This window comes from Panthera tigris, chromosome D1 (genome assembly GCF_018350195.1).
Source record: "Panthera tigris isolate Pti1 chromosome D1, P.tigris_Pti1_mat1.1, whole genome shotgun sequence".
Classification (NCBI taxonomy): domain Eukaryota; kingdom Metazoa; phylum Chordata; class Mammalia; order Carnivora; family Felidae; genus Panthera; species Panthera tigris.
This window is the reverse complement of record NC_056669.1, coordinates 54147766-54391558: the sequence shown is the minus strand read 5'-3', so window position 1 is coordinate 54391558 and position 243793 is coordinate 54147766. Positions and strand designations below refer to the sequence as shown.

Genomic DNA, 243793 nt, shown 5'->3' with positions numbered 1-243793 from the left:
GCTGGCCAGGGGTCCTATCATAGTGGGAGGACCAAAACCACAAAGATAGCAGGAGGTAGCAAACATCCCCAACACCCAGTGCAAGCATTTCCATTTGCAGAGAGCTTGGCCATGCATTGTAAAAACAGGGTCCCTTCACAGCCGGCAGAGTATCTTATCAGGTTGCCAAATCCATCCAAAACTAACATGTAGTTTCACATTTCGAGGTCCTTCCCTCTGACCCAAAGATTCAGGCCATCAGAAGATCTAAGTTAATCTTTCAGCTCCTTATTCCAGATGGAAAAAGAAGCTGAGTTCTCAAAACAACACATAGGTACAGCGGGACAGGTGCTGATACCTGACTTTGTTCTAAAAGCAGCTACATTTTTTCCCCTGACTTCTCACACTGTTCTCACCCAGCATGTGCCTTGGGAAACCTCTCAATGTTCTAAACAAGGACAGAATTGGGGCAGCAGCCTAGGGGATGTAGGGAATCAAAAGCTGCTACATAGCCAAGACCATTTCACAAGAAATAGCACGGGGAACACTACTGGGTGAAGATCCTCCCAAATAGCTGCTAGAAGCATACACAAAAAGAAAACATGGTAGCTCTCTCTCCCATATCAGGATCAGCTGCGCCAAAGCCATGGTCCAGGAAGATGAGCCATTTCACATCCCTGGCAGATTATCAACCCTCATGGCATTCCTCCAGCACTTCCAATTTTCAAGTACAATAGGTGTTTGGGCAGTTCAGTCAAAGAAAAGCAAGCACTAAAGAAGTCTCAACTGATTACAAATTGATAATGTTACAAAGCCAAAAATTATAGAGTCAAGAACTGACTGGCAGGTGAGAGATGGAGGGGATGGGAAAAGGAGTCCACGGGTTTATTCAAAGAAGCCCTTGATGGTAAACCACCCTCACATCCATGAATTGGGAGGAAATTCCTTACTTAGAAATGGACATCATCTCATTAGTCAGTTGCGGTTCTCTTCAATGCTGGACACATAGTTCTCAAGGATCAAAGACATGAGAGCGCTAGACCAGGAAATGGGAGGAGCAAGGCAAGGAAGAGAGGGCATCGGGGGCTTGAATTTCTAAAATGAGCATTTATTTCACAGAAGTCTTGGCACAATGAGGCTGGGGCAAGCGTGGTTTTAGTGATTGTTCTTGGTTGCCTCCTTTGCTGCAGCAATCAGTGGAGTGAGGCTGGAAAGGGGCTTGGCAATCTTCAGGAACTGATGCTAGAAAGGAAAAAAAGAGCAAAAGACACATGACTATTTACCATTCTTCCTCAGTAACCATTATAAGATGTTAATAAGGCTATCCATGTTTGCACAAGGCTCTGTCTGGAAAGCTTCAGATCATCCCCAAGTTGAAGAACATCTTTAAAAGGTAACAAACCATTTTGGAAAACTGACAGTATCTATCTACCACTCAAACACACATCTCTGCTATATCCCAGCATTTCTACTCACAGGTGTATTTCCAACAGAAAAGAGTTTGTGTATCCACCAAAAGACACACACAAGAATGTTCATAGTCACTTTACTTACAATAGTCATAACTGGCCATTTGCAACAATGTGGATGGAACTAGAGTATATTGTAGCAAAATAAGTCAGAAAAGACAAATATCATATGATTTCACTCATATGTGGAATTTAGTAAACAAAACAGATGAACAGAGAGGAAGAGAAGCAAAAATAAGATAAAAACAGAACGGGTACAACCATAAGAGACTCTTAAATACAGAGAACAAACTGAGGGTGGCTGGTGGAGTGTTGGGTGTGGAGATGGGCTAAATGGGTGATGGACATTAAGAAGGGCACTTGTTGGGAGGAGCAGTGGGTATTATATATAAGTGATGAATCACTAAATTCTATTCCTGAACTCATTATTACACTACATGTTAACTAATTTGAATTTAAATAAAATATATACATATATATAATATATATTTTTTAAAAAGAGTATTTTAAATATTTAAAAAATAGTCATAACTAAAAAGAACCCAAATGTCCAAGAGAATGAAAGAATGAATGTGATATTTATATAATACTATACAGAAAATTACACAGCAATTCAAAAGAATGAATAATTGGGGTACCTGGGTGGCTCAGTCCGTTGAGCGACTGACTTCAGCTCAGGTCATGATCTCACGGTTTGTGAGTTCAAGCCCCGTGTCCAGCTCTGTGCTGACAGCTCAGAGCCTGGAGCCTGCTTCAGATTCTGCATCTCTCTCTCTCTCTCTGCCCCTCCCCCACTCATGCTATGTCTCTCTCTGTCTCAGAAATAAACATTAAAAATATAATAAAATAAATAAAGAAAAGAATGAATAATTGATATGCTGACAACAGGATGAATCCCATAGACACTATGATGAGTGAAAGAAGCCAGGCACAAGTTTTCATATTGTATGATTCCATTTTATATTAGGTAAGACTCAACTATGGTGATAATACAGGCAAAATTCAACAGGAGCTCAGTAAGCAGATTTTTAAGCTAAGCCTATGTGTAGTTTTAACAGACTGAGGAACAGCCTCAGGGAATAGCTTGAGCAAAGGCCCAGGGATGAAAGAGGTTAGGGAAGTAGGAATAGAAGTTGAGTGGAGGTAAGTTGTAGGAGAGAGGCCTAGTAGTGCCTCACGTGCAAAAATGAAGCAAAAAAGACTTGGTTTAGTGATCCCTTGAATTTGGAGCTTCTCTGCTTAGGGACAGTTACCTGCAGCAGCTCTTTAGCTGAACCTCTCTTCTCCACATCCATCTCAAGACAGCGGTTCAGAAAGTCCCGGAAAAAAGCTGATAGCTTCTCTGGGTTCTGAAGCTCCGGGGTCCCATTGGTGGCAATGAGGTACAAGGCCTGGCAATACAAATGAAGAATCACCGTAGGCTCCAGCTGGGGTTCTCTCCTAGTCCCCACACTTGCCCTCTAGAAATATGGTCGGCTGCTTTATGCCTCTAGGACACAAAGAGACTGGAAAGAATATGACCTAAGGATCTTATTTAACATTTAAAGGCCATGTGATCATGTGCAAGTCAGTGAGTTTCCAAATTCCTCATCTGTAAAAACAGGGATGATAATAGTGCCTATCTATATCTATATCACATGTTTGTAAATATAAAACAAGATAGTATATTGGAAAGCACTTTATAAACTTATGAAGTGTGTTCCGGACCCATGGCTTTATTATTATTCTTGATTATAGAACTAAGGGGCTTATTATTCATTTAGCCTGAAGAATTAAACACCTGCCCATTTGCTGGAGGAAATTATTCCTGATGCCTTGGCACCTGAGTCATCTAAGAACTGATTTCTTCTAACAGAGAGGAATATAAAAAGGAAATGCCTGTAAAGCAGCAATCTGTTTCCCTGTTGCCTCCCAGTTCCCCTAACATGGAGCATCTTATGGGATAAGTTAAAAAAACAAAACAAAACAAAACAAAACCAGTCCTTTTCAAGCACTGAGCACTTTAATTCACAAAGTATTTACACAAACACTACCTCATTTAATGCCCACAATAATAAGTCTGGATAATGGGCTAGGCAAGAATCATCCCCATTTCACAAATAAGGTCCAGAAACATAAAGGGATATGCCAAGTATCAACTTAATCATATGAGCTTCTGTTCTCTGATTCTAATCCCAGTCTTATTTCCATCACACCCTACTAGTCATCATTTTCAAGGCTACTGGAAGATGGGGGAAGATGAGTAGTATGTGGATTCAGAGACCAAAGCTGGGACCTTCAGGCTTTTTCAGTTTGGTACACTGAAGCACTTTCCAATAATCAGAGCTACCCAAGAGGTATCCAGTTAAGATTGGATGACCACCTACCAAAAATGCACAGAGAATTCCTGCACTGGAGGGGAGGTTGGGAAAAATAAGAAAATAGAAGCAATCAGAATAATTCTCCTATTTGCCCATGACCCAAATTACCAACATACATCTGTATTCATATACTCTGCCTTCCCTCTCTTATTGCAATGGATAAATTGTCCATACTCTAATCTAATACTCTTTACTTCAATACTTGATCCAACCCCTCTCATCAACTTAAGGACATCACTCCTACAGATGTCACTTCTCTCTTGGACATGACCACTTTCCTCCTTTGCACTAGATTATTGCTATCCCCACACAAACATGATGTAATAATATCTTAAAAAAAAAAAAACACACACAACTAAACTAAACCCTCCCTCAGCTCTACTTCTAGTTCCTGCTCCATTTCTCTTTTCTCTTAAGAGCAAAACTCCTTAAACAACAACAATTGCTTTCACATGCCATCTCAACTTCTCCCATTCTGGTGGATTTACTCTAATTAGGCTATCATTTCATTACCATCACTCCACTGACTGTCAAGCTCATCACTAACCTCCACATTGGCAAATACAATGTGTATTTCTCAACTTTATCTCATACAATCAGTGACATTTGACACAGCCAATGTCCTTCTCCAAAGAACACAGTTCTTCTCCAAACACTTTGTTCTCTTGGCCTCCAGAACACACTTCTCTCAGTTCTAGAAAGGCCATTCCTTGGTCTACTTTGCTAGTTCCTCCAAACTGTAAACATGAGAGTACCCCAGGGCTCAGTACTCAAACCTTACTCCCTAGGTGAGTGATCGCATCAATCATCTCGTTCCAATGCTTAAGTAAACCAACTATATACTACTTCCTGATAAATTTGTATTTATAGCTCTGACCTCTCACCATTAAACTCCAGACTCCTAAGCCCAACTCTGTGCGACATCTCTACTTGGATGTCTAATAAACATTTCAAATTAACACATTAAAAACAAACTCTATTATCCAATTTTACTTGCTCTTCGACCTTCCCAGTAAATGGCAACGGAACTTTTTCAGCAATTAAGGCCCAAAATCTCATAGGCATTATTGATTCCTCTTTCTCTGATATCTAATTCACCTTGTCAGCTGTATGTTCAAGGTATTTCCTGAGTCTAACCACTCTTCATGCCACCAACATAGTCCAAGCTACCACTCTTACCTGAATGATTATAACAGTATTTCAGAGTCTGCTTTCCATGAAAGCAGCCAAAATGGTTAATTCATAACATAAATTACATCATACTACTCCTCACCTCAAAATCCTTCAATGGCTTCCAATCTCTTACAGAATAAAAGCCAAGTTCTCAAGATGGTCACAAGGTCTGATTTGGTCCCCTCCTAGTTCTCTGACCTTGTCTACTATTCTCCTCCCCACTCACTCACTTAGGAACACTGCCCTCTTTGGTTTTTTCCTGGATACAAGTGTGTTCTCAAATCAAGTCGTTTATATACTTGATACCTGGGAAACTCTTGCATCAGATTAATTGCATGGCTTGCTCCTTTCTTCAGGTTTCTGCTCAAATAACTTATAAGGGAGGACTTCCTTCTCTACTCTAAATAAAATAGTACATTTCTCCCTCTTTCCCCATCACTCTCATAAGCCCTTTACTCAGCTTTATTTCACAGCACTTACCCTCTGTTACTATTTATTAATTTCTTCATTGCCATTAGAACAGTTTCTTTTACATGGCAGGAACTCAAATAATTGTTGAATAAATGAGTGACTGTGAATATCTCTTTTCTTTAAATCCAATAGTGCCTAGTTTTATCTAGAAAAGACAGATCCAGGTTGAAAACTGTAGGGAATAGCCTGAGTCTCATTTCCCGGGACTAAAGACAATAGCCCAAACATCTTGAAATGGGACTAGTAACACTCACTCTGAGAGGATTTTCATTGAGGTATGGGGGCTCCCCTTCAATCATTTCAATGGCCATGATGCCCAGGGACCAGATGTCAACCTTGGGCCCATAGGCTTTCCGTGTCACAACCTCTGGTGCCATCCAGTATGGGGTTCCCACCATGGTGCTCCGTTTGCTCTGCTCTGGGGTGATCTGGGCACAGAATCCAAAGTCAGCTAGAAAAAGAAAAGAAAGAATGGACATATATTTAGGGTACACCTTCCATAAGTATTGACTATGTGCCTATCCCTAGCTGTCAAGCTCTGCCTAGCTCCCAGCCATGGCAATCCCTTCTCTCTCCAGACCTGGAATCACATGACTGCCACCTTCACATCCAGCTCTTAGCCTGTCCTCTGTCCGACATTGAAAAGAAACAAGACGAACAAAAGAGACATCATCTCTGGCCTCTTACCCCTCCTCAAACTAGAAGAACTAGGCATTAGAGCCAAAGGTGCCCGTTTTGGCCTTGATTACTTGCCCCAATTCTGCTTTCTTCTTGAAATCCACACCCATGTCCCAGAATCTGGCAGTCTAGGTCCTTGTTTTATTTTCTGGGAATGAGTCCCAGACTTAAGCCCTAATCACCTACAAGTAGGAATGGCCCTGCTTTTATTAATTTCTCACCCTGTGCCCCTGGACAAAGACTGCTAACAATCTTCCCATAAGTTGCCCATCTGTAACACAGCTGTCTGTCTGGGATACTGATCCTCACACTTTCGAACAAAATGTTCTGCTTATAGTTCATTCTTATTGTATTGCAATTATATGTTTATTTAAATTGAGGCCTTTGATAGAAAAGGCTATGTCTTCCCACTCATTTTTTTATTCCCAGAGGGCCTAGGTATAATAGATATTTGATAAAAGTGTGCTGAATGAATGAATCAAAGAAACTACACTAATTTCTCCACTACTAGACTGAGAGCTACTTGAAGACAAGCAAAAGTATCCTTGGTGCCATCACTGGACATAGCACACAGTTGGCATTCAGTAAATTTCTTTTAGCTAAACATATAAATGGACGGGGAAAAAAGAAATGACATCCTGCATAGTGCTGAGTACTATAAAGAGCTTGCATATCCCAGGAAACACAGACATACCTCATTTTATTGCACTTCACTTTATTGCACATCACAGATTTTTACAAATTGAAGGTTTGTAGCAATTCTGTGATGAGCATTTACTCACTTCATGTCTCTGTGTTATATTTTGGTAATTCTCATTTCTAACTTTTTCATTATAATTACATCTGTTATGGTGGTCTATGACCAGTGATCTTTGATGTTACCACTGTAATTGTGTTGGGGCAACACGAACTGCACCCATATAAGATGGTGAACTTATTTAAATCGATAAATGTCTATGTTCTGACTGCAGATGTGGTAGAAATAGCAAGAGAACTAGAATTACAAGTACAGCCTGAAGATGTGACTGAATTAGTGCAATCTCATGATAAAACCTGAACAGGTGAGGAATGGCTTCTCACTGATGGGCAAAGAAAGTATTTCTTGAGATGGAATCTACTCCTGGTGAAGATGCCATGAAGATCGTTGAAATGACACAAAGGATTTAAAATATTACATAAATTTAGTTGATAAGGCAGTAGCAGGGTTTGAGAGGACTGACTCCCATTATGAAAGCTGATCTACTGTGGGTAAAATGCTATCAAACAGCATTGCATGCTACAGAGAAGTTGTTCATGAAGTGGAAGAGAATCAGCCAACGCAGCAAACTTCATTATTGTCTTATTTTAAGAAACTGCCACAGCCACCCCAGCCTTCACCAACCACCACCCTGATCAGTGCACAGCCATCAACATCGAAGCAAGACTCTTCACAAAAACAAAGATTACAACTCACTGAAAGTTCAGATAATGGTTAGCAATTTTTAGCAAGAAAGTATTTTTTAATTAAGATATGTACATCGTTTTTTTGGACATAATGCTATTACACACTTAATCAACTTCAGTGTAGTGTAAACATAACTTTTATATGCACTGGGAAACCAAAAAATTCATTTGACTTGCTTTACTGAAATATTCGTTTTACTGCAATGGTCTGGAACTGACCCTCAATATCTCCAACATGTGCCTGTAAGTGAAGACCCCTTGCTCAGTCTTGTAGCTACTATTATATGATTACCCTCCCCCAGGAGACAGGGTCCCATCAGGAAGAGAAGTATCTTCATTCCTACTCACTTAGCTTGACAGAACCATCCATTCCCAACAGGATATTGTCACTCTTGATGTCTCTGTGAATGACCTGGTTCGAATGCAGAAACTCCAAAGCCTGCAGGCACTATTGAAGTCGATGAGCAGAGGGAGAAAAAAAGGACTTATAATATGAAAACTTATAGAAAGTCAACTAATCCAACCTCCTCATTTTATGACCAAGAAAGTGGGGGCCCAGTGAGTAAACATAACTTGCTCCCAATCTGTGGTGGAGGCAGGTCTACAGCCTAATCTCCTGTCTCCTGGCTAAGCACTCTTCTAATTTGGTCCTGCTTTATGCCTTTCTTATAATATGCCTTACCATATCTTATTGTAATTATAGTACACCTTACAATAGTTTCCTTTTTTTAATGTTTATTTATTTTGAGAGAGAGAGAAAGAGAGAACACATACGTGTGAGTGGGGGAGGGGCAGAGAGAGAGGGAGAGACATGGGATCCGAAGTGGGCTCAGCAGAGAGCCTGACCCAGGGCTCAAACCCATGAACCATGAGATTATGACCTGAGCTGAAGTCAGGCACTCAACTGACAGAGCCACCCAGGCGCCCCAATAGTTTTTAGGTACAAAAGTTCCTCCAATCCATTTTGGAGTTTTTTTGTTTTTTGTTTTTTTATCAAACATTAGATCCTTAACAAAGAAGCTGAGGCCCAAGAAAAACTACTGAGGAAGAATGGAAATGATTTTATAACGAAGAAACCGGAGGAAAGTGACAAAGAGAGTCATATCTGAGACATATGAAAGTGATATTAGAAACAGTGAAGTTAGGGGGTGCCTGAGTGGCTCAGTTGGTTAAATGTCCAACTCTTGATTTCAGCTCAGGTCACGATCTTATGTTTCATGGGATCCAGCCCCGTGCCGGCTCTGTGCTAAAGCACAGAGCCTGCTTGGGATAGTCTCTCCCCCCCTCTCTCTTCCCCTCCCTTGTTCACATTCTCTCTCTTTCTCAAAATAAATAAATAAACATTAAAAAAAAAAAGAAACTTATTTTAAAGAACAAGCAACAGTTAAGTCAGAAAACTCTTATTGGCGAGGAGATAATCTGTACTGTTTTGGGTATGTTAAATTTAATATACGGATAAGCATTTGCAGACAAATATTCAGTAGACAACTGAACATATGAGTCTTAAGTTCTATACAGAGATATGGACTTGAGATAAATATTTGAGTCATTTGTGACCAGGTGATTTTTTTTAAGTTATAGTTATGGCTGCAACTGGCAAATGTTATAGAAGACAAAAGCAAGAAAAGAATCTTGGAAAACATCTATAATTAGCAGGCAGAGTGAATAACACAGAGGCTAATGGAACAATGAAAATGCCTGGTGCTGCCACTTCCTGACTAATGATACTAACATTCTAAACAAATCACTTACTCTCTCCAGGCTACTGTTTTCCCATCTGTAAAATGTGGGGATAAGAAAAAATAACCTCAGGTTTGCTACTAAATCTACTAGTTTAAGTCCATAACAAAAAGCTAACATTTTAGAAGCTTCTACCAACTGAAAAATACTAAAGATGCAAACCAATTGGAAAATACTACTTCAATGTTTTCAAATTAATACTTCACTTTCTAAGAACGTAGCAATGGCTAAATTAAGAACAAACAAATATTCAGAAGCAGCTTTTGCCTAAAAAAGTAAGAGTTGCTTTCCTTAGGAGGCTGGAGACCCTGATTTCTGGATGTCAAAAATTATGATAAAAAAATAACTTTGAGAAATTAGAACCCTCATACATTGTTTGTAGGAATATCAAAAAATACAGCCACTTTGGAAAACAGTTTGGCCATTTCTTAAGCAAGTACACCGAGTTGCTATATGACCAGAAGTTCCACTCCTAGGCTTATACCCAAGAGAAATGAAAACAGATATCCAACCAAAAATTTGTACAAGTACATATGTTATTATTCATAATAGCCAAAAAGTGGAAATGACCCAAATGTCCATTGATTGATGAATGATAAATAAATGGGATCTTATTTGTTAATAAAAAGAATGAAGGACTAATGTACATTATAACATGGATGAACTTTCAAAATATTATACTAGGGAAAAGAAGCCGTTTCCATTTATATTAAATGTCCAGAACAAGTAAATCTATAGAGACAGAAAATAGATTAGTGGTTGCATAGCGTTGGGAGGAGGGGTCAAGAAATGGGGTGGGTGGGGCAGTGCCTACTAATGAATGGGTAAGGAGTTTTATTGGGGGGGAGGCGTGATGAAAATATTTTAAAATTGATTATGGTGATGGTTGTGTAACTCAATATGCTAAATACCATTAAATTATATACTTTTTAATGGATGAATTATATGGTATGTGAATTATATCTCAATAAAACTATTTTTTAAAAGAGGGATGATCTCTTAGAACTTAAAGATAATAGTAATGTCACCTATTTGTGCAACATTAAAAAAAATTTTTAGGTGCTTTTTGATCCATATGGCGCCCCTAACATATATACAGGGTGAATTCCCATTTTAAAGATATATAAATTGAAGCAAATTGATTTCCCTAAGCATACATATGCATGTATCCTCAATCAGTGCAAGTTAGCTCCTGGGGTGAGTGAAAAATATTTTAGATATTACAGTGGTTTGTGGCTTCCCAAAGGGCCACAATACATAAACAGATATGCAGTATATCTATGGTATTAATATTTCATGGGGGGGAGTGGGATTAGGAAAAAATGTCTTAAAAGGCTCCCTCAGGGAGAGATAATAATAATTTTAAAAAGTTGAGAAACACTGTATTAACAGTGGAGCAAAGAAAAGAAGCCATAGCTCCTAAGAATCCCAGGTCTATGTTAATTCCATTAACCTACATGTGTGTGTTCCAGATCCCAGGATGCAGGGTGATCATATTTTCTAGGATGAAATTGATTTCACGTGACTTCACTTTTCCTAATATTGATTAAATATACAACTACATTTTTCCATCTGAATGCCTCCAGATCTTACATCATCAAACCCCAATCATAATATTGAACTTAATCCCATAATACTCTGAATCTCATCTTCTAATCACCTAATCTACTTTTCCCTAATTCTGAAACTTTTCTATTATTGGGCTACTGTAAAGTTCCAGTCTCTTATCAGCAAAACATCCAATATCCTCAACTTCTCTGAATATTTCCTTCATCTTCTTCCTCTAATAAAAATATGGCTATCCACAAGAGTCAGACGATAAAAAGAAATTAAGGGCATCCAAATTGGCAAGGAAGAAGTCAAATGTTTACTCTTTGCAGATGACATGCTACTCTATATAGAAAACACTAAACCCCCCCACCCCACCAAAATTGCTAGAACTGATATACAAATTCAATAGTCACAGGATACAAAATCAACATCCAGAAAACTGTTGCATTTCTATATACAAATAATGAAGAAACAAAAAGAGAAATCAAGGAATCAATCCCATTTACAACTGTACCAAAACCAATAAGATACCAAGGAATAAACCTAACCAAAGAAGTGAAAGACCTGTACTCTGAAAACTCTAAAACACTGATGAAAGAAATTCAAGATGAAGCAAAGAAATGGAAAGACATTCCATGCTCATGAACTGGAATCACAAATATTGTTGAAATGTCTATACTACCCAAAGCAATCTACACATTTAATGCAATCTGTATCAAAATACCAAAAACATTTTTCGCAGAGCTATAACAAAAAATCTGAAAATTTGCATGGAACCACAAAAGACCCCAAATAACCAAAGCAATCTTAAAAAAGAAAACAAAGCTGGAGGCATCACAATTCCAGACTTCAAGTTATATTACAAACCTGTAGTAATCAAAACAGGATGGTACTGGCACAAAAACAGACACATAGGTCATGGAACAGAATAGAAAATCTAGAAATGAACCCAAAACTATATAGTCAATTAATGTTCAACAAAACTGAAAGTATATCCAACAGGAAAAAGATAAGTCTCTTCAAAAAATGGTGTTGAGAAAACTGGACAGAAACATCCAAAAGAATTAAACTGGACCACTTTCTTATACCACAGATAAAAATAAAATCAAAATTGATTAAAGACCTAAATGTGAGACATGAAACCATAAAAATCCTAGAGGAGAACACAGGTAGTAACCTCTTTGACAACTGGCCATTGCAACTTCTTTTTAGATATGTCTCCTGAGGCAAGGGAAACAAAAGCAAAAATAAACTATTGGGACTTCATCAAGATAAAAACTTCTGCACAGCAAAGGAAACAATCAACAAAACTAAAAGGCAACCTATGGAATTGGAGAAGATATTTGCAAATGACATATCTAATAAAGGGGTAATATCCAAAATATATAAAAGACTTGTAAAACTCAACATCCAAAAAACAAATAATCCAATTAAAACAAAGGCAAAAGACATGAATAGATATTTTTCCAAAGAAGACATACAGATGGCTGATAGACACATGAAAAGATGTTCAATATCACTTATCATCAGGGAAATACAAGTCAAAACAATGAGATATCATTTCACACCTATCTGCAGAATGGCTAAAATCAGCAACACAAGAAACAACAGGTGTTGGTGAGGATGTGGAGAAAGGGGAACCCTCTTGCACAGTTGGAGGGAATGTAAACTGGTGCAGCGACTCTGGAAAACAGTATGGAGGTTCCTCAAAAAGTTAAAAATAGAACTACCCTGCGATCTAGCAATTGTACTACTAGGTATTTACCCCCCAAAAATATAAAAATACTAATTCAGAAGGATACACACACCCTGATGTTTATAGCAGCATTATCTACAATAGCCAAATTATGGAAACAGTCCAAGTATTCATCAACTGATGAATGTAAAGAGAAGTTGTGGTGTATATATATGTGTGTGTGTGTATATATATATATATATATATATATATATATATATATATAATGGAATATTACTTAGACATAAAAAAGAATGAAATCTTGCCATGTGCAATGATATGGATTGAGCTAGATAGTATTATGCTAAGTGAAATAAGTCAGAGAAAGACAAATACCATGTGATTTCACTCATATGTGGAATTTAAGAAACAAAACAAACCAGGAAAGGGAAAAAAAGAGAGAGAGAGAGAGAGAGAGAGAGAGAGAGGCAAACCAAGAAAAAGACCCTTAACTATAGAGAACAAACTGATGGTTACCACAGGGGAGGTGGGGAGGAGGGGTGGGTTAAAGAGGGGATGGGGATTAAGGACTGCACTTGTGATGAGCAATGGGTAATATATGGAAGTGCTGAATCACTATATTGTACACCTGAAGCTAATATTACATTGTATGTTAACTGACTGGAATTTAAACTTAATTTTTTTAATGTCTTATTTATTCTTAAGAGAGACAGAGAGAGAGAGACAGACAGAGCAGGAGCAGGTGAACAGCAGAGTGAGAGAGGGACACAGAATCTGAAGCAGACTCCAGGCTCTGGGCTGTCAGCACAGAGCCCGATGTGGGGCTTGAACTCATAGACTGCGAGATCATGACCTGAGCCAAAGTCAGACACTCAACTGACTGAGCTTAAATAAAAGCTTTAAAAACATGGGGCTCTCCCTGAGGATATTACTTCTCACAGAAACTTTGTGAATTTTTTTTTTCTCCTCTTACACCAGCATATTACAGACCTTTGACATTTAATAGCAATGAGGAGAAAAGAGAATACCTATTTAAGTTTCATTTTCCATTTCTTTTGCCTGGAAGTATTTTACCCCAGATTTTTGTGTGGCTTGCTTTTTCGTATATTCAGATCTTTATTCAAATCTATGGCAAAACCATCCCTGACTACTCTGTCTAAAATAGTACCTCCTCTGTCACTACCTTCTTAATCTGTTTTATTTCCTTCGCAGCACACGAAGAGAACAGGAAAGTAGAATAAAAATATGATTAAAATATATATCCATGTAAAAGAGAAAAATACTACAAAGTATTTATAGCAGTCACCTTTAAGGTTGAAATTGAGTGACTTTACATATATATATGTAATTTCTAATTTTTATACAATGGGTATATACTTTTGTAATCAGAATAAAGTTATCTTTAAATAATAGATCATAGTGATAGAAAATTCAAAACAGCTAAACAAAAGAATAATGGGAGAGTCCAGCAAATTTCTTCCACCTTCAGTGCCCAGGCAGAAATCCCATCAAGTAAAAAACTCTGATAGACACTGATATGAAGACCACTTCCTGCTCGAGGCTGGTTGGCCATTGGCCTTACCTCACGGCAGACAGCTGCGATCTGGCCTTCATCCATGCAAGTTTCTGTTACCACATCTGTCAAAGAGCCTCCAGCCAAGTATTCCATGACAACCCACAGCTCATCTCCCACGAGGTAACTGTAGGAGTATAGAAAAGGGGTAAGAAGGAACAGAGCACACTGAGCCATAGCAATGGGTTTCAAAGGCTCAGCATATACACAGAGTGAACCTGTATCTCCATCAGCTCTGGAAAAGTCTAGGGTTCTTTTTTCCGGGGAAAAGCAAAATCTGGGGGATAGAAACACTAACTTGATATCCCTTGTGGATTCTCCTGGAGGAAACAAAGCAGATTATTCTGTGAAGCCCAAAAGAGTAGAACTAAGATTATTAGGTTGAAGATATAATAAAATTACATTTCATCACAATACAAAGCAACGCTTCTCAAAATTAGGCATCATTTCCACGCATCTAGAAGCATCAAGGCAGAGAGCAACCAAACATTTGACAAAGATGGGATTTGGAATCCATGTCACCAGCATTAGAGCAAGTCACAAAACCTCCTTGAGAGTTCTAAATCTGAGATCCATGAGACCAAGTACTGGGTCTTGTTCAAGACTCTATCCCCAGAGTCTAACACAGTAGATGCCAATGTTTCCTGAATAAATCAATGAGCAAAATAAAAGATAATTGATTGTAAATATTAAATGAAATAATGGCTATAAAAGCCATTTAAAAGCTATAAAGTATCATACACATATTATGTTGGCAATGATCTCCACTTTACATGATTCTAAAAATGAAATGAATTCAACAAAGCCTGAAGAGCCAAAGCCTCTTCTGGTAAGCCAAGGGCTGCCATTTAGTGCTATATCCCTACAGAGATTATTGAGACATGAGTTACGACCAATACTATCACTCAGGGATTGGATCATTCAGTCCTATTATGTGCTAAATAAAAAGATCACTTAGCCTGTCTGGTCAGTCTTTTTAGCTGCAGAATGAAACAAATAAAAAGACTAGCCTAGAGCCCTACAGACTTTTCTGCTAGCTTTAGACAAAGAAGTTATATTGGACTGAGTTGAGCTGTGTGGTATGTCATCTTATTGTCACCCTGATATTGGGACTACTTCTGGGCAGACAGAGACTGTTAAAAAAAAAAAAAGCCTTCAGCAAAGGGTAGGATTTGAATCCTATTCTCTTGATTCTGAATCTAGTACTCTCTACATAGCTTCTATATTCTTTGTAACTCAAAGTCTTGTAGTTTTTTGTTTTGTTTTTTTTTTAGTTTCCAGGAAGAATATATGTGACAGATTAAGATGTTCTTCAACTTGAATCTCTTTTGAGAGAGAAGATGATGGGGACTTGGACTAAAAGATAATTTAGGACTGGGTAAAAAACTCTCCACTGGCATGAGCCTATTTCTTCCTTGACAAAGAATGCACATTATGCCCTCTCATCCAGCACATCAAGGAGACATCTGCCAGCTTGGACTGATTGGGAGGAAGAAATATGAGGGTTCAAGAGACTATCTCTGGACACTTGGAAAAGAGAGCCTCTTTACCTGGGCCTGACATGACATACCTCGGCTTTGCTGTGCAAAGCTAAGACAATGCACAAACAGATACAGGTTGTCCCAAAAACTCTGTGGCTACACTGTATGCCAAGGTACCATCAAAAATCACATCTCCAAGGTAAAGCCTCAGAGCATCACACATTTGGAGAAGAACAAATCGGATGGAGCTCTCCCCTGGGACAACTCACAAGAATCAGACGCTCAACTGCAATACCTTCACTTACTGCTCAGGGTAAGGGCACCTTCCTCTGTGCTCCCACAGGAGCTCCTGGGTATTTTTTTATTTGAAGGCAGGGATTGAACCTTACTTACTTCTGGTTTCACAGCACAAGCCTCTGGAAACACCAGCAAAGGCACAATTGATAAACAAATTTATAAATTTTCTTATTCCCAGGACACAAATTCCTTCAATAACATGGTCATGCATTTTATCGTTTAGATACCTCCAGTGATAAGACACTCACTTTTTAATGAGATAGGACATACTTTTATTGGGAAGCTTTCATTTTTCCTCATCCTAAGCCAAAATCTGGTACCCTTATAGCCTTCAGGAGTTTGTCCAAGCTATACTCTCTATATAATAAGTTCTTCAAAGAGATGGGAAGGTGAATAATAACTTTCAGAGGATTTTTCAAAGCCAGTCATGATCCGCATCATGGAAAGACAATCATTCCTCAAAAAGGAAGAAGGCTTTATTTGCTATAGTTGTCAACATTATGCATTGGAAAGGTCAAAGTCCAACTCTTTTCTTCTTTAAAGAAACCGAAGCCTACCAATGTTTTAGATGCAAAAGAAGAAATCTGGCAGAATCTGGCAGAAATGAAATATAGCTGACAATGCAACATAAATATTAAAAAAAGTTAGAGTCCAAGACTTAGTCCAATAGCACCTCGACCTGTGATGTCTCTAAAACCCAGGCAAGAAGCTCACTTTCTTTTTTCACATATAGGAGAAAAGAACATGATATGATGGAAAGGGTATGGATGTTGGTGCTAGGAATATTCAAATCCAAAACCCTCATTTGCTACTTACTGTCTTACTGGTCTTGGACAAGTTATTAACTTCTATGAACCTCAGTTTCTTCTCAGTAAAATACAGGTAGTAAACCCTATTTCACAATTAGATATGTTCATGAAAGTACTTGGTGCAAAGTAAAGCATAACACAAATGTTAGCTATAACCACTATTATTATGTTTAAGAACAGAATTCTGATGAGCTGGAATAATGGGCTGACATAATCAAAATGGGATTTAATGAAGGTTCCTAAAAAGTTCTACATTACCAGTTTAAGGCAAGCTCCCATTAAAAAAAAAAAAAAAAAAGGGATCAGAGATTTAAATTGACTACAGACTAACTAGAGGTCAACAATGAAACAGGCTTCCTAAAAATAAAACAGTGGATGAAATCATGTTGAATTTAGAACAAGAGAAGTCTTATTCTTTCCATATTGGTCAATCTCAAATGAAACTACAGACTGTCAAATTTTGAGAGAATGAGAAAGATAAACTAGAACTTATTCAGGAGGGTGAGTAGGATAAGGAAAGATCTGGAATGTGAAATGATTTAAAGACTTACATGGCTGATTCTGGCAGATGGGCTGAAGGGCCTCTGTGAGGCAGAACAAACGGTTCTGGGACCAGGTGTCAGAAGCTACAGGGTGGTAGGGTTCATCTAACCCAGAAAGACTGTGCAGCAATCAGAGGTGTCCAGCAGTATACAGGGTCAGAGGCAGACAGCCAAGCATCACAGAAGATTCTTAAATGAAGGCAGTTTAGAGTGCTGGTGATGCCTTCTCCACTAATAATTCCACCACCCATCAGTCCCAGGCTGATCTCTCTGACAAGACCTATTACTTCATACCTGTCCAAGTAGTTGACAATATTTGGGTTCTTGTTTTCCCTCATGACCAGGATCTCATTAATAATCAGCTCTTTCTTCGGCTGCTGCTGAAGGTTCATCTGCTTAATGGCCACCTGAAACAGAGTACATTCAATGAGCAACCAGTCACTCAACATTTACTGAGTGACTACTTAGTACCAGAATTTAAACACTAAGGAGACAGAGACGAATCAGTCTTAGCCCTTGCAGAATTCACATAAACCCGTGTATTCAATGTGAGGTTCCCGGACCAGCAGCATCAACATCATTTGGCAACTTGTTAGAAATTAAAATTTTTATTTTTTTAATGGCTATTTATTTATTTTGAGAGAGAGAGAGAGAGAGAGAGAACACACGCAAGTGGGGGAGGAGCAGAGAGAGAGGAAGAACAAGAATCCCAAGCAGGCTCCATGCTGCCAGCATACAGCCCAACACGGGACTCGACCTCATGAACTGTGAGATCATGATCTGAAGCTGAAATCAAGAGTCTAACGCTTAGCTGATTGAGCCATCCAGGTGCCCAAGAAATTGAAATTTTTTAGGTCCCACCCAGACAGAATCAGGAATTCTGTTTTAATAAATGCTCCAGCTGATTCTGATGTGCACCAAAGTTTGAGAATCAAACCTTCTATTAATAAAATATTCATAAGAGAAAAATATTTTTTTTAATCACAATATAAAAGAGGTATGCCATAACAAAAGTCCATACGAAGTGTTACAGAAACACAAAATAGAGCAAGACCTCCTTCAATATGGCAATGTTGAGACGCTTCATAAAGGGGGGGATGACTTTTTGAACTTGGTGTGGAAAGATAAATCAGAGTTGATCACATTAAGAGAGAAGAGAAAAAGGGGATGAGATCCTTAATATTTATGTATCAAAAAGAATTTAATAGGTTTTTTTGTCTGTGGAAATGAATTTCCACATAACACAAATATAAGGTATAAGTTAGTTTCCAAGACACTTTTGTGTCCATTTCTTCTATGTATCAAGTATTAGGTAAGGTATTCTCAGGTTTATTTCATTTAACCCTCGGAGACACACTATGAGTTAAGCATTAATATTGATTCCTTTTGACAGATATGGAAATCATGATTCAGAGAGGATATGTTATTTGTATACAAGTGATTCAGTAGCAAAGTTAGGATTAGAACCCTCAAAAGTGATGCCAATTTACCCTGCACACAAGGCCAAATTAATCTTCCCCATAGTGCACATTTGATAACACCCTGCTCTGCTCAAATACATAAATGGTTTCTGTTTGCCTAGATGCTCCTCAGCCCAACATTCAAAGTTCTCATGATCTGACCCCTATCTTACTTCCCACTGTATTCCTTCACATACTCTGTGATCTGATCTTCTCTCCATTTGGAGTACCTTGCATCCTTTCCACATGTTCAAAAGCTATTTATACTTTGTGTCAGGCCAAAAGAAACCTCATTCTCCAAACCAGATAGGCTTTTTTCTCTTCTTTAAAGCCTCATAAGATCATATTTATAGCTCTCTTAGGGAACTTACCACATAGTGCCTTTATGATGATTAGTTAGGGTGTGTATCTCTAGAAGCTTGAGAGCTCATTTGAAAACTCAGAATCCCTGGTGCCAAGCACAGGACCTGACACACAGTGGTTGCTCAACAAATGTTTGTGGAAATGAAGAGAGAAAGAGAGAATTCAGTGGGTTGATAAGAACTTTGTTTTTAGACTATAAATAGCATCAGCAATAGACTATTCCACAGAGCTTAAATTATTTGCTAAATGTTTACTCCCTAGAGATATTTTCTTTTCCTGCTTAACAGACAAGAACAGGGACAACCTAACAGAACAACTAAATGAGTCTTTCCAGAAGCAGCAAGAGCTGTAAAAAATGAATAATCCACATTTTTATGGGAAAAAAAAACATAACTCATATTTCTTTAAGTAAAGTATAGGCAATCTTCTGCAGAGATTCAGTTCATCAATAAGAACAGAAATGATTCTTTTAAACACTTGACTACTTCCATTCCTCACCGCAAGCAAGAAAAATTTGCTTCGGAGTGGGGTCTCCTATGAGGTTAGGCTTCTGGTCTGGCTGTAGCTTTCCATAATGTTTGATTATTAGCTTTTTCTAATATCTGAAGAGCAACATATTGATCTAAAGATGTATTAAGTATAGTGACCTTTATAATATATATTAAAATCTGGGGCCAAAGGAATACCTTTGGAGTTCCTCTGGCCATCCTAAAGAATGGGACGGTGCTTACAAACCTCAAAGAGGTGGCTGCTGGAAGCAGCAAGGGAGATGACTGGCAAGTAGAGAATAACACAGAGGCAGTAGCAGGATACCAGGAATCCTTTTCAAAAGCTACTAAATATGTGCTAGGCTAAATGCCCTTCACACAATCCGTCCCTCTTAGGACAGCACATAGCATTTCTATAAAAGAAAAAGAATTGGGCTTGTGCTCTGAGAACCTGAGCTCTGGGGACCTAAGCTCTGAGGCTGTCATTTACTGACCTTGACCAATCACAAGTTTTCTGTGCCTTGGTCTCTCCATCAGTACATTGAGGATAATAATCCCACCCTTGGTTCCCTTTTTTGCAGGATTGTTTTGAGGACTAAATACGAGATGGTGGCCAATGCATTACTCAAATACAAGTAAAAATTTTTAATAATAAAGGAAGAGAACAATAAAAACCATGAATTGTAGTAATGACTGTATTTGAGGAATATCTAACCCAGAGCAGCAAGAATGACCACATCAACAGGAACGACAGCAAAAACCAACCAACGACAACACTGTTTATTCAGTGCTTACTGCGTGCCAGGTGCTAGGTTAGGTGCTCTAGTTACATTTTCTCAGTAAAAAGTAACAACAACCCTCCAAGTAAAAATCATTATCTGTATTTTCAAGTAAAGAAATTGAGACTAAGACTTTTAAGAAATTGACCAAGGTCATAATCAATGCCCTCAGGTCCATATGACTCCAAAGTCTCTTCCAATCTATTCCTTCTATAAAACACATTCCCTCGGGGCGCCTGGGTGGCGCAGTCGGTTAAGCGTCCGACTTCAGCCAGGTCACGATCTCGTGGTCCGTGAGTTCGAGCCCCGCGTCAGGCTCTGGGCTGATGGCTCGGAGCCTGGAGCCTGTTTCCGATTCTGTGTCTCCCTCTCTCTCTGCCCCTCCCCCGTTCATGCTCTGTTTCTCTCTGTCCCAAAAAGAAATAAAAAACGTTGAAAAAAAATTAAAAAAAAATAAATAAATAAAACACATTCCCTCTAAAAATGGGTTTGAAAAATAATTGTTGGATCTGTAACTGGGAGACTTCCTGGCACTAACATGCTAATCTTCCTATATGTGACACACAACAGTTCTGTTCTTCCCAGGTGGATAACCCCCAATAAGCACTCACTCACAAAGACTGAGAGCATCTTGCCAGCTCCACTAACGATTTATGCTCCCTGGGGCAGGAAATGAGGCCTTCCTGACCACACTACATTAGCCACCCTAATGGACTTGCTTCCATTCATAGTTTTGTAACCACAAGGCAGGCATACAGTGAAGTCAAGTTTCTATTTCCTGTGGCCAGCTTCTCACACATGCAGGTTCCAGGCCTTTCCAGGAAATGCCAATCACTAGCCTGTCTCCCATCAAGGGCTGTAGGGCCCCAGAGCCCAGAAACAGGACAAGGAGCCCTAGTACCTAACCTTAGCTCTGTTGTGGCCTTGCAGCTTGGAGAACACAGGTCTAGGTTTTAGAATCAAGATTCTAACCCAGTCCTTGCTAACTGCTGGCAGCACAAACTTGCAAAAGTTAGCTAAACTCTCTGAGCCTCAAAATCTTAATCAGTAAAAGGAAATAATATTACCTACCTCACAGGGTTCTTTTTAGGATTGGTATAATCACCTCTTTTCTGCCTCTGCCTCTAATTCACCATGTTTAAAACTGGCACAGTAATACCTTCCTTAATCACCATTACTTTAACGCAGGTTCCTGTCCTCTGATCTATTCTCCACACTACAAGACTTTTATATGTGCCCAATGGCAAGTGTGGTCTCTAACACTTATATATGATTTTAATGTCTGCGTGCCTGCACAGGATTCAATATTTCACACAGTTCTTAGCACAAAGTGTGGCATAAGGCAAATCTTCAACAATTGCTTTGTGGAACAAATAAAAAATAATAAATATGGAATTTTTTACTGAATGTAATAAATATATAACTTTAATTCTTCAAGTTTATGATGCATTTTCACGTACATTGCTTTACTGAATTCTTCCAACACTTTTGGTAGGTATGTATACGTTATCATGTACATTTCATAAATAAAACTCAGATTCAGAGAAGTCACATGACTTGCCTAAAATCATTTAAGTGCTAACAACAGTAAGCATCTGGGTTATTGAATTCATCTCAAAGAACAATGACTAAATCCTTAAATAATTATTTTGTTTTTTAAGTTGACCTACCGTCAACGGAGCCTCAATATTTGGTTTTGATGCTTGTAAAAGACTCACAAGAGCAAGGTGAAATATGTGCTATTCCTATTGACCATGACTGCTCCAGTATACCAGGGGTTTCAACCACCAAACATCCACAAGCAGGTCTTAGTAGCTTCCCTCCCAGGAGCCGTACTCTATCACGGGAACAAGAGGTCTCTCTCACAACCTCTGAGTCCCAGGACTCTGCAACCTAAGTACTTCCACGAGCAGCTCCCATCCCCAGCCCGCCTGCCAACATTCCTGCTCTACAATCAAAGAACAGAATGCAAGGAAAACTCAAGTACTCTATATTCCCTTCACGGCTTCCTTCTGCTGAAGATGTAGGGTCAGCAGGCCCTAGCAATAAAGTCAGAGTTCTGCCAGCTTAATGAAATGAGAAAGACAAAGAGGTGCCTCCAAATGAGGACCTCAATGTCTGCTGGAATTCTGGGCGCAGACTAACGAAAGGATCACTACATCAGGAGTCAAGAGATGTGTGTTTAAATCTCTTCTACATCAGATTTCTCTACCAAACACCAAACTTGTATAAACAATCATCCACCACTAGGCAGTGCCACAAGAAGATCTCTCAGACAATATCCAACTTCTTCAAACCTATACCTCCACCTTTTTACTTTCTACTTAACTAGGATCGCTCACTTGTGAGTCATCCTCACATTCATCAATCCCCAGATTCTGGCAAATCTACCTGAGTACCCCTCAAATCCAGTCACTTCCTCCCATTCATACTATGCTATTGCCTCAGTCCAAACCATCACCTCTCACCTAAAATTATGTAATAACCACCTGACTCACCTGCTCCAGGCTTAACTCCTCCAATCTGTTCTCCATGCTGTAGCCACAGAGACTTTTTCCAAAATCTGTAAGTCTCATTATGTTACTCCTCTGTTTAGTTCTAGTCTCCTATAGTGAGAAACTAGAAGTGTCCCTATTGAGCTAAGAAGAACTAAAAATTAACCAAACATAAAAAGAAACAGTAGAACTGAAGGAGCAAGAGTCAGTGGTTAATACTCACCTCCTGTCCTGTGGCCACATCCATTGCAGTGTACACAGTGCCTGAAGCACTACGTGACAGGTGAGAGAGAGAGAGAGAAAAACAACACAGGTTTTAAATGAAGTGACATTTGTCAAATGTAGATCTACACACGACCTGGCAATGCAAGTGTTAATAATAATAGCAGCAAAAATAACCCTCCCCAATCCCCCCTCCCCCTACTCTATTCTCATATGTACATGGCAGTACATGGCAGAAAGAGAACACAGGCTCCAGGGCCAAAAGACTTAGGTTCCAAAATGAAATGTCTACCTAGTATCTACAAGCTATATGATCTTGAACAAGTGATTTAATTTCCCTGAGCTTCACTTTCCTCGTTGGCAAAGTAAAGATAAGAGGTAAGAGACTATAAGAGAATTTAAATCAATTAGTTCATAAAGCACTTAGCCAAGTGCCTAGAATATAACAGGTCTTGATTATATACTAGTTTTCTGTTCTTGCTCTTCCTCCTCTCTTCTCCATCACCCTTGGCAGGTTCCTTTAACCCCTTGCAGCCTCAAACTCTTCATTTGTAAACCTTAGTAAGGTCAGATCTATGGTTTTCAACCAGGGGTGAGTGAGGGGAAAGGGGTCCAAGGGAAATGTTCAGAATGAGGTGGAGGGAGGCGGCGGAGAGGGTTGACCTGCTTATATTTTTAGCAAAAGAAATACGGACTTCTGGGGTAATAGTAATGTTCTATTTCTTAATGTAGGTACTGGTTACATGGGTGTGTTCATTTTATAAAATTCATTGAGTTGTACACGTATCTGTGTTATATTCAATTATAATTTACATTAAAAAACTGTAAGTACTAAAAAATAGAAAATTAATCTCATGGTGCTTTAATCTTATGAACCTTTAGAACAGTGATTTTTTAATCATTTATCCTATCAAGAGGATATGTGAATTTTATTTTGCAGTTTATATTGTAAAATAGGTTTTTATTTTTCATTTTTTCAAACATAAAATATTAAATATGGTTTTTCAAACACATATGTTGCCTGAAAATCCGATATAATTCTTACCCCATCCCCAAGGTAAAAATAACCTCATATACACACATATATACATGTATAATACACAAACATATACACACACACACACACACACACACACACACACTCACACATACAAACAGAGACAGAGAGTGGGAAGAAGAAAGGCAGAGACAAACTATGAATAATGCTAGGAAAGGAATCATGTCCGTTCTAAATAACTAAAAACTTAATTTTATGCCTATAACCATGAACCCTGTATATCTGTAGGTGAGTAATATGCAACAACATTTATAACTGTACATGCTGTATGTCAGATACATATGTGCAATTTGAAGAAATCTTAAAGTCTATGTATTACCAAATGCATTCCAGGCAAGCCCTGAGATTATGCTACCCAGGGAAATCAGGTCCGTTTAGGGAGAAAAGTCACTTGCAGGCCTTGCAGCTCAAAATTATGGTCACCAGCTTCCACACCACCACTCTTTAGTTAGAAGTATACTTATATGCCAGGAAATTGCGATCATAAGATACGGGCTATAAGAAGTGGATTATTTGTATTGGCAGTTACCTTCCCATTGCCTGATCATTCTATCTCTAGTCATTTTCTGTCATTAAGCCGGTGTCTATTTTCCTATACTCATCTTCTTCCATCCTACCATAAGCATCATTCTTAAAGGGCAAATATGCCCAGGCCCCAAGGGACTGGACATTTTGGGACTATGTCTCCATGATTACAGAGATTTAGATGTCAGGCCCACTAGTTAATACTTGATTATTTGTACCTTAAAAAAAGACATATGAATTCCAGGTCAAAAAAAATTCTTCAGGTCTTAAGGGATAAAAAGCAAACAAAAATTGTAACTATCAATTCATCATATTTATGTAGCATTTATTTTTTACTATTTTTTTTTAAGTAGGCTCCATGCCCAACATGGGGCTTGAACTCACGACCCTCAGATCAAGAGTTGCATGTTCTACCAACTGAGCCAGCCAGGTGCCCTGTGGCATTTTAAAATCATGGAATGTGTAGGAGCTTAATACATTTTTCATTCCTCCCTTAGCACACTAACAGACCTGTCAAAAAAGCAAGGAAAAAACATTTTTCAGATGTTGCCTATTTATGCCTATATATGTTACATTTCTGATGTTCATTTCTGAATTAAAAAAAAAAAGTCAGAGGGGCACCTGGGTGGCTCAGTCGTTTAAGTATCAACTTCGACTCAAGTCATGATCTCGCAGTTTGTGAATTCGAGCCCCATGTTGGTCTCTGTGCTGATAGCTCAGAGTCTGGAGCTTGCTTCAGCATCTGTGTCTCCCTCTCTCCCTGCCCCTCCCCTGCTTGCACTCTGACTCTCTATCTCTCTCAAAAATAAACAAACGTTTAAAAAAATTAAAAAAAAAAAAAAAAAGAAAGAAAAGTCAGAAGTTCTGGAAGTGAAAGGCTCTGAGTCCACAAGCCCTCTCTTAAATTTACAGATGAAGAAATTGAAGTCCAGAGATGCAACCTGACTTGCCCACACTTGTCCATGCACCTTTCTTCTACATTCTTAATATTGTAATGTAGTTAGGTAAAGGAAATGCCATCCCAGGTTATTTTGAGACAAGCAATATGATTTCTCTTCAAGGTGTTAACTACCTTATATCAGTTCAGACTCGCAAAAGCATGTCTGGTAGGAAAAGCACTGGACCAGGAAAAAAATAAAATCCACTCATGTCCAGGGTTATTTTGAGGATTAAATTAAACAACAGATGCAAATAACAGATGTAAGCTGTAGAATGATGTACAAACACATCATTATATAATGCAATACTTTATTTTCAGAAGTTCTTGGATTCATAAGAAAGAAAACTAAAACAGAAAACTTCAAAGACTTCATTAGCAACAATGCTTTCATTCAATTAACTGAGAGTTTTCTGTAAGTCAGGTGCTTTTTTTTTCCAGTTTCTCTTTAATTTTAGCTATTTGGGTAGGTCTATAGAAATCTCATTATTTTGCTTTTTTATACAGAGATATGACTTGACTAAAGTAAACTGCACAAATTTTCAGTGTGCAACTTGATGATTTTTCAATATGTACACACCCATGTGTTCACCATTAAGATCACTCCAAAGGTTCCTTATGCCCCTTCCCAATTCACATGCCCTTCCCAGACACAACCATTTTTCTGACTTCTATTAGCATAAATAGAAGTCTTCTTTTGAACTTCTCTTGAACTTCACATAAACACACATCATATAGTGTCTGCTCTTTTATATCTGGCTTTTTTTGCTCAAAATAATGGCCAAACACTTTTAAGACTTATCATAAACATGAGGTCTTTGAAGACAGAGTTTGTATCAGATTCATAGCTGTATTCATAGTGCCTAGCACATAAACAGGAACTCAGTTAAGAGTTGCTGACTTCAGTACACTGAGGGCAGCATGCAAGATTCACAGAAGAAATCAGAGAGCAGGAGACATGAATCCTGGCATCCACCTAGAAAAGCAGGTCCCATTACACTAGCAGAAGGGTCTGTAGTTCAGAGTCTTCCATTTCACATTAGTGCTGGTAGGTCTCAGCGCCAGGTCAACAGGGTTAATCTGAAAAAGCAGAGCTATAATTTGGGAAGCAGGTTTTGTGCTAAGAAAATAAATGGCTTTTGCACTCTCACTGAAGGGTTATTTTTAGCAACATGGTCAGCTAAATGGCACATCTCTCATACTAAGCATAATTCTGCCAAACCTGAAGTCAGCCTAACATAACACTTCCAGATGGGTGAGGGATGAGGTAGAGAAAGAACAAGGTTTATGAGAGGCAAAACAAAAGCAAAATCATATACACCAGCATACACAATTTTTAAGTCATTTCTCTAGGGAAAGAAAATGCCCCTACTAACCCTTGTCCAATCTTCTCAAACCGTGTATATTTCTTCTTAGGATCGCCCACACTCACTATGCTCCCTTTGAAAGAAACAGAGACCATGAATCATTTTTTCCCAGATCAAGATACAAAGCAGGGCCCATGTTCCCCCAAACCCTGGAGCTGGCAAGGATTAAAAAACTATCTCAAACACCCAAAACCATACTCAGTACATCCTTAGCTCTTGCCCGTAAGTTCCAACCAAAAATTTCATCTCCTTACGGCTTTTATTCATCGTATTCTATTCCATTTCTAAACTCCTAAAGGCCACCATTCATTTTTAAATTCATTCATTCAATAAACATTTACTCATTTAATATGCTCACTTACTATGTACCAAGCCCTATGTTGAATACTAGGAATAAAGGGATAGATGAGACATAGTTAAAACAGTCCCTGCTCTCAAGAAGTTCAGTCTCATGGAAGAAATAGAAAAGTTAGCATAAAGTTCCATGAAAATCCAATTGTTGTAATACAGAAAGAGGCATAAAATACAGACTGGAAAGTCTTCAGAAAGGAAGTGATATCTGATTTTTACAGGGTAAGTAGGAGTTAGCCAGGGAGAGGAAAGTCAAGAAGGGGTTACAGAAGGAAGTATATCAAGTGCAAAGACACAAAGGTATGAGAGAGGTTGGGTTTCACCATCTAGATGGTGAAACCAAGGCCCACAGAAGGGAAGATACTTCTTCCCAATGTCACACAGCAAATTGGTGGTCAGAACTAAGATTTGGAGTTTGGTTTTTGGTCTCCCAGTCCAGTGTGCTCTCCCCAACACCAATTACTAATATTTGATAATTTTCACATATATTATCTCATTTGATTTACAAATAAGACAGTTATTAACATCCTAATCTAAAAGATGAGAAAAGGGAAGCCTAGAGAACAATAGGAAATTGCCCAAGACCCCAAGTCAGTGGCAAGGCTGGGGCTTCAACCCAAGTGCCTTTAACTCCCAGGCTAGTCTGCTGTTCCTAATTCTATGTTCTAAGTATTAGTGCTTTAAAACAAATCTGGTTCAGAGAAAAACACTACATATAGGAGTAAACAGATGGCTAGATAAGTGGCTTTTCCTACTTCATTTCATAAGGGCTCTGGGCAAGGGCAACTATTAAAAGAGTGACATTTTTTAAAAAGTCAAATAAGAATTATCAGGAAGCAATTGAAAGTGGCTAAGCTAAAGAACCAGAAACCTAGGCTTTAAAAAGCCATGCTAGTTTGCAGATTTGCCCAAATAAGTCACATCAAATCTCCTTTAGAAGTAAATAGGTACAGGGGTGCCAGGGTGGCTCAGTCAGTTAGGTGTCTGATCTCAGCTCAGGTCATGATCTCATGGCTCATGGGTTCAAGCCATACATCGGGCTCTGTGCTGACAGCTCAGAGCCTGGAGCCTGCTTCACATTCTGTGTCTCCCTCTCTCTCTGCCCCTCCCCTGCTCTCACTCTGTCTCTCTCTCTCTCTCAAAACTAAATAAACATTAAAAAAATTTTTTTAGTAAAAAAGAAATAGGTACAAAGAATAAATTGAAGTCCTCATCAAATGATTTTTCCAAGCCCAAACACTAACCTAGTCCTTCCTTCAGGCAGAAATTCTCTTACAGTTTACTGAAACACAGCAACAAGCTATTCTAACACACCCTCATTTCTTGCCACTAAAGAAAGTGAAACAGAAGTTACCACCTGAGACCAAGAGGCAGCATGCTTTCATTACAGACGCACAAGGGCTCTAACCTCAGCCCAGTTACTTTCTGGCTGTGTGATCTTTGGGCAGGGTATTTAGCATAACCAGAGCCTCAAATACCTTAACTCCAAAAAATGAAGATTATAATGTCTATCTTCATAAGGAATAAATTAACAACAACAAAAATCAAGGAAATACCTTGCTTGTCATTTGGTACATAGCACAGGCTCACAAAATGTTAGTTTCCCTTCACTCTTTTCCTACAACCAAGATGGCAGATCCGTCTTCTCCTTGGTCAATGGCAAGCATCAATAATCACGGGAATCTTTCTGACCAGGTATGAATAAGGCCTCGGTCTTTCTCAACACAACATCCCAGACTAATCACTAGATAAAAGCTATTTTTCATCTCCATAACCCATGCCTAAGGTTGAGAGATACCTAGCCCTTGAAGTGAGCAATCCACATTCTCATCACATTCCCATTCTAACGTGATATCCTATCAGGGCTGCTGAGACAGAGGAGGTGGCTGCAGGGGCAAGGTGAGAAGCAAACCTTACATGGCTAAGATATCAAGCATAGCCAGCCAGCCACATAGACCAAGCCTAGGACCAGGATCCTTTTAGCAATGGTTTTCCATCTTTGTGCTCATCCAGTCACATACAAAAGGCAAGTCGAGAAGGTTACAAAGTGCTTACGTAATTTCTCCAAGATCTCCTCATCAGACATTTTAGGCTTCTTCTTCTGCTTCTCAGTATTCCGGGTCAGAGCATCTGGTGGAATGGTATTATTCTCAGTAGGTGAAATGGGAGATGTAGCCACATCCCGAGTTGGAGTAACAGGAAGAGGTTCAATCACAGACCGTGTGTATACCTGCATTGTTGGTGCAAGAATTTGGCAAGGCCAGTCTTTGTTAGCACAGGTGATGCTCAGGAGCCTCTTACACATGTGTGTTAGAACATCCACAGAAGAACAAATCCCAATAAACTCAACCCTTCTCCTAGGTCAAAATCTATGCTCCTCTTCTTCTGTGCCCCAGGCCCATCCTCTGTGGGTGGAATGGCCTTCCTTGTTCTCACATACACAACATAAATTAGGAATTAACAGTGTCCTTTTAGAAAGGAATACTATGAATTGGGGTGCCTGGGTGGCTCAGTCGGTTAAGCAACCAGCTTCAGCTCGGGTCATGATATCACAGTTCATGAGTCGAGCCCCGCATCAGGCTCTGTGCTGATAGCTTGGAGCCTGAAGCCTGCTTCAGAAGATTCTTTGTCTCCCTCTTTCTCTGCCCCTCCCCCGTTTACACTGTCTGTCTCTGTCTGTCTCTCATAAAATGAATATTTAAAAAAATTAAAAAAAAAAAGGAATGCTATGAAGATCAAATTTACCAATTCATTTGTTCATTAGATATTTACTTCCTTTCTGTTATCTGCCAAGAACTATGTTAAGCACTATTCATACATATATATTTCCTCTGTTTTTGAGAAGTTCTTGGTTTAGTGGGAAAATTTTTTTTAAATAAACATGCTTGCAAACTGAAAAAAGGCCGTATCAAGGTGAGCTATCTTGACAACTCTCCAATTGTGAAGCTCATTGTGACCTACAGAAAGGGTGATTCCACAGATTCTGTTTAAAAGTTCTCATCCTAAAAGTTCATCTAAACCCCTTAAATTTCCGTCACGCATCTCCTACAGTCAGTCAATCAACTTATGGTTGAACAGCTCCCTGAATCCTCTACTCAAAAGGCAGCCTTTTTTTTTTTGCATTAGCACAGAGTGTAAGCCCTAGATCATTCTTTCATTGTAAAGCTCTTGTCATATTAAAATTCCAAACAAAGAATCATCTAATACAGTATCATCTGATGATAGGTTAGTGTGCACTGATGCTAAATCAAGTAAAAGGCATGGGGACCAGATTGTGCAAAGTGAGGGCAGAGGGACTGTGGCTATTTTGAAATGCAAGAACCTCAAAGGAAGTTAAATAAAAATCACTGCCAATATCCAGCATCAAAATGCACTCCTGATGTCCAGCATATTAATAGCACTAACATATTTATAAATTCCTTTGGGCCTTTCAGTATCATCAATGATGTTCTAGGAGGTAGAATGCACACATTTAACAGAGAAGAAAAGATCTGCAGCAGGCTGCTTTGTTGCTTCCCAGGAGACTAGAATAATTTATGTAAGTCCTGCACTAAGTAACATTAATTCTATATATCTTCCTGTCTGTGAGGAACAGCCTAAGCAAACTAGAGTTAGGTTGGTATAAACACCAATTATCTAGGATACTTCAGGACTATCTGCAAACCAGTGATAAATAAAGACACTATCTCATATCTTTAATCATACAAAAAGTACTTTTCAGTCAAGGTGGTTCTGTGATTTCACCAGCTGCAAAAATCCAAGGACCCTTACCACAGCATTAAACCTCTAGGCCTCTAGGCCTTATAACTCCCCCTGTAAGCTCTGTTAAATCCCAAAGCTGTCCACATCTCCAAAGACTCACAGATTTTGTGTGCTCTGGGCGTGGAGCAATCACTGGAGGAGGGGTAGCATCATCATCATCATCTTCATCTTCTGAAACTGGTGGCACTGCAGGAGTCTCAGACACCGTCTTCACATTCTATACAGCAGAGAAAAGCCGGTTTCATCAGGTCCAGCTGACATGAGACTTAAGCTACCAGAATTGCCAAACCCCAGGAGTAATCTCATTCAGACACCCCTTCTCACACCCGAATCAGACTCCAAACTCTCCACCTTTGTGTAGCCAGTCCCAGGAACTCAGTCAGCTTCTCCCTTTTCTTTTAGCTACTACTACCCACTAGTCCCTTGGGGGTTTCCTTCTCCCACCCAAAGCCTACTTGTGGATTAGGAAGCCAGCTTACAGATTCTCTACTTGCCTTGCCTAGTCCAAACTCTGAACACAAGCTCATAGTTCCTTCCCTTATTCTATGAATTTGACTCTCTTCACTGAACAGGTAACAAAGTACAAAATGTGGGAAAGGGATCAAAAGTTTGAAACTTCACAAAGTTTATCATTATAATTCCTTACTCCTTTCTGTATCTGATATGGGGGACAGAGAGAGGGTGAACTCCCCTCCTGCCTGCCATTTGGGGCTTCTGGAGAGAGGAAAGTCAGGAGTCAGAATGACAGGAGCTAAGTGAAGGAACTTACCTAGTGGAATACTAGGCAAGAACTACTGTGTGGGAGACTGATCTTTATCACATTGGACATACTAAGGGAGGAAAACTGGCAATCTCATAGATTTGAACAGGACTGCTGGTGCAGGGCATAACTTTTAATTAAAAATTGGCAGTCCTGGGTATATGTAAGCAAGTAGCTTTGGTGCCAACAGGTGATGAATTGATCCTCTTGGTCTCAAGATTCATCGTTTGAAGCATGTGGAGGAAGAGGAGGGGTATAATTGGAGGGGTAACCTTAAATTACTTCCCGTTCTGAAATCCAACAGAGGTCTTTCCCTGTCAAATCACATATTTTGATATCTTTCTGCTCTCTACTATTTCTTTCCTCTCCACTATTCCACTGGACAAAAATGTAACTAGAAACCCAAAATGGGAACAAAGTTACTCAGCAATCTCTTCATCATGATGTGGCCCTGGGGCTCCCGATATATACTGTAAACACAATTTAACATGTTTATTTGCTTCCTTTAACTCTGTAGAAAAGGGCATTTCATCATCTTTCTTAGCAACACATTCTGTTTTCCACAGGTAATGGCTTTGGGTGGTAATATTAACAACCACCAGTCCAGGGCACCTGGGTGGCTCAGTCAGCTGGCTCTTGATTTCGTCTCAGGTCATAGTCTCACAATTTTGTGAGTTTGAGCCCCGCGTCAGGCTCTGCACTGACAATGCAGGAGCCTACTTGGGATTCTCCCTCTCTCCCTTTCCTTGCCCCTCCCCTGCTGGTGGTTGAACCCAATAGTGTGCTCTCTCTCTCTCTCAAAATAAATAAACATAAAAGAAAAAAATACCACTATCAAGAGATATAGGTTTTTAACCCAAATTTTTACTTTTTATCCCCGTGTCCTTAGGCAGAGCTGTCCCGCCCTGAGCCACAAGTTTCTTGTCTATAAAATGGGGATAATGATAGCAGCTCTCTGCCTGAGGGCCAAAGGAGGATGAAATGAAGTGATGTGGGCATAAAAACACTTTGTAAATAAATGCTAAGGAGCTAGAAGGATGTGAGGAATCAACTAAATTGTTATTATGTCTAATAACCACAAACCTCTATTTTAACAAAAGCAGTGACTTCAACTCATGTATTCATTCACTGTGTACCTGGCTCTATTTTAGGCTCTGAGGCTATATTAAAGAACAAAACAAATATAGACCCTGGTCCTATGCTTGCATTTTAGAAGAGAATACAGTCAAAATTAATTACCAAAGTTCCAGGTAGTAATAAGGTACATGTATGAGAGCAGTAATTGGTTAGGAATGGGGAATGTTAATTTAGATAGAGTAGTCATGGAAAGGGCTCTCTAATGAGAAATTATATAAGCAGAGGCCTGAATGAACTGAGACAGCAAGCCATGGGACTCTTTGGGAAAAGAATATTCACGGCAGGTAGAAGAAGTACAAAGATCCTGAGATGGAAACATGCTTGGTGTGTTCCAATACTTCTAGGAGGTCTACATATATTGCTGAGAAATGCTTGTGACATAAAACCTGCTGAACTTTGGGTAAAAGCAGTAGGAACCTCCGATGCTCTGGCCCAGGGCTGCTTCCATCCATCCCGCCTGCCCCAGCCCCATCAGAGTGGGGGCTCTTCCAGGGCAAGGCAGGTTATAAACTGCATCATCTAAGAGGGGTCACCTTCATTTGGAGCAGTGGACAATTCCCAGGCCCCGTGGTGCTGTCAGCGGAGGTAACCTCCCAGAGCTGGTAGCAAAAGAGGCCACAACTCAGATCTACTAGCCTGAGACTGCAGTCCTGGATAGGCAAACAAATTCTGGCTGGGACTGCTCACAGTCACAGCAGTCATGAGAGAGGCCCCTCACTAGTCTCACATGCCTAGCTGTGTGCATATACATAAAAGAATCAAAACAGCCAAGCAGAAAGCAAAAGCTGTAACAGACCTCAAGGAGACGTCAATAATTAACAGAACTAGGATAAAAATTAGCAAGGACATAGAAAATTTGAACAATACCACCAATCAATTCAACCTAACTGACATATATAGGACATTCTACCCAAGATCTGCAGAATACACATTCTTTTTAACCACATATAGATCATTCTTCAGAATAAGCCATATGCTAGGCCACAAGACACATCATAATGAATTTTAAAGGATTAAAAACACATAAAATGTATTATTTGACACCTTGGAATTAAATTAGGAATCAACAACAGGAAAGACATTTCTCCAAAGAGATAACCAAATGGCAAAAAAAAAAAATACATGAAAAGATGCTCAACATCACTACCCATTGAGAAATGCAAATCAAATCAACAATGAGATACCATTTCACACCCACTAAAATGGCTACAATCAAAAGATAGAGAATAACAAAGGTGAAGGAAGATATAGAGGAATTTGAACCCTCATAATTGCTGGTAGGAGTATAATATGGAACAGCCACTGGGAAATATAGTCTGGCAGTTCCTTAAAATGTTAAACATAGAGGGCACCTGGATGGCTCAGTCAGTTAAGCATCCAACCCTTGATTTTGGCTCAGGTCATGATCTCACAGTTCATGAGTTCAAGCCTCACACTGGGCTCTGCACTAACAGTGCAAGGCCTGCTTGGGCCTTCTCTCCCTCCCTCTCTCTCTCTGCCCCTCCCCTGCACTGTGTGTGTGTGTGTCTCTCTCTCAAAATAAATAAACTTAAAAAAAAAAATAAGTAAGGGTGCCTGGCTGGCTCGGTCAGTTAAACATCTGACTCCTGATTTCAGCTTAGTTCACAATCTCATGGCTTGTGAGTTCAAGCCCCACGTTGAGCTCTATACTGACAGTGTGGAGCCTGCTTGGGATACTCTCTCCCTCTCCGTCTACCCCTCCCTCACTCACATGCTCTGTCTCACTCTTTATCTCTCTCAAAGTAAATAAATTTTTTAAAATAATAAGTAAAAAAATAAATAAATAAAATGTTAAACATTGAGTTACCATATGACCTAGCAATTCCACTCCTAGGTATATATCCAAGAGAAATGAAAATATACATCCACATACAATTTATACATGAATGAGCATTATTAATAGCCAAAAAGTAGAAACAACCCAAATGCCCATCAACTGGTGAGCAGATTAAACATGTAGTATATCAATACAATGGAATATTATTGAGACCTAAAAAGAAATGAAATACTGATGCAAGATTCAACAGGGATTAATTTTGCAAACTTTATGCCAAGAATCTAGACACAAGACTATATGCTATGCGCACATTTCAATAAAATGTCTAGAAGGGCAAATTTATACAGACAGAAAGAAGATCAGTGGTTTTCCAGGGCTGGGCATGGGAGTTTGAATGAACTGTAAAAGTTAACAAGGGAACTTTTCAAGGTGATGGGAATGTTCTAAAAAGTAGAGTGTGGTGATGGCTACACAAGTATAAACATTAAAAAAAACCCACTGCATTGTACAATTAGGGTGGGTGAATTTCATGGTATATAAACACTGCCTCAATAAACCTGCTTTTTTAAAAGTAAAAATTTTAAATTATATCTAAAGCCAGTAGATTCTCATTATATATTTTAAATAATCTAGAAATGTAAGGAATTAAAAGTGAACAGTCCTCAGGAATGCCTGGTAAAGATGGTAAGTTGAACGTGGGAATCTACATCTTGAAATCTCACTAGAACTATAATAAAGAAATAGTCTTTTAAAGGCATTAAACCCAGAAGAATGAGGAGAGCAAGAGAGAAGGTAAGAGCAGCAAAAAAAAAAAAAAAAGGGAGGCAATGACTAATGGATGAGCAGTAACTGACTCAAGGAGGCTGAATTCAAAGCTGAAAACCAATCTATTTATCTATGAAGCAGAATCCTCAAAGGCACAGGAACTGGTAACACTGTATACTTCTGAATTTGAAGATGAAGTAGAGGGGAAGGGGAGAGTACTAAAGGCAGATTCAATGAAAGTTATTTAAGATGTAGTTAGATCCCTAAATCTCTTCACCTACTCTACACCACTATGTGGTTGCCCTTCCCACCCCTAGCAGAAAACTGGAGGTCTAGTCTCTGGAAGGGAAAACAGAGAATTTCTGGATTAGGGATGTCAGGCACAGTCAAATGTTAAGACTATCAAATCAAAAACAGGGTAATTAAGAGAATATACTGAATGCTGAGACCCCTACCCCGCTTCCCTTTCTAGGCTCCTAGAACTCTAGGAGTCTAACTTTTATTCTCAAAGCAGGAGATTAGAAGATCCTTCTCGGTTTCTTACCAGCCTCAGTTCTAAGATAAAATACAGGAGGTTTCAGCAAATGGTCCAGCTGGATTACTCTATAGTGATACAAACAAAAAAACTAGATAGCAATGACTGCATAACTCTAAAAATTTATTAAATTACTTAAAAATTTTTAATTTTTAGACAGAAAAGAGTACACATGCAAGTAGAGAAGAAGCAGAGAGAGGGAGAGAGAGAATCCCAAGCAGGCTCCACTCTGTCAGCGCAGAGCTTGACACGGGGCTTGATCTCATGAACCATGAGATCATGACCTGAGCCAAAATCAAGAGTAGGATGCTTAATAAACTGAGCCACCTAGGCACCCCAAATTACTTTTAAAGGTATACATTTTACAATTATATACTTACAATTCAATGACACAAACAATGAGCTTAAAATTCTATTAAAGTCTTTAGTACCACAATTATAAATATGGGCATATATCCCCAAGGATTACCAAATATCCACAGGGTACTTCTAACTTAAGAGGAAGAAACCAAAATGAATGGGGAAAAAAAGGACACTTGGAATAAACAGACTAGACAGGGAGAAAAATATATTAAAAAAAAAAAAGCCTAGGGGTGCCTGGGTGACTCAGTTGATTAAGCATCCGACTTCAGCTCTGGTCATGATCTCACAGTTCATGATTTTGAGCCCTGTGTCAGTCTCTGTGCTGATAGCTCAGAGCCTAGAGCCTACTTGGGATTCTGCGTCTCCCTCTGTTTCTGTCCCTCCCCCGTTTATGCTCTGTCTGTCTCTCTCCCTCTAAAAAATAAATAAACTTAAAAAAACTTAAAAACTTAAAAAAATTATTTAAAAAGCCTATCATTCATCTCAGGGATAAGCAAAGATACCGATTCTGGAAACAGAACGGGATACTTTAATTAAAAATAAATAAATAAATAAATAAGCAAGCTCTTCACAATTAAACATGAAAACAGAAATTAAAAATTCAATAGACAGACTGAAAGATGAAGTTGGGGAAGTCTCCAAAAATAAGAATAAAAAATCAAGGCAAGGGAAATAGAGAAAATATAAGAAAAATAGAGAATCAGTCCAGGAGGTCCAAAATCTAAATAACAGGAGTTCCAGAAAGAAGAAACAAAGAAAACAGAAGAGATCACCAATGAAATAAGCCAAGCAAATTTCCTAGAACTGAAGGCTTGAATTTCCAAGGTTGAAAGAGTCCACAAAGCCACTTGCAAAATAAGTAGATGAATATAGGGATATAAATGTGAAATTTGAAAGCAATGGTGATAAAGAAAATGCCACAAACTTTTCAAGTGAAAAAAAAAAAAGGCCAGATACAAAAAAGCAGGAATAAAACAGCTTCAGACTTCAATAGCCAATGATGAAAGCTAGATGACAAAAGTACAATGTTTTTCAAATACTGATGGAAAATTATTTCCATTCTAGAACTCTAGACTCAGCCAAAGTATCAATCAAATCTGAGGGTAGAATAGAGATGCTCCATTTTGAGAGTTGGAAACATTAAATATTTACTTCCCATTTACTTTCTCAAAGCTACTGGAAGATGAGCTCCACCAAACTGCAAAAGTAAACCAAAAATAAGGAAGACACAGCATAAAGAAAATAGCAACACCAACACAGAAATACAAAGGGACTGTCAAGACAATGGTGAAGAGAGATCCCAGAACAACTGTAAATTACAAGAATTTTAGTCCTATTTGACTTTTTAATCTAATACTTGGGTAAAAATTATTTTTAAGTGAATATTCTTAATCACCATCAACTCTGAAGGTAATTACTGTTACTATTCAGTGTTTAGCCTTGCAGAGATTATCTGTGGGTAGTAATTACATCTGTATCTGTGTAGATCTTTATTTTGACCTCATGCATTCTTGAGTGCTAGTTTGATTAGGCACAGAATTCTTGGGTCTAATAACTTTTCCTCATACCTCTAAAGATACTGCTCCTTGGCCCACTATTGCTAATGAGGAACATTAGGTGTATATTCTCTTTGAAAGATTTGAAGATCTTTCTCTTCATCTTTGGGGTCTCTGCAGTTATCTGACTTGATAACTGGTACACCCTTTCATCTGAAGAGTCATGCTTTTTTTAGCTGAGGGATTTTTCTTCTATTATGCCTTTGGTTATTTTTTCTACTTTAGTGCCCCAATTCTATAATTCTTCTTGAATCTCCTTAAGTAACCCCCTTTTGTCCCTTATTCCCCTATTTTCCCAGTGTCTTTATATTTTGTATCACTAATTCACTTTTATATGTATTTTTTAATCCTCTGGATTTCTTTAATCATAGTCTTAATTTCTAAGAAATCTTTTTCATCCTCTAATCTAATAGCACTGTTTTTGTGGATGCAACATCTATAAAATCTCTGTGAATATACCACATATTTTTTTGGAAATTCTTTTAATTATCTATTTCCTCTGGGGCCAGTTTTACTTTCTGTTTCTGATCCTTCCCTTTAATGCTTTGTTCCCCTTAAGTATCTAGAGATCCTGGGCTTTCTATTCACACTTATAAGTGAAAAACTAGATTGAACAGTGTACATGAGTAGCATGAGTTTCCTCTGCAGTTGTGAGTCTGTTTTTCCACTGTCCTCTCCTCTGATTGGAAAGTCTGATACAGTCTCTACATGAGTTATGGCGTCTGTACTTGGTTACTGGCAAGCATCACTTTAGGGTATGTTGACATGGAAGAGCACATAAGACTGAGACTCCTCTTCTCCCAATTATGAAAAGTATCTCCACCTTGGGATGGAAGAATTTAATGCATTTGCTTCCACTGCAGAGCTACTTTTCATTTCCTCCTTCTTCATACTGCTGTAGAGATCTGTAGTTAACTCAGGTTCTGCTCTGCTTCTGTCTTAGGCCCCTATACTACAGCAGGAGTTCTCTTCAAGTAGGTGTTTACTTTCTGGACAAAATTATCTGGCTTAAGCTTAGGATCAAAATTCTGCTACCTTTTGCTCACTGTACGATGAAGACTGTCCTTTCTGTTTCAAATGCAGAATTTTCATTAATTTTTAATTTACCCTTTAAGATGATCCAGGACTCCTTCCTGCTTCTTATATGTATTCTCTCAACTACTCTTATCTTTCTAGGAGTTTTCTTTTCCACATATTTTAAGCTGTGGTTTTTTTCTGGTGTCATCAATCTGATCTTTGCTTTCTATCTTCCATGACAATGGTTTATTTATGTCCCGTTTTTGTTTTGGAGCACTGTTTTGTATTCATTTTTTAAATATATCTTTTTTGAAATTAAGAAATTTGGGGTAAGGGCACCTGAGTGGCTCAGTCAGTTAAGCATCTGACTTTGGCTTAGGCCATAATCTCACAGTCATGGGTTCGAGCCCCATGTCGGGCTCTGTGCTGACAGCTCGAAGCCTGGAGCCTGCTTCGGATTCTGTCTCTCTGTCTCTCTCTCTCTGCCCCTCCTCCACTCACGCTATGTCTCTATCTCTCAAAAATAAACAAACATTAAAAAAATTATTAAAAAAAGAAATCTGTGATAGCAAGACAGATAGATACATGAATTCATTCTAGTACTCTGATCCAATTTCCAGAGGAATCTTTCAAGGATGTTAGTTTAGACTAAAATGCACATCCAGCTGTATCAATCTCCTATATAAAGCTCCAACACACAGTTCAAGGTTTTTGGCTTGACACGATGGATCCTTTACTTTTGTTCATGCTACCTCAGACAAAAAAGCATTTCCCTTTTTCCTGCCTGGTATCATTCATTACCTGTGTTTACCTGACAAGATATTATAAATCCCTGTTTACATGTTCTGATTCCTCACTAAATTGTGAATTTTTTTTTTTTACTGAGTTGTGAAATTAAGAGCAAAGACCTTACCAGTCCTTGATGCCCCAACACCTAAAGAGCCTATCACATAATAGCTGTTCATTTTATAAATGAGAATTCATGTGCTAACATGCTAGAGAATCTGAAAGCCAGACCTCAAACCATTAAGCCACAAGTAACAAAATTTCAGTGCCAGAAGGAACCTTAAAGATTTTTTTTTTAATGAATAAATCATTAGGGACCGACAACTCTCTACAAACTTCCCTCCACTACCAGGCAGAATAAATCACTCTATCAAATATGACCCCCCCTCATACATTATTCATACCTCTCTTGCAGCCCTCATCCCTCTAGTCTGCTGTTAATTTTATTCTTCAAGGACTAAGATAGTGCATATTCATTTTTGTATCACCAGCACCTGGGCACAAAGAAGGTGCTAAGTAAATATTTATAGTATGAATGAATAAATGCATGCTCAAGACAATGGGATTTTGTACTGGTTTCTACTACTACTTTATTCAAGGGTTGGGAGAAAGTCACTTAAACTCCAAGTCTCAACTTCTTAACCTGTGTTATGAGAATAACAATCCTATCCAATTATTTCACACATCAAGTGGGATGATATGGGAAACCATGTTGGAAAATAATGACATGCTACCACAAAACAAACCATAATCTCCCATGTAAAACTAGTAAAGAAATACAGAATACTGAATCACAGGGAAAAATGTTATGAATTGGGGGGGGAAATGTCCTTGATAGACTGAGTAGTTTTAATTTTAGATAGTAAACTAGCACAGGTGTTTACCAAGCAGGTGTTATGCCCTCTGACATATGGCATGAGCCCCAGGGCTCCTGCTCTTCATGTACGAATAACATAGCTATGGCTTTACTGTAGTCTCCTTTATAAGACCTCTCTGACATCATCTTTCTCAGTTCCCTGCCACAGTGAAAAGAATCCTGGACTGGGACTCAGAAGACCCTAGTTCTAATCTGGTTCTGCCACCATCACTAATTATGAGTCTTCAGGAAAGTCTGTTTTTCTACCTGTGAAATGGGGATGGATAATGCTTTCTTCACAAGGTAACTGGGAGGGCTAATCACACTAACCATACATAGTTATTAGGATAGTGCCTGGCACACATTAGCCAGGCCGTGATAGTGACAGCCATCACTCCTATAAAAGCATAACCACATTTGAGCCACAAAGCACAGCTCATCTTTGTTTAGGCCTCTTCTTCAATAATTTGCTGCTCTGTAATGGGGAGAAACTCCCGAAGATCTTAACATTTACAAATTCTTCCCCCTCCTTTAATTACATCCATCTGACAAAAGAAAGATTATTCCATTGCTTTCAGGGGAAAGCAATGCAGACTGGGAATCAGATACCTACTGTCATTAACCCTTTCTCTATTTCAGTTTTATCATCTATGAAACAATGATATAACCCATCTCATTAAACTCCTGTGAGGATTAAAAGAAGTAGTGACTACAAAAGGACACAGTATGCTACAAAGGCAATGGACATGTGAACATTTTTCTATGATTGATAGGAATGTAAATGACTCAAGTGAATCAATGTCTACTGCTGGAAGCACAGATTAAAGTATTTTAATGGTGACTCAGTATTGTGTGAGAATTTACTGTTCCCCTGCTTAAAATTCTTTAATAGCTTCTCATTACTCTTAAGATAAAGATAAAACTTCTACATGATCTGACCTGCCACCATTCCTCCTCATCACCTACCTCTAGTCCATTCACACTTCACATTCCAATCATAACAAACTACTTGCAGTTCCCAATTAAAGCATACCTTGTGAACCTCCTTGTCTTTGCATGAGGTATTTATTTTCTCTTTGTCTGGAATATCCTCATCTCTCCTTAATTCTTGCCCTACATAACAAAGTCCTTAAGCTCAGACTCTACAATCAAGAAATTTTCTCTTAAACATCCAATCTTTCATTCAGTAAATGGTTACTTGCCAGATGCCATGGATACGGCAATTAACAAGTCAGACATAACCCTTGGCCCCATGAAGTTTTAGCACACTGTACTGTATGTAACTGTTTTTGCCTTCATAAGCCTGGGACACTCTTAGGAGTTGGGACAATGACTGATTTATTTCCTATATTGTCACTTCTCCACACAGGACCTGGCACAGAGTGGGGATTTTGTAAATATTTAGTAAATCAATATGACAAAACCACCTCTGTATAAGAGAAAACATCAGGTGTAAAGAATAGCAGTATACTTATACATATCATAGGCGTACTATTTGTAAGACTCTTTCAAACATCAGCATCTCATTTTATCTGCTCTGAAAAATGGAATTTGTAAGTTGAGAGAGGCAGAGAGACCTTTAATTAAGGTCATCTAGCTTTTTTTTTTTTTTTTTTTTGGTTTTTTTAAATTTTAACTCCAGTATAGTTGACATACAGTATGCAATAGTTTTCAACAATTCTATACGTTATTCAGGGCTCACCATGATAAGTGTACTCTTAGTCCCTATCACTTATTTTACCCACCCACCCCCACCTGCCCTGTGATAACCATCAATTTGCTCTCTTATAGAGTCCATTTCTTGGCTTTTCTCTCTCTCATTTTTTCTTTGTTCATTTGTTTTTTAAATTCCACATATGAGTGAAATCATAGAATTTGTCTTTTTCTGCCTTATTCCTTTTAGCATAATACTCTAGCTCCAACAATGTTGCTGCAAATGGCAAACTTCATTCTTTTTTAATGCCTGAGTAATATTACACACACACACACACACACACACACACACACACACACACACACATGTATATACACCACATCTTCTTTATCCATTCATCTATCAATGGATGGTTAGGTTGCTTCCATAATTTGGCTATTGTAAATAATGTTACAATAAACAGCATAATTTGTGTTTTTAAGAGCACCTACGTGGCTCAGTGGGTTGAGCATCTGACTTCAGCTCAGGTCATGATCTCACAGTTCATGGATTTGAGCCCCACATCAGGCTCTGTGCTGACAGCTCAGAGCCTGGAACCTGCTTTGGATTCTGTGCCTCCCTCTCTCTCTCTCTGTCCCTCCCCTGCTCATACTCTGTCTCTCTCTCTCTCTCTCTCTCTCCCTCAAAAATAAATAAACATTTAAAAAATTTTTGAATTTGTCTTTTTATATTCTTTGGGTAAATATCCAGTAGTGGAATTACTGGATTGTAAGGCAGTTCTATTTTTAAATTTTTGAGAATGAGATCATCTAGCTTTATTTTCCAGCCAATTCATCAGTGTAATATCCCTTCAAGTGACAGGCAGTCACTACAATGTCAGAGGACAGAATGAATGACTTTAAATGAACAGAATCTGCTCCCTTCAACAATTAGTCCTAATCCCGGTTTTGTAGACCATACCAACAAAAAAGAGGGAATTCTCTTCTAAATTCAGGTGTTTGAAGACACGTCTAGTTAAGGCAAAGTGTATCATTCTCATTTTATTGATGAAAAAACTGAAACTCAGAAAGGCAACTTGTCTCTCCAAGGTTCAAAGCTACAAATGAAAAACTGAGTCTAACCAGTTGTGCTTCCAAGGTTAGGATTTCTGGAACACTAAAAAATTAAATCTGGAAGGGATACTTAACAGTTTATTAAGTCCAGTTCCTTTACTGTATAGGTAAAAACTATGAGGCCTGGTGGGGTGAGGGGCAGTAGCCAAGATGAGTTTTTTTCCAGCCCAGGCTCTGCACCTACCACACAGTCTGGATCACTAACCACCAAGTCTGCCCATATCAGAATAAAGAAAATTAAGACTTACCAAAGTGTTAGAAGAATTATAATCTTCAGCTGATTTATCTGCAAAGGGAAAAAGACAAGGGACTCAGTCAGTAAACAACTAAAATTAATCCATTCTTGAGGGCTAAGGAAGCCTATCCAGTCAAGCACTTGCCAGGCTGAGAGAATAATGGTATTACTAGTACTATGGGCCCAACACCAGGCTAAAGCACATTAGATACATTACCTCCTTTAATCCTCACTACAGTTCTGAGTACTATTATTATGTCTACTTTTATAGATTTTGAAACTGAGGTTCAGAGAAGTTAAGTAATTTGCCCAGGGTATACACAGGTTAAACGGGAGTCAAGATTTGAATCCTGGTCTAATTCTAAATACTATGTCAGAACTGTGTCCACATCATCAACTATATCATCATCAGGTCTCAATGGTCAAGGAAATTTCCTGCAATCTAAGAAAATGGAAAAGAATTCATGTCCTGAGCTATCCATGATAAATCATGACCAGTTTGTGGCTTCAACTTTTAGAAAAGATCCTTCTGCATGCATGTCTATTCCCTATAGGGAAAAACTGAGAAAAACTAAAGTTTAAGAAAAGAAAAGCATTAATCATGTCAAGTCTAATTTAAGGCAGGGTCTTATTTCTAAGAACAAATTCAAGTTTCCTCAATGAGGCAATTACCAGAGTTCATTGATTCCAAAATGTAAATTTTTTACATTAATATCTATGAAATAGAGATGTGTCCTATAATCAAAGGCATTTCATGGTTTAATTGGCAACTTTTTTCTCTTTAGTGGTATATAAAATAATGATGCAGGTTTAGAATTAATGATATCTTAGATTTAATGAAATATGAAACATAGACTCAATGGAGATCTTAGCAAGAAAATAAGTTTAAAAGCCAAATATTATGTTTGGTTTTATTCTTTAATTCCTACAGGCCTTAGAAAAAACTGACTTGGCCAGTTCAACATCAATGGAATTAAGGAGAAATATTCTACCAAACCCAACATATTCCTCACCAAAAACCAAGTCCAGAGAATGTCCAAGATCCCAATTCCATCATATAAGAAAGTGTCAGGTACAGCTTCTTTGGTCCTACGACAAACCATGAACCTATAAGCTATGACAATATATTCTTAAACCCTGAACAGCCAGCTATACCCAGGAGAAATCAATTCAGGATATACTCTAAACATAATTCCATCACATAGTACTTGATTCACCCTGAGTAAATCACTCAGTTTTTCTGAGGCTAATTAATTTCTCTGAGTCTGTGAACTGGGGATAATAGTCCTTGTCATACCAAGCCCCTAAGACCATCATGAGAATCAGTGAGATAATTCATGTGCAAGCATATACAAGTTAAAGTAGTACTCTCAGAATCAATAGTATGAGAAGAAGGGAAACAGGTAAAAGAGAGAGATGACATTAAACAAAAACTGTGCTAAGGGCACCTGGGTGGCTCAGTTGGTTGAGCGGCCGACTTTGGCTCAGGCCATGCTCTCACCATTCGTGAGTTTGAGCCCGGCATAGGGCTCTGTGCTGACAGCTCAGAGCCTGGAGCCTGCTTCAGATTCTGTGTCTCCTGTGCTCTCTGCCCCTCCCCCACTCATACTCTGTCTCTCAATACTGAATAAAAGTTAAAAAAAAAAAAAAAAAAAACAACTGTGCCAAATATACAATATTGCCTAGAAATGGCCCTGGTCTTCAACTTCTAAAAAACTAAAAATTCTGCACTTGCATGTGCACGCACACACACACACATTTACATATACACGTGTGTGTAAATTTATACACACAGAAGAAGTATGAACACATATCTAAACATTATATATATATATATATATATATATACTGTTATTCATATATGCACACAAAGGTGAACATATACACAATTACCTGAATGTGTGTATCTATATACATATTAATTCATGAATACCTAAGTGGTCTTTAATTCTAAACATATGCAAACCCACAGAGGTATGCTTCCATATACATATCTGGTACTTGTACATGTCTACACACACCTACACATAAACACAGAGATTCTTCCAAAGACTCTGCTGCTAAGACTTTCAAAGCCAGCTTTTCTAATCTGAGGTTCGTGACAAACACCTTAAAACATAAACTCTAATCTTCTGACTAGAAAACTCTCCCACCCAGCACCCCTCAACCCTAATTCCTCCTTGGAATGACCCAGTCCCTCAATGAGAGAAGTGAGACAGAGCCAACAGAGCCAGACGTGAGGAAGGAAGTACTGCTGGGAACACGCATGACCCTCTCCTGGGTACCACCATGGCAGCATGGGCAAAGCTGCAGTTTGTCATCCTCACCATCTGTGCCCTTTGATACAAGCCAGACACTTGCTGGGGAAAGCATCCTTCAAAATCGGCTAGTTCATCCTGGTTCTCACCTTCCCCAACAATACTGCTCTTTCAAAGAGACAGCATGAACACTGGAAAGAGTACCAGACTTGGAGTTAAGAGACCAGTTCTGCCATTAATTTAGCCATATTAGAAAGGTCTTTCTTGGCTTTAGTGTCTGCAAAACAAGGAGGACCTGGAAGTAGTATATATGGACGATACATCTTGCTCTAACATTCTAAGATGCTACTATAAAAGGCAAGTTTCTGGAAATGTAGGCCTTCTAATAACATATCCAGGAAAAGGAAAATTTCCCTGCTATGGGAGGAGGTGCTCCAGATAGAGTTCCTAGAAGCAGATAGTAAACTCCAAAGGTGCTAGTCTAGGAATTGGGAGGTCTGGATTCAAATCCCAATTCTGCCATTAGAAACACTGAAAGACACAGTCTGTTACGGAGAGGTACATCTAAAGAACATATATTATTACTGGCCTATTTTACATCTGAGTGATAAAAATTAATTCCTTGAGGAAGAAATTGGGCTTGCCTACTTAAAAGATACACATGAAATGTGTTATTAAATAACAATGATATTAAAATTAATAATGATAATGATAGCTACATTTCCATGGTGCTGTTTACAACTTATAAATAACTTTCATACCAGTGAGCTCATTTATTCCTCATTACACTCTCTGGAGACAAATTATTATTCCCATTTTGAGGCTCAATATATACATATACCATGCTACTTATAAAGAAGGTGCAGTTTCAAAATACTCAGGTTTGATGCAAAAACTCATCATTTTGGCTCTCAAATTCCAAAAGTCCATCTTAGTTAAAGTATTGTCTCCACTCTTTCCAATACTTTCTCCCCTTACCCCATACCAATAGGCATGTGGAGCTTTTCCATCCAGGTGAAAACATTTTTTTTTCCCTAGACTATTCTGGATTCAATCCCCATACCTGTAAAGCTCATGTACTTCTGGCTGTTGGAGGTCTTCTTTGAGTTATAAAATTCCAATACATCCAGAACAGCTTGTGGGTTTTTCTTCTGCTCTGACTTAGTGATATTTGATGTTTGAAGCAAGCGAGCCCACTGTTCTGGCATTCCCTATAAGAGAGACATACAACGTTGTCAGGAAGGCATAGTTAGAGGGGATCCTGAAGGAAAATCAAAGCTAACTCTAATACCTGCTGGCAGTTAAAGACGGGTTTAGTTATTTCTTTCTCTCTATACCCTCAGAGCTCTATATAAGCCTTTTTTATAATACCTATCTCATTGGATTAGTCATTTCTTGAGATGTTTGCCCTTTCACTAGGCTATTCCTTCTTCAGAACAGGAACCATGTATGATTTGTCTTTATATCATAGTGCCAAGGAGCCACTTAACTAAGGTCTACTTAAGAAATGGTGATTCAAAGCGTTTTCTGATAAAACTTTAGAGATGAGGAAAATGTCCCTCTCATGAATATAAGAAGATAGTAATGAGGATCTCAGGCAAAGACAGAGGCATCAGGAATACTAGGGTAAAAAATGAATCTAACAGTACATAGTCAGAACTCTCAAAGATCAAAGGCCTTTCTGTGACCCAGGACTTACTGTAAACTCCCCTGTGACAGCATCAAAACCAACGTGAATTGTGTGCTCAAAATCTGAAGGAAGAGAAATCTCTGGCCGTTCCTTCTCCTTCTTTTTATTTGCTGCAAGAGAAACAGAGAAAAGGAAATAAAAAACAAGGACATTATTACTTTTTTTTTTTGCTTATTTAACTGTTTTTTGAGCTGTAGGCTCCTTTAAAGGCTAAGGACCGTCTACTTCACATATGTATTGACAAGCCAAATGCTACATTTAGATTGGAGAAGGTGCTCAAAACATGATTAAAGACTTATTTTTTTGTTGAACTAAAGTAAGAAAGGGATAGAAAGAATTTTCTTCAAATGTTCTTCAGATCTAATGAGCCATTTGATCTAGGGTGAGTAACTTTCTTTTTCTGAACACTGGTTTTTCCATCTCCAAAGAGAAAGCTAAGGCAGATGGTATCTAAAGATCCTTCCAGCCCTGACATCCTACATTCTATGAGCTTCTATGACCTACATCCCACTGGTTTGGTATTTGATTATGGACTGCTTTAAGGTTCCCTAAATTACAGGATTTTAGGTCTGGGTGGTATTTTAATAATATAAATTGCTAATATTTTATCAGGTGCTTACGAGGCAACAGTTTTAGTTCTTTACATGTATGAATTCACTTTAGCTTCATGGCAACCCTAGAAGTTAGGTACTATCCTTATTTTGCAGATAAAGAAACTGAAGCACAGAGACCAAGTTACTTGCTCAAGATCACATGGTTAGTAGTTGGCAGCATCCAGGCACAAACCCAGGCAGTCTGGCCCAGAGCCTGAGCTCAAAACCACTATGCTGTGCTGCATCCCTAGGCTAGGACCTTAACGGATCATTAAAAGAAAAAGATGTAGTCATCTTTCTCCCATCAAACGTCTTGCATAAAGTAGATGTTCACAGAGGTCCTGCTGACCTGGCAGAAAAAGCTTCAATAGTTAAGGAATTGTATTGCTAAAGCAAAGTAACCTTGTCAGGGGTTGAATTATGTACCCCTAAATTCATATGTCCCAATTCCAGGTACCTCAGAATGTGACCTTATTTAGAAATAGGGTCATTGCAGATATAATTAGTTTAAGTTACAATAGGTCATACCGGAGTAGGGGGGACCCCTAAGCCAATAAGACTGGTATCCTTACAAAAATAAGAAATGTGGAGACAGATGCACACAAGGAGAATACCATATGAAGATGAACAGAGAAGTCAGAGTGATGCTGTTTCAAGCCAAGAAACACCAAAGATTGCCAGCAAGCCACCAGAAGCTAAGGGAGAGGCATGAAACAGATTTTTCTTCACAGCCTTCAAAAGGAACCAACCCTGCATACAACTTGATCTCGGAATTCTTGTTTCCAGAACTGAAACAATCCATTTCTGTGGTCTAAGCTGCTTAGTTTGTGGTACCTAGTTACAGAAGCTCTAGTAAATCTAACCCTCTTCCAACTAAAAGGAGTTTCAAGGTCTTGGTATCAGGCTAGACTTCAGCAGCCATCTGCAAATGTAATCCCACTGAAACAGGCTTAAACAACTTCCAAGGCTCAGCCAGATAATCTTTCTTCCTAGATGGGGACCTACAGAGCCCAGATTTTAAAGAGCTGTAGAAACCCTCCTTATCCCTTCAACGAAGGCTCCTCCTCCTTCAACGTTCTAAGGAGAAGACAAAGGAGAAGGCCATCTGGTCTAAACTTCCAGGGAACTCCGTACACATACCTGGGAGAACTGGGTTCAGAAGCTAACTGCAAAAGCTACTATTAATTGAGCTCTTACCATGTGCCAAGCATGTGCTAAGAATTTTATATGCATCATATGTCACCAAATACTCCATACAACCCTACAAAACAGATGTTAACATCTTCATTTTATAGGTAAGGAAACATAAGTACTTATTTTTAATAATTTGCTTTATCATTCCTGAGTTTCAGTGACAAGTCTATCCTAAAAGCATTATAAATTGGCCATGCAGGCTCATAGGCCTGTGAGGCAAGACTAGAATATCCTCTCTTTAAGGCAAATCAGCAAAGAAAGCCCAGGAACCCTAAGTCTCCAGTCTTCCCCACTATCAATCTCTCAATGAAATCACCAGAGTTTTCTCCTTGTAGACATTATGTTACATACAGTCACAGTTAAGGCCCAAAGTCCCTGGCTCCATGACAAGACATTTTCCCTCCTAGAAATGCCCAGGATTACACGACAGCAAAGCTAAAACAAACAAACAAACAACAACAAAAAACAAAAACAAAACAGAACAAAAAAAACAAAAAAACAGAAACAAACAAACAAAAACATTGTAAGCCCAAAATTCACCTCTAAAAAAATTCACTGAGCAGTACTGAAGAACTTGGCTAGGGTCAGACAAAGGCTGAATGCCAGGCTTGTCTGAGCCTATCCTTGGAGATCAGATTAAAAGTATAGGCTGAATTATAGCAATCAAAACAGTATGGTGCTGGCACAAAAACAGACACATAGATCAATGGAACAGAACAGAGAGCCCAGAAATAAACCCATGCTTAAATAGTCAATTAATCTATGACAAAGGAGACAAGAATTTGGATGGGGAAAAGACAGTTTGTTCAATAAATGGTGCTAGGAAAACTGGACAGCTACATGTAAAAGAACGAAAGTGGACCACTTTCTAACACCAAACACAAAAATAGTTTCAAAATGGATTAGACCTAAATGTAAGAGATGAAACTATAAAAATCAAAAAAAAAAAAAACAAAAAAAAACAAAAAAACAAACCTATAAACTGGACAGCTACATATAAAAGAATGAAACTGGACCACTTTCTAACACCAAACACAAAAAGAATTTCATAATGGATTAGACCTAAATGTAAGAGATGAAACTATAAAAATCCTAGAAGAGAGCACAGGCAATAATTTCTCCAACGTTGACCATAGCAACATTTTTCTAACACTTCCCCTTGTCTCCAAAGGCAAGGAAAACAAAAGCAAAAATAAACTATTGGGACTATATCAAAATAAAAGCTTTTGTGCAGCAAAGAAAACCATTAACAAAAAAGGCAACCTACTGAATAGGAGAAGGTACTTGCAAATGATATATCCAATAAGGGGTTAATATCCAAAACATGCAAAGAAGTGAGGGGCACCTGGGTGGCCCAGTCAGTTAAGTGCTCAACTCTGGATTTCAGCTCAGGTCATGATCTCATAGATCATGATGAGATAGGGCTCCACGTCAGGGTCTGTGCTAACAGTGCATAGTCTGCTTGGGATTCTCTCTCTCTTTCTCTCTCTCTCTCTCCCTCCCTGTGCCCCTCCCCCACTTGCACACAAGCAGGTGCACACATGCACTCTCTCTTAAAATATATAAACTTTAAAAAAAGTACTTATATAACTACACACACACACACACACACACACACACACACACACCAATCTGATTTAAAAATGGGCAGAGGACACAAATAGTCCTTTTTCCAAAGAAGATACAGATGGCCAAGAAACATGAAAAGATGCTCAACATCACTCATCATCAGGGAAATGCAAATCAAAACCACAATGAGATATCATGTGACACCTGACAGAGTGGCTAAAATCAAAAAGACAAGAAATAACAAGTATTGGTGGGGATGTAGAGGGAAAGGAAACCTTGTGCACTGTTGGTGGGAATGTAAATTGGTACAGCAATGTGGAAAACAGTATGGGGTTCCTCAAAAAGTTAAAAATAGAACTACCATATGATCTAGTAATTGAACTACTGGGCATTTACTCAAAGAAAACAGAAACACTAATTTGAATAGATACACGCACCCCTATATGTACATGTATCTAAGCAACCTAAGTGTCCATTGATAGATAAATGGATAAAGAAGCTGTGGGTGTGTGTGTTTATATACGCACACACACACAGGAATATTATGCAGCTATAAAAAAGGGATGATAGTGCCACTTGCAACAACATGGATGGAACAGAAGATATTATGCTAAGTGAAATAAGCAGACTGAGAAAGACAAATATCATATGATTTTCACTCATATGTGGAATCTTTAAAAAAAAATGAATCAACAAACAAAAAGCAGAATTAGAGCTATAAATACAGAGAACAAACTGATAGTTGCCAGAGGGGAGGGGGGTCGGGGATGGGCAACATGAGTGTGGGGGAGTAGGAGATAAGGCTTCCAGCTATGGAACGAATAAGTCACGGGAATAAAAGGCACTGCATAAGGAATATAATCAATGGTACTATAATAGCACCATATGGTGACAGATCGTACCTACACTTGTGAACGTAGCATAATGTGTAAACTTGAATCACTATGTTGTACACCTGAAACTAATGTAATGTGTGTCAACTACACTACAATACAAATAATTTTTTCAAGTATAGGCTGTGGATGAAAACAGGTGGCCAAATCCACAGTTAAGGCCCCAATGCTCAAGAGAGCTGCATGCATATATATGATCCACTTGTTCTATTACCTTTCCAGGTTGACTTGTCTGAACCTCACTACCAGACTGAACATTCCTGGGCAAAGAAAGTACCAGTATACCTTATAGCACTTTATAACAGATTTACATTTCATAATAATTACAATAATCACCTCCATTTGTATCATGCTCTAGTGCTCACGTATATTATTTCACCAGAGCCTCAAAACAACTGTGTGATGAGCAGGGCAGTGGTTAAGGTGCCTATTGAGAGAAGAAGAAACAGAGTTTCCAAGAGGTTAAATAACCTGCACAAGGTCACAAGTTAGAAGCAGACCTGCACCCAGAACTGGGGTCTTCAGACTCCCAGCCACAAGGCCCTCCTATTCTGTCACTCTGCCTCTTATAGACTACCGCTGCTCATGATTATGTGATCTCTCCTCTTTCTCCCCATCTCTCTTACATTCAGTCCCCAGGTTACTAATGATTTCCTCTGCTATACAGAAATCAAATTTATCCACTCTCCTCCATTTTCATTGTTACCACCCTCTTTCAGGCATTGTTATCTATGGCCTGGATCATTCTAAAAGTCACCTGTCACCTGCATTCTGGTCCCCTCCAATGCAGACAGCAGCCAAGGTGATCTATAGCCTTGATATTCTAAGCAGCATCAGCACAACTTGGGAGACTACTGGGAATGTAGGATCTCAAGCTCCAACCCAGACCTACTGAATCAGAATCTGAATTTTAATGAGATCAGAAATGATTCATGTGCATATAAAAGTTTGAGAATCAAGAGAATGAGAAGACAAGCCACAGATAAAAGAAAATATTTGTAAAAGACTTATCTGACAAAGGATTGTTATCCAAAATATATGAAGAACTCTTAAAACTCAACAATAAGACAAACAACCTGATTAATAAAATGGGCAAAAGACCTGAACAAGTAACTACCAAAAAAGATATACAGGTGGGAAAGATGTGCAACATCATGTGTCATTAGGGAATTGCAAATTAAAATGACAATGAAATACCACTACACACCTTGAAAATATCAAATGCCAACAAGGCTATGAAACAACAAGAATGTTTATTCCTTGGGGAATCTGGGTGGCTCAGTCAGTTAAGCGTCCAACTTCAGCTCAGGTCATGACCTCACGGTTCATGTTTGAGCCCCATGTCAGGCTCTGTGCTGACAGCTTGGAGCCTGGAGCTTTCTTTACATTCTGTGTCTCCCTCTCTCTCCACCCTTTCCCTGCTTACACTCTGTCTCTCTCTCTCTCTCTCTCTCTCTCTCTCTCTCTCAAAAATAAATAAACATTAAACAATTTTTTTTAAAAGAGTGTTTATTCCTTGCTGGCAGGAATGCAAAATGGTAAGTCACTTTGTAAGACAGGTTGGCAGTTTCTTACAAAATTAAACACACTCTTACCATACAATCCAGCAATTGCACTCCTTGCTATTCACCCAAATGAGCTGAAAACTTATGTTCACATAAAAACTTGCACATGGATATTTATAGCAGCTTTATTCATAACTGCCAAAACTTAGAAGCAACCACGATATCTTTCAGTAGGTGAGTGGATAAATAAACTGTGGTTCCTCCAGGAAATGGAATATTATTTAGCACTAAAAAGAAATGAGCTATTAAGCCATGAAAAGACAATGAGGAACCTTAAATACATATTACTAGGAAAACAAATCAACCTGAAAAGACTATGAACTGTATTATTCCAATTATATGACATTCTAGAAAAGGCAAAACTATGGAAACAGCATAAGAATCAGTGGTTGCCAGGGGTTAGGAGGGAAGAAGCGATAAATTAGTAGAGCACAGAGGAATTTTAGGGCCGTGAAACTACTCTGTACAATACTATCATGGTGGATATATGTCATTATTCATTTGTCCAAACCCATTGAGTGTACAACACCAAGAATGAACCCTAACATAAAATACAGACCTAAGGTGAACATGATATGTTGATGTCAGTGCATCAATTGAAACAAATGCACCACCCTGGTACAAGATGCTAATTGTGGGAAAGGTTGTACATATGTGAGAACAGGAGGTATACAGTAAATCTGGATACCTTCCACTCAATTTTTCTGTGAACTTAAAACTATGCTATTAAAAAAAAAGTTTCAGAAGCTCCACTCTATAAACTTGTACCCTCCTCTTTTAACCTCCTGCTACTTATGTTTCACACACTCTACACCAACTACACTGAATCAGTTACATCACCAAACATAATGGGTTCTTTTACACCTCTTCACATTTTCTCAAGCTACTCCCTTTGCCTTTCCTTTTCCCTTCCCTTGCTACCTCAGCCTTTTATTTATCCTTTTCAGGTCTCAACTTAAAGGTCATCTTTTCTCTGAAGTCCTCCCTGATCTCTAGGTTGGGCAGTCCTTCACCCTTTGCTCTGTTCCCACAGCACCATTATAGTAATTGCCTATTTTAAGGGTTTCTCTTGGGAAAAACCACACTGAGTCCCAAGTGCAGGGGCCATGTCCAATTCATTATGGATCCTCAATGGCTAGCACACGCCTGGCACAAAACAGGTGTACAGACAGCGAGTGAAGAAAGTAACAAATAACCACATACCTAACTCAACTTGGCAAGGAGTCTAAGGAAATCTGCCTAAAACAGGCAAATTCTTTCCAGAACAGGAATAAATGTTTCGTTTTTACAAGATCTGACCTGACTTTCACAATCCTTGTTACCCAGCCATCATCAGTCCTGTTTGAAAACCCTGCTCTGTGGGACCTCAGTACACTGGCCCAAAGAAATTCTGAAGTCCTAATGTCTCCACAGACCCAGGATAACTGGGTAACCCAGATGAAATGAAAATCCTGATGAAAAATGTGGTGGGAGGAACAAGAAGGTTCTAGAGTTCAGGCCAGTTTTGCCTCTATACACCATACAGTCCAGATTCTCAGCTTTCCCATATGAACAATGGAGAGAATGGATGAGATGATTGTTAAGGACCCTTCTAGCACCTACATTCCATGAGTCTATGAAAACAGAGGGATGAATACTCTCAAGACTCTGTAGCTGGATTCCTCTTGACATGGCATCCTACAGTTTTTAATAGGTACTCCATTCACATCATCTCATATAATTACCACAATCCTGAGAGGCAATTAATTTTACTTATAGATTAAGTAACTGAAGCACAGACTTGCCTACAGTTATTGAAGTGACTGCAATTCAAAAGGTGTGGCTTCAAAGCCAAGGCCCTTTACATTCTATTATTTCACCTTCCCTAAAGAATTTCAAGTTGAGTCAAGAAAATATACTTTGGTATAAAAGGAAAAGAAATAATATTAAATAAGAACTTACCACGTGTAAGATATCATAACTTAACACATTCTTTTCCTGAATTCTTATAATCCTATGAGATAGATTATTATGACTGTCATTTTACAGATGAAGAAACAAAAAACAAAAAACAAACAAACAAAAAAAACCATTAAATAATTTGCTCAAGCTCACACAGTTAGTAAGAGCTGGGATTTGAACCCAAGTCTGATTCCAAAGTTCCTTTCCTCAGTGTCTTAATAAGAACTATTTGCCTACATGCCAATTGCTAGAGTTTAAGCAATTCAGCACTTGGCAATTTCCCTTCAAGAAGCAGCTGTTTTTAGAAAGGAAAGGCCAAGGGTTTAGCAGGGCCCAAATAAAGCAGTCATTTATGACATAAGTCCATCTGTCTTACTCATAGCTAGAATGCATGGGACATGTTGCAGGGCTTTGGAACTGCTTATTGTTCCTAAATTTCCCCTGATCTAGTCATTTAAAAGATGGTAGGGAAAAACAACTTTTATGTTTTTGTTTTTTTTTAATGTTTATTTTTGAGAGAGACAGAGACAGAATGCAAGTGGGTTAGGGGCAGAGAGAGAGGTAGACACAGAATCCAAAGCAGGCTCCAGGCTCTGAGCTGTCAGCACAGAGCCTGATGAGGGGCTCGAACTTACGAGCTGTGAGATCATGACCTGAGCCAAAGTCGGACGCTTAACAGAGTGAGCCACCCAGGCGCCCCTTTTATGTTTTATTTGGATTTGTATTTTATACTTCTATACCTTATATTTTTACATATTATTTCTAATTTATGTTATTAATATACTATATAACATGCCACTATAGGCATAGAATGTCAAATACAAAAGAAACTCCAGTAATGGAGACACAAAAAAGAGAGGGGCTTAGAGGATGAGTAATCTATAGAAAAGAGCCCCAAGGAAATGAAATCATTTAACACATGAACATACAGGGTAATGCTGAAGTTGGCTTCCACTGGTCACTTTTTGTCCCATAACCTTTGCATATACCTCCCATATTCCCACCTCCAAGTTTTTGCTCTTTTTCTTCTCCTTACTTTGGAATGCTCTTCCTCCCAATCTCCCTGTCAAATTCTCAGTCATCTTTTAAAGACTGGTCCAAGTCCCACTTACTTCTTCCTGACTTTTCCTCCCTCTGTGAATTCCCAAGACACTGAGTCTGCCACACCACCATGCATTTAGTCATTTCCTGTCTTGTATGATTCCTTGCTATTTTAAAGACTTACCCCTTTACTTAAAATGTAAGCTTCCTGAGGACCATAATCATGGCTTCTAATTATGATCGTTATACTTCCAAATCTTCCATTGAGGACCCAACACAGAATAGGTTAATTCAAGAACACCCCCAAAACATTAAGAAGTAACCTTAGAGTCTGTTATTCTACTTCCTGAAGTAAGAGGCCCTAAGAAGTAAACTGACTCACTGTATCACAGAGCATATGGTGGTAAGATTCAGTTCACCCGATCAAGTCTTTTACCCTTTGTGATAGCCTCTGATCCTTACTGACTGATTTGACTGGAAGCAACTACTTACTGAAATAGCAGTTTAACACAGACCAGAACAAGTATAAGAAAAGAAGGGCTTGGCTGAAGTGGGAGAGGAGGGAAGTGCAGGGGGGAAAAGAACCCTAATGGGCAGAATTTATCCTGCGTGCCATGCTATTTAGGCTGAGTAGTCACTGGCTGGAGAGCATCAGCAGGAAACAGGACACCTGAGGCAGGAAAGCAGGACAGAACTGGAGAAGCCACCTAGTCACAGAGCTACCTGGCACTCACTGAATGCCTTACTGGAAGTAACAATCACACTCACATGTGTATAGCCCTTCACAAAGCCTTTTCACAGTCACTGCCTCACTGGCTCCTTACAACAACTCCAAGAACCAGACAGCATAGATTATCCCCATCTCAGAGCTGAGAACACTGAGGTCAGGAAGTTAAAAGAAATCTGTCCTGGACTAGGAGTCAGTGGAGGATGGATCCAGTATTATCTTTGCCATTAATTCACTTTATGACCCTAGAAAAGTCACTTTCTTCTTCTTAGATCAAGTCTTCAATCTGCAAAATAGGTCAATGATCCATGTTCAGGTATAGATAAAGGTAGGTAAAAATCACCTTTCTGGAGAAGATAATACCTGAAAGAAATCATGAAGAATAACAGGAGTTGGTCAGGCAGAAATGGAAAAGGGCATTCCAGAAGGAAACAGAATAAACAAAGGGCCAGAAAACAGTGAACTTTGCCCCAGCTTTCTATCTGCCCAGCAAGTCAACCAAATTTAATAAGCTCTTATTAGAGATGTACTCCAAGCATGGGACTGAGGGATGATACAATGGAGGAAATAAAGCAAACTCAGGATACTGGTAGTCCCAGATCCCAAGGCCACAAACGTCAGGCTGCCTGGGACAACTGCTGCTGCTGCTGCTAGCACATTTTTCTATGATGACTAGTAAGTATGAGTCTAGAGGAATCTGATGAAAACCTTTATCTGCACAACGACTTGTAAGTGAATGTTCATAGCAACATTATTTAAAATAATCAAAACATAGAAACCAAAATGTCCCTCAACTGATAAACAGATAAATGGTATATCCATACAACAAAATATTATTAAGCTGTAAAAAGAAATGAAGTCCTGACCCATGCTACAACATGGATGAACCTAAAAACATCGTGCCAAGTGAAAGAAGCAAGTCACAAATGGCTACATATTGTATGATTCTATTTATATAAAATGTCCAGAGAAGTCAAATCCATAGACAGAAAGTAGATTAGCGGTTCCCAAGGGGAAGGAGGAAATATGGCGAAGTACAGGGTTTCTTTTTAGGGTGGTGGAAAATGTACTGGAATTAGAGCATTGTGATGTTGCACAATCTTGTGACTATACTAAAAACCACTGAACCGTATGGTATATGAATTATATCTCAGTATTTTAAAAAAAGTAAATGCAATATACCATAATAACAAAATAAAGGAGAAAATGTATTTGCTAAAATTTTATATCCAATTGTGATTAAACATTCATAGCAAACTAGGATTATAAGGGATCCATTTAATCTAATAAAAGCTAATTACCAAAAACACTAGCACCAACATCAAACTTAATGGTAAAATGTTGACAGTTTTCCTCTGAGATTACAAATAAGATTAAGGGTGTCACTGCTATTTATCACAATACTGAAGGTATTAGTCAGTGCAACTAGGAAAGAAAAGAAGAAGGATTAAAAAGGAAGAAACAAAATTATCACAATTCACAGATAATAGGATTGTGTATATGAACATAGAAAAAATTCAAATAGAAAAATCTTCATAACTTATAGTAGGTAAAGATTCCAAAAACAGAACAGAAAACAAAAAGGAAATAATACATTTAGCTATATTTAATTCTATCAAAGACACCATGTCATATATATATCAAAGATACCATTAAATGCATAAATGAAGATATTTGCTATATATTCAACTGGCAAAAGGCTTATATCTAGGTAAGAACTCCTGAAAATCAATAAAAATTTTTTTTTCTTAAATGGGCAAAACACTTGAATAAGCACTTCACAAAAAAGAATATCCAAATGGCCAATTAACATGAAAAGCTGCTCAACCTCATTAAAGACTGACAAAACTAAGTGGTGACAAAAAAGTGAAGTGCAACTCTTATGCATGACTGGTGGGAATATAAACTGAACAGCCATGTGTTTGAACTTTGAATTTTTTAATTATCAACCAAAGTTTAGCATAAGTATCTGCATGATCCAGCATTTTCACTATGTATATGTGCCCAACAAAAAAGTGTGAATACATCTATAAAAATATGCACAAGTGTGATCAGAAAACATTACCCATAAGAGTCTACCACTGACACCAACCTGATGTTCATCGATAGTACAATGGAAAATAATCCTATAAGAGAATATTATATAGCAATGGAAATGAGCTAAACTGTATGTAAAATTGCAGATAAATCTCATAAACAGCGTTAATCAAATGAAGACAAAGAAAAGAATATACATTGTATGATTCTATGTATAGCAACTCATTAATGGGTTTACCTTTGGGAAAGAGAGAGATGTTAGTGCCTGCAAGAGAAAACGAACGGAGCTTCAAGGGGGCTGGTTATATCCTTTTTTGTTGGACAGGTTAGTGGCCACATAGATGTGGTCAATGCAACACTAAACTGTACACTTCTGAAACGTGCATTTTACAAATAAAGGTGAAAGTGCAATGAGGGGACCTATAAGAAACCATGGTTCATGAGCCACATACGAACTTACAGAGCATTTAGTCCAATTTTTTTCATTTTATTTATTTTTTTAAAGTTTATTTATTTATTTTTGATGGAGGGGAAGGGCAGAGAGGGAGAGAGAGAATTCCAAGCAGGCCCCACGCTGTCAGTACAGAGCCCGACACAGGGTGTAATCTCATAAACCATGAGATCATGACCTGAGCCAAAATCAAGAGTCAGATGCTAACCGACTGAGCCACCCAGGCACCTCCAACTTTTTCATTTTAAAGACAGGAAAGCCTAGAGAAGTTCAGGAAGTTGTCCAAGGCCATACAACAAGTAAGTGAGAACACTGCAGGAGGAACCAAACCCCAAACAGAATACTTTATACTATTAATTCCTTAGAAAATCTTGAACATATAACTGGTTGCCAAGCTAAACTCCTAGTATCATATGTACATCAGTGCTTCCAACCCTGTGGACAAAAACTATGTAAGTGAATCAGAGAACACAGAGGAAGAAGGGAAGAAAGGGAAAAAAAGGGAAAAGAGAGAGAATTAGAATAAGAAAGAAATGAAGAGTATCTAAGATTTGTAGTTTTAAGAGGCTTACCTTTTTGGCCTCAGTTTCAAATATATTATTTGTTCCAGAGATCCAAGCCCATATCCAGAGCTTAGACTCCTGCTTCTGACAGATATTACAGAGAACTCTTGAGAACTTCTTGGGAAACCTGTTCTTGGGTCTGCTTAGTCTCAATGCCCAAAATAGCTTAATCTGGCCTTCCCATTAGCCCTATCTCAACCAACAGGAAATACAGGCCTATATGTGGACAGAGAGAGGTAGCTTACCCCAAAACCATTTTTTAATTCTACCTTAGAGGAACCCTGTCAAGAGCTGCTATTTTGTAAATATCGTAACAACTCTGAAGTGTTAATCACAGATTCCAAAAGAAAACTATGACTGCAAGCAATAATAGCCACCAAAATTTTACCAAGTCTTAACAAGGCTTACTTTGCATAACATTTTTCACATCTTTAGTCTCATAATCCTTACAACAATTCTATGAGATAAATATTATTGTGTACCAATACTATAGGTAAAACAACTGAGGCTAAGAAAGGTAAAGCAAGTTACCAAAAGTCTCAAAGTCAGGGATGGGCAATGGCGACAACTTCAAGTGCTTAAACTCCAACATGGTTTCTTTTGTATGCACTGTGCCTTCCCCATATTGCAGACTAAATGAATATGCCAGTAAGTGATAGAATGAATGTCATTCAATGCAAAGTTGTTTTAAAGCAAAAGAAACAACCAAATCAGTTCTACTAAAGGCGCTTGTATGAATATCTCTAGGATGGGAGCCCTCAAACACTATATGGTGTCCAAAGACTTAGAAGAATGAAAGGGTATGGTCCAGAAGTCAAGAGACAATGATTCAAATTCAGACTCCATGCACTACAACTATGCAGCATGTGCCCCTGGGCAAGTTGTTGACCTGCTAAGCATAAGAGTATCAGTGCTTTACAGTGGAATCAGCTTCAATCCCAACTCAGCCACCCCCTAACTAGATCACCTTGGGAAAGTTACTTAATCACTGTGAACCTGAGTTTACGGACTACAAAATGGAAATATTTATCTACCTAAAAGGGCTGGTATATTTTACAAACATCAAAGCTCCTAAAATACTGTATGGAAATTAATAGGCATTCAATAGATAGTAGCTGGGTTATTGTTGTTACCATTTTATGGTTATTACTATTGTGTTATTACTATTTGTTATTACTACTACTATTTTATTATTATTATTATTATTATTATTATTATTAATTTCAGGATCAACTAAGGTAAAGAAAATGTATATGCTTTATAAGCTAAAGAGCTTTACAAACATGAGTTATCATCAATGTGAGAGAGTTGCAGAGTAAGAGTTCCCAACCTACTCATTAAGACAGACAAACTGTGGCTGAGAAGAAAAAAGAAAGAATCATCCTGATGTCATGTAACTAGAGATGACCAGCTTGAAGAAACAAAGTAGAAAAAGAAACTTGCAACCTCACCCATCCTGATTTAACCCTATCTGTAGTCCATTTGGTTTTCAAATAGCATGGGAAATGAGGCTGACACTGCCAAATCCTATGGTACGGTATAGCCATCCGGGTTTCAGCACAAATTACTGGCCTTATTTATTTTTTAAAAAGATTTATTTTTAAGAAGTACCTCTCATTGGTTCAGCGGAGTTTATCTGAGCTCAAGGCAGTAAAACACTCCAAACTTGGGAGAGATAAACACTGACGTAGTCCAGTTTTAAAATTAACTTTGCTCAACTCTTCCCAAGCCTGGAGAATTCCACTTTGGTTGTGAAAATTCAGCCAGAAAAAGATTCCAAACTAAATGCTGCGGGACTTCTTAGAATAAGCCAAAGGCTCCAGACCCCAACCACAGGTACCAGGCTTTCCCACATAGAATTCTGCAACCCAGCGCCACCTATTACAGGCCTTCAATTACAGCTTCTTCCAATTATTTATGCATTTCCCCAGGCACACACTGAAGCCGTGCTGGAGGTCAGCATTAGGTAATGCCCACAAGCATTCTAACCATTGCCAGCTCAAATCTCAACCACTACTGCAGGCCACAAAGACTCTTCTTTCTCGTTTCCCAAATCTCTTTAGAGACCTAAAACTACCACTCTGGTAATTTTGGCTCCAAAAGTCCGGGTAGGACCTAGACACCTATTATTTTTTAAAAGCACCATGGGTGAGTCAGATGAGTAATCTGGGTTGAGAACAACTAACAGAGAGAGTAGGTTATGCTGTAACAGATACTTTAGGAAGATTTAGTTCCACACTCATCTCGACCACTTTCCAGTTGTGAGATCTTGAGCAATTTAATTTTCTCTAAACCTCAGCCTCCTCAACTGAAAATGACTTGTGGGCATCAGATTAAAACAAGAAATGAGTTTCCCATTAAGACAAACAAACAAAACCCCTCATATTTGTAATGTTTTACAGTTTAGAAAATGTCTACTACTTTATGTCTACTATGTCAAATGACAAAAGCCTATTCATGATAGGGAATTATGATTATTCCCACTTTACAGATGAGGATACTGAGATTAAAATCAACTGGTAAAAGGAAAAGAAATCACAGAATAAATGTCAGAGATAGGACTCAATCTGGGTTCTCTAAGTCCAGTTCTAGACCATTTCTAGACCAAATACTTTAGTAAGGTCATACCACTTCAAAGACTGCCAACACTGGTTTGTATCCTGCCAGGACTAAATGAGGCACAGGGCAAAGGGCAAAAATGCTTGTTGTTTGAAAGATAATATCAACAAGCACAGAATTAAACTGAACAAAGGATCCAAACAAAAGGGGAAAGAAGCACTTATTTCATTTTGATGTATGCATTAATTATAGCCATCTAGGTAGGTGTTCTTTAAAGGGGTGAAATCTCTGGGCTCAGGGCATGCATAGAAAATCTGTAACTAGGGGATGAAAGAGAGGTTACTAGATTATTTCACAAGAGCTACTTATAACTCTATGCTTTCTACATCTATGCTTTGAATTTATAAAGATACAGCTTTGATCTTGAGCTATGAGATTTATTTTCGGACAGATTTGACCAAGGATCACTCAGCAAGAGTATCCAAGCAAAACCTCTGGGTCTACAGCTTTATCGTTAATTAAAGTACTTTACAATGGCCTACTTTCTTTCCACCTACATATACAGCCCAATCCAATTTCATCTTTATAATCTTATTTATAGAATTACAGGATTTCAAAACTGTAAGAGACTTTATATGTCTACTGGTTTGACTCTAGTTTTTTAGATAAAGGCACTGAAGTCTACAGAGAAATAACTGACCCAAAAAAAGACAGCCAATTTATAACAGAACTAAGACCACAACCCAGATATTCAGAACCCCATCTCCCCATTCAGTACATAAGATCATCCCTTTCGTTCTCAATGATGTCTGAGGGTTATACTTGTACCTGCTGTTTTAGGCAAGAATCTTCTTTAAAAAAAAAAAGGTTTTAAAACCATACAATTCATCCATATAGTGTAAAATTCAGTGGCTTTTTGTATATTAACGGAGCTAGGGAACCATCCTCACAATCAATTTTAGAACATTTTCATCACCCCAAAAAGAAACTCCATACCTCTTAGCCATCACCCTCTGATCCCATCCGCCTCCTCCCACAGCGCCAGGCAACCATTCATCTGTTTTTTGCCTATGGACTTGCCTGGACATTTCATATAAATGGAATCATGTAATATATGGTCCTTTGTGACTGGCTTCTTTCACTAGCATAATGTTTTCAAAGTTCCCCCATGTTGTAGCATGGATCAGAACTCCATTTCTTTTTATTACCAAGTAATATTTCTTTGTTAGGATATGCCACATTTTATTTATCCATTCATCAGTTGATGGATATTTGGGTTGTTTCTACTTCTTAGCTATTATGCATAATGCTGCTATAAACATTCATATGTAAGTATTGTGTGAACATGTTTCCATTTCTAGGTCATATGGTAATTCTATGATTAATCTTTTGAGAAACTGCCAGACTGTTCTAAGTGGCTGTACCATTTTACACTCCCACCAGCAGTGTATGAGGGTTCCAATTTCTCCACATCCTTGTCAGCACTTGTTATTCTATAGTCATCCTAGTGGGTGTGAAATGACATCTCATTGTGGTTTTGATTTGCATTTCCCTGATGACTAATGATTTTGAGCATCTTTTCATGTGCTTATTGGCCATTTGTATATCTTCTTGGGAGAAATGTCTATTTGGATCCTTTACCCATTTTTTAATTGAGTTGTCTTTTTATTGTTAAGTTGTAATAGCTCTCCATATATGTATGATACAAGTCCCTCATCAGAAATATGATTTAAGAAAATTTTCTACCATTCTGTGAGTTATCTTTTAACTTTCCTGATGGTGTCCTTTGAAACACAAAAAATTTTAATTTTGATGGTATCTATGAGGCAGGAATCTTAGTTAGTCAGCAAGAACAATTCCAACTTTAATTTTAAAAGTCCTTTCTACTATATGTAGAAACTTGGGCCAAAGACCTACTTATTTATAGAGTTCAAGAATTATTGTTGAACCCAAAAGACAAATAAGCCAGTTAAGAAATGGGCAGAAGACATGATTAGACACTTTTCCAAAGAAGACATCCAGACGGGTAACAGACACATGAAAAGATGCTCAATATCACTCATCATCAGGCAAATACAAATCAAAACCACAATGAGATACCACCTCACACCTGTCAGAATGGCTAAAATTAATGACACAGGAAACAACAGGTGTTGGTGAGGATGTGGAGAAAAGGGAACCCTCCTGGACTGTTGGTGGGAATGCAAACTGATGCAGCCACTCTGGAGAATAGTATGGAGGTTCCTCAAAAAATTAAAAATAGAACTACCCCATGAGCCAGCAATTCCACTCTTAGATACTTACCCAAAGGATACAAAGATTCCAAGGGATACATGCACCCTGATGTTTACAGCAGCATTATCAACAATAGCCAAACTATGGAGAGAGTTCAAATGTCCACTGACTGATGAATTGATAAAGAAGATGTGGTATATATACATTGTGGAATATTACTTGGCCATCAAAAAGAATGAAATCTTGCCATTTGCAATGACGTGGGTGGAGCCAGAATATATTATGCTAAGCAAAATAAGTCAATCAAAGAAAGACAAATACCATATGATTTCATTCATATGTGGAATTTAAGAAACAAAACAGATGAGAATATGAGAAGACAGGGCAGGGAGAGAAGAAAGGGAAACAAACCACAAGAAACTCTTAATGACAGAGAACAAACTGAGGGTTGATGGAGAGAGGTGGGGAGGTGGGCTAGATGGGTGGTGGATACTAAGGAGGTTGCTAGTTGTGAAGAGCAGTGGGTACTGTATGTAAATGATAAATCACTGAATTCTACTCCTGAACTCAATATTGCACTGTATGTTAACTAAAATTTAAATAAAAAAATAAAGTTTTCAGCCACTGGAAAAAAAAAAGAACTATGGTTGTTAAAGCACAATGTTAAAAATAAGCATCCACCTAAATTGAGGGATACAAAGTGACTATATATGTGGGAGAAGATTCTAGGGCAGGGTAATACCACCTAGATCATAGGCCCTGTATCCTAGGAAGTTAACCACTACTACATAAATAAATTAGCCAGAAAATGAAAGCTAGGCAACTTACCCCTATCTCTTCTATCTAGGCCCCCAAAGGGCTCACAATGAAGGTGGAATAGAGGAAAGGGTAAACACACACAAAGACACAAGCCCCAAATACTCAATAATAATCCTCAATAGTTCTCATTTCAGTTATTCAAGAATCATTTCCTATACGTAATATCACTGCCTATTAGACATCTCTATGTCAAGACATCTCAGATGCAAAGTGCCTAAAATTATCTTTTCACCTCAAATGCGATGTGTTTAAAGTCATCATCTTTCCTGCTCTCCAACTACAAACCTCCTGACTTGTTCCTCTTCCCGTGTTCCCTATTTGGTTAATAATACTATCATCTACCATCTTATACTGATCTATAGTTATGCAGTTATATTTTTCTGCAACGTAAGATATTTTCTGCAATTCACATTGTGCTTGTTATATTTGGCCTACTGCTTCAGAATCCCAATTCTGATTTTATCATATAGTCTAATGCCTCCCAGCTTCAATAAAGGAGTAAAGAGAAAGGGTACTAATTTTTGAGTACCTTCTGTGTGGAAGGTACTTAATTAGGAAATTTGCTGTAATCTTCACACAACAACTCTGTGAAATATTATCCCAATTTTAGAGATATGAAAATCCCAATGTTTCCTGCAGATAGGAAACTAAAAGTCAAAGGAGGTGACTCACATACCTAAGGTCAGAGAGCTGGTAAGTGATGAATACAGGATTTGAACCAGGTCCATCTAAATCAGAAGCTATGATAACTATTTATAAACAGAAAGCCAATTTTGTCAACACCCCACAAGAAAAGGACTTGCAAGCATGACTGAGAATTTTACCTCATATTAATAGCCATACCCAAACCTCTATTTCATGATCTTGTCCCTAGGATCTCAGTGACTTTATGAGATACACTATTAAAATCCTGATTATTCTTCTAGAAGTTTTATCAGTAAAAAGAAAATGAGCCCACCTAGTATGACTTATCCTTAGCAAACTCATGCTGGGTCCTGCTTCCTTTTCTCAGCTATTACCTACCCTTCTTAACGATATTTAATCTCCAAATCTATGTGAGATGGGGGCATACGAATAAATAAGAGGCAATCAAGAATCAGAAAGACATTCCAAATGAAACTAGCTTGAGAAAAAAACATTTCTTGGAGCACCTGGTTGGCTCAGTCAGTTAAGCTTCCTACTTTGGCTCAGGTCATGGTTCACAGTTGGTGAGTTTGAGCCTTGTGTTAGGCTCTGGCACAGAGCCTGCTTCTGATCCTCTGTCTCCCTCTCTCTGTCCCTCCCCTACTCATGTTTTCTCTCTCTCTCAACATAAATAAATATTTACAAAAAAAATTTACAAATGAAGACATTCCAGTATTTCTTATATTTTGTGAGTTCATAAAAGTTTAATCACTTACTTAAAAAATAAGTAAATATTTGGTGTTAGATTGTCCAAACTCTGGTAACAGAATAATTATTTTCTTAGAATTCTGTTCAGATATAGTTAATAAAATATAAAAATAAGTCTATTTTCTATTTGACTTCAGCCACGTTAGGAAAGAAAGACAAAGGAAGTATTTAAGGGGAGAAAAGGCATTAAAGGAAAATTAAGTCAAGGAAAGGAGAGATCTTTTATCTAGGTTACAAAAAAAATTGTTTTAAGTATACAAATTGGAGGGTATTATGCTAAGTGAAATAAGTCAGGCAGAGAAAGACACATACCATATGTTTTCACTCATAGGTGGATCCTGAGAAACTTAATAGACGACCAAGGGGGAGGGGAAAGGGAAAAAAAAAAGTTACAGAGAGGGAAGGAGGCAAACCATAAGAGACTCTTAAATACTGAGAACAAACTGAGGGTTGAATGGCGGGAGGGGGAGGGGAAAGTGAGTGATGGGCATTGAGGAGGGCACCTGTTGGGATGAGCACTGGGTGTTGTATGGAAACCAATTTGACAATAAATTATATTTAATAAAATAAATAAATAAACAAAAAAAGCAAAAGAAAAATAAACAGAGTACACAAATGATGAGAAAAATGAAATACTGTACTTTTATCTCCAGGTAAGATGGATCGGTAAAATCGGTCCTTCTTTTTCTTCTCCTCTGGGTTTGGAGGCAGAGGTTTGGAACCGTGGTTTAGGGTTCCAGCATCTTTGCTGCCAGCTCCAATCATAGTGCTGGTGTTTCTCATCGGAGGGGCTGGAGGTTTGTCTTGAATGTCTAGGCCGTTATTTGACATCGTCACCACCACCAGCAGCTACTGGAATCAGAGAGAACAAAATAACTCTTTTATCATTTTCGTGCTAAAGGAAATATATATTAAAAAATTTTTTAAGTCCAAACTATACAACCCATCCTCCAGGGCCCAGCTCAAATCATTCCACTGCACACCATAACTACTGCTGTCTGATTCAGTCAACAATACTCAAAGATGTAATACCTACTCTGTGCCAAGCACTGCTGAAAATTCACAAGGTTCTTGTTTTTCTCTAAGGCACTGGAGAGCACAGAGAACCACCATGATGTCATTTAAAAGGCAGAAATTTGGCCCAGCTAAAATATGAATCCCAAACTAAGTGTGAATCCCAGTGCCACTTACTAGCTTTAGAAGAATTTCTTAACCACTTGGGTTCCGTTTATTCATTCATTAAATAAAACTGCTAACAGCATTCTACATAGTAAGTCTTTGCCAACCTTTAATCCTGTAGCTTTAGGAAATCATGTTCCCTCTCTAGAATGGACTGTATCACTACATCAAAAGTCAGTAAAGCTGCCAATTTTGTTAATAGTCTTATTGGAACACAGTCATTCATTTACATATTGTCTATGGCATCTTTCACATTCCAATGAGTTGAGTAGTTGCAATAGAAACTATATGCTCACAAACCTAAAATATTTATCCAGTCCTTTTCAGGAAAACTTTGTTGAAGGGGGAGTTCTAGCCCCCTTGGCCTAGATCATCTCTCCAGTAAATTTGACCTGGTTCTAAACACATGATGGCCAATGCAGTAACCATCCTGTCATATACGGTGTTGAATTCACTGGTAATCTCCAATGCTTCTGGTAAAGGGAAGGAATAAAATCTTTAAAGGGGAATTCCTATCATGGTACCAATAGTTTTAATGAAGATAGGTGTTTTTACCTTAAATAAGTAAGTGTCCTTGACAATGGACAGGCATGAATGTGTCCACAATTAATAAAGTCTCTCATTATTCTTCTAGGTTACGGTAGAAATTGTATCTCTAACCATGACTACTTAGAATATACATTCTGAAGGGCGCCTGGGTGGCTCAGTCAGTTGAGCGTCCAACTTTGGCTCAGGATATGATCTCACAGCTCGTGAGTTGGAGCCCCACGTCGGGCTCTGTGCTGACAGCTCAGAGGCTGGAGCCTGCTTCTGCTTCTGTGTCTCCCTCTCTCTCTGCCCCTAACCCCTTCGCATTCTGTCTCTGTCTCTCTCAAAAATAAATAAACATTAAGAATATAAGTTCCGTGGAGTAAAATACAACAATGTTTTAGAGACGAACGTTTCTAATTAAAAAACAAACAAACAAACAAACAAACATAAACCAACATAATAATCATCACAAGCTTTTTAGGAATACAGATGCCCTGTTTTGACCCCCACAAATTGTGATTTAGTATGACTGGGTTATGGTCCAAATTCTGTAATTTTAAGACTTAGTGATCCCAATGCCAGCCAGATTTGAATACCACGGCTGTAGATGCCAATTACATAAATACTATGAACAAAATTGAATCTTTTTTACATTTTCTAATAAATGCAGAACTAAATGATCACCTGCATCCATTTTGTCTTTTAATTATTTCTCCACATGCCATCAGTGATCTAAAATACAGCACTCCTCTACTTTAAAATCCATCACAAAAGCTAAAGTTCCTTACAAACTAAGCCATCACACCCGGACACAGCCCACATTCAAACTGTACCTTAGAAACCTCTATTCTCCTGATTTGCCAAGTAGTTTCTTACCCTCCTGCCAATGCTTCTTGTCAATGATTTCTCCCTCCTCTGACTGATAAAAATCTTACTCATCTTTCAGGGCCAAATTCAAGCTTTACCTCTTTGTGTAATTCATCCTCACCTACCTCTGGCAAACCAACTGCTCCTTACTTCTCTTTTTGAACAAAAGAAATCAAATAAGCAAGGACAATCTTATTAATCTATACTAACTCTCTGGGTAGTGTGCTTTTTATCCATTTGTTCCAGCTTCACTTTGCAGATTTGCCTTTGCTTTCCCTTCCAGCCCCAACTCAAGTTCCTCAGCTCCCCCAAAGAGAATTTCCACAGGCTCAGTTCTCAAGTGTACTTTCCTACTCTGGACTGCCAGTTCCAAAATTACACTCCCCACAGCTACCTGATAGCCTAAGCAGGCCCTTCCTGCCTTTCTGGTCCTTCAGCCAACAGTTTCATTGAATGTAACTCCCTTTGAGGGCTATAGCCCAAGATTATGCCAAGAAAGGCTTCATCACCCTTTTTGATACAGGGTTTTCTTCATTTCTCAGTTCTTCCACCATACTTGGAGAATTCTCAGGGGCAGCCCTCCATTTTCAAAATGATTCCAAATTATTAAAACCTAAAATCTGTTGTTGGAATACAATGCTTGAATCCTCTGTACCACATTCCAGCCTAGGTCACCCAGCCTATGCTTGAAAACTTCCAATTTTAGGAAATCTACAGTCTCAAAAGACAGCCTATTCTATCTTTGGTCACTTCATTTAGAGTTCTTACTTATATTAAGTTCTATCTATTTCACACTGCATTGCAATTATCTGTTTAGACATTTCCTCCCCATACACTCCCTCCTCTGCCAGACTTAGACTATGAACTCCTCAAGAACAAAGTTCAAGGATGCTTGGATGCTATGAACAAAAACTGTTCTGTCAGTTAAGCCTTGGACTCTTGGGACTCTTGATTTCAGCTGAGATGGAGCCCTGTGTCAGCCTCTACACTGACAGTGCAGAGCCTGCTTGGGATTCTCTCTTTCTGTCTCTCTTCACTCTTCCTTGCTTATGGGTGCACACACGCTCTCTCTCAAAATAAGTTAGTAAACGTTAAAAAAAAAAGAAGAAAGTTCAGTCATATTTATTTCTCAATCCTCAACACCAGGTCTGGAACAGAATATTCAAAAAGAATGAAATCTTGCCATATGTAACAACATGGATGGAACTAGAGTGTATTATGCTAAGCGAAGTAAGTCAGTCAGATAAAGACAAATATCATATGATTTCACTCATATGTGGAATTTAATAAACAAGACAGATGAACATAGGGGTAGGGAAGGAAAAATAGGATAAAAACAGAGAGGGAGGCAAACCATAAGAGACTGTTAAATACAGAACAACCTAAAAGTTGCTAGAGGGGAGATGGGCAGGGGATGGGCTAGATGGGGGATGGGTTTTAAGGAGGGCACTTGTGATGGGCACTGGGTGTTACACATAAGTGATGAATCACTGAGTTCTACTCCTGAAACCAATACTACACAGTATGTTAACTAACTTGAATTTAAATAAATTAATTAAAAAAAAAGAAAACTCAATAGGGGCACCTGGGTGGCTCAGTCGGTTGAGCGTCCGACTTCAGCTCAGGTCATGATCTCACAGTCCGTGAGTTCGAGCTCTGCATCAGGCTCTGTGCTGACAGCTCAGAGCCTGGAACCTGCTTCAGATTCTGTGTCTCCCTCTCTCTCTGCCCCTCCCCTACTCATGCTCTGTCTCTCTCTGTCTCAAAAATAAATTAAAAAAAAAAAACATTAAAAACATTTTTTTAAATAAGAAGAATACTCAATAAAGATTTGTTGAACAAATGAACAAAGAGCAAGTAAACAAATAAATGAATAAATAAAAACTACTTCTATTTGTTAGTCCTAAATCTTACCTCACAGCTATTCCAAAAAGTCTATTGCTTCTTCCCCAGACTGAACTTTAGATACTTGAAAACATCTTTCAAAACCCCCCAAATCTATTTTCTCAATGCTAAACACTGTCAGTACCTTCAACTACACTCACAGAACACAATTTTATATCTTCCTGATCCTTCCCTCTGAACTTACTTGGACTTAATGTTTCTATACTACTTTCCAGTTTCCCTGCAGCCCTCCAAGCAGTCTTTTCCTATGGTTCCTCCACCAGTCTTTACTCTCTTTACACTTCATAGATCCCCTCACTGGTCATTTTGTCCATCTACATTCAGGACAATAACTGGCACATGTTTAAAACTATGCCATTTTAAACTTTTTTTTTTTTTTTTTTACAGGAAAACAAGTCCAAAACATCAATCCTGAGGGGAGAAAGGAAAAGCATACTCAACTCTTAAATAAGGAGACCAAACACATCTTAAATCTTCTAACAGTCTGTGCAGGCCAAAGATCTGGGAGGATAACAAGCCCATGCCTTCTGACATGCTGCAGGATAAAGCTAGGTTCAAGGCCAACATTTAGAATGATCATTCAGATGGCACCCTTCTACCCATCCTAGAGAACAAACTGGTAATACAGAGAGGGGGAAAGATAGACTGACCACATTTTACCAATACCCCAGAGGCTTAGGGAGCCTAATAATTTATGAGAAACTAATTATACTGAAGTATTATGAATCAACTGAATGGCTCTATAATACATGCAGGATCACTGTGAGGTTTCAAAAAGGCCATTGGTAGGACAATATAATAAAAAGATGACTGGAGGCTAAAATCAAGAGACCTGGATTTAAGTCCTAGCTCTGCTATTTACTAGCTACAATTCTAATAAAAGTCCCTTCACCTGTGAGGGGCAATCTGTTGTTTCCCACTATGTAGTCACTAGACAGATACTGGTCAAGAAGGCAACCAAGGAAGGGAAGTGATTTGATGTCTCCTTTGCCATAAAAAGCATAAAGACATCGTGCTTGGGCAGAAAGAAGGGGAAGAAAACACTTTTCAAGTAGCCACTATGTGTAAGGTACTTTACATACTAGATGAAACTGGACAGGGACTGAGGGAAGAAGTGTGCACACCAACCGCTACTTCCTTCCACTTTATCACATCTGGATGCCACAGCCACAGTACAAAGAGCCAAGATACACATAACACCAAAGCCAGAAGCAACCTTAGAAGCCACCTAATCTGACCCTCTCATATAACAGATAGGAACACTGAGGTCCAAAACACAGAATGAAATTGCTTAAGATCGCACAGCAATTTAAAGGTGGGGGTTCCAATGTTTTCAGACTCTGCCAAACAATTTTCCAAATATACCTGACATAACTGTAGCGCCTTTGTAACTTTTCTTTTTTTTAATGTTTGTTTGGTTGGTTTGAGAGAGAGAGAAAGAGACAGACAGCACACAAGCAGAAGAGGGAGAGAGTGAGAATCCCAAGCAGACTCCAAACTCACAGGCTCCACACTCAACAGACTGAGCCACCCAGGCACCCTGCCCCTTCGTACCTTTTCTGACCTGAATTCTGCTACTCTTGATTTAGGTAAGTCAAATCTAGCCAATGGCAAATATACAACAATATAAACATGTTTGGGCTGGATGTGATTGATATTTACTAATGTCTTCCATGAGGCTAAGCATGTGAAAGTTATGGACACCTTTTGCTATCACTGCAGATTCTTCATTTAAGTACAATTCAAATCAATAAATTTTTACTGAGTACTTACATATAAGCTGCCATGTTGGAAACCAGGGACACAGAGATAAATAAAGGAATATGATCTAACTCTAGAGGTTCTCACAGTCTAGTAAGCAAGATAGACAGGATCTAGAAAAGCACAATGCCAGGCCACTTGTGAATAGTGCTGTAAGAGCAGGATAAGCAGTAAAATGTCAGAAGACACAAAAAGGAAAGACTATATTGAATTTAGGTGATCAGCAAGGCTTCATAGAAGAGGTGATGTTAAAAGGAGGGGCTTAAAGAATAAACAGGTCAGGCTGGTGGTCTTTGACTCTGGATTATTAGAACCCCCTATAAGCTTTTTAAAGCACCAGCCAAAGTACTTAGGGGGAAGTACACTAATATTTGCAATTTACTTTGAAATGCATTTAAAAAAATAAGATGGATTAATGAATGAACACAGGGATGTGATATACTTGTCCATATATAACTTATAATGAATGTGATAAAGCAAATACTTGAAAATGTTAATGGCAGAAGAATCTAGGTGGTGGGTATACATGTATTCACTGTAAAATTCTTCCAACTTTGCTGTACTTTTGGAATTTCTCCTAATAAAAAGTTGGGAGGATGGATACCAATGCTGAGCTCTGATTTAACTGGTGTAAAATAGGCCCAGGCATTGGTATAGTACCTGAACCAAACAAAACAGTCAATAAATAAATGGATGATTTTGACAGAGAATGATAAAGGCAAGTGCATCCCAGACCACAGGAATAGCAACCGTGAGAGTACACTGTGGTAGAACACAACATGAAAATGAAAAAGTAGGACACAGTGATCACAGAGAGCCTTTTATGTTCTGTAACACATACAGCACTGGTCAGAAAAATGGTCCCTTCTAAGCAGTTCTAGATCCATGCAATGAATGTCCCGTGTTAAAAATAAAAGATGACACTTGATTTAAAAAGGCTGTGGAGAGATGACAATGAAAAAAGAGGTGTTGCCTGGAGGAGGGGACCAGCTGCCATCTGTCTGCACAGAGGACTCTGCGCTGACTTGAGCTCACACAATGGGACTTGGAGTTTAGAAGAGTCCTCTGAACTGCCTAACAGGGTTGCTAAAATTCTAAAAACCAGTGTCCCTGCAAAACCTCTTGAACTAACTATCTTTGCAAATAGGATTTCAGCCATCATTTGACACTGACAGTTTAATAACCAGTAACATTCTAAAACACTTTGGAGTTTACAGAAAACATGGAAATCTATTTGGTTGGTATCATTTTTCTCATTCATTCATGCAAATATTTATTCATCACCTACTCTTTGCCAGGCTGTGCTAGGTGCTGGGGATAAAACAGTGAACAAGTCAAAAGAAGCAAAATGTCAGAGATGGTGCCAGTCACCCAGAGCCAACAGAGGCGGGGATCTGAAATGTAGTCTGTGTGACCAGAGGACCACCTCTTTTTCAACTACACCACATGTCACTGTTCACTCTAAAAGCAAAGGAATGGGCTAGATAACCTCTAATAATCCCTCAGGCCATTATTTAAAATGAAAGAGACAAAGGAAGAAGAGAAAATAAAACCTATTCCATATATTAACCACATCTGTCAGTCAACAACTCAAAGCAGCTGAGACTGGCATGACCAACACTCCACCCAGAACTGGGGAGTACTGCATGCCCTTGACACCTGGTTATGAGAATCTGATCTTTAATTAAATTGTGCCAGGAGGCTTTCTTTGGCAGGAGCCTGGAATGCTGCAGTCTTGAATTTGCTGAGGGATGTCCTTCTGACACGTCAAAGGCACTCCCGCTATGCAGCCTCCAGCCACTTGTTCTGGTTTAGCAACAAGAAAGCAACTGCTGAAGTAGCAGAGAGGAAAACTGTGGAGGCTGTTTCTGGGCTGTTAGGAAAGCTACTTTAATTTCTGACCCTCAGTTTCCTCTCATGTAAAATACACATAAGACTATGTACTTTATACAGGTATGAGAACTTAAAAAGCATATATAGAGAGAAGCACCTAGCATGCTACCTGGCACAAAATAGATAAATATCCATTCTTATCCCCCATTCATCTTTCTAGTTTCATCTCTATTATTCCCTAAACTTGTTCATTCCAACTCGATATTCTTTCATGCCCCTGCCTTTGCCCACACTGTTCTCTCTGCCTAAATGTCCCAACTTGTCTGCCAAGCAAACTCCTACTCATTCTTCAATACCCAGCTTGATTCACTTTCTCTATGAAACCTTCATAGAAACCCCCCTACTTCTATCCTTTCCCCAAAATTTAATAGCATTTTATACATACTTCTATGCAGCAGTTTCCATATAATCATAATCACCTCACCAGACTATGAACAAGCCAAAGGACAAAACTGAGTCTGATTAATCTCTATTCTCCAAGTCCCACCCAGCACAAACCTGGCACACATGAGGTAACTAGCAAAGGTTCACAGACTAAGCCTGCCTTGTTTACAAGAAAAAAACATAGGCGCTAGAAGGATCATGAAAAATCAGCCAGTTCCAAACCTTTATTTTATAGCTGGGAACCTGAAACCCATAGGGGTATGAAATTTCCCTAAGATCACTCAATGAAATAATGAGGACATGATGAGCCTCTGATTATTCTGATTCTCTTAAAAACACTCTCTTTCTACACTAATTATAGTTTGAGACAAAATGAACAAAGGACTATACCTGGAATCAGAGAGGTATGAGATGCAGCAAAATGAAATGGAAAAGGCAGAGAGATTTGGAGTCACAGACTTAAGGCAGCCATGCACCTTCACCCTTCCCTCCTCTCACCAATCAGATCTACATATCTTCCTCACTTCTACCACCTGTGCAGATAGCCACTAGAGTTACCTGCAGAAACTAGTAGCAAGTCTGATACCTCTCCCTACCATCTTGGGAAATTCCTGACCTGCAGTTCCAGTTAAGCTATTCTCAACAGTTAAGGATAAGCTTCAAACCATCAGACTTCACAATGGATGCCCTGAACTAAGAAAATCATCACTGAAACCTGAGGCCCATACAATCTGAGAGCTGAAAGGAACCTATATGGCCATCTGGTTCAACCACCCAAGGAACAATGAAATCTACTCAGCTGCCTCTTACATGGATGACCTTCTAGTCAATCTCTGCCTAAACATATCCTGTGATTTCCCACACTGCCACATGCTGCCTCAAAGGAACATTTTCTCTTGGAAGTGTTAAGAACCACAGCTTAAAAGTGGACTGCCCTCTCTCCTCTAAAAGATAATCAGGACTAAGTCAATCAAGCTTCCAGTGTCCATTTACTTCAGTCATCCTCAATCACCCAAAATCTTGTCCCCTACCTTTTCTGTATGCCCTCTAATCTCATCAAATTCCTCACCCCCTCCTAATTCTGGATCCCTTTCACTATTTCCTCTGTATCTTCCCATTTGTCATGGGCTAACTCCCCTTGCCTCCTTTTCTTAAAAGAAACCTGGCTATCACCTAAAAAAGAGACTTCAGCAGCCCTCTCAACTGGAAGCTATTTTCTCTCTCATACCCAACGTATCAGTGTTGTCCTTAACTTTTCAGAGCTATTTCCAAACAATTCCTTTCTCCTTGTAAAAACCTCTTTCCTTTGAGCAGCCTCCACTGGTTGCTATCACACTTCCGTCCTGCCTAATACTCACTTCCCGGTCACCTCACTCAAAGGCTTTATAGTTCCTTGATCAGTCTTCTTCTGTACCCCTCTAGTTATCATTCTAGGTGACTTTTACAGCCACAATGATAACCATTCCAACACTCTGGCCATTTCAATTGCAGACCTCCAGTCCAAGCTGGCCAATACTCCCATGATCACACCCTAGACCTTATCACCAAAATGTGCATCAACTCCAATATCTGGAATGAATCATATATACTCTAACACAATCTCCAAGCCATGCAGCTCACTTGCTCAAGAAGTTCTACTACAATTCCTAGACTTTCTATTGAGCTCTAATCCACTATCCATTAGTACCTCCAGCCTTCACTTCTCTTTTTCCTTAATTACAGTCCATAAAAATCACTCAAACATCAAAACCCATCAGTCCTCTAAAACTCAACAACAAAAATCCTAACAACTCAATTCAAAAGTGGGCAAAGGATCTGAATAGACATTTTTCAAACAAAAGGTATGTGAATGGCCAATAAGCACATGAAAAAATGTTCAACATCACTAATCATCAGGAAAATGCAAGTCAAAACTACAATGAGATAATACCTTGCATCATTAGGATGGCTACTATCAAAAAAAGAGAAACCAACAAGTATTGGTGAGGATGTAGAGAAATTAGAACCCTTGCTCACTGCTGGTGGGAATGTAAGATGGTACAGCCACTATGGAAAATAGTGTAGTGGTTCCTCAAAAAATTAAAAATAGAATTACCATATGATCCAGCAATTCCACTTCTGGGTATACAGACACACACACAAATGGGGTCTCAAAGAGACATTTGCACACCTGTGTCCATAACAGTATTATTCACAATAGCTAAAATGTAGAAGCAATACAAGGATCCATTGGCAGATGAACAGATAAGCAAAATGTAGTATACACATACACTCAAATATTATTCAGGGAAGGACAGAAATTCTGTAACATGCTACAATATGGATGAACCTTGAGAACACTATGCTAAGTTAAATAAGTCAATCACAAAAAGACAAATACTATATGATTCCAATAATATGAGATCTTTAGAGTAGTCAAAATCATAAAGATAAAAAGTATGATGGTGGCTGCCAGAAGCTGGTGGGAGGCGAAATGGAGAGTTACTGTTTAACAGGCCGAGTTTCAGTTTTGTAAAATAAAAAGAGTTCTAGGATGAATGCTGGTGATGGTTGCATAATAATGTGAATGTATTTAATGCCACTGACCTGTACACTTAAAAATAGTTAGTATGGTAAGTTTTATGTTATATACATTTTACCACAATAAAAAAAAAGGAAAAAGTAAGGGGAATTAGAATTTACTAAATACGCTACAATGTGCTCAAAGTTCACAATGGTATCACAGTCATATTACCATAGGAGCCTGTTAACACTGGGGTAGAGGCCAATGAACTGAGACTTAAGATATTAATTACAGGGGGCGCCTGGGTGGCTCAGTCAGTTGAGCATCCAACTCTTGATTTCAGCTCAGGTCACGATCTCATGGTGAGACATGAGATCAAACCCTGCCTCGGGCTCTGTGCTGGCTGAGGAGCCTGCTTAATTAAGATTCTGTCTCCCCCATTTGTGCACGCATGTTTTCTCTCTCTCAAAAAAAGATATTAATTACAGGCAAATGATGACTGGTTCTCAGTAAAATCTGTAGGACAATAAGACAGCTTATAACAGGCTTTCACTGTACATATATACTTTAAATAAATCTGATCAATCTAAACAAATCTGATTAAAACACACACTTGACACACAGAAAACAAAACAATCAATCCCTTTGCCTCCTCTCCCTTTCCAAAATTCAACTGGAAAAATCTCAGCTTTGGCATACCTGAACTCCCTCACAAATGTCTCTATACTGAAGCAGTTGAATGTCCTAGAGAACATTGCCTGATTGACTGCTTTCACTTGAAAATTATGAATACCTCCCTACATATGATTACCTTGCCTCAAATGAGCACTCAGTTGGGCTTCCCACTCACCCTTTCCCCTTTGCTGATGAACTCACCTTCTGTGAGAAAATAGAAATCTTTGCAGGAGAATTCCATCTTCCCACTCCCAAATCTATGTGCCTGTCTGCACCTGCATCACCCAGTTACAATGAAGGAAGTGTTCCTACTCCCATCAAAAGCCATTCTCTCTTTTCCCTCTACTCTTTTACTTGCACTCCCTCTCACCTGGAATGATCTCTTTCAGCTACATTAATCAACCAATCAATTAATCAGTCTCTCTCCCCCACTCCCTCTCTTTTTTAGATATATTCAGTCATTCAACAAATATTTATCAAGCATCTACATTATCCCAGTACTACTCTAGCTGAATAAGACAAAGTCCCCGTGTTTGTGAATTCTATGAACTAGTAAAAGAAGCAGACAAAGAAATAAGCAAATAAATATGCAATGTCAAATCCATAATGGAAATTAAAGAGTAATACATGTGAATATGGAGAGGAACAGGGATGGGTGGTATGTAAGACGAGATGATCAGGAGAGGCTTCTCTGAGGAAGAGACACTTAAGACCTGAATAAATGAGACAACTAATCTTAGTAATACCTGGAAGCATTTTAAGCAGAGGGAGCAGTAAGTACAAATGTCCTAGATGAGACTATTTGGGGGCATGTAGGGCAGCAAAAAGGACAGCAAGACAAAAGTTTACTGAACCAGGAAAAGCATGGCAGAAAACTAAGATTAGAGATATAGCCAGGGGTCAGATTATGTAGGACTTTACAGTCCCACAAACAGTAAGTTTGAATTCTGTGTCAAGCATGAGAAGATACTAACGAGTTTTGAGTAGTGTTCTGATTTATGTTTAAACCACTCTGGTTGCAGAGAACAGACTGCAGGGGAGCAAAGGAAAAGTAAAGAGACCATTAAGAAATTATTATAATAGTCCAGGTAGAAACTGATGATGCCTTAATGGATTGCAGTCAGTATACAGCAGTATAAGCAAAGATAGATATTTTGAAGGTGGAGCCAAATGGTTTATTTAGAGATTGGATGTGAGAAAAAAGGAAAAATCAAGATGATCTCTAAATTTTTGGCCTGTTCTGAGAATACTGAGTGAATATAAACATGTTATAGTGTCTCCCATTCAAAGACACCAACATCTTCCTCAAAACATCACACATTTCTTGTTGCCCTTCATAGCACAGCTTCTCAAAAGAATTGTCTATTTATACTATCTCCACTTCCTCCTCTTCTATTTGCCAAGTAATATTCTACTATTGCACCAAAAGTAGTCAAGATTACCAATCATCTCCATGTTGCCAAATCAAATGGTTACTATTCTGTCTTCACCTTACTCAATCTCTCTGCAGCATTCACCTGCTTCTCCTTCTTTTTGTGTACTCCTATCTCCTTTGCAGACCCTTCCTAGCTATCCTCAACATGTCCAAGGTTAGAAACCTCCTTTCTTCATATGTTACATTCTCATCTAGATGATCTCATCCATTCCCATGGCTTTACATATTACCTATATGTTGATGTTATCCAAGTTTCTATCTTTAGCCCAAAAGCTCTCTTTCAGATTAGTAACATCTGTTAGACAATTCCACCTGTATTTCTTATAAGTACCTAAACCTAACATGAATAAATGAAACTCTTGGTATTCACAGCATCTATGATAAATTTTAATTGTATTTGCTTATTTATTATACATCTCCATCAATAAACAGAAAGCTGCACAAAGGAGCAACTAAGCCTTGTGTTTACTAATATATACTTAGCAACTAAATAGGGCTCAGCAAAAGTAGACACCAAGATTTACTAGACCCTGTCTCTACCCTCCAAATAGTCACATACTAATAGGATAGGCAGATACATAAACCGCAATGACAGTATGACATGACATGGTAAGTGCCACTGTCAGTGGTGAGAGGAAGAACGTGAGTGCTTCATGAATCCCAAAGAAGGGCCCTTAATAGCCCTGGAGTCAAGGAAGGCTTTTTTTTTTAATATGAAATTTATTGTCAAATTGGTTTCCATACAACACCCAGTGCTCATCCCAACAGGTGCCCAAGGAAGGCTTTCTTAAGAAGACAACTTAAGAGTTTATTTTTGCAAGCATAGTTATTCAGTGCCTACTATACACTTTTTTCTTTTTTATATAATTATGTTCAAGCTTTACAGTAACTCTTCAAGGTAGGTATATATATATTCAATTTTATATATGAAGCTTAGAGAGATTAAAAACCAAGTAGTTAGTAGGTAGTGGAACCAAAATTTGAACTGAGGTCAGTCTGCTTTTCAATCCCTCCACCTTCCTTTCTTTCTTTTCTTTACTCTTCTTTTTTTTTTTCCTGTATCACAAGGCATCACCAAAAATAATATCTTTTATACTTGCCACCTACTATTTGTTTGACCTAAAAGAAATCACTATACCTCTTGACTTCAGTTTTTAGCATGGGGTTCAATTACCAGTCAGTCTCTAAATCCTCCTCATTCTAACTCCCTCATTTTCCTTTGTTATTAAAGATTGAGACTCATGGCACCTGGGTAGCTCAGTAGGTTACCGTTACTTGTCAGACTCTTGATTTCGGCTCAGATCACAATCTCACAATTCGTGTGAGATTGAGCCCCGCATCAGGCTCTGTGCAGACAGCCTGGGATTCTCTCCCTCTCTCTCTGCTGTTCCCCTACTTGTGCCAGCTCTCTCTCTCTCTCTCTCAAAATAAATAAATAATCTTTAAAAAAAAGATTGAGGGGTGCCTGGGTGGCTCAGTCGGTTAAGCACCCGACTTTGGCTCAGGTCATGATCTTGCGGTTCACGAATTCAAGCCCTGTGCCCATCTCTGTGCTGACAACTCAGAGCTTGGAGCCTGCTTCCTGTGTCTCCCTCTCTCTCTGCCCATCCCCTGCTCATCCTCTCTCATTCATTCTCTCTCATTCTTTCTCTCTCTCTCTCTCTCCCTCCCTCCCTCTCAAAAATAAATAAAACATTTAAAAAAAAAAAAAGATTGAGGCTCAGTTTTAAAACAGTCAGTGAGCAACCCTAGGCATTTCTTTCATGCTATAGCATCTAAGCATTTTTCATGGTGAAAATACATTCACAAATAACCACAGTAACATCTGTAGATCAGTTCACAGTTTACAAATTAGTTTCACACATTCATTATTTCATTTGATCTTCACCAACCCCGTGAGGTGTTAAATCCCTATTTTACAGAGGCCAATGGAAGTGAAATGCCTAGCCTAGCTCTATCAGGTCTCTGGCCTCTAAAGCCCACCAGAAATTGAATTTAAGAAAATAGAGGGGTGTGGAAGGGGATGAAGACAGCAAATGACTCATAGAGGAAGCTCACCCAAGTGGCCTAGAGCCAGAAGAAATTAACAGGGACCAAGTCAGTTTCCCTTCCAAGGTAATGAGCGTTTAGCCATGGCACAGTGACCTACCACGTGGAACTGCTCTGTTTTCATTTCAGTAGTACCTTGAGTCCAGCACCAGAAAAGAAAATGTAAGAACACTCTTTGTACACTGCATACACAGGGTCTGAAGACAACATGGCATAAAAGAACAGATACCACCTTTAGAGAAGACTTGAATTTAGGTCCAATCTCTGCCACTGACTTGCTGAATAAAAAGTTCCCTCCCTCTGTGTTATCATAGCCCCTTGTGCTTCTGCCACATATACTTATCACATGAGGTTATAGATACCCATACTCCTTGACCTGCAATGGAAGGTAGCAACTTAGTCCAATTTCCATCTTTGTATCCCCAGCACCTGGCACCACAACTAACACTGAACAGATGATCCAGAGAATGTGTGATGATAGATGTCGTATTCAAAGCTTTTTGTATACATATGCATTCCACATTATAGTCTACCCAGGGAGTGCCAGGAAAATAGCAACCTTGTCTTCTTATCTCTGCTTCCTCTCTCACTTCTCCTACTTTGAGGACACTGCTCAAGAAGAGTTTGTTGAGGAGAAACAAAACAGTCCAAAAAGCTGGCCTTCGGAGGGAAAGAAATTAACCTATATGGTCCTCTTTCCCAGACTATAGTCTTTCCCACCATACCTACCTCAACCTCCAAACAACCCCTAACTTTCCCAGTCCACCTTCTTCTTCAAAAGACCATTGTTCTTCTCTCCAGTATCCCACCCTCCTCCCTCTACCCCATCCCTGCTATCCACTCTTCTTCCCTTGGCTCACAAGTCCACCTCTTTTCCTCCAGGTCAACAATGAAAGCTGCCACAGAGCCTTTCTTCCTCTCCCAGTCACTTGTCTCACAAAAGAGAGTCTGGGCCCAGCCCTACTGGACACCTTGTTCTACTCCCACTCTAGTCTTCAAGCTGTCCATTTTCCATCTTGCTTACTCCCTATGCTGTCCCCTCCCCTCTGGGAAGGAGGTAGGGGTCAAATCCTGGAAGAAAGATTGCTTATTGGCAGGCCCAAAGCAAGGCACAGATGAAGTAAGGAGACAGACTGGCACAGAATTTGTAGATGAAAGCTCAAAGTAAGGGAAATAGGTAGGAAACGGAGAGCGTTTGGACCTCAAACACCACAAAAAGGTCCATACAAACAAGTAGGTTTATTAATAATGAGAAAGTTTAACCAACGGTTCTAAAAGGAAAAGAGAAGAAAGCCTAACCAAGAAGAGAAAGACCCAAGAGAAGGAAGGAAAAACTAGCTATGGAGGGTAAAGGATAAGAAAGGGAAGTATGAGGAGAGCAAGAAGAAGAAAGAAAATGGAGGGCAGGAGAAAAAACAGGGGAAGGAAAAATGAACAGGAGTAGGAAATAGAAAAATGGGGCAAGGAAGACAAGGAGGCAGAGTCACAGAAAAACTGGGGGGAGGTAGGGGATCAAAATCATCCAGGTAAGTTAGTATCAGGCCTAGTGTTTCTTGGTCCCAGATGATTAAGAAGGAAAGAATTATATAGAGTAAGACATTGCACAGCCCCCAAGGTCTGTCATTAACTAGGCTGAGTAAGGAGGGGGCTCCAGAAAAGATAGCCTAGTTTATTTTTTTTTTAACATTTTATTTTATTTTTTTAGAGGGAACGAGAGAGAGCATGCAAGCAACCTGGGAAGAGGGATAGAGGGAGAGAGAGAATCTCAAGCAGGCTCCAGGCTCAGCACTGAGCCCCATGCGGAGCTCGATTCCATGACCCTGGGATCACAACCTGAGCTGAAATCAAGAGTCACACACTCCACTGACTGAGCCACCTAGGCACCCCAAAGATAGCCTACTTTAAAGCAGCTTTACACTCAAGTATCAAATCACTGGCCAGTTCACAGAAAAACCATTAACATGCCTTGACCTGTTTCTTTCCAACCCCACCTCCCTACATCCAACATACCTACACTCAACACTAAAATAATCAGCCTCTGCCTTGCCCATGAAGTCTCTGGGTCCTCAGCAGACCAGCAAGATGTCATCCAAAAGGCTGGCTGGAGGACAGGATACAAAGGCCTGCTCTCAAGTTCCCCTGTCTTCTACAGGATTGAAGGGGACATCTCTGCAGCCCATTCTAGGGTTTAACCAGCTTACTTTTCCAAAAGGCAGTTACAGTCTAGGGAAGCCAGAGTTACAAAAAGAACATCAAGCTCTTCACTGCGTAGATAAGGAAACTGAGGCCCACAGAGGCTACCGGAACAGGACCAGCCTGGGTCTCCTATCTCCCGGTTTACTCCACCTCTTAACAGGTTATTTATAATATAATGGCCCTCCCCAGCACCCAAGAGAAAACCCCCAGGGTCCCAGCAGGCCAGCACCTAAGCCAAGGTAGAAGAAAGCATCACCCAAACCACCAAAGAGAGGGTGTTAGCAAAGGAGAACGGCTCCTGAGGCACAGCAGTTCCCCCAAACCAGCTTCCCCTTCCCAACCTTTCCTAGCCAGAGCTGATTCCAGGTGCTGGCCTAGCCCTAGGCCGGCTCTATCTGAGGGTTCCGCCCTCAGCCCTTTCACTTAGAGTCTCTTTCCTTCAGAGACCCTAAACCCACCGGTCTGTGCGGCACCACTCCCCGGAAGCCAATGGAGACCCCTCCCCCTCCCAGCAGTGCCCAGCTGGGCGTGCCCCAGGGTGGGCCAGCATTACCTGGTGGGGGGAGCTGGCCCCGGCATCTCTGGCTACTGTTTTCGTCGCAGAGCCGCACCTCTCCCGCCCAGCTAGCGGCACAACGCCCTGGCTCCACCCGCGCCGCTCTACTCAGCTGGGGCCGAGCTCCCAGCAGCTCAGCCGCCCCAGCTCCCGCTCTCGGTTGCAGCACGCTCCCGCCCTCGCAAGGCTCAGCGAAGGCGCAGCTTCGGGGTTGGTGAAGCAGAAGGGGCGGGGGAAGAAGGGAGGGAAGGAGGCGGGAGTAAACGGCGCTTCTCCCTCCCTCTCCCCCGAAGAAGCTCTGAGGGCGGGGAGACTGCTACCTTCCCACCCTCTCAGCTATTCTCCCCCACCTAGTCCCGCTACCTAGCAGGAGGTAATTTCTCGCTGGGGCTAGGCTTTCCAGGGCCTGTCAGAGTCCTGGGTGAGCCCCAGAGTCAAGGAAGAGAACCAGACCCGCTCTGTACCTTAGTTTCTGCATCTGTACAAGGACTCAAGGGCACTTCAGGTCAAACCAGGTATTTTATCAGATCAGCCTTCAGGGAAAGAGATGCACCCACGCCTCTATACCACCAAGGTGTCAGGTTCTAATTCTAATGCCCGAGGGGAAACTCTAGGTGGGCACTTACAGCTGCTTCTAAGCAAAGAAAGCTCAGCAGCAGCTACCATTTATTAAGTGCTATTGTGTACCAGACGCTTTACAAAACGTTTTGTGTAGGGGCACGTGGGTGGCTCAGTCGGTTAAGCGTTGTACTTTGACTCAGGTCATGATCCAGTAGTCTGTGAGTTCAAGCCCCTCAACTGGCTCTGTGCTGACAGCTGGGATCTTGGAGCCTGCCTCAGATTCTGTGTGTGTGTGTCCCTCCCCCACTCACTCTCTGTCTCAAAAAATAAACATTAAAATGAATTTTTTAAAAAAACAAAATGTTTTGTCTGTCTCACCACAACCCGATGAAGTAGGCACTCTACCAAATCACATGTCAAAACTGAGGTCCAGGAAGAACGTGGTTTCATACAATAGGTATTTCTTAAGCACATATTGTGAATCAGGCATTGTAATGAGCCCTAAGCTGAGCAACACATTACAGGACATTCATTAACCCTGGCCCAGACCCCCTAAACCCCACCAGTGCCCCCACAATCATTTAACATTAAACAAAAAAGCCTTCATACATTTCCAAATGCTCCCTAAGAGGTAATATTATGCCACTAACTATCCCCCTCTACACCCTGCTCTTGAGATATATGGCAGGAGTCAGATTATGCAAGGTCTCTTCCAGGTCAGAACTAGGAGTTCGTGTTTTGTTCCGTTTTAACAATCAGAAGACTTTGGGTGATTTTAAGCAGAATAATGAGATCTAATTTACATCTTTAACAGATCACTGATTGCTGAATGGAGAATAAAGGGGAGGATGATAGAAACAAGAAAACAAGTTAGGTTCTTTCAGAACTCCAGGCAAGAGAAGATAATAATGATTTTGACTAATATATTGGAAGACGAGCTGAAACAAAACAAGCATATTCTAAGGATACGGCTTGAAGAAGCTGCAGCAGAACTTAGTGAAAGATAGAATGTGATGGATGAGAGAGGAGAGTGACTTCCCCAAGACCACACAGCCAGAAAACGGCTGAGTTGTCCCAACTCTGGCCTGACTCCTAAGCCTATGCTTTACTTCTCTCTGCCATGTTAGTCATCTTTAGATCAACTGCCATAACCCCTATCCCTACTGCCTAGCAAAGAGCAGATAACCAGCATTATGCCTGATCAATAATTTAAGGATGCTGGACAGAAATTTTATGGTATTTATCCATTTTCCTTGTCAGATGTCTACACCTCCATTCAATGTGGCCAAATTATTTAACTGCAGAAGGATGGAAGGGAAGAATTCCATGAGGACAGAAAGAGCTCTTATGTTAAGTATCTTCCATCTTTCCCAGACCCTGAGCACCCATACTAGTCCACTTACCAGAAGTCCCAAATTTGATGGAGGAGATAGGGAATTTCTTGAAGACACCCACATTATAGAGAATTGGTCAGTAACACCGGCTGGGGGACCTACGACACTATGAGAACTCAGCTTCAAAGTCGTTTTAGGATGTTCCTTTAACCCCATACCCTTGTATCAACGTATACAGAGTTGATGAAAGTCAGGAACAGTCTTCTGCTTTGGACATAGTTTTTCAAAGTAATGATCAATAATCATAACATCTGATCTTACCCAACTTTCCACCCCATGTAGCATCCCCCCTCTTACAGATGGTTTTCTAGGTTCTGCTGAAATACATGTAGGTACAGACAGCTTCCTTGAAAACAGCACTATTAGACAATGCTTCCTAACATTCAGCCAGGTGCCTCTCTGTAAACTTCCAATTCTGCCTCCTGGAAAACATCCTTCAGAGCAAATATTAAAGGCTTTCAGATATATGTTATGGTAATCTATGGTAATCTATGAAGTCCCCGCACTTCTCTTCTCCAGGATAAATACTCCCATGTTCTATTCATCACCTGTTCATTCAATAACTACTTAAGATCTTGTATAAGCCACCAGGGATAGAAACATCAGTAAACAGGACCAACCTTTATGGTTTACGGTTTTAATATGATGGTTTTCAACTCTCCCTTTGCATCAAAATTACCTGGGAAACTTTAAAAATATACACTGAAGGGCGCCTGGATGGCTCAGTCATTAAGCATCTGACTTTGGCTCAGGTCATGATCTCACAGTTGGTGAGTTCGAGTCCCACATCAGGTGAGCACGAGCCCCACTTTGGGTGAGCTCGAGCCCTGCTTGGCTCCAGCCCTGCTTCGGGTAAAAACGTGAGTCCCAGGTGAGCACCACTTCTCTCTCTCTCTCTCTTTTCCTCCCTCTGTCTCTCTGCCCATACTGGGATATTCTATCTCTCTGCCCCTCATTCACTTGTACCCTCTCTCTCTCTCTCTAATAAATAAAAATAAAAAGAGTTTGGTTATGACTTTTCAGATACAACAGCAAAATCACGATCCATAAAATAAAAAGTTGGTAAATTGGACTTTATTAAAATGTACAACTTCTGCAAAAGATACCCATTAAGAAAATGGAAAGACAAGTCATAGACTGAAAAAATATTGGCAAAACACATATCTGATAAAGAACTTGTATCCAAAAATGTACAAAGAACTCTTAAAACTCAACAGCAAGAAAACAACCCAATCAAAAAAAATGGATAAAATAATCTGGACACCCCAACAAATATAGAGAATATGAAGAGACAATCAGCATCATATGTCATTAGGGACAATAATGAGGTGCAACTACATACCTATTGGAATGGCTAAAACCCAAAACACTGATAACACCAAATGTGGGTGAGTATATAGCAACAAGGATTCTCATTCACTGCTGATGGGAATGCAAAATGGAACAGCCACTTTGGGAGACAGTTTGGCAGTTTCTTATAAAGCTAAATACAGTATAGGCTTACCATACAATTGGCAATTGCACTCCTAGGAATTTATCCAAGTGTGTTGAAAGTTTATGTCCACACAAAACCTTGTCCACAAATATTTATTACAGCCATATTCTTAATTGTCAAAGTTTCGAAGCAACTAAGATACCCTTCAATAGATCAATGGGTAAACAAACATCCATACAACAGTTTATTATTCAACAATAAAAAGAAATGAACTTTCAAACCTCAAAAAGACACAGAAAAACCTGAAGTGAAAGAGTGTCAAGTATAAAGCTAGGCTGAAAAGCATGATATTCTTGGAAAATGCAAAACTATAAAAGCAGCAAAAATATCCGTGGCTGCCAGGGGTTTAGAAGGGGGTTGGGGAAGGATTAGCAGGTGGAACACTGGGCACTTTTAACACAGTGAAACTATTCTATATGATATTGCAATGGTGGATAGGATACATGACATTATGCACTTGTCAAAACCCACAAAACTGTACAGCACAAAGAATGTACCCTAATATAAACTATGGACTTTAGTTAGTAATAATGTGTCAATATTGGTTCATCAATTGTACCTAATTCACACCACTGCAAGATGTTGACCACTGACAAAGTGTAAGGGAGAGTGGTAGAAAGAGAGTACATAGGAGCTCTTTGTACTTTCTGATCAATTTTTCTGTAAGCCTTAAACTGATCTAAAAATAAAATGTATTAAAATAAAATAAAAAGTAAAAGTTTCAAGCAATATAAAGGACATACAAGACAAAGCTCATTTTCTTTTTTAGTAGATTCATTAAACATAAAATTACTCTGTCAAGTGGCTATAAAAATTTCTAAACACTCTCAATTTTTATGCTTATCTCATTGTAGACTGAGAACAGGTCAGACTCTACTTTGAGTAGTGGTGATCTAGGACATCTTCCACTATGCATAAACATGATACTCTAAGTGCAGTCTGTCCCCTTCAGAACATTGTTGGACTATCACCTCCTTTAACTCTACTTACCTCCAATAATTTAGTCTGAAGCTGCATTAGTTTTTAGCCACTGCAATGTCTTTGCTGACATTGAGCTCAGGCAACCAAAACCACCATTTCTATAAGAATAGCATCATGCTAGGTCTTCTCCAGCCTGCCCATATGTTGCTATTTCTTTGAGACTTAAAATGTAGAACTTCTCTGTCATCCTCCTTAAATTCCATCTTGTTGGCTTCAACCCATCTTTGCAAGCTCACTTGCTCACTTGCACTCTCTCTCTCTCTCTCTCTCTCTCTCTCTCTGCCATCTAGAATAGTTTTCCCTTCCAGTCTTTATCACCTGTAAATCTAATAAGTATTCTATCTCTTCAAAAATTTATCAAACATCTACCATGTGTCCTTGCCTATACTAGGCTTCAGGGATTAAAGACAACTTAGAAATGGCCTATGTCTCCACTAATCACCACTAATAGTGGAGGCAAGCATATATAAAATGAAAAGTCCCACACTAGAAAACTGAATAAACAAAATAAACTGGATAAGGTAGAAGAAACAACAAAACATTATCATATAATATAAAGCAGGCCCACTAACATTTTCAGCAGGAAAGATCAAATTTAGGCATTTTCTATTGTAGATTTCAGTTCTCAAAAACCAGGTGCTGATTCAGTTATAGAAGGCTGGCTAGCTGGCTCACTCCTAGCCAGCCAGCCAGCTAGGTGATTCTTTCAATGGTGGTGCTACTATAGGAAGCTTGGCTAAACTTGGCTCCCTCTGATAAAACATAAGACTCATGAAAATGAGGCATACTGGTAAGAAGCCAGAATTCTATTTATTACTGAGGGCTAATAATGAAGGAAGCTTTATTACTGAGGGCTAATAACCAATCAAACTTACGATTAAGGAAGAAACTATAAGCTAAAGAAATAAAAAAGCAGACTCAAATGAGGTAGAAGGGACTTTAAAGCCAAAACTGTACATTCAAAGAGAGAAATTAAATCTTAGAGATAAAAAATAATTTGCGCAAGTTTACACAAGTTGGCAGTTAACTTGTTTTAGGTGCAATTACTCCTTGCATTTATATAGTCCTTTGGTTCACAAAGTAAATAATTCATAAGTTATTCTTCTGAGTCATGGACCCTGACCAGTAATGTTTTATCCATGTAATCACCTTAGTCCTGACCAGGCCCTTTTAGGTCACTTACCTGGCTTGTATACACATATGAGTTTATGACCCTCGGTAACACTATATAAAGGCTAATGATTGGTAATAATTAGCAAATTTTCTTTAGACACTACAGGTTTCAACCTAACTAATGGCTTATGTATAGTAATTATACAGCCCATAGGAAAAAGAAAGATTGTTTTTATTTGATTATTTTGCAACCACAAATAATTTTAAGAACAACGCATTTACTGATTGAAAATTACAATTTTCCCATATCACCAGTTAAATGTAGGAGGAAGTCAGGCAATAATGATGACTTTGCTTAGAAAGTAGTCATCGAACATACTATTCTTTCTTGTAATTAGATGGCAAGGCCAGTTGCCTATTAAGTACCATGAAATGAGGTACAGTATAAAATAAATAGAGATGCCTGGGTGACTCAATCGGCTAAGTGTAGACTCTTGATTTTGGCTCAAGCCATGATCTCATGGTTGGTAAGTTTGAGCCCCGTATTGGGTTCAGCACCGTGTCACCATGGAGCCTACTTGGAATTCTCTCTCCTTCTCTCTGCCCCTACCCCACTCATGTGCTCTCTCTCCCTCTCTCTCTCAAAATAAATAAATAAACTTAAAAAATTAAAAATAAAAATAACAGCTTACAAAAATACTGCAAAAAAAAAGAAAGAAGCAATGGAGGAGATAGCATTTGGGCTGGATATTGAAGAAGCAGAATTTTTATAGATAGAGGTATTGAGATTGGGGATAATGGTAGAGAATTCCCTTGAGGGAACCACAAAAGCAAAGACTCAAAGGAGGAAAAAGCATTCACTCTGTTTAGACAATAGTAAATAGTCTGATAATTCAAGAAAAGAGCAAATAATCTCATCATTCATTCACTACTTACTGAATATGTTCTACATGCCAGACACAGTGCTAGTCATAAGGGATGCAAACATTAGGAGACCTACATCTTAGAAGCAAAGCATTTTTAAATATAAGAGAAGACAAAGCTGTGTCACTGACAGTGGGACTTAACAGATCCAAAATCTGTTCCTGCTTCAGTCGTCCCCCTCTCAGTAAATAGCAACTCAACTCTTTCAGTTAGTTAGCCAAAATTTAGATTCAGCCTTGACTTCACTTTTTCTATTGCCTCTACATCAAATCCAACACAAAGCCCAAAGCCACACTGACAACCCGGTCAGTAGAAATGACTACCATTACTTCTGATCATCAGATGCTAGAATGGGTAGCTCTGCCACTTCTGGCAGTGTGAGAATTCAACCTCAGTTGAAGAGCCACCAGCATCAATGCCACTTCAATGCCAGGGACTCAAACTTGCAGGCCGATGCTACTGCTTCTGCCACCAAAGACAGAAAGTTATTTCCCCATTACTTTTTCTCTCATGTCATTAAATCCTAAATCCAAGTGCAGTTTTGGTGAAAGCTAGGTCACTGCTCTAGAAGCGGAGCAATTTGAAAAGCAACTATCTAAGATAAGATACATTTTTAGCACTTTTAGGGGATAGCATCTTTGCTCCCAAGAAGACTCATAAGTTGGGGAACACCAAATGCTATGCAGTAAAAACAAATGATACCTATTCACTTCAGTTATCTGTTCCTTGTACTTTTTCTTCCCATATGTAAATTGTTTTTTAAAAATACAGCCTATCATCCCTAATTGTGAGGGAAATGCAAATCAAAATCACAGTGAGATATCACCTCACACCTGTTAGAATGGCTGTTACCAGAAAGATAAAATATAACAAGCGTTGCTGGGATGTGGAGAAAAGGGAGCCCTTGTCCATTGCTGGTGGGCATGTAAATTGATACAGCCACTATGGAAAACATAGTGAATAAATATTCTTCAAAAAACTGAAAATAGGGGAGCCTGGGTGGCTCAGTCGGTTAAGTGTCCAACTTTGGCTCAGGTCACGATCTCGCAGTTTGGGGGTTCAAACCCTGTGACGTGCTCTGTGCTGACAGCTCGGAGCCTGGAGTCTGCTTCGGATTCTGTGTCTCCCTCTCTCTCTGCCTCTTCCCTGCTTATGCTCTGTCTCTCTCTCTCAAAGATAAATAAAACATTTTTTAAAAAATTATTTTATATTTATTTATAATCCAAAGCCGGTTCCAGGCTCCAAGCTATCAGCACAGAGCCGGACACAGGGCTCAAACCCACGGACCACGAGGTCATGACCTGAGCCGAAGTCGGAGGCTTAACCAACTGAGCCACCCAGGTGCCCCTGTAAATAAAATATTTTTTTAAAGTTAAAAAAAAACAAAACAAAAAACAAAATAGAACTACTATATGGTCTAGAAATTCCACTTCTGGTATTTATCCAAAGAAACATGAATTTAAAAAGATATATGCATGATGAAGCACTATTTACAATAGCCAAGATATGGAAACAATCTAAGTATCAATTGATGGATGAATGGTTAAAGAAAATGTGATCTATACATACAACAGAATACTGTTCAACCATAAAAAAGATGAAATCTTAGCATCTGCAACAACATGGATAGACCTCAACATTATGCTAAGTGAAACGTCAGAGAAAAACAAATATGTATGATCTCACTTATATGTGGAATCTAAAAAAAAAAAAAAAATCTCATAGATAAACACATAGAACAGATTGGTGGTTGCCAGGTGGGCAGGGGAAAGGGTTGGTGAAACAGGTGAGGGGAGTCAAAAGGCACAAACTTCCAGCTATAAAATAAGTAAGTCTTGGGAATGTAATGTACAACATTACATGGTGATTTTACCATGGTGATTATGGTAAAATATACGGTATTACATATTTGAAAGTTGCTAAGAGAGTGAATATTAAAAGTCCTCATCACAAGAAAAAGGAAAGAAAAATATTGTAACTATGGTGACAGATGTTAACAATGTGGTGAACATTTCACAACGTATACAAATACTGAATCATTATGTTGTACACCTGAAACTAATATAATGTTCTACATCCATCATACACCAATTTTGTAAAAGTGGTAGAGCAAAAATACAAATTAAAAAAAGTACTCCATCTTACACATTGTCACTAACCCTAACAAACTAAAAATACTCTTACCATCTCCCCCAAAAAAGGACAAAACAAAGTCTTATCAATTCCAATATCCCAGCATTGAATTCTAAGGAATTTATCTCTTATTTATTGAGTGCTTTAAGTAGCAGGTACTACTCTAAGCCTCCATGCCTTTGTTCATGCTGTTATCTCTAATTGGAACAGCCTTATCTCTCATTATCTCCCTTTGTTTCCTGGCAAACTTTTAACCTTCAGGTGTTAACCTCTCCAAACTTGCCATCTCTGCTGTGGTCCTGCCCAAGGCTTGAGTAGGTCTTCATCCTTTAGGATCTTAGAGTGCCTCATGAAAATTTACCACAGATGTCTTCTATCTCCAGCCAGACTAGTAGAAGTCCCTTTGGTTAGAGAATGTTTCATTCATTTGTTTCCTCAGGACCCAATCAAAGCCTCATACGTACAAAGTTCTTAACAATTATATCTACTGAATCAAAACAAATCTAAAAAATAAAAGTATCACATATCTTTTGGCCCAGCCACACAATTGCTCTCTGTCTTAATCTGCTCCCATTTAGACCCCAGGATACATGCTTGTTAAATATAGCTCTTAAATATTTAAAACTGCAGCAACACAAGTAGCTTTTTTAAAAAGATTAAAGATTATTAAGATTAAGATTATTAAGATTATTAAACAAATTCTTTACAAACCCAAAAGCAGTTTGAAGGTCCATTGTGTCATCAAAGCAAAAGACATTTTAATAGGCATATCCCCATTTTAAGAAATCATAGACTCAAAACACTTTAGATACAGATTTAAAAAAAAATTTTTTTAATGTATATTTATTTTTGAGAGAGAGAGACAGACAGAGCATAAGCAAGGGAAGGGCAGAGCAAAAGAGGAACACAGAATCTGAAGCAGGCTCCAGGCTCTGAGCTGTCAGCACAGAGCCAGATGCAGGCCTAAACCCACAAGCCGTGAGATCATGACCCGAGCCAAAGTCAGACACTTAACCAACTGAGCCACCCAGGTGCCCCCAGATTTTTTTTTTTAAATGAGCTTCCAATCTTTGTTGCCACTAAAATCTTTCTTCTCACATTAACTAAGCTTTGACTCCTGTTGTGGTGTTCCACTAGGTTAGTAAGGTATTAGAAAAGAAGTACTTCCTATAAGATATGACAGTCTCTAACATTTATGCAGTTCATTACAATAAACAAAGCTCAGTCATACTCATTATCCAATTTAATTCTTACATAAAATCCTGTGAGATTTCTCCTCACAAGCAAAGCCCAGTCCCAAAGCCATCTCTCCCGGACCACTGGCACTACCAATGCCGGTCCCACCCCCCCACCACACACACACATTTGCTATAGCTCTTCTCACTGATACAGATTATCTGTTCTCCACGGTGAAGTGTGAGCAGCTTGAGGGAAGGGCAGGCCTACCACAATGTACAGCACAGTAAAGGCTTGGTAATTGCCGAATGAACAAGCCAACACGAGTTAGGCAGAAGAGTTAGCATATTTGCTTTAAAATAGAAACTGAGATGATATTCCCAAATTCTCCTAGCAAAGACATTAATCAGGGTGTTCTTGACTTTCAGTTCAGGACAATCTTTACCACAATGCTCTCTCCTAGAACTGGTCAGTGTACAAAGGTAGTCCTAAACTAAGACTCTTAAGTCCTGGTCCTTGGACAGGCCACTTCTCTGAGCATCAGTTTCCCCATTTTTCAAGTGAGAACAATCACACTATCTTTCCCTTCCTGAACATACTGTGAAGATTACATAAGATGATGGGAAAGTGGCTTGAGATGCGTGAAATGATACACTATGCCAGAGACAATACTTAGGGTGATGACTCCCATTGTTAGTGACAAAGTCAAAATCAGAGTCTGGCCTAGAAGAACCACATTTATCCTTACAGCTCCTAAAAACTGGCTTTATTATCCTCATTTTACAGACAAGAAAAATAAGGCACAGAGAACTTACACTTGCCAAAGACTGCAAACCTAGTAGATACTAAAGCTGGAATTAGAAATCAGGTCTATCACATCCTAAAGAGCTTCTCATGCTGCTTCCCCAACAGTAGAGAAACTAAAGCCTTCTTCTTCTTTAATTTCAATTACCACTAGGCAGATGGAACATTGTCTCTCAGACAAAATCAAACTAAAAGTTAGCCTTTTAGGTAAGTACAAGTACCTTGTAGGTAAGCTTGACTGCAATCCCTGTGGTGCCCTGCCTCCGTAAGAGCTAAAAACTAAATACGTATGTTAGAAAATGTTTTGACCTCAATTTAAAAAAAATTTTTTTAATGTTTGTTTTTGAGAGACAGAGAGAGAGAGAGAGAGAGAGAGAGAGAAAGTCAGGAGGAGCAGAGAGAGAAGGAGACAAAGAATCTGAAGCAAGCTCTAGGCTCTGAGGTGTCAGCACAGAGGCTGATGCCAGCCTTGAACCCATGAACCACAAGATCATGACCTGAGCCAAAGTCGGACACTCAACTGACTGAGCCACCCAGGTTCCCCTTGACCTCAATTTTGAAATTATTTTAACTAGACTAAAAATCTGACAGGAAAGGTCAAAGTAAACAATTTTTTTTTTTTGCCATTCATTGTCATGATTATAAAGCATGGAAAAAGCCTAGTCTTTGAAATCAGTTCAAACTTAGAAAAGAGAAGCCTGGGGGCACCTGAGTGGCTCAGTTGGTTCAGTGTCTGACTCTTCTTTTGGCTCAGGTCATGATCCCAGGGTCGTGGGATTAAGCCCTCCATTTGGGCTCCATGCTGAGGGTAGAGCCTGCTTAAGATTCTCTCTCCCTCTGCTGCTCTCCCCTGCTTGCTCTCATATCTCTCTCTCTCTCTGTCTCTCTCTCTCCCTCTCTCTCTCTCTCATTTAATTAATTAATTAATTAAGAAAAAGGAAAAAAGAAAGCCTGGACAAAGGCCCAGAGGAGGGTATAAGTAGAACAAGAGAAGACAGTGACGACAACTAGAGTAAGTGGGGTTGGCAGTGAGACCTATGAAAATATAATCCCCTATCGTTTTCTTCCTCCCTAGACACCCACATATTCTGCAAGGAACCTAACCAGTGACACTTCTTTTCTCCCTTCCTGCACCCGAACAATACAGATTAGTAAGTCATTGAGAAAGTTTAACCTTCCTTTGCTGACACTTCAGCCTAAATGCCTCTCCAAAAACAGACTAAATGATAGACAGGCTGTTAAAAGACACATGTTGTCATTACACTGTCCTTCATACAGTTTGGGGAAGGCTTTTTTGGTACAGTTGTGTAGCTGCCATTATTTGCAGCCATAGATACCCATATACATGTAGCCAGAAAGTCTTTTATTTGGGATGAGAGTGTAGAGAATTTTTTTTTAAGGATATATTTGGAATGCACAAAAAAGAAGAGCAGTGTGAATATTTAATTTTCTCAGAATGAGCTCTGACACAGGGAGGCATCTGACCCAGCAGTACCACAACCCAAACGCTTGCGTGCAGTTGAGCCTCTTGGACCTCAGCAGGACCTGTAAAAAGACTTCAGATGAAAAACAACAGACTCACAACTCAGAAGTCATCAACAAGTTCTACCGACTTTCCCTAAGAGTCTAGTAGATACATGCCATGTGCTAGGTGAATTCAAAGAGCAGCCAATGAATCAGGAGCAACAGATAAAAGTCAATCATGAAAACAGGAAGAATGAAGTAAGTATTTCATCAGAAGTGGGGGGGGGGGGAAGGGATTGATTTTGACTATGGATGGAGGTCAGAGAGGCTTCACCAGGCAACCTCTTCCCTTTATAGATGCCCTCTTGACTATACTGTACTCAGGCTGTGATAGTCCACACCAGAAACCTGAACAAGCATCCAAAGGGATTTTGTCATATACCAAAGAAAAGAGTTAGCTAAGCCAAGGAGAGGAGAAGACAAAGGCAAAAACTTAGAAGAGTACATGCATAGGTACATAAGGAATGGCCAATGACCATGGCTGGAGTGCAGGGTGCACAGAGGAGTTAATAAGAAACAAGGCAGGAGGGGCACCTGTGTGACTCAGTTGATTAAGTGTCTGACTTCAGCTCAGGTCATGATCTCACGGTTCATGGGTTCGAGTCCTGCATCAGGCTCTGTGCTGACAGCTCAAGAGCCTGGAGCCTGCTTCAGATTCTGTGTCTCCCTCTCTCTCTGCCCCACCCCTGCTTGCTTGCTCTCTCTCTCTCTCTCTCTCTCTCTCTCCCTCAAATAAACATTAAAAAAAATAGGGGGAAAAAAAGAAAGAAAAGAGGCAGGAAAGGCACATTTGGGTCAGATTCTGGAGAGCCCTGCATGCCAGTCTAAGGAACTTGGAATTCACTCTACAGGCAAGGGGAACTATTATAAATTTTTAAAACAGAACAGTGCCATGATTTGACTTCTATTTTAGAAAGATCACTCTAGCAGAACTGTGAAAGATACGGGAAGATTAAAAGCAGTAAGACTGTTAGGAAGCTACTGTGTTATAATAGCCCAGTTAAAAAATGATGACGGCAGCCAACATCGTGATCAGAGCCTAAACAGGGTGAGGAGAATCTGCACTGGGGAGGGGGGTGGAGGAGAAGCAGGCTGATAAGGAGAACCGAAGCCCAAACAAAGTGAAAAGGGCATCCATGCACAGAGCAGATAGATGGACTGGTGTGGGATATAAGAATCTAAGTATAGTGAGGAGGGCATCCATATGAGGGTGAAGGTACCTGGTACGCATTTCAGAACCCAAGCTGAAAAAAAAAGAAGAAATCTCCATGACAGAGCAGCCTGGTCTAGGGTATTGAAGCCCACACAGGATAAGGAAAGCATCCATACAGTGGAGAGAGCCTGTAATGGGGAGTTAGAACCTCAATTCCTCACTATGTCTATTGTGAGGGCCTGGGAGCAGCATAAGCCCAACAGAAACAAGCATACCTAGCAGCCAGATCTTGGGTTCTAAATACCACTTACCACTAAAAGAAATGAAAGGCTCCTTGGTGAAATGGTTTATTCCAGGGCTAGGGCTGAGAATGCACAAGATGAGCCTAGAATATTTTCTTGGGCCAGAAAGCAAGGGAGTGGTCAAAGAATGGCAGGGACATGTGAAAAGTAGACAGAAGCCAACTTGAATGGGGCTCCTACTGGCCAAATCAGGGAGAATTTGAGCATCAAAATAAATAATAATAGCAATAGCTTACTACCTACCGAATAAAACAGGAAGCCATTGAGTCCATATGGATACAAATAAATATATAGACAGCTTGGCACAGAAAAGGATATTTACATAGTTTCATAGTACCTCCCTACAAAATACTTATTTAATTATGAAGGAGAAAAGAGTACCTTCTCAGTAGAGAAGCCTAGAAAACACCATCTTGAGCAAGTTACCAAACTGAACATCAAAGCAATGAGACAACCGCAGCAACATATAATAGAATGTGGACTCTGGAATTAGATCCAGTTTTGATTCCTGACTCTGCCACCTTGACCTGATTATTTAACCCTTTTGAACTGGAATTTCCTCACCTATCAAATGGCGATAATGTTTTTATTTTAAAGTGCTGGAGGGGCGCCTGGGTGGCTCAGTCGGTTAAGCGGCCGACTTCGGCTCAGGTCATGATCTCGCGGTCTGGGAGTTCGAGCCCCGCGTCGGGCTCTGTGCTGACAGCTCAGAGCCTGGAGCCTGTTTCAGATTCTGTGTCTCCCTCTCTCTGACCCTCCCCTGTTCATGCTCTGTCTCTCCCTGTCTCAAAAATAAATAAAACGTTAAAAAAAAAAAAATTTTAAAGTGCTGGAGAAATAATGTTTAAAGTACCTACCAAAAGTGTCATGAACAGTAGGGGTTTAAAACATACCTATCGTTTAGCTACATTTTGCTATATTATTTGTAACTTTTTGCTATTATTTGTATTATTATTTACAACAATAATATTAATATTTACATTGGTTTAATATTAACCATTAATATTTACACTGGTTTTTATTTACATTATTTTTGCTATATTATTTGCAACTCCACCTTTTGCAAATAACTAATGTGTACACACAGTTTTAAATGCATCTAGGCTATCATTTACACTTCATAACTACCCTGAAAGGTTATGTAATAATAGTGGTACGCTTTTTTCAATTTGACAGATGAGCAATGGAAACAAGAATAGAATGAATTGATGTGCCAAATTTTAACAGTTAGTTAAATGTACAGGTGAGCCTGAAACACACTCCCAACCCCCTCTCCAGAAGCCTTTGCCCCTCACAGAGCTTGTGTTGCTAAAGGAAATGGCCCTTCTCAAGGGCTATCTCCTTTCACCAGAATGTGGAATAATATGAAAAGAAATAATCTCTCTGAGATGGGAGTGTGATTAAGGACAACTAAAACGGAGCAAAGCATCTTTGCTCGACTCAGAATCAGAATAAGAAGGGGCACCTAACTACCCAGCCACTTAGAATTTATCAAAACAGCAAACTTTTCAGAAGGACCTAAGTAAAGGAAGCCCCACAGAAGGCAAGTAATTTCACAACATGCTATTTAACTAAAGGGAATCTTACATACCACTAAGTCCAACTTTCCCATGTACAGACAGTGAATCTAAGACCTGGAGAAGGGAAAGGACGTATCTGAGGACAAAAGAGTTTCACTATGCCAACCCTACTGTCACTGAATGGCCTGAAAATAAGGTCACTGTAGAGTTCATCTGGTAACTGTCCATCACATATCAACACAAGATGCTGTCTTTATCGTATTCCTGTGTTTTCAACTTTAAACCTACGTGTTTTTCTGTCTCCAAAACTATAGTGAATGGCCCCAAAACATCTTAGTCATGTGTGTACTTCCACAGGCTTGGTAACCAGTTAGTACCCCAAAAATACTTCTCATAAAACACAGTGTGATCCAGGGTGCATAAGGTTGGTTTAACGTACAAAAAAGATCAGTCAATACACCATATTAACAGAGTAAAGAACAGAAAGTGTAAGATCATCTCTACTGACATATAAAAAGCATTTGACAAAATCTAACAGCTTTTCATGATAAAACATTCAAGAAACCAATAATAGAAGGAAACTTCCTTAATGTGATAAAGGGCATCCACAACAAAACCCACACCTAGTATCATACTTAAATTGGTAAATAATTGAATGCTTTCTCCCCAAAATCAGGACAAGAAAAGAATATCTGCTTTTGCCACCTTTATTTAACATTATATTAGAGGTTCTAGCCAGACCAATTAGACAAAATAAATAAATAAGTAAATAAATAAATAAATAAATGCAACCAGATTAGACAGGAAGAAGTACAATGATTTCTATTTGAGGTCACATGATCTTATATATAGAAAATCCTGAGGAGTCCACACATACACACACACATGCACACATAACTATTAGAATTAATAAACGAGTGCAACCAGGTTGCAGGATACAAGACTAATACAAAAGATATAAGATCAATACAAAAATCAACTATATCTCCATACATGAGCAATGAACAATCCAAAAGCTGAAAAAATTTTTTTTCATTACATTTACAATAGCATCAAAAAGAATAAAAGAAGTGTAAGACTTGTACAACCTTGAAAAAGAAGAACAGAGCTGGAAGATTCAAACTTCCCAATTTCAAAACTTACTACAAAGTAGTTGTAATGAACACAGTGTGATTCTGGCATAGAGACAGAGAGGTAGATCAATGAAACAGAATTGGGAGTCCAGGAATTAACTCTTATATCTATGGTCAAATGATTCTGACAAAGTGCCAAGATAATTTAATGAGAAAATAACAGTCTTTTCAACAAGCGGTGCTGGGACAACTGATTATCCACCTGAAAAAGTATGAAGCTGGACTACTACCTCATATCATATGCAAAAAGTAATTCATAGCTCTAAATGTAAGAGCTAAAACTATAAAACACTTAGAAGAAAACCTAAGTATAGATATTCATGACCTGGGACTAGGCAATTATTTTTCATATATGGCACCAAAAGCCCAAACAACAAAAGAAAAACTAAATAAATTGGACAACAGCAAAATTACAACCTTTTGTACTGCAAGTGAAAGCAAGAAAGCAAAGAGAAAATCCACAGGAGAAAATATTTGTAGATCATATACCTGATAAGGGACCGTAAGACTACATAAAGAACTCTTACAATACAAGCATACCTCATTTTATTGTACCTCATACACCCTGTGAGGACAATTTTTACAAATTGAAGATCTGTGGCAATGCGGTGCCAAGCAAGTTTATTGGTGCCATGTTTCCAACAGCATTTGCTTGCTTTGTGTCTCTGTGCCACATTTTGGTAGTTCTCACAAAATTCCAAACTTTTTCATTATTATTATATTTATTCTGATGATCTGTGACCAGTGATCTTTCATGTTACTATTGTCATTGCTGTGAGGTACAACAAACCATACCCATATAAGATGCAGAACTTAATCGATAAATGTTCCATGTGTTCTTACCACTCCACCAACCAAATGTTCTCCCATCTCTCTCCCTCTCTTTGGGCCTCCCAGTATTAAAATTAGGTCAACTAATAAGCCTACAATGGCCTCTAAGTATTCAAGTGAAAGAGAAAGTTGCATGTCTGTCAATCTAAATCAAAAGCTAGAAATGACTAAGCTTAGTAAGGAAGGCATGTTGAAGGCTGAGGTAGGCTAAAAGCTAAGCCTCTTGTGCCAAACAGTTAGCAAAGGTGTGAATGCAAAAGAAAAGTCCTTGAAAGAAATTAAAGGTGCTACTCCAGTGAACATGCAAATGATAAGAAAGTGAAACAGCCTTATTGCTGATATGGAGAAAGTCTGACTGGTCTGGACAGAAGATTGAATCAGCCACAACTATGCCTTAAGCAAAATCTTAACCCAGACAAAAGCCCTAACTCTCTTCAATTCTATGAAGACTAAGAGGGGTGAGGAAGCTGCAGAATAAAGTTTGAAGCTAGCAGAGATTGGTTGATGAGATTTAAGGAGAATAGCTATCTCCATAATATAAAAGTGTTAGGTGAAGCATGAAGTGCTGGTGTGGAAGTTACAGTAACTTACCCAGAAGATGTAGCTAAGATAATTCATGAAGGTGGCTACACTCAACAACAGATTTTCAATATAGACAACACAGCCTTCTTTAGAGGAAGATGCCATCTAGGATTTCCATAGCTAGAGAGGAGAAGTCAATGCTTGGTTTCAAAACTTCGAAGGACAGGCTGACTCTCTTGCTAGGGGCTAATGTAGCTGGTGACTTTAAGTTGAAGCCTGTGCTCACTTACCATTCTGAAAATCCTAGGGCTTTGAAGAATCATGCTAACTCAATTCTGCCTGTGCTCCATGAACGGAACAAAAGCTGGATGAGACCACATCTGTTTACAACATGGTTTACTGAGGATTTTAAGCCCACTATTGAGACCAACTGTTCAGAAAAAAAGGATTGCTTTCAAAATATGACTGCTCATTGACAGCGCACCTGGTCACTCAAGAGTTCTGATGAAGACATACAATGAAATGAATGTTTTCATGCCCACTAATACAATACCCATTCTGTAGTACATATATCGAGGAGTCATTTCGACTTTCAATTCTTATTATTTAAGATATACATTTTGTAAGGCTACTATAGATACTGATTCTTGTGATAAATCTGGGCAAAGAAACCCTGAAAACCACTAGAAAGGATTCACCATTCTAGTGAATCAGATCTTAAGGCTCCACCTGTAACTCTAGTTCTCTTGCTCTTTCCACATCTGTACTTATTGCTACAATCTCATGATAAAACTTGAACAAACGAGGAGTGGCTTCTTACGGATGAGCAAAGGAAGTATTTCTTGAGATGGCATCTACTCCTGGTGAAGATGCTGTGAAGACTCTTGAAATGACAGAAAGGATTTAGAATATTATATAAACTAAATGGATTAAGCAGCAGCAGGGTTTTGGAGGATGGACTCCAATTTTGAAAGAAATTCTACCAATGGTAAAATGCTAGCAAACAGCATCTCATCCCACAGAAAAATCGTTCATGAAAGAAGGGTCAATCAACACAGCAAACTTTATCATTGTCTTATGTTAAGAAATTGCCACAGCCACCCTAACCTTCAGCAACCATCACCCTGATCAGTCAGCAGCCATCAACAGGGAGGCAAGACCCTCCACCAGCACAAAGATTACAACTCACTAAAAGCTCAAATGATGGTACACATTTTTAGTAATAAAGTATTTTTTTTCTTTTAAATAGGCTCCACACCCAGCATGGAGCCCAACATGGAACCCAACGTGGGGCTTGAACTCACACCCCTGACATCAAGACCTGGGTGAGATCAAGAGTTGGATGCTTAACCAAATGAGCCATTCAGGTGCCCCAGTAATAAAGTATTTTTTAATTAAGGTACATACATTGCTTTTTTAGACATAATGCTATTGCACACTTAATAGACTACAGTATAATGTAAACATATTTTTTTATTTTTTTAAAATCTTTATTTATTTTTGAGAGAGAGAGAGAGAGCACGAGCAATGGAGGAACAAAGAGAGAGGGAGACACAGAATCTGAAGCAGGTTCCAGGCTCTGAGCTGTCACCGCAGCACCCGATGCAGGTCTTGAACTCAAGAACTACAAGCTCATGACCTAAGCTGAAGTCGGATGCTAAACCGACTGAGCCACCCAAGTGCCCCATAAACATAACTTTTATATGCACTGTGAAATAAAGAGATTCATTTGGCTCACTTTATTGTAACGTTCATGTTATTGCAGTGGTCTGGGACCGAACCCACAGTATTTCCAAGGTATGCCTACAATAGCATTGGTGGTATCATGGTGAGCATAGCTGCCTTCCAAGGTAAGTCTATAATAGTAAAAAGACACCCCAATTTGAAAATGGACAAAGGAAAGGCGTCTGGGTGGCTCAGTCGGTTAAGCGTCCGACTTCGGCTCAGGTCACAATCTCGCGGTCCGTGAGTTCGAGCCCCGCGTCGGGCTCTGGGCTGATGGCTCAGAGCCTGGAGCCTGCTTCCGATTCTGTGTCTCCCTCTCTCTTTGCCCCTCCCCCGTTCATGCTCTGTCTCTCTCTGTCTCAAAAATAATAAAATAAACATTAAAAAAATTTTTTTAAAAAATGGACAAAGGATCTGAATAAAAATTTGTCCAAAAATATACAAATGGCCAATAAGCACATGAAAAGTTGCTCAACATCATTAGTCATTAGGGAAATTCAAATCAAAATCATAATTAGATTTCACACCCGCTAGGATGACTATAATAAAAAAGATAGACGGGGTGCCTAGGTGGCTCAGCCAGTTGAGTGACTTTATTGATTTCAGCTCAGGTCATGATCTCAGAGTTGTGAGATTGAGCCCTGAGTTGAACTCTGTGCTAACAGTACAGAGGCTGCTTGGAATTCTCTCCCTCCCTCTCTCTCTCTCTGCCCGTCCCCTGCTCACTCGCTCTCTCTCTATCTCTCTCTCAAAATAAATAAACATTAAAAAAAAGATAATAACAAGTGTTGGTGCGGATGTGGAGAAATAAAAGCCATCATATAATGCTGTGGGGAATGTAAAATGGTGCAGTTCTTTTGCAAAAAGTCTATAAGTTCCTCAAAAGGATAAAAACAGTTACCATATGATCAAGCAATTCCACTCCTAAATATATACTTAAAATAAATGAAAACACGGCACAAAAACAGACACTCAGATCAATGGAATGGAATAGAGAACCCAGAAATGGACCCACAAATGTATGGCCAACCAATCTTTGACAAAGCAGGAAAGAATATCCAATGGAATAAAGACAGTCTCTTCAGCAAGTGGTGCTAGGAAAACTGGACAGTGACATGCAGAAGAATGAACCTGGACCACTTTCTTACACCATTCACAAAAATAAACTCAAAATGGATTAAAGACTTAAATGTAAGGCAGGAAGCCATCAAAATCCTTGAGGAGAAAGCAGGCAAAAACTTCTTTGACCTGGGCCGCAGCAACTTCTTACTCAACACATCTCCAGAGGCAAGGGAAACAAAAGAAAAATGAAATATTGGGACCTCATCAAAATTAAAAGCTTCTGCACTGCAAAGGAAACAATCAGCAAAACTAAAAGGCAACCGACAGAATGGGAAAAGATATTTGCAAACGACATATCAGATAAAGGGTTAGTATCCAAAATCTATAAAGAACTTATCAAACTCAACCCCCAAAATACAAAGAATCCAGTGAAGAAATGGGCAAAAGACATGCATAGACACTTCTCCAAAGAAGACATCCAGATGGCCACCCGACACATGAAAAGATGCTCAACATCACTCCACATCAGGGAAATACAAATCAAAACCACGATAAGATACCACCTCACACCTGTCAGAATGGCTAACATTAACAACTCAGGCAACAACAGATGTTGGCAAGGATGCAGAGAAAGAGGATCTCTTTTGCACTGCTGGTGGGAATGCAAACTGGTGCAGCCACTCTGGAAAAGGGTATGGAGGTTCCTCAAAAAATTAAAAATAGAACTACCTTACAACCCAGCAATTGCACTACTAGGTATTTATCTAAAGGATATAAGTGTGCTGGTTTGAAGGGGCACATGCACCCCAATGTTTATAGCAGCGCTATCAACAATGGGCAAAGTATGGAAAGAGCCCAAATGTCCATCGACAGATGAATGGATAAAGAAGATGTGGTATATATATACAATGGGGTAATACTCGGCAATCAAGAAGAATGAAATCTTGCCATTTAAAACTACGTGGATGGAACTGGAGAGTATTATGCTAAGTGAAATTAGAGAAAGACAAATATATGACTTCACTCATACGAGGACTTTAAGATGCAAAACAGATGAACATAAGGGAAGGGAAGCAAAAATAATATAAAAACAGGGAGGGGGACAAAAACATAAGAGACTCTTAAATGTGAAGAACAAACAGAGGGTTGCTGCAGGAGTTGTGGGAGCGGGGATGGGCTAAATGGGTAAGGGGCATTAAGAAATCTACTCCTGAAATCATTGTCGCTCTATATGCTAACTAACTTGGATGTAAATTGAAAAATGAATAAATTATTTTTAAAAATAAATGAAAATACACATCCACGCAGATATTGTACATAAATGCTCATAGTAGCACTATATATAACAACAACAAATTAGAAACAACCCAAATGTCCATCAAATGATGAATGAATAAATAAAATGCGGTATATCCAACCATGGAATATTATTTGGCCAAAAAATCACCAAATATCATTCAGCAATAACAAGAAATGATACGTGTTACAACACAGATGAACCTCGGGGCACGTGAGTGGCTCCGTCAGTTAAGCATCCAACTTTGGATCAGGTTGTTACTTCACGGCTTGTGAGTTTAAGCCCCACATCAGGCTCCTCACTGACAGTGTGGAGCCTCCTTGGGATTCTCTCTCCCCCTCTCCCTCTCTCTCTGCCCCTCCCCCACTCATGCTCATGCGCTCTGAAAATAAATAAAACTTAAGAAAAAAAGCAACATAGATGAAACTTAAAACCACGAATGAAAGAAACAAGACACAAAACACTACATATTGAATGATTCCATTTATATGAAATGTCCAAAATAGGCAAATCAAGTCTATAGAGACAAAAAATAGATTAGTAGTTGCCTAGGGCGAGGATGATGAGGATAGAGAAGAATGGTTAAGAGTCTGCTAATGGATACAGGGTTTCTTTTAGGAGGATAAAATGTTCTACAACTAGATTGTGGTGATGATGATACAAGTCTGTGAATATACTGAAAAAACAGTGAATTGTACACGTGAAGTAGGTGAATTTTTCGGCATGTTAATTATATCTCAATAAAGCTGTTAAACACACACACGCACATACATACACAGTATGGTAAAATGGCAAGAGCACCCACTGGTCTTAAGAGTCAGACCGAAGTTCAAACCCTGGTTCCACTACTCACTACCTGCATGAACCTGACTTTTCACTGAATCTATTTTCTTTATTGGTAAGATTAGGATAATAATAACAATTACTACCTTTACAAAATGGCTGGGAAATGAGGTAAGAAAACAGACATGAAAGCGCTTTGCATACAGCTGATCTCCTAAGATACTTATTTTCTCTTCATAAATATTTCTTGTCACTAGACCAAAATAATCTTACTGACCAAAATGAATGCAACAAGGAGAGAAGGACATTTTTCTCATCTAAGTTAAGTAACTCTGTGGCATTTTCCCATAAGCTAAAAGGAAAATGAACAGACCCCCAAATCTGAGTTTAAAAGCAGGCACTCAGCATGCAGTCCTGAATAAAAAAGGGGGTATAAGTAGATACTCTAATTGCCTTCTTCCTCTGCATTCAAAACCTACTTTCTGTTTTAATCAGTATACCCTTACCACATCACCACTGAAATAGGAAGTAGTTGTTCAAGAGAGATAATATGATTCAGAAGTTCTGGGTTGGCAAGGAGAATGAGGCTTCCCTGGTTTTTTCTAGATACTTATCCTGTGATTGGAGGCCACACCAGGACATCACTAGTGGAAACCAAGATTGAAATTGAGAAAAGAATAGTTGTTTAATAGTTTTGTTTATAGAAGGGAGAACTGAGGGATTTGACTACAGCCACACAGCAAGACCATACAGTCCCAATCATATGATAGGTATATAGAAAGAAACACGATGTCTTACAAAGAATTCTAGGCCTGAGGATAGGAAAAATCAAACCTAGTCCCAAAATTGCTACCAAATTGCTGTCTAATCTTGAATAAATCAATTTGATTCTCAGTTCCCTTCCTATATGCCTATTGATTCAGAAATTTCACAAATAAAAGTAATTACTGCATGCAAGGCACTGTGCTGAGATATTGTGGTGAACAAAACAGTCTGTTTACACATAAGTCTACACTTATGGAGCTTACAGAATAGAACACTGCAGAAGACAGTAAAAATATAAACAAGCCAATTATTTCATAATTACAACTTGTGACATACAGCCAATGTCAATCAGGAAGTAAGAAGTGGGTTAGGAGAGCACATGTGCAAAAGAAAACCTCAAATCAGAAGGAGCTCCTCTCAACTCTTTCCATTACAAACAGGGGCTCAGGATTCTCTGCACATGTCACCTGACTGCCTGCTGCTTTGTGTGGCTGGAAGCATCATGGTCAACCACAAAAAACATAAAACATACATATAACAAATGCCAGGCAGCTCCACCAGTTTCTCCCCCTTTCTGTCCCTTAGTCTCAGTTTCTTCAGCTACGAAATGGAGGTAATACTATCTACTTCACAGTATTGTTTTGGGAGATAAAATAGGAAAAAGTACTCTAGAAACTAATCTCCAGCATACCCCCAGGGCCTCGTACAGAGTTAAGCACACTATAGCTTCCCATCTGTAAAGTTATGGTAGCCCTACATCCACCTCACAGGTGGGTTAAATGAGGTCGTGAGGATTAAATGAGATAACATATATGTAAGGTACTTAGCAGAGTCCTTGACACATAACAACTGATAAAAACATCAGCTGCCATTAATTCACTTAACCTCTTCCCCTCAGTTTCCTCATTTGTGAAACACGAACAATAATAGTACCTAATTCTTAGGTTTACTATGGAAATTAAATGAGCTAATATATTTGAAGGCTTATAACAGTACTATACAAGGATAAAATTATATTATTACTATTATTATTAATAACTTTATCTTTGAGCTTTCTCTACAGTTTGCATGTATATAGACCACTGGTTCTCAATCAGGGTTGATTTTGTACCCCCAGAGGACATTGGCAATGCCTAGAGACATTTTTTGTTTGTCACAACTGGAGGGAAGAGTAAATGCTACTGGCATCCAGTGGGTAAAGAACAAGGACGCTGCTAAATACCTTAGAGGGCACAGAACAATCCCCCAGCCCAAACACAGACTTATATGATCCAAAATATCAAGTCTCAAGGTGGAAAAACTTCAATATAGCTAAAGAAATCAAACAGTTCTCTCTTCCTCCTCCTCTGAAATGCTATTTTATTTGGATCTGTCTTTTTTTTTAAGTTTTTTTTTTAATGTTTTATTTATTTTTGAGAGACAGACAGAGTGCCAGCGGGAGAGGGGCAGAGAGAGAGAGGGAGACCCAGAATCCAAAGCAGGTTCCAGGCTCTGAAGTACCAGCACAGAGCATGATGATGCAGGGCTCAAACTCATGAACTGTGAGATCATGACCCGAGCCGAAGTTGGTCGCTTAACCGAGCCACCCAGGAGCCCCTTGCATCTCTCTTCTAGGTTTTATTAAACAGGTACAAAAGTTTCAGACAGAAACAGGTTTTAGAGAGGCCCTTTCTTTACCAAGGCTAAAATGGGCAAGTATTTTACAAAAGAACTGAGATTCAGGATGAAAGCCTGAACCGGAATGCAGGTCTCCTAACTCCCAGACTAGCTATCCTTCCATGGAGCTAACTCAGATAACTCTGCAAGCACTTTCTTTCCCTTCCCTACTCCTTCTACCCTTCTCCCTCTTCCTCTCCCTATCCCCCCTTCCCAGATTTGGATCTATTTCTTTTCTAGTATCATCAGAAGTCAGAGAGAGGGGTGACCTTTCTCCCCACCCTCCCACTTGCCTACCTTTAGAAGGACCTGCCCTCTGGAGCTCCAGTCTGGGCTTTGGACCAGAGGCCAAGAACCCTTCCTATTTACCTTTTTTCACAGGGGTCAAGCTCAGCTGCTTTGGCCACCACTCTCTACTCTCTCCCGAGGTTATGCAGGCATTCTTCCCGAAAGTATAACTTGAGTCAGACAACCTGGAGTATTTCCTTTTCTCTGTCTATGGGAATGAACTAGCCTTAGGGAGGGGCCACAGGCAAGTTGTAACAGCTGACATTGGACTTTCTTCCCAGGAAGTGGTTTTGAAGAGAAAAAAAAGACTATGAGTACCTTGGTGAGAAAAAAACATGGAAAAAGAGTATGTAAGAGAAAAAGACTACGGATGGCTTTCACAGGGTACTCAGCCACATACAGGACATCTCAAACATTTCTCATGTCTAATTCACACCAGTACTTAGAGGACAAATGCCTCCTCCTCAAGAAAGCCTCCCACGGCTACTTCAGCCCATGAAAATATTAAGCAAGTGCTCATAATGTGCCGGCCACTCTAGTAACTTTATCTCATTTAATCTTCACAACCTGACATAATTATTTTCCCCATTTCAGAGGTGAAGAAAATGATGAGAGGTTAAGTAACTTGCCTTATTGCTTAGCCAATAAGTAGCAGAGCTGCAACTTTTCCCCAGATCTTTCAGACATCAGAAAACTAAGCTCTCAACTAAGTTACTAAAAATGATTCTCAAGACAATTTCCCCTTTCTCTGAACCTATATTGCATTTACTATCTATATCACATATTAAGCAATTAATTTCAGGCATCAGATTTGTTCCGGACACTGTGCCAGCTCCGGTGAATAAAAGATATAAATAGCAGGCAGTCTCTTCTCTAAAGCAGGGTTTCTCAAACTGTTTTGACTACAACCTACAGTAAGAATGCAATTTATATGGAGACACAGTACACACACACACACAATCTATAACTATAAAACTGAAATACAAGTTTCACAAAACAGACTTTGCTCTTTCTATATACCGTGTGTTCTGATTTGTTTTCTGGCCTATTCTATTTGGCTTTTTAAAAATGTGGTCCAATGTGTACTACATTAAATCTACAATCCATGAGTTATGACTTACATGGTTTGAAAAAACACACTGCCCTTGAGAGCTCCCAGGTTAAAGGGGGAGATAAGATATGAGTAATAGTAAAATTACAATAACAGTAGTTAACATTTCAGGAACTCTTATTGTGTGTCCAGCACTCTGATAAGCACTTTACATGAATTATTTGAATCCAAAATCCAACCCAGCCTGCCTGTTTGAATCCAATGTCCATATTCTTTTCACCATACCACACTGCTTGTACAGCATGAGAACCATAATGAGAAACATTTCCATGAGGAAATGGGGATGGGGGGAGGGAATACTCAGAAAACTTCACAAAAGTGAAGATTTCTGAGTTGTGTCTTGAAGTATAAATTTTCAAGAATTTGGCACATGAACTCCTGTAGGTTTGTGGATAGAACCCTTAACCTTCTCTTGTGATACTGAAAAATAGCATGTTATTTTTACATGGAAATCTATGAAATTTTTAACTGATGCTCTCTCTCCTAATAGAAATCTCAAGGAACACCTGCCACATGGCACTTGAAAAAAAAAGTTCTGGAGTTTGATAACAGTTTTTCTAGAAGAGCTGTCTATAAAATGACATCCATCACTTGCTACCAGGAGACCAGAATCCTAATCTCAGGATTTATGTGTGTCTTTGGGCAGATAACTTTACCTCTCTGGGACTCAGTTACTAATCTGTAAAATGATAAAAACAGGCCATATGATCAGCAAGTTTCTTTCTAGTACTAATAAATTCTAATAATAAATTCTAGTGACTCTAGTACTAATAAATTTAGCAAGTCCATGAAAAAGATTAAATAATTATAATAAAGTCCATTTGCTCACAAAGACGTCAGGATGAATTTGAGGCTCTGGAACTAAGCTCCTAGGCTCTGTCTTGCCTAATCCTCTTAGCTGGATGTGGAATTGACAATGTACACCCACAGATCTGACATCACCATTTCATCCACCAGAGACTAAATTTCTTGTGAGAGGCCAGTGATTAGAAGCCACACAGGAGTAGATTTTAGTTTTAAGAGCCAAAATGTCAAACCACGAAAATGACGGTCTCTATCAATACAGAGCGCTCCATCATGGAAATATGCAAACAGATATTGGCAAAATACTTGGTAGGACTTTGCAGAAGAAATTCAAACATGAGGTAAAAGCTGTATTAGACGTCCTTACAAGGAAATTTCAGTCCTAAAATTCTACAATTTTCTCTTCACAAAGAAACAGAAGGAATAGCCCTTAGCACACTTTGAAGGGGAAAAAATACTCAAAAAGTTTTCTGAACTTTTCCAGCCTCCTTCCCTCCTTCTTTCCATATTACAGTTCCAGCACACTGGGTCATTCACAGCCAGAGACATCATGGCTACACTTGTCTACTCTTTTCAGGATTTGTTTTTATTTTATGAAGAGGGAAGGACAGGTTTAGTTGCCAAGGAAAGAACCATGAAGTACCTTTTCAAGGGCCCAGGTCCACACCAGGGAATACCTCTCAGGAGAATGGAAAGTTAAGAGATTGGCTCTACCCAGCAGTATCCAACTCAAGGTGGCCTCTGGTTTCTCAGGACACATAGATTAATGGCCCTCAAAGCATAAAGTTAGGAACCTATACGGATGTCTACCCCAGCCCCAGCTGCCCAGACTAGTCTAAGACACTCCTGTAATTGGAGAATGATGTACTGTAAACTGAGTCCCTGCTGCCTCTATTGGTGATCTGGGGCCATTCACTGCTTGACTTGGAGCCTGAATAATTCCAATTATAAAATGCACCAGTTGTAAAATGAATATAGAAGATGAATTGTAAGACTTTTTCCAGTACTGACATTGTTACTCTAATATAAAATAGTAATCTTATAATTAGCATCTATCCTAAATTCTCAAAAACGTAAATATAAAAATAATTGTAAATACTTATCACCTAGTGAGCACATATTATGGGCAGATGCAGTACCTTACTACTTACTTCCTTTAATCTTCACAGCAATCCTATTTTACATATGAGGAAACAAACTGAGAAAGATTAAGAAACTTGCCCAAGGTCACACAGGTAAGTGGGAGAGCCAGAGCTTTGTCCAGACCTACTGATTCTAAATCCAATCCTCCTTCCACTAACCTATTCATTTCCAGGCTTCTATCCCAAAAAAAGAATACTACCTGGAAAATAAAAGAACAGAGAGTACGGAAAAAATGGCTAAAGACTAACTTCAATCTGCTAGTAAAGATCTGCTTTCTAGAGCCAACAATGAAATAATAAAAACTATTGGACCCACCAAAAGACAAGGGCCCTCCCAAGCTGCTGTAAGCAAGATTCATCTGAAATTCCTCCCACCTCTATCTTCTCTATTAGTCTCCAAAAGGTAGATGGGCTTGGGGACCAACAATAGGCTAGAGAAAGCATTTTTACATCTATATAATCCTAAAGAGGCAGAAGCCAACTTTTAAGACCAGTTCTTCTCACCTGCTGCTGATTCACCCAGCCCCCTCTTTTCCCAGGAAGCCTGTTCAGTGACTTCTGCCTCTCCAAGAAAGGCCTTCATTCATTCCTCCAGATCTGGATCCTAATTCCAGAAGAAGCTATGCCACATTAAAAATGAAGAACTAGCCATCCCCTCTCCCACCACTGGCTTAAAGAAAACTGCCCACCTCTCCCACTACTGGCTTAAAGGAAAAAAATCTAAGGGGGAAAGGGCGACAGAAACATCTAGATTTCTTAGAAGACATCTAGGTCCACTGCTCTGCTGTTCTATCTATAGAGATGTAGAAAGGATAGTAGGCCAGGACCCCCAGGCTACTGCTTGCCCAATGGCATCAGAAAAACCAACTCCGTCTTTACCCGGAGAAGGCTTCTGCAATCATTCAATCCAATGGTTTCCAAGTTTTTTTTTTAAAGCCTCTCAAACTCTTTTTTCCAGTCAAATCTTACAGAAACAACAATATGTAAACAGGTAAATGCATAGCTGCTCTGGCTGAAAAGGAGGTGGGGAAGTTCCCCTTCCTCAGCGTCTTCCCACTTCCCAGTCTCACCACAATAGCCTGTGAAGTTGCACTTCCAAACCCTGAGACTCTAGTTTACACCTCCTTGTGTTACTTAAGGAAACTGGGGTCAAGGGGGAGAACGTGACTTTGTCAAAATCACAGTTAGTGCCTAAGCTGGAACTCAAATTCAGATGTACTGACTTAAATGGCAGTCAATTTCCCATGTCATCACACTATTCCTTGTAGATGATCACATGAAAAGTGAATGTGAAAGGGGTTTTTAAAGCACTAAGTGCTGGAGGCTTGTAAAGTTCCCTCAGCTAATTTTCTCAATAGGTAAAGATTTCCAAGGTTAATTTCACCAGGTAGCACTCAATGGCAAAGAAACCCTCTCAGGCTCCCAACCGCTCAATAAAGTGTCTATTTATAAAAACAGGCATGATTATGTTACCAACTTAGAAAGAGCAATAGTAAATACATGAGACTCAAGAGGCTTCTGCAGGATTCCCTGTTCCCTGTGTCCTAAGAAACTATCCCTTAAAGACATGGGAATTTTCCTGATATCCACCATACCTGGAACATGGAGTAGAATCTAAACTTGCATATTAAAGTTAACTCCTTAACTATGTATTATACAGCCTGGGCCTCAGTTTCTCTACAACTATGGTAGCCAGCCTCCAAGACAGTACCCAATGATCCCTGCCTCCTGGTATTCACACCTTTGTGTATCCTTTCCCACCTAGTAGAAGGGTTGGTCTGTGTGATCAAAAGAATACAGTTGAAGTGATGATATATCATTTCTGAAATTAGATTACAAAAGGCACTGCAGCTTCTGTTTTGGTTGCTCTTTTCTCTCTCAGATCATTCATTGTGGGGAAGCTAGCTGCCATGTTGTGAGCAAGGAACTGATGCTACCAGCCTGTCAACAGCCAGCTAAAAACTGAAGCTAGCCAATAACCAGATGAGTGAGTGTGGAAGGGAATCCACCAGGCCCAGGTGAACCTCTAGAAAACTGCAGCTCTGGGCAACAGCTTGACTGTAATCTCAGTTGAGACATAACAGCCAGAACCACCCAGCTTGGCCACTCTAAAATTCCTCACCCTCAGAAACTGTAAGATGATGTTTATTTTTTTCTTAAGCTGATAAATTTTACAGGCAATTTATTGAAGCAACAGTACATAACTAATACAACCACAAAACTAAGGCTTCTGGGTTTACATCCGAAAGCCCATTATGAAACCAAAAGTCCATCTGAAACAAAACCCAAGGCATCTAGGGTTGGAATTTCCCCTTAAACAATAATTGTCTCTATTGCTTACTCATAAGGTGACCGGTTGAAAGTCACTTCATCTCTCTTAGTTGTGGTTTCCTCGTTAAATATACTGGGATATTTTCTTTGCACATGATGGTGAGGATTAAATGAGAATAGCTTGTAAAATTATCTTTAAAATAGTATAAAACTATACAGATTAAAATTGTTATAATAAAGACTTTGGAAGGTATCCCACCAAGCCCACTCCCAAAAGCCACCAAAAGGAGATGACCCTGTTCAGTGAAGTCAAATGCAACAGCTTCTTTTTTACCATTTATTCAACTGTATTAAAAGTATTACCCTCAGGGCACCTGAATAGCTCAGTCGGTTAAGCATCCGACTCTTGATGTCAACTCAGATCCTGATCTCATGGTCTTGAGATTGAGCCCCCTCGTCAGGCTCCACGCTGGGCATGGAGCCTCTTAAGACTCTCTCCCTTTCCCCCAGGGGTGTGCATGTGTGCTTTCTCATAAATAAATGAATGAATGAATGAATGAATGAATGAATTCTCTGCTATCACTACTTCTCATAATAACAAAAGCAACAATTATCAGTGTTTGGTATTATATACCAAGCACAGTGCTAAGTGCTTTCACATTATTTTCTCACTTAATACTCCGTTTAACATACAAAGAAACTGAAACTTAGAGAGGTTAAAGTGATTTGGTTAGTAATGGAGTCAGAATTGAACTTCACATCCATGCAACTCCAAAGACCATGTCCTTTCCACTAAACCAACATGCTGCTTACCATACCTGGTAGCCTGAAAGTATCTAATACAGAAGGCATTCAGATACAACCTAAAAGAACTGAAAACATGAAAGAGAAAGGAAGAAAAATCACCTTTCAAATTAATGGGGAAATAAAAAGATTCAGGAGATGTAGATTTTGGTCTTGTCTAGGGCACCAAGCAGTTATAACATCTTGGGCAAGTTATCTACCAGTGAAAAAAATTTTAAACTCTCATATTACATAGTACTTTTAATCTACAAAGCATTCTGAAGTATCTGCAAATATTTGATTGTCATAGCAAACCTCAAAGGTAGTTTTAACTGTCTCCATTCTACAAATGAGAAAACTGAGATCCAAAAAGAATTCCAGTAACTTGCCCGTAGTTATTAAACAGCTGGTACATGTCAGAGATAATATACCTAGATTTATTCTCAGAGGTACCTAAGATTCAATAGCTTTAGGGAATGTTCAAAGGTCACAGCAAGGACAAGAATCTGGTTTCTTTCTTACTCCCCTAAGCCAGTGCTACAACCAAGTATACAAACCAGGACAGCTTTTTTAAAACACTGATGCCTGGGCCCCATACCTACCTTTACCGCCCCACCCGCCACTCCAAATTTAATTTATTTGGTCCTCAGTGGGATCTAAGTGTCAATACATTTTTAAGCTTTCTTGGAGTGGCCAAACTTGAGAACTACTATCCTAACCCCAGGAGTCACAGATTAAGAAATGTCATGATCCACTCTCATTTTCTAATGTCAAATTCCTTGAATGAAGTCATCCATTTTTTGTATAAATTCATCACATTTACAAAGAAAATGTCTTCTGTTACTAAAAATGACTATGTAAGTTAAATAATTTAATTTTTGTCACCTAAGAATAAATTTTTATTCAACATGCAATCAATATCTTAATGGTCAAGATTGGATATGTGGCATGAGCAATAAAAGTGCTTATAGAAAAAGAAAGAGGTTGCCCACAAAAGTACACTATGAACAAAAACAACTAAGAAGAAAATTGAAGTAATCTTTTTTTCTCTAAATATCCCTGTTTGGGGATCTCAGAACTCCTTGGTTCTACCAAGATGAATTTACCTGGAGTGTCCTCTTATGAGGATTTAGATACTGTACAGACTTGTCTCACAGTATCTCCACTTCTCTCTGCTAATTCCACTCCTAGCTGACTGAGTTCTTTCCCCTAATCCTCAAGCCTATGGTTATGGGTTTGAACTGTGTCTCCCAAAATAAGGTATGTCAAAGTCCTAAGCCCTAGTACCTCAGAATGTGATTTTATTTTAGAATAGAGTCTTTACAGAGGTAATCAAGTTAAAATGAGGTTATTAAGGGGGGCCCTAATGCAATATGACTTGAGTCCTTACAAGGAGAAATTTGGACACAAATTTCCAAATTCCAGCTAGGCTATTTTGGTCTATGCTTACTAAGAAGTTCACACACACATACACAAGGAGAGAGAGAGTCTATGAAAAGACAGGGAGATGTCCATCTACAAGCCAAGGAACACCTGAGGCTACCAGAAGCTAGGAGAAGGGCCTGGAACAGATCCTTCCTTCACCTTCAAAGGCAGTATGGCCCTGGCTGACACCTTGATTTTGGACTTGTGGCCTCCAGAACTGTGTGACTATAATTTTCTTTTGTTCTAAGCCAACCAGTTTGTGGTATTTTGTTACAGGAGGTCAAGGAAACTAATGATTCACCTTTCTCTAAACACTTCAAGTTTGTACCCAGCTTATTTGGTGGAACTGTTTAATTTTTTAGCATAGAAATCCTACAGTCCTAATAAAATCAAAGCCTCTCAAGGGCAGAAACACCATTTTATACATTTTTTTTTATCTACAACTCTTAAGGAGAGACTGGTCTCAGAAAAAGTATTGAGGAAACATTTGCTCACTTGATCACTTTCTGGAAAATGTTCTGCAGCCACTACTATTGTTTTAGAATTGAACAACCAGCTTCCTTACACCCTCACAAAATTTACCCAACCAAAGCCCCAAATCCTATAACAGGTCCTTTCTCGACCTTCTTACAGAGATACCCCATGGTTCACCATAGGATGTGATCCCCCTTACCACAAGGAGTGATTAATTTGTTCAACTACAAGTGTGTTTCTCATGATATTTGGCTTAATTGTGCTAAGTGAAAGTGGCAACTTTTAGGGTATTGTGGCGAAGAGAAAACAGTCATGGTCATCAAATAACTAAGTAATGCTTGTTTTCTTATTTCAAATTCTCTTGTGTCTAAAATCAAACAAAAGTACACATGTACCCACCTTCTTTAACATTTAATCCTAGAGGAAAACAACAGAAATTAATATGAATTTGCCATCATTATGAGAAAAAACACATTGAGTCATAATGAAAGGAAACCTCTGTGTGTGTGCATGTGTATGTAAATAAAAACCCTTTAAATTTGAAAAGTAAAAAAAAAAAAAAAAAAAAAAAAAATTGAACAACCAAAAAATCACTTTTCCTACTTCCATAATTCTGTTACACTGGAATTAGCTATTTTTATTTTATTTTATTTTATTTTATTTTATTTTATTCTGCTAATTAACATTTTTAGTTGCATTTATTAACATTTTTTAATATAATTTATTGTCAAGTTGGCTAACATACAGTATATACAGTGTGCTCTTGGTTTTGGGGGTAGATTCCCATGACTCATTGCTTACATACAATACCCAGTGCTCACCCCAACAAGTATCCTCCTCGATTCCCATCACCCATTTTCCCTTTCCCCAGCCTCCCCCACCCAACCATCGGTTTGTTCTCTGTATTTAAGAGTCTTTTATGGTTTGCCTCCCTCCCTCGCTGTTTGTAATTATTTTTCTCCTCTTCCCTTCCCCCATGGTCTTCTGTCAAGTTTCTCAAGTTCCACATGTGAGTGAAAACATGATATCTGCCTTTCTCTGACTTATTTCACTTAGCATAATACCTTCCAGTTCCATCCATGTTGTTGCAAATGACAGGATTTCACTCTTTCTGACTGCCAAGTAATATTCCATTGTATATATATGCCACATCTTCTTTATCCATTCATCAGCTGATGGACATTTAGGCTCTTTCCATAATTTGGCTATTATTGAAAGTGCTGCTATAAACATTGGGGTACATGTGCCCCTATGAATCAGCACTCCTGTATCCTTTGGATAAATTCCTAGTAATGCTATTGCTGCGTCACAGGGTAGTTCTATTTTTAATTTTTTGAGGAACCTCTACACTGTTTTCCAGAGTGGCTGCACCAGTTTGCATTCCCACCAGCAGTGCAAGAGGGTTCCCATTTCTCCACATTCTCACCAGCATCTGTTGTTTCATGAGTTGTTAATTTTAGCCACTCTGACTGATGTGAGGTGGTATCTCAGTGTGGTTTTGATTCGTATTTCCCTGATGATGAGTGATGTTGAGCATTTTCTTCATGTGTCTGTTGGCCATCTGGATGTCTTCTTTGGAAAAGTGTCTATTCATGTCTTCTCCAACACTCTTCTTCATGAGTTTTTTGTATATAAAATACCACTTACTCTCTGATACCCATAAGTGAAAAATTCACAAAATCATAGAATCTTATATTGTTTGAGACTCAGAGAGGGCTAACAGACCATCTAGTGCAACTCTAAAGTGATACCTTCCTTAGGGCACACAATACCATTTCTCTCTTTTATTTAAAAAAAATTTTTTTTAAGATTTTATTTTTAAGTAACCTCTCCACCCAACATGGGGCTAGAACCCACAACCCCAAGATCAAGAGGTGCATGCTCCACTGACTGAGCTAGCCACATACCCCTCTCTCTTTTATGATAAATGCCACTAATTGGATTAGTTACTAGCTTACAGGGCTCCTTCTCACCTTACCACCTCCCACTAGGCTATAAGCACATCAAGGGTTGAGATTTTCTCATTCATCCCCAGTGCTTATCATGATTAATGGTACATGGTCAACCAACAATTCCTAAAGTATTGTTTTCTCTTTCTTTGCCACAAGTCTATGAGCTTCTCCAAGAGAGGAACTAGATCTTACTCACTTTTATATACCTAGGGTCTAGCACAGCAAGTAGCATAAAATAAATACAATAATATTTGTTGTTCATGTAATAAAAATGTTTTACTCACTATTTCTGTGTTAGACTATTCTAGCCTATGAACTTACTAAGAAGTTTAGATACCCAATAACCAAAAAACAAAAAGTAGCAAGTCAAAATAGAGCCAACTTCTACTCCAAAAGGAAAAATATATTGCTGAGATATTAAAGAGAATTAAATGTTTAGGTATCTTAAATAGGTTAGGTCCTAAAGACCCCACAGCTGCCTGGGATGACACAAAGTAGAGATTCCAAACAATTATCTCGAAAAATTCACTCGGGCAGCTCTCGAAAGGGAAGACATAATTTTCTGCTTACCTAACATACATCCATTAACAGTACCTGAATCTTAGGGTGCCTGGGTGGCCCAGTTGGTTGAGCTCCTGAGCTCTTGATTTTGGCTCAGGTCATGATCCCCGGGCCCTGGGATTGAGTCCCGTGTGGGACTCCATGCTGAGCGTGAAGCCTTCTTAAGATTCTCTCTCTCTCCCTCTGCCCCTCTCCCCTGCTCGCTTGCTCTCTCTCTCTCTCTAAAAAATAAGTAAGTTAATTAATTAATTTTTTAAAAACACAACAACAACAGTACCTAAACCTCAACCAGACTAAGAACAACAGCCTGGCCAAGTGTCTTGTTCCAGATCTCCACTGGTATAAAGAGAAGTCCAAGCCAGCATCAGAAAAACACTAAATCAGACTTCGAAAGAACTTCTCAGTTCCTAATAGGCTCCAACGACTTCCCAAAGAAGGAGTCCTCTAGGTTCTGCTGAAGCCCAGAGAAATGGTAGACCTCAACACATTTTCAAACTGGTAAAGCTCAGTGGAAGCTCAATGGAAGCTCATTCTTCCACACATAAATGTCACCTCCTTTCTGGAGTCTTCAGTGCCTCTTCTCCTCCCTTTCCACTCCTTGCTTGGATAATACTTTGTACATCCCTCTATTATACATTCATCATTGAATGTTATAATAATTTTAGTGTCTTTCTCTCCTGCTAGAGCAGACACACAATAATCACAACTACAAAAAAACAAAATTGCTGCTCCTTTCCATGCTAAGACCTCAGGTACCCTGGCTTGTCTTAATTCCGGGAGAAAAAGCAAAAAAAGGTGAAATGTTTTAAAATACCTGCCTGTTTACCATGTATTGCCTAAGAGCCATGGGTTTGTATACTGCAATTCCTCTTTTTTTTTAATATTTTAAATTTTTTAAATATTTATTTTTGAGAGAGAGAGAGCGTGTGAGCATGAGTAGGGGAGGGGCAGAGAGAGCGGGAGACACAGAATCTAAAGCAGGCTCCAGGTTCTGAGCTGTCAGGAACCCCTTTAAATATTTTAAATATCAGCATTTATTCATCACCTTATATATTCTGGATATCGTGCTAGATACATCAATATGAATTAGCACAATACTCCTAATAACACAGTGCATTAGACAGACACTCCCAAAGTGGTTCCCAAAGGATTTTCATAGATATCTTGCATCTCCACCACATACACACACACCAAATTAATTAGTTTTCAAACAAATTTAATGAAATACTAAACTAAAAAGCCAAAGGGGTTTTTTATACTGCAGATGTTCTTGTGATCTTTAACACTATAGGGTAGAAATTCTAAGATGGAGAACATTTCATTGTCATTGCTACTATGTTGGGTTTTTCTCCTTTTTGTTTATTTTATACACACACACACACACACACACACACACACACATATATTTACACACATTTAATTTAAATCCAAGTTAGTGAACATACAGTGTAATAATGATTTCAGGAACAGAATTTAGTGATTCATCACTTACATATAACACCTAGTGCTCATCCCAACAGGTGCCCTCCTTAATGCCCAATACCCATTTAGCCTATCCTCCACCCCAACACCCCTCCAGTGACCCTCAGTTTGTATTTAAGAGTCTCTTACGGTTTGTCTCCCTCTCTGTTTTTATCTTACTTTTGCTTCCTTTCCTTTCTTTTAATTTATTTTTGAGAGAGTGTGAGTGGGGGAGGGCAGAGAGAGAGCAACAGAGGATCTGAGGCAGGCTCTGCACTGACAGCTGCAAGCCCCGTGTGGGGCTTGAACCCACAAACCACGAGATCATGACCCGAGCCAAAGTCAGACACTCAGGCGATCCACCCAGGTGCCCCACTTCCTTTCCGTTTTTAAAGTATTGTGCTCTAGTCAGAATGGTAGGCAGATACACACACAGAGACTTCAGAGCACTCAATTCTATTTATCTAAATCCTAGGCCTTCATCATCCTGAACAAGGGGCTAGATATTAGCATTAAAGGGTCAGTGCTCTTCAGGAATCAGGAAAATCTCAGACTCCTTAGAATAGTAAGGAACTTAGAGGTCATCAAGGAAAACTTCCTAATTTATAGAGGGAAACTGAGGCCCAAAAAGGAGAAAGGATTTGGTCAAGATTCCATAGTTTGCTAAAAGCAAACTCATGTTTTGATGATTATTTCAGTGCAATTTCTGATGTATTTTTTCTCTTTTAAAAAAAAAAATCCAATCTCAAAAGTGAGGATTAGCGGGGGCACCTGGGTGGCTTAGTGAGTTAAGTATCCAACTCTTGACTTCAGCTCAGGTCATGATCTCATGGTTCATGAGACTGAGCCCTGCGTCAGGCTCTGCCCTGACAATGTGGAGCCTGCTTGGGATTCTCTCTCTCTCTGCCCCATCCCTGCTGGAGCTTTCTATCTCTCTCTGAAAATAAATAAACTTTTTAAAAAACGAGGATTAGGGAGGTAATTTGTCCAAAGTCATATACCTAGTACATGATCAAGTCAAAATCTAAACCTAGGACATCTCCTAGGAAGGTCTAGCCTCTAACTCTCACTTACTTTCATGTCGAAGTTTTGTGACTCCAGATATAAATGCAACTTCATTTTCTTGACCTTTAAATTCTTTGAAGTTTGCTTGTAGTCCAATTTGGCAGAATAAAAACACATTTACCTATGTTCCTACCCAAAATCACACTAAAATAATATAAAGATATTTTAAAAGGTATAAACAAACCTCAACAAGGAAGAGAATGGGTAAGAGACATCAGAAGATGTCAGATTTCAACAAATTTTTAGACTATACAGAGTGAATGGAGGATTTGTGACCTTTTTTTAAAAAGAAAGGTAAAAGAAGCTACAGTGTAGCATGGTCCCTGGGCAACAGAGGTGTGTGGTCCTTAGACAGAAGGATCACATCCCCTGGAAAAACCACTAAACACCTAAAAGAATAGGCTTAGGAAGTATTAATCATTTGACTCAAATCACATAAGGCTACCAAAAGCTTGAACGCTCGTCTTATTTTTGTTACCTTTCTGTAACACATTTGCTATTAATCAACTTAAGAAAATATAGAATGACTCAATAGCCCACACCACAAAACAAGGAGACAGGAGTGTTTCCCAAGGTCTACAATTTGGCCTTCTTTACTAACTCCATAAAAGTCCTTCGTGTTTAGGTTCTCCCTGGTAAGAGCTTAAGCTATTCAAACATTTGGAGTAAGAACCCCATATTCCAATTCATATTTCAATTGTCTGATTCTACAACTCTGAAAAAGTAGGTTATCAGCACCTGACAAAATTATGACAAAGCTTGGAAGTGAAAGATTTCAGAAGCACTACCACTGTTTCAGGTCAAAGCTGAGCTCATCCACATTACCCACGATTGTGACAGAGAAGAAGCTTTTCATTCCTTTTTAGAACAGAACATGCCCTAAGGTAGGTGTTGTTACATCTGCTAACCAGCTAAAACAGATTCATTTGTAAGTGCCAAATTTTAGGACTGCCTACAGTACCGATTAAAGCATTAACAACTCCAGGATCATTTCTTAATACACAGCAATTATGTGAGTGCTACCGCTGTTTGCACCCTACTCCCATTTGAACTCTTATCTATCACCGCATTAAGCACATCTACTTACTCAATTTGTGTTTTTCTAATGTACACAGAAAGAATACTGAATTAGAAGTCAGAAGAATAGTTCTAAATACAGCTCAAGCTTTGAAGTCAGCAAGCAGGTTTGAATCCCAGTCTTCTGTGAGATAATAAATAAATCACTCATCTCTGGGTCTCAATTACTTCATCTGTACAGTGGGTATAATACCTACATGAGAGACCCATTGTAAGGATTAACTGACAGTATATGGCAACTTGCACAGCAGTAAGGCACTCAGTAATGTTAGTTGCTTCTTTTGTTGACCACCTGGCATATGGCAGGTACTTCCAACACTGGAATAACTGAGGAAGTGTTTAGGGAGAGGGCAGATACATGAACAAGTATAATTACAATACAATAAAGTACAATACAATAAATGCTGTCATAGCTATTGGAAGAAAGTATCACATAAACACTGAAAAAAAAGATATTCTGTCTGGAACAGGAGGACAGTGTCAGAGAAGGTATCAGAGACAGAGATATTTTAACTGGGCTTTGAAGGTTGTTGAGCAGAAGTACAACAAAGCAATGAAAAACAGGTTACACAAAAGAAACTATGAGAAACAAGCTAGGGAGACATGAAAGAGGTATATATGGCTTATTTAAGCAACAGCGAGAGAAAACCTGAGAGAAGTGAATGAGTTACACAAGACCAGAAAATTAGCATAAAGAGCCTACCCATACGAATTTTTTGTGGAGAGGAAACTGATATGAGAGAGAAGGAGAAGTATCATGTGAGAAACTCATGAAGAAAATATTTAGTAGAAAAGAAAAGAAATAAAATCACCACTGTGATTATAAAGGACTGTGATATGGAGAAGAGCTTGAATTTACTTTGTATGACCCAAGGGTCAGACTTAGGAAGGTAGAGGGAAATGAAGAGTGACATAAAAATTGTCCAGCAATGGGGTGCCTGGCTGGCTCAGTCAAAGGAGAATGCAACTCTCGATCTCGGAGTCATGAGTTTGAGCCCCACATTGGGTGTAGAGATTACTTAAATAAATCATTTTTTTAACGACCCAGGGATATTAATCACATACAGAGTGGGGTATTTGGAATTTAAAAGGAAATGTCCCTTCTTTAAGTGGTGAAATTAGCCCAGAGAGCTCAAGGAAGAAACTCTTTATCTACTGGCTAAGGAGCCCAGGCTTTCTCTTCCTCTTTAGGGACAGGACTTGACTTGATGGGCTTTTGACGGAACCACGTTTGAGGAAGGTGCTTCTGCCACTTCCTGAGATACTTACACAATTCAATCCAACCTCCAAAGGGAACATTAGCCCACACAAAAACAGCCTAAAAAAGAAAACTAAACTAAAGAAGGCAACTGACTTTAGAGGAAACTAGGCTTAAAGACAGAAGGGCTATAGGGCTGCAGAACATCACAGACATCAAGTATGTGCTACTCTGTAATGGAGGAAGTAAGCAACAGAACAACTGCAATACCCTTACCTAAATGTCGGAGTTGTCAGGAGCCACAGGGGCATCCAGGCCAACACACTGTACAGAGAAACTGTACAGTTTCTGTACCAGAGAAGGTACAGAAGAAGCCCAGAGAAGGGAAAGAAGGAAGAGCCAGGCCTAAAAACAACTTACACACTTTACACTGCAGGTAGGCTCGTTTACTGGTATTATCTCAATTTTCCTCAAGTAGGAGGAAGTAAGTATTATTCTCCCAATAAGACTCTAAGTTCTTTAAAGCATTCTAATGTTTGTGTTAGTTATGCTTGTGGATTTCTGGAGTAAATGATACTTTCTTTCCTTTTTGACCCCATGGGTTATTAAAAAAATTCACTTTGAGGACTGAGGTTCCCCCACACAAATAACATAGACTACAAAAACAGTTTCTCAACACCTCACCCCAATTGCCCTACTCTCTAAGTCTAGATCTTCCAATGTATCCTATGTTCAATAAAAATTAGTCTATGTCAAGAATTACACATGGCCAACAGACACAAGAAAAGATGCTCAACGTCACTCATTATCAGGGAAACGCAAATCAAAACTACAGTGAGGTATCACCTCATACCTGTCAGAATGGCTAAAATCAACAACACAAGAAACAACAGGTATTGGCAAGGATGCAGAGAAAAGGGAACTCTCTTGCACCATTGGTGGGAATGTAAACTGGTGTAGCCACTCTGGAAAACAGTATGGAGGCTGCTCAAAAATTTAAAAATAGAGGCTCCTAGGTGGCTTAGTCGGTTAAGTGTCCAACTTCAGCTCAGATCATGATCTCACTCGTAAGTTCGAGCCCCACATCAGGCTCTGTGCTGACAGCTCAGAGTCTGGAGCCTGCATCAGATTCTGTGTCTCCCTCTCTGCCCCTCCCCCACTCACACACTGTGTGTCTCTCTCTCCCTTTCAAATATAAACATTAAAAAAAGTTTTTTTTTTAAGTTAAAAATAGAATTATCCTACAATCTAGCAATTGCACTACTGGTATTCACTCAAAGAATCCAAAATACTAATTCAAAGGGACAGATGCACCCCAATGTTTATAGCAGCATTATCTACAATAGCCCAACTATGGAAACAGCCCAAGTATCCATCGATTGATGAATGGATAAAGAAGTTGTAAGATACATACACACACACACACACACACACACACACACACACACACACACAGTGGATATTACTCAGCCATCAAAAAGAATGAAATCTTGTCATTTGCAATGACATGGATGGAGCTAGAGAATATTCTGCTAAGCAAAATAATTCACTCAGAGAAAGACAAATACCATATGATTTCACTCATATCTGGAATTCAAGAAACAAATAAGCAAAGGGGGAAAAAATAGTGAGAGGCAAACCAAGAAACAGACTCTTAACTAAGGAGAACAAACTGATGGTTACCGGGGGGGTGGGGGGGGTGGGCTAAATAAGCGATAGGGTTTAAGGAGTATACTTGTGATGAACACTAGGTGATGTATGGAAGTGTTGAATCACTATATTGTACACCTGTTACTAATATTACACTGTATGTTGGGCTGCCTGGGTGGCTCAGTCAGTTAAGCATCCAACTTCGTATCAGGTCATGATCTCATGGTTTGGTTTCTGAGTTCGAGCCCCACATTGGGCTCTCTGCTGTCGGCACAAAGCCTGCTTCAGATCCTCTGTCTCCCTTTCTCTCTGCCTCTCTGTGGCTTCCACACTCTCTCTCTTAAAAATAAATAAATATTTTTTTAAAACTTTTTAAATATTACACTGGATGTTAACTAACTGGACTTTATTAATTTTTTTAATCTTTATTTATTTTTGGGAGAATGAGAGAGAGACAGAGTGAAGGCAGGGGATGAACAGAGAGAGAGGGAGACACAGAATCCAAGGCAGACTCCAGGCTCTGAGCTGTCAGCACAGAGCCCGACGCAGGGCTCGAACCCACGAACTGTGGGATCATGACCTGAGCCAAAGTCGGACACTTAACTGAATGAGGCACCCAGGCGCCCCAACTAACTGGACTTTAAATAGAAAATTCAAAAAATGTAAAAAAAAAAAAAAAAAGGTTCTATTTCGGTTCTTGTGCTGATAGGGAATACAGATTTGAATCAGACAAGACCTCTACCTTCAAGGAGTTTCCATTCCAGTAAGGTAAACGGACATGGCAATCAGTGATGATTTTTGAGTCATAAAGACGTGGGTTCAAATCCTGGGTCTACCCTTTACTAGCTAAGGCAAGTCATTTCTTTTATCTAAACTCTATATTCCTTATCTGTGAATTGAGGGCAATATCATCAGCCTAACTCAAAGGGTCACTAAGTATTTGGTGAGATAATATATTCAAAGTACCCAGACTAATATCTAATCTATAGTATACATGGTCAGTATATATTTATTGAATTAATAGCTTATATGAGAGTATCCTATTTGGGGGGAAAGAAGGAGAGAACCTATCAGCATTATGCTTTCCCATAATCTTGGAACTTCTAAGGAAATGCTGTTTGCTTGATCATGCAAATCTCATGTTCTCCAGCTCATGTGCCTTAGACCAACCAACTCCATCCCAGAATTAAAAACCAGAAAGAGGAACCTGGCAGGTGCCACACAATGACTAGGAATGAAGGAAATAGTTGTCTGGCCTGAACCAAGGTGATAAAGGGAAGTTGGCAGTAGAGCAAAGCTTAAAAAAACCAAGACATGAAATCCCACAAATCCATCAGGCTAAAGACTATAAAAGCCTATTTAAATACAAATATCTCAGCAAAGTGGAGCTTGGATGAGAAATTAGGAGCCAAAGGGGTTCATGGATCCCTATGGGCCACAGTACTTCTCCACTTCAAGTAGTCATTCTTCCAATAAAAATATACTACATATTGGGGCACCTGGGTGACTCAGTCAGTTAAGCATCTAGCTCTTGATTTCAGCTCAGGTCATGATCTCATGGTTTATGAGATGGAGCCCAGCATCAGGGTGGGATTCTCTCTTTCCCTCTCTCTCTCTCTCTCAAAATAAATAAATAAATGTTTAAATAAATACATATACAAATATATGCATACATATGAGTGTATATATATATATATACACACATATCTACTGTAGGTCAGATATTTGGGGCAACAGAGGACTTAGACATGGTCCCAACACTTTGAGACATTTATATTGTCAGAGACTGAGATCACAATGAGAAAAGGTTTCACCACAAAGGTTCTCACATACTGATACTCAGTGGCCTGTAGACAGTGGTGATGAAAAGTAGCACTACTTTTCCCATTTCCATTCTCCCTTCCAAGTTTCCCAGCCACCAAATTTCCTCTACCTCTTCTTCAATCAATTCACCATATGCAATGCCTGCCATTTCTACAGGCCCTTCCCTGGACAGAAGAAAGACAGAAGAAAGAGCCTGACTACGGGCCACTACAGTTTAAAGCAGAAACCTAACCACAAAGCCCATACCTTACCTTGCCTATAGCCTCTGAATCAAACTTTTCAAAATAGTTTTAAAGCTACAGAAGAATGAGTTCTGCTATATCTATTTTAAGTCTTAAAGGAACAGTTCTGAGAAGACAGAATTAAGTCTTCTGAGATCTCACTTACTGAACAGCTATTATGCAACAGGCACCAAATTAAATGCTTTACATACACTAATGTTCTCCACACAGCTATGTAAGAGAGTTACTATTGTCCCAATTTTACAAAGGAAAAAAAAAAAAAAAAACCTGTGTTCACAGAAACTAAATGACTTGCCCAAAAATCACACAGTTAATAGGTGATGGGGCCAAAATCCATAGGCAAATTAGCCATGTCCACTTTCATCTGCCTTTTTTTCCACTGCATCTCACATTTTTATCCTAATAATAACCCCATGAGGCAGGTAAAAGAGGTATCAGCATTATCCCATCTTACAAATGAGGAAACTCATACTTGAGGAAGTGATATTACTTTCTCACGAACAAGTCAGTAAATGGCAGAGCCATGGTTTGTACCCAGATCTTCTGCCCTCAGATCTATGCTCTTTCCACTACCTGACCTTTCCTCTTACATTTGCCCTGCAGAGGGGTGTAGTGAAATGCACTTAACAGGGAATCAGAAGTGCTGAGATATAGTCCTGACTCTGTAACTAACTTACTGTGTAATACTGAGTTGTTTTTTTCCTTTCCAGTTCTGGCCCCATACACAGCAGCAGCTGAGAAGTTGATGCCCAAGAAGAGCCATCTACGAACTCCTTTTCAAGGAGGGAAAGTGGTGGCCAAGAAGGACGTCCACATGCCTAAACACCCTGAGCTGGCAGACAAGAATGTGCCCAATCATAACATTATCAAGGCTATGCAGTCTCTCAAATCATAAGGCTACATAAAGGAATTGTTTGCCTGGAGACATTTCTACAAGTACCTTATCAACAAGGTTATCCAGTATCTCTGTGAATACCCCCATCTGCCCCCTGAGGTTGTGCCTGCCATTCTGCACCACATCCATCCTGAAACTGTCAGGCCATGGCCCAAAGGTGTGGGGGGAGAGCAACCTGTAAGACTCACATGAGGGGAAGCTGACAGAGACACCTACAGACAAAGCACTGTGCCCCCTGGTGCCAACAAGAAAGGTGAAGTTGGGGCTGGGTCAGCAAGTGAATTCCAGTTTACAGGTGGATTTAGTCATGGATGTGGTCAGCCAGAGATTGTTTTGTGTTGAATAAATCTGTAGCCAGAAAAAAATTGTTTTAAATACTGAGTGAGTTATTTTTTCTTCTCTTGGTCTCAGTTTTCTCATTCATAAAATAAAGGTGTTGAATTGGAAAACTTTTAGGTTGCCCTCCAGCTGGCAATCTGGGTTTTAATTAGTACCAACAAGTCTATGAGAAGAAGGGTCTCTGGTTTCCTTGCCACCCAACAGTAGCTTTCTAACGCAAACAAACAAATATTAATTGCTATTTATAGTATAAAGTTAGAAGTGCTCAGCACCAGAGTAAAAATTGTTCATTCGATTTTATTCCTTCCTTCCTCAAACACCCTAGATGTAAACACAGAAAAGACCACTAATAATCCAATGTTGGCACACCCAATAACTAGCACATCTAATAACATGCCAAGTATGCCTAGGAGTGAAGAGTATGTCCACGGTGGGCCCTTCTTTCCACTGCTGGATCCACAACACTTCTACTCACTAGGTAATCTTATTTCCTAGGTTGGGACATCAGCTCTGCTTCATTTTCAGCAGACCTGCTAATGACTTTAATTAAATCCCATTAGATATAAACAAGTTAAGATAGACTTTCAACTAATAGGGGAAAAATGAAATTTAACCCCAGATATAAATTCTTCCATGGCAGGAGATAGGAAGAGGGCAAGAAGTAGAATACAAGACTAGACAAATTACTTCCCTTAATTTCTTATATAAAGTAAAGGAGAGTGGGGCACCTGGGTGGCTCAGTCAGTTAAGTGTCCGACTTTGGCTCAGGTCATGATCTCAGGGTTTGAGTTCAAGCCCCACATCAGGCTCTGTGCTGACAGCTCAGAGCCTGGAGCCTGCTTTAAATTCTGTGTCTCCCTCTATCTCTCTGTCCCTCCCCCGTTCATACTCTGTCTCTCTCTCTCTCTCTCTCAAAATTAATACACAGAAAAAAAAAAAACTAAAGGAAAGAGTCCAAGCCAATCCTGAACACCTTTCCCACTGTAACATAATAGAATTTTATAAATATTCTATATTTAGAAAACATGAAATGTGTAAAAAACAAAAAGTAGGACGGAGAGGGCAAAGTGCTACAAATTAAAATGATCTCACAGAAGAAAATAAAAAGGAATCAGTTATTCTGCCAAGGAAAACATAAAATATGTATGGTCACATCACCATTAATACATATTAGTTATAAGAGTGAAAAGAAATCCCTGTATCCCTGTGACAGCCAGAGTAAATAATTCACATAATGCCCCAAGAAAAGACTGCAGAGGCAGAAACCATTGCTCATGAAATTAAATCAGAGCTAATCTAAATATGGTCAAGAATCTGAGACCTGAAACAATTACTGAGAACGAGGTAATTGTCTTAGGAGGAAAGACAGTCCTAAGGGAGTACACTTTCCCTTGTCCTCAGAATAAAGTTCAAAGGACTTTGGCCAAGTATTTTTGGTAAATATTTACTAATATTTATTTATTTTACTAATATTTATTTATTTCATTAATATTGCTAAATAATTACCTAAGCCCTTCACATACATTCATTCATTTAATTCTTCCAACACTCTAGTAGTTATATTCCTTATTTTACAGAAGAGGAGTTTGAAGCTCAAAGAAGGGACCAAGATGAGAACCCAATCTCTGACTCCAAGTTCAATGTACTTTCTTTCTGAATGTTTGTTTTTTGTTTTTCTGAGAAAGAGAGAGAACGTGTGTGTGGGCACAGGGGAGGGGCAGAGAGAGAGAGGGACGGAGGATCTCAAGCAGGCTCTGCGCTGACAGCTGACAGCAGCAAGCCCCATCCAGGGCTCAAATTCAGACTAGAGATTCTGATCTCAACCGACTCAGCCACCTAGGCATCCCCAATGTACTTTCTATCTCATCCCATTAGAATCTACCTCCTTCACTGCACAGGTCCTTCACACATACGTTATCTAGTTTTATGTTTCACAACAACCTTGTGTGGTAGAAATTCAAGATTCCTCATTAACTGACCCCCTACTCACCTCTACAGTTTTGAAACGGATGCTGTTGTCAGCCTATCCAGCATTCATTCTCTACTTTCTCCTTCCTAATAGAGCCCTGATTTTTATCCAGTATTCATCCCTCAGCAGCGTGTGTTACTAAGGCATTTCTCAAATTTTAGTCTGTTGTCAGCATCATAATCACCTGGAGGACTTGTACAAAAAACAGATTCCTGGGCCCCACACCCAGAGTTTTTGATTCACTGAATCTGGTACATGCCCTGAGTATCTGCATTTTTAACAAGTTCCCAAGTGACCACACTTTGAAAACCACTGTCCTCAAGTAATGCTGACCCCTAGCTCCAGGGAGAGGTCTTGATTCTACATTCAAACCGTAGTATTTAAACCATTCTTGACAGCCATTAGTTCAAGAACTCAGCCTTAACCAATTAGCTTCTGGTATGCCTCTGGAAACTCTTGTGGGTCCAGGATGGGCAAGTAGCCTAAGTTGATCCAGTTGGACTAAAGAATTTTTTTTCCCATTTTGGGAGATTAAGTCAGTGTCTCTTTCTCTGCCTCTCTCCCTATCTCTCTCCCTCCCTCCCTTCCCCTTCCTCTCTATGTATCTCTCTCACCCATTGGTTAACAAAAAAACTTATCTCCTTAACTATTCCTATCAGCCAATTTATCACCATGATGAAAGCAGCTTGGGGAATACACACACACACACACACACACACGCGCGTGCGCGTGTGCGCGCGCGCGCGCGCGCGCATTTCCCAGACTCCTTTCTAGGGGTGATTTAAGTTTTGCTAATCAGATGCTCCACACTAGATACTGATTTGGAATGAAATTAGATGGGTGGAGAGACTAGACACAGGACATCCCTCTTATTGGAGCAAACTGCGCAGAGGCAGCAGAGTTCTAGATCTAGCAGTTGTAGCAACAGCTTCCTGATTTTGCAGCTTCTAGATTATGGCAAAGACTGTGGCATCCTTAACAGCTCAGTTCTTCAGTGTGGTTTAAGGAATTTGTTCTTGGAAGTCCAGCCTAGGTCCATTTCTTACTCTCACAAAGGCTCTTTAATCTCTCTAGCACCCTTTAGTAAATCATTTTTCCTTGAACTTGCTAGAGTGGATTCTGTTACTTGCCCCTATTAATAAGAAACCTGACCACTAAACTGCCTTACACTAAAGATAACTTATATTATTTAAAATCATGTTCTCATAACAGCTAACCCTTTCCTTCCTTGTCTTTGCAGCAACTCTTTCCTCAGTCTGGAACGTCCTCTCCCTCAAAATTGTCTCATTTGCAAAAGCTATCTACTTCTTCCATGAAGAGGTTTACATAAAAAGGAGTTAATCACAGAGGAAAGGAAGTAAACAGACTTGACAGAGGAGACTGAGCCCTAAAGAACAGCAATATGACATCTGGCAGAGAAGGGGCAAGGAGGAAGGAGAGGGGTATTTCATATGTAAAGAACAACATTCACAAAAGCATTAAAGTGCCTCTTGCCACCAAGGACTGACCCCATGAACTCACAACTTCTTAGAGTTGGGATTGATGCCGCAGCATGTACTGGTGTTTGCTCAATAAATTAGTATTGAATACAAGTGACTTTTAGAGTCAGTTGTCAGTAATTACTAAGTCTTAATAACTGTGTATTTTTTTTAAAAAAATGCTATACTAGGAGCCACAAGGAAATTCCCATAGTGAGATCACAGTTTCCTACCCATGAAGATTTACAATGTAGAGGGAAACAAAGATATCTGAAAAGATCAAGGACATAATATAAATACTATAAAGACAAGTGCAAATTCATATAAACAGGTGTAAAGAAAAAAGATTCAAGTCATTGGAGTATCTAAAAGTAGGTGTTTTTCAGAAAGGATATTCCCCAAGAGAATTCATTAATTTACTAAATATTTATCAAGCATCTACTATGTGCTAAAAATTACTCTAGACACTGAAGATACATACAGGGAAGCAAGTAGACAAAAATCCTTGCTTTCACTAGGCTCGGATTCTAACTGAAGAAGAATTAGCAACAAAGGTTTCAAAGACAGAATTGGAAATTAAAGCACTGGTCATTAGACTCATTTTAGCTTCCTTATGCTGTAATCATAATGATAGACAACACTTACTGATCACTTGTTATGTGCCAGAATCTGCTAAGTGCTTTACAATTATTGCCTCATGTAATCTTAGTAACAAACCTATGAAGCAGGTACTATTATTAGTACCATTTTAAGGATAAGGATACTAAAACTACACAGGTTACTTAACTCTCCCCAGATCACATAAGGAAGTGGCAGGGCCACAAGATTCAAAGTTAGGTCAGTGGCAGAGGTTTTAAATGCTGCATAATAGAGAGGACAAAATTATATTTACATCAGATAGATTTTTGTTAAAATGGGAGGCAAGGAATTATTAATTTGGCATGAGCTTTATCATCTCTGAGGGTTTTTTTTTCCTTATCCCATAAAATGAGGAATTAGATTCCCTAAACTATGTTCACTTCCAGCTTGTTTCCATGGTTTCAAAAACAATGTGAAAAGGTATTCAGGTATCTTGACCAATTGTTAGTGAAAAGGTACTCTGAAGGTCGATCCTATACAGTTCTTATCTACCAGCTGGGACCATGTGCTTCCATGCTTTCATTAAGGAGCACATTAGCATTATATTAATTGGCATAAACAGCTGTAGCACCTCCAGCAGATAGGAGACTGGAAGCACAGAGAACAAAGGGAGAGGCAGGAAAGCAATGATTGGCTGACCTGGATCCGTCTAGGTCAGGTTTGGCATTTGGCCCCTCTGCATTTCTAAGTTCTCATGAATGTGGATGCCCAGGCAGCAGCCCAAAGCCTTCCTCATTTCCATCTCAATCTCCAGGAAGAATTACAATGAGAACAAGAGCTATTGAGGCAGAGAACGGACTCTGAATATTTAAGCACACACTAGGCTGGAACCAGCAAAAGAAAGAGTGAGAGATTTTCCTTCTGGACCTAACAAAGTGTAACAGTCAAACCCTACTCACCTGACATACAAGCTCTGTCCCAAATAGTACCTTTTCAAGGAGCCCTTCCAAACCCTACAATTATTTACTTCTTTCTGTCCCTATGCATTTATTAGGTGCCTCCGAAGTACCAGACTCTGAGCTAGGCACCACAGGAATATAATGAATAAAGCATAACCCCCAACATCAGGGAACTGAAGCTAATAGAGAAACAAGTACATACAGCGGGATTCTTACTATCTTGAGTATCACTAATATCAAAAACTGCCATTTAAGTTAACTGATGAGGTACCAAAATTGCCTAGTAAAATTTTTTTAAATGATTGGGACTTCAATTTATCAAACATAAAACAAATTTTTCTAATTCTTAATATTTAACAAAACTTTGTTATAATTGCCTATAAGGTAATACTTATACCAAAGAACATCTGCCACTTCACATTTGGCTTTTAAAACACGTTAAGAGGATCAATTTTGTAAAAATATTCAAGAGCTTCACCAATCTTTCCCAAGGGTCTCTCTTAATCCTTTGTTACTCAAATCATTGTCCTCTGAATCTCCTATTATGTCATTACTCATGTTAATTTTCCCTTCAATTTTAAACTGGTCTAACTCTACCTAATCCTCATGTGTCAAGGATTTTTTTGTGTGTATGATTCAAACCATTCTCCAATATTGCCTTATTTCAAATTCGTAAAAGTCTTAATGTTTTGCAGAAATGCCAGTTTTCATTTTAGAATCTATTTGCATCGTATTGTCAGATGTGAATTACCCACCATTAGAAAGGCACTTACTGAGAAAGGGTAAAGAGGACAGAGCCCAACGGTGAGCAGGGAGGGATGCTTGAGTGGGGATTAATTTTACAAGTGATCAGCTCCAATGGATAACAAATGAACTCCTAATTATAGTGCAAAGGAAAGACAGAGTGCTATGGACATTCAACATGTTTAATAAATATTTGTTAAGTGAGCAGATAAGTAAATTATTTTACTCAATCATTCAACAACTATTTATTGACAGTCTACTACATGCCACACACTGTTCGAGATTCTAAGTATACAGTAAGGAATGAAAAAAAAGTACTACACTGCCTTAGTCCATTTAGGCTGCTGTAACAGAATACCATAGGCTGGGTGGCTTCCAAAGAACAGAAATTTGTTTCTTACAGTTCTAGAGGCAAGATCAAAGCACCAAAAGATTCAATGTCTGGTGAGAATTCTCTTCCTGGTTCATAGATGCCCTCTTCTCACTATGTCCTTGCATAGCATTAGGGGCAAGGGAGCTATCTGGGGTCTCCTTTATAAGAACACTAATCCCATTCATGAGGATTCCATCCTCATGACCTAATCACCTCCTAGAAGTGTCACCTCCCCAATCATCACATTGGGTATTAAGATTTAACATATAAATTTGAGAGAAACATAAACATCCAGTGTATAGCACACCCTCAGGAATTTATAATCATGAGTGGTTGGATGAGGACTCGAAGACTACATGGAAGACATGGCATCCAAGCTGGATCTTGAAGAAGAGAGTTTTAATAGCAGAGAGAGAAAAGGAATTCTCGGCTGAGGAAACAGGGTCATATGACATTTCAAAGTGAATGAAACACAGTCTTTTTAGAAAGATGAAATAGGGTCAAGAGAAATGACGCTGAAGAAGTAGGTGGGGTCAAATTATAAAGTTCCCTGAAAAACAACTTAGTTTACATATTATCTTACAGGCAATGCAGGCAATGGGGACACAGTGATTGCTTTTGGGCAGAACAGTAAGAGGATCAGAAACATTACTCCAGGCAGAATGATGAATGAATGAAAGAGAAAGACTGGTGGCCAAGACACTAGTTATGAGGTAATTAAAAGCCTAGAGAAAAGAAGATTAAGGTGTAAACCAAGCAGAGGAGATAGAAAAATAAAAACAAATTTGAAAAAACTTCTGAAATAAAGCTGCCAAGGCTTAGTAATCCTTGATAATGTGAGCTCACTCATTCAACAAAGATTTACGACACTTATGTTCCACACACTGTATTAGGTGATGAGGTATAATGGTGGATAAAAAAGATATGATCTTTGATTCCATGGAGCTGGAAGTCTAGCCAATAACAAAGAGTCAGATAAGTATAGAATTACAGATCATTACCAATGCCATTACAGAAAATAACGAAGTACTGTCAAAGGATAATGGCGGGGCGGGATCTTCTTTAGACAGGTTCTGGCTCACAACAGCTACTTAATATTTGTTTTCTAAAAGAAGATACAGGGGGGAGAGAGAAACCAGACTTGTGAAGAAGGCAGAATTGGGGAAGAACACACCAGGGGAGAACAGGTATGAAGACCCTGAGGCAGGAAAGACTTTCTCAGGCGGGCTCAGGTGGTTAAGCATCCGACTCTTGGTTTTGGTTCATCATGAGATGATCTCACGGTTCATGAGATCAAGCCCCACATGGGGGTCAGTGCTGATAGAGCAGAGCCTGCTTGGGACCATCCCTTCCCCTCTCTATCCCTCTCCTGCATGCTCACGTGCACACATGCACACACTCTCTCTCTCTCTCAAAATAAATAAATAAACTTAAAACAAAAAGACTTTCTCAAATTTTGCAGAACGGGGGAAAAGTGCCAATCACTCTAAAGCACAGTCAGTGCAGTGGACAGTGGCACAAGATAAAGTTAGAAAAACAAAAACAAAGGTCAGGTCTCTTGGAACATTATAAATCATGTTTAAGATTTTATATTTTCTCCCAAATAAAACAAAAAGCTTTTACAGGCTTTAAGCAAAGAGCTCAGTTAAAAGACTACTATAATAGTCTAGGGTAGAGATGGTCGTGGCTTGGATTAGAGAGGTGACAACAGACATGGGGAGAGGTAGATGGACTCAAGAAATACACAGGAAGTAAAATTGACAAGATTGGGGGTGGAGTACATATAAAGGATAGGAAAGAAGGAAGTATCAGGGGTAAATCTTAAATTTGTGGTTTGAGTAACTAGGTAAACAAAGATGCCACTAAAACAGGGATAACTTAGGGAGTACCAAATTTGTGGGAAAAGATCAAGAATGCAGACTTAGGGGCACCTGAGAGGCTCAGTTGGTTAAGCTTTGACTCTTGATCTCGGCTCGGGTCATGATCTCACAGTTTGTGACACTGAGTCCTGCATCAGTCTCTGCTCAGTGAGAAGTCTGCTTGGGATTCTTTCTCTCTCTCAATCTCTCTCACCCCCTCTCTCTCTGCCCCTCGTCCCCACACATGCACACACACTTTCTCTCTCTCTCTCTCTCTCTCTCTCTCTCTCTCAAAATAAATAAACTTAAAAAAAAAAAGAATGCATTTTTTGAGCATATTAAGTATAAAATGTTGTAAGATCTCAAAGTGGAAATATCCAGTGGATAAGAGGATATACGGGTCTAGAGTTAAGGACAGAGGTTAGGCTAGAGCTATCTGGGAAAATATGGGAGTTATCAGCATATATACAGTATTCAAAGACAGGACAATGAATGAGATCAAGCAGAAAGTATGATGTAAGAGGAGGAGAGAATCTTACCCTTGAGGAATTTCAACATTTAAAATCAAGATAGGGGCACCTGAGTGGCTCAGTCAGTCAAGCATCAGACTCCTGATTTTGACTCAGGTCATGATCTCACAGTTGGTGAGATCGACCTCCGCAGAGGGCTCTAGCTGACAACAAGGAGCCTCCTTGGGATTCTCTCTCTCCCTCCCTCTCTTTGCACCTCCCCAACTCATGCATGTGCACATGTGCATGCACATGCTTTCTCTGAAAATAAACTTTAAAATCAAAATAGAAAAAAGGCAACAAATAAACTAAGGAATGATCAGAGGTAGGAGGCAAAGAAAGTTATATCACAGAAGGCAAAAGAATATCTTTTTAAAGGCTTTTATAAGTTTATGTATTTTGAGTGAGACAAAATACATGTATTATGTATTTTGAGTGAGAGACAGAGAGAGACCACATGTGTGTGCATGCTTATACACACACACACACACACACACACGAGTGGGGGAGGGGCAGAGAGGAAGAGAGAAAATCCCAAACAGGCTCCCATGCTCAGCTCAGTGTGGAGCCTGATGCGGGGCTCCATCCCACAACTGTGAGATCATGACCTGAGCCGAAATCAAGAGTCAGTTGCTTAAATGAATGAGCCACCCAGGTGCCCTGGCAAAGGAATATTTTAAAGAGAGAGTGATCAAAAAGGCAAATATACAGAGAGGTTCAGAAGTTGACAATGAAAAGGAAATTCCATGGCTGTTAATATCACAAAAACAAAGACAACCAGGCATTAAGATCCCCTTGTTGAAAGCACACACTGATACCTATAAAGTGATCATGCAAAACAAACAAACAAAGATAAACCTGAATCTGAATTACCCTCCAAATACTAAATTACACATAATATTATAGAGGACCAAGGAGCTTGTTAAAGCATAACAGGGAAATGCAAAATCCAGACAGTAGGAAACTCTACAGAACAATGTGGTTTCTTCAACAAATAAGCTGAAAGGGGTTAAAAAAGAGATTGAGAGGGACCTTAGAGAGTAAAAGAAGACAGAAAAGACCTATCAACAAATCTCTCAAAGTAGCCCTCATTTGGATTCTGCTTCCAACTGTTAAAGAAGAAAAAAAGTATGACATTTGAATCACAACTGAGTATTTTTATGATAGTAAGGGATTACTGGGTATTTGTATGCCACTATGGTTTTTGGTTTTTGTTTTTTTTTTTTTTAAGTAGATTTGGCACAATAGGGGTTATTATGGGTCTTAGTAAGTGTGGTTGTGATGCGGTGGTGAGGGTAGAAGTAGACTGGAGTAAGCTTTCAAGTAAATAGGAGGTAAGGCACTGGAAACAGAAGCTGTAAACAGCTATTTAAAGAAAACTGGCTTTGAAGGAGAACAAAGACAGGGTTTAGCTGAAGGCTGACATGAGATTTCAGGAGCGCTTTTATTTGGTAGGGAAGGGGGAAATTGTTTTCATTTAAATAGAACATCTTGAATGCAGCTTATAACTCAGCAGAAAGCAAAATGTAAAGATTCAGTGAAGTGAGGTTTCTAAGAGAGGACCATAGGAAGGAATCTAAAAGTATGTGAAGGAGAATCACTTCCTTCATTGTAAAGGAAGGCGCAAAGGCAAAAATGGGTGCAAATCCAAGTAGATCCTTAGATTCAGTAGTAGGAATATGAAATTTCTATTTTATGTGTGATACAGGAAGCAAAGTGAGGTAGGAGGATGGGGGTGGGCGGGGAGGAGAAACCCAGGGGAAAACATGGCAGGTGGAGAGTGAAGGGAGAACTGAAGATAACCCTGAAGAAAAGCAGCTATTTTCAGAGCTAAAAAACAGGGGTAAAAAAACAAAAAACAAAAAACAGGTTTTTGGAAATGGGAATGAGTGCACTGAATAGACCAACTCCTGAAGAAATCATTAAAAGAAAGACTGTGGTGGTATTTTCAGCTTGCAAATATTAAGTCCTGTCAAGAGCACATTAGGTCTTTATATCCCTTTACCCAGTAATCCTATGGGAATTTATTCCAAAAAAAAAAAAATATTTTATTTTTTTTTAATGTTTATTTATTTGTTTGAGACAGAGAGAGACAGAGCATGAATGGGGGAGGGGCAGAGAGAGAGGGAGACACAGAATCAGAAGCAGGCTCCAGGCTCTGAACCATCAGCCCAGAGCCTGACACGGGGCTCGAGCTCACCAACCGTGAGATCGTGACCTGAGCTGAAGTCGGACGCTCAACCGACTGAGCCACCCAGGCACCCCCCAAAAAAAAATATTTTAAAGGAGAAAGCTATATGTAGTGTTACAGATAAAATTACAGTGTGATTTACAACATGAAAAGAAAACCTAAGTGATTATGAGTTTTATGTGTCAATTTGGCTACACTATAGTACCCAGTTACTTGATTAAATCTAACTACTAATCTAGGTATTGCTGTGAAGGTATTCTGTAGATGTATTAAACATCTACAGTCAGTTGACATTAAATAAAGGAGATCGTTCTTCCTAATCTAAGGGTAGGCTTCATCCAATCAGTTGAAAGGCCTCAAGAGCAAAACTGCGGTTTCCTGGAGAAAAAAGAATTCTACTGGTTCTATTTCTCTGGTAGAACACTGACGGACACAATGATTTTAGGCAAATCATGGAATATCAGGTAATAATTTTATAGTGAGCACTAAGAAATTACATGGGGAAATGTTTATAGATCAAGGAAAAAGGGGGGCACCTGGCTGGCTCAGTTGGTAGAGCATCGGACTGTTGATCCCAGGGTCATGTAGTCTACTTAAAAAACAACAACAACAACAAAAACCCATAAACAACAAACTGAAGTCTACATTGTGATTACAACTATGTAAATGTGTATGTTTACATGTAAGAAAAAAGGAAACAAAAGTGGTTATTCATTAGAATGAAATCCTGGCTAAATTTTAAACATATGAATAGTGTTACAAAATAGTTTGTGAAATAGAGCTCTGTTATTTTTTAAAAACTTTCTAAGTTTTTTAAAATGTTTATTTTTGAAAGAGAGAGAGTACACATGCTGTGAGCGGTGGCAGGCGAACAGAGAAAGAGGGAAACAGAGGATCCGAAGCAGGCTCTGTGCTGTCAGTGCGCGGGTCTGGCACTCACAAACCATGAGATCATGATCTGAGCCGAAGTCGGACGCTTAACCGAGCCGACTGAGTCCGACTGAGCCACCCAGGTGCCCTTGTTATTTTTAATGGAAGAAAGTTAGTAACGTTATTGTTAAGCCTTATTAAAACTACATAACACTTTAAAGAAACTCCTGATAATCTAAAAGGAAACTGCCAATTTTGGAATGTCGCCTTGGATGGTACTAAAAAGAATGGACCCTCTAGAAGGCAAATATACTTACAAAGGCCTCAATCCAATGCCATTTTTCAGTAACATAGAATTCTTCAACTCAAATGAAGTGAAGTCCCAGAATGGCAAAGTAGGCAGTGATCAGTTTGATCAGCTTAAGAATTTCCCACATCCTTAACCAGCTAGCATCAGGGCATGCATTCAACTTTGACTCAGATCAGAGATGTTTGTACTGAGCAGCTAAATATTTAGCACTCCAGGGTTCTTCTTCCCTCTCCAACACCAGGCACTGAAAGGATTCTTGTATGCTTGTTGAACTTGAGAAACAAACAAATGCTCTAAGTAAAGAAGTCATGACTTGGTTTGATGTTGGCTCCACGTTCATTCTTTTAATCAAAAAATATTCATTAAGTGGCTACTATATGCTAGGAACTGTGACTACAATGGTGAGCAAGAAAAGATAATTTTTATTTTAAAGAAAAGGGCGCCATTTTAAAACTTATTCTCTTTAGGGTGCCATGCCTTAAAAAGAAATAATTCTCTGGAGCTTAAGGTCTAGTAGGACAGATAGATATTAATCAAATAATGCCACCGTGTAGTGGGTAAAAGTGTAGTTCTATGTAAACAAATAATGATACAAATGCTAAAATGTTTAAGGATGAAGTGCACTGGCATCTGAAACTTATTTGGAATTGCTTCAAAATAAGATGGATTGATGAATGGATTAAGGGATGGATAGATAATCAAATACAGCAAAACATTACAGAATCTAAATGAGTATATGGGTGCTCACTGCACATACTTAATTTTTTATTCTTAATAATTTATAAGAATAATATAATAATATTATATTATATTATATATTATATTATTATAATATAATAATATATAATAATATATATTATTATAATAATATATATAATATAATATATTAATAATATATTATTAATATATTATATATTATTATAATATAAGAATAAATTATAAGAATAATTTATATTCTTAATATTTTATTATAATTTTTAAACATACAAAAAAGTTGAAAGAAGTATACCATCAAATAGTTTCAAGAGTAAGCCTACAGGAAGGAATTTTTTTTTTTTTAATGAAAATTTCAATCTTTGACCAAGAGTTCTACTTAGATATTATAGATACCAAGAGGCAGTCTAAAAACCACTTACATTAATCAATTTATCCATCAGTACTTATTTGCTTGTTTGTTTTAGCGGACAGCGATAGAGAACACTCTAAACTCAAAATACTATGCCAAAAGTGCTGGCACTATACAGGTGGAGAGTGGCCCTCAGGCAATAATTGTCTCTGTCTATAAAATCAGATTTAATAATCCCTTCTCAGTCTCTCGGGATTAAACAGGATATCGCATAGGGTAGCAATTTGAAAGGTCTCTTCCTATCACCCCAACTCTATCAAGTACCATTCACTCTTGTTCCATGTGCACCAGTCATAATGGCTTTTTTTTTTAGTTCCTATGGTTGAGCTTAAACCAGTGCTAATAGAAATATAATACAAGCCATTAACGTGAGCCACATATGTAATCTTAATTTTTCTTGTAGCTATGTTTTTAAAAGCTAACAAAACAGGTGAAATTAATTTGAAAATCTATTTTAACCCAATTAATCTAAAATACTAACATTTTATTATATAATAAATAGTGAGTTGTATTCAATTCTTTTTTCAGTACTAAATCTTCAAAATCTGGTATGTATTTCATACCTACAGCACATCTGTATTTGAACCAGCCACATTTCAAGTGTTCAGTAGCCATACTCTCTAGTAGTTAACATCTTGAGCATCATAGCTCTAAACTTTTACCTACTTTCAGGGTCTTTGTGCATTTAAAATGTTCCCTCTGCCTGATATGCTCTACATAGGGTTCTCCGAATGGCTAATAACTACTTATCTTGTATATCTCAGTTTAAAAGCATCATCTCCTCATTGAAGCCTTCCCCTTCATCACTCCAAAATTCTCTACGTTAGTCCTTTATCTCTTTTGTAGGACTTACCAAAACCTGCAACTATTTATTTGTATGTTTAATGCTTTTCTCTGTATTCCCCTCTGGAATGTAAGCTTTATAAGAGTAATGAGAAGGATCATTTCTATATTATTTATGATTGTACCCCAAGTATTAATCACAAGGCTTGGCACATAGGAAGCAACCAATAAATATTTGTAGACCAATGTAGGAATTGATAAATAGATACACTGTAGAGACATACTGAGTTTTTATGCACGTGAAAGTGTGTGTGTTTTGCCCCTACTCTACAAGCCCACAAATAAGAATACGTTCAGCAGCAATTCCCAACTAGCCTGGGACAGAATTGTCAAGACAATTCTCTGACAAGAGTTAGTGGGTAGAAACATGATTTTGGGAAAGAGAACAAGCTGTAAATAGCTTTACCATTCTCTAAGGAACTAGGAATTTTTTAGAAATCAAGAGAAAATGAAGGAAGTGCCACTGCAAGCAACACCCAAATGATCAAGAGCCAACACTAGATTTGGAGATTGCAAATTTCCAAATTCATGGCCATGTTATCATAGATAAGCCGTTACCTTCTTTCCACCTGTAAAAATAAGATGCCTTAAAGATAGAATGAAATGAGATTGTATATGAAAGTGTTTTGAAAACAGTAATATCTAAATACATATAAATTGTCTCTAGGCTGCTCAGAAAATTTGGAGTTTCAAAGGTCTATCATTATGAATTTTTCTCCTTTGCTTATCTGGTTTCTTGTTTTAAGTTACTTTGCAGATTTGGGGCACCTGGGTGGCTCAGTCGGTTAAGCGTCCAACTTCGGCTCAGGTCATGATCTCGTGGTCTGTGAGTTCGAGCCCCGCATCGGGCTCTGTTGCTGACAGCTCAGAGCCTGGAGCCTGTTTCAGATTCTGTGACTCCCTCTCTCTCTGACCCTCCCCCGTTCATGCTCTGTCTCTCTCTGTCTCAAAAATAAACGTTAAAAAAAATTTTTTAAGTTACTTTGCAAATTATATATAACTTTTTTTTTAATGTTCATTTATTTTGAGAGAGAGAGAAAGGGAGGGACAGAGAGGGAGAGAGAGAATCCCAAGCAGAGCCAGATGCAGAGCTCGATCCCACAAACTATGAGATCATGACCTGAGCCAAAATCAAGAGTCAGACATTTAACTGACTGAGCCACCCAGGCACACCAATAATTTCTTAAACTAATCAAGCAAAATCTATCCTGATACCAAATAAAAATCTGACTCAGGACTGATCAGATGACTCCAAATGGGAAAATAATCTTAAATGGAAGAAAATGTTATAAAATAGTAATTCTCCAACAGGTGTTGGGGAGGGGGGTGGTGGCTAAAAGTCCTTCCACTATATGAGGTCCTTCTGCAGCCATTCCCCACCATTGAGAATTGTTTCCATACTAAAACACTGTCACTGATGGATTATGTCTTAGAGTATTACAGAAGAAAGAGGAGAAACAGTAAAGGTAAAAAAAATCACTGTCATACAATATTTGAGCTGGGGAAGTTAGCCTAAGATTTAATGCATCTATAAAACAGCTCAGGAAAACTGAGGCTCTGTGTGGTTAAGTGACTTGCCATACTCATAGAGTAATATTCATAAAAATGTCTCCAAATCCCAGTTTGATCTATCTGCTCCTAAATTTTCTCATCTGTAAAATGAGTATAAAACAGCATTTCTCTTATAGGATTATTTTGAAGAGTAAAGTAAAAATAAAATGTAAAGTGTTTGGTACCTTGAAAGTCCTTGGTAAGAGGTCAGTTGTAATGAGGCTGTTGATGTTCATACGTTCCTGATCTCATTTATCCCCAGTGAACAATGAGGCTGGGGGAAGCAGGTGGCTGGGAAGCAGGGAGATCACCAACCCAAACTCATATTTTAAGAAGGTTAAAAGAAAATAAATGATATTACTGGTTACATTTCCACAATAAAACTGATAGGTTTGTTGGTTTGGGTTTTTTTGGTTTTTTTGGTTTTCTGGGTTTTTTTCATTTATTCTTCTGTATTCTGGAGTCAAAAGGACCTGGATTCAAGTCATAGCTGTGATGCTGTACAGTCCAGGCAATTCAGTTAACCTCTGTTTCCTATTCTATAAAATGGAGATAAAACAATTACAGTCCTAGCTAGCTAATCCACATACTTGTTGAAAGAATAAAGTGAGATAATACTAGTGACAATACTTTATACACTGTACAAGAGGCCCTTCATCATCTAGGCCTTGTCTTTCTCTCTGCTTTTATGGCTCCCTACCTTGCACCCCATCCTGTAAATGTACTAAAATATTTAGGGATACCCAAACATACTCTCAAGACTTCTAACACTCACACTGCTCTCTTTCAAGAAGGTCGTTCCTCTCTCCTCTCTTCCTACTCCTCCCCAACTGTGCTTGGTTAACTCCTGTTCATCTCTCAGAACACAACTTAGCTGTCACTTCCGTTAAGAAGCTTGCCAGGCATGGGGCACCTGGGTGGCTCAGTCAGTTAAGATTCTGACTTCTGATTTCGGCTGGGTCACGATCTCATGGCTCATGAGTTCAAGCCCCACGTCAAGCTCTACGCTGACAGAATTGAATCTGCTTAAGATTCTGTGTCTCTCTCTCTGCCCCTCCCCTGCTCACACCTCTACTCCCTCTCTCTCTCAAAAATAAACATTAAAAAAAAGAAGAAGCCTTGCCAGGCCACCCCCATTTCAGGTAGAGAAGATGCCTTTCCTCTGTTTTCACATAGCATATGTCTCCACATGTCATTTTTGTCTCAATATAATTATCTATGGACATGTCTGTTTCTCAACTATAAACTTAAGGGTAGGGACCAGGTATTATTCATCTACTCCTTCAGAGCCCCTGACAATGCCTTGATGCTCAATATGTGTCTAGCAAATGAACCTTAAATAACAATTAAAACATTAATTTTCATATAGGAGTTACCAAAGACTTTATACAAAATATTACAATATAAAGCAATACTTCTCAACCTTGGCTGCATATCAGAATCGCCTTAAACCTTCAAAAATAGAAATTCCAAGAGATTTTAATTAAGCAGACTTTAGAGCCCAGGCAACTGTTTTTGTTTGTTTGTTTGTTTTTTTTACATCTTCACAAGTATTTCAAATGAATAACCAAAATTAAAAACCACTGCTATAAATAATTGAGGTCATTAAGTTACAACAATTCTACCTAACACCCTACAATTCATTTTTACATACATTTTTTTAACCCAGTATACCTAAGTTACAGTGTTATATTAGTTTCAGGTGTACAACATTCATTTTCACATGTATTATTAACTGAGTTTTCACAACTCTGTGAGTTAGGTATTATTTCTATTTTCCAAACTAAGAAACATATTTAAATAAATGTCCAAATAGGTCTTTGCCTAACTTCAAATTTAGTGCTCTCCCTCCTACATCTATCTCCTTCCCTAGAAAGTGATAATATTGCAGCCACATACAAAGTACATGGAGACAAGGGTTCAAATGAAAAATACATTAATCCCAGCTTTGAGGGAATCAGGGAGAGAATAAGGAAAACTGGGCCTTGAAGATACAGGCAGGGAGATGAAGGTGGAAGTCATATATATTGTGTCACTGTCATTTGTCACCTCAAAAGATTCAAACAGCAGATTCTGTAAAGGAGAAAAATGTTCTTGCCAGCCTCACTTGGTGCTTACACAGTCTGAAAGGGACATGAGAGAGGGCTGAAAGTAGAAAATGGAATAAGAAAGTCCCATAAACAAGAATGAACTTCCCAATGCTGCATGCAGATTACCTCACCCTGACTCCATGAATAAGGGCCAAGATATAAGGGGCTTGTTATAACTAAAACTTAAATCAATTTTAGGGAATTAATACCAAACAAAATCGTATTAATGAGGGATCAATGAACTTCTGGTTCTTTCTAGACTTATCACACTATTGTTAGAGAGGGGATAATCTGGAGGATCCTAGCATGTAGATCATTTCCCCCATCTCAAAGACTGGGAGGATAGAGTGGTGAAAGAAGTTACCTGTGAAAGATAAAGCTTAATGCAGGAGCAGAAAAATGTACGACATTATGTTAATAAACTTATGATAGCAAAGGGAAATGAATATTCAGACACAGGTGACACAGAATGCTGGATAAAGTCCTAATTTCTCAGCTTCAGTAGGGAAGTGTTATCTTATAAGTCTGCAATATCATGAATATCTGACAGTTTTACCAGCAATTTTTTTTTTTTTTGTGTGTGTGTGTGTGTGTGTGTGTGTGGTTCATACCGTGGACTTCAGTCAGGATTTTCTTAGAAGGAAAAGGCTAAAGAGAGTAAGAAGCAATCTACAAGGATATTTCTAGTGCTCCAAAGTTTAGTTTGACAGAATTTAAAAGGCAATATGATACAGTGGCAAAAGTGAAGTATTGCATTGAGATTCAAAAAATGTAGTTTTAAATCAGTATTTAGTCATTTGCTAATGATGTGCCTTTGAGCAAATCAAGACTTCTATAATCCAGTCTCCTAACTCATAAAATGGAAATACCTATCTCACAGGGCTGTTGTGAAGACTAAACAAAAACACCAAGCAAAAATGTTCTTTTTTTCTCTGTATGAATGATAAATGTAAATGCATGTAAATCTGTCTTCGCCAATCTTTCTATGCACAAAAAAAGAGAGCAGGCTAAATGAAGAAAAAATTTATTTTAACTCTCACAGCAATATACTTGCAAAATGTTCCTATATCCTCTATACAGAAAAATTAAAGCAGCCTGGGTAATGAACATAACACATAATTGCTGGCATTAGGTGAATATGAACTGGAACAGAGGTCTACCACTTACTTTCAGCAAAACCTTGAACAAATTCCCTTTGCCAGTTTGAGCTTCAACCTCTTTATCCATTAAACAGAGATACTAGCAATCATCGTATATTATTACATTATTTTGAAGATTGCAGAAAACAACTCACATAATGTCTGGTACATAACAGGTATTCAATAAGGTTTATCACCACCTAATAACTGCTAACAAACTATACTTTCCAAAGGTTCCTTTATAATCAATATTGCATTTAGTTGCTTCGTACCCTTGTAAGCTAGCCATAGCAACTGTTACCATCCCCATTTTACAGCTGGACAAAAGGTACAGAAATAAAACTACTTCCATAAGGTCATGCAGTAATAAGACACTAAGGTCGCCTGACCATTCCTCCCACTCCAAATTACAACATTAATCCTTAGGAATTAAAATGATACCTATGAAATAGAACATGCTTTCGAAAACCTTCAACTTCTCTCTTTACAAAAAAAAAAAAAAAGGTTTTTCCCCTACTTTCTGGTTATGGTTTAGAAAGATAAAAAAGGGGGCAAGGGGCACCTGGGTGGCTCAATCGGTTAAGTGTCCGACTCCTGATTTCAGCTCAGGTCATGATCTCACAGTTCATGTGAGACTGAGCCCTGCACTGGGCTCTGTGCTAAGATGCTGACATTGCACGGCCTGCTTGGGATTCTCTCTCTCCCTTTCTCTGACTCCTCCTCTGCTCTCTCTCTCTCTCAATATAAATAAACTTTCAAAAAGGGAGGGAGGGGAGAAAAATTCATTATAACCAGCAACAACACAATTAAGAATTGTCTCAATTAGCAACTACTGATTCCACCTTAATTTTTGTTTTTGTTTTCCCCAACAAAGCCATCGATCTCTTAATCAAGATATTTTTAAAAGTCTGCTTATCAAAATGACACTTGTTTGATAAACTATTCCTAAACTGATAAAAAAAAATTAGAAAGACAGCTTTCTCCCATCTTCCAAAGTACACATCACTTTTTTACTCCTCTACTTTATCCCTTCATTTCAGCTCTTATCATACCATGTTGCAGTATCTTTAACACCTTGAGGACTTGAACCGCATCCTATGTGTACCTGAACATCCTGTCCCACCAAGGGGCCTTGCACATGGTAGAGAAAGTCTCAATAATTGTTTATAAATAAACAGATGAGCAAATGAAGCCAATCTCTCAGAGGTAAGTTAGGAAAGGAGAAAACTGGATATGGTATCTTAGGGCTAATAGGAAAGTGAAAGAAACAAAATATTTTAAGAGCTTCATAAGGAAGAGAAACCTTTGTGTGGAGTCAAACAGGCCCTTGTATGGCTTTAAGTATCTCTAGAAAAAGACAAAAACCACAGAAGATCCGGAAGAGACAGTTTGAAATCCAAAAACTCAAAAGTTAGGGTGCTTATTTAGATTTGCAAAACCAAGTTGAAAATTCCCAAGAAATAATCCTAGCCTAAGATATTTTGACAGCAGTTTTCAGGTCTTGGCTAAAAGAACGATAGCTGAAAAAACTGCAGGCTTTGGTGGAGAAAGACAGATGTAAAAGGGAAGGGAAGATAAGCTCAGTCTAAAATAAATCCCCAAAAATGCTAGAATCCACTTGGATTTGCATATTAGCTTATGGTTCCTCTTCATTCTGAGAACTATTCTTTAATAAAACCCCAATGTCACAGCTGGCGATATATAGGAGTAAATCATCTTATGATTCTCATTTAACAAAAACTGAAAGCCTGCTATATGCAGCCACTACTCTAGGCAATGGGAATAAAGTAGCAGGAAAAAAAAAAAAACAGACAAAACACTCTCAGGAAGCTTTCCATCTAGTGGCAAAAGATACAAGACAAACTGGGATGGGATGGGATGGGATGGGATGGGATAGGACAGGATAGGATGGGTTGGGATGGAATGTCAGGCAGTAAGTGCTAAGGAAGAAAAAAGAAGGGAGTGAGGGAAGAGAGAACGGAAGAGTGTGAGGGAGCTGGCAAGGAGACGTATTATCAAAAGCAGATCTTTTAACTCAGTAGTTTTCAAACTTTATCAAGTGTCAGAATTGCCCAGGGGACTTGTTAAAGCGGGGGGGGGGGGGGGGGGGGGGTGCGCAACTCCACAGTTTTTCATTTGTAGATCCTGGGATGGGAAAAGTAATTTGCCATTCTATCAAATTCCCAGATTATGTTGATGTTATTCATGTTAAGGACCACACTTGGAGCTAATTGCTGTAACCCAGAAGATTAAGAAGCCTCTATCCCATTGGTCTTGATTTGCTTCTTCATACATCCATTCATTTCAAAAACATATTCAGAGCCAGGAACTTTGCTAGGCACTAAAATTAAACAGATCCTACCCTCAAGAAATTCACAGAGGGGGCTGGGGGGGTATAAACTCAAATAATTGCAATAGAGTACTATAGAGAGCTATAAGGGTGGTATGTACATGAGCCAGAGATTGGAAGAGCAACCAATTCCATGGAAGTAATAGGAGGAATGACTAATGGACTGCTTCCCAGAGGTCCAACAAGCACTTCTCCACAGGCAGGTAGTGGGTGGGAGGCCAGCATTTCCATTGGAAAGAATAGCACCAGGGAAAAGCAGAAATGAGAAAGAGTATGGCAGGGAAGCTATAGAAAGTGAATCTGCAGAGGTAAGCAGTAATCTGATCTTTGAGAGTTTCTTATTCATGTTAAAGAGTTTGTCTTTAGACAATGACCAGTCGGGAGGGAGGGAGACATGATGTGATCTGGTTTAATTTTACAAAGGTCTCTCCGGATACAGAGTGCCCTTCTTTCACAAGGCACTGCCTTCTCCAAGCCTAGCACACGGCCCCTAACAGGAGCTTAGTAAATGTATATTTAACTGAACTGAACAAGCTTTCTGTCAAGTGGTGTCTTATGAATGAGAGGCAGGTCACCACCTTCCCCACAAGACTCACTTTGGCCTGGACAAGACTTGTAAAACAGGTCCTGCAGCCTCAATTATTGCACACTACTTCTTGTACAACTGGAGCCCCCCAGAGATTACTAGGGCTGGCCTTCCTTGTTTACATGTCTTACCTCACCCGCTAGACTTTGAGCTCTTTGAAATCAGGGAATGTCTTACTAGAATCTGAATCCCCATAGTCCTAGCAGAAGACCCAAAACATAGGAGCTCTCCAGACTCCAGTAATGTTGGGTAAACGAATGCCTGAGTAAGCAAATTTACCAGATAAACCCATGAGCTCATACCGGTAAGGATATGGATAAGCTTCAGGGAATGTTTCAGGGTCCATGTTCCCAAAACCCTTTTTGACAAATAGAGTTTCCAGCCGAGTGAGGTGTACCCGATATAGGATTTCCCAAATAGGAACAAAAAAATTGTTACAAGTGCCATAAAAATCCTGCTGGGCCTCTGGGGATCCCAAAGAGAAGTCAATTTTGCCTGAGAGGAGTTTGAGGATGGAGGCTAGCAAAGACCTGGGGGAGGAGGCATGTGGCGGGATTATTCAGTAGACTCTTCAAAGCTGAGTAGGTGCTTGATACCTGCCGATTTCTAGAGCATAAAAGCAAAGTCCTGGAATTTTCAGGCTGGAAGTGACCTGCTCAAGGTCACTAAGGTGAAGTCACAAGGTAAGGCCAATGAGGCATCTGTATATTGTTGATTCCTGTTTTCTTCCAACAAAGGCACAGCAAGGCAAAACTACAGCTTTTTCTCAGAAACAAGTTTTAAAACATGGGCTACACTAATGAATTTGAATTTTTACTGGTAACCACAGTACCAACCCTTCCCTTCACCTTTCAGTACTGGGAAAAAAGCAGAAGACAGTTATCAAAGAGGTTTAACAAACAACAAGCACTTTGCTCCCGACACCCACAAATACCCAAAACTTCTTAAGTATTTTTCCAAAATACTCGCAGCAATATTTGCTGCTTAAACATTCAAGACAGTAAAAGCCAAAATAATCCTGTCTTTCGAAATGGAATATTAAGCGTAAAATAACCGTAGGTCTCCTTTCCTTGTTTGTTTTTAACTCCACAAGTTGAGTATTCCCGGGGTGGGGGAGGGGCTGCCCAAGTCAAGCTCCATCCAGCCGTATTTTTCAAGGAGGTGAACCCTAGAGGTGATTGCCCCGGCCTGGACAGGAGGGAGTTTTTTCCGTGCAGAATGAATCGGACGCCGCTCGGCTAGGCTTCCCGGTGGCCCGCCAGGGTTAGCGCCGAAGGACCGCAAAGTTCGCAAGGGAGGCGGCTCCGAGCCCCGGACCTGTCGGGTCTCCGGGCCCCTCCCCCGCCCCGGACCTCCGCCGGGTCCCCAGCGTCTGAGAGCGGCAGCCTCGCCGGGGAGTGCACGGGGGGCCTTTGTTGGTACGCCGAGGGCCGCCGGCCACGCCGGGCGGCGCCCCGCCCCACCTTACCTGGCGCCCCCGCCCGCACGCCCGGCCCGGCCGCGGGGAATGAATGGGCCCCGGCCCTGACCCCGCGCCGCCCCCACCCTCGCGCCCCAGCCCGGCAGCCTGCGACGCCAGCGGGGCCGCGCGCGAGGCCGGCTCTCACCTTCCGCGCTCGCTCGGCTCGACTCCGCTCCTCCTCCTCCTCCACCCTGGTGGCGGCGGCCGAGCCGGGGAGTGAGCGCGCGAGTGTGCGCGAGGGGCCGCTTCACTTTCTCCCTCCCGCCGCCGCCGCCGCGCGCTCGGCGCCTCCCCCACCCTGCTCGAGCCGGGGAGTCCCCTCAGGACGGGGGCGGGGGTCAGCGACCGTGAGAGGGCTGGAGGCAGGCGACGCGGGAGTAGGGGGTGCTGTGAGGGGCGGGAGTGTGAGGGGACTCGGGCGGCCTCTGGGGAATGAGGTGCGGAGTTGTTTGCGGGGATCTTGAGAGCACGGGGCTCCGTGAAAGAGGGGGTTAAGACTCTGAGGGGAAAGCGTCTGTGAAGTAGGACGGCAGAGCCGGTGAGGGCGACAGCGGGGAGGCGCGCGGGACGAACGTAGTGGAGGGGATGTGGGGAGAAAGCCGGGAGGGGGCGTCTACAGTGCCGCCGGTACCTAGGGCTCCAGCTGCAGCCACAGCCCGGCCGCCTCCCCCGCCCGCAGCCGCGCTATTGTACGCCGCCCGGCCAGGCCCGACCGCCTCTCCCACCGGCCCCCGCCCCCTCCCCCGCGAGGCAGCGGCGCCGGCCGAGCCAGGCCCGCCCCGCCTCCCGCAGGTGGGAGGGGGCGGGGAGGACAGGCGCGACCCACGTGAACGAGGCCGACCCGGGCTGGGGGGGGGGGGGGGGGGGGGGAGGGGCGAGCGCCTGGGATGACGTCATCGGCGCATGACGCCAGAGGCTGGGGAATCACCCGGCTGTTGCGTGATGTCATTGCGCCCGCATCTCTCCTCTCCCCTTTGACCCTCTTGCGGCTGCAGACTCTGCGCTGCCTTTCTCCAGGAAGGTTTTGTGATGATTTCTGGGGGCATTAATGGTGTAGTAGTCTAGGGTCGAAAAAGACAACTGACCCCCTGATCTTGTGGTCCTCCTCTCTCTTCAAGTTAAAAAGCACCGCTGCATCTGCTAGCTCATTGCCAAGAACTGAATTTGAAAACGATCCCATCTCCTGTTACCTCAAAGCCATTTTATTATACTGTTTGTTTTCTTTGTGGGGAGAGGCGCGGGGCGGGGAGACCCCGAAATGATAATGGAGGTTTGAACTATTGTGAACTGAAAGAGAGAATGGGTTTCCTTTCCCATTTTTCTTCTACGGCAGAGGCTACGTTCAACCGGAACCTTTCTCCTGAGCTCAGATTTTATACTTCCAAATACCTCCTGGATAGCATCACTTGCATACCCTACTGTACGTCAAATTCTGTATGCCAGAACTGAAACAACGTTGGCGACTAAGGGTCTGGAATCAGAGTGCCTTGTTTCAATTCCCAGCTGTACTGTTAGCTATAGGACCTTAACATTTCTAAGCCACAGATTTCTCCGTAATAAATAGTGCTTGTGTATCCTTAACTCCATCTCTCTATGCCTGTTTTACCATAATAATAGTAACTACAACTTAGCTTATATTAAGCCCTTTGGACTATTGGCCATTCCTATTACAACTTTTCCCCAAACTTACTACTCAGGTTACTTCCTGGTCTTAACATCACCCAGGACATAGCCCCCATTTTTATCCCCTCAACACTCTTACCAAGCTGGTCGCCAACTTTAGGAGACTGTTTGGAGTCTCCTACATATTTCTCAAGTCCTTGCCCTTCTATTCACTACCATCACCTGGACAACTGGAGCAGTTTCAGTCCCTCCAAATCCAGTCATTCTTGCTGGTGATCAGAGAAGCCTTTTAAAACCACAAACCTGATGATGCCTTACCCTGTTTAAACACTCTGAACGGCTTTCGTTGCTTTCAGGATGAAATCCAAACCCATTAACTTGGCACTGTGCAACCTAGGTGCCTATAGCAGCCTTTCTAGCTTCATCTCACATGGAATATCTTTTGTTGCAGCCACACTGAAATGGTGCTTAACGTTCTTTGAATACACATTTTTTCATGTCTCGGAGCCCTTCAATCTTTATCTCACTGGCCAACGGCTATCCATTCTACAAAGCCCAGCTCAAATATCATGTTCATTTGTTCATTCAACTAATATTTCTTCAGTTTCCCTGAGCCTTCACGATGCTGTAATCTTACATTACTTTCATGCCTCTTGTGGCATGTACCACAGTCTAGTAACTGTATTTGTGTACCTAACTTCCTGAGCTCCTTGAAAGCAAGTCCTACTCCTATCTATACTATCCTTATTCCCAGTATCTAGAACAGTGCCTGACACACAGTCAGAATAAATATGTTATAAAAATGTATTTAACAAATGCTCACACAGTGCTTCACTGTGTGCCACTGTTCTAAGCACTCCTTTAAACCTCCAATAACCCTTTGAGACAGACTACTGTCATCCCCCCATTTTGTTGATGAGAAAACTGAGGTGTAGAAGAGTTACTCTAAGCCAAGATCATAATCTAGCAAATTAATTTTAATCTAAACTATTTTTGCTTGGTCTCTGTGGTGGGCAGAATAATGGCTTACATTCTAATGTTCACATTCTAATCCCGAGAACCTATAAATATATTACCCCCCATGACAAAAGGGACTTTGCAGATGTGGTTAAGTTAAGGATCTTGAGATGAGGAGGTTATTCTGGATTATCCAGGCAGATTCAGTGTAATGACAAGGATCCTTGAAAATGGAAAGTGGGGGATGGGGCACCTGGGTGGCTCAGTCAGTTAAGCGTCCGACTTCGGTTCAGGTCATGATCTCACAGTTTGTGAGTTCAAGCCCCGCATCAGGCTCTGTGCTGATAGCTCAGAGCCTGGAGCCTGCTTTGGATTGTGTGTCTCCCTCTCTCTCTTCTCCTCCCCCACTCACATTCTGTCTCTCTCTCTCTCTCTCTCTCTCTCAAAAATAAATAAACATTTTTAAAAATTTTTAAAAAGGGGGGGAGTGGAAAAGAGGTAGATTCAACTACAGAAGAGGCCAGATGTGAGATGTGATTCAATGTGCAAAACACTCTACCCACCCTTTGAATACAGAAAAGAGCTACCAACTAAAAAATAAAAACTCCAAAAGCTGGAAAAGGGAAGAAAAAAGATCCTTCCTTCCAGAAAGGAACAGAGCCCTGCTGACACCTTGATTTTAGTCCAGTGATACCCATTTCAGACTTCTGAACCACAGAACTGTGAAATAATGAATGTGTGTTGTTTTAAACCACTACATTTGTGATAGCTTGTTACAGCAGCACTAAGAAACTAATGCAATGTCAAATCAAGGGTGACTGCTCTCTGCTAACAATTGGAAGGGGCTACTTGCTAGAGGTACAAAATTCTTAGTTGCATCCACACAAATGCCTCCATCCCAGGCTTCATGGTCCCACTCCCTACCTATAGGACCCCTGACTTCAGCATAAGAGAACATTCGAGGGATCGCTGCCACCCTAACTGTTTTATTGTGAGGCTCATTTTCAGCATAGTCTGCTCTCCAGTTGCAGGAGAGGAGGGTTCTTTAAAAATCTTCCGTGGAGATCTTTTAGAGTTCATACCATGTCCTGAATTGATAGGTGGATGACCTGACCCTGATATTCCCTTTCTTCAAGGCTTTTATTTTAATAAAAATTTTTTTGAGTAAACTCTGTGCCCAATGTGGGGCTTGAACTCACAACCCCAAGATCAAGAGCCACAGGCTCTACCAACTGTGCCAGCCAGGTGCCCCTTTCTTTTTCTTCTTTTTTTAATTTTCATTTTTTTTAAGTTATGTATTTATTTTGAGAGAGAGTGTGAGTACATAAGCAGAGGAGGGACAGAGAGAGAGGGAGAGAGAGAATCCCAAGCAGGCTCCACACTGACAGATGTGGGGCTTGAACTCACGAACCAAACTGTGAGACCTTGACCTGAGCTGAAATCTAGAGTCAGACACTTAACCAACTGAGCTGAGCCACCCAGGCACCCCCAGGTGCCCCTTTCTTAAAGGCTTTTAAGATCGTAAAATCCAGGCAACTCCTTGAAATTAGAATTAGCATTACCCCATACCATTCAAGCACTAGAGCATGCATTCTCAATCAGGGGCAATATTTCCCCCAAAGAAATGAAAATTTGTTCTTCTTTTTTAAGTTTTTATTTAAATTCCAGTTAGTTAACATACAGTGTAATATTAGTTTCAGGTGTACAATTCAGCAATTCAATGTGAAAATTTGTTTTTAGGTGGGAAAAAAGCATCTTAGTATAACAATGGTTTGTAGCCTCCAAAGATCAACCCTATTTGACAAAATCTTATTCCTTAGTATTTAATTTCTCTGGCTAGGGATACTTTATTTTTATTGAGATGTAATTGACATATAAGATTGTTTTAGGTGTACAACATAATGATCTGATACATACATATATTATGAAGAATTACCACCATATAGTTAACATCCATTACCACATATAGTTACAAATTTTTTTCTTGTGATAAGAACTTTTAAAATCTACTTTCTTAACAACTTTCAAATATGCAAAACAGTATTGTCAACGATATTCACCATGCTGTACATTACATCCCCAAGACTTTGTCTTGTAACAAGAAGTTTGTACCTTTTAACTGTTTTTATCCCTTTTGCACACCCCCTACCCAGGATGCTTTTAATTTTTCTCCTTAGGAGGGCAATTTCTTTCTTTGAGGTTGAGAATCCCTATACTGGAAGTACTGCATGATCTAATGTACTTCTTCCATTTGTACTTCCAGTCTACCACAGGTGAAGGACTCGGTCGTGAAAGCGTAGCATATCAGGGGTTATCACCAACAACTGAGTCCTTGTTGCCATCTGATCAATGAGTAATTCAGTTTCATCATTCCATCCTGTGGGTGTTCACTTTGGGGTCAGTCTTGGTCCCAACTACCTAAGTTTCAGTTTCCAAAAAAACAGAGCGTGAAATAAATACTTGGGTGCAGGTAGTTTACTTGGGAGGTGACCCTAGGAAACAGGAATGAGATTAGGAAAAGGGAAAGCCAATGTAGAGTGTGTCCGTAAGGGTCTCATTTCTGCCTGAACCTCAGAGAAGCATACAGAATGCCTCCCAGAATAAACCACCTGAAAGACAAGAACTTTTTGTCCTACTGACTTCCATGTCTCATTGGGTGAGGGTTGTCCCCAGGGCTGTTGACTCCCCTGGGTTCTGTGGCTTTGCTTGGAGGTCCAGCAAGCAACTACAGATATTGGAGAAGGTCCTGAGGCAGAATACGGAACACTTGAGGCGAGAAGCTGGCAGCAGGAGGAAAGTTGGAATTGTCTACCACAATTGTGGCTGAAATCAGAGGGAGGCTAAGGAAATGTGACAACAAGCACCAGAGATGTCTGCTGACAAATTAAGCAGGTTTTATTTATAGGTTTGCATTATCAAACCCACTGTAGTAGATAATGCCAAACCTATTTTCCAAAATAATTCAACCAATGTACACTTTCACCAGCAGTGTATGAGTGTTCCAATTAGCCCACATCCCCACCAATACCCGATGTTATCAATCTTTATTATTTTAACCATTCAAGTAGGTATGTAGTGATATTGCATTATTATTTTAATTTGCATTCCTTTGATTACTAATGAGGGTAAAAACATGTTCATGAGTTTGTTGGTCATTTGGATATCCTCTTTTGTGAGGTACCAGTTCAGATCTTTTGCTCAATTTTCATATTTTTTTTAAAGTTTACTTGTTTTTTTTAGTAATCTCTACACCCACCATGGGGCTTGAACTCACAATCCCAAGATCAAGAGTCGCACACTTTCCGTTCACCTCTTCACAGACATTTCAAGTTTGGGGCTATCATGAACAAAGCTACCAGGATCATTCATGTACAAATCTTTGTGTGGATATAGGTTTTCCTTTCTCTCGGGTGTGAAATGGATGAGTTGCAGGGTAAACTTATGTTTAACTCTATAAGAATTGCTAAACTGTTTTCTAAAGTAGTTGTGTCATTCAGTGTCCTTTTGACATGCCCCCATCATTCTCTGAGCACTTCCCTGCTTTTTGGCTCAAGATGTTCTAGACTTTTCTTATACTTTCTTTGACCCAACCCTCAAATCATAGGGTTTCCCGAAGAGTTCTGGTTCCTTTCACTGAAAACTTGTATGTAGAAGGCAAGATCTTAGTACTAGATGAGCTCATTACTATGGAGTATCACTGTTCCTTGGTGCCCTCAGGGTATATAAGGTTCCAAGCAGACTCATTCTCTCTCTCCTTCTGGTCTGTAAAAAGCATATCACCATAAGTCCTACAGCTACAAGGAAATGAATTCTGCCAACAACTGAGAGAGCTCAGAAGCCTCTGATAATAAGGGAACCCACCAGCACAGTGATTGTAGACTTGGGAGATGCTGGGTAAAGGATCTAAGTCATTCCCAGACTCCTAGCCCACCGAACCTGAGATAATAAATACGTATTTTTTTAAGCAACTAACTTTGTGGTAATTTGTGACTGAGCAATAGAAAACAAATAGAGGTCGGGTGGGAGAGAAGGCTCCATGAGTTAGAGGCACTAGTGACAGTTTGGAAAGGCAGAAGTGAGACAGAGACCATCTTCCTGTTGCTTTGACTGTTGCTGCTGGGAACAACAGTTATAGAGACTGGGTTTTTCTGTAGCCATACCTCAGCGGCCAGCCACTAACATTGTGGGAGTCTAGAGGTAGTTGTCATGACAGCAGCAGCAGCATCCTGATCCCTCAGTTGCAACTGTGTTGCGTATTCTTGAACATCAATAGCTCCTTTGGTGGGTTTCTGATCCCCCACCTCCCTAATTGTGCCAGAGCTGGTAGCTCCACTGGCAAGTCAGTTTGGCAGGGTTATTCGGGTCGTTATTCCAACCTACAACTCCATTCTCCTATATTTGCAACAACCTTGTGAGTACCTCATGTCTCTTTAAATCTTTTTGTACTTAAGAGCATCTAGAGTTAATTTCTGTTTCCTTCACCTAAAGCTTAACAGACATACCCGCCTTTGCTTGAGCTAGTTTAAAAGGCTTCCTCTTTCTTGTGGCCAAGTGATCCTAGTCTAAGATAACAATGGGGACCTTAAGACTTGACTGTTACAACAAGGGGTGGGAACTGAGAAGTTCAATAAGGCAGAATTAGGGCTAATTCATTCAACCAACATATTTCACTCATCCTTTGCTCTGTGTCAGGCCCTAGAAATAGAGATGGATCGTGAACACCCCTGCCCTCAAAGAGTTCAAAAGCTAGTTGGGAAGACAAATACATCTTTAAGGAAATCACAGCACAACATTTTATGACCTATAAAAGGAATTAATTAAATGTAGTGGGAACCCAGAGAAGACGGCCTTCCAGGGGTGAGACTGCCGAGACTGCCTGGGATTCTCTCTCTCCCTTTCTCTCTGCCTCACCCCTTCTCTCTCTCTCTCTCTCAAAATAAATAAATTTTAAAAAAGGAGATGACATTGTAGCTAGATATTACAGGGTTATTGAGCTTAAAAAGAAGGAAGAGAAAAAGGACCCACTTCCCACAAGCCTTGTTGGACCCAGAATGAGTCAGTCACTTTGAACACATCATTCCATTTAACCTTCACAACATCCCCATAGATAGGTATTATTATCTCCTTTTTACAAATAAGGAAGCTGGGCCTCAGTGAGGTTAATACTTTGACAATGTCAAACAATTGGATATAATAGGAAACAAGCTCATAGAATCCACTCTAGACAGTGTAAGCATAAAAACATACATTTGAGGGTATAAATTGCTTGAGAAATCATCGGGAGTGCTGAAAGTAAAGACTCCGGACTGGGTTTTCAGAAGTGATTCCCCAAGGCCTATCGGTGGGAACACCAGGGGAGCGGTGCCCTTACCACAATAGGAAAGCCTCTCTTAAGGCTGCTGGCTCCTGCCATCTGCACCACAGTTCATACCAGCATAGACGGTCACCTTGTGCCCTGCCCCTCTCCCCACTTAACTCAGTTTCAAACTCAGGTCCTGCAAGGGTACATCTAGTTTGTGGACACTGCCTGGAAACAAGTCTGGAAAAAGTGATTTATGTTTCCACCTTCTTGTACAGGAAGACATACCAGAAGGCAGTTGGACTGGATGTTGAGTGAGCCAATTCATCATTTCTGCCACATTCAGTTTGATGGGCTTAGGAATATTCACTCAACAAACACTAAAATGATTGATAATGCCTACCATGTGTAGAAGTGGACACTCTATACACTGTTGATATAAGGTACTTTGGCAGCATCTAATAATACTAAAAGCATGTATTCACTATCACCCACTTTTAGGAATCTATCCTACCAAGAAAAAAAAAAATAGACAAATACATGAAGTTCAAGTTTGTGTATTGCAGCATTATAGCTACATAAAACTGGAAACAACTAAATATCCATCAATATTTGACTAACTAAATGAGTAAATGATACATTTACACAGCAGAATACTATGCAGGCATTAAAGGGAATTAAATGGATCTCTATGCATTGGCCTGAAAAAGATGTTCTTTCTATGTTGCTGAGTGCAAAGCAGATGAACAAAAACAGAAACAGCAGCAAAAAAAAAAAAAAGTCCAAAAAAACCTGAGGTGTAACCACTATAGTTTGTATATGTTTTTTAAAGTGGAGGTAAAAATATATCAATGTAAGTATAGGAAAAGTTGTTAATAGTGTTTACTCTCAGGGATTGGAAGGGTAAAGGTAAAGGTTTTTTGGTAAAGGTAAAAAGGTAAACTTTTTATGGTTTAATTCATATATATTTTTTTTAGTGTTTATTTTTGAGAGAGAGACAGAGACAAAGTGCGAGCGGGAGAGGGGGACACAGAATCTGAAGCAGGCTCCAGGCTCTCAGCTGTCAGCACAGAGCCTGACATAGGGCTCGAACCCATGAACTGTGAGATCATGACCTCAGCCAAAGTTGGACGCTTAACCAACTGAGCCACCCAGGTGCCCCTATTTTATATAATTTTTTAAAGCCAGGTGTTATGGTAAGATTTGCTTTTCTTGGTTGTAATTTTCAGTATTTTCAGTATATATAATGCATATGTGTGTGTCTTAAACTATTTTAAAGGATAACTATATAGTGTGTCTTTTAAGCTATTTTAAAGGATAACCTGATGTTTATTTTTAAACCAGAAATAAAGACAAAAACTGAACTGGGTGGTTTGAACCCAGAACTAGCTTGAACCCAGAACTAGAACTTGCTCCAGTGAGCAAGGTGGAGGGTTCATGCTTAGATCCAACTGCTGGGTGGAAGAGAAAACCATGGGGTGGGACACCTTTGGGAACTGTGTGAACATCTGCAAGTCCAGGGAGGGGAAGGTGTGCCTAGGCTCTTATCTCTACGTATAGATGAGTCTGCCAAGCGGGCCTCCTGTGGGCCAGGCATGGTGATAGGCACCAGAATTATGAAGGTAAATAATATAATCATTGTTCTCAAAATGTTTACTGTCCAAAGAACAATAATATCAATGAGGATTCATATCTGAAATCATCACTTTTCTATAGATCTGTATAGCCCTTAACAATTTTCAAAACACTTCTCTTCTTCCTATTTGGTCTCTCAACGGCTCTATGAGGGAGCCAGGGCAAAAGTCATGTCCTTATTTTATAGATGAGGAAACTGAGGTCCAGAGGGAAAGAGACTCACTCAAGGTGCGTATACCAACTGCATTTTACCAGCTGTTTTCACAATCATTAATTCATTCATGAGGGGCACAGCTGGGCCTAGGAGAGGAGACTGAGGGGAGTAGTGCTGGCTCAGGTCCTGTGTGTGGTGCATTCTATCCTATGATGCATTCCATTCAGCTGCTTGATCCAAGAATTCCATCCAACTCAGCGACGTGTAGGGGCCAGTTCTGTTCTATTCCAAAGGGCAAGGCTGTTCAGTACATCAGTATGAGGAGAACAAAAGGATCTCTACCTTGCTGTGTCTTCTGACTCTTAGACCTACTGTCTTGTGTTATTTTGCATTTCTGGATTCTGTACTAGTGTTCACATTGTTGTATGCGAATGTTTTGTTTTGTTTTTCACTAGAATATTAATCTCCATAATGGCAAGAATGCATAAATCTTAGGTGCCTTCTAAGAGTGTATCTCTCTTGGTTTTTTTAACTGCTACCTTCAATAAGAAATACAACTTACATACTAATAGAAACCAGTTTCATGCAACAATACATATCCTTAGCCTGTGAAACGTACCCTGATATTTTCCATTATATTCTATATAACTTCACTTTTTACTAGTTTTCTAAATGCAGTGTGTATCCTGGATTGGATCCTGGAGCAGAAAAAGCACATAAGTGGAAAAACAGGTGAAATCTAAATAAAATCTATAGTTTAGTTAATAATATTGTACCGATGTTAATGTCTTAGTTTTGACTCATGTATAATGGCTATGTAAGATGTTAACATTAGGGGAAGCTTGAATGAAGAATATGCAGGAACTTTCTGAAGTATCTTTGCAACTTATCTATAAATCTGAAGTTATTCAACATAAAAACTTTATCAAAAACAAACAAACAAGCAAACAAACAAACAAACAAACCGGGGTGCCTGGGTGGCTCAGTTGGTTAAGCCTCCAACTTCAGCTCAGGTCATAATCTCATGGTCGAGCTCTGTGCTGACAGCTCAGAGCCTGGAGCCTGCTTCAGATTCTGTGTCTCTCTCTCTCTCTCTGCTTCTCTCCAGCTTGCGTTCTCTCACTCTCTCTCAAAAATAAATAAACATGGGGAAAAAATTTTAATAAAATAAAATAAAAAATAAAACAAACCAAATGCAGGGGGAAGGGTGTGGCAAAGTGGATGAAGGGGTCAAAAGACAGAAACTTCTAGTTACAATAAGTCGGGGGGGTGTAATGTGCAGCGTAAGGAATATATAGTTAATAAATACTATATTGAATATTTGAAAGTTGTTAAGAGAGTAAATCTTAAAAGTCCTCGTCCCATGAAAAAAGAAATTTTTGTAACTATGTATGGGATGGGTGTTAACTAGACTTATTATGGTGACCATTGTACAATATATACAAACATTGAATCATTATGTTGCACACCTGAAACTAATAATGTTATAGGTCAATTATACCTCGATAAAAAAATAAAAAAATAAACCTACATAAACATGGAGAAAAAAGGCCCCAAATTTTCTAGCCTTAACCACTTAAACTGATTTCAAGGGGCGCCTGGGTGGCTCAGTCAGTTGAGCGTCTGACTCTTGATTTTGGCTCAGGTCATGATCCCAGGGTCATGGGATTGAGCCCCATAACTGGCTCCATACTGAGTAAGGAGACTGCTTGGGATTCTCTCTCCCTCTTCCTTTGCCCCTCTGCCTTACTTTCTCTCTATCTCTAAAATAAAATAAAAATAAAATAAAATAAGGGCGCCTGGGTGGCTCAGTCGGTTAAGCGTCCAACTTCAGCTCAGGTCACGATCTCGCGGTCTGTGAGTTTGAGCCCCACTTCGGGCTCTGGGCTGATGGCTCAGAACCTGGAGCCTGCTTCCGATTCTGTCTCCCTCTCTCTCTGCCCCTCCCCTGTTCATGCTCTGTCTCTTTCTGTCTCAAAAATAAATAAAACGTTAAAAAAAATTAAAAAATAAAATAAAACTGATTTCATGACCTGCTAATGGTTTGCAATTTATACTTTGAGTGTTGTAGTTGTTCACTGTCTTTTGGACTAATGCTGGTAAGAATAGTGGGGCGGGGAGGGCGCCTGGGTGGTTCAGTAGGTTAAATGTCCTAATCTTGATTTTGGCTCAGGTCATGACCTCCCAATTCATGAGATTGAGCCCCACATTGGACTTTGCGCTATGCGGATCCTGATTGAGATTTTCTCTCTCTGTCTCTCTCTGTCCCTCCCCACCCCACGTACATACCCCGTCCCTCTCTCTCTCTCTCAAAATGACTAAACATTAAAAAAAAAAAAGTGGTAGGGATCCATGAAAGCCCATTATCACTCCCTCTCTGACTCCTATCTCTCCCACAGGGCCACAGCTGACCTCTCTTCCTGCCTTGGCCTTCTCTGCCTTGTCTTACTCTCATTTTTATCTGTATGGCCTATCTTTGAAGGGATCTCCTTGCCTGAATCATCTGTGGACCTTCAAAGAGACGCATGATACATATTTGGTAAATAAATGTCTGAAGGAATAGCTGTGTTTTAACACCCTTGCTTCTGAATTTTTGTGCCTCTTTAAATTGTAGGAAATATGTGTTTATATATAGAAATCTAATATAAAGTCTTTTCTGAAAACCTATGTGAAATAAAGTTTCCCAAACCTGGCAGAAAGTCTTTCTTGATAAAAACCTTCATTACCATCTTGGGGACTTTCAGTCACAAAGGAAGAACAGCTTCTATGAAAAGGGTTTAAAATTTTTATAATTTTTATTATTTTATTTCCTGAGTGACACCCATTCATTACTTTAAAAAAAAACATAGTAAAAATGGAGGAAAATAAAAAATGACATTCTAAAGGTCACCTATAATCCCACCATAGGTAACTATTGTTAACGTTGTAACATCTAACCTCTTTTATATCTATACACATGTAAATAAACACAAATGCTTTTTAAATAAATGGTCATATCATTCATAGAATTTTAGTGGTGTCTTCCCTCAGGCTGTTCCCTCATCCTGGTACGCATTTCCTCCTTATTGTTCTTCATTTCAATATTTCCTGCTCAACTGTTTAGATCCAGCACAGGATCCCACCTCTTGGAAACCTTTTCTGCCCTCGTGGCCTTAGTCCACCCTAGATGGATAAGACACCACCTTTTAGTTTTTCCAATGAAACTTTGGCTATCTCTTTATTACACTTTGTATCTTAATTGGCTTTTTACATGTCTGCCTGTCCCAATCATCAGGGATCTCCTTGATGGCAGGGATCATGCCCAGAGCAAGTTTTGTTGAACATTTGCAAGAATGGATGGAGGAATGGACAGCCGAATGAATGATGCAGGGAAAGAGATAGAATCTCATGACTTTACATCTGCTGTGGACAGCATCCTTCGCCTTTTGGCCTTGCAGCCTCAGCCTCAACTAGGTTGCCATGGAAGAGTCACTGGTCGAGGGCATATGGATGATGCCATTCGCCCATGGCACAACAACTCAAATGTCTGTCACCTCCACAAGGAAATTCCCCAAATCCCATGGATGTTTGTGCATAGTCCAGGAGGAGCAGACCTGCTCAGCCATTCTGAAAACCCAGATTTCAAACTCAGTTCTGTGACAAACTTACTAAGCATAGCCTTGGATAACCTACTTTCCTACTGCAGGTCTCAGTTTTCTCATTGTACAAGAGGATTCCATAGGCAATTTCTAATTCTCCTTTCAGCACTCACCTTTGATGGCCTCATGATTTACTCACTATTCATCTCACTCAAAGAAGTGGCAAGACAATGGCAGTGAACAGTGCCCACAATTCCTAAACTGTTCTCATGGCCACTAACTCATTGAGTGCCCTTAGTCAAATCTCTTTACTTCCCAGGACCTCAGTGTTCTCATCGGAGTGTGAAAATTGGGCCAGCTCTTCCACACTATGAATTTATGCCCACAGGGCACCCTTCAGAAACTGCCTAATCCAAAGAGAGTATTCCATTTAAAGATGAGCAGTTAGAGCCTCTGAGAATATAATAAGATTGCATTAGCTGATGTTCCCTGTGTTCTCAGAGCCCACCATCTTACACTGAAATAAATGTTTTAGCTTCTACCAAAATCACTCTGATTTGGGACACAGCAGTTCCCAAATCACTGGAAAGGTTACTGTCACATCACACTGATTTGCAGAGCTGCCGAAAAATGAGGAAAGAGCAAACATCAACACTGCAACTACTGCTAAATTCTCAGATGCTTGAGAACTTTTCACCTTTATTCATAAAACAACATAATTTAGAGCTCTCTGAAGGCTGTAACTCACTGTCAATATTACTATAAAATCAAGCTTGAGGTTACTTTTCCATTAGAAAAACACCACAGTTATTACACTGATTATAAGGGATATTATTGGCTACCAATATGAAATTTCAGTAATGAGCAAGAATTTGGGAAAGCATTTTTTTCATACAGCAAAGGATGGATATATACATATAAAGAACAGGAAAAAGTCAAGAAGGAAAGACATTAAAATATTCACAGTGCATGAAAATATGTTGAATGTCATTGGCCATTATAGAAAAGCAAATTAAAGCCATGATGGAATACCATTATATACTTTTTAGAATGTAAAATACTAAAAACACTGGCCAAACCAAGTGTTGACAAGAGTTTCAAAGAAAGACAGTGGCACAAAACAGACACTCAGATCAATGGAACAGAATAGAGAACCCAGAAATGGACCCACAAACATATGGCCAACTAATCTTTGACACAGCAGGAAAAAATATCCAATGGAATAAAGACAGTCTCTTCACCAAGTGGTGCTGGGAAAACTGGACAGCAACATGCAGAAAAATGAAACTGGACCACTTTCTTATACCATACACAAAAATAAACTCAAAACGGATGAAAGACCTAAGTGTAAGATAGGAAGCCATCAAAATCCTTGAGGAGAAAGCAGGCAAAAACCTTTTTTGACCTCGGCTGCAGCAACTTCTTACTCAACACGTCTCTGGAGGCAAGGGAAATAAAAGCAAAAATGAACTATTGGGACCTCATCAAAATAAAAAGCTTCTGCACTGCAAAGGAAACAATCAGCAAAACTAAAGGCAACCAACAGAATGGGAGAAGGTATTTGCAAATGACATATCAGATAAAGGGTTAGTGTCCAAAATCTACAAAGAACTTATCAAACTCAACACCCAAAAAACAAAGAATCCAGTGAAGAAATGGGCAAATGACATTAATAGACACTTCTCCAAAGAAAATATCCAGATGGCCAACATGAAAAGATGCTCCACATCACTCATCATCAGGGAAATACAAATCAAAACCACAATGAGATACCACCCCACACCTGTTAGAATGGCTGACATTAACAACTCAGGCAACAACAGATGTTGGCAAGGATGCGGAGAAAGACGATCTCTTTTGCACTGCTGGTGGGAATGCAAACTGGTGTAGCCACTCTGGAAAACAATATGGAGGTTCCCAAAAAAACTAAAAATAGAACTACCCTAAGACCCAGCAATTGCACTACTAGGTATTTATCCAAGGGATACAGGTATGCTGTTTCAAAAGGGCACTTGCACCCCAATGTTTATAGCAGCACTATCAACAATGGCCAAAGTATGGAAAGAGCCCAAATGTCCATCGATGGATGAATGGATAAAGAAGATGTGATATATATATGTATATATACATGTATATGTGTTATATACACATATATACACATATATATGTGTTATATACACATATATATGTGTATATATGTGTATATAATATACATATATATGTGTATATATGTGTGTATATAACACATATACATATACACACACACACACACACACACACACACACACACACATATATATACACACACACACACAATGGAGTATTACTCGGCTATCAAAAAGAATGAAATCTTCCTGTTTGCAACTACATGGATCGAACTAGAGGGTATTATGCTAAGCGAAATTAGTCAGGGAAAGACAAATATCATATGACTTCACTTCTATGAGGACTTTAAGACACAGAATAGATGAACACAAGGGAAAGGAAGCAAAAATAATATAAAAAGTGGGAGGGGGCAAAACATAAGAGACTCTTAAATATGGAGAACAAACAGAGGGTTACTAGAAGGGTTGTGGGAGGGGGTATGAGCTAAATGGTAAGGGGCATTAAGGAATCTACTCCTGAAATCATTGTTGTACTATATGCTAACTTGGATGTAAATTTAAAAAATAAAATAAAATAAAATAAATGAAAAATAAATAAATTAAAATTGTTTAATGTATTCAAACAACTGTATTTTAAGCAGACTGTAAGTGCTATAAAAGATATAAATATGAATGAAATAGTTTAAAAAATGAATAAACATTAAAAAGTTTTTAAATTTTTAAATTAAAAAAAGTTTCTAAGAAATAGAACTCTCAAACACTAACACATGGTAATGTAAAATGTACACTAGATTGGAAAACAGTTTTTTAAAAAATAGTTTGTAGGTGTCTTTAAAAGTTAAGTATATACTTGTCATATGAGCTAATCATTCCAACCTTAGAATAGTTACTGGGGAGAAAGCATATGAAAGCATATACGCATAGCAAGTCTTGTGCATAAATATTCATAGCAGCTTTACTTGAAATAGCCAAACACTGGAGGTAAATTTTGGTGGTGAAGGGTATCTTGGTTGGGGCAATGACTCCACAGGTGTGGATGTATGTCAAAATTTATCAAATTGCACAGATATTCATCAATAAGTGAATGGATGGACAAATTGAGGTGTATCCAATCAATGGAATACTACCCAGCAATAAAAATGAATGAACAATTGATGAGTGTCAGCATAATTATGCTGAGTGAAAGAAGTCAGGTAAAAAAGAATATATAGTATATGATCCCATTAATAGAAAATTCTAGAAAATGAGAACTAATCTACAGTGACAGAAAGGTGGTTGCCTGAGATAGGAGAAAGAGTGGGAGGGGGCAATTACAAAGGGCATGGAAAACTGGGGTGATGGATATATTTATGATCCTGATTGTTATAATGGCTTCACAGATATGTATAGATAGATAGATAGATAGATAGATAGACATATACATATAGATATATAGATATATAGATATGCCAATACTTACCAAACTGTACATTTTAAATAAGTTTATTTCAAATAATGAACTACTAATAAAATTATAAACTAGTTAATACAATGATTAATATAATATAAACATACATTATATTCATTATATGTTTATATTGCAGAAATATCAATAATAAAGGGGTCTATCCAACAGGAAGACCTTACAACTGTAAACATTTATGCTCCCAACATGGAGCACCCAAATATATAAAACAATTAATAACAAACATAAAGGAACTCACTGATAAAAATACAATAATATTAGGGGACTTTAACACCCCACATATATCAAGAAACAAATCATCTAAGCAGAAAATCAATAAGGAAACAAGGGCTTTGAATGACACACTGACACAGATGAACTTAACAGACATATTCAGAACATTTCATCCTAAAGCAGCAGAATACACATTCTTCTCCTGTGCATATGGGACATTCTTCAGAATAGATCACATACTGGGTCACAAATCAGCCCTCAATAAGTATAAAAAGACTGAGATCATACCATGTGTATTTTCTTTTTTCTTTTTTTTTTTTAGTTTCTTTTTTTTTTTTAATATATGAAATTTATTGTCAAATTGGTTTCCATACAACACCCAGTGCTCATCCCAAAAGGTGCCCTCCTCAATACCCATCACCCACCCTCCCCTCCCTCCCACCCCCACCATGTGTATTTTCTGATCACAACACTATGAAACTTGAAGTCAACCACAAGAAAAAATTTAAAAAGGCTACAAATACGTGGAGGTTAAACAACATGCTTAAGGGGTCAACGAGAAAAGCAAAGCAGAAATTTAAAAATACACAGAAACAAATGAAAACGAAAACACAGTGGTCCAAACCTTTGGGATGCAGCAAAAGCTGTCATAAGAGGGAAGTATATAGCAATACAGGTCTACCTCTAGAAACAAGAAACATCTCAAATAAATAACCTAACTTTATACCTATAAGTGCTAGAACAAGAGCAACAAAAAAAAGCATCAAGCCAGCAGAAGAAGGGAAATAATAAAGTTTAGAGCAGAAATAAATGATATAGGGACCAAAAAAAAATTGAACAGATCAACGAATCTAGGAGCTGGTTCTTTGAAAAAATTAAAATTGATAACCCCCCTAGCCAGACTTACCAAAAAGAAAAGAGAAATGACTGAAATGAACAAAATCATAAATGAGAGAGGAGAAATAACAACCAACATCACAGAAATACAAATAATTACAAAAGAATATTATGAAAAATTATATGCCACTAAATTGGGCAACCTGGAAGAAATGGAATAATTCCTAGAAACATATAAACTACCAAAGCTGAAACAGAAAAAAATAGAAAAGTTGAACAGACTGGTAACCAGAAAAGATATTAAATCAGTAATCAAAAATCTCCCAACAACTGAAAGTCCAGGGCCAGATGGCTTCACAGGAGAATTCTACCAAACATTTAAAAAAGAGTTAATATCCATTCCTCTCAAAATATTTCAAAAAACAGAAATGGAAGGAAAACTTCCAAATTCATTCTATAAGGCCAGCATTAACCTGATACCGAAACCAAAGACTCTACAAAAAAAGAGAACTACAAGCTATTATCCCTGATGAACATGGACACAAAAATTCTCAATAAAATACTAGCAAATTGAATCCAATAGTACATTAAAAGAATTACCACAGTCAATTGGAGTTTATTTGGGGGCTGTAAGTGTGGTTCAATATTCACAAATCAATCAGTGTGATATACCACATTAATAAAAGAAAAAATAAGAACCATATTTTTTAAAAAATGTTTTAAAAATGTTTTTAAAAAACTTTTTAAAAAATGTTTATTTATTTACTTTGAGAGAGAGAGAGTGAACAAGCAGGGGAGATGAAGAGAGGAGAAAGAAAGAATCCCAAAAAGTCTCCAATCTGTCAGTGCAGAGCCTGATGTGGCATTTGAACCCACAAACCATGAGATCATGACCTGAACCAAAATCAAGAGTCGGATGCTTAACCAGCTGAGCCACCCAGGTACCCCCTATATGATCTTTTCAATAGACACAGAAAAAGCATTTGACAAAGTACAACATCCATTCATGATAAAAACCCTCAACAAAGTAGGTTTAGATGGAACATACCTCAACATAATAAAGGCCATATATGAAAAAACACACAGCTAACATCATCCTCAATGGGGAAAAACTAAGAGCTTTTCCTCCATGGTCAGGAAAAAGACAGGGATGTCCAGTTTCATCGCTGTTATTCAACATGGTACTGGAAGTCCTAGCCTCAGCAATCAGACAACAAAAAGAAACAAAAGGCATCCAAATCAGCAAGGAAGAAGTCAAACTTTCACTATTTGCAGATGACCAAAAAAACTGCTAGAACTGATGCACGAATTCAGTAAAGTAGCAGGATACAAAATCAACGTACAGAAATCTGTTCATTTCTATACATCAGTAATGAAGAAGCAGAAAGAGAGATCAAGGAATCAATCCTATTTACAATCGTGCCAAAAACCATAAGATATCTAGAAATAAACCAAAGAAGTTAAAGACCTGTATTCTGAAAACTATAAAACACTGATAAAAGAAATTAAAGACAACACAAAGAGATGGAAAAACATGCCATGCTCATGGATTGGAATCACAAATATTGTTAAAATGTCTATATTACCCAAAGCAATCTACACATTTAACACAATCCCTATCAAAATACCAACAGCATTTCTCACAGAGCTAGAACAAACAATCTTAAAATTTTTATGGAGCAGCTACAAAAGACCCCAAAGAGCCAAGGCAATCTTTTTTTTTTTTTTTTTTTACTTATTTAAATTCAAGTTAGTTAAAAAGGAAACCAAAGCTGGAGGCATCAGAGTTCCAGACTTTAAGTTATATTACAAAGCTGCAGTGATCAAGACAGTATGGTACTGGCACAAAAACAGACACATAGATCAATGGAATAATATAGAAAACTCAGAAATGAACCTACAACTATATGGGCAACTAATCTTTGACAAAGCAGGAAAGAATATTCAATGGAAAAAAAAACCAGTCTCTTCAACAAATGATGCTGGCAAAAGTGGACAGCAACATGCAAAAGAATGAATCTGGACCACTTTTTTACACCAAACACAAAAATAAATTCAAAATGGATGAAAGATCTAAATGTGAGACAGGAAACCATCAAAATCCTGGAGAAGAACACAGGCAGCAAACTTTTTGACATCAGCCATAGAAACTTCTTACTAAGGCTCCTGAGGCAAGGGAAACAAAAGCAAAAATAAACTATTGGGACTTCATCAAAATAAAAAGCCTCTGCACAGCGAAGGAAATAATCAACAAAGCTAAAAGGCAACTTATGGAATGGGAGAAGATATTTGCAAATGATCTATCTGATAAAGGGTTAGTATCTAAAATATATAAAGAACTTATAAAACTCAACACCCAAAAATGCAATAATCCAATTAAAATGGGCAGAAGGCATGAATAGACATTTCTCCAAAGAAGACATACAGATGGATAACAGATACATGAAAAGATGTTCAAATCACTCATCATCAGGGAAATACAAATCAAAACTACAATGAGATATTACCTCACACCTGTCAGAAGAGCTAAAATGAACAACACAGGTAATGAGAGATATGGGTGAGGATGCAGAGAAAGGGGAACCCTCTTATACTGTTGGTGAGAATGCAAACTGGTGCAGCCACTCTGGAAAACTGTGGAGGCTCCTCAAAAAGTTAAAAATAGAACTACCTTATGACCCAGAAATTGTACTACTAGGTATTTACCCAAAGGAAACAAAAATACTGATTTGAAGGGGTATATACACTCCAATGTTTATAACAGCATTATCAACAATAGCCAAACTATGGAGAGAGCCCAAATGTCCATTGACTAATGAATGGATAAAGAAGATGTGATATATATGTATGTATATGTATAATGTACATATGTATATGTATAATGGAATATTGCTCAGCCATCAAAAAGAGTGAAATCTGGAGCACCTGGGTGGCTCAGCAGGTTAAGCGTCTGGCTCTTGGTTTTGGCTCAGGTCATGATCTCACAGTTGGAGGCCCACCTCAGGGTCAGCACTGCCAGTGCAGAACCTGCTTGGAATTCTCTCTCTCTTCCTCTCTCCCTGCCCCTCACCTGTGCTCTCTCTCAAAATAAGTAAATTAATTTAAAAGAAAGTTTCTAAAAAAAAAAAAAAAAAGAATGAAATCTTGCCATTTGCAATGACATGGATGGAGCTAGAGAGTATTATACTAAGCGAAATAAGTCAGAGAAAGACAAATATCATAATGATTTCACTCATATGTGGGATTTAAGAAACAAAACAAATGAACATAGGGGTAAAAAAGAGGCAAACCAAGAAACAGATTCTTAACTATAGAGAACAAACTGATGATTACCAGAGGGGAGGTTGGCAGGGCATGGGGATTAAGGAGGGCATTTGTGATGAGCACCAGGTGTTGTATGTAAGTGATGAGTCACTGAATTCTACACCTGAAAGTAATTTTGCACTGTATGTTAACTAGCTGTAATTTAAATAAAAGCTTGGGGAAAAATAAATAAATAAATTTATTTCAAATAATAAACTATTAATAAAATTATAAACTGTTAAATATAATAATACAACATATATAACTATATTAATTATTGTATATTCATTTGTGGAAATATCCATGTCAATAACTATATAAATAACATATAATGATAAATGTAATAAAATATTAACTAAGTTTATTTTATTATTAACCCTGATTTAAAAGCAAAAAAGACAAAGGAAATAACTCAACAATTTTCATTGCTAATTAGTGGGGAAAACACAATAGTGTGCCTTATATATTTTTGTGGAGGGGCCACTCTATAGGGCAACTGGTCCTGGGTCCATACGGCTTCCTAAAACACTGAGTCGACGTGTGCCACCAACACGCACACACTCACACACACACACACACACACACACACAGCACTGGACTTCCTGGCATTTTTGGCTTCTACAGAAAGAATAGACACAGCCTAGTAAATCTTGCCCCCCTTGACTTTCTCTTGCACTCACCTGGCAAACCCACCATTCTGCATCAGCCGACACATCCATCCTCTACTTCAACACCTGGCTCTGGGAGTGACTGGAAGGACTTTGAACACCTATGTGTAAGATAGCAAGCTCTTCCACGAGTGAGTGAAAGAAGTTTGCTCACCTGGAAAACCTGGTTGTAATCAGTTCATAAAGGTGAAAACCTTTGAACACAGGTTACTATAATAAAAGTGAACATATGTAATTCACATTCAGCTGGGGACCCTCCTCCTCTGAAGGACTGAGATAAAATTGGCTTGGACTCCTCTTGTCTCCAATTCCGTATCCTGTGGAAATCTGAAGCCATCCTCAAGATTTCAGTTCTTTTCCAGAGATGTTCTGTTACCATAGCCACCTGGCCTCTGGGATACTGACTCCACATCTCTTCCTATGTTCTATGGTGTATGGATTTGACTCAAACCTATTCTGTTTCAGTCCCAACTGTTCTAACATCATGTGGTACACTGCAACTCGATTCAAACACTAAGCGCCCAGACTCATTGGCGGATCCCACAGGTTTAAGAACACCATCCCCACCAAGACTGCCCCCATTTCAGACCCCTATAGCAAATGTGGTCCCAGGCCACCTATACTTCTGACCAACTGGCTACAAATCCAGAGAGTTCTCACAAAGCCCCTCAGGCTCTATAATTCACTATAATGACTCACAGAACTGAGGATAGCACTATACTTGCATTTATAGTTTTATTATAAGAGATACAAATCAGATGAGCCAAATAAAGAGACACACAGGGTGAGGTCTAGGAGGGTCCTGAACACACAGCTTCTGCATCCTCTCCCCATGGAATGAGAGCACCTCATACTCCCAACAATGTGTTCACCAACCAGGAACCTCTGCTGAGCTTTTTTGTGTCTAGAGTTTTATTGGAATTTCACTGTTTAGGCATGATTGATTAAATCAGGGCCATGGGGTTGAACTCAGTCTTCAACCCCTCTCCCCTCCCTGGAGGCTGGGCTGGCTAAAGTCCCAGTCCTCTAATTAGAGGTTGGTCTTTCTGGTGACCAGTCTCCATCCTGAAGTTATCTAGGGTCCCCCCATGAATGTCTTCAGTAGCATAAACTCAGGAGTGATCTAAGGGACTCATGAGTAATAAAGACACTTTTATCACTCAGGAAATTCCAAAAGTTTTAGAAGCTTCATGCCAGGAACCTGGAAATTACTTTTCAGAACTTCCAAACGACTTGTGCAGGGAGGACCCCACCCTATTCCAGTGATTCAAACAAGTGGCCAAGCCCAAATAATCGGTACATTCCATCTCCCTGGCCAGACTGCTATTCAGGGACAGGCTTATGGGAATTCTTGGTTAGTGAAAGACTCTTGCCTCTCAGGATCACTGAACTGGTAGAAATAAAGGTCAGCCTAGCAATGCTAGTGCCCATCTTTGCCACCATATGTGAAGAGCCCCCTTGAGAATGAATCCCAACGAAAGAAAAGAAAATCAAGAGATGGAGAAAGAACTCACATATAAATGATAAAATTTGAGTCCCTGAATCCAACCATCTGTAATTAGATACCTGGGTTTTTTCCCTCATGCTAGATAGAGTTAAGTTTCTGTCATTTGCAATTGCAAGAGTGCTTGTTTCTTCCTCCTTCTTTTTACAAAGAATAAACCAGATTCCTCTCTTTGCTTCATGAAAAGCAGCTTCCCCTCTCTGAGGTGGGCATCTGCTAACATCTGTGCCTGCTGGGCATTTCAGAATGTTTCCACAAAGACAGTTTCCTCCATATGAGACATATTGGTGCCATTAAGATAAACTTTTTTTCACTTTGTCACAAAAATATTATGTAATCAAGACTGTATGTATATACAGTTTCTTATTTACCTTTTAGAAATTTTCATCAACAGATATTTATTTAAAAACTGTACTCAGGGGCGCCTGGCTGGCTCAGTCAGTTAAGCGTCCGACTGGCTCAAGTCATGATCTCACGGTTTGTGGGTTCAAGCGCTGCATTGGGATCTATGCTGACAGCTCAGAGCCTGGAGCCTGCTTCGGATTCTGTGTCTCCCTCTCTCTCTGCCCTCACACTCTGTCTCTCTCTCAAAAATAAATAAGCATTAAAAAATAAATTTTAAAATAAATATTAAAAAAGGACTTGATATTTTAAGCAGTTTTAGTTTCACAGCAAGAATGAGGAAAAGATACAGAGATTTCCCATACACGTGGATTTAAAATTAAACCCTGCCCCCTTACACATAGATTTAAAATTAAACCTCTATTGTAGAACATTTAGCTTGTCTCCAAATTTTATGAATAATGACAGAACATAATGCCATCTAAATCTCTCATCATTTCCTTAGGATAGATTCTCAGAAGTAGAATTTCCGGAAGAACTTCATATTTTACCCCAAAAAAATGCAGAAAAGAATTTACCAGTCGCTGCTGTCGTAGCTCCCTTCCAACCCCACATAGCCTGAAGAGATCTGGCCTAAAGTGCCTTCAGACTGCAGAAGAATCACACTCCTGGGGAGCTTCCTGTTCCCTCTGAGTGCCTTGCCTCAGCTGTCCTCAGGGGCTGCTGACTGACCAACAGCTGCCCCCTTCACCATGCGGCAGGCAGCCTGTCAACCCGAGAGACCTCTGGAGACCTAGTGCACATATCTGTTTGCAGGGAATGTTTGAAAAGAATGGCATTCAAGGCAAGCCTGAAAGAGAAATGCCAACACAGGAAAGTCAGGGCTGTGACCCAATTTTCATTTCATTTTTCATTTCTTCAGAAGTATGTGCGATTTATAACCAACAAAAATTGTAATATATTGGGAAAAACAACAAAAAGAGTTTCTCAAATTTGGTGTGGGGCTGGAGATAATCTTCTGGTTCCTGGAAAAGCAGCTGTAGCTATCTGGTTTGGCAATGCTTCCCACAAATCACTGGCTGACTCAGAAAAATACACACGCACATTAGTCATCCAAAGAACAGGCTGATTCCTTCAGGGGCCACCACAAAGGGCAGCTTATGACTGTCTTCAGACCTGGAAGAAGGTTCTATACTGTGATGTGTGTAACTAAGGGGTGGGTCTAAAACCAGTGAATGTGAGCCTCCAAAACACAGATTCTTGACTCCTTGCCAGAGCTCTCTAGCTGTCAGAGTCGTTCAAAGATAAAACCAGCCACCCAGGCGGTGGTGACCTCTCCATCCCATGGAGTGTTCAAGCACACGCTACAAACCAGCTGTCCTGGGTGGGGTGGCAGGGATCCAAGTGCAAAGCAGGACAGTGGTTCTCAAACTTTTTGGTCCTTTATACTCTTAAAAATAACTGATCCCAAAGAACATTGTTTATATGGGTTCTGTCTACCAATATGTACTATACTAGAAGTTAAAACTGAGGAATTTTAAAATACTTATGAGTTTATTTCAAAATAATGTTTGTTCATTATCCTAAAGAGCATATTTTTATAAAAAATAACCATATTTCCTCAAACAAAAACATTTAGTGAAAAGAAGAGCATTGCTTATGTTTTTATTATCTCTTTACTATCTGGAGTAATGGAACACAAATGCATAACAGCTTCTACATTTAATCTGTTGCAATATGTTCTTTGGGCTGAAGAATAATGAAGAAAATCCATCCATCCATATGTAGTTGAGAAAGAGAGGAATATTTTAATTGCTTTTTTCAGGTAAGTGCATATTTTTCTTTGCTACTACACCAAAACTTGACTAGTGGGAGGTTTTTTTTGTAAGTCTATTTATTTTGAGAGAGTGTGCAGGAGGGTCAGAGAGGTGGGGGAGAGAGAGAGAATCCCAAGCAGGCTCCATGCTGTCAGCACAGAGCCTGATGTGGGGCTCGGTCTCACGAACCATGAGATCACAACCTGAGCTAAAATCAAGAGGCAGACACTTAACCGACTGAGCCACCCAGGCGCCCCAACTAGAGGGAGTTTCTTAAAGACTGGTTGCAGTGTGGAATCTGAAGCCACATCAATGAAATTTTCCTACTCCCTGCACTCCTGTGAAGACCAGAATAGAGGCAAGTAGCACCTTGATGCTATTTTTATGGAACTAGTCTTGACCTCACAGACATATCCGCCATGGGCTCCCAGACCACACTTGAGAATTGCTGGAGTAGGGGCTTGAAGTAGGAGACTGTGAGCCGTTCATTCATTTCACATACATGCACCGAGCACCTACCGTGTTGAGCACCTGGGGTATAACCGTGATGGAGACACAGACCCTACGCCCAAAGAGGTCACCATTTAATAATAAGAGAAAACACTTACTGAGTACTTACCATTATCCAGGTTCTGCATCAAGTATTCTACATGCAACTTAGTGAAGGGAAATTACCTATTTCTACAGATGTAGAAACTGAAGCTTAGAGAAGTTACATACCTTACACCGGGTCACAGAGCCTGGTGAAGCCAGGATTTCGAGCCAAGATTAGAACAGGTAGGCTAAATTGTTTCTTTGCACATTACAAAAAAAAAATGTTTTTATCATAAAAGATACGCAACACAGAATTTACCATTTTAACCATTTCTAATTGTACAATTCAGTGGTAGTAAGTATATTCATGATATTGTGCAAACATCACTGCTCTCCACCTCCAGAACCTTTTCATCATCCCAAACAGAAACTCTGTACCCATTCTCCCTGTTCCTCCGCTCCTGCAACCTGTGTTCTACTTTGTGTCAGTATGAATTTGTCTATTCTAGGTACTTCATAGAAGTGGAATCACAATATTTGTCCTTTTGTGTCTGACTTATTTTACTTAGCATAATGTTTTCAAGGTTCATCTGTGATTTAGCATATATCTGTCCTTCCTTTTAAAGGCTGGATAATATTCCATTGTGTGCATAGACCACATTTTGCTTATCCATTCATCTGTTGATGGATGCTTCTCAGTACATTTTAAATAAACAATTATAGGGGAGCCTGGGTGGCTCAGTCAGTTAAGCGTCTAACTTCGGCTCAGGTCATGATCTCATAGTTCATGGGTTTGAGCCCCGCATTGGGCTCTGTGCTGAAAGTTCAGAGCCTGGAGCCTGCTTCAGATTCTGTGTCTCCCTCTCTCTGCATCTCCCTGGCTTGAGCTCTGTCTCTCTCAAAAATAAATAAACATTTTAAAAATTAAATAAACAATTACAATGTGCTGTGATAGAAGTGCACACAGGTTCTAAGAGGGAAACACAGAGGAGGAGGAACCAATCTAACTGAGGGTGGGGCAGCCAGGGACTGGTATCTGCACAAAGCCATGAAGGATTGGTGGGAGATGGACAGGAAAAGAGATAGGAAGGGAAGAACTCCTATACCAAGTCCTGGAGGTGTGGGAGAGATATAACCCACAGGACTGAGGCAGGTTTGTGTGAAGAGGGGAAAGGGGTGAGGCTAGAGATATAACAGCAATGACATTACAAGGCATTTAAGACACATGGGTGCTGCTCTCAACAATAGCCAAATTATGGAAAGAGCCTAAATGTCCATCAACTGATGAATGGATAAAGAAATTGTGGTTTATATACACAATGGAGTACTACGTGGCAATGAGAAAGAATGAAATACGGCCCTTTGTAGCAACGTGGACGGAACTGGAGAGTGTTATGCTAAGTGAAATAAGCCATACAGAGAAAGACAGATACCATACGGTTTCACTCTTATGTGGATCCTGAGAAACTTAACAGAAACCCATGGAGGAGGGGAAGGAAAAAAAAAAAAAGAGGTTAGAGTGGGAGAGAGCCAAAACATAAGAGACTCTTAAAAACTGAGAACAAACTGAGGGTTGATGGGGGGTGGGAGGGAGGGGAGGGTGGGGGATGGGTATGGAGGAGGGCACCTTTTGGGATGAGCACTGGGTGTTGTATGGAAACCATTTGACAATAAATTTCATATATTGATAAAAAAAAAAAAATAAAATATTTTCCAAAATAAGAAAATGAAAAAAAAAAAAGACACATGGGTGCTGTGCAGAGCCTCTTAGCTGTTTTAACTTATTTAAACATTACAGCGACGCTGTTAGAAAATGAGCACTTCTTAAATCTATACTGAGGGTCAGGCACTATTCTTACTGCTTTGTGTGTAATAACCAATTTAATCCCCACAGCAACTGTGAGATTGGTACTATCGTCTTTCCCATTTTAAAGATGGGAAGTAAGGCATGGAGAAGCTAAAAAATTTTGCCTAATGTCATGCTAGTAAGCTGGAATTTCGACTCAGGGTTTAGCAGCTATGCCCATCACCTGACATCACCTGACAGCTGAGGACATGAGGACATGGTAAGGAATTTAGACTTTCACCTGTCAGGGCCACCAGGCAGGTTTAGGCAGAAAGCAACTGGGTTCTGATTTGCATTTTATAATCATTCTAGCTGCTGTCTGAAAAATAAGCAGGAAAAAGACTGGAGACAGAGAGACCTGTAGGAAGTCAGACAAGAAAGGATGAGAATAGGGCAGGACAGTCAAATTACAGACAAGTGGGAGGTTTTGAGAGACATTCGGGACACAGTATAGTCAGCCAAGGGTGATTTATGAGAGAGGGGTCAGGGATTTCCTGCCAGGTTCCTGAGAAGTTGACAGTGCAATCACGGAGGTGGGGGATACATGACAGTCTCAGGTACATCCAGGGAGAGATATCTAGGGCATGTAAGCTCCATGAAGGCAAAGGTCTTTGTCTATTTCATTCACTGATGTGGCCCTGTGCCAAGAACAGTACCTGGCTTGGGTGGCTCAGTCGGTTAAGCAGCCGACTTCGGCTCAGGTCATGATCTCTCGGTCAGTGAGTTGGAGCCCCGCGTCGGGCTCTGTGCTGACAGCTCAGAGCCTGGAGCCTGTTTCAGATTCTGTGTCTCCCTCTCTCTGACCCTCCCCTGTTCATGCTCTGTCTCTCCCTGTCTCAAAAATAAATAAAACGTTAAAAAAAATTTTTTTTAAAAAGAACGGTACCTGGCGTAAAACACCAGTATATAGTTGTGGAGTAAAGAGGTGTGGGTCCAGGGGAGAAGAGAGCTGTGGCCTGGAGGTCAGGAAATCATGATGGGAGCAGGAGCTACAGAGATAGTCAAGGAAACTTTGCTGCTCTGTGTTCCTCAAGCTTGATGTGTAATGAGAGCAACCAACATTTGAAAGGTGCTTTCCAGTTTATAAAATATACTTTCTCAAATTCTTCTTTTCCTTTTTAATCTCATTTTTAAATGTTTATTTATTTATTTTGAGAGAGAAAGAGCAGGGAGGGGCAGAGAGAGGAACACAGAGAATTCCAAGCAGGCTCCACATTGTCAGCCCAGAGCCCGACACAGGGCTTGATCCCACAAACCCTGATATCATGATCTGAGCCACCGCTTAACTGACTGAGTCACCCAGGCACTCTCCCTTTTAATTTCAATCCAATTTACCTTTTACTAAATTTTTGTTGATGTGAGAAGTCCTTTATTATAAGGTGTGATCATCATAAGTGTATTTCCCGACGAATTGTTGCATCGGTATGCATTTGTGTATCCCCCACCTGGATCACGAGAGAGAAACACTCCACCACTCCAACATGTCCTTCACTTGCCTTCTCACCACTCCCCTCCCCACCAGAGACAAGCATTCTGGTTTCTATGACCTTCCATCAGTGCACGCACTTGTATCAGTTCATATATTTCATATAAATGGAATAATACAGTCTGTATTATTTTGTGTCTGGCTTCTTTCACTCAATGTAATATCTGTGAGATTCATCCATGATGTTTTGAATTTCAGTGTTCTACATGTTTCCAAAAACATAATTATCCTGGAGGATAATAATTTCTATCTCTAAAGGCCGCTATGGAAATTAAACATGATTGTGCCTGATGGCCACCCTACAAAATGAATGTTTATTGATTACCTGGCTCTGGTTCAACACCAAAACAATTTAATCCTCACGGAAGAATCATTATTCCTCTTTCAACAATTTGGTGATATTTTGGAGGGGAGTAAGGAATGAAAACTGGTAAACCAGTTTTCTGGGGGGAACATTTCCTGGTTTGTAGCCTTTGCCAATTTTTGTGGTGTAATACTCCCACTGTGGCTAATATCAAGGTGCCAATGGTTTAACAACTGGACTACAAAATGTCTGGAAATTTTACAATCAGCTCTCTAATACTGCCATGACGGAAGGATGATTCACAGACACTGAAGCCCAGACCAGCTAAGAGTCTTGTTCAAGTTCCCATCCCTGGAAAGTGGGGATTGAAGACCAGCCTTTTTTGATAACTCTGATTCTTTATGCTTTTCCTCCCTCTGTAAGAGATTTTTTAAAAGTGAGCTGGCATTGGAGCACTTGGGTGGTTCAGTCAGTTAAGTGTCCGACTTTGGCTCAGGTCATGATCTCGCAGTCTGTGAGTTTGAGTCCTGCATCAGGCTCCATGCTGACAGCTCAGAGCCTGGAGCCTGCCTAGGATTCTGTGTCTCTTTCTCTCTCTGCCCCACCCACTATTTGTTCTCTCTCTCTCTCTCTCTCTCTCAAAAATAAACATTAAAAAAATGAGCTAGTATCTACTGATGGGCCTCAAACTGACCCCAGAGCTCATATTTTATAAGCTTTCATTTTCATTAGTAATCCACTAAGTGAATTATCCAATACTAAAATGTGATATTCAGAGACTAAAATTGGGCTATTACCAGACTTTATTAAACACTCTAAATTTAGTATTCCACTAAGAAGTCTTGCTGCCAGGCCAATCTTTGAACCCCGATTAGCCTTCTATTGCTCATCCCTCACCCGGATGGCTGGAATGTTCTTAACTTGGGTAATAGATTCTCTGTTTTCCTTTTAGTGTTGTCTTGAGTTTGTTGTGATTCTCTTTCTTTTCTTTTGATTTTAGATAGAGAGTGTGTGCATGAAGGAGAGAGAGGAGCAGAGGGAGGGAGAGAGAGAGAGAGAGAGAGAGAGAGAGAGAGAGAGAATCTCAAGCAGGCTCCACGTGGAGCCTGCCATGAGGCTTGATCCCATGACCCTGGGATCATGACCTGAGCCAAAACCAAGAGTCGGACACCCAATCAACTGAGCCACCCAGGCACCCTTGTTGGGATTTTCAATGGCTAGTATTCTTCTTCTTTAAAGTTACTGTTATTTAGGGGCACCATAGGTGGCTCAGTCAGTTGAGCATCTGAGCCTTGATCTCAGTTCAGGCCTTGATCTCAGGGTCATGAGTTCAAGCTCTGCATTGGGCTCTGTGCTGGGCATGAAGCCTACTTAAAAAATAAAATAAAATAAAAAATAAAATTATTGTTATTTAGCTTTCCCTTTTTTGTTTAAGGTTAAGTGTTGTAGAACATGTAGTGACACGTATTTGCACCAGCAGCATTTTTGTTCTAACATTATCTAATAACTAGACTTTAAGACATGTATGTATTATGATTCAGTTGTGACTCATCCATACCCTTGTTGCTGAAGCTGCTGTAAACATCATCTCTCTAGATGTTGTGTTTGCACTCATGCTTCTGTGGTGTGTGTGGATGCCTCTTAAGTGGTGCTGTTTGAACAATTTGCAACACAGTCTCAATATAAATGCAATTAACTCACTGAATTATTGTTAACTTTACAAGGCATTGTTTATAATACAAAATTATATGAAAGTACGTGTTCTCCCATATGGAAATAATACCCTGTAAATCCAAGCATGCATACACCTGTGTTCTTATATGTGGTAACAGGTGAGAACAAAAGAAATAGAGAAGTTTATTGAGGTTTAGGAGCAAGTTCCACACACCATATCAGGAGGTAATAGTATAAAGCTGAAGGCACAGGTTTGGAATCAAAATGATTTGAATACACCTTCACCCTAGCTCTGTGACATTATACAAAATACTGCTATCTCAGTTTCCTTTTGTCTAAATGAAGCAAATGCCAGCTACTAACACAAAGATATTTTAAATACCAAATGTATAAAAACAGACACATAGACCAATGGAACAAGATCAAGAGCCCAGGAATAAAAAAAACCCATGCATTGGAACATCTGGGGGGCTCAATCGATCAAGTGTCCAACTCTTGATCTCAGCTCAGGTCATGATCTCACAGTTCATGAAATTGAGCCCCAAGTTGGGCTCTGCGATGACAGCATGAAGCCTACTTGGGATTCTCTCCCTCCCTCTCTCTCTGTCCCTCCCCAACTCATGGGTTCACTCTCTCTCTCTCTCTCTCTCTCTCTCTCTCTCAAAATAAATAAATAAACATTAAGAAAAAAAAACCCGGGGCACCTGGGTGGTTCAGTAAGTTGAGTGTCTGACTTTGGCTCAGGTCATGATCTCGTGATTCGTGAGTTTGAGCCCCACGTCAGGCTCATTGCTGTCAGCCTGTCAGTGCAGAGCCTACTTCGGATCCTCTATCCCCTTCTCTCTCTGCCCCTCCCCTACTGATGCTCTCTCTCAAAAAATAAGTAAAATGTTAAAAAAAACTCAGGCATATATGATCAACTAATATTTGACAAGAGAGGCAAGAATAGTCAATGGGGAAAGGAAGGTCTTTTCAATAAATGGTATTGGGAAAACTGGATATTCACATGTAAAATAATGAAATTGGACCCCTATCTTTATCTTTTTTAATGTTTATTTTGAGAGAGAGAGAGAGACAGCATGTGGGTGCACAAGCAGGAGAGGGGCAGAGAGAGAGGGAGAGAGAATCCCAAGTAAGCTCCACACTGTCAGCTCAGAGCCTGATGCAGGACTTGATCTCATGAACTACGAGATCATGACCTGAGCATAAATCAAGAGTCAGACACTCAACCAGCTGAGCCACGCAGGTGCCCCTGGGCCCCTATCTTTATACCACTCATGAAAATCAACTCAAAATGGACTTGAAGACTCAAGACCAGAAACCATAAAACTTCTAGAGGTAAACATGTGGAGAAAGCTCCTTGGATTGGCCTTGGCCACAGTTTCTTGAATATGATACCAAAAGCACAAGTAACACAAGCAAAAACAAAGTGGGGTTACATCAAACTAAAAAGTTTCTGCAGCAAAAGAAATGATCAACAAAATGAAAAAGTGACCTATGGAATGGGAGAAAATATTTGCAAACCATATGTCAGATAAGGGGTTAATATCCAAACTATATAAAGAACTCAAGTATCTCAAATAGCAATAATCCATTTAAAAATGAGCAGAGGACCTGAACAGAAATTTTCCCAAAGAAGACACACAGATGGCCAACAGACACATGAAAAGATGCTCAACATCACTCATCATCAGGGAAACGCAAATCAAAACCACTATGAGATATCATCTCACACCTGTTAAATTGGTCTATTATCAAAAAGACAAAAGATAAAGTGTCATCAAAGATGTGGAGAAAAGGGAACCCTTGTGCACTGTTTAAGGGAATGTAAATTTTTATAGCAACTGTGGAAAATACAATGGAAGTTCTCAAAATATTAAAAATGGATTACCATATGATCCATCAAGCCTACTTTTGGTGATATATCTGAAGGAAATGAAATCACTATCTTAAAGAGGTATCTTCACCTAAATGTTCATTGCAGCATTATTCACAACTGCCAAGATATAGAAACAATCTGTCTGTTAATAGATGAATGGATAAAGAAAATGTGAGATATATATGTATATATATATGTGTGTGTATATGTATACATATATATGTATACATATATAACTATATATTATATATATATACATATATACATATACATATATATGTGTATATATATATAAATCCTGCCATTTGCAACATGGATGGACCTTCAGGGTATTATGCTAAGTGAAATAAACCAGTCAGAAAGAAAGACTGCATGATTTCACTTATGTGTGGAATCTAACAAAAGCCGAACTCATAGAAACAGAGAGTAGAATGATTGACAGGGGCTTAGGGTGGGGTAAATGGGGAGATATTGGTCAAAGGGTAAAAAAATATTTTTTAATTAAATAAGGTAATGACATGCCTGGAACAAAGTAAATGGTACGTATTATTATTTCTTCCTCTGTGGTCTTCTATCAAGTAAAATCGTGGACTTCCCTTTCCTATTGCTTCCCTGAGATTTCACCAGATACACAAATATTGTTTGGCAGATTAGCTATACAATCTGTCATGCAACCAAGATTTACCTTTTCTAGACAAATATCATATGATTTCACTCATATGAGGATTTTAAGATACAAAACGGATGAACATAAGGGAAGGGAAACAAAAATAATATAAAAACAGGGAGGGGGACAAAACATAAGAGACTTAAATTTGGTGAACAAACAGAGGGTTGCTGGAGGGGTTGTGGGAGGGGGCATGGGCTAAATCGGTAAGGGGAATTAAGGAATCTATTGAAATCATTGTTGCACTATATGCTAACTAACGTGGATGTAAATTAAAAAATAATTTTTTACATTTATTTATTTTTGATAGACAGAGAGAGACAGAGCACAAGTGGGGGAGGGGCAGAGAGAAGGAGACACAGAATCCAAAGTAGGCTTCAGGCTCTGAGCTGTCAGCACAGAGCCCGATGCGGGGCTGGAACCCACAAACCGCGAGATCATGACCTGAACCGAGTCAGACGCTTAACCGACTGAGCCACCCAGGCGCCCCCAAAATAAATTATTTTTTAAAAAAGATTTACCTTTTCTAGAAAATCTGAGTAGAACTCATTCTATTTTAATAACTGGATACTCTTGTGGACTCAATTATTTCCTTATCCCAAATCCAGGACGTAAGGGTCCTTCCTACTCTTTTTTAGTAGGTAGATGAACTGTATGCTAGAAATAGTTGGCACAGTGTTAACTCTCCAAATAAGCATGTTTTAAGAGAAAGTCTTAGCTTCAGGAAAGAAAAAAAGATGAGTGGTATTGGATACAATAAATTATGTTTACTAGCAAAGGAGTAACGTGGTTGAGCGCCATAGAGGCTGTGTAATATAGTGATTAAGAGTGCAGGTCATGGGGAGTATAGTGGTGGTTACCAGGAGTTGGGAGGTGGGGGGAAGATATTGCTCAAAGGGCACAAGCTCCCTGTGATTAGATTAACAAGTTTGGGTTCTAACGTATGGCTTGTGATTATAGCTAATAATACTGTATCATACACTTGAATGTTAGTAAGAGAGTAGATCTCAAATGTTCTCACTCCAAAAAAAATGGTAATTATGTGGCTGGATGCAGGAAGGTGGTAGTAATACTATAGCAATAATCATTTGCAATTTATAAATGTAGCAAATCTACATGTTATAGAACTTAAACTTACACAATGTTATGTGTCAATTATATCTCAATAAAACTGGGGGAAATTAAGAGGAAAAAAAAAGAGTGAAGGTCATGGAGCAAAGCGACCTGGATTGGAGTCTAGATCCGTAAAGCCTAGCCTTCTCCCTACCTCAGTTTTACCACCTAGAAAACGGTGATAGTAGTACCTAATAATACCTAAAACAGTTGACATGAAGACTAAATAATTGAACACATGTAAAACCCATTGAAGTGCCCAGGATATAATAAGCACCTAGTGAATGTTAGTTATTACCATGCGTCAGGTCTGTTCTTGGCACTGGGTCACAGGGGTTGCTTCTACATTTTAGCCAAAATGACTAATACTTCTGTGAACATGGTTGTACAGACATCTTTTCAAGACCTTGATTTCAGTTCTTTGGGGGCATATACCCAGAAGTGGAATTCTGGCTCATATGGCAATTCTGTTTTTACTTTTTTGAATAATCTCCGACTGGCAGTGCACAAGGATTCCAACACTACTTACCTTTTAACGTATTTAAAAGATTATAGTACAAAGAACTAATTTCAAAAGGTAGTGAGGAGGGGCGAGGTGAAATGGGTGAAAAGGACCCAAAAGTACAAACTTCTGGTTATAAAATAAGTAAGTTGTGGGACTTACTGTACAGCATGGTGACTATAGTTAATAATACTGAATTGCAGATTTAGAAGTTGCTTAGAGTAGGTCTTAAAAGTCATCACAAGAGGGGCACCTGGGTGGCTCAGTCGGTTAAGTGTCTGACTTTGGCTCAGGTCATGATCTCACGGTCCGTGAGTTCAAGCCCTGCGTTGGGCTCTGTGCTGACAGCTCAGAGCCTGGAGCCTACTCCAGATTCTGTGTCTCCCTCTCTCTCTGACCCTCCCCCATTCATGCTCTGTCTCTCTCTGTCTCAAAAATAAATAAACGTTAAAAAAAAATTAAAAAAAAAAGTCATCACAAGAAAAAAGTGTTTTTTTGTAACTATGGAAGGTGACATATGTTAATTAGACTTATTTTGGTGATCATTCCACCACATATACGTATGTCAAATCATTATGTTGTACACCTGAAACTAATAAAATACTATATGTTAACCGAACCCCGACAACAACAAAAAAGGTAGCAAAGGATAAATAGCAGGTATTATTAGTTTTGTGAAGATTGTTCGGAGGTAGATCGGGCTTAGATACACATTTTCAACTTTGGAGTCATTAGCATATAGACAGTGTTCAAAAACATGAGATTGGATAATCTCCCCCCCACCCCAGACACCAGGAAGATAATGTTAGTGACGTGCTAACCATATGAGGCACTACTCTAAGTGATTTACAAGTATTATATCATGCAATCCTTACAATAGCTCCATGACATAATTATGATCTTGACCCCCATATTACAGTAACTTACCTGAGGTCCTGAAGTTACTAGTTGCTGGCGCTGTGCTTGGAATCAGAGCAATCTGACTCTAGTGCCTGCATTTTGATTTCCTGTGACGCTCATGAAGCTGAAGCTTCCTGGAGTTTCACTTGCACGGGCCCTTCCTAGACGGGGAGAGCTGCAGCAATGTGGTTGCTTTGTCATGTGTTTTTGAAATCTTGCAAAGGCAAAATCATTTCACCACAAGCAATTAAGACCACTCTTTCTTTCCACTGCAGCTATGCCTTGTGCAATGTGGTGGTGGTTGGCCACAGGCATTTTGGGGGATGCTGCTAAAGATAAGCTAATTTAGGGATAACTTTAGTTTTGGTCTAGCTGGATATATTTATGTGGTTCATAATCACTTTCACATATAGGTATTAGTAGCCATTCCGGTATAGGAATAGCTTCCAAGAATATTCTTACTGCCCACTCTACCAACAGTACCAGAATTATGACAGATAGCACAGAGACAGCAGTGTCCAACGGTTTTCAATGTGGACCCATCCTGTGGTGTCCAGCACACGAATGTGGGCAGTGGAGGAGAAACAATAATGGATCCTGAAGTTAGTCTGTGGACAATTCTTCCAATTATCTGATGTGTAAGATTATAAGAGGGAGGATATGGTTCTCATTGGCAGTGAATCAAACTAGAAATTCTCTCTTGTCAAGAGCATACTCAATATATACTTATTTTTTCTTTTTTGATGGAAGTCACATAAAATAGAATTTATTAAAATTTTTGTTTGCAGGACACATTACCACAAATGGCAAATGAGTCTGTGATGTCTTCTGCCCCCAGATACGTGTCATTGTTCCACACCAATTCTATACCAACTGGGTGTCCAACACTTCAATTCAATTCTGACACTAAGTTCCAGAGTTAGCGCTGATCCCACAGCCTCGCAGGATTGCTCCCACTTCAGATGCCAGCCACAAAGTGGGTACCCAGGCTACTCACACTTCTGCCCAACAAATTACAAATTCAGGGGTTCCCACAATGCCCTTCTTGGGTGATAATTCACTACAATGACTCACAGAATTTGGGAAAGTGCTATATTTACTATCACATAAAAGGTAAGCAGGCAGATGAGGAGGTACATAGTCAGAGGACTAGATGGGGCCAGAGTACAGGAGTCTCTGTCCCCAGGGAGTCAAGGTTTGCCCCCCTCTTGGCACATGGATGTGTTCACCAACTCAGTTCTCTGAATCTTGTAGTTCAAGAGCTTTAAATTTTTTTTTAATGTTTATTTTATTTGTGAGAGAGAGAGACACACACAGAGCATGAGTGGGGGAGGGGCAGAGAGAAAGGAAGATACAGAATCTGAAGCAGGCTCCAAGTTCTGAGCTGTCAGCACAGAGCCTGACATGGGGCTCAAACCCACGAACCATGAGATCATGACCTGAGCCGAAGTGGGACACTCAACCAACTGAGCCATCCAGGTGCCCCAAGAGCTTTTATAACCCATTCTTCAGTCCCCTTCATTTTCCCAGAAGTCAGAGGGTGGGGAGGAATGTTCCCACTCTCTACTCTTCCATTTGGTCTTTTTGGCAACCAGCTCTCACTCTGAAGCCATTATGGGGCCCCATTCTGAGTCATCACATTAGCATAAACCAAGTGTGGTTGAAAGGGGCTCCTAAAGAACAACAAAAGGCATTCCTATCACTTAGGAAATTCTGACAGTTTTAGGAGCTTTGTGCTGGGAACTAGGAACAAAGACCCAACAGATACTGTAACACAGTCTGTAGGAAGTTGCATACACATCCAAATCAGGACTCGAATTTTCACTTATTTTACTGAAACCTTCAGAAACATATTTCCAGATTTCAGTTAAAAATTATATATTAGATGGAGTGCCTGGGTGGCTCAGTTGGTTAAACGTCCGACTCTTGGTTTCATCTCAGGTCATGATCTCGTGGTTTATGGGTTCGAGTCCCACACAGGGCTCTGTGCTGACAAGCAGAATCTGCTTAGGATTCTCTCTCTCTCTCTCTCTCTCTCTCTCTCTTTGTCTCTGTCTCTCTCTCTCTCTTTCTGCCCCCCCCCACTTGCTCTGTCTGTCTCTTTCTCAAAAATAAATAAAATTTTAAAAATTAGATATCAGAATATCTAAATAGATAAATTAGATAAAATTAGAGTTTTATCAACTTTTTGAATAAACGTTTTCCACTTTGTTTGCATTCAGGTTTGTCTTCTGAGTTTTTGAAAATATATTTTAGAATCCTGAAATGTTTTTGTATCTGTACTGCAAGATTTGAATTTGTAATGGGTAGACCCTCACTACCTTTTCACGCTTTAAAGAAAACTCCACATTGGTATATACTTTTAAACTACCCAGCCACAAAACAACACAAAAAAGAAACAGCTGGTATAATTAAAAACATTTCATTAATATCTTCATAGAAGACAGAGCATCTACAAAATAAAAACAGGATGTTATGAAAAAGGTAAAAAATCTTGGGACTTAAAAATATAATTGCCAAAAATTTAATAAAAGTGTTATAAGATGGTAAAAGAAACCTTCCATAAAATAGGGGGAAATGCCTACATAAAATGTGAGGCAAAAATAGAAAGCCTACCATTTGACTAACAGGAGTTCCAGCAAGAGAACAGAAAAGGCAAGGATAAAATTGACAGAGAACTAATAGAATAGAAATACTTGGAGCTAAAGGACCAGGGTTCTCAGTTTGGAAAGTTCACAAAAGCCCAGCATGATGAGGGACTCGTCTACAGGCTGACAGATTGTCATGAAAGAGTAGCACCACAAGGATAAAGAGAGGAAAACAGGTCACCCGCAAAGGATGCCATCTGACTGACAAAATGTGTCATGAGAAATACTGGACGCCAGAAGACTGTTTGACAATTTCCCCCAAATTTGGAGGGAATCTGACTTTACAACTGTACAATTTCAATAGAAGAGAGAGGGGAGCCTGTGTGGCTCAGTCAGCTAAGCATCTGACTTCAGCTCAGGTCATGATCTCATCACTCATGAGGTGTGAGTTTGAGCCCTGCATTGGGCTCTCTGCTGTCAGTGCACAGCCTGCTTCACTTCCAATCTCCCTCTCTCTCTGCCCCTCCCCAGCTCACGTTTTCTCTCTGTCTCAAAAATAAATAAAAACATCAAAAATTTAAAAAATGAATAAATAGAAAAGAGAAAATCACTGGGAATAGTAGCATATCCATGTATCCATCGCTCAAATGTGGTAACATTTTTTCATTCTTGCTTCAGAAAATAAGTACAAAGTAGAGCACCCCAGACCCCAAGGCCACTATTCTCACATATGGTGTGTATCTTCTAGTGTATGTTTTCACACTTTTACTACCTGTACATGTAGCTATACACAATAAATAGTGTGAGCCATATGTTTGATGGTATCTGAATTGCAATCTGATAGTATACATACATCCTTCTGCAGTTCATTTGCCACCTTCTCGGTTCTATCCACAGGCCATGGAGCTCACTGCCAGGGGCACATGCAGGTTTTGTGGGGCCTGAGAAAAAGAGTATTGCTTTGGCAACACACACATGAAAAAAAAGGATATTAAACTATGAATACAAAATTATAGCTGACGGTACATTTTTATTCAGAGTAAGAAAAGAAATTATAGCACAGCACAACTTTTAGAAGGCTCACAGCCAGAGAAAAGCAAAGCTTGTTATTAATTCACCACATGACGCACCTCTATATGCTTTTTTCTCACTATAACTTTTAGCTGCTTACTTTTTGATAGCCCTCTTCATAGGATAACGATTTTGTAATATCATTTGCAAAGGAGAGCATAGAAAGATAATTCAGTCCCTTGTGGTTGAATCAAAATTCTTTTTGCAGTTGATAGTTTAGGAAACTTCCTTGTTGCTTCACAGATCATTTTAGGTGATGTCATAGAAACTACTAGGACTGTTGTCACCTTTAGGAAAGCCTTCATTTTGTACTCTGAGTTTTTGCTTTTTCATAACAACCTGCTCTTATTTTGTGGATGCACCATCTTTTATGAGCATACTAATTAGACAATTCTTTTCTTTTCTTTAGTTTATTTACTTATTTTGAGAGAGAGAGAGAGAGAGAGAGAGGACACTGAAGAGGGGCAGAGAGAGAGTCAAGCAGCTTTTGTGCTGTCAGCACAGAGTCCAACATGGCCTTCACCCCACAAACCCTGAGATCATGACCTGAGCTGAAATCAGGAGTCGGACACACAAGCCACTGAGCCACCCAGGCACCCCCAGATGATTCTATTAATGTTATTGATTTTTGAGAGAGAGACAGAGACAGAGTTCAAGCAGGGGAAGGGCAGAGAGAGAGGGAGACACAGAATCCAAAGCAGGTGCCAGGCTCTGAGCTGTCAGCATAGAGCTTGACACAGGGCTCGAACTCACAAACCATGAGATCGTGACCTGAGCCGAAGTCAGATACCTACCAACTGAGCCAGCCAGGCGCCCCAGATGGTTCTTTTAAATGCATTTCCTTAGTTTTTTGTTTGTTTGTTCCCCCTGAGTTATCTTGACTTCCTCTAGTGTTACTACTTGTTTCTGTTAGTTTATATTGTCTTTACTGTTTTCCTTAAATGTCCACTCATATTTGATGGTGTACACATGCTTGAGTATGGGACAAGAGGGGAGCCGCCTGTAACTCCCACTGGGGAAGGCAGAGAGCTGTGCTTTATACAACAAGCACGTAGATAACCAGGCACTCCGGAAATCCTAAAGACCAGACACAGAGGACAGTCCTAATTTATTTGGTATCTTTAGAATAAACCACCAACGTTCTCACAAGGCTTGGGGGAGGATCCTGGCAGCCAAATCCTCTGCACACAGGGATGGGAGGGGAGGGTTGAGTAAGGTTTCAACTCTGTAGCTCTCTTCTATCATGAGGGTAGTGGTGGCAAAAATATTGAGAACATTGTCATAAACAATTCCATGATTATTTTGGTTTTTACGGTTTTCCTGGTTACCCTTCGGAGCGGTCTCTTTTGCCATCTTCCTTTCAGCATGTGAAGGTAAATCTCAGCAAGATCTGGACCTCTGGAATTTTGCTGGAGGGCTGGTCAAGGCCCTTTCTCTTCCATAGCCTCACAGCTCAGAAAACACTTCTCAATGCTCCTCTTAAGAATGTGAGCAAGGCGCAAAAATGTGATGAATACCAATGCCACATTTTTAATTTTTGAAAACTGGGTCAGTCACAGATCTGAATAGCACTGAAACACAGCTGCCTTCTTTTTTTTTTCTGACAACAACATCTAATTTTAAACTGCAAGAACAACTAAATCAGAAGTGTGTGTTTGATTATAATATGAGCAGGTGGATCTTGCTTTAACTGTATGGTTCCAGTTCAGAGTGGAGGTAGGCTCCAGTTTGATTCAAAAACACAGAGCTCTACAGAGCGCCTAGGTGGCTCAGTCGGTTGAGCATCTTATTCTCAATTTCGGCTCAGGTCATGATCTTACAGTTCTGGGAGATCGAGCCCCCCATTGGGGGGCTGCTGACAACGCAGAGCCTGTTTGGTGGGATTCTCTCTCTCCCTCTCTCTCTCTGCACCCCCCCCCCGCTCATGTTCTCTCTGTCTCTCTCAAAATAAATAAACTTAAAAAAGAAAAGAAAAGAAAAAAGAAACACAGAGCCTTAAATCAATAGAGTTTATAATTTACAATATGCTTAACATAGTGGGGTGTTCCCCAGCCATCCCAACATGGAGGCAAGGCCAAACTGGTTCAGTTCAGTATCACTTTGACAAGGAGACAAGGGATTTCCCTTCAGGACACCATAACCTCTCCAGGAGGCCACATCCCTTCACCCCACATTCTGGGACTTACAAGAGTCAATGTTGCCAACATGGTAAGGGTCGGATGGGGAAAGAAATCTTGCCAAGGCCTCCAGGGTAAAAGTGCTCATTCCAAACCAGGTGCTCAGGACCAGCCCAGTTCTGCAGGCTGTGATGCCCCGCTGCACTCAGCGGCATGAGGAACAGCTGGCCACGGAAGTAGCTCCCACTTCATGGTTCCACCTCCCTCCAGTTCTCCCCAACCACCTCCTCCTTTCAGATTTCTCCACATCTTCCTCTTCTGTGGTCCATGGTGAGGGCCACCCCCACTCCCTTCTCCTCCGACTTCAGCCTGTGGTCACGTACGTGGTCTCTGTGAGCAGGAAAGCTTGCAAAGTTGCAAACCAAACTTTATGCCTGGAGCAGTATTTCTAGCCTTTGGAGGTGGTGACTCACATCTACCATACAAGCCAGGAGTGGGGATGGGAGCTACCATGAGGGATGAAATTAACAGGTTTGATGATCTTAGTGGTACTGGTAGGGCATGGTGAGGGATTTTTTTTTTAATATTTCCTGCCTGAATCAACTTTTTGAATCAACTGGCCCAACTATACTTCAAAAAGAAGGTCTCCTGCTATGCTATTAGTAGCCACATTTCATCAGGTACCTATGAGTATCCGTGCTGCCTCAGATGCATTTCATTAGTTCTATTCCTTTCATTGTTTCTTGCAAGGCCCTTGCATCTGCAAGCTGCTATAAACAGAGAAATGGAGGCTCCCAGAAGCTGATTACCTCACTCAAGAGAAACCCACAACTTAAATAATGGAATAATAATTTGATTATTAGTCATTTCTACTGGAAAACTGGAAAGAGACCAAGTGCAAAGTCAGACCCATGGGCTGCTCAGACTACAGTCTTTGTGACAGTGGCACAAAGAAACCACTGAAGAAGGTCTGCTTGAAGTCCCTCAGCTCACAGTTTAGATGTGCACCCACTACATTCCTACCTACTTAAATTCACCTATTAGGAAACTAACATGAATTAGGTATGGACTATCTGCCAAGCACTGTACCGAACACTTGACGCTTCATCTCAGTCTGCTTGTTTACCCTCTTATGAAATAAGAATTATTATTCCCACTTTTCTGATGAGAAAATTGATACTCAGAGCCATTGTATAACTGTTCTGGGGTCAAATAGCCAGTAGAGCCATGATTTGAACTCAGCGAGAAAAGATTCCAGAGTCTTCTCCATGTGGTTTCCATGAATCACAACCTATTTCCCTTAAAGCCATTCTGATGGCCCTTTAAGCATCAGGACAAATCATTTTGTGAGGAAGTATAAGAAAGTCATATCTGGAAAGGCTCTGTGGTGATGCCCTTCAGGCCTTCAGGATGCATTATTCAAATGCTAACTGAGAACTTTGGATGACATAATGGTGTCGGTGTCTAAAAACATCTAGAAAAGTCTTCATTTATATTTGTGAAAATCTGCTTCAGCTCACTACAGGGCAATTGAAGCCAAAAGCAGGCAGACAGTCATGTGCTCATCTGCAGCTTCTTGCAGAAGGGGCTGTCTCGTTCATCTGCTCTGTAGCCCCTAGCATGGGACCAAGCACATCACAATGATTACCATTTGTTGAGTAACTTTACAAGCATCATCTCACTTAATCTCCATGGCAGACCTGCAAGGTAGATAATCTTATCTCCATTTCAGTGATGCAGACTCCCAAGACTCAGAGAGAGTAAGTAACTTGCCATTATGAGTAGCCAAACTGGTAAAACTCAGGCTACCAGAGAAGGCTTCTTAGAAGAGGTCATCTTGGAGGACAGTGAGAAAGGGCAGGACCTCAAATGACAGAATACAAAGAAGTTTTTTAGAGAATTTTCATTTTGGAGTGAAACTTAAATGCCATATGAGGTTTCAGAATCAAGGGTTTTGGTAGAGGGGTGGCATGTGGGTGAAAGGAAGCAATGGACATGGTGAGAGGAAGAATAAAGTGAGGAGGTAAAGGCCTACAACATTTCTTCAGTCATCAAAGGGTTAAATGGTCAATTCACTATCCTAGTGTGGCATGGGGAGAGAGCTGTTAAAAGTGACCTGGTGACTGAGACAATAACTATATAAAGACTTTGCAATGACTTGACTTCAGTTGCCAAGTTTATTTTGACCTATACTATTGGGTTTATGTACCCCCAAAATCATTGAACCCCTAATCACCAATGTGATGATATTTAGAGATGGAGGCTTTGGGAAGGAATTAGGTTGTCAGGGTGGGGCCCTCACGATAAGATGAGCGTCTTTCTTTTTTTTTTTAATTTAAAAAAAATTTTTTTTTAATTTACGTTCAAATTAGTTAGCATATAGTGCAACAATGATTTCAGGAGTAGATTCCTTAGTGCCCCTTACCCATTTAGCCCATCCCCCCTCCCACAACCCCTCCAGTAACCCTCAGTTTGTTCTCCATATTTATGGGTCTCTTCTGTTTTGTCCCCTCCCTGTTTTTATATTATTTTTGTTTCCCTTCCCTTACGTTCATCTGTTTTGTCTCTTAAAGTCCTCATATGAGTGAAGTCATATGATATTTGTCTTTCTCTGACTAATTTCACTTAGCATAATACCCTCCAGTTCCATCCATGTAGTTGCAAAAGGCAAGATTTCATTCTGATTGCCGAGTAATACCACATCTTCTTTAAGATGAGCGTCTTTATAAGAAGAGACAAGAGAGGGCTTGCTTCCTCTCCCTCCTCACCATGTGAAGCTACAAGAAGACGACCATGTGCAGATCAGGAACAGGGTCTTCACTATGAGCAAAGTCAGCCAGCACCTTGGTCTTGGACTTCTCAGTCTCCTGAACTGTGAAAAATAAATTTCTGTTGTTTAAACAAAAAAAAGAAGAAGAAGAAGAAGAAGAAGAAGAAGAAGAAGAAGAAGAAGAAGAAGAAGAGGTCATCCTGGAGGATGCATTCGGAGGAGGAAAAGGTGAGAAAGACCTTCTAATCAGCTGTGACAGGCACAGTCATGGAGACAGGAAAGAGCGTGGTCTTGCTCATACCTAATTCAATAGCGCTTTTGGAGGGAACACCTTTCTCATGTCTTCCCAAAACATTCAACGTAGTTTTCATAGAAATAATATTTCAACTTTCTACACTTCTATTTCACAGCTTTACACTTTATTTAATTAAATGATACCATATGTGCCTAGAAGAAATGGGTTTGTTAGCAACCATCACTGCCTCCTGATAAACATCTATAACTCCATTGGCAGTTCTTTCTTTTCCTTGTGCCACATTTTTCTCACTTGTAAATGGTGTTGTTGTAAGGACTTAATTAGTTGATCTACCTAAAGTGCTTAGTAAGCACCCATAAACTTTTGCATGCAGGAGTTCCCACGTGCCTTAGCTGATAAATTTTCTGGAAGTTAATCCCGAGTTAGTTCCATGAAGGTGCATCAGAGCCTCTTCTATATTGGGGGTGGTTTTACTAGACAAAAGTGCCTACTGTGGATCACAGAAAATCTCCCACCAAAATATCGCCTCCAATGCCTGGTCTTCTAATGAAATAGGCACTTGGTCTTCAGGACACCTGACACATACCTTATCCAAGAGCCTTATTCACATGTTTGGCCTGAAGGCAGGAAGCAGAACAAAAGCAAGTTTCTCCTCCTTCAACATTTGAATGGCTGCCACAATAATAAATAAATAACATCCTTTTTATTTTCCCAAAGGAACACTTACACAGAGCTTCTTAATCTCTCCCCCACTGAGCAGATATATTCTCAGGAGTCAGGTTGCAAGGTATATACGCAAATTATAAGAGTACTGTTGGGAGCAAAATATGACCTACTCTCTGATGTTAGAGGATTCCCAGTGTAGATTCTCTTTCCCAGTCACTGGCAGCGAGTCATAAGCATCTGAGATAAGAAGAGACAAGATAGGGCTTGCTTCCTCTCTCTCCTCACCATGTGAAGCTACAAGAAGATGACCACGTGCAGACCAGGAACAGCGTCCTCTGGTGGAAAAGCTGGAAGGTAAGGTCCTTGAGGGAAATGTGACAGAAAGAGCAAAGGCTTTGTAAGTGAACATGAGGGGACCAAATTCACCCTTTGCCATTTCGCTGGGTGATCTCTGGAAGTCACTTAACCTCTCTGAGCCTCAGTTCCCTGAGGCTCCTAATCTTTGCTGCATTAAATCTTTCAAAAGCCTTCATGTGTTAAGGCAGAAATGCACCTGGGTACATAGGAAGCACTTACTGAATGGTAGCCATTATTATTGATTTTTCTCCAGGATAATTCCAACATTGATCCTTAGGGATAATAAAGCTCTAGAATGTGGTGGTTAAAAGCCAGGCTACCCTGGTTTAAATCCCAGATCTTCAGCTCCTGAACTGGGTAAATGTGGGCAATTTCCTTTAACCTCTCTGTGCCTCACTTTCCCTGTGTCAAAAACGAAAAAAGTAACAGAACCTATCTCAAAGGGTTGTTGTAAGAATTTAATGTTAGTATATGCAAAATGTTTAAAATAGTGCTTGGAACTATTAAGTACTATGTCATCTATTATATAACTACTGTATCGTAACTGTCTCTTTAACTGTGAACACCTGGAAACAAAGGTTGTCTTTCCTTTCTGTATATCCAGGGTGTCAAAAAGACTGCAACAGCTTAATAAATGTTAATGGAATGAATGAAGCATCTCACATGCCATGCTAATCAAGACTTTCTTTCCTTGGAAATGACATTAGCACAATCCAAACTAAGGGGAAGGAGGAGGCAATTTATTGTTGTTCTTATTTACTTATTTCTCTATGTATCTATCTATTTTTTTAAGATTATATTTTTAAGTAATCTCTATACCCAACATAAGGCTTGAACTTACAACCCCAAAAGATCAAGAGTCACACACTTTACCCACTAAGCCAGCCAGGCACCCCTGTTGCTCACATTTAAATTCTCCAGGACTAAATCTTGCTTCGGGCACAGTTAAAACCAAATGTAGAAGGGAAGCAGCAGCTCCTTCCCAAACGTACATTTCTCTAAAGGAAAGAATTTTCTGTTAGAAGGAGGATGGGAAAAAGATGCTGGGCAGGCAAAAATGCTAGATGCCCTGACACAGGCCAAAAGACAACATGTTGTCAACTTCATCATTCCTGGACCATCCCAGACAATTAGAATCTGTCCAGTTTTAATAGATGTTTTAGAAAAAGTATCATAATCTTTCTAAGTGCCGTAATTATTCCACATTTCAGCTTCCTCGCGTGAGGCTGTTCTTCACATCTAATCTAATCCAAATTCCTTGAGTTTCTATTCAAGATATTTTTATTCTTGTTTGTTCCACCGTAGAAATTAAAAAGCAGCGAGGCAAATGCTTTACAATTCAGTCTGAAGACGTTTCAAGTAGGAAGACTTCATCCATATGGTGCTGCCTGGAGTAGTGTGGCAAGAAGCCGAGTCCAGTGGGCAAGAGGGCTGATCAATTGATGATATCCACCTGCCCCACATTCTGGAATGCAGAGTGGTCATACACTTGGCTGTGGTTGCATCCCCAACTTTGTAATCCTTCCTCTAAAAAAAATGTTTCTTCTTCCCTCACCCAGCACCCTTACTCAAACAGGATGGTCACAGAGGAAGTGTCAGGAGAGGTGGGGTGAGGGGCAATCCGTACAGAATCAACATGCTTGTTAAATTCTTCCCAGTTCCATTTAAATCTTGAGATGTACTTATGGAACCCAAAATTATTCCCCAGTGAATTAGCAAAGATATCAAGTGTGATTAGCATTTTTTGGATGCAAAAGAACATTGCACACTGCTCTGTACTCTACTTGGATGTGCTGAGATGCCACCTCAGGTGTTAGGAAAAAGGAGACGTGAGAAAGAATTGTTAAACCCACCAACAGCCCGTCCTCCTGCCAAGGTCACATCATTCAAGGCGTGATCGCTGACATCACAGGTGCTTGTGACTCCCCCTTCACTCTGATAGTGACCGCAAGTCAATCTCTTTTGCCATAACTTTTTCCATGTATGTGCTCCATTGGTATACAAAGATCAGGCTGAATTGATTTCTATTTTGCCTGTCTCCATTATCTTTTCACTATGGAAAATTTCAAAAAAAAAAAAATTAAAAAGAATAGTATATACCCATTACTCAGATTCAGCAGTAATTAGGATTTGACAACACTTGCTTTGTCTATCCTTCTCCTTTTTCTGCAGAAGCATTTTATTTGTTTGTTTTTTTATTTATTTAAATTAGGCCCTATGGGGGCCTGGATGGTTCCATTGGTTGAGCGACTGACTCTGGTCATGATCTGTTTTGTGGGTTCGAACCCTGTGTCATGCTCTGCACACTGACCTCGCGGAGCTGCTTGGGATTCTCTTTCTTCCTCTCTCTCTCTGCTCCTCCCCCACACACCTTCTCTCTGTCTCTCTCAAAATAAATTAAAAACAATTTTTTTTAAATAAAGTAGGCTCCATGCACAATGTGTGGCTTGAACTCTCAGCCCTGAGAGCAAGGGTTGCATGCTCTTCCAACTGAGCCAGCCAGGTTCCCCACTGTGGAACCATTTTTAAAGCAAATCCTAGGGGCGCCTGTGTGGCTCAGTCAGTTAAGCGTCCAACTTTGGCTCAGATCATGATCTCGGGTTCATGAGTTTGAGCCCCACATCGGGCTCTGTGCTGACAGCTCAGAGCCTGGAGCCTGCTTTGCAGATTCTGTGTCTCCCTCTCTCTCTGCCCCCTCCCACTTATTCTCTCTCTCGCTCTCTCAAAACTAAATAAAACATTAAAAAAAAATTTAAAGCAAGTCCCAGACCTCATGTAATTTTGTCTATCGATGTTTCACTTTGCATCTCTAAAATATACGAATATTTTCTTATATAACCATGATGCCAGTAACACACCTAACAAAAGTAACAATTCCTTGATATCATCTAATTCTTAGACCATTTTCACAGTTCTCTGATACTGAAGAAATATCTTCGTTATTGTTGGTTTTTTTAGACTCAGGATCCAGATGAGGTCCACACATTGCATTTGATGGTTATGTTCGAGTGTCTTAAAATTTAGAATAGTCTCTCTCCACTTTGCCCCACCATTTTTTTCTTCATGCCATTGACTTGATGTTCAGTTGTTTTATGGAATCTCATATTCTGGTGGCACCTCGGTGGCTCGGTCAGCTAAGTATCTGGCTTTGGCTCAGGTCATTATCTCACAGTTCGTGGGTTTGAGCCCTGCATCAGGCCCTGTGCTGGCAGCCTGGAGACTGGAGCCTGTTTTGGCTTCTGTGTCTCCCTCTCTCTCTGCCCCTCCCAGCTCATGCTCTGTCTCTCTCTCAAAAAAAAAAAAAAAAAAAAAAAAAAAGAACATCTCATATTTTGAGTTTATCCATTCATGTCCTCGCAGCAGCACTTAAATCTGAGCCTCTACCTCCTTTATTTCACGTAAGCGGAGGTTAGTTCTAAAAGCCCTATTGGATTCACGTTCTTTTTTTTTTCCATAAGGGACATCTCAAGAAGTGCATGTTATCTGGCTGTCCTACTCTTGCTAAAGATTGATCAGCAGATTCAGGTGATGTCAGCCAGATCTCTCCATTGTAAAGTTCTCCATAAGCTTTTCATCCAATGCTTTCATCCATTATTGATCTTTGCCTTAATCAGTTATATCATTAGGATTGCAAAGTGATGGTCTTTCTAATTCCATCATTCCTTCTGCACTTATTGGCTGGGAATTGTCTGTAAAGAAGAACTCTTCCTCATCGATACCCCTCAGAGAGCTATTTGGTCACCCTGGGATGTAGATTTAATTGGAAAGGCAGCATAATGCTTACTCTTGTCCCTTAAGTTGCCATTTTTCAAAGTAAGAATTGTGACCTAGTTTGTTAATTTGTCTGTTTTGGCGCTCTTCCTCCCCCACGAACTCAGTAGGCTTTTATATATTCTATGTATTTCCATAAAATTCAACCACTACTTTTTTAGATTCTTAAATTATCCCATTTTTGGTCAATTGGGGCCCCTTCTTGTGGGCTCTTGAGTTCTTTCCATATAACCCACCAATCTTTGATAACTTCACAGGTTTTGGCTCAGCAAGGTGTTCCTGCCTCATCTTGTACATGTACTGTCCCAGACTTGGAATCAGCCATCCAAGAAGTCCCGGGTCCTTTAAATGGGAAAGGTTATTTAGGGACCACAATCTGGACACCACAGGTTGTTCATTGTCCATGGGTTTTTAATCCTTCTAGGCCCTTCTGAAAAGCACAGAAATAGGATATATTTTTGAAAAAAATAAAAACCATATTTCTAATATCAAATTTTTAATATTTCTACTGTTATTTCTAATTATTCCTAATATTACATTTCTAATTCAAATTTAACATTAATATTTACATTAATGCTTTGATTTTACATTTTACTTCTCTTACACTGTAAATCTTGGTTCCTAATAACATTAACATAATTATTTATTGCTATATACTATACTATATAAAAATAGTTTCAAAATGCTAACACAAAGACTACTACTAGCAATGTAACTATAGAATGAAGCATTAGATTTTTTTACCCTTAAAATATATTCCACAATGTACATACAACAAATATACTATATTGTAGTATCACTTGAAATCATTTCAAATAATTGTCTTCTCTATGCAGCTACATCATTAACTTGATAAACAGGTACACTGTTTTCAGTTTGTCTTAAAATCGTATGAGTTCATTTTCAATTTAATGTTTTGAATGTGTAAAACACATCTATATGATTCCAATGTAAGAAATACATAATGTATTTGCAGAATCTTTCCAATCTTTTGGAAACAAAAGTTTCCAATCTTTTGTTATTACAAATAATGCCTCCATGAATAACCTTGCATGTCATTTCATATTTAACCCAGTCCATATTTTAATCAGTAAATGTAAGACCACTCTATCTCAGAGAAACCACCCCATCATACCCAGCCTAAGTCATTCATTCTGGTGGACATCTGTCCTGGTCTTTGGGTACCAAGCACCTTTTGAATACCCTTCTGATGTTAGCAGGATTTTCCCTTTTGAGTTCCACCAAGTGAGAAGACAGAATCTTCCTTCCCTCTCCTGCTCTTTTGCAGCAAGAACACAGGAATGTGACTTGCGCTCCTCCAGTCAGATGCACTTGTGTGGGATTCTGGTGGGGAAGGGGGCTTGGAGGGGGAAAAGATGAATAATGCATTCCTCTTGCTGGCGAGGGTGGCAGCAGAGCCATGTGGTTGGGGGGACAGGATGGTCTGTAAGGTTGAGTTCCTGATGCAGAAGAAGCTAGATGCCTTTGGCAGCAGTGGTGACAGTCAAACTGAGCTCTTGGCAGCAGGTAGTTGCTGAGTGGTGATGGGGCAACATCCTTAGTTTTCTCATTAGGCCAGTTGAGCTGCATGGTTTTGGGTGATTTTCTTCGAAGATTGTTTCCTCCAGTCTTTGCAACAATTTTACGAGCGGCCCAATGTTCTTTGAACAGACTCCTTTTCTGCTTAATCTGTCAGCATCCGCTTCCTTCCTTGTAGCCAGGAAATACTTTATGCAGCAGATGCTGGGAGTCAGGCTAGGTACGTTTTAGGTACCACAGGGGCCTGATCATCCTCTGACTTCAACCGTGCTTGTGAGTTCTGGGAGAAGGGACTATGGCATAATGAAAAGAACTGGGTCATTAGGGGCCCTGCAGCTCTTCTGCAGGAAACTCCTTTGAAAATCATCAGTCATAAGAAGTAAAGGGTGTTTTCCTGATTGCTGGAGGGAAGGAACAGGTGGTAGAGATGAGGTCAGCAGAGGCCCAGCATAGCTCCTGGGGTCCATAGGGCAGCAGGATGGTGAGACCAACAGATAGAACAAAGGGACTAAATGTAAGAATCTCACCCTCAACCCTAAGGCTTCTCAAGTGAATAATTGGGGCAGGGGATCCTGAGGGGGGATGGAAAAACATAACTTTCAGATAATCTGGAAGATGGGATCTAGAGAATCAGGATTTGGGGTAATCTTGTAAGTGGACCCATTTGGACCCAATCACATGGTTTAAGGCTACAAACTTGATATCTCTCATAGAGGGCAACTATCCCCTCAGCTCATCATTTGTCCTTCCATTTTGTGTTTGTTGGCCAAAAAATTCTAATTTAGCATATATTTAATTCTACTGATATTTTTCTTTTTAAAGTGTTTGTTTATTTTTTTATTTAGAGAAAGAGAGCGAGCAAGCAGGGGAGGAGCAGAGAGAGAATCCCAAGCAGACCCCACACTGTCAGCACAGAGCACGACGTGGGGCTTGATCTTATAAACCACAAGATCATGACCAAGAGTTGGAAGTTTAACCAACTAAGCCACCCAGTCACCCCACTATTGATATTTTTCTTTGTGATATCCTCCACTGTTTTTCTGTTTAGATAACATTTTCCCTTTCTAAAAATATGTTCAACATTATATTTTCTAGAATTCACTTGTGTATATGGCATGATCAGTATGCACTTGGCACTTGAATAAAGCTGGCAGGCTAGAAACAACCAGGCAACATTAGATATACTTTGCGAATTCAAAGAATATTTTGCAATAATGGGATACAATTCTTTATCTCAAAAATTGTCAGGGGTTAAAAAAAAAAGAATGACGGGAGCAGGAAGGAAAATGGCACCCTTAAAGTGTTGTTTTCAACTTAGCCTAAGGTTAAATAAACAGCTAGCAAGGTGAAGGAAGGAAGGAAGGAAGGAACGAAGGAACCTGTTGATTGAAAGAGGCTTAGGAAACACCACTCCATACAAACGTGGACCTTGTGCAGATCATGATTCCATAAGCCAATTTAAATAAAAGAGAGACAATTGGAATTTGAATACTGTATATTTGATGACAATAAAGAATAATTATTTTGTTAGTTGTAATAATTGTGGATATGTTTCTAAAGAAGTTCTTATCTTTTAGAGACACGTAGGAAAAGATATGATGTCTGGGATTTACTTCAAAATAATGCAGTGGTCAGGGAGAGATAAGGATACAAATGAGATGAGATGGGCTGCTATGAGTTGTTAATTGTTGATGTTGGGTGATGGGAACATGAGGGTGTATTATGTTATCCTTTCTACTTTCCTATACATTAATATTTGAATTTTCCCATGGTAAAAATTTTAGAAAGAGATAAAAAAAATATATATAGTGGCAATGACGTGGCAGTAAAGAATTGTTAAATATTCCCAGATAGGTGGCGAAGCTTCAGTGTCTCAGGGTGGCATATTTGGGGCAGATCATGGCCTCATCTAAGCCAGCTGCCCCTTGCCAGCATGAGTGGAATATCACAACAGCAAATCTTTGCTGAGAGCCTTCTGTGTGTCAAATCCAATGAGAGAGAAAGGTTCTTCCACTGTGATACAGAAAGAGATGTGCAATGTACCAGTTACAGAAATAGTATAATGAAATCATTGCTCACACAAAAAGTCCCTAAAGGTTCATCTAAAATAGACATATATCATTTTTTAAAATGCTGTTTAAAAATAAAGCTTTAAAAATACACTTTTCTTAAGAAAAGAATAAAACACAACCAGACCATGTCATAATGCTATTTAAAATGATCCATGAATTTTCTTTTTTTCTTTAAGTTTTTTAAAAAACATTTATTTATTTTTGAGAGAGAGAGAGAGAGAGACAGACCACAAGTGGGGGAGAGGCAGAAAAATAGAGAGACACAGAATCTGAAGCAGGCTCCAAGCTTTGAGCTGTCAGCACAGAGCCCAATGTGGGGCTTGAATCCACGGACCACGAGATCTTGACCTGAGCCAAAGTTGGACACATAACTGACTGAGCCACCCAGGCACCCCCCCACGAATTTTCTAATTGTCATCGGAACAAAACTCCTTAGCCAGGCCTACCTCACATCCAGACCCTGCCTCTTTCCCCAAGCCCTATCTCCTGCCCGTCATCCCTACACACTTTAAATTCCAGCCACAGGAAAGGACTTGCAGTTCCCAGAACTCTTGCCTCTCAGAGTTCACGTTCCCCTGGAGGAGTTTCAGTCATTCATTAAACAGCATTCATTGACCTCCTCAGCTGTCCTGGACCTTGTGGCCCACTCTGTCTCATCACTACTCATCACCTGGACTGTCTTTTCCCCTCATCAGTTTGTTCTTCCAGTATCATCTGACTTGTCACCTCTGAGAAACCATCTTTGAACCACTCTTCCGTACTCTTTGTATATGGGGAGCAGCAGGGAAAAATGCACACATGTCTTATTTTTTCCACTGTATTCTGAGGGCAGAGATAAAATCCTGCTTGGGCACAATGTGTGGCCTAAGGCTTTAGTCATATTAGAAGATCAATAAATGTGGGGCGCCTGGGTGGCTCAGTCAATTAAGCATCTGACTCTTGATTTCAGCTCAGGTCGTGATCTCACGGTTGTGAGATTGAGCCTCATATTAGGCTCTGCACTGAGTGTGGAGTCAGGTTGGGATTCTCTCTCTCCCTCTCTCTCTCTCTCTGCCCTTCTCCCACTTGCATACACACTTGCTCTCTCTGTCTCAAAAAATAAATAAAAGTAAACACTAAAAAAAAATCAATAAACACTTGTTCAACAAATGAGTAAATGAATGAATGAATGAAGCTTCCCCCACTAGCATGTAAACCCTCAAGGGCAAGAATTTTTGTTGTTTTCTTCTGTTTTATCCTTAGCACCTAGGACAGTATACCTGGGACATTAAATATTTACTGAAATAATTAAAGGTAACTGTCAAAGAAAAATCAAGGAGATATCTATGTTAAAACTCACTTGCAAACTGGTTATTTGTTGTGGTCGCCTGTCTATGGATCGGCAGAAGACTTTGATCCAGGGCTAAAAAAGAAATCAAAGAGAAAAAATGTTTTAAAGGTCAAATACAAATCCATGTTTTATTGAATTAATAACCTAGATTTAAAAACTATCCCCAGGTCCAAAAGAGACTAAGACATTTACTTATTTGTTTTTACATGTATTATTTTAGAAATCACTGTACTAAATGTTGATTTTACTTCACCTAAAAAAAAAAAAGTTAAGATTTTTGGAACTTTAGATTTTCACTTGACATGGGGTCATTTTCTATGTGCCCATATTGCCTGTGGATCTAGAGAAATATATGCAGCAAAGGGGCAGCACATGATTTCCTACACCAGGAACAGCCAGAACCCAAGGAAATCATGAATGACATCACTCTTATTGATCTAATTTCTAAAAGACAATGGAATAATTTCTCCTCGCCCAAACCTTACTGCAGCGGTTTGGACCAGCAATTCCATAGCGGGGTGATGGGAGGGCTGCATGGACAAAGGACAATTGTTGACCTCCCCACAGCAGCAGGATGGTTTACAAAGTGGTCTTTCTTGGGAGTTCTGCCTGGGACTATTGTGCACCACATGACAGGTGCTCTTACATAAGTAAGACCAAATTGAATTCCATTTGGATTTCTTCTCTTCTCAAAACCATCTTTCTCTGGAATTGTCCTAAGTCACTAGAACAACGGAAGGGAAAAGTGTGATCTTGAACTTCCCAGGGAACTGAGGCAGGATTTACTTCCTCTTTCTTTACTCATCCACCTTTTCACAGCTGCCATCCGCTGGGACCTCTTTTGAGAGGAGCTTTTATTCCCTGCTTTCTTTCAGGATCCTGCCTCACATAATCTTCACTGGCTTTTCACAAAGAAAACTAGGACTCCCATTTATTTTATCCAATCCACCGCTACATTCAGCCTTGAAAACAGCATGCAGCACATTATCCTCTAACGGGAACAAATAGCAGAATGGAGCCCAGCTATTTTCCATGAGGCTGATTTTTGCTAATCCAACACATTTATCCTCTGAAACATTTTCAGTGCCTGTTGAGAAATAAGTGGTACCAGTAAGGGCAGTATCTCCCAGCATGCAACTTAAAAATGTATAGACAATAGGTCTTAATAGGAAAGTAAGTCAATAACTTGTGGAGGGGCAGTAGAACCATTTTGGGTACTATGAAGATAGATATACTACACGTGCCCTTGACCTAACAATTCTGCTGTAGGATTCTAGTTCACAGGAATGCTCACACCTGGGAGCAAATGCATATGAACAGCATTACTTACTGAATCACATGTACAGAGCCACATGAACTGACAAAAAGACACGCTGAATATTGCAATGTGGAAAAAGTAAATTGCAGAACAATATGTAATACATGATTTCATTTTTGTTTAAAAATAACCCACACCATATGTATAGGGATGAATGTACTTTTATATATTTACAGATATAAAGAAAAAGTCTGGAGAGAAACCAGCAACAAACTGTCAATGGTAGTTCCTTCCTCTGGAGAGTGAAATTGGGGGGATTTCACTTTTCACTTCATCAACTTTGGAATTATTTAAATTTATGTTTCAGAAAACAAGAAAGGAAATAAATAGCTGGATTAATACAAGGTAGTTAACACTTACAGAGTGTTTATTCTGAGCTGGGCGAGTGCTAGACACTTTATATATCATCTTACTTGCTCCTCCAACTTTCTGAAGTAGGTAATATTATCCCCCTTTACAGATGAGCAAGCAAATTCTGAGAAGTGAATAATTTGCTCAAGGTGACAGGCCTAGTAAGTAGCAGAGCTAGGATTTGAACCCAGGGTTTTTTTTACTTCAAGGTCCAAGACATTCCCTTTGGTCCAACAATGCCATTTAGTATGACATAGTCCTGACTCAGTAGATGGGCTTATTAACAGTGCCACATGGATGCTGAATGTTAAGTTTATTCTTTAATACACAAAAGGGGGAAGGATAGTATAATGAATCCATGTGCTCATTATCATCCAGAAGCAACAATTATTAATATTCTGTGTCATTGTTTCATCTACCCCCAACATATATTTTTTAGGCATCTTTTTAATGCCAATTCAAGACATCATATCATCTCACCATAAATACTTCAATCTCTAAAAATAAGAAAGTTTTTAAAAACATGATGATGTGATAAATATCATTATCACACATAAAGTTAACAATCATTCCTTAATATTATCAATAGCCAGGGCATCTGGGTGGCTTAGTCAGTTGAGCGTCCGACTTCAGCTCAAGTGATGACCTCACGGTTCTGGGGCTGAAGCCCCACATTGGGCTTGTTATTGCCAGTGCAGAGCCTGCTTTGGATCCTCTGTCCCTCTCTTTCTCTCTCCCTGTCCTTCCCCTGCTCATGCTATCTCAAAAATAAACAACAAAAAATTATTTTATAAAATACTATCAATATCCAATCAATGTAAATTTTCCCAGATTGTCTCAAAAATATCTTCTTGTTGGTTATTCAAATTTATATCAGTTGAATCTTTATCTCCTTGAATCTATGGTTTCCCTCTTCTCTTGCTTACTATGACTCATTTATTGAAGAAATGGAGTCCTTTGTCTTGTAGAATTTCCCACCTTCTTGATTTGATTTCTTAGATCTTTATGGTGTCGTTTAACAGGCTTCTCTATCCTTTATATTTCTCACAAACTGGTGATTCAAGACATTAAATCAGTTTCTATCCTTTGGGCAAGATTTTTTCTAAAGTGGTGATGTATACTTCCTACTGCATTTATTAGGAGGCAGTTAGTGTCTGGCTGTCCCACTTTCAATAATGCTAAGGTTGAACAGGGGTTCAGCGGTGTCAGCCTGACACATACATTATGAAATTCCACATCAACCTTCCACCTAATAAAATTAGCACCCATTGATGGTTTTTGCCTAGACCCATTATTTCATTAGGGGTTTAGAGTCACTTAAAATCCTGTAAGACTTAGGTATTTTTTAACAAAAATCCTAAGATAGCAATACTATGTTTTAGTTTTGGAGCAAGGTATCAAAAAAAAATCTTTTCTCTACTACCCATCATGAGTTTTTCTTGTTTTTGTATTTTGTGAAAGTAATTAAGTTTCTACTGTATTTTATTTTAGCTTTTTTGAATAATTAAGTTTTATTTTCCTGAGACCACCGGTATTCTGCAAGCGTCTAAGCCCCATCTGGGACCATTTTGCTATTTATATTGACATTTTATTTGGAATTTTGATCTATGCTTCAATTCCTAAATAATTCATAAAAAGTAAGAAGAAAAAGAAAAGATCTCCCATTCTTCTGTGACAAATGTCACAGTAAGCCAGTTAAACATCTCTAGATCATTTTCAATTTCATGCCTAGGGTCACTTTCAATGACTAAGTCTGTTCTTATTCATTTCACATTTATCATAGCTTCTGTCCTGTGCCAGGTTCTGAGGCTAAAGAGAGGAAAGTCTCAGGCCCTGTCCTTCAAGGGTTCACAGTCCCCTACACCGATGAAATTGGGAAATGGCCCATGGGGCCCCGGGATGGCTCAGTTGGTTAAGCATCTGACTCTTGATTTTGGCTCAGGTCATGATCTCACGGTTTGTGAGTTCAAGCCTGGAGTCAGGCTCTGTGCTGACAGTGTGGAGCCTGCTTGGGATTCTTTCTTTTTCTCCCCCTCTCTCTGTCCCTCCCTCTCCCCCGCAAAATAAATAAATAAACTTAAAAAAAACTGGGCAATGTCCCAAAGGTTCTTGGGTTACAGGGAGGAGGCACTCCCTGACTATGGAATCAGGGAAATCTTCTCAAAGGAGATGTTGAGTTTTGAAGGATGAGTGGAAAGTAACTAGGGGAAGGGCATTCCAGGAAAAGAAAACCCATACAAAGGCATGGAGGCAGGAAAGAATAGGTTCCTTCAGAGAAGTGCACACAGTTTTGCATGGCTAGAGAGTAAGGTTGATGGGGAAGGGTGGCTGTGGTGGAGCAGGGGCAGGGCCAGGGCAGGAAGAGCCTTGTCTGCCATGTTAAAGAGTTAGGATGTCCCTGAAGGATTTTAAGCAGAAGAGTGACAGAGTCTGATTCATGTTGTATATTTTTGTCTCTATAGATGTTTTTTCTTTTTTCTCTATTTAAGTCAAATTCACGTCACATAAAATTAATCTTTTTAAAGTGAACAACTCAGTGGCATTTGGCACATTCACAGTGTCATACAACCACTACTTCTGTTAGATCTAAAACTCTTTCATCACCCAACAGGAAACCCATAGCCATTAAGCAGGCACTCCCCATTGCCCCCTCTCCCCAGCCCTGGCTACCACCAATCAGCTCTCTACCTCAGTACATTTTTATTTCTAAAAATTACACAAGTAATATGGATTCATTACAGAAGAATCAGAATACAGATGACTAAAAGAGGAAAATAAATATTGCTGATAATCTCAGCACCATTTTGTAGGCTGTGTATCCTTCTCAGCAGTTTTTGCGTGTGTGAGTGTGTGTGAATTTTCCCACCCCGATCTTCCATGTACTTTACAGGGTCCTCTAACCTTCTGGAGTCTCCCCTCCCCAACTTTTGAGATGTAAAAGAATTCTGCTCAAACCCCTATCCTATGAATGACATGGAACTCAACTCCCTTCCAATATCTCTGAGAATTCTGGGGAGGTTACAGATGGAGGTGGGGGTTTGCTCTCTTTGACAACCTCTAGCACTGATTTTCTGCCTGATCTTTGCCCCTTATTTCACCTCTTGGGCACATTGTCCATTCTACACTTCTCCAATCCCTTCTTTCCTCCAAATATGGCCTAAACAAGGTGGTATATTAGCAAATATTTTTAAAAGATTTGGGGGCAAACAGAGGATAGCTTGTATTGAAGCACAACTTGGAGAACAACTTGAAACTGAGTTTCAGAGAGGAGTTCTGAGTCCCTTAGTCATTCTTATCATAGGCCATCCCTCCATGTGGTACTATGACAGGACCAGCTGCCAGCTTCCCTCCCTTCCTATCTTTTTCAATCTCCTCTAGATGTAGACTCGAAAGCACTCATTTCCAATTCCCTTTCCCTTTTGCACAAGGGAATTCAAGGCTCTTTTGGCTTTGCTCCAAACTGCAAAGAGCTCCTAAGCTATTCTGCTAAGTCAAAACAGTCCCTCCCTATCAGAACTCTAGTGCCAGGTTGTCCAGCTAATACTTTCTCCCTACTGGCTGCATTTCCATTATCACTTTCTTATCTTAAATATCTTTCCTTAGGTTTTTTTTTTTTGTTGTTGTTCCTATTCTTCTATATTGTTTGAAATGGCTGCATACATTCCTTATTTTTGGACACTTAAGTTGTTTCCAATGCTTTATTATTATAGACAGTGCCCTGTTATATATTAAAGATTATTAAGGGCATATATATCCTTATTATATACATGGATATGTACCCTTAATTATTTCTTTGTTATACATTCCTAGTAGTAGCATTGCCTTATAGATTTTACATATTCTCTACAAGGACTGTATGAGTTGATGAACCCAGTAATGTTTGAAAGTGCTTGAATCTATTAACCCTTGTTAATAGTGCATATATTTATCCTTATTTTTTTGTGTGTGGTTTTAATTTTCATTTCTTTGACTAATAGTAGAGTTGAACTTTTTTAGTTTATTAGCCATTTGAGGTTTATTTTTCTTGTGTAAAATACCTTTTGTGGTCAATTATACAGTTTCATTTTTCACTTATTGATTTGGAGGTTCTTTGAATGTTAAGGATACGAACCTTTGGTTAAGGATATTTCCTATATGGCACAAAAACAGGCACTCAGATCAATGGAACAGAATAGAGAACCCAGAAATGAACCCACAAACGTACGGCCAACTAATCTTTGACAAAGCAGGAAAGAATATCCAATGGAATAAAGACAGTCTCTTCAGCAAGTGGTGCTGGGAAAACTGGACAGCAACATGCAGAAAAATGAACCTGGACCACTTTCTTACACCATACACAAAAATAAACTTAAAATGGATGAAAGACCTAAATGTAAGACAAGAAGCCATCAAAATCCTAGAGGAGAAAGCAGGAAAAACCTTTTGACCTTGGCCGCAGCAACTCTTACTCAACTTGTCTCCAAGAGCAAGGGAAACAAAAGCAAAAATGAACTATTGGGACCTCGTCAAAATAAAAACTTTGGCACAGCAAAAGAAACAATCAGCAAAACTGAAAGGAAACCGATGGAATGGGAAAAGATATTTGCAAACGACATATCTGATAAAGGGTTAGTATCCAAAATCTATAAAGCACTTATCAAACTCAACACCCAAAAAACAAAGAATCCAGTGAAGAAATGGGCAAATGACATGAATAGACACTTCTCCAAAGAAAACATCCAGATGGCCAACCGACACATGAAAAAATGCTCCACATCACCCATCATCAGGGAAATACATATCAAAACCACAATGAGATACCACCTTACACCTGTCAGAATGGCTAATGTTAACAACTCAGGCAACAACAGATGTTGGCAAGGATGCGGAGAGAGATGATCACTTTTGCACAGCTGGTGGGAATGCAAACTGGTGCGACCACTCAGGAAAACAGTATGGAGGTTCCTCAAAAAACTAAAAATAGAACTACCCTACCACCCAGCAATTGCACTACTAGGCATCCAAGGGATACAGATATGCTGTTTCGAAAGGGCACATGCACCCCAATGTTTATAGCACCACTATCAACAATAGCCAAAGTATGGAAAGAGCCCAAATGTCCATCGATGGATGAATGGATAAAGAAGATGTGGTATATGTGTGTATATACATATATATATATGCACAATGGAGTATTACTCTGCAATCAAGAAGAATGAAATCTTGCCATTTGCAACTATGTGGATGGAACTAGAGGGTATTATGGTAAGTGAAATTAGTCAGTTGGAGAAAGACAAATATCATATGACTTCACTCCTATGAGGAATTTAAGATACAAAACAGAGGAACATAAGGGAAGTGAAGCAAAAATAATATAAAAAACAGGGAGGGAGACAAAAACATAAGAGACTCTTAAATATGAAGAACAAACAGAGGGTTACTAGAGGGGTTGGGGGGGGGGGTGGGCTAAATGGTAAGGGGCATTAAGGAATCTACTCCTGAAATCATTGTTGCACTATATGCTAACTAACTTGGATGTAAATTTTTTTAAAAATAAGGATATTTCCTATACCATCTGTCTTTTAATTTAGTTTATGGTGGATTTTGCTGTAAAAGACTCACATTTTTATACAACCACATCTATCATCCTTTATGAGCTCTGCTTTTAGTCTCATGTTTAGAAAGTCATTCCTTACTCTGAAGTTTTGTTGACATTCACCTGTACTTTCTCCTTCTTAAATTACAATTTTTAATCCTTCTGGAATTTTTCTTCATGTACTGTGAATTTGGATTTGTTTTCATAATGATACAGTTATCTTAACATCCCCCACCGATAGGAGGAGGCACAGGCTTTTTAATGTACTAAATCCTTACATGTATTTAGATGCATTTCTGAAGTGTGCTTTTTAGCTAGTGATGTTTTAATTATTGTATCTGGCTGGTTCACCTTAATATCTGGTAGGAAAAGACTTTTTTGGCATTATTTTCCTAAAGATGGGCTTGACTTTCTTACTTTTTCCCTTTTTTCTTCTCTCTCTTTTGTTTTCGTTCAAAACATTTACTTTGTATCTTAAACAGGACATTCTAAAGTCTGCATCATGACTGGAGAGTTACCCCCGAGGTTTACAGCCAGTGTGTCCCTCTCAAAGCATGATCCTGGGAGCTGGGGAGTCATGCAAACACAAGCTAGGACCCCCAGGGGAGGAAGGGTGCAGACCAGGGGAGGACTTCAATCCTTTCTTAAGGAAAAGGCAGTAGAGCATTCTGACTCACTGAAAACTAGTGCAAACATTTTTCAAAATAAATTTTTAAATAGATTTCTTTCACATTAAAAAGAAAGTTATTTTTGGGGCGCCTGGGTGGCTCAGTCGGTTAAGCGGCTGACTTCAGCTCAGGTCATGATCTCGCGGTCCGTGGGTTCGAGCCCCGAGTAGGGCTCTGTGCTGACAGCTCAGAGCCTGGAGCCTGTTTCGGATTCTGTGTCTCCCTCTCTCTGACCCTCCCCTGTTCATGCTCTGTCTCTCCCTGTCTCAAAAATAAATAAAACTTTAAAAAATAAATAAATAAATAAATAAAAAGTTATTTTTATTGGGATTTTGTTAATAATAGGCTTAGCCTGAAGAAAATTAATATCTTTACAATATTAAATCTTCCAACACAGTATAATGTCTCTCCTTTTATTCAAATCTCCTTTTAGATTCATGGTAAAGTTTTATAGATATGCATATTTATAATTAAGTTTATTACTAGGTGCTTTGATTTTTTTATTACCATGATATATGGGTTCTTCATTCCATTGTTTTTCTTAACTAATTATTGCTGATATATGTATTAGTTTTTAAATATTTCTGTCATAATTGCCGAATTTTCTTGCAAGCTGGTGCAGGTACTCTGGAAAACAGTATGGAGGTTCCCCCAAAAATTAAAAATAGAACTACCCTACAACCTAGCACAATTGCACTACTAGGCATTTATCCACGGGATACAGGTGTGCTGTTTCAAAGGGACACATACACCCCCATGTTTATAGCAGCACTATCAACAATAGCCAAAGTATGGAAAGAGCCCAAATGTCCATGTCCATCGATGGATAAATGGATAAAGAAGATGTGGTATATATATATATATATATATATATATATATATATATATATACACACACACACACACACACACACACACATACACACACACACACACACACACACAATGGGTTATTACTCGGCAATCAAAAAGAATGAAATCTTGCCATTTGCAACTATGTGGATGGAACTGGAGGGTATTATGCTAAGTGAAATTAGTCAGTCAGAGAAAGACAAAAATCACATGACTTCACTCCTATGAGGATTTTAAGAGACAAAACAGATGAACATAAGGGAAGGGAAACAAAAATAATATAAAAACGGTGGGGGGGGGGACAAAACAGAAGAGACTCATAAATGTGGAGAACAAACTGAGGGTTACTGGAGGGGTTGTGGGAGGGGGGATGGGCTAATAGGGTAAGGGGCATTAAGGAATCTACTCCTGAAATCATTGTTGCACTATATGCTAACTAATTTGGATGTAAATTTTTAAAAATAAAAAATTAAACTAAAAAATAATAATAATTGCCAAATTTTCTGAACTCTCTTGTTCATTTTAACAGTTTTTCAAGGAACCATACAATCTTCAAATAATGATAATTTTGTCTGTTACTATCAAGTATTTATACCTCCCTCACCTCTTTTTCTCATTATTGCATCGATTGACACTTCAGAATAATCTTAAATAATGGTAATGACAGTCAAATTATTACCTTTAATGGAAATGCTTGTAATGTTTTATTGTTAGGTATAATATGCCGTTGGTTTGAGAGCAATATTCCTTAACATATTAACATGTTAATTAAGATTTTCTTAAACCAAAAATTTATGTTGATTTTTATCAAACTTTTTAGCATTGTGTTAAGATGATCATATGATTTTTCTCCTTGAAATCATTGATCAATACATAATCTATTTTACATTGATTTCATAAATTATATAAACAGGTAACTTTTACCACTGAACTTTTCTTATATCCATGGATTAAGCCCTGTTTGGTCATGGTGATTTGCCTTTTAAAATTATAACTGCAGGTTTAGTTTGGAAAATGGATTGAAAAGAGACAAGGTCAAAGGCAGAGAGGATATTTAGGAAGCAATTACAGTTCTCAAATAAAACAACAGTAGTGAAAACAGAGAAGAGGTCTGGTTCTGAGAGGTGTTTAAAAAAAAGATCAATATTAGCTCCTTGGGTATGAAATCTGAAGTGAAGAAAGGAATTTAGGAGAACTGCTAGGTTCTTGGCTTGGTGACATTTATCAAGACAGGGCTACAGGAAGAAAAGCGGGTTTGGTAGGAGTTGGAGGAGAGGATAAAGGATGAACTCCTGACATCCTCAGGTCCTGAGTGGAACACCCACGTATTGACAGGTAAGTCATCATATACATGGATCTGGAGCAGAAAGATCTGGGCTATAAATATCAACTTGGTGATTACTAGTGTGTAGAAAACAGTTAATTGTAGTGTGAGAACACAAGAAGACTGAAAACGAAACCACAAACAATGACTCATTTTAAGAGATGGAAGAAGGAAGAAGTGGGCTATGTATGCCACACAACTTTACTCCCCTCGTCTGCTTCCTTCTTCCCAAAGGCACCTCTCACCTGCTGGGCTGCTGCTGCCTCTGCTGGGTTCCCTGGAGTCAGAATAGAAGCCCCAGAACTGCATGACCTGCACAACCTCTCATCTGCACTGGTTTCTCCTCACTCTCAGACAAGATGAAATGTCATACCACAGAGCATGAAATCTTGCTTCTGTAGCTGGTGTCAATGGACCAGGTAATGCACCATAGAAGTTGCATAAAAGTACAAGAGAGTTAGCTTCTTGTAGGGAAATCTTGACAAATCTATCATTAGAGATGGAAGTGAGGTAGACAGATCATTTTTCTCATTTTCCCCTTCTGCAGACTACATCAAGGTTGGGATCTCTCCCTATGGCCATGGCAGAGAAGCTCTGTGGCTCAAGGAATCTACTGAAGTCACCTGCTGTTTCTCATCATGGCTTGTTGAAAGTAGTGCCATCATGGTAACACATCACACTGAACTGTTTGACTTTCTCCTTTATTTTTACTCTCCTGAGCTTATACCTACCCCTCCCACACATAAACACAAAAATCAGCACTTTAATCTTGACCCCAGGCTTTATAATATAGAGAAATTGCACTAAGATATAGATGCTAAATTGGTAAATTGAATAGGAGAAAGTCTATTTAAGTCAACTCTTCATTTGGACTTGGATCCTTAAAACATGTGTTCTATTTTTCTGAGAATTCAACATGATGTAATGAGAAAAGGAATAAAAAGGAGGCATGAATAACAATTAGATATGAGAAAGGGAAAACAGGACCAGGTAGAAAACTGTCAAATTAGAAGATGAAAATGATATTAAACATTAATATTACAGCAGCTGTTGAGCTCACATATTTCCCCAGGTTAGGTTATCAAAAGAACATAGCAATATGGTTTTATTTATTAGGTCACTATCAAAAGTACTGGCAACATCCAGCAAAAAACTATCATCCATAAGATGTCTATTTCCTTTGCTATAACAGAAAGTCTACAACAGCCTTTACCCCAATTCAACCCAACAAATATCTATTGGCCCCTGTCATGAGGAGGACAATGTGCTGAGCTTTATGGAAATAGAGCAGTTGCTGGGGGCGGGGTCTTCTCAGATTAATAAGACGCGGATGTACCCTGAAAATGATATAGTCTCAGAGGCATAAATATAATGAAGTACACAGGTCGTTATTATCCAAGGTCATATCAAATTTAAAAAATACAAATTTTATTTGTACCAAGAAAAGGTACAAATAAAATTCTAAGAAGACCAAAGGAGGGAGAGATTATATTAATGGAAAATAATCAGGAAATACTTCACTGAGAGGGGCTATACATTTGTTAGATATAATTTTATTTTTTTAATTTTTTAAATATTTATTTTTGAGAGAGAGAGAGAGACAGAGCACGAGTGGGGGAAGGGCAGAGAGAGAGGGAGATACAGAATCCGAAGCAGACTCCAGGCTCTGAGATGTCAGCACAGAAGAACCCAGTGCAAGGCTTGAACCCACAGACCACAAGATTATGACCTGAGCCACAGTTGGATGCTTAACCAACTGAGTCACCCAGGCGCCCCTGTTAGGCATAATTTTAATAGTTGGCCATGGGGAAAGATAGGCAGACTAGAGGAGTAAAAAACCAAAGGCAAAGAGCCAGGAAATAATAGTATAATTGTAAAATGATAGACTTTGACAGTTTTGAAGGATATATCCCAAAACTTTGAGAATCCCCAAAGAGTCATATACCACTATATTATACATTTTCACCCACAAAATTCATACATAATACTGAGTACATAACTACAAAGCCATTACGTAATGTGAGAGATGGACCATCAGCGAGGTTACATACCAACTAAATAATTCGTTTCTTCGTGTCCATATCCAAGTGCACAGGATGCAATTTGGATCTCAGCAAAATGATATATGACTTCCTTTTACTCAAGGAAGATCAACCTTGAATGCTAAATCCATAAATATCAACAGCCTACTGAAGTTCCATCTGGCTGAAGTGTTTAGCATGAATCAATCCAGAAAGAATTCTGCTTGTTTTAAGATAAAAGGAAACATTAAGGGAACCCGAGTGGCTCAGTCAGTTGACCGTCTGACTTGGGCTCTGGTCCTGATTTCGCGGTTCATGACTTCAAGCCCCACATTGGGCTCGCTGTTATTAGTGCAAAACCCTCTTTGGATCCTCTGTCCCCCTCTCTCTCTGCCCTTTCCCCACCTGTACTCTCTCTCTCAAGAATAAATAAATATTTTTTAAAAAGATAAAAGAAAAAAATAAAAAGATAAAAAAAGATAAAAGGAAACATTTTATCATTTGTTTGCAATTTCTTAATATTTCTTCTATTTTGATGAAGCTCTTTGCATGAACATATCCAACATTTTGTCTTCTTCTCCTCTGTCTAAACTCCTACTTAAAACCAAGAGAAAATTCGTCTTCAGATCTAGAAGCATAACTAGAGAGACCCATCCCCTCGACAGGCCTCATAGACATCTGGTGACCGTCAAATGGTCAAAGTAGCTCCCCTTTCCAAGTAGAAACCTTAGAGATCATCAGGACCCTGTAGTATAGGCTGGAAAAAACTCTAACTTTGATCACATTTATGTCTCTCTCCTGATGGCTCTGACGACCTTTAAGCTGAAGAAAAGGGGATTGCAGGAAGATACAATTAAGATTGCATGCATGCACTCACACACAAACCAAAACCCAGCAACCAAATGGTGGTCTTCATTACTTGGCTTGCTGCCAGAGATAGCAGGCACTGAAAGAATAAGAAGCAGTTACCAAGAAGTACCTGTTCCACAAAGCAAAGCCTTGAAGAGTTAACTGACTCATGAAAGCCTAAATAGGTTTTCAGAAGCTACCGCTGAGGGCTTCAGTCAGCAGGGGAATGGATCAGGACACTAAGGACTTGAGAAGAAACATACACCAATTAAACTCATGACCATTCTCCTGTGATACCAATATTGCAAACCTGATTTTGACCAAAACCCTCTAAGACCAAAAAGAAAATGTCCTGCTGACTACAAAAATATTTCCCTGTCCTCTTTTCTTTTTTTTTTTTCTTTTTTACCCCTTGTCTTCTTGAGGTCATAATACATTAAATGGGTACAACAAAAAAAAGTGAAAGTCATGGTTAAGCAGATTGCTTAAATAATGAATTAAAGAGAGAGAGAATATATCTTGTTAGTAATCCCTGAACTTCATTTCTAAAGGCCTTAAAATTGGTGTGCCTGGGTGGCTCAGGTCATGATCTCACGGTTTGTGAATTTGAGCCTCACGTAGGGCTCTGTGCTGATAGCTCAGAGTCTGGAGCCTCTTCAATTCTGCGTCTCCCTCTCTCTCTGCCCCTCCCCTGCTCATGTTCTGTCTGTCTGTCTCTCTCTCTCTCTCTCTCTCTTTCTCTCAAAAATAAACATTAAAAACATTTTTTAAAGGCCTTAAAAATAGACTGAAATTTGATAAACTATGAGACAGCTATTAAATGGGACCATTAGGAAAACTACATAGAAACATGGGTAAATGATTCTAAGTAAGGTTGAGTGAAGAAAAAAAATATATATATATATATATAACATCTGGAGTTATAATAGCCTACATTTATTAAGGACTTACAATTGAAATACACACACACACACACACACATATGGGTATGAATTAGAATGGAAGTAGTTGTATTAGGATATGAGATTTGGGGTAATCTTTTTTTATTTTCTTAAAAATTTTCTTTCATATGATCACAATGATTTATCCATTAAAAGAAGTATAATCAAAGAACTAATTCTAGAGGGAAACTGATGAATGCCCAAATTACTGCTATTGATTTCCATATACTTTGTCATGTGTCCAAGTTTATAATGGAAAAGTATTGACAGGAAATTTGACTTCTATAGAAAACAATAACAAAGCAGTCACTTTGTAAACTTAATTTAAAAAATACAGCAGAGAGAATGAGGGGTTTAGGTTTGAAAGCTTGAAAAGAAAATTTAATTTAATTTAAAACAGTGTTCAGGGGCGCCTGGCTGGCTCAGTCCCTAGAGCATGATACTCTTGATCTCAGGGTCATGATTTCACACCCTGAGTTGGGCATTACTTTAAAAATAGAATGATAAAATAAAAGTGTTCATTTCAGACACATGGCCTGAAGCGACCGTGATGTTGCTTCAACTGTCCTAAGGATTCCCGTGTGAGGCCCACAGTGTGGTGGTTTTGTAGTTAGAGAGCTCAGTATTCGAACTCCAGCCCACCACTTACTAGCTGTAGTTCCTTGGTCAAGTTACTTAAGCTTTCTAAGCCTTAGCTTCCTCCTGTTTAAAATGGAAATGTAGATAACCCACCTCAAAAGATGGTGGGAGGTCTCTAATAATATAGAGCATTGTAAAGCAAGCAGTTAACGCCATGGTAGGTAGTTCATATTCAGTAAATGCTAGTTCCCTTATCTCTCCATTCCCTTTTCAAAAATCCACCATATAAAAGTGGATTTACTTGTGACTGAGTTAATCATCAGATTTTTAATAATACCATTTGCCACTTATTAACTGCCTACTAGGATACTAAATACCCAACACATAGTAAGCTCCCAGTAAAGATATGTTTAATGGATGGATGGATGGATGGATGGGTGGATGGATGGATGTGTGGCTGGCTGGTTGGCTGCCTTAATCTTTGTCTTCAGATGCCTAGAAGAGACACTGGATTTGTTCTATATATTTCTCAGGAATACAGCTGGGACCAGAAAGTACAGCGATAATCTCTATTTTTTTGAGGAGAAAGAATGGGTTTGACTAAGCAAAGACCAGGCTATTGGAGAAGAGCCCTTGGGAAGAACAGAGTAAAAAGGGGGCTTTTCTTTCCTTCCAGGTCTTTGGACTTTGCTAGAAAGAGTCACTCTCTCCATCTCTGGGTCTAGCAGAGATGATAGCAACCTGGTTGAGAATAACAACCTGCCAGAGGTGTGTTGCTCTCTTGCCTCCTTCTGTATGCTCTGAGAGTGGATAATGCTTAGCCCAGAGCAGCAAGGCTCCCACTGGTGCCAGCAACATCCTAGAGTAATCAATCTTTGTGGAAGGCCTGACTCAGCTGTAACAGGCCTTCCACATGCCTGGGTCCAGGTGCAGTGCATGGGCTGTTGCCACTTAATTTCCTTGGACAGTAGGTGGAAGTTACAAGGAAGCAGAGTTTCACATAAAACCAAGAACAGCATGCCAGTAAAGCTGTCCAAACATGGAAGAGGCTGACTTATTATACTGACCCCTGGGCTGAGAGGAATGTTGCTTCCATGTTGTTATGTTGCAGAGGGAATTCTAGCTTTAGCTTCATGGTTACAATGAGAAAAACTCCTAGCCTGAAGATTTTGGTTTCATTGGACTCTCACACTCTTAAAACTAGGCTTTCTACTGACACCTAGAGGCTTACTTGTAAATGTTGCTATAAATCCAAACCTGAGGAAAATTCCATTCTTTCTCAGTTCAAATTTTCAACTCTACTTGGGCCTATAGGTGTTCCCCTTCTGCAGATACTCCCAGTGGAAGAGTCTCAAAAAGGACTAGATACTATTATGATCTTGCAGTCACTGTATCTCGACACAGCTACAGGACCAGGACAGAAACACAGTTGGAGGAAAGTCCCTCTCCTTCTCAGCCTCTTGGAGAAGGAAACAGATCATATACATGACACAAGAAATTACCATGTGAGATAGACCCTTCCAAGTAGCTAATGTGGGTGATTAGTGCCATGAAAGCTGGATAAATATAAAGATCCCTGTGGTATGGGGTGGAAGGGCTTTTGTAGATGGAGTGAAACTAGAGCTGGTTCTTGGGGAAGAAATAACCCAGGAAGGTAAGGGGTTGGGGGAACAGTGGCAGTGACTGTAGTGAAAGAGATTTGAAGTCCAGTGGACCTGAATCAAATCCTGGCTTTTTTTCACTAGCTGTGACTTTCAGCTAGTTTCTTCAAGTCTTTGAACATCAGCCTCGTCCTTTTTTTTTTTTTTTTAATTTTTTTTTAACGTTTATTTATTTTTGAGACAGAGAGAGACAGAGCATGAATGGGGGAGGGTCAGAGAGAGAGAGGGAGACACAGAATCTGAAACAGGCTCCAGGCTCTGAGCTGTCAGCACAGAGTCCGATGTGGGGCTTGAACTCATGAACTGTGAGATCATGACCTGAGCCGAAGTCAGACGCTTAACCGACTGAGCCACCCAGGTGCCCCCAGCCTCGTCCTCTTCCAATGAGGACACTCATGCCTTCCTTGAAAGCTTGCTGTATGGATTACACATAACACATAGAATTTGGTTTGTTCAGTGTCTGGCACACAATAAGCACTCCAGTGGCGGCTTGTATTGCTGTGGATTTTGACACAGGGGTGGACCCGATGTGTTCAGGGAATATGACATGAGACAGTTTGGGGCAGTGTTTGTGTGGAAGCACAGGAAGTGACTCTGAAGCAGTGTTATGTGCTCAAGAGGACCCTGGTTTGAGTTCTTGATCTCATATCAACAGGCAAGTCATTTCCTTTCTCAGGGCCTCTTTCCCATCTTTACAGTGAGGATATTGCTCTAGGGAAGTATTTCTTTACCTTGGCTGCATTTTGGAATCATCCAGAGAGTTTTTAAAACTTCTAATGACCATGCTGCACCCCAGACCAACTAAATCAGAATTTCTGGTGCTGGACCTCCAGACAGCAGATATATATATATATATTTTTTAACTTTATTGAGATATAATTATTTACATATATAATGCTGACAATTTGATGAGTTTGGCCATATACGTACAACCATGACATTATCACCACCATCAAGGTAATGAACACATCCATCACCTTCAAAAGTTAGTGTCCCATTTTTGTGTGTGGCAAAAACACTTAACATGAGATCTACCCTCTTAACATTTTTAAATGTGCAATACTATGCTATTAACTATGCACTATGTTGTACAACAGATCAGTAGAGTTTATTCAGTTAGCATAACTGAAACCTTACACCACTTAACGACTCCCCATTTCTCTCTCCCCTAGCCCCTGGCAACCACCATTCTATTCTTTGCCTCCAAACATTTGACTAGTTTAGATACTAGATACTTATAAAAGGGGAAATCATACCGTATTTGTCCTTCTGAGACTGGTTTATTTCACTTATAATGTCCTCCAAGTTCATCCATGTTGTCACAAATAGTAGGATTTCCTTCTTTTTTAAGGCTGAATAATATTCCATTGTATGTATATACCACATTTTCTTCATCCATTCATCTGCTGATGGACATTTGGCTATTGTGAATAATGTTGCAATGAACGTGGGAGTGCAAATATCTTTTTGAGAATCTTGATTTCAATTATTTTGGATATATACCAAAAGTGGAATTTGTGGGTCATACGGTAGTTCTATTTTTATTTTTTGAGGAATCTCCATACTATTTTCCACAGAGGCTGAATCATTTTACATTCCCACCAACAATGTACAGGACTTCCGATTTTTCATTTAGCTTTATCAATACTTACCTTTCATCTGTTTGTTTTTGTAATAGACATCCTAACAGGTGTGAGGTAGTACCTTATTGTGGTTTTGATTTGCATTTCCCTTATGATTAGCGATGTTGAGCACTTCTTTATGTACCTGGTGGCCATTTGTATTTATTCTTTGGAGAAATGTCTTTTCAAGTCCTTTGCCCACTTTTTAATTGGGCTACTTGTTTTTTGTTTTTGTTTGTTTGTTTGTTTGTTTTTTGCTATCAGGTTTAAGAGTTCCTTGTGTATTTTGGATGTTAACCCCCTATTAGATAAATGGTTTGCAAATATTTTCTCCTGTTCTGTACTTTGCCTTTCACCTTTGATTGTTTCCTTTTCTGTGCACAAGCTTTTTAATTTGTTATGATCTCACTCATTTATGTTTGCTTTTGAAGCTTATGTTTTTGGTGTCATATCCAAGAAATCATTGCCAAGACCAGCGTCAAGAAGCTCTTCCCCTATGTTTTCTTCTAGGAGTTTCACTGTTTCAGGTCCTATATCTAAGTCTTTAATCCATTTTAAGTTGATTGTTGTGTATGGTACAAGGTAAGGATCCAATTTCATTCTTTTGAATGTGGATATGCAGTTTTCCAATAACATTTGTTGAAGAGACTGTCCTTTCCACATTGTATAATCTCAGCACCCTTACTAGAGATCAGTTGGTAGTATATCCATGGGTTTACTTCTGGCTCTCTATTCTGTTCCACTGGTCTATTTGTCTGTCTCTATGTCAATACCATATTATTTTAATTACTGTAGCTTCTAAATATATTTTGAAATCAGGAAATGTGATGCCTCTAATTTACAGACAGATTTTTTTTAAAGTTCCCCAGATGATTCCAATATGCACACAAGGTCGAGAACCATTAGACAGTTGTCAAAAACCAACCTCTGTGCTCTGGAGCTGAAATATGAAACACAGAGTTTGGGTATAAAAAAGGAAGACAGTTTATTTCTTTGTCAGGCAAATGAGGCTGCAGGAGGCTAATGCCTTCGAGACTGTAAGCTTGACTGTGGTAAAAGGCTGAGGGGTTTAATAGGAAAATACAGGATCTGGGTGGAATCTGGTACATGCTATCAGCCGTGCCATCATGTCTTCGAGGTGGTCGCATGACTAGCACTGGCACCCACCATCCCAGTCTCTTTACTGAGTATACACTGAGGTCAGCAAGATGTCAATATCGACACCACATTCCTGGAACAAAGGATTCTACAGAAAAACAAGTGAAGGGAAGGGGGAGGCTTCAAGAAAGAGGGAGACAAAAATTTGTTGTTTTAAGTCAAGCCTTGCTGAAACACTAGTGTGTTCATTTTAATTTCCATCCATCTTTACGTTTCTATGATGGTTTCAAAACTACATAATTGTGTGGGGGGGTGCCTCGGTGGCTCAGTCAGTTGAGTGTCTAACTTTTCATTTCAGCTCAGGTCATGATCTCAGAGTCATGGGATCAAGCCCTGCATCAAGCCCCTGCATCAAGCTCAGCGTGGAGCCTGCTTAAGATTCTCTTTATCTCTCCCTGCCCCACTTTCCCACTCGCACTTTCTAAAATTTTAAAAAACACTACATAGTTTTTAAGGTGTCTTATACTTCTAACACTAGAAAGATAGAGAAAAACAATAAATAATTATTATATAAATAATTAATATATAATGGCTACTATACGTTAAGTGCTAAGTGTCAAACACTCACCAAGAGCTTTTTATGTGCTATTTGAAATTCACAATAAATCTAAGGAGCAAAAATTTTACAAATGAAGAAATAAGTTTAGAAAGATATTTTTTAAATGTTTATTTTGAGAGAGAGAGAGCACAAGCTGGGGAGGGGCAGAGAGAGACAGGGAGAGAATCCCAAGCAGACTCTACACTGTCAGCACAGAGCCCCATGTGGGGCTTGAACCCACAATCTGTGAGACCATGACCTGAGCCAAAACCAAGGGTTGGCTGCTTAACTGATGGAGCCACCCAGGCACCCCTAGAAAGATTTTTGTTTGCCCAATACCATGCAGCTAAGAGTCAGCTAGAATTTTAACACATATTTCTCTGATGTCCCAGGTGGAAATCTGATGGACTACATTCTACCATTTCCCATAACTCCCACACAACATTGGAAATCATTTCTGCTTACCTGGAGGCAAATGTCAAGATCCTAATGCCTATGAATGGATGTATTTCTGTGAACTTAGGAGGTTTTACACTATTTCTCGACAAGTATTTCTGCGCAAGACAGGTATAGCAAGATAGTATAGTCTGAGCACAGACTATAACTGATACATTACTTTTTATTCAATATTTTTTAAATATGAAATTTATTGTCAAATTGGTTTCCAGACAACACCTAGTGCTCATCCCAAAAGGTGCCCTCCTCAATACCCATCACCCACCCTCCCCTCCTCCTACCCCCCCCCCCATCAACCCTCAGTTTGTTCTCAGTTTTTAAGAGTCTCTTATGCTTTGGCTCCCTACCTCTCTAACCTCTTTTTTTTTTTTTCTTCTCCTCCCCCATGGACTTCTGTTAAGTTTCTCAAGATCCACATAAGAGTGAAAACATATGGTATCTGTCTTTCTCTGTGTGACTTATTTCACTTAGCATAACGCTCTCCAGTTCCATCCACGTTGCTACAAAAGGCCATATTTCATTCCTTCTCATTGCCACGTAGTATTCCATTGTGTATATAAACCACAATTTCTTTATCCATTCATCAGTTGATGGACATTTAGGCTCTTTCCATAATTTGGCTATTGTTGAAAGTGCTGCTATAAACATTGGGGTATAAGTGCCCCTATGCATCAGCACTCCTGTATCCCTTGGGTAAATTCCTAGCAGTGCTATTTCTGGGTCATAGGGTAGATCTATTTTTAATTTTTTGAGGTACCTCTACACTGTTTTCCAGAGCGGCTGCACCAGTTTGCATTCCCACCAAAATTGGCAAAGATAAAGTTAAGCTTTCACTTTTTGCAGATGACATGACATTATACATGGAAAACCCGATAGACTCCACCAAAAGTCTCCTAGAACTGATACATGAATTCAGTAAAGTTGCAGGATACAAAATCAATGTACAAAAATCAGTTGCATTCTTATACACTAATAATGAAGCAAGAGAAAGACAAATAAAGAAACTGATCCCATTCACAATGCACCAAGAAGCATAAAATACCTAGGAATAAACCTAACCAAAGATGTAAAAGATCTGTATGCTGAAATCTATAGAAAGCTTATGAAGGAAATTGAAGATACAAAGAAATGGAAAAACATTCCGTGCTCATGGGTTGGAAGAATAAATATTGTTAAAATGTCAATACTACCCAAAGCTATCTACACATTCACTGCAATCCCAATCAAAATTGCACCAGCGTTCTCCTCGAAGCTAGAACAAGCAATCCTAAAATTTTTATTCAATATTTTTATTGAAACAGTTATCCATGGAACCTGAGTGGTCCCCAAACCAATGAGTAAGATGCTGCCATCTTGTGGCATTATTTTGTAAGGCCAGGTGTGTAATCCAACAGTGAGGAGAGCCCAATAAGCAAAATTATAACCATACCTAATACTTTGCACTTTTGTTGTCTTCCTAATTGTAACATAATTTTGTTTCTCCAAATATATTATTAGGAATGAATCAATACAACAACATAAGAAAATAGGTAATAACTGAAGACAAAATAATAAAGTTGCCTCTCCTACTCTTTACTAGTAGTGTATCGCTTTGTCAATTTACTTAATTTTTCTGGGTCTGAAATTTTCTTATCTATAAGATGGAGACAATAACACCCATCTCATAGTATTGCTTTAAAGCCAAATTAAAATATATATGTCAAGATCCTGGAAAATTGTGGACATTTGACATGTATTGGTTCCTTACTCCCTTCCCTTCTTTCCTGATCCTTTTCCTTTTCTCTATTTCTGAGCTCTTCCCACTGAAGATATCCTAGCCTTCTGTTTTCTGACCGCTTCCCTAAGTATTCTCCCCATTGTTCTTTCAGTTTCCGGGCTCCACCCTATTCCCACCCTCTCGAACACACACACAGAGGGGGTGTCCACATTTAACACACATGGACCCTTACCTTGGTAAGGTAAAGCTCAGTAAGCCTCTCTCCATTATCCAATATGGCTAACCACTCCTCCACTTCAGCATTTGTGCTGTTGTGGGTATTGCAATGCAAAACACCTGCTGGGTTTCACTGAGCAGTTTTCCCATTGCTAATAGCATTCATTCTATGATCCCATCAGAGTCTGGTCCCCTCAGATTCTATCTCTTACCCCTGACCCTTTCACCTCAACCCTGGGACACCTGACACACATACATCTCCCTCTCTGGCCCCATTTCCCACCATTCTCTCACCTTACTCACTCTGCTTTGCCCACTGGCCTCCTCCCTTTTGCTGCTCCCTTTGCCCTAACGGCTCTCCTAGAAAACCACATGGTTTGCTCCCCTACTTCTACAATTTTCTTCTCAAATATCACTTTATCAGAGAAGGCTTCCTTGATAGTCTGTATAACTATATAAAATAACACAAACACACAAAGTCCCAGTAACTGTCCATCCCCCTTATCCTGCTTAGTTTTGATTTGTAGCACGCCTTACCACTCATCATGTTGCTATAAAGGTGAAGGAGCTGGTAGCTTCTTAAAGTGTTCTTGTTGGGAGGGCAAGGTTCACTTGGTGGGGCATTGGTTCCTCCATAGGGGATTGTTCCAGGAAGCATTAATTATGTATGTTGGCTGGGGATAACACATGTTAAAATAAATCTGTGGAAACGTATTTTTCATTCTTGCTGCTCTTACTCCTCAGCACTTTGTCTCTCTTCCCCTTCATATATTTTAGGATTCCTGCTTCTTCTGGTTTCATCTGATTTTAGTGTTTTTCATTCATGGTAGGAATCCTAAACCCAGAGTGCATGGAAAGGCTTCAAAAGGACACATGAATAACTTGAAATTATTGGCAAGATTTTGAGGGTATGTTTGTTTTCTACGGCAAAGGTCTATGGCATTGATCAAATGCAAGGAGTCTATGACTTTCCCCCACCTAAAAAATGAAAAACCATAACTGTACAGATGACAGCTGAATATTCCCCTATCTTAATATGCATAATACTTAAACATTGTTTAATACTGTCTTTCTCAATAGCTTAAGCACCAAGAGTAAAGAGATAGTATTTATTATTACAGTGCCTAGTGTACTGGCTGACACCTAATGCTCAATAAATACTTGTTGAATGAATGAAGACTCCATGGTGATAAAAAGCCTATTAGTCATTCTGTCCATAACCTTCATTGAACAAGTATTGTTCTGGGGCTAGGGTGTCTCTTGACAGATCCATTTAGATTTTGTTCTGCATCTAGAGATAAGGGAAGAGTTATCCTACTAAAAAATGCAAATCTCACTTTTAACATAAAAGAGCCAGTCATAGTACACACTGTAAGAAAGGTTGAGTAAAGATGAAATAGCCAGTTGAGCATCAGAAATGGAACAGTGAAAAGGAAGTTAGGTGGAGTGAAATTCAGAAAGAGGTAGCTCCGTAACTAGAACTCAAAGAGTTGATAAACCTGGCAAGAATCAGATTTGTCCAGTTAAATTCAAAAACAAAAATTTAGGCATACATTCAAAATCACCAGTCCCATCATTAACGACAAAAAGAAGTTGAAAAACAAGTTGGTTGAGGTTTATATTTCTAACAGATGAGGTGTAATGAAAGGGACTTCTGGCATCTGTGTACTTAGTTTTAACTTTTATATTAAAAAAAAAACAACACTCTGACTCAGGTAGTTAAATTGCATTTGGGGAGTGTGTGTGTGTGTGTGTGCGCGCATATTTTATAAATTTTTATATTTAACAGATTTTAAAGAGCTTCACAGATACCTTAGCAATAAGTCCTCTTAGTTTGTAGACCTGTTTTTCAGGCAACAGCGTCCTTCACAGTAAATAAGGGACTGCAACAACAGTTGCGAAAGAGTAATTGGTTGGCTCTGTTTCCATTCATTCTGCAGGAAAGCCAAACTTCCTTATTTCCTCCCAAATGGTTTTGTGAAGTCCCAAGTGCCCCTCCAGAACAGTTGTCTTCACTGCCATTTTCTTCCTGACTGCCCCAGCTCTGGCTCTCTGTAGAAACCCCTCTTATTCTGTTGAGGCTTAAAGGGCAGGCAGGCCTCTGATAGCTGCTGAAAGAACTCAGCAGTTGCTGGTGCCCACACAGAACTGTCCCAAGGCAACTGAGATCTTGTGCTGAAGCTTTTCTTCCTAAATAGTTGTGGTAATTTTCACCATCTCTTGTCATTGCCAGAATCACCGGGGCCAACTCGGGCTCTGTTGAAACCACCTGGTGTTCCAATTCTACTAAAAAAAAATTTTTTTTAACAGCAACTCCGATGCTATATGATATTTTATTTTTAGCAAACTTCTAATTTTAGTTATAGATTAAAAAACAAAAATAGTTGTAGATTTACAGAAAAGTTACGACCGCAGAAAGTTATATGCCCCACACAGTTTTCCCTATTATTTTGTTTTTTTTGTTTGTGCTTTTGTTTTTTAAGTTGATTTATTTTGAGAGAGAGAGAGAGAGAGAGAGAGAGAGAGAGAGAGAGAGGGGAAGGGAAGGGCAGAGAGAAAGGGAGAGACAGAGAATACTTAGCAGGCTCCACGCTGTCACTGTCAGTGCAGAGCCTGATGCGGGCTGGGCTCAATCTTACAAACCGTGATATCATGACCTGAGCTGAGATCAAGAGTCCAACGCTTAATTGACTGAGCCACCCAGGCACTCCACAGTTTTCCCTATTATTAACATCTTACATTACTATGGAACATGTCATACTTAATGAACCAATATTAATATGTTACTATTAACTAAAGTCCCAATGTTATTCAGATTTCCTTAGTTTTTATCCAACGTCCTTTAGCTGTCCAAAGAGCCCATCCATGAAACTACATTTGTTTATTTAAATTTTCTTTAAATTTTTTTTAAGTAGGCTCCACACCCAATGTAGGGCTTGAACTCACAACCCTGAGATCAAGAGTCAGATGCTCTACCAACTAAGCCAGTCAGGCACCTTTATTTATTATTTTTTTTGCGTGCATTTAATCTCTACCCCCAACTTGGGGCTCAAACTCACAACCCCAAGATCAAGAGTCGCATGCTCCTCCAACTGAGTCAGCCAGGCATCCCAAGACAATACATTACATTTAGTCATCATATCTCCTTAGGCTCCTCTTGGCTGTGACAGTTTCTCAGACTTCTCTTTTTATGACTTCAGCAATTTGAGGGACACTGGTAGGGGCATTTTGTAGAATAGCCCTCAGCTGGGATTTCTCTAATGTTTTTCTCATGGTTATATTGGGGTTATGTGTTTTGGAAAGGAAAACCATTCTCATTACGGGCCATTCTCATTACGTCCTATCAAGGGTACATACTGTCAACATGACATCACTGTTGATGTTAACCTTGATCCTTTAGCTGAGATAGTGTTTGTCAAGTTTCTCCACTGCAAAGTTTCTCTTTCTCATCTTCCCCCCACCACACCTTTCCATAGTATATTCTCTTTGAAAGTAAGTCAATATGCATAGCCCACACTTAACAAGCAAAGAGCTATGCTTAGACTCCTTATTCAATTATTTATGTATATAAGTATAACTTCATGGATATTCAGTTTATACTTTGAGTTATAATCCAATACTAATTTATATTCTCAATCCGTGTAAGTCATTCTTTTTCACAAAGATACTGGTCTTGGGAATTGGAATTTTAAGATCTGGGTTTGCAAGATGCACCTCTGTCACCCATATCAACAGACGATTTTGCTGAAGGAATTAGGGTAATTTGAGATTTTTTGTTTCTGAATATAGAGATTGATTTATGTGATGTGAAATACTCAATTACAAGTCATTGGTTTTCTTCTGCTCTCGTTCTAATTGAAATGATGCCCCAAATCTTTTTAAAGACAATATATAATATTAAAATTTCTAATCAAAGTTCAAAAGACTAAGTTTTCTACATGGCTCTTGCTAATGACAGTGAATTATCAGCAGAACAGTAAACAAAATATATTCACATTCTCAAGTGACTTTCAGTAAAGGGGAGCAATGAAAGGGTTACACTCACAGGACTGATTTAAAAGCTACCCCTTTGGACAGCAGCGACTAGTTTTAATTTACTCTAAATTCTTCATCAGGCACCAATGCAGGAAAAAGGAAAGGTGCAAGTGTTTCTTTTCATTATTTTTTTAATGCTTATCTTTGAGAGCGGGAGTGGGGGAGGGGCAGAGAGAGGGGGGCTGAGAGGATCCCAAGCGGGTTCTGCGCTGACAGCAGCAAGGCCCATGGGGGGCTCAAACTCACACACCGTGAGATCATGACCTGAGCCGAAGTCGGTCGCTCAACCGACTGCACCACCCAGGCATCCCCACATCCCCAGTACTTATTTTTTAATGCAGAGAATGTCTCTCGGCACCCCCCCCCCCACACACACAATTCGGAGTTGTAAAGAGAACTTTCATTAGTTATAAAAGTGCAAGTTGAGGGGCGCCCGGGTGGCTCAGCCGGTTGAGCTTCCGGCTCTTGATTCTGGCTCGGGTCACGATCTCAGGGTCCTGGATCAGGCCCCTCAACAGTCTATGCCCCGAAATGTGGAGCCTGCTTAGGCGTCTCTTGCTCGCTCGCACTCTCTCCCTCCACCCCTCTCCCCTGCTGGTGTTTGCGCTCTCGCTCGCTCGCGCTCTCTCTCTCTCCCTCAAACGAAAAAACAGGACAAGTTGAGAAAGGGGAGGAAAGCTGAAGAGAATCATCAAGAACACCTGCCAAGTGCCCTCTTATCACTGGAAGCTCAGGCTAATTATTCCTCTCATTTTGTTCCTCTCTCCCAAGAATGTGGACTCTTTTCTTGGTCAAGAGAGCCCGGTGGCGGCAAGACGGAGGTGGGACAGGGCTGAGGCATTTGAGCCTGCCTCCCACCCGCCTCTCCCCTCCGCAAACTCTGACACCTGTGGCATTAGCTCAAAACCAGACTAGGTGCGAGGTCGGAGGAATCCCTGACCTTCTCCAACAGCTCACTCACAATGGGCCGCCCCAGATAGGTGAGCTGTTGAGAGTGAGCCGCGGCGGCAAGAGCCCTGGACTCTGGCATTACCAGACTTTAAGCTAGCACTTACTGAACACTTTCTGTGTGCTCGGCTCTCTTTGCTAGTGTTTTCATGTTATTTTGTTATTTGAGAGAGAGGGGAGAGAGAGAGAGCAGGGGAGAGGGGCAGAGGGAGAGAAAGAATCCTATGCAGGCTTGGGGCTTGATCACAAAACGCGGGGATCATGACCTGAGCCAAAATCAAGAGTCCAGTGCTCAACCCACTGAGCCACCCAGGCGCCCCTTCATGCTTTTCCAAACAAATTGAGGAGGTGGGTCCTATGATCCACAACCCTGCGAGGGAGCTGAGGAAAACTAAAGCTCAAGGAAACCCAGTTACGTGCCCATGTTCACACAGGTCAAACCCCGTTCCCTCGAATCCAAAGTCTACTCCCGCTAACCACCCCTGGCCTCTGCGCCCCACCTCCGTCACCTCCCGTCTTCTCAGTCGCTTCATTAATAAAAACGAGGTGGTTGGCCGAGATGATCTCTAGGAGTCATTCCAGTAGGGCGGTTTTACCGGTTTAGGAACGAGGAAGGAAAACCAAGGTCTTCCCTTCAAACCAAGTGTCAAATCGCAGCGAACGCGCGCGTTTCCATTCCGTGCGGGTCGAAAGCGCCCTCAGCCCCAGCCTGGGGTCCTGGGGTCCCCGGTGCGGCTGCTCGCAAGGGCTCACGGGCCCCCGCGCGCATGCGCAACGGTCCCGGCGTGCGGCGTCCCTTCGCACCCTGCCGGACTCGCGCCCGCTTCCAGTCCCTAAAGGAGGCCGAGGGGGCGTGGGCGCTTCCGACCCCCGCAGACCGTTGGCCCTTCAGCTAGTGCCCTGGCAGAGCTTCCCTTGCCGCCCCTCCTCTCCCCTCCTCCCCGGCTCTGGTCCCAACACCCTAGCTCCGAGTCGGGGAGGGGGGGAGGACTCCTCCAGCGCGACGCCCGGGGGCCTCCTTCTGGCCTAGAAGTCGGCCCGCCCCAGGGGCGTGAGGAGGGGGCGGGGCTGAGGACTTGGGGACTTCGGACTCCCGCCCCTAAACTGCCTTTGCCAGAGCCAAGCGGGCAGCCTAGTCTGGCCGGGAGCGAGCCATGACCGCGCTGCGGGGCCTCTGGCCCGAGGTGCAGGACAACTGCACCTCGCTGGGGCTTATGCTGTTGCTGGTATTGTTCATGGGGCTGGCCCGCGTGGTCACCCGGCAGCAGCTGCACAGGTTCACGATGATCCACACCTTCGTCTTGGAGTTTCTGGCCACCTTCCAGCTCTGCTGCTGCACCCATGAGCTGCAACTGCTGAGCGAGCAGGAACCCGCGCACCCCACCTGGCCGCTGACGCTAGTGTACTTCTTCTCGTTGGTGCATGGCCTGACCCTGGTGGGCACCTCTAGCAACCCGTGTGGCGTGATGATGCAGATGTTGCTGGGGGGAATGTCCTCCGAGACGGGTGCCATTAGGCTGTCGGCTCAGCTGATTGGTGCCCTGTGCAGCAGGTACTGCGTAAGCGTCCTGTGGAGCCTGGGGCTGAGCAAGTATCACCTCGACGAGAGGAGCTTCGCTTGCAGGAATCCCATTCAAGTGGACTTGCCCAAAGCGATCATCACGGAGGCCATCTGCTCCTTTATTTTCCACAGCGCTTTGCTGCACTTCCAGGAGGTCCGAACCAAGCTTCGTATCCACCTGCTGGCAGCAATCATCACCTTTTTGGTCTACACAGGTTTGTTATTCCCACAAAACACATGGCATGTCCGGAGCCTCTATGACCTGAGGCTCTAAGTTCATTACCAAGGTACATTTGAAAGCCCTACACATCTGCGATGTCAATATTGGTATCTCCATTATTCTGACCATTTTGCAGCGTGTTCTTTACCAGTAGTGCAGACATCTAGATCCTCCATTCAGGAGCCATTACTGTGCTGAAACTGAGATCTTGTGAGATATTGCCAAGGGTTCAAATATCCTACAAAGGGATTGTTTTAATGGTAGAGAAGAAAGATAACTTATCAGCTACCTCTTCCCTCATGCCAACCTGACACTCTGACTGAAAAATGATCGTGAGTTTAAAAAGCTCCTTCCAATTTAAAGCACAGGCTACATGACTGGTTAGTAGTCAGAGGGAGGAGTAGAAGTTCTGTAGTTTTTAGTTCTTTTTATTTTTTTTTAATTTTAATTTAATTTATTTAGTTCTTTTTCTACAGAATTAAAGTCATTTCTTATTTCCTTAACAAGTCATCTTGAGTTATAGAAGAACTTTTAAGTGGCCTATAAAGAAAGATGTGTTTTGAAATTAAAACTTGCTTGAAATTAAAGATGCTTTTTAAAAACAAATAACTTGAGAAATCTGCTGATTTCTTGCAACCGATTTGTCTACTTTGACAGATGTCAGATGCAGTGGGTAACCTGGATATCCTAAATGGGACAAGAAAATCCAAAAAACAAAATTTTAATGATGAAATGTGTCATTTTAAATGATGACAACAAAGTAGCTTCATTGAGACTATATAAAATGTTTTGGAGACAGGACTCTGATAAAAGGAAATTAGTGGTAAGAGTCTATCTTCTACCCATTGGAACTATGAATAGAAGCAAACCTAAGGATAAGGTCTCCTAAACATTTGCTTGGCTTCCCAGGATAAAAATGAAAGACTTTTCAATCCAGCTTCCCTCCTTTAGATCTAGTACTATACTTTGTGTAGACACAGATGGAAATAAAAGGTATAGAAGAGAGGGAAGCATATATGTATATTTGAGGGGTTGGTGAATAGCTGCTTATTAAAGTTTTAGGTTTTGGCTAAAGAACAAGCATGCCACATGGAGGAAGAGAATCATCTCTTGCAAAAAGTTATGTCACTGTTTAGCTCTGTACTTATATAATTAATGGTGTATCCTGAAGTTTTCCAGATAATCCCAACATAAAACTAGAGTTGAGAACCACTGCTCCTATCCAGACTTGTGCTGGCCAATTTGGAAGCCACTAACCACGTGTTTATTTAGATTTAAATTAACTAAAATTAAATATTCAGTTCCTCAGCTACAGTAACCACATTTCAAGTGGTCAGTGGCTAGTGGGTTAAGTATTGAGAGCACTGGAGACTGTTTGCAGGGGTAGAACCTAATAGACAACTATGAATTACTACTGTTACAGAAATTGATCTATTGTTATCTTTCTTTTCTGTCAATATAAGGGAGATAAGAATATTCATCAGGCAATATACCAAGAATACAGGAAATATATATGAGTTATCTTAGTTAATCCTTAGAAAAACTCACTGATGGATATATTATTCCCATTTTAAGTAAAATGAGGCTCACAAAAGTGAAATGTCTTATCCAAGGTCACACAGCTAGAATGTGCTGGAATCATGGTACTGACATTAAAGGTTATACTCATTTCATTATCAGCATTCCTACACTGCATTCCTCAAAAGTAACAAAAATATGTACATACAATTGAACATTCTTCAGCCATAAAAAGGTATTAAGTTCTGATAAATACTGTGACATGAATCAACCCTGAAAACATTATGCTAAGTTGAATAAGCCAGACACAAAAGGACAAATGTTGCAGGACTGCACTTATAAAGAAATCCAGAATAGGCAAATTCTGGATAGCCAGAGAGTATAGCCAGAAAGTATAATAGAGGTCACTAGGGACTAGGGGACAGAGAGGAATAGGGACTTTCTTTAATGGGTACCGATTTCCTATTTGGGGTGATGGAAACGTTGTGGAAATAGTGGTGATTGTTGAACATTGTGAATGTAATTATTGCCACTGGATATACACTTAAAATGGTTAAAATGGTATGTTTTATGCCATACATATTTCACCATAATTAAAACAATTTAAGTTACAAAAAGATTCTGTTGGCAAATAAGTTTGGCAAACACTGGATTAAACAGATTTTCTAATATTAAGACTTTAAAGAGCCTTTACTGCTCTGTATACACTGCTGTATATTGTGGAACTACAAAAGGAGAATATGGAATCATTTTGTCTAGGAGTATGTAGCAGAAGAGAATACACTTTGGGTGTTGCTATACTAAGCCATTTCACTCTCCATTATTTTCTATGTATATGACATAACTTTAGACCAAAGTTGTTCCAGATGGAATGAACTGTCTTGGGACTGGTTGAGTTTCTGTTTTATCAGGCAGAAGTGAGGCTTTTGTAAGAAGGATTTAAGAAAGGATAGGGAAGGAAAGCCAGGGGAAGGGTCAGCTAAGTCAGGTCTCATTACAAGCTTGATATGTCTTTTAACTTCTAAGATACTATTGGTACTGATTTGACATAGTTGCATGCTGGGATGTTTCTTTAATCACTTGTACTTTGAGAGCACTGAGAAGTCACCAGTACAGGTCGCATCAAGGTAACTGGTTTTGTATTTTAAGATTACAGAACATAACAGTCCAGCAACATGGCCCAGGCTCCTCCAACAGCCAGTGACCATGTGTCTGGTTCTCTGTTTATTGATTTAGCACCCTCGACTTTTGATGTGCACATGGAGGCCATTGATGTTATTACCACTTAACATGTATTCATTGTCTTCCCAAATAAAGTAAAACAAAAATGCTATGTGATTTATTAACATATTAGAGCTATAAAACTATTAATGTAAATTTCAAGTAAATCTTCCTTAATTTAGATTTTGGGAGAATTTAGTTCAATGAACAGGATAAGACAGAGGTGCATTCACTGTGTAATTACAGTTGACCCTTAAGCAATGCAGGGGTGAGGGGCACTGACCCCCTACACAGTAAAAAATCCATGTATGACTTTGATTCCCCCCAAAATTAATAGCCTACTGTTGACTGGAAGCCTTAACCATTAACAGTTGATTAACATGTATTTTGTATGTTATATGTACTATATACTATACTGTTATAATAAAGTAAGCTAGAGAAAAACATTAAGAATATCATGAGGAAAATATGTTTACATTACTGTACTGTATTTGTCCAAAAAATCTGCATATTAGTGGACCCATGCATTTCAAAACCATGTTGTCCCAGGGTCAACTGTAATTAGACATTGAAAAAAAATCTGGTATTTTACACGTCTAAGTTGTCTTTATTACTGCACCTTTTCATTTCCTTTGTAGAATTTTTAATTTGTTTCCAGAGCTCTTCCTCCACCAGACAGAAAGCTTTATGAATACAGAAACTAAAATTGTTTTATTCATTATAACATGTAACCAGGTCTTAACATTGTGTCACCTGTTACAAATAAATAGCATTTTTGGAATGAGTGAATGAATGAATTAGCACATACTCTATTCACATTAAAAAATAATGCTGAAGAAATAATATATATCTGGTATTTTATATTTTACACCTAAGGGCTTTAAAATTGGCCTAATACATTGTTTGAATAATTTGTAGTATTTTTAATTCATTTCATTACTACATTCAGGAGTTTTTGGTATCCTTCTAAATGATGAAGAATATAGGTAAGGTTATTTGTCAAAGGAGAAGGGAACTAAGTCCTTTACATGTGTTTGCTTTCAATACAATAACCATATGAAATAAGTGCTAAATTACAAATGAAAAACTGCTTCAAACAAAGGTCCAAAACATTTATTAATATAGTGGCTAAGGGCACAGGTTTGGAGTTGTACTATGCCCTTAGAAGAGATGCTTAATTTAGGCCTGCTTCCTCATCTTTTAAATGGAGAATAATAGCATCTATCTCTTGGGACCATTATGAGGAATATAATGTGTTTTAAGTTCTTAGCATAGTACCTGGCACAAATATTCTGGTCACTGGAAAGGGCTAGCCTCCACTGTAAATTAGTTCATTGACGTTCTGGCTTATACATGAGTCTTGTGATTGTAATTAGTGTCATCCTGTCATAGAGAATTTGGTTCCCTTTAGGAGTATTGAGAAACGTTAGTATCTAGAATTGCCAGATTTGTAACTTGGACTTTGACACAGTCTTTAACTGTGGTAATTTCACCAAGTTCGTGCTGTCCTGTAAGACTCTGGGCAATCAGCCAGCTCTATCTTCCCATTGATACCTCTTCTTCAATATATATTTATTATGACTTCTCCCCTTCAGATGTCAATAAATAGTAACATTTTTCAAAGCCATTTTGTTAGTCCTGTGCCTGATGAATTCACATTTAATTACACAATGCATGAATGTGTTTGTTCTTTTTGTAAAACATTGAAACACTACCGATGAGACTAAAAGTGCCTTTTGACTGCCACCATCCATGCCTGTCCCCTCTCCCTCCTTGCTTGCTCTTCCCACAAGGATAGTCCTCTGCACATGCATGTGTGTATGTCTTTCCAAACTCTTTATGTGATTTATTATACATATAGATAAGACCCTATATAAACTATTGTTTTATGTATGTTCATGTTAATGTAAAAGGTATGATGCCTTTTTGCAGTTTACTTTTTTTGGTGGTGGTCATTTAGTGGTATCTTGGAGATCTACCAGTGTTAAAGTAGTAAAGGGATTTCTCTCATTATTTCAAAATACTGAATGTAATTCCAAATTATGAAGCTTGCTTATTTAGCTACCTTCTTATGAATGGACACTCAGGTTTCCCCCAGTTCTTTGCTACTATAAACAACGTTGTGTATGTCTACTTGTAAACAAGTATCAGTAGTTCTCTACAACAGCATTCAGCAGGAAAACTCCCCAGGCAACACTCAGCAATGTCTGGACACATTTTTAAATGTTACAATGGTGGGGGAGATGGATGTGCTGGCATCTAGTGGGTAAAGACCAAGGATGCTGCTGAACATCCCACAATGCATACGACAGCCCCATGCAAAAAGAGGTATATAGTCTAAAATGTCAAAGCCAAAGCCACATGTTTTGGGCTTTTGTTGACACAGAACCTACTCCTGATAAAGAATTTCTGTATCAGTTAACTATTGCTTAAAATCATAATTTATTGTTTTTCATGATTCTGTGGATGAGATGGAAATTCCTCTGAGATCTTATAGCTGGGCAGTTGGCAGTGCTAGAAGAGCCCAGGTAGCCTCACTCGTGTCCAGCAGTCGGTGGCAACTGTCAGCTAAGGTGCCTCAGTTATACTCCATGTGGATTCTTATCCTCCAGCAGCCTAGACCAGCTTACTTACATGGTCAGGGCACTGTTCCAAGAGAGCAAAAAGTGGAAGCTGATGGATTTACTGAGACCTGTAATTCACTCAGCGTCACTCGTCATGTTCAGAATTAGCACAGCATCACTTCTGCTGCATTCTGTTTGTCAATGCAAGTTGAAAGCCAGTCCATATTCAAGAGAGGGGAATAGACTTTACCTCTTGGTAGGAGGAGCAGCTTCACCACGTCACATTCAATAGAATTAGACATGTGAGGATTAGAAGATAAGGAGAGTGAAGTAGTTTGAATTTTAGGATGGCAAAAGACTGACAGATCGTGTTCTTGGACTTAATGGAAATAACAAAGACCTAATGGGAACACCAAAGTGAGCTAATTATGAGGGTGGTGGTTTTCTATTTTACTGATCCATGTCTTAAAAAAAAAAATCACTAATATTATAATAGCTTATATTACATGGTATTGTAAAGACCTGTGTAAGTCAGTATCTTTTTACCCATAATGTCTAGTATATAGGAACTCAATTTTTTTATTGAACTGAATTGACAATCCTGTTGGTGCTTGGCAGTTGCAGGTCTAACATTCCAGGATTGACTATTCAAGAATGATTCTGAAGGTCCATGACATGGTATCATTTAGAATTGCTGAGACGTGAATATGAGTCATGCTGTGAGGCTGGTGTGCTAGGAAAAACTCTTAGCCACGGAGTGAACTTAGTTCACTGGTCAATGTGTTCATCTTGACATGGCTTGTTTTCAGCCTTATCAAGTATGAAATCTCATTAGTGAAATCTTATGAAAGGGTCACTTAGTTTCTAATTTTACTGCATTTTATAAAGGCAACATACTCTAGTGGCACATGGCAGGGTAAAATTTGTGAAGATCTTGGGATCTGTCTCTGTGGCTGAGTCAGAGGCAGATGTGTGTGCCCAAGCTTCCACACGGAAGAAGCAACAGAAATGTCATTGTCTCAGGAATATTCTTAGAGTGTGTTCTGAAAAGCTGAGCCACACGTCTGGTACCACCAGACAGGAAGTCCAGCCTCCTCTGCTTTTTCTCACTTGCTTGTGAGGCCAGCCAGAAGTACAAACTCCTAGGCCCCATGTCAGAGAACCTGTGTGTAGAGCTGTACCATGAATCCTGAAAAGCAATCAACAGTTAGAATTTGTGCTTATCTTTCCCAGCTGTACACGACCACTCTTTTTATTTAAAAAAATTTAGTAACCACTTTATTCACATGCCATTCACAGTCCCTTCTTCAGGGTTCTCTCTGTTGACAAGTAAAAACAGAGTCAGTGATAACGCTTTGGTCCATTTTACTTTTGTTTTAAACACAAAGTTATACTTAAGTCCAAGAGGATTCTGGGGCATTGTATCCATTT

The 243793-nt window shown here is 39.5% G+C and overlaps 2 protein-coding genes, 2 long non-coding RNA genes and 1 pseudogene across 7 annotated transcripts in view; 3 read left to right on the top strand and 2 right to left on the bottom strand.

Moving 5' to 3' along the window:
- Positions 1-1066: 1066 nt before the first annotated feature.
- Positions 1067-153777, bottom strand: PAK1 (p21 (RAC1) activated kinase 1). 4 transcript variants are annotated; one of them, XM_042959496.1, is made up of 15 exons: positions 153653-153777; positions 67811-68021; positions 47600-47700; positions 46964-47111; positions 43656-43693; positions 31169-31285; positions 29362-29536; positions 26965-27028; positions 23071-23119; positions 17557-17669; positions 14143-14260; positions 7922-8021; positions 5707-5903; positions 2702-2839; positions 1067-1221 (listed from the first exon to the last, which is right to left on the bottom strand). In XM_042959496.1, exons 2-15 carry the CDS (start codon positions 67998-68000, stop codon positions 1135-1137), a joined length of 1635 nt encoding a protein of 544 aa, XP_042815430.1. In that variant the 5' UTR covers positions 68001-68021; positions 153653-153777; the 3' UTR covers positions 1067-1134. The 4 variants fall into 4 exon arrangements, with proteins under 4 accessions (XP_042815430.1, XP_007079011.2, XP_007079012.2 ...); XM_007078949.3 differs by lacking the exon at positions 153653-153777 and adding an exon at positions 85101-85297; XM_007078950.3 differs by lacking the exon at positions 153653-153777 and adding an exon at positions 85101-85297 and having other exon boundaries at positions 67811-68018.
- LOC107179329 lies at positions 102245-103356 on the top strand (annotated as a pseudogene).
- A 43606-nt stretch (positions 153778-197383) lies between the features above and the next one.
- LOC122231192 lies at positions 197384-219209 on the top strand. The gene is made up of 3 exons (XR_006208385.1): positions 197384-197448; positions 218772-218956; positions 219085-219209. It is a non-coding gene; the product is annotated as an uncharacterized LOC122231192 (long non-coding RNA).
- LOC122231193 lies at positions 198415-236019 on the bottom strand. Its single transcript, XR_006208386.1, has 4 exons — positions 235779-236019; positions 208459-208521; positions 199551-199742; positions 198415-198560 (listed from the first exon to the last, which is right to left on the bottom strand). It is a non-coding gene; the product is annotated as an uncharacterized LOC122231193 (long non-coding RNA).
- Positions 236020-236105: 86 nt separating this feature from the next.
- The window catches only part of AQP11 (aquaporin 11), a 14515-nt gene continuing 6827 nt past the window's right edge, over positions 236106-243793 (top strand). The window contains exon 1 of the mRNA XM_007078951.3: positions 236106-237054. Within this exon, the coding sequence (XP_007079013.1) occupies positions 236433-237054 (622 nt within the window). The 5' untranslated portion in view covers positions 236106-236432. The remainder of the gene's footprint in view (positions 237055-243793) is intronic.

What these genes read in the sequence shown, in the direction of transcription:
- PAK1 (XM_042959496.1), bottom strand. Translation starts at nt 68,000, where the DNA reads ATGTCAAATAACGGCCTAGACATTCAAGACAAACCTCCAGCCCCTCCG. An exon ending in ATTGTCAACTACTTGGACAG is followed by an intron (nt 14,261 to 17,556) that starts GTATGAAGTAAT and finishes ATACTCCTACAG; the next exon opens with TTACCTCGTGGGAGATGAGC. An exon ending in GGATGGTTCTGTCAAGCTAA is followed by an intron (nt 5,904 to 7,921) that starts GTGAGTAGGAAT and finishes TTCTTTTTCTAG; the next exon opens with CTGACTTTGGATTCTGTGCC.